The sequence below is a fragment of the Candoia aspera genome, chromosome 2 (genome assembly GCF_035149785.1).
Source record: "Candoia aspera isolate rCanAsp1 chromosome 2, rCanAsp1.hap2, whole genome shotgun sequence".
NCBI classification, from domain to species: domain Eukaryota; kingdom Metazoa; phylum Chordata; class Lepidosauria; order Squamata; family Boidae; genus Candoia; species Candoia aspera.
Window position 1 is genome coordinate 58,344,076 of NC_086154.1, and position 237,591 is coordinate 58,581,666.

Sequence of the window (237,591 nt, forward strand, 5' to 3'; positions counted from 1 at the left end):
TGTGCCAGGAGGTCCTTCAAATAGTCACTTGTTGGTCACTTTGCACATGGACTATTGCAATATTCTGTACATGGGGCAACTCTTGAAAACTAGTTGGAAGCTGCAGCTTATCCAGAAGACAGCAAATGGGCAGTTATGGACATGTCACAATATGCTCATGGAACCCTCTGTTTTGTGAGCTGCACTGGTTTCCATTTGGTTTCTGGGTGAAATGTGCTAGTGTAATGGTATGTGGGAATGACCTTGGGAGATAGGAGGAAGAGCAGCAGACTTTTAGACTTGCAAGGTTCTGTTAATGTAACCTTACAGTAAAGGTAGTGTTAGTACTCATAGTTTAAGCTTCCTGTCTGGACTACCTTGAAGGGCTAACATCAATCATGCAAGTCTAAAAGTATTTCTCCCCTCCTTTACTTTTACTCTCCAGCAAACTAGGGAGGGTCCCTTCTGAAACACTTCCCCTCTGTTTCTGTGGGCTGAGATATCTTTTGCATGACAGTTGTCTAGTCTGTGGCTTTTCTTCCTGCCTCCCAAGATCATTCCCACATACCATTACAGCTGTTTATTTTATATTATCTTCATAGTACAGATAGCCCTCACTTAACAACCATTTGTTCAGCGACTGTTTGAAGTTATGATAGCGCCAAACAAATGGTAGTTATGACTGATCCTCAAGGTTATGGTTGTTGCAGAGACCCCATGGTCATGTGATCAAAATTTGGGTGCTTGGCAGCGCGCCTGCATTTATGACTGCAGGGTGCGCTTCAACTCCCCCCACCTGCCTGTCTCCTCACATCTCTGCCCTTTTGGCTGCCCTGCACTCTGCCATAGTTAATTTCATGAGTGCAAAACCAGATCTAAAAAAAAAGAACATTAAAAAAAAAAAAAAAAGGTATTGGGAGCTTTTGTCATGTACCCTGCCTTCAGTACCTTGCCCTCAGGCATTTAAAAAAGCAAAAAGCAAGCAGTTTAAAAATGAAGCATTGGAGGGAAAATGAAAGAAAGAGCAAAAGCTTTTTTTGAAGTGGCTCCCGGCACATACCATGCTTGTTATCTTTCCCTAAGCCTTAGATAAACGTTAAAAAATAAAAGCTTTTAAGAGTTTCTCCCATACATGCATATGTATTTCATTACTACTCTTCCTCCTGAAGATGCTCAAGGTGGTGTACAAAAAGGCAATGAAACAATCTCCAGTAAAAACAAGCAAATAAAACAAAGTTCATTTTAAAAAGCAGCCTACAATATAGTCTAGTTCTGGAGTGGTTATTGACCTTGTGAATGCTTATCTGAACTAGCATGTTTGCTATTGTTGTTTAAGCAAACACAGTGTGGAAACAGTACCTTCCCAAGGAGATAATTCCATAATTAGGACACTACAATTGAACAGTTTTCCTTCTAGCCACCATAGTATGAGAGAGACTGAGAAGTTGTACCACAAGTAGGATCTAAATCCTGATTGGCTCTAAACCAAGGCCAAATTTGGGAATCAGGTGGAAGGGCTTCTTGAGCACTAGCATCGGTGGAAGAGTAAATCTACTCCTCCACCAATGAGTTTGAAGACACAGTAAGAAATCAGAAATAATTCATTTTTCCTGAAATGTATTGAACACAATCATAAGGTTGCAATATCCAAATGAGACGGTGGATGCAAAGTGGCAAAATGGTGGTTTTGTGTGATTGAAGAATACGTACAAATGGTTTGTGTTCTATTAACAGCGTAAATTGATGTCTCTACAGATAATTATTAAAATCTTCTATAGCCCAAAGTTTTCTGCTTGATCTGTAAAATCCTCTGCTCTGGAGAAGAAAGTGAGCAGCTGGCATACACAAAAGGCATCTTGATCCATCTTCCCGATGTAGCAAATGTAGTCTTGTAGCAAAATGGCACCAAGTTCCATATGACTGCCATCAGTCACCACAAAAGTTGGTATATTGAGATTATAATAAGCCCCTCACAAACTTTCTGCTTTTTATGCTTGTTCACATTCTGATTATGAGATGCATCAGCTTTCTTATGACAATTTGAATTTGATTGTTTTTCAATATAAATAGGTAGTGTTCAGTGGATGACATTGTTCTCTAGATTGTTACAATGATCTGCAGCAATAACAAGGCATTTTTGCCTGTGACTGACTTGAATCCTGAAACACTATGGCTTCAGAGACCTTTTAACTTCTTTTTCTAGCCCTTTCACCACCTTTTGCTGATGAGCACGAGTATGGCATCTCTATAGAAATACTACTTATTGCAGCCATAAGGTGACTTTCTTCTTGAGCACTTTCATATAATTTCACATGGTAACTGCTCTATCCAGGGTCTAATCTTTCTATTGCAAATATATATCACACAATGTTTTGTGAATGCATTTTCTTACTTCTTGATATTAAATCATATCTGCTTCTTATTGCCTTAGCTAATTCCCTAAATGCACTGACATGTGCATCTACAGAAACTTTAGGTAAAGGTAAAGGTAAAGGTTTCCCTTGACGTAAAGTCCAGTCGTGTCCGACTCTAGGGGGCGGTGCTCATCTCCGTTTCTAAGCCGTTAGAGCCGGCGTTGTCCGTAGACCCGTCCGTGGTCATGTGGCCGGCATGACACGGAACGCCGTTACCTTCCCGCCGAAGCGGTACCTATTGATCTACTCACATTTGCATGTTTTCGAACTGCTAGGTGAGCAGGAGCTGGGACTAGCAACGGGAGCTCACCCCGTCACACGGATTCGAACTGCCGACCTTCCGATCGGCAAGCTCAGCAGCGCAGCGGTTTAACTCGCAGTGCCACCGCGTCCCATACAGAAACTTTAGGTGCCTATATTTTATGTCCAAATTGTAATTGTTCCATCACAACACTTATGCATGGAGTGAAACATTTATCCAAAGCATCTTTAGCTTGTGGAAAAAGGTATCTTTTTCTCCTGGTAAGTTTGAAAAAAATCCATTGACGTGGAGCTCCCAAGCACTGCAGTCAAAGAGCATCTTCCTTGTCTAGTGATAGCAAACTTAAAGAATGCAAAAATGTCCATCCACATGTTTATAAGTCACCTGGATGTTATTTAGTGGCTTTGTCAGGCAGTGATGTTCCTTTTTAAATTATGCATTCTTTTATATAAAGTAAGCCTCCAGAATCTTTTTGGATTCCGGTAGTCTTGAAATCCAATAAATAAATAATTATTAAGAGGCTGAGGAGCAGGAAGACTAGAGTGAGCCATGCTTATATAATATTCCAGGATCTTACTTTCAGTTGGTGTTGCTTTCTTTCTTAGTAGGTTCTTTGTACAGACTCTTGATTACATATTCATTTTAGATTTGGTTTTCCTTTCAGTCTATTTCTCTACACTTCTCTCAAGTCCTTTCTCTTCCTGTCTGCCACACAGTCCCCTGAGACCCGTAATACTAACTATAGACATAAAGGGGAACAGGCATAAAAGTGCACAATTAGTACAATCATCATATTTATGCCCATTTTTAGTTTATAGGCTCATTCTAACACAAATGCACCTGAATCATTTGCAAATTACCATACTAGATGCTCCTCTAACCTTAATTGATCAACAAAGAACAGGAGCAATCTTGTCAGCCCACAAGATAGATCAGACTAAGAAACCAATGTCGTATAGGTCAGGACTGCTTTTATTTTAACAGCTATACTAACAGAATCTTGCGAGTGCTTCCCCCTCCCTCACTTTATCTTCCTGTGAACTCAGGAGGGGCTTGTCTGAGGCGTTTTCTCAAATTAGTTTCTTGGCCCAGGGTCAAGCCCCACTTATCTGACGGTTGCCTTGCTCGTGGCTCTTCCTCCTGTCCGTCAAGGCCATTCCCTATGCCCTCTACAAATCTAGCCTTAAAAGCCATAATCCTGTATCTCAGCATTGTTATAGTGGTCAAAAATTCTTACACAAGAATGATAATTGATGGGCAGAGAGGTGTCCAAGGCAACAGTAAGCCATATAACAACTTTGACCAGTCTTGTGTTGTAGACATCAAATCCTGCAACCCATAACCAGCATGGCTATATCTTCCATCTTTGATATCTAAAAGGAGGTGATTGGATTCAAAACCAACCAAAAGTCTTTTCGATAGGTTCCAAATGCTTTGCCACTGCCAGTAGTGGTAGAAGCACTTGAAATCATTTTAAATTCTAATGTGAAAAGCAGAGTTCAAAACCATATTCGAGTATAACCCGTTCTGTATGTCATATACGTATATAAATAAAACCCAGGCTTTACTGTTTGCTTCTAATGGGAAACCTGGATGAAATGTTTGCTTTCATCTGTACGTTTAAGGCAGGATTTTAGCGAAGGCAAGCAAAAAACAATGTGCTGTGATTTCCAGGATTTAGACTTCAAGGCACAAAGTCCTTTCTAAAATCTGCCACATTTTGCTTATTCCTGAGATGAACAGAACATTAAGGATGCATTAGTAGACAAAAACACTAATTTGTTGCTGTCCTTTAACCTTTTATTGTTACTCAGACTGATTTTAAAAGTATTTTTTTTCTTTCCTTGGGATAACCATTTAGTCATTTTGAATCTCATTAAAATATAATAGTTTTCATACCTTATGACATCAAAGAGATGAAACCAGTAGATCAAAGCTTGTGCCAACGAGTAAGAAGAATACAATATGAGGATGTTTAATGTCTGCAATGTGATTTCTGGCTTCAACTAAGAAACTGAAATTGTAGTTTGCCATCTCAACACATGTTGAGGCTTATGTTGTATCAGCATTTCCACTATAACATGATTTCATTCTCTCTTAGTATTATTAAACAATCCTAGTACAGAATAATATTCTGGGCATACATTTTTGAGATGTTGAAGAGCTGGTAGCATATCTTGATTATGCCTTCAGCGATATAATAGATGAGCTAGTGTGGGGTAGCAGTCAGGATGCCAGATTTTGTGATGTTTTATAATAATATTTTGTATTGATCATATTACATAGTAATGTCTGGTACTTATCAATCAACCAGGGACTGTTGATAATATATAATGTAGATTTTTTTTCTTTCTTTCTTAGTTTGTTGGAGGGGGTGTAACTAGTCTTTTCCTTTTTGGAGGGTTTCTATTTTTTTTTCCTTTAAAGATTGCTTTGTTAATTGGGTGGGAGGTTTGTGGTATATTTAGATGTTTTATCAATTGAGGGGGTGATTTGTAAATAAAATATAATAATAATAATAATAATAATAATAATAAGCCAGACTTAGAACCAGGAGACCCTATATTCTAATCCTTCCTCAGGTATGGAAGCTGGCAGTCTTTTTTAGCTCAATCCACCTTCACAGTGTTAGGGGTAAAACAGGGAAATGGAGTATTATACATACCACCACCATGAACCTTGTACAAAATAAAGGCAGAATATAATAAATAAGCTGCTACAACATCAAATACATCATGCAAGGTTATTTTCATGTTTTAAAATTGTTTATGCTGGATAAGATTCTAATGGGAATCATAACGAATCAAAGTGTTCATTATTGTTCGTTTATTTCAACAGGAGATTTCTCCCTGAGTATTAATTTATTAAGGTCAGGAATACTTGGATGAAAATATTTTTCAGAAGTGTAAAACTTAATTATCCAGGCAGTTGTGTTTGAAAAACAACTTGAAATTTTATTTTGAAACTTGGCTCTTCTCCCACATTACTGTAGGTTAAATTCTTGGGGAATGAAAGGAAAAAAAAAGACTTTGGGAGATTAGATTGAGTACAAAACATCTGTATCTTGTTTACTGTTTTGTCAATTCCTATATTTTGGTTTCTGGATCTATGAAGTATGTTTGAAATCCTTTGGGAATGCAGAAAATCTGTCTTGCATAATCTTTTTATACCCTAGCTGCTGAGTGGGAGAAGGGAATTCTTCTTTCTCCTTTTCTTAAAGTTATAGAGCTATTCAGCAAATTCAAAACTCCCAAGTTCATTCCTTTGCAGAAGGAAACACTGGCCTAGAATTTTAGAAACAAATAAATTTTATAGAGATCCAAAAGTAATGATTTTAATACAGTAACAGCCCATTAACTGGCTGAAGACTCAGTATCTTACAAGCTTTTATAACAGGAAAGAGTAAACAAGTAAATGTTTATCCATTCTATAGAAAGGAAAAAAACCCTAACCACTCCTTAGGATGGTTCCCCACTACTGAGATAAATTACTACTCACTGATCCATGAGCTGGGAAAAACATACCTGCATACATTTTTCTGTCCCCCATTCTGTCCTATCTCTATTATGTCTGCTCCAAGTCACTGCCAAATGAATTTTACAATTGTAAAGAACAACCATGAGTAGTTCCTCCTGTGCATCTGACAGAGGGGCAGTCTTTTGATCAGGATACTGAGCAGGAGTTTGTTTTAACTGATGAATAGATTTTTGTGATCTCACAGAATTTCAGTGAAGTTCCAGTGACTGTACCAGATGCACAGTAGCGAAGATTCAAGTCTGTAGTTTTTGCTCACTTCCCCCACTCAGCTGCTGGTGGCATTCAATGGCATATGTTGTTTCAATTCTAGGTAGAGCTACTTGCCAGTCAACTACCACATATTCCTTGTTGTTCTCTTTTTCACTGGGGATGTCACTTCAGGGCAGTTATTGTGAATATAAACATATGAATGAGGTGTCAGTTTAAAGCATAAGGCAAGAGCATCACCACCAATGAATCAGGCTTATGTGTATTTGCTAAGGCATCCAACTGGAGATGGAAGTGTCTATTTTGACCTTTAATAGAACTCATGGGACCAAAAGCAACCCTTTTCTGTACTCCACTGCTTGAAGCCTTTTTGTCTTTAAATGCCTTATTTGATTTCAGAGCCAGGCTGAAATAAAACAAAACACTGGGGTGCAGAGAGAAAAACAGTTTTGCCACTTTTTCAGTGACAAAGTAATTAAATATAGCCAAAACAGAGAGTATGGTTTTAGCAAACACATGCACATTTGACTTGCCAGATCTGTAGGAATAATATTCGGTCGTAGGATATTTAATGACACTGACAGTATAGAAATATTCAAGCAATATAAAGTCAGAGTAAAAGGATATGGAGGTGCTATTAATGAAAGTAGTCCAATGAGACAAAAAGTGTGGAGTTCCAAGTTGGCTATATTTCTCAGCTAATATTCATCTCATGTGGCATTAGAGACACTGTAAATGGACACCATTTTCAAAAGTAGTTAATGCTGCTAGAGTAAATTGGAAGGAAGGGGAAGATTGAATTTGAAAAGCATTTTGTGATTCCTAAATGGAATTCTTTTTATACACATTGACTTGCCATGCAAGTTGTCCATTAAGAAGGGGTTGGATGATGCTCATGTTCCTTGAACATTCTTCTCAGTAGAACAGGCATAAAGCTTAAGTTTTCAGAGGTGAAAAGTTAGTGCAGTTTTTTTGGCCTTTCCTATGACCTCAATGGAACACTGTGCTGGCACATTAAGGCAGGCACAGTAGGGTCAGTTTACATTAATGTTCCATGGTAGCAGTTCAGCAGGCATAAAAGAGTCTAACCATGATTCATCAAGAGTCCTTGGATCTTAGCTGATAACAATCTGTCATGCTGTGCTGCAACGAAAATAGATATAGCCACAACATAAAATAGCTAATAAAAACTGCATTCTCTGTGGGAAATTCGTTCTTCAAGGATTTAATTTTTAGTAGCTAAAGAAAACAGGCTGAAGCAAAGGAGTGAATAAAGATAAGGATGGGGAAGTCTTTAGAGTAGGAAATAGACTTGATATTCTATTTCAGTAAGCAGTTCCTCTTGTTAAGAAAGGGCTTACTGATTGCACTTATATTCCATTTTCACATGAAGCTTCCAGTGGTCAAGGGAGTAGTAAGGTTCATATCTCCTTAAATATGCTGCAGCATCAGATACTTTTTTCATTCAAGTCAGTGAGTATTTCACAATACTGCAACATTTATTATTCCCTATTTATTTATTTATTTGTTTGTTTGTTTGTTTGTTTGTTTGTTTATTTATTTATTTATTTATTTATTACACCGCCCTACTCCCAGTGATTCTGCCAGTTCAGATGAAAACACACAGAACAAAATAATAATTCAATGATAAAATTCTATCCATACTTTGACATAGATAGATAGATAATGATAAAATTCTATCTATATTTTTATTGTTATTTGTAACTATATTTATACTTATTGCATTATTATAGTTTTATTGTAAACCGCCCAGAGTCCCCCTTCGGGGGAGATGGGCAGAGATAAAAATTTAACAAATAAATAAAAGCAAAGAACAAAAGTTAGCAAAAATGGCACAAACCAGACAACAAGCAAAGCAAACCCACATTACCCAGAATGTGGCTTCAATCACAACCTTACCAATCATTACCCAAATGGGAAAGTGCCTGATACTTATCACAGAAGTGCTGTAGCACCTCTGTGTTCTCCGCACCCCACTTTTGACACCAAAATTGTAGAAGAAACTTCTCCAAGCATTCTTTAGCAAGGGGGACCAGACACACACTTTCTGTGAAGCACTAACCTCGTTACTAACAGTACTGGAGGCAGTTCAGGCAAACCTATGGAGGGGCGGGGCTACAAATCTGGTACATAAATTTATGTTAATTACAATGTACGTATATTTCTCACTCCCCCCCCCAGCTGCACTCTAAAGTAGGCAAGACAATGCATATGTTAGTGTGGGATGATAAAAATAATAATGTATAAGTTGATATGTGGTCAAAGCTTGTTAATTGCTATATGGTGCATTATTTCCTTATGTACTTTCATGGAGTACTCATGATTCTTTTCCTGAAATTCTCTCTGAAGAGGAAGAAACATTCTTTCTGCTGTCCAATGAACGTAGCATTATGACCTTTTCTCCATATGGGCATTAGCTATCCCATACATTGAAGCAAATGGAAACCAAAACCCACAGATCTAACAGTAAACTTCTACCCTGAAGCGTATTGTCTGCTGTGTGACTTATCCATGGAATACCCTGGTCCTCAGTAATCAATCCCAAATGGTGACTGAGAAGTTGTGTATTGTTAGACTTCAGCCTGGCAAGATAAATTTTGCTTATTCCTTCCCTTTTGCTAGTTTTCCTCAGCAGTACTTTTTATCTTCCATTCCCCCTGCTTTTGAATTTATCCCTGTTTTGGAGGAAGATGTTCAACAAACCATGGAGGATTCCCTGACTGATCCTTTTCCCTCCTTTTTCCCCCTCTCCTACTTCTTTCCTTGTCTTATATTAGCCAGTTGCTGAATTATTCTTTATCCATTAGCAGTTTCCCAGACTGTTTCAAGTACGCACTTCTTTTGTTGAAAAAGCAACAACCCTCTACCCCACTTCGTTAAATCAAGTTACCAGTTTGTATCTTTGCTTTCTTTTTGATCTATAGTTCTTGAGAGAATTACCATTTCATAATTGATTCCTTATTTGTCTTTCAGTGGCCTTCTTGATCCATATCAATCATGAATTGGGGGAGATTGTTCAACTGAAATGCCACTTTCTCAAGTTCTGAATGATATTAGGTAGTCAAGTTCTAGTACTTTATGTCAGTGCTGGTCCTTTTGGACCTGACAGCAACATTTGATTCACTTGACCACCAGGTATTGTTACCTATGTTGAAGCCCCTGAGCATCATTGTTTGAGCACTCAATTGGTTTAAGTTTATTTGTCTTCCCATTCTTTTGCAGCATTGCATGGTAGATTACAGTCCTGGGAATTTCCCCTTACAGTGGGTGTTTCTCAAGAATCAGTCCAGGGTTCTATTTTATTTATCCTTTATACTTTTCCCTTGGGTGCCCTGAATTGTGATCAGTGTTTTCACTATCACTGTTATGCCAACGATACTCAGTTCTGTTGATCTTTTGTGGACTTTGATAATGCGTGATCAATCATGACAGAATGGGCAATTTTGTCTTGCATATCCTCTCATTTCCTCAAGTTGAATATGGGTAAGACAGAAATTGGTGGGTTTGGGTCTGATCATCTTCCCATTCTCTGTTGTGTTTTCCCCATTTATGCTCAAGGCTGCTGAATTGTTCTGGTTTTCTCTGCCTACTGTCTCAGAGTCTTGACTGATGATCAGCTGACTCTCTGCCCTTAGCAAGGCTTGCAAATTTTCATTTGATGAGTATTTGTAGGATGAGGAGTGGTGGAGGTTGATAAAAGAGACAGTGGCTTTATTTGTGAACAGTGGTGTTCTGGATGTTCTGGATCTTCAGTGTTATACCCATGCTTTGTTATAGCACAGGGCTCAGAGTTTTCTTTCTGTTTTCCATTCCAAGGCTAAGGTCTCCAAGATCTGGGCTTTCAGGAACATGGCCTTAAGCTCCTTCCTTCCTTTTGCCAATATGAATGTTCAATTACTTTTAAAAGTGGTTTAAAGGACTTTTAATTGACTAGTGGAATAGTATGGGGCCTGGTTACCTTAATTGGTTGTAATTATTTGGGTTTTTTTATTTGTATTGTGCCTTGGTAAAGGAACAAAATAAAAATGATGATGATGAAACCAGCTTTAATTAAAAATATTTATTTATATGAACAATTTTGGTGTGGGAGTAGAAAGTAAGTGGAAGTTTTTAAAGAAGCTGAAGTGAAGCTGGAAGAATCATGTAAAGCAACAGAAGTGAATTATAAGAGCAAAGCTGAGTAGACAAATGGAATATGGCCAGGAGAAGATTAACACTAAAGCCAGACAAAGGAAAGTGATTGGAAAGAATACAGTCCAAGGCATTGCTCCAGGGTGTTGAAGAAAGAGTGACAGAATAATAACAAAGACTGCAGTCTCATACTCACAACAAAGGACAACAAGGTCAAGATGCTACGTAAGACCTACTGAAACAAACACTAGCTTCCTGGTAATGTGCTGACCAGCTCCTGGACAAGCAAGGGAAATCAACCAGAGGAAAGCCTGCACTGTAAATATTACATCCCACAAAGAGGGAGGCTACTTTGGAAGATATTAGAGGGCACAAGCCCGGGACCTCTAAATGCCCTAACCTCAGAGAGAAAGCGGAGGTAAGCCTTCACCTGCAGCCATTAGAGAACTTGTGTGGGAGTTCATCTTTTTTATCCTGCCTCACACTCCTTTGAATGAACTAAGTATAGTGATGTGTACATGAAAGATTGATTGATTGATTGATTGATTGATTGATTGCTTATGTCATTGCCTATTTAGGCATGCACAAGAGAAAACAAGTAATGTATCTACTAAAAGCCCTGGAAGAGAAATGCCAATTCTGGTTTAAATAGAAGAATTATATGGAGAACATAGAAAAGTGGCATAGAAAACCTACAGGGAAGCTGATGTGTATATTTTGAGTAAAAAAAAATAACCAGCATCATCAGTAGGCTACTTCTGTTGCCACTACTGTAGCATCAGGGTTGAGTGCTCTACTTTCATAATATGGTCAAAAGAATATGGCATTCTGTTAGAGAAAGTGCAAGGAATAAAGCAAATAGTCTGTTGAAGGGAGGACAAATAGTAATTGTTGTTATTGAAATAAGATTTTGGTTGCACCTGTATGGCTACACAATGCTGGTGGGTCTGTTGTCATGTCAAACAGGAGTGACCAAGCAGTGGCTAGAGGGTTACCCCCAAATGGCCCCAAAACTAGGCGGTTAGGAAGCCAATGCCTCTTTGGGCCTGACCACCTCTTAAGTTAAAGGATGCAGGGAAAAAAAAGGTAAAACCCTTTAAATTCACCAATGAATTTGCAGTCACTGTATACCTAGTCAGTGCTTTGCTGTAAAGTGGGGAGAGTCGAAGGGCTTGTAATTACCGCTAAATAGTACATTGCCATATTGGCGAGAAGGATCCAGTGATCCTACAGATAGGTAAGAGTCCATGTTTTGCCACCCAGATTAGTTGCTCTGTCAGTGAGTCCTTTGGTAGCTGTGTATCTCCTCCAAGAGCTGGGGTATTTCAGAGGTCAACAGGAGGGTATCATCAAAGGGAACTTCTGGCATTTCTGCAGTCAGTTACTTTACAGGCAGTTGGACTGAATTGTCGTATGGTATTTTTTCAGTTATGGCTCCCACTTTATTACATAACCTCCCCACCAGAGGCTAGATTCTAACATCATTTGTAAAGCAGTGAAAACCGAGCTCTTCCATAAGGCTTTGAAGATGACTACCTAATTTTATGGCACCTACAATTACATCACTGTTGTAAACCACTGTGAATTACATGATTTGGTGGTATATCAATACAGCAAATAATAAATCCATGCCATGAATCCTCAGACTGCTTAGACACATAATTACCTATCTGTTCTACAAATTCTAATGATAACCAGTGGCATTCCTGAGCAAATGTCTGAAATAGTAATGAGCTGAATGAAAATCAATAAACCAAATAGTTGGGAATTTATTTACTTCTTAATCAAATTTATATCCTGCTGCAAAAAAATACCCTAGGTAGCTCACAATAATAAGCAAAAACCGTAAAAATACAGAATAAAAACTATATTATAAACACTTAAAATGTCATTGAAACTCTGTTTTTAACTTTTTTCAATATGCAGATAATATTGAAACCAATTGAACTTCCAAGGGAAGCTATTTCAGAGAGCTGATCTCATCATAGAAAAACCATGCTTCCAGGCTTCCCAAAAATGGGAAATAGCCAGCTGCTTCACTTGGCACAAGTAACATGGTCAGCCTCAGTCTAGTGGGGAGATGTGGTCCTGTAGACAACTTGGTACCAAGCTATAAATGGCTTTATAGGTTAAAACCAGCACTTTAAATTGTATCTGGAAACCAATAGAAAGCCAATTCAGGGCCTGCAAAACAGGTGGAATATGTGTCCACTGGCAAGCTCCCATCAGCACCTGGACCATAGTATTTTGAACCAACTAAAGCTTCCAGGTAATCTTTAAAGGCAGCTCCATGTAGAGCACATTGCAGTAGTCTGATTAGGTAGTGGTGAGGGCATGAGCCACAATGGTTAGGTCCTCCTGTCTCAGGTAAGGCTGCAACTGGTGCATCAGCCAAAACTGGCCAAAGGACCTCCTGGCCACAACCTCCACCAGCTAATCCAGCAAGAGCTGTAAGACCAGGAGGAGCCCCACCTCCCCAATTGTCCTTCAAGGACTATGCAACCCTGATGTACAAACAGTAGCTCTGTCATACTAGGGTTCAGTTTCAGCTTGTTCACTCCCATCCAAATCCTCAGAGCCTCCAGACACCATGACAGGGCTTTGACAGCATCTTCAGTGCAGCTGGGTCACAGTGTACAGCTGGGTATTATCAGAATATTGATGACACTAGACAATGAACAACTAGATGACCTCCCCCAACTGTCATGTTCCCCATTGCAAGGCATAAGTGCATCACAATGGGGAACATGCACATCAGGAAAGAGGAAGGGATAACCATTATCCTTTAAACACACAAATCATCCCTTAAGCACCCAAACCCATAAATAAATCATCAGGACAATAGAAGCGCACCTCGGACAGGATCTGGAAACCATTAACAGATCGGGGGAACTCCCACCCATTACCCCGGGGGACGCACCTGCACCGGACGAAGGCAAGGAGACAAAGGGGAATGTCGAGATCGCCCGAATCACCCATCGTTGGACCCATACCAACGCTAATCACCTATCCGGACCTGGCTTGGGGGACAATAGGGAGTGGAGGAGAACAAGGTCCGCCACCGGGGTATAAACGGGAGACCCTGATACCGCACCCGCATTCCCGTCTTTTTCTCCCTATGCATTCTGCTTCAATAAACCCGGAAATCCTTAAACCCTTTAAGTAAGTCCGTGTCTTATTCGGCGCAAGGCTACCCTGACACCAACATTTTATGTAGATGTTAAATAACAGAGGGGAGAAAACCAACGTCTGTGATGTTCCACATAGGAAGAACCACTGCACCAGCCTCTCCTCCCCAATCACCACTGACTAGAACTGTCTGCTGAGGAAGGAGCAGAACCATTGTAAAATAGTGCCTCAAATCCCCAACCCCCACAGCCATCCAGAAGGATACCATGGTTGATGGTACTGAAGACCACTGAGAGGTCCAAAAGGACCAGGATAAGTGCAGTACTGCCGTTCAGGTCCCAACACAGGTAAGTGACGAGTGACCAGTATCATCCCTGTCCCATACCTGCAGTTGGTCCAGAACTACCATCTCAACAACCTTTGCAAAAAGGGAAGTTTGGAGACCAGGCAGTAGATGTCTATTATCTCCAGATCCAAGGAGGGCCTCTAATGGGGGAGTGAACCAGTATAAGCCCCTCCCCAACAAGATGTTTGCAAACTCCTGGACCCAGAAAACTGCTCCACCTGTCAGAGGTTGCTTGGGGGTGATTTTGTTGACCTAAGATGCTGCCTCATGACAGCAGCTTAACCAAGCCCTCAACCAAGTCACCTACAAGATCATCAAGGAAATCCTCAAGCACCTGCCCAAAACCAGACAGATACATAAGGTATCTGGTATCTGGGGCAGACCATCCGAATGGATCCAGACCTGTGTAAGAAGCAGGTGGCAGTCAATTGCATCTGAACCAGGAAGTGATCTGATCATGACAAAGGACAGATAGTAATACGCCCCATGTCCAGGTCACATAGCAACTGCTCAGAGGTGAAAACCAGGTCTAACATATAGGACCTACTAGTCCTATAGTCTCCTTAACCTGAAATTAGTTAACCAGAGTCTTAGGTAGAGAAGGGTTTTTCACACCTGCTGTAGCTGAATCTGAGAACTTCCTTCATGCAAAATAGATAATATAAAAACTGAGCCCCAATCCCTCCCTGCACTGTCTATGTTATATAGATGAGTGCTAAAGAAACTGCTGTTCTTTCTTTTGTTCGTTTTTAGAGGCTATCAGCATATTTCACACCACTTACTGTATTTCTAAACCCAATCTAAAGTAGGAATCGTGGTGCATTTTGAACATTTGCTATTCGGATTCAAATTTTTATTAGCCTTCACTGGAATACCTGGTTGACTTGAGAGTTGTTCTGCTTGTAGTCTTATGTACAGGATCAGCATAGACCAATGTATGTGGACCAATATATCTTTCAGGCTACATCATTTTATTTAGAACCTGTACAAAAGTATCAGACTGGAAAATTTGCCTCTAAATGCTCACATTCACCAGCACAGAAGTTCTTCCTATGATAGATAATGGATAAATTCCTAAGTAAAATTGCCCTATTTTCTTCACATATGATTAGATCAGCACTGAAATAGCAAATTGTTTTGATATTGGCGGTGTTGTCATTAGGCTACAGAGTTGACTTCCAATAGAGATAAAAAGCAGTAATTCACATATCATGCAGGGCTGCAGTTTCAAAATGTCTTTACTACTCAGCCAGATATCACAGTTTCTATCTATCTGCTTATCCTCTTCACATTTTGATATTACTCTGCATTAGGCTGAATTGATTACAACAGTAACTGCCAGACTGTGTACTGGCCCCCTGAATGGGACTGAATACAGTAGCACGTCCTCAGAAGAGGCTATTCACTCCATCTCTGAATAAATCACTGCTCTAGGCCAATTTTCTAAGCAGGTGGCACGCTTAAAACAGTGGATTTAAGCAGAAACATTTAGGAGGAATATGGTAGGGCACCTCGTTTGCATGCAAAAAGTCCTCAGTTCAATCGATGGCATTTTCAGGTAGGTTCAGAAACCCTTATCTGAGTGCTACAGTCAGAGCAGTATGAGTTACATGGATCAATGATCTGATTTAGTATCAGGCACCTTCCTCATGGATTTCAGTCTTATAGATAATGCTTATTCTAAAGTGGACTAAAATACGTATTTTCAAATAGAAGGTTGAAATAAATTTCCAGTTCTAATTCAGAAAGCAAATATGCTTCACTATTACCAGTTTGGGAAACACTAATTAAAAAATGAAATGGAAGGTTTTTTTCTGAATAATGACTATGTAGTAGAAGAAATGCATAACTGTTCATTTTTTTTCAAGTGAAATCTATGTTTCTTTCTTTCTAGTAACATATATTCTGGACAAATAATATCTTCCCAGTTTCAAAATCCTGTTGTTGGGAAAGTATTACTTCCATCCATTATATCCTGTTGTTTCATTTGTGATCATGAATATAGGATGGAATGGGGAGTGGAAGTGTCATAGATTACCTGAGGCATCACTAAAAATGAATGAGATATTCCCCCCTCTGTAATCTTTTTTTTAAATATTGTGTTTTCAACTTCTTTCTGCGTTTGTTTAGCTACTATCCTGGTTGGTCATTCCTCTGTTCTAGATTATTTATTCAGCAAAGTGAAAGGAAAAAGAGGAGGGGGGAAGGGAAGATGTAATTTCTCATAACAGTAGCCTGCCATTTCATGAGTATCATTTTTCTCCCAGTTCTATAAAGGCTATATTCTTCTTTTCCCTTCTGTAGCGGAAGAGTGTTCAGATTTGTTTTCTGTAAAAATAAAAGACAATGAAAGAATAAATTACCTCTTTTCCAACACAAAACTGTAGCTCTGGTTTCTTTTCTTACATGAGGATAAGTTTTAGCCTAAATATGGAACTTGCTGAGCACACATAGAGCACATGAGCCTGACTCCTCTAAGGTATGTAGATTTTGCTCATGCCTTGATTTTTTATTGCCTTTTCACCTTCATAATTATAATACAACATCTGCTCAGTCACTGGTCACCAACCCTTATTTGCTGATGCCACCCCACTATGGCACAACCATTCATGTGTGTTAGCTGTAGCCAATCAGGAAGGATCTTGCTGTGAGAGGTTAGGTTGGGCACACAAGGAATAGCTTTGGGGGCAAAATGTTGCAAAACAAAAGGCTGCATTAGCCTCTTGCCAGAACGCTGAAGGCAGCATTTAATTAATACCATCATTTACATAAGTATCTTTATCTAGCTTGGATACTCAGGCTGATAATAATTGCTTGTACTTGTATTTTGCTTGGCAGTTGAATAGAAATTGAGATGAGATCACCCAAGGGGGAAAAAAACCAGCTATTAGAGAACTAAACAAAAAGAATTCTGCAGTAAGTTTCTGGGTTTATTTTAATTGCCAAAGAAGCAAAAATGAAATGTTTCAGTAATGTGATACTGTAAGGATTTTAAACAGAAATTTTATTTTAACCTTGTTGTGTGGTTTATGTGGGAAAGCTTATCTGTGTTATTGGAACAATCAATTTATTTTGTCTTGAATTACAATAATGTTTACTTAAAATATAATTATTGGTTATATTTAATGCATTTTGACAGATTGGTATTGTGAGTAGAATCTTATTCTGGTTAGTTGCTATTAAAGCATATGGAATAAACAATTCAGCATTTTATTTATTTATTTATCTATCTAATTTGTCACTGCCCATCTCCTTTTAAAGATGTGAATGAACTCACTAGGCCTTGTAAGTGCCTTTTTGTTAATTGGGATACTGTATATAACAAGGTTGGATTGAACTGCAATATGCAATGTACACATTATACTAATCTATGGATTGTTTAACCAAAATTAATGGTTTGTAAATAAACCACAATTAACTTATTAAAGAAACGTATTGTGGTTTATTCTGCAAAATATCTAAAGCTAAAATCTATAGGTTATAAAGCATAATAGCTGGATACATCCTATATGTTAAACCAAACACAAATAAACCACATTCTGACTTAGTATGGTGTAGAAATCTAGTCAATAAGTAGTGTATTCATGAGCTGTACCTGTTATGTTGATACCAATGACTTAAATGTAACCAGTTGTCAAGGATATGTTATTTTAGAAACAATAGCTATTTATCTAAAGGATTTTCTCATTTATATTACATTGAAAAATTCATCCCTTGAATGTGCATGTCATCCTTGAGAAAGGATTATACTAATCTTTTCTGTATTGTTGCAATACAGTGAATGTGCTACAAATAGTTAGGTTCTCATAAAATTGTACTGAACTTTAGTCACTGACCATTATAAAAAATGAAGTTTTGATTTTGGGTTTTGATGACTAAAAAAAAATAGATTCTGGTCATCTGTTTTCTTCCTCCTTTCGATTTTTATCCCATGTTTTCTTGAGAATCAAGACATCACATTTAGGGAAGTACATTATATCATTCTCTCCTCAATATTTCCCAGCCAACAGCTCACTCCAAGCCAGGAGTTGGGAGTCACAGTAGAATGAGTGAACAGGAGCTCAGATAAGAAGAAGAGAGTTTTGGAAGGGAGTTTGACTGGGGAGGAGAAAAGGGAAGGATTACACTGACCACTCATCTCCACAGGCTAAGCATCAAGTGGAGTCAACTGGACAAGGAAGCTACAGCTTCAAGCTCTGTAAAAGTATAACATAGATACTACCTTTTAGGTTCCTAAAGAAGAAGAATATGAAGTTACCAACAATAGCTAGTACTGTATGAACGCAGAAAGACATCAGAGGACAGGATGCTTTCCAGTTTATTGTACAGAGTATCAAATGTACAGCCGTCTTCCTGATGGACATAAGTTGTGAACTTATTCTCAGTATAGTGAGCTTCTGGCTAGCAGTGAGCAAGTTGATTCCCTTGAAATGAAGATGGCTGAACTGGAAGTGTTTAGACAGCCAGAGAATTATGTTGACTAAACCTTCTGGAATGCAGTAACTTTGTCCCGATCTCAAGATGGCAGCTCCCTTGCTCTCAGGGAGAACAGGGGTCTTGGGGTAGGATCCCTTTTAAAGATAACGAATGCATTCCTGTAGGAGGGACTCAATGATTAGGTGATGAACCCACATTAGTCAGCCCTTCAAGGCAGGCCAGATCAGGATACAGACTCCACAAGTCTGACTGGAACTATATTTTATTGATATAGACTATGGCAAGAGAATTTTGAAAGCCTGACTGAGTCATCTCTGTGATTCTCTATAATATCCTCTTGTACTATGATATTTCACTGGGGATGGAAGACTTTAGGCTGTGGGTGATTCATCCAGAGTTTGTGATAGGCATGTAGACTGCCTGGTGACTAGCCTATCTGGTCCATATTAGCACCAATGATATTGGGAAAGGTAGTTACCGAATCCTGGAAACCAAATTTAGTTTGCTAGATGGCAGATGAGGTCTAAGATTGCCAAGGTGGCATTTTGAAAAACACTGCTTGTTCTATGAGTAGGGCCTACTGGACAAGCAGAGTTTAGGGATCTCAACCTCTGGATGAGACAGTAACATCAGGCAGAGGGATGTCAATTTATTAGGCACTGGGGAATGTTTTAGGACAAGGCAAACTTGTACAAAAGACAGCCACTCAAACTAAGATGGAAACAAGTTCCTGGTGCCAAAAACAAAAACAAAAACTGGCAGAGTAGCTTTTAAACCAATCCTAGCCAACAGCTGCTAGACAGTATCTGGTTCAGGAAGGTGCAGATATTTCAGGAAGCACTATCAGGGAGAGGACCAGTGTTAGAAGTTGGTTAATGAGTGATTGTGTCAACCAGGAGATGAAAGGGAGACAAAAAAGGCTGTGAAAAAGATTCATGCTAAAATTTGAAAAAAGACATGATATATAGGTGTTTCTGTGTTAGTGCTAGCAGCTTCTGAGACAAGATAGTAGTTTTTGAACAAGATAGATAATAGTGAGTATAACTGAAACCTGCTGGAATGGAGAAAATTAATGGGCTACAGTCATTCCTGCGTACAATCTTTATAAGAAAGATAAGGATAGGGTCACTTTGGGAGGTGTTGCTCTTTATATCAAGCAAAATATAACATCTAACACACTAGAAAACAATGAAAAACCAAATTTGTTCATAGAATCACTATCTGACAGTGTTCTTTGTAGAATCACTACAGTATCTTACCACAGTGTCCTTAAAGGTATGTTCTTGCCTGCCTGGTCAATATATTGAGGAAGATAAAAATTCCCTTCTCACCCCTATGGGTGGGATGTGTCTTCCTTAGCCTCGGGTCCTCTACCAGAGGCTTGGGAGTTTGAGGGTTCTGTGCAGGATCTTAGCTGTTCCTAGCACTGCACTCTTCTGGACAGAGAGCTCTGATGTTGCTCCTGGGATCTGATGGAACCACTCTCTCAGCTTGGGAGTCACAGCCCTGAGTACTCCTACCACCCCTGGGACCACTTTGGTCTTCATTTTCTACATCCGCTCTAGTTCCTAACTAGCTGTTTCTCAGTTAATGTGGATGCAGGCCTTCCGTCCATCCATAGTTCCCTCATACATTTCATATATCCCCTCTCATTAGGTCTACTGTTGTAGTAGCATTCCATCAGTTCCAGGTTCTCTTGTCTTGTCCATGTATGGTTTCTTTCAGTGGCCCACTTATTGTCAGATTGTCCTGGTTCCCAACATCTGACGTGGAACTTGTTAATCTGGGCAACGTCTGAGCTGGCATGACTCTCTTAGTTGGTGTCACTCTCGTACTTCAGGTAGGCAGGTGAAGTGTTAGGGGGTCTTTGCCCAAGGACCCCTACTGGTAAGGTAGGTACCAGCCGGGATTTGAACCCAAAGGCAGCACACTAACCGCTGTGTGTGTGTGTGTGTGTGTGTGAGAGAGAGAGAGAGAGAGAGAGAGCTGGTATGCCATCTCAATCACTGGAATAACTCAGGTGACTTATATATTAGTATTAAAAACAGCAAATAGCAATAACAGAAACAATCAAACCTAAAAACCAACAATATATACCACATGGCTTGAGATGTTTAAAGAAAGCAGAGTGATGCAGAAAAGAAGTTTTTGAAATAATTAGGGAATTAAATTACCTTCACACAGATGGGGTGCGGTCATGCTCAGCTCATGGCAAAGAAACCAGATTTCTAGATATTAAAATACTTGGTCTCGGAATCAGCTGGGGGAAGGCAACCTTAGGTCTAAGCCTGAATAGTGGTGTGAGTAAGTAACATGGAACTAATAGGAAGCAGTGATAATAACACTGGCAGTACAATGCAAGTGAGAAACAGGGAGGTCCAAAAGTTACATTTGATTAGAAAAGGAAATATTTTCCCCCAGTAAAAAGGAGAGTGAAAGGAAAAATCAAGAAAGCCACATGTTTTTCGTAATACATGGAGGCCCATCTATAATGTATTTATTCTACATATAAAAGAGTTAATGAAGCTTAGGAAGACGCCAGCATGGTGTTCTACTGGTGTCTAGGAAGCTGTAATAGTTAAGTCTTCTTTCAGGAAATAGAAAGCTGTGCTAATGAAAAGAACAAAAAGAAGTACGAACTCTTACAGAAAAAAATTATAAAGTAATAATTAGGAATGCAAAACAAGTATTTAAAGCACAAATGACCAAAAGAGAGAGAGAAAGAGAGAGATTAAATAGGACATTTAAATGTATATGAAAGAGAAAACTAGGCAGGGGTTCAGCCATTAGATGGCAAGAGTGAAAAGGATCCTTATGCTTATGAAAATTGCAGAGAAGCTGAATACTTTTTATCTATCTTTACTATAGAAGATATTAGACAGATACCGGAGTCTGTATAGAACTTCCGAGGGAGGGATTTAAGTTAACTAAAATAAACTGAGGTAAGAAGAGAAGTTATACTAGGACATCCTGAGATACTATACTGTAATAACTGCCAGGTCCTGATGGCATCCACCCCAGAGTTCTTAAATAACTCATCTGTAAAACCGTTGACCTTCTATAAAAAATATGTAACATTACTCAGGCTTAATTTCAGAAAACTGGATGTGGTGTGATGTCAGTGTGATGCCAATTTTTAAAAAAGGACCCAGGAAAATTACCTGGAAAAGTCAGTTTAACATCCATTCCCTGCAAATTGGCAGAAACTGTAATCAAGGAAAAAATAATAATTAGTCACAATTATTGGAGAAACAAGCCTTGTTTGTTTCAACAACCTTTGAGAAACTTCCTTATCAGCTGAGTAAATTTAGCAGCCATGGGTTAATAGGACCTGTTTTTTATGGATTGCTAACTGATCAAAAAATAGAAAGCAAAGGCAGTTGGACTGTTTGATTTTTTTAAGAAAAAAGCTCTGTGCGTATTGTGGGGATATGTAAATGCTCTGGTTTACTTTGAAGTGGGATAAGGGTTGAAGAATATCTGGATTGCTTTTAGGGTTTGGCTGATTTCATTTATCTTTAACAATTTGGATTAAGATTATTAAGGTATAATAAAAAAATAAAATTTTGGTTTTGGGTTTAATATGATTAAGATGAATAAAATTGTTGTATTATCAAGTATAATATTAGGGACGCGGTGGCGCTGCGGGTTAAACCGCCGAGCTGCCGATCGGAAGGTCGGTGGTTCGAAACCGCGCGGCGGGGTGAGCTCCCGTTGCTCGTCCCAGCTCCTGCACACCAAGCAGCTCGAAAACATGCAAATGTGAGTAGATTAATTGGTACCGCTTCGGCGGGAAGGTAACGGCGTTCCGTGAGTCATGCCGGCCACATGACCACGGATGGGTCCTTAGGGACAACGCCGGCTCCAAGGCTTAGAAACGGAGATGAGCACCGCCCCCTAGAGTCGGACACGACTGGACTTTACGTCAAGGGAAACCTTTACCTTTACTTTATCAAGTATAATGGCAGACAATTTATATGTTTTTTAGTTTGATCTTTATTATAGTAGACAGGAATATATAGAATAGTAGTAGGAAGGAAATAAATTATCTGGGGGGGAGTTGATTAGGTTAGGAGGGGTGCATGTGTGTGTGTGTGTGTGTGTATTATAATGGGAGGGAGCAACTGTATTTAGTGTTTTTTATAATGTGCCATTGGAATGATTTATAGAAATAATGTGATTTTTGTTTAATATAGAGTAAGGGATTGATTATGGAAAATTGTTCTATATTCTTCTGCTAAAAGTCAGAAGTCACCTCTTTTTGTAATTTTGAAAAATTTATCTTATGTTTCTACACTTTTTTAGTTTTTTCTTTTTTTCTTTGTAGTTTTTTGTCTTGCTTGAAACTTAATAAAATTCTTATGAAAAGTTTTATTAAGTTTAAATAAAAGTTTTATAAAGTTTGCTTGAAACTTAATAAAATTCTTATAAAAAAATTTAGAAAGCAAGGAGTGGGGATAAATAGGCAATTTTCTCAAATGAAGGATGAAGTAGAGTCCCTTAAGGATCTGTGCAAGGCCAGAGTTACAGAATCTGAATATTTTGTCAGACAAAACAAGAATTTTAGTGTTGCAACATAAGCTTCATCCCTCACATATGTATGTGCAACATCACCATACATATTCAAAAGAGCGGAATGTGCACCACAATATTGTAGTGAGAAATACCAAATATGACAAGAACTCCAGAAAGATCTCTTTAATTGAGTGAATGCTGAACCAAATGACAAATATAAATGCAATTCTTTTTTTAGTATTTAAGTTTTATTAAGGATTTTGATTACACTAGTAAAAACTAATACAAACTAAACTTAAAGAAAAAAGAATAGCAAGAAAGAATAAAAAGTGTAAGAAAAAAGAAAGAGAAAAGAAAACAAAGAAATATAGAAAAAAGTGACTTCCAATCTTCATTACAACAAGTATAGACAAATCTAGTAATTTTTCACTTCATATGAGGTTACAGATATCTCTTCATCCCATATCCCATCCCTTATCTATAAGCAAATCCATAAAACATCAACTTTTCAATCCTGGTGGCAGCAAAAAATCCATGCCAGAACTTTGGAAAATAATGTCTTATTTTCACCTTGACCAAATAAACCAACTTTATATTCCTTCATTTTACTTCTAACAGTCTTAGTTTTTAGTTCATTTAGATATTGTCATAGGATTTGATTTCTCTTCAATTCCTTTTTAACCCATTGCACAGACATCTTCAAGGGTTTAACAAGCCTCTTTTGTAAATCCAATAAGAAAACATTTTCATTTGTATTTTCCTTTTAATTTTTAAAACTTCAGCCAGTTTCTTTTGTATCTCCAATAAAGAGTCCTTTTCCAAATCATTCTCTTGGCTTGTCATTTGTAGTTCCGCTTCAGCACTTTCTCTTTGTTAAACTTTGCTCCACATCTGTTATTCCCTTATTAACATCTTTTGGACATAATCTTTCCATAGAATCAGACATCATTACTGACACTGTTGATAATTGTAGCTACTAATTTCTGGCTCCATTCTTCAAAGATTTCCTTTAATATTTCTGATGTTATTTTGTGTCATTTTGCAAGTCCCAGTTATCAAACACCAACAGCAGGCTTATATTTTTTTTCCTGTCTACTTAGAATGCTGAAGACATTTTTTTAGACGGAAAGGCTAGATCTTATTATTTTCATCCAGAATATCCATGATTCAGTCACTGCATCTCTGTTTTAAAAAACACAAAGGGTAGAAGCATTTAAAAAGATCTTCAGTGAGATGTTAGAGAAGTAGCTAACCAAAATAGAAAATGGTGGAATATATTAGAATAGGGAATATGTTAGGCCAGGAGAACTGGAATTTTGAGAGCAGTCATGGGCAATCCTACATAATGGCTGATGCAGGGAAAGTTTACCTTCTCAAAAAATGGCTCCCATAATCATAAAATACTTATTTCCTGGAAAGTAAGTCACTGGGGGCAAACTGTTGACTGTGCAGTTTTATGAATTATGACTGAAGTGGGATGAAGAAGTTTGCTATATAGGCTATAAGAAGAATTGTAAAGCCTTGCTCACATCACACTTGACTTCTGGACATGTCCATGCTGTTTCCTTGGCAGCAGTACAGGAGTGGTTTGTCATTGCCTTCTTCCAGGATTTTTCTTTTTTCTTTCCAGTCTAAGAGTCTATCTCTCCATCCAACATATCTCACAGGATTGTTGTTATATTCTGGTCTATGACCATAATTGTGGAAACCCAAAGAGATTAGAGTGTCCTGTTCTGACTATGAGGCAGCGAGACAGAATTATTATCAAACTCTTTACTTAAAACAACTATTTACAACAGTAAAAGTCCTGGGGAATAAATAAAGCAAGCAATTTCAATCAAGACCACTCAGGCAATGATGGATGAACAGATAAGGCTGCAGAGTCAGACTGTGGCAGAACAGCAAGGCAGAATTCAGCTGACTCTCTGATCGAAGCTGTCAGACTTGGTGAAGCTAGAGTGCATGGCAAGGCAGAAGCTGGAGGCAAGGTTCTGTGGACTGGCACACAGATAGGACCAGGCTGACACGTGGAGGCTAGGCAAGACTGGATTGGAACCTCTAGGCAAGGCTTGGCTCTGGAGGCTAAGCTGGGCTGGACTGGAGTGTCTAGGCAAAGCTGAGATCTGGAAGCAAGACTGGACTGGACTGGGGAGTCTAGGCATGGCTGAGAACTGGAAGCAAGGCTAGACTAGACTGGAGAGTCTAGGCGAGGCTGAGAACTGGAAGCAAGACTGGACTAGACTGGAGAGTCTAGGCAAGGCTTGAATCTGGGAGTACACCTGGATCGCACTGGAGCGAGGTGACAAGGCTTAGAGCTGGACGCAAGGCTGTGATCAGCAGAGAAGGCAAGGAGAGGCTCAACTGGAGCAGCTTGTGCAGGAGGTGGGTCCACGATGGCAGAAGGCGCTGGTGCTGGTTCCACACTGGCTAGAGGCAAGGCTTCTGACACTGGTAAGGACTCTTCTGCAAGTGCTGTGAGCTCAAAGGATTGGTTGTCTCCAGCAGCTTGCTCCTCGCACGCCTGCCCTTTTAATCACTCCTTTTCTCGCCATTTTCCTTTAACGGGTTTCTTTCTCTTTTGCACGCTTCTCTGCTCTCCTCTCTCAAGCACTGACTGGAAGCTTCAAATCTCCCACTGGAGTTTGCCCAATCAGCTTCTGCGATTCCTCCCACTCTGCTGAGTCACTTCCTGGTTTAGATTCTCCAAGTCTCTCCTGAAAAGTTTCGTTTTCCCCTTTTGACTCTGGATAAGTTTCGTTTTCAGAGTCAGAAGCAGGCTCAAACCTCACAGAGAGCTTGGAGAGATGGTGTGGTGACAGTTACAAAAACATGTTTTAAGCCCGAGTAATTAAGAAAATATTAGATACTCAAAATGGCTCCTGGGATATAAGACAGAGGGAAAGGAAAACACAATCAGGCTTTCGACATTCTGTTACTACAGCTTAGATCAGCAGAGTTCCAGTCATTCTTGAGGGGGCTGTTTCCTGACCTGGCTTACCTAAAAAGGTTGACAGTAATAAAGATTTATTTGATTTGAGTTGATGTTGTTTATGTGGAAAAATTAAAGGAAGGATTACTATTTATGACACCTTGAGCTCCTAAATGAAAGGTGGGATATAAAAATGAATGAATGAATGAACGAACAAACAAACGAATGAACGAAAGAATGAGGTATCAAAGGAGGTACCTGCAGACACATAGGTGTTTACAAGTACCATTTGCATTCCTCTATAGTCAATGGATCAAGAAAGTTCCTGTAGGTTCATATGTACAAAGTTCCTGTCCTGGTTTATGCCTACTATTATTGCTATACTACAGGGATATGTACTGCTAAACAATATAATCTTTTCATTCAAGTTGAGTGTCTACATAATGAGCGTGCTATATATTCATGTTAATGTATGTGACTAAGTCACATAATTCTTTTGCATAACTGCAGTCTATTTTTTTCTTTTTCTTTCTTTTTTTTCCCTGTAGTTCTGTTTCAGATACCCTTTCCCATATTAGAATCAGGGAAGAATCCACTGAAATGTGTATCCTTATTATCAAGGATTAATTAAAACTGATCCCATCCACCTGGGATATTGTGGGGAGTCCTTAGTTCTGAATTAAAGTTTTGGCTTCCAAGAGACTCATTCCACAAGTCTTTCACTGCTCAAATTAAACACTGAACATGATTTATAAAATGTACATTAGCTTTTTTATCTTTTCAACTTATTAAATGTTGCTCTTGACAATAAAGATACTCATAGCAATTTATTTCTTGTGTGTGATATAAAAACGTGCCTCAGTGTTGTGAGATCAAAAAGCAAGATGGATAAAGCCAAGAAGGAACTGACAAACTCTTTGGGAAGAAGCTTATATCCCCCGTATCCCAATAGCCAAAGAGCAGACTCTTCTTCAGGAACCAGCTCAACTCCAGCAGATGCTTCCTACAGAACATTCAATAAGAAATATCCAGTGGTGAAAGAACGTGGATTTTATTCTGATGTCCTTACACCTGGTGCTTCAGATCTCTTGGGTGTAAGTATATAGAATCTCACTTCACTGCCTTTTTTTCTTTTGTATACAGAGAGTACTAATATAAATTTTATACACACACACACACACACACACACTCACACACACTATATTTATTTACTTTTATTTATGTCTCAAATTTGTACTACCACCCATTTCCCCTCGAGGAGGGACTCTGAGCAGTTATATATTACACACACACATACACACACAAGCTAAGTAGCACTTTAGATTTGAAGGCAAAAAAAAATGCTTTGGAGCATATAGAGGTATATATATATCATTTTTTTTTAATCCATTCAATTGTGTCCGATTCTTGGAGACTGCCTGGACAAGTCCCTGCAGTTTTCTTGGCAAGGTTTTTCAGAAGTCGTTTGACATTGCATCCTTCCTAGGGCTGAGAGAAAGTGACTGACCTGAGGCCATCCAGCTGGCTTTGTGCCTAAGGTGGAACTTACGGTCTCCCAATTTTTAGCCTGATGCCTTAACCACTACACCAAACTGGCTCTCATATAGTACTTGTCTGCAGTTTCTTAAATTGAACAAGTGTTTTCCTGGGATTGCATAGCAGCTACAGAAAGCAGCCATGGAAACCTGGGAAAAGATGAAGCTGCTTTAAGGTGTTGCAGATAGATGCTACGTGAACACCCCTGTGTTCTTCAAAGCACCTTCTTTGGCTTCAAATCTGTAGCACTGCATGGCTGAATCAAATATATAAATTCTGGATCTATCTCATCAATAGGGAGTAATTGCTGATTTTCTAATTCCATTCTTAGCTCAGTTTCTATCTTTCTTCCCTGCAAGCTATTCTTCATTTGAATAGGAAGATGGAAAGTGGATTGTTTTCAGTCCTCTTCTAATTTCTAAGTGGAGAAATTGCCACTTGTGAAGGCTGCAGTCTCTATTCAGTAATATCTCAGATGCTTTCATAATTAGCTTGGCTATGCCATAATTGTTATACAAGGGCACCCCATATGTTGTAATCCTGGCTGCAACTGATTTGCTTCAATAAAATTTGAGAGCTTGAAATAAAGTTTCAATAATTAAACAGAGAAAAACTAGAATAGGAAAAACAGAATCAAAACATAAGTAAAGATTGATTTATAATACCAGAGCTAAGAGAAGGAATTCTACTTTATGATTATTGGAAGTCATTCCAGATACAGTGTGATTCCCAAACTTTATCTAGCTTCTCTTCAACTTCCAGGACTATAACTCTATTTTTTTTTAATCAGTGGGTTGTATCCAGTTGTGTCCATTAGTAGATTGAAATGTCCCTTTCCCTGAATTCTCAGTGACTTCTGCAAGAGACTGAGCAGATGAGGGAATATGATGTTTGTAAATATGGTCACGCTGAGGTTTGTAAATACGGTATTTATGATGCTTCTTGTGTTCATTTTTATTGAGAGACTCAATACACACAGAAACAAATACAGGTTCATAACTGATTGCTTTCTGAACTAAAAGTTCCACTGACTCACACGTTCATGCATCTACAAATACTTACTTGACTTAAGCTCAGAGAGGGATCTGTCAGGCTTATGGTGGTGCTGGTGATAGATTACCTATCTTTGCCACACTTACCCACACTTACCCTGAATCCAGCTTGCCGTGCTAGATTTTAATTCCAGCAGAACTGAGTAAGGGTGCCCACTGTGCGTGGTACCTGGTTCTTTATGATGGCTCCAAAATGCTACCATTTCTATAAACGGTCTACAAATGTTCCAGCAAAGCTTGACTAGTTCCACTTGGTGCCTTTCTTAAGACTCCTGGTAGTTTACCAGTATCACCTCATCCTGTTTGGGTGGGGACATCTCTTGTTCTGAGAACAATTTTTCATTTAAAAAACATCTTTTGTTTTGTCTTTTTAAAATGTTCATTTAGCTAATTTTCCAATTATTTTATGACCCAAACAGTGACAATCAATGTACATGATAATTACATAATAACACTGGTAACAGTATGAGGCCATATGCAAGGGGACGATAGTTAGGAAGCTTCCATTGTATGTGCAGAGGTCTGCTCATGTAATATCAGATATAACTGTTGAGAATCTTAGGCAATTGCATATCACTGAACTAATTGGAGATTTCAATATCTTCTTCTCTGTAAGACAGCCTACTTTTACATACAGAATTCTTGGTGTTGCTTCTTCTTGGAATCTTTCTTGTGTTTAATTTCAGGATGTGCGCACTGGTCCCAGCGTATACAAAGATTTATTGAAGCAATCAGAGCTTGAGGAGCACACACCAGAAGGTAAACACACAGCAAAGGACACTGTCATTACCTTTCTTGTTGTGTAATAGGAAAAAAAGTCGAGCTCCTAGAATTCAGCTGTGAAAACACTGAAGAATGAGATTTGATCATATAGAGTGTCAAAATCAGCAGAGCACTTGTGTAGAACAAAAACAAAACAAAAAAAGCATTGTAGATTTATGAACAAGTAGATGTGGCAACACTGCCTCAGGAAAGCGAGTGGGAGTAAGGGAATGAACATCAAGAAAACCCAACAGATTGGCTTGTTTAAATTCCTTGAACAAATGTTTTTCTTTGGTTTTGGTTTGGAGATATGAGAGATGGCATATACAATATATAAAATATAACCTTATTCTAGTCACTTTGTGTACTTTTCCATAACAATATTTTAAAATATGTGAAACATTGGAAAAAGAGTGGCATATTTTGTATGACAGTGAAACAACTAACATGGTCTCAAAACTGGATGTACATTAGATACTTGTATCATCCACATTACAGTAAGCCAGAATTCCCCAAAGCCCTCACTTTCTTTGCAAAATGAGCATGCTTGAGAATGCTTTCCAGTTCATATTGTCAGGGGGATGAACTAACTAAACTAAACTAATGCCAAACCCAAACTAACCAGGAAACAAAACTGTATTGATTAATTAGGTGCCGGCAAGTTGGTATTGACTCGTAGCAACCACATTAATAGATTTTCTCCAGTTTTTATGTCCCCAACCTGGTCCTTCAGATCTTCCAATGGTGCACTCATTACCACTGTAATTGAGTTCACCCACCTTGCTGCTGGTTGTCTTCTTCCTCTCTTTCCTTCCACCTTTCCCAGCTTTATAGACTTCTCCAGAGAGCTAGGCTTTTGTATAATGTGCCCAAAATACAATAATTTGAGCCTGGTCATTTGTGCCTCAAGTGAGAACTCTGGATTGATTGGTTGTGTGATCTGTTTGTTTGTTTTCTTCGCTACCTATGGTATTCTCAGTCTTTTCCAACACCAGAGTTCAAAATCATCAGTACTCTTTCTGTCTGGTAGATGTGTGGCCATATAAATTTGTTTAATAAATAACATATTTCCTGCTTCTTCAAAGTCCAGCCTTCACTTTCATAGAGTGTCACAGGGAAAACCATTGCTGGCATGACTCTAACCTTCATAGGTATAGACTCACCATGGCATCTTTTGCAACAGCTTCATTGCTACCCTACCAAGTGCTAGCCTATGGTACAGTATATTTCTTTACTGTTGTTTCCTTTACTATCAATATTGATCCTAAAAGGCTGTTCACCACTTCTGATTTTGATCTTTATTATCCATTCTAAGACTGGTTGCTGTGTCATTCCTAATTTGGTCTTCTTTATATTTAATCTTAGTCCCTTTTTTTCACTGTGCTCCTTGACTTTCATTACTACAGCTTCCAAAGCATTTTTATTGTCAGCTATCAAAGTAGTCTAATCAGCATAAAGTAGGTTATTGATGCTTTTTTCTTCAGTTTTAAATGATGCTCATCTTCTTCCAATCCAATTTCACTCAATATTTATTCAGCATCTAGGTCAAATAAATAAGGGGAGAATATACAGCCTTGTCTCACTCCTTTGGTGACTGGAGCCAGTCTGTTTCACCATGTTCTGGCCAAACTGTCGTTTCCTGACCTGTGTATAAGTTTTTCATGAGACCAATGAAAGGTTCTGGGGTTCCTATTTTCCTAAGCACATTTCAGAGCTTGATTACAGACAGCCTGATAAACGGCCTTTCTGTAAATCAATGAACCACGTTTTGAATTCTTTCTGGTATTCCCTGGCTTTAATTATCCAGGCTGCCTCAGCAAGAATGTCACTTGTTCCTTAGCCTTTTCTAAAACCAGCTTGACATATGCACCTCCCTTTCCATCTAGGGCTCTAATCTACATTGGATGATCCTAAGCATTATTTTGCTAGCATGTAAAATTAAAGAGATTTTATAATAGTCTGCACACTCTATTAAGTCTCCTTTTTTGCTATTGGTATGTAAACTGACCTCTTCCAATCTGTTGGCCACTGTGTAGTTGTCCAGACTTCCTGGCGTAGTTTAGTTAGAACCTTTACTGATTCTTCTTCTGTTGCTCCCCATATTTTGGTAGACATCCCATCAGTTCCTGTAGCCTTCTGACTTCGTAATGACTAGAGTAATGCCCTAATCTCATCCTCTGGTACTAGAGGTTCTTGTAAGAAGGAAATCTCTTCAAAGGTATCTTGGATATTGACATCTCTACTATACAGAATTTGAGTATACTCTTTCCATTTTTGTTTATCTTCTTTGAATCAGTTTCTTTCTATCCACTGGTGTCCTTCAGCATACCAGTTTGAGGTTGAAACCTCCTTGTCAATTTGTCTGTTTCCATCTTCAATGTCTTTACAGATGTCATTGTAATACTGCTTCTTCTCTCTTCTAACAGCTTGGTATATGGTTCACTATTATATGAAATCCTAGCCTTTGTGGCTTATTTAACAACTTGAATAAAATATAGCTTCTGTGATGTGTGAATCTGGCTTGGTATGTACAAATACAACTCCTTGTTTGCTGCAATAATAAACTTTCCCCCCTCAGGTCTGTTGGGCTGCCTCATTTGGATTTCTGCCCAGAGCATGGGGGTAGACTTCATGACTAAAGGGCCCCTTCCAGTTCTAGGATTCATTGATTCTGTTCTCCATTTAACCCAAGACCTAAACCCCAAAATTTGTCATTGACTAGGCAAGAATTATTTCTACACTGGGTTGTATCCTAGTGAGAAGGAATGTAATCACACAGAATAAGATTTCAGTGCTGTATATAACCAAAACCATCTTTCCGCTTACAAAAAAAGAGAGAGAGAGAGAGGAGTAAACATCAGTAGCAAATCCATACCTGCATGCCTAATATTCAGGATATTTCAAACCTAAAACCACTGGTGCAAAATTTAAGATTGGGATGGTAGATAGATGAACAAGCTCTGGAATCTCTTTCACTTCCTAACTAGGTTTATTACAAATTGAGGTCAGGTGATCTTTGGGATTTGAACTTGGTTCATAATGGGCTTTGTCTTGTGAGTATTCTCTGCTATAATTTTCTCCTTCCCTCTCTCTAGCTTGATAGTGGAGATACATTAGGGAAGATAACGCAGCAGGTGCTCTGATGCAAGTTTATTTGGTAGTATCCAGAGCTATTGCTTGGGATTAAACAACTCTTAGTCAGCACTGTTGTACAAACCTAACCTAGTTAACAGTGGGGCAGTTCTGAAGCTCCAGTTACTCAATTCTCCAAGGAGAGTTGGTGATTAAGAGCAGCTGAAAAAGCAAGGCTTTCTATACAAACTCATTGGCATAGTCCTGGTAGCCACAAATCATCTCTCTCTTGCACTAATTGGCGTTCATGCTCAAGTCAAGTCTATGGAGAAGATGCTAATGAGATCAAAGCGTGGCAGTATTTCCTGATGCAAGGGCTCATTGGATAGTAGACATTAGCTGTGGGTGACAATTCTCTATTCCTCCAAATTGTGGGTTTTGACCCAGTGTGATTATATGTTGCCAGAACCATTGTGACTAGACTAAACATATATGAACTGGACCTCTAAATATATCTTTTCAAGTATTGTGATAAAAATGAACCTTAAAGGTTATTTATGGAAAAATATATTTAGCTATAAGAAATGTGAGGAACACTAGTGAATTACAATAGCCAGGCCTCCTGAGCTGGCATTTACTTGTCCTATGTTAACTGTCTTCTATATTCTTATTCCCTATACTGATTATCTCACTTTTCCTCAGGTTTGCTCAGGGAGCTTATCTCATGGCACTTATCACAACAATCCTAGGATCAGGCTGACAGTGACTGGCCCAACAAGATTACCCATTGAACTTTCTGGTTGAGTTATAATTTTTGCCCACATCACCCTACAGCTATAGCACCCCACTTGCTCTTTAGTAGCTAAAGAAAAATTAAATATCATTGACATTGGATGAGGCATTGTTTCCCAGTTTATATTCATAATGTGTTTTTACCACTTCAGCATAGGAAAGTGTAATCAAATCAATACACATTTAATCAGTGATTTTTTTCTTAATTTTGTTTTTTGTCAGCCTCAACATTTAATACTCCTGAAAATATTGGACTTATCTTGGATAGTCAACAAATTGGACCAACTACAGAAATTATCGAAGAGTCAGATTTTCCACTGCAAGCATATAAGCCAAAGGTTCAAATTCCATTTGAAGTGATTCCAGGACAATGCCCTCGAAAGATTGCAATTGAGAGGTATTTTCATCCTTAGTTCAGTCAGTCACCCTCTGGTTATTGTGTTTTGTTTTGTTATGGAAATGTGTAAGATAACCCAGCTCTACAATGACTTTGGACAGCTTACAATAAAAGCAATCATAAAACACAATTATTGGTATTACTAATCTTGGGGAGGAAGGTCTATTCAGTCCAGCTCAGGTACCTAATAGATCCTATTGGTTTCCAAAGAGCATTTGAGGAGTTTCCTGAAGCCTTAGTGGGCAATTCTGCTGTGTGCCTGGCTGACTCTGAAATAAGAGGTCAGTTGCAATGCTTGATAGGACTGCTTCTGAGTCGTCATCAATTCAAGGGAATTCCTTGGTTTTCTGAGATGCTCCAGGGGATGAAACAGCTTAAGAGGCACTTAGAGCAATACTGGCATGAAATGAATGTGACCAAATGTGGTTAAGAGCTCAAGTTCAAGCATATGCTGTGGTGCGAAGAATGGTGAAACATGCATATTTCTCAGTTCAATTATTTAAAGTGAGTCAGCCCCTATGAGGGAAAACTGAGCTGGAAGATCATCTGTTAAGCAATTGAAATGAATTTGTAAATCATATAGAGGTCAAAATCACTCATGCTCAGAGCTGAGTGCTGGCTTTGCAGGTGCAACTGAGAGGAGGAGGTTAGTTGTCTAGTGAGGTTATCTGTGATAGGTTTCTGCCTGTGGATCCTGAAGAAGTTGACAAGGTTCTCTATGCTGTTAATGTGGCCACGTACGTACTGGATTCCTGTCTTACCTGGCTAGTGAAAGTTGTCAGAGAGGTAACAGAAGGATGAGTATGGGTAATGGTAAATGTATCCTTGAGGGAGGGAGTGTTGTTATTCAGCTCTTTCAGCTTGTGGGACCTCATTGTCTGGTGATCAACCTTCCAAGGAGCGCACACCAATGATGCAATGGTGGGTATAGCTAAAGCAAAGATGGGATGGGGATCATCCTTTCTCTCTCTCTCTCTCTCTCTCGCTCTCACTCTCTCTCTCACTCTCTCTCTCTCATACAGAAAATTGGCTAATCTGGTGAAGCAGAAACAGTGTGTTATACTTTGCCAGCCTCTGTAGTTGATTGGACTGGCAAATCAGCTCTTTCTTTGCTGCTGCTCAGCAGAGCAGGAAAAGGATTGCAGACAGGGGATATTTAAGCCACAGTCCTCTTTTATTACCATGGAAACAAATGAGTAGCAGCAAAAAGACATTGGCCTCTGATAGTACAGTTTTCTCTAACCTTTCAAGGCTATAGGAACCTTGAGGTGTCAACCTCCCTAAGAATCTGCCTTTGCCCACTCTTCACTTTTTAATAGAGACAGGGTTTCAAAAAAGGGGTATAGGGTATGGTCTAAATAGGGAAAACCTGGTGGATCAGAGCTTTCTCACCATTATTGTAGGATTGGATTGGACTTAGGTATACAGTAGGTTACTCTGCATAAAACTGGGCAATCATTATCAAAAGTATACCTTTCCTGCAGCACTAAAGCCTTAATGGAGAATTAAGGCTGTCACTGATCACTAATCATGATAGCTGTATTTTAGTCCTAATATAGGAACTTTCCCAGTCTCAGTGAACTTGCTTTCAGAAATACAGTGGAAAGTATATTGCCTTTGTGTCTTGTTTATGAGCTTTCCTTATGGTTCTGTCTGGCTACTGACTAGGTGGTCTTTGGTCTAATCCAGCACAGTTCTTTGTATATTCTTATGTAGAAAGATTCCATGGAGAAACAGTGATCTACTGATGGATGTGCATTAATATGGGATATTCTTCAGGATAATAGATAAGGTTTAAATCAGAAAATCTCTAGCAGCATTTTATTGTTGAGGCTATCCAAAATACAAGTCAATTGCATTTTTAGCAGAGAAATCATTAACTAATAAAGGACTCATTTAAATATGAACCATTTCTTCTTACTGTTTAACTAGGAAAAGACGATTATATCTCAGCTTAGATATCACAACACTTTTAGAAAATGCAGGAATAGATTCTAATGAGCTGATGCCAAGACACCAAGACCCTTCTAATTTATCAACAATTGAACAAAAGAAGGACCCTCTTTTCCCCATCTATCTACCATTACAGGTAAGATGAGGGAATTATTGGTATTTGTGTTCCACTGTGGGGGTTCCAAGTCTATAATAGATATTTATCAAAGTGTTTGTTGCTTTATGCTTTTCTATCATCTTTTCCTTTGTATTTATAAATACCCAATTATCATTTGGAAGGTGCTGCTGTATACTATACCTAGCATTGGAGAGATTCGTTTAAAACATTAGGACTTTGGTTTGGGTGGTGAGGGGAAATGGAAATAACAACAGTACTTAAAAGTAGCTGTATGTTTTTCATGAGGAAAAGTTTGATGATTGGGTGTCTGGTCCTACAAAATGTACAGAAAACCACCTCAAAATAGTGATCAAATTCCAGAGTTAAGAGGACACTTTATACATGCCCCAGCCCAGGTTGTTTCTGAGTGAAATATTAATTTGTAATTTCTTGATCATGATTATGTGGCATCAAGTCAGTATCAACTCTTAGCAACCACATAGATTTTCTCCATGATTCTAACTTCTTACTTGTTTAGATTTTTGATGATGAAGAATATGATTGCCGGACTCCAGAAGAGTGGTTGTTATTGGGGGTAGAGCCTGAATCTCCAGTCCGGAAACCAGTTCCAGGAAAAGCACTCCTACCTACTAATGATATACTTGGGCATGGTAAAGTACAAATGATACAGAACTGAGTTATGACAGTGATTTTTAAAAATACAATGAAATAGACTTTTTTCCTCCAAGTTTTATATTTTGAAAATTAATTGGGAGAGAAATAGGTTTTTCTTACCTTAAATAAATCTATTTATTTACCTGATTTATGGTCTCTAGCTTTAATATTTCCAGAGCAGTTAACTAAGTAGTAGAACATAGTATAAGAACATGAAATAAACCATAATAAAATAAAGCTTAGGAACTAGCATAAAAAATTAGAATAATAATTTCACACAGACAGTAATATAGAAATTGGTCTAAATTAAAGCTGCTAAGTGTAATAATTAGTAAAAGAATGGAAAAACCAGGAGTTTTTTGACTGGGAAATAAAGGACATTAGTGGAGGTACCAGATGAGCCACTTTGAAGAGAAAATTCCACAAGTGGGAATTTTTCATTGCTCATGCCACTTTAAATAGAAGCATCCCCCCAAAGAATTCAGATTACAATATCAGTGAATGTATAGCCTGAGGGATGGAAAAAATCCTGTACTTAGACATTTTAAAAATATATATTTAGTTTGTCAGGGATGTCTGATTTCAGCTTATTTTCATGGAAACTGAGTCTGTGATGCTCAGTGTTTTGAGCTTGGATGTCAGTGGGACTAAGCCATCACATTGTTTGTTGTACCTCCCTATGAGGTTTTGGTATTCCATTTCCTTTTGCACAAGTTATAATTTAAGAAGTACTCTCTGATTTTCCTGCCTTTCCCCTAAGTGCACAACATGAGATTCTTGTGAGTTATTTTTTCATAATGCACTGAATTGTTAACACAGGGCTTCAACAACTTTGAAAGAAAAATGCTTCAGTTAGAAACATTCCTTTATCTAAATTTCTGCATGATAACTTCTTATTTATTTATTATTCAAATTCATATAGCCAGCCATCTCATATATATGCCTCTGGGCAGCTTACAAACAATTAAAACAAATATAAAAACAACAAAAAAGAACAATAGAATAATTTAAAAACAAGAAAAAAATATAAAATATATTTATATAAAATATAAAAGCATATAAAAAAACCATAATAAAATACATAAAACTCACAACCAAGGTAATCCCATTCATCAAAACAATCAGTACAGCCACTGTACTATCAGCTTTATGAGGATGGTCTACCTCATAAAGCTGACAGGTACAGTGGCTGTGCTGATTGTTTTGGAATCACGACCAGATGAGCTAATCCTACTTTATTGTAAAAACCAACTTCTTCCTAAATATGTTAAACTATATTGAGAAAGTCTGGGATCAAGAACAGAAAGGGTGATAATTACAGTTGCATGAACTGTAATTTCTGTAATATCACTATTCTAATTAAGGCAATTGTGAAATTGTAAAACTGTGTTTGTCATTAATACCTAAGGAGATCCAAAAAGCCACACACTGATCTATAAGTGGATAAATGTTGGAGTCTTGGATTATGATGAAGAGTCAAAACTCTACTTGGTACATAAGACGGACAAAAAGGGCCTTGTTCGAGACATCAGTGGGAGACGTATAATCAATGGAGGAATGACAGCTGAAGGTGGGCTTCGATTTAGTTATCACCAGAATGCAGAAAGGAAGGAATTCAATTCAGTACAATTTCTGTATCAGATTAACTATATCTGATACATAAAAGCCCTGTGTTGCAGTGTATCTGCTTTAATAGGAAACAGCTGAACATTTTAAAATAGCTTTCTCCTGATGGTCTTGGGAAGCACCATGTGGACAAATTCACAATTATTTATAAAACAACTTCCACTCTTATGCGTACTGCTTGCATTTTCGGTCATCACTTGGCTGATTTTATAACCCCTACAGAGACCTTTGAAAGAGGCAAAGAGATGAGGAAGTGATCAGTCCCTGACCACATCACCTACAGTCACAGGAAGGGATAATAAACAGATAATCAGATTTGTGCTCTGATATACAGCTTATCCATGTGTCCTTGTTGTCCTGGCACTGACATGAGCCAGTGTGCTATAGTAGTTAAGATGCTGGACTGAGAACTCAGATTCTAGCCCCTCCTTAGCCACAGAGACTCATTGGGTAGTTTTGAGCCAGTTACACTCTTGTAGCCTAACCCACCAAATACAGTTGTTGTGGGGAAAATTGGGAGGAGGATCATCTTGTGTGCTTCCTTGAACTTGAGAATAAAAGACAGGATATAAGACAAATAAATAAATAGGCTGTTCATTGTTTGTTGAGGACATGTCCTCACAACACAGCCTTCATCTTGGTGCCAGTCAGCCACTAAGTATTAGCTTGATCTGGCAGGAAACTAGGATTGACAAGCAGAACAAGCCCTCTCCTGTGTCATTGCATACAGCAGAAACTTGAGGGAGGTTCAGCACTCCAAACTGCCCCCTTCTCAATGGGCTGTGGGGCTCGGTGCCCCTGTATTTGTGCTTTAGCAGACAGGATTGAGCCTTGCCTGGCAGCCAATTTCTTTCTTTTTTCTTTTATTTCCTATTTATGTCTGTATACACAACTCCCTCCCCTGCAAACATTAAAGTGCATTTTGCCGTAGGTAGCAGATGCAAATTGATATCTCCCCCAGCCTCTTTCTTATCCTTGTCCCAGAGAACCTCTTCCCGTACTATCCTTCAAGACAGCTCACCAGAGAGGTAGGTCCCTGTCTGGTTGAACACTGCCGTTCCCTAGAGGCTGGGGAGGTGCACTTGTTTGCCCAGTTGCTGCTGAACTTGCTTTCAGAAGGGAAGGGCAGGCAAGCAGACAGGCTCTAGATGGTGGTGGCAGTGCTGGAGCTGCTTGGGGACACACTGCACATGGCCAGAGGCAGCTGTGGCATGGCAAGGCAGCACTGCTCCACTCTGGTCAGGCACCTCCCTGCCGCAGCCTTTTACAGCAGCTCCCACGGGCCTCGTTTTGGAGGTGCGGGAAGAGGGATGCCATGGGGGTAGCAGTTTTCCAATCCACATACTTTCCTCCTGTTTCAGGGATAGGAATAAAGCACATTGCTGGCTTGTGTAATGAAGAAGCCATAGGAGGAAGAGGATATGGGAAAAAACAACAGTGTTACTGTCTGCTTCTGTGAAGGCTGTTAGTTCCTCTGTAGGTACCATTGGATTACCACTGGTTTTCAGTCACAGGGCAAGTAAGACCTGCTGAGGGCAATTTAAATGAGGAAAGCAGAACAGGAGGAAAGGGTTAAAAGATGCATGGTCTTGTTACTTTTAACTAAGAAGAGAAACAAAGCAGTGGGAGGCATGATCAGAGAGTTACTATTGTCTCACTTAATTAGACATGTTGACATTTCTCCTCAGTAATCCTCTAAGTCTGTTTTGATTCTCTTACCCATTTTTTTCAGCTAGAAGGCTATTAACTGGACAGTAGTCTGGTTACACGCAGGCAGTTTTGGATACTTAAGCCTTGACATTCTCTGTTGTCTCACTTTCTGATCTCTGCTTAGGGAGACCCCCACTGATCTCCTGTCAGTATTGGGTGCCTCGGATCCGTTTGCTTTTTCTTGCTGAGGACCCTTGTGTTTTTGCCCAGCGTGTGATCTCAGCCCACAATTTGAGGAAGAAAACACAGGCGCTCTTGTTATATAACCTCTATGTGGACTGTATGCCTGTGGATGGATTGCAAAGCATTGAAGAGAGAAGTTTGCAAAATATGAAGCAAATGGCAGTGGAAACTTCACATCTAAAGAAAGGAAGCCAGTAAGTTTCACAATACTTTTTCAAAACTTCATTGGATCACTTGTCATGTTTGGATTATTAATTCTTGTTCATGACAAGAGAGGCCCGGCCAGCCAGGTAGAACTTGTTTTTTTCACATTTCCCTTTCTGTTCCTTCTTTGCTACTCCTTTCCCTCCTTCTGCACATGCTAGAAATGTAGTCTGCAGTGCCAATGAAAAGGAAAAAATGAATAAATACAAGTCAGAGCAGAAATTATTTGAATAAAGTTAGGTGCAATCACATGCAACTATAATTTGGAATGGCATGATACTACCAAGCATTTTTATACACAAATATGCAAAGTTTTAGCATTTAAAATTGTTAAAATATAGGAACCAAATGGTGGAATTTAGATGGCTTACATAGACTCTTCCTTCTTGTTAGAATTTCTTTTTGTGATTCACTGATGATGATGCTTTATTAGGAAATGCTAATATATACTCAAATCAGTATAATCAGTGTACTGTGTGACTGAATGGAAGTAATGGAGATCTGTGAACAAGAAGTGAACTAAGTGTGAAAAGGATCTTGAAGCTTTCATTCTATGGATTCCATGGCTGGAATAAGTTGAGATACACAAGCTAGATGAATCATAAACCAGTCATGGTGTAATACATCAATCCATCTCACTATATTGTGGCATTTGGATACAGGAGTTGAACTTAATATAATTAGTACCTGGGACTCATAGTATTTATGAATCATCCATGGCTGAAGAAGAATAATCTGGTTTTAGATAAGAGTGACAATAATACCATGAAATGCCTACAGAAATCTTTGAAGGGTATCCATCCTGATAACACCCCACTTCTCCTCACCCAGTTTCTTAGCATTTGAGTATAGGATCATCCCTCCCTAAATTATAGTACTATGGATTATTTTCCTTTTGCCTTTCTCCTTGCATCTTATATCCTATTAACTTTGCTCTGTGTGTAGTGATAAAAATTCATGCCTAGCTATCACAGGTGAGTAGTTGCACAGCTTGAGACATTGTTCAGGGTATATGTCTCCATGCTCATCATAAGATCTATCATTCAACCACTTTATTGGGCCCAGATGAGTATCATGTGTAGGTGGGGATACTTCTCCCAGATAAGTATCAATATTTGCTAAGTGTTAGAGAATCAGCTCTGGTATGTCCTGGTATGTCTCCCTTTCATTTTAGGGGATTTGCTTCAGATTTGTTGGATTCTTGCATTTTTAACTCTCCCTTCTCAGTAAAATGCAAGCATTTGTAATCAATTCACAATTATAATGTACTGTGAAATGTATGGAATATTGCTCCTGATTCTCTTTCTTCTGTCTAATACAGCCTTAGGTGCAACATAACTATGCTCCATTTTCTCTTAATCTTGCTGTTCCATTCTCCCCCTCATGAAATTCCATTAATGTGCTGCAAATGCTTTTAATGAAGAAGCAAAGCATAAGTGAGCACAGGAGACCTGAATATGGGACTAGAGGTATATGCGTGACACAGACATATCATTTTGAGAGGTCATTGTTCATTCAGTTAATTAGTTTTTTAATTATGCTTAGAGTTTTACATCGGCTGCACCTCCTGGGAAAGGAAGTGTCCCTAGACTATGAGCGTACCATGAACATGATTAACTTTGACACAATTGTCACTTCGAAACGTCAGATATTCTCATATGTCACTCTGCCTGAGAAAGAGGAAGAGAAGGTACCAGAGAAAGGTAGGTAGCACCCGAACACATGCACACAGAGATAGTGAGAGAAAAGAGAGATTATAAAAATTCTTATAAAATGGTATTTGTTGCTGTTAATGAAATTTTAGTAACACAGTACTAAACACAGTTTAGTATCTATTACATACTGTTGACAAGATAGGGAAGTTTTGTCAAAACTTTTTTTTAATACACCAGAACAACAATTTCCTAACTCCTTAATTCATCAAAATTCACACTGGCAAATACATAGTTCCATGTCATGTATTATTTTTAATGGAATCTAAAATACAGCTTTATATAAGCATTTTTAATATCTCCCAGCAATTTTAGCTGAAGTAAGTTGCATTGTACTCCTAAAATGACGCACACTCACTAGATCAGGTTAGGTCATCTGATGTACTCCAAATGTTTTTTGGAGGTCCTCAGAAATCTCCTTTCTTTGAGCCATGAACACTTCCGCATACCTGGGTTGTAAAGATCAGACTTCGATAGTGAATACTCAGAGCTCTGTTCTTTAAATAAGCAGGACCTTCCCGCTCACACCTGATCATCATCCCATTGTTTGAAACATCTGACTCTAATTTCCCCTTCAAATGAAATGATAATCCTAGAGGTTCACATACTGTTGTCACACACAAATATGTAGCTTTGAATCAATAAATAAATGAACAGGTATAATGTTTTTGACTCATTTGTTTAATTGGATTATCCTTATCTAGTTTTAAGACTTATATGGAGAAAAGATCACATTTTAGGTTATATCTATGCAGAAATATTGAAAATTCCAAAGGGTTCACAAACTTTTAAGTACCGCTGTATAAATATATTGAAAGATTGATAGAATTGTTAAAGGATCTTTAGCAATAAATGAACATGAAAGAAAATGAAAACAGTGAAAGAAATTAGAATGAAATTAGAATGACTGAAGAAGAGAAAATATGAGTCTTGTATGAAGAATATTAGAAGATTTAATGACTGAATTTATAATGGATGTTAGAAAAAAGGATGTGGAATCTGTTTGGAATAGAGTGAAAAGAATTATGTCTAAAAGTGCCAGAGAAGTGTGTAGAATTAGAGTAATGGCAAGAAGGAAGAAGGATGCATGCTAGAATGCTGAAGTGAAAGAGACTATGGATGAGGAAAATGCATGTAAGACAACAATTACTGCAAAAAATGAGGATGAGAGAATGATACTATATGATGTGCTTGTAGAGAAATAAATTTCTGCAAAGATTGTAGTTAAAGAGGAAACAATGATTAAGATTAAAAGGAACAGAGAAAATGACGAACAATTTAATGGAAATTAAAGCAAATGTTTTGGAAGTGGATGTAAAGGTTAAAGGATACTTCAGCAGAAGGATGAAATTAAAAATAAAAGTAATGAAATAATTTGAAACTGAAGTGACAATGATGCAAGAAGTATTTAGGGATGTCTATGAGAAAAATAGTGACATGCTGAAGAGGAATTGAAAAGAATGTAATAACTGTGTGTGATCAAGAAAAAGCTTTGGTTAGATGGTGTGGATGAGATCCTCAAAATCAGGGATTTAAATATCAAAAGGCAATATTTGAACTGATATACAGACCAGTTGGAAGCCAGGATGATTTGCAACCATAGAAAGGTATGGAGAGAGATAGCCATTGTGTTACCAAAGGAATATTTAGATACCTTTTCTTCTGCCTTTATTGTTTGTATGCTTGCTTGCTTCTTTTTATCCTTTTTTTTTTTTTTGGTGCTGTGCCTAACGTTGCTTATTCAAAAGGGAACAAACGGGGGGGGGGGTATGTATGCATCTACCTGTATTTAAGAGGCATGCTTGCGAGACTGATTTCTTCAGTAACATCCTTCTTTTTATCACCAGGCCTCATTGAAGTTCCGGAATACCCATTTAATGAGCAAAGGGAAACTTTTAGCTTCATCTCTCTCCTGACACGGCCAGAGGTTATCATGGCTTTGTGCCAGGTGCGAGATGAATGCAATAAAACCGCTGCAATGTCTCTCTTCCATTCCACCCTGACTAAGTATGGACGACTTGAGGAGTTTGAACAGATCCAAACGCAGACCTTTTCCCAGGTATCAAGTTATGACAGATTCTTTGCAGAGAGAGGATATGCGAGGGGTAAGGGACTATAGCCATTGTGTGTTGTGTGAAAGAAGCCCATGTAATACAGTGCTAGAATGTTATATTAGGCCAGACAAGACTTGTGCTTACTGCTCCTCAGAGCATGGAACTCCCTCTTCCACTCGGGCTACTGAATCACACACAATTGCTTTCATGATTAAACTGGAAGAAATTGAAGAAAAGAAAAACCACCGCTGCTCCTTTGAGCGTAACGGTGAATTGTGGCATGAGGGCATAACCATGTATAGCGATAGCAAAAGTAGTTCACCTAGTTCAAGTCTAGGTGTAGACCACAGTTGATTGGCATCAACTGCAATGATACCAATTGCACATCAGCGAGCTTGGGGGTCATCCAAGACCTGCAGGCTTTCAGCTTCCAGAACGGCCCATTGAGGGCTAACCATGCTCAGTGGTCATGAAATGCTGGCTGCTTGGTTTAGATTGAGGGAAAATAGCTGACATAAGCACTGTCCCGGATACAATCAACCCGGTCTACAACATGGACCAGACAGCATACCTTTTAGGTTAGCGTTCATGCTTCTGTGATTATCATTATATATAGCAATATATACCACAGACATATTGGACATAGTATGGTTTAAAGTGTGAGGAACCAGAAGAGCTTTGAATAAAAACAGGTACTGTTGATTTCCAGACACTGTTTACTGTTTTGATTCCTGGATGCCAGAGTGTTATTCTGCAAACAGCAATAACCTAGTTCAAGACTGAAAAGCTACGCATGCATGTTCTCTACTATCAGGGACTGTTTGCACAGAAGAACTTCCAAAACTTTCTTTAATCTCCCTCAAACTGAAAAGCAGCCCAGAAGTTTGAGAAGAGCCCACTTAAAAGAAAAACAATAGGACATATGCAGGTTAAATATTCAGAGGAGATAACGTTAAAGCTGTTTTATGTGGAGAAAAATAGGCAAGATCCCATAAAATATAATAACATCTGTTTATGGGCTTTTTAAAGGAAATAGTTGAATGTTAGAAAGAAGAGCTGCTGTGCTCATATTTTAGGAAAACCAAGGGTTTTTGTTTTGTTTTTGATATCCTTAGGAGTAAATGTTGCATTCTTCTTAAAAAATAGATTATTTCAGTGTAACATTCTATGGGGAAAGATTTGTTTTGGTGTAGATTGCTTTGGGAACTGTTGCTGCTATTAGCAGAACGTTATTAAAGTACAATAAAATTCTTCCTGTTTACAGAATAGTATTCTGTGGACCATAAAACATGTAATAAGCCCGTAATGGCATATTTTTTTCTAGTCAAAGCCGTCTCAGGGGGATGATTTAAAATGGAGGATGGAGGTGGGGAGGGAATTTAATAGACACCCCTCTATTTTTTTCACTGCAAACTTCAGCCACTCTTCCCCAAAAGGGATAGTAATAGAGGTGTGTACTAATGTAAAAGCAACAGCCAGAAAAGGGAAGGACTGACCACCCACTCCCCCTGCTGCATTTCTTTAGAATCAGCAAGTATCCATTGCTGTATCCATTTACTGTATGTGTAATATGAAGTTTGAAACCAAGATGAAGATTCTTTTCTTGTTTTAACTTCCTGCAGATTTCAATGTTCCTCAAGGATACATGGATCAATACTCTAAAGATAGCCGTGAGAAGCAGCCTGAGGGACATAGGCAAAGGCTGGTATAACTTATATGAGACAAAATGGGAGGTATATCAGATGTCCAAGCTTCATCAGTTGATGGAGCTTATCAAGTTTATGCTACAAGACTCAGTACGTTACCTGGTCCAAGATTCCCTTGTAAACTTCACACAGCTCTTTCTGGATGCCTGCTACAGTGTCCTGGATTGCCCTGAAAATCTGGACTGGGGAGAGGACCTTGTTAATAGCCCTTACAAGTAAGACAATTAAGAAATGTCTCAGATCTGAGGAAAGAAAAGAACATTGATCAATATGCCTGACATATATTCTTTTGCCTATGATAGGAACTTTTACACATATTTTGCCTTTTTTAAAGACTCCTGATGAGGTAGTGCCATTGCACACAGCATTTGACATATCCATGTGGATTTATATCATCCTAGGATCAGTTCTGTGCCTTTGTGATCTCACAGTATTGGCTCAGTTTGGCAGCTGAGCCAGCTTATTTTTGGCTCAGCTGAGATATACTTGAAACTGCTGCAAAACTAACTTGTTTTTTTCGGGATGTTCAGTGGAACATCCTGCTTCACCTGACTTCTCAGCCTCTGGATTGCAGCTTTCAGGGGGAAAGGTGGCTTGATGGCTTTTCAGCTTCCCAACTGTTCCAAAGAAACCACTATTTACTTATTTTTTGCAGACAGCCATACAAATAAAAACTTGATGTAAGAAAACAAATGGGGCAGCAAATAATTCATTTCAATTTAATTTAATTTAAATTGTAGGAATGGAGGAGTTGGTGATACAGAACCTGTGGCAGCTCAGGACTAGGGTCATTTTTGCTTATTGTGCTCAGCATTTTTTGGTTTGCAGAAGTAAAGATGAATGCAGATTGTCTTCAAATAATTTTTGAGGATTTGGTGAGAGAAAACTATAGTAGGATGGAAGGAACTATGGTCGGTCAGAAAAGAACTTACTACATTTTTGACATGTTTCAGCTAACAATTAGAACAGGACTGGTTGTCAAATTGCAAGGACATACGTCTACAGTTTTGATTTCATTTAGTTATTACAACAAGTTGGGATTAGAACTTCCAGATCCCTAAATAGAATAGCCAATAGCTATGCTGCTAGGAATTCTGGGAATTATAGCCCCAATGCATCCAAAGAGCACCAGTTTGGATTAGCAGTGCCTTAAAAACAGCATTTCAAACAAGTGTAAGACAAAACAAATGTCAAAACAAGCAATGGGAAATATTGGGGAATGTAGTTTGAATGACTTTTAACCTTCCTTCCTTCCTTCCTTCCTTCCTTCCTTCCTTCCTTCCTTCCTTCCTTCCATCCATCCATCCATCCATCCATCCATCCATCCATCCATCTTTCCATCCATCCATCCATCAGTTTCACTCATCATGCTTGTTCCACCTTGCCCTGGGTTAATGTTGCAGATACTAGGGTGGAGTTATTGATTCAAATTTGTTTACATTCCACTGGAGTGGGTGTTTCCTTCCCTCTAATTGCTGTCTGCAGGTACTATCCATGTGGCCCTCTCCATCCTGCTCATCCTACTCTGATGCAAGGTCATAGGGGCAGGAAGTTCTCCAATTCCAAATGCTCTTTGTCCATCAGTACAGGAGAATACAGCTATGCCTCAAGTTGTTTTTTTTTTTTTATCATATGGCATAGCAGTTCGGTGTTCATGCTGCTTTTTTTTCTTGCTGGGAAATCCTTGTGAGGTCCAGCAGCCAGATGTGTAGACTATTTAGCCATGACAACTCACGTTGCCCGGGGTGCACCACGAGGAGGCTAGTCTACATTGCACCTAGCTGGGCTGAGAGAGAGTGACTGGCCCAAGGTCACCCAGCCAGCTTTCATGCCTAAGGTGGGACTAGAGCTCACAGGCTCCTGGTTTCTAGCCCAGCACCTTAACCTCTAGACCAAACTAGCTCTCTATGTCTCAAGTGTCCAACCCTAATGCACTCCTATATGTTGCGAGCAGGATTTAAGATTGCCTTATCCAGTAATCTTTCCTGCATTCTCATGGTTCCTGCAACAGTACCTAGAAGGGAAATACTTGTAAATGTGAAGGACAGATGGCCCTCATTGTCTGCCAGGGTTCCATGGCAGTCTGCAGCTGTGGATAACAAGAACCTGAGTTTATGGAAATTGGAGAATTAGGTTCTGGAACTCTGAAAAAAAAATCAAAAACATTTTTGCAAAGATTGGTAGGTATATACCAGGAAGATTGTGGGTAGGCAGACTGATGGGAAAATCAGTGGCAGATCTCTGGGAAGATGGGAGAGTGGAGACCTGATGCATTCTTTGGTACATGAAGATGGATCAGACCCATCTGCCCAAAATCAGAGATATGCACAGTCCTTTACCATGGACAACAAGGTCAGGTTTGTATTTACTAACTGGGGTTATGCAAAACTGTGGATAGCAAACAGGAGATAACAAGGGCCACCTGTACCTAATTTACGTAAGTGTTAACCTACTTGCACCCAGACACTGCATTGTTTTTTAATACATTCTTGTATAGATGTTAATAAAGACCTTATAACATCCATTAACATTACATTTTGATAAACTGGCAAATTGACTCAAAATAATACTCAGCTGGAATATTTTATCCATTTTAGGATACAGTATTATAGAACAGGTGTCAACCAATGTAACAATACTCCCGTGAAAACCATCTATTTTACTATAGTGACAATATTGGCTCCATTAAACATTGTGGAAATGCCTGGTAGTAGAAATGTAGGATATGTATGTATATCATGGGCTCCTGGTTCTATGGAACGCAAAAAAAAAATAGAACTGGAGCATGTTTTTCAGCTCAGTGCACTTTTTAATTAGCAAAAAGATGAGTTAATGCTGGAAGCTATTTATCCATAACACAATGTGAGATTTCCATATTCTCCTTTTGCAGGCCACGAAAAAATCCCCTGTTTATAATTGATTTGGCTCTAGACAATCTTGGTGTCCATTTTAGCACACCTTTGGAGAATTTTGAGGCATCACTTGTTTCTCTTTTTAATAAAGGGATCTTGGCTACACATAGTATACCACAACTGGAGAAAGTGAGTTATCTTCAAGAATCTGAAATGTCTTCTCACCCTGATATATGTTTCATCTTATAAAATGTGCACAGTTATACTATTGCAGGTTTCATTGTTTATACTAAGGAGGTTATCCCAGAATACTCTTTATAGGTCCTAAATAGTTCTTTACCAAAAAAATATGTCGCCATTTGTTTTTCAACGGCCACATGCCAGTTTTATGAAGATATTATACAGTATTGTGAACAGGTACTCCAAATATTTAAGGAAGGGATGCTGGAGATTTTCAGGCCAATACCTCTTTTTCAGAAACTACTGTAATACATTTCTTTGGTTAATATGTACTGAGATTTAGGAAAAGAAAATTGACTTTGATTTCACATCCTGATATTTTGGGAGTGGATTGTGGAGGAGAGGGCTAGAGAAATGTCAATTAATTTGTGTTGTATGCTTCATATAGCCACCATATACAGAGATATAAAGCCTCTAAAATTTTAAAAGGGCAGAAGATAAGGGAGGATTTTGCAGAAGGATTTAGCTAACATTTTTAGCACTGACATATTGCCAGAGGAGGATTCAACTAACACTTTTCCGATTGAGGAAAACATGTCAGATTTAAATGAGAAAGTGTTGGCAATAATACTGTAATTTTAAATCCTGAAGCTATTAATTCTGACACCAAAGTAAAGGCAATATCTGAGATGTTTCATTATATGTATTTATCTTGATGCTTCTTTATAAAGTGATGTGCTGCAGATTTTTTAAAAAAATATTTCAAAATTCAAATCTCAGGACAAATCATTGTTAAAGTGACTTTTGGAGTAAGTTGAAGGTTTTTTATTCAGTTCTTGCAATAAGCTTCTGCTGAATTGGCTAAGGTGGGAGGTCTTTTTACCATCAAGAATTTCTATCTTCTTGGATTTATTCTTTTAAAAAGAGAAGAATACTTTCATTGTTTTTCACTGAATGCCAGCAAGCCATGCTAAAAGGATAAGTTAGCCAAAATATTTAATCTCCCAAAAGCTGGGGTATGAAGCTTGCTACTGTGAACAGCTTGTAGAGATAAGCTGCAACACAATTAAGGCAACATTTGGTGCAAATCACATTTAGCATGGCTAGGAATTCAAGCAGGGTTCCATACATTTAATAGCTGGATCTTTGAATTGTTTATAATGGACCAGTTCTGGTAAGCATGTATGGTAACCTTCATTATGATTATTATTGTAAAAAAGAATGGTTTCTATAAGATACTGAACTCAAAATATAAGGGGAATATTGTTGCTGTGCATAGTTATGGGTGCCTTTTAATTTTGTGTAACCACCTTTTTAGAGACAGTGGAAGCAGACGATAATCCTGTTTATGCTAAATGACTCTTCTTTTATCTCTTTTTCAGTATGTGCTTGAAAACATGTTCATCTGTGGCATACCATTGTTAGAGTCTGTGGGACTGAATGAGCCAGCTGTGATAGAATTGCGGAATACCATCTGCACATGCATCCGCAAAGCGCTGATCCCCCTTCAAGCTTATGCCAAGAATTATGAAAAGTACTTAGAACTGAATAATCGCGATATCCACAGCCTCTTAAAGTAAGCAGCATTCAGATGCAAGAGCAGGAACTAAAAACTGAAAGGGTGGATTGATGCACAACCTACTCTGATTTTACTTTCAGTGGAATTAAAAAGAAAAAAAAAGTAGCTTTCTAAAACACATTGGCTTGGATCCTAAGGTCTTTCTCCAATTACATTTTCATCAATTTCCTGTCCATCTGCAGCTCCCCACCATGTTCCCCATCATTCCCACAGGTCCCCCAATTCTCAGGAGCAGGTGTTTGGCACAGAGAGAAGGGAGTTAGGAAACCTCTATTACATGAATACTGTGCAGTTGACTGAAAGGACTATAGATTGTGCTTTTGATATTAGGAACTATATCGAGTTGGTTGTATTTTCTGTAGCATCAGTATGATTACTGATTGTTTTTTTAACGCAGCTGAGTGGTGTGAGTCACTTATTTTCAGTCTGGATTGATTATTTTTTTACCTTTCCTAAAACAATGTATATTTTGAGGCTATTTCACACTGAAAAATTGAAAAATTACATTTGGCCACAAATGTACACTGAATAAGAAGGCACAATCACTGCTCTTGAATATGCAGTATAGGCAGCCTTGACTCCTGGAGGAAAAACTAAATATAAATCTAATGAATAGATAAAGGAAGAAGTATTTTTGACAAGTTGGTACACTGATTTTAAACATTTATTTATTTAAAATACCATTCACATTTGAATATACCTTTTCAATGTTCACTTAAAATTGTAATTGTCAAAAAAAATAATATGTGTAAAAACTCTTCATAACACCTTTGTATTTTTAATGGCCAACAGTATATATAATTTTTCAGCCAAAATGCTGAAGAAAAGGGTTTTTCCCATGCTATATTAGTCAAACTGGAATTACCTTGCTGCATAAAAAATGTTCTTTCTTAGCCTAATCATTAAAATCTTATAGTGATGTATCTCATCTTTATGTCTTCTTATATAATAATATTTAATTTTCTTAATTTTTCTTTCATCTAAAAAAACTAATGTTTATATATGATTTTTCTTCTCACCCTTCACTCCTGTGTCCATCTTTCATAAATGCTTGCTGTCACCATCAAGGAACTGAGCTTTAAAATACTGTTTGTAAAATGCATGTTGCTTCTCATTATCTTTCTTTCAGCTTTCTGCTTTAAACACTTATTTTCTGATTTGCTTTGTGCCTATTTGCCTTTTATGTCTTAGATAACCATTTTTGCAAAATAATGATTTCCTACTGTGTACCAAGTTGAATTTTTAAAATTATTTTCTTAATCATGACTTTCCAGTTGATCACCACTTCCTAAGGTGAGTGTGTAAGTGGAGCTACAGATTAGCTCTGCGTGTAGTGCCATTTTATACAAACAGATTGAATCTCCTCATATTTAAATTTGAGGTGCCCCCATGCTTCTGGGTGCCTGGAACATCAGTGTGTGTGTGTGTGTGTGTGTGTGTATTTATTTATTTATTTTAATAACAATATTTTTATTCTGACATTTTTATTGCAGCAATTCAGGGCGATCTACATAATAGTGAAAATAAAGCTGTCATAACATAACATAAATATTACAAATGCAGCCCAGGGGTTACTCTGCACATCAAAGGTCCATTTGACCAGGATGGTTTTCACTGCTTTGCAAAATACAAGGAAGATGGGGGTTCCTCATAACAGTGGGGGCAAGATTTTCCATAACATGGGAGCCCCCAATGAGAATGCATGCCGCCAGCCACCTACTCCTTTAATCTCACAGGGATTAGGGCTCAGAACAGCTCCTCTCAGAACAAACATGCAGGATGAGATGACTATTCAAAGAGACAGTCCTGCAAATACAGGAGTGCTAAGCCATACTGGATATGCTTCAAAAAGTTAAAACTAACATCATGGATAGGCCCAGAAGCCTGTTAGTAACTACAAATTAGGCTTCTCAGACTGACTGTTATATAAACAAAATCCAAGGGTAGGCTAGTCTCCCTTCTCAGAAAAGATTGGCATCTTTCTCAAAGTGTAGGAAGAAGAAAGCCAGAATTTAATAGCTTTGAATTGCCTATAAATAGGCTCCGCATTTGAAAATGAAGTGGCTTTCAACCCATTGGGAACAACCTGAACTGAAAGTGATTCTTTTTCTTGCATGATTCTCTTAGGGTTCTCTTTAGCAAGATTTATTGAGATTAAAGGGTTAAGGATACAAGAATTCCAGCACATGAATTAACCAATATATTTTAATTTACATTAAGGCACAGACTTCCCAAGCCTCTCTCTCTTGCTCTCCCTCTGAAGGAATGTAGACCTAAATCTTTATCAGTGTGAAACCTTTTCCTTAATAAATCTTACTGGTTGAAGGTCACAGGAAACTGTTATATTGCTGTTCTTCTCCTGGCCTGATAGAGATGACAGTAACCAATGCAGCAACCTTAGCACATGTTTAACCCTGCTAAGCCTACCTCATCCTGTCATCCTGAGCCTATCTGCCCTTTGGACCAAATGCTGTTTCTCAATAATCGTCAAGGGCAGCCCTGTATAAAGTTTATTGCCGTAGTCTAATTGTGAGGTGATAACAGCATGAGTTACCACTGCAACGTTATGGTGATCCAAAAGGCCTAGAGCTGGATCATAATGCAAAAAATCCTAGAGCTGCGTGTAGCCTTTCCAGTTTATTAGCACAGGAACTGAAAGATCTAGTTTTTTTCACATAAAATCAGAGTTAAATATGATCCAGCTTGATCAAATTAGAACCGCTGTATTAAACTAGTGTTGTTGTTACATGCTGAATAAAGTGTACATGACTATCTGGTTCCTAAGGCAGGGGTGGATGACCACTTTGGTCCTGTGGGCCACCCCAGGTCCTGATGCAACCCTCTGGGGACCATACATGTTTAGGAAAAACACAGTCATCCCACCACCGCCACGTATGCCTATCCTACATTCATATATACACACTTACTCCCCCCCTCAGAAATGTACTGATTTTCTCCCTTTCTGCTGAGAGGAAAAGGAAAGTAATGAGGTTTTCCTCCCTTCCTTCTAGCAAAGGAGCAAGAGATCATTGCATTTCTGCTGTCATTCAAAGGGCAAATGCAGCAATCAGCCTTTCCTTCCAGTAAGGGAGAACTAAATGGCTGAGTTCTAATCCCGTTTGCTGTTTTTTGTGTCCCGTTGATATTTGATGGCAGATGACTCTGGGGACCACATCCAAGTCCAGGTTTTCTGGGGAGTTTGGTCACTGTTAGACTATTTCCGTGATCTGGAATGTTTCTGCCATAGTCTTCATAGGAGAGATTATATTCCTCGGCCTCTGAGTTTGCTTTCTGACATCATGCAGCTGGTGCAGAATTCCCTTTTCACAAATCTGGATATAATTGTTACCTTTCATTCTGAGTGGGAATTCTAGGAGTTGTAGTACTATCATATCTGGAGGGTGCCAGGTTGGAGAAAATGATTATATACAAATGTAAATACTTAAAGATACTGTGGAGCAGCACCCCTTCCATATCTGTATTATCTGGATTTGTTGTTTGCTGTAAATGTATTTCTGTTTATTTCTAGAGAATATGAGATCAGTTGCCCCTCTGCTCCAGAAGTGAGGGAAATAGTAAACAAGCATTTGGCAGAAAAGGAGTTGTTGGACAACAGTTTGCCAAGCTTCATGGTCATTGGCCCTTTTCATCTCAGTGTTGAAGGTGTAAAGCAGAGCCTCTCCAAGAAATGCAAAGCTTTGGCCACTTCAATGCTGGACATATTGGCCAGGAAATTACATCATCAAGTAGAAGATGTGAGTTTTATTCTTGGTACACTGCATCTAGAGGAGTGGCCAAATAAGTAATTTTGTAGTTATTTCTGGAAATGTGCAATTATTTTGCCACAGATGCTTTTTTGGCTTCATGTGAAAGCCAGTATAAAGTTCAGAAACTGAGACCCGATGTCATGAGTAAGGATGGCGAGCAGGGGGCTCCTTTCCAGACTGTTAAGCGCATGCGTAGCACTGAGGAATTGGTGAGCCATTCCAAGAGGCACAGATTGGGACCGCCTTAACCTGTGGGGTTTATATGGCTGGGTTTTTCCCATGCTTGTTCAGTTTGTTAGGATTACTGTTATGTATTAGCAATAAAACATTAGAGAACAGTTCCCTGTCTCAGAGTGTTTCCTGGGAGTCAGGACACCCGAACTACCCATTGGGAGGAATGATTATCATTTTCAAGATTGCATTTCCTCTGACTTTCTTTACAATATCTCAGTGAAGACACATGATTTTGTGGCCAGATGTCTTCTTCTGATTCCAGCCTATGTCATTGCTTGCTGCTTGTGGAGAGGGCAGTGGTGAGGAAAAAACAATCATAATGATGTTCACTAAATGTTGTCTTGGAGACATGAAAAAGGGTTGTGAGATTACTGGTCTGGGCAGGACCCGACGGTCCATATAAAGTGTAGCTTAGTCTCAATTTCAGACGCCTTACTACTTTTTGATGTAGTTGATTGAACTCTTTGTTTCTGACTTAGCATTGACAGAGTCATTACATCTTTTTGCAGATCTGTGATGCTTTCAAGGCCATCAGCCGAAAAATTTACGAAAAACCAAACAGCATTGAGGAACTGGCTGAGCTGCGGGAATGGATGAAAGGAATCCCTGAGAAACTGAAAGCGCAGGAGGTGAAATGTAGTCAGGGAGATGGGATCAAATAACTGGAATGTCACATATAATAGGTGGGGCTTAGACTTATATCTAAGCTGTTTTTATCCAGGTCTGTGTAGTATTAGAACAATATGTATAAACTTCCTTTTTTAATATAATTTGTATTGAAAGCTTTAATAACAATAATAAAATAAAATACAAACTAAACCCAGGAAGAGGGAAAATAAAGAAAAAAGAGGAAAAAAAGGTATACAAAAAAAGAAAGAAAGAAAGAAAGAAAGAGAAAAGAATAAGAGAAAGGAAAAAGAAATATTTAAAGAAATAGCTTCTGATCTTCATCACAAGTACAAGCAATAATTCATCACCCCTATAACATTACATGCAAGTATCTCTTCTTCCCATAACCCATCTCTTATCCATACACAAATCCATAAATCATTAACACTTCAGTCCTAGTGTCAGCAAAAAATCCCTTAAAGGATTCCCAGATTTATACAAACATGTCTTATTTTAAACTTGATCAAACAAACCAGCTTTATACTCCTCCTTTTGGCTTCTAACAATCTTAAACTTCAGTACATTCAGATGCTATCGTGGAATTTAATCTCTCTTCACTTTTTCTTTTTCCCATCCCAAAGATTTCTTCAAGGCTTTAACCAACTTCTTTTGTAAGTCCAGTGAAAAGTCCTTATCCAGTCAATCTCTTGGCTTGTCATTTGTATTTCTACTTTAGTTGTTTTCTGTCTTATACTTCATACTTTTTTTTATTTTCACTATTTCTGCAATTTTTTTATGTTCTGCATCAGGCAAAATTTGTTTCATCTCGTTATCTTGTAAAGAGATGAAACAGATGTATCTTCTGTATCTTTCAGGATGTTCTCTTTCACATCAGTAATTTCTTCTTTAATATCTTTTGGACATAACCTATTCATAGAAGCATGCATCATTGCTGAGAATTAATCTGCTATTTTTTACCTCATTCTTCAAAAATTTCTTGAAGCATTTCAAATGTCAAAGTATTTTCTGTCATTTTGCAAGTTCCAGTGCTGGCTAAAGACAAGAGACAGGCTTTTCACTTTTTTTTCCTTTTTTCCTTTCCGCTTGGAATCTTTATTCCCCTCTAGTGTCCAATTTCTGAAATCATAAAGTCTCAAATTTCTGTTTTGACTTAGGATAGACTAAACAAATTAGTTCCCATGCAGGTGCTCTTTATTTATATAATTATTTCCAAAATCTTATAGCAAAAGTCCTAATATTCCATTATTCCAAGCTTGTCTGGTCCCTTAATTTGTTTGTAACTTTCATGAATCAGATTCTTATTTAGCTTTTTGCCATTTATTTTTAATTCTTTAAGTTCTTAAGCTTATAGTTGATTTTTCTTTTATTCAAGAATGAAGGTAAACTCACCAGGTGGCTTTTCAAACTTCTTGTTATGAAGGTCTCTAATCTTTAATCAGCACTGGAACTTGCAAAATGACGGAAAATGCTTTGACATTTGTACTTGTGATGAAGATAGTTGAATAGGTAATTTCCAAAAGTGATTAGAAAGTGAGTTAGTGAACTCAGTGTCCTTTAAAAGACTCCACCGTGGTTGAGAACATGATGGTTGCCTTTGTCTCCCAGTGCTCAAACCCACAGGAAATCACTGTCCTGCGGTCTACTCATGAGGAGAAGCCATCCAGAACATGAGTGGGTGATCTTCTGCCCACTCCTTATCTGGAGAGGTTCCATGGGGTCAGTCTACTCACCGGTCTTTTGGTCTTAGCCACGGCCATCATCTCCACTCATTCAGAGATGTCTTAGGCTCTCCATTCCTCACCCGGAAGCTTCAATATATATAAACTTTCTTGAAGGACTAGTCGATGAGTATACAAACATTTATTTTTGTCAGACAGAATGGGAAGGCCTTACTTAACTAATGAATTCTAAAGATATTTCCAAGTCCCTGATTCTGTATTTAAGTGAGCTGATGCAGATTTTTAAGAAACTGCAACCGTACATGTTATCTTGCATTGTTTATGAAATCCTGGAAATCAGATTTTACATCATACAAAAAAAGACATATTTCATGCATCTGCACTGCAGTATATACAAACCAGCCTATAGAACAGTAAAGCTCTTGGATTCAAACAAAAGATGTAGATGTCTGAGGACAGAAGTGCTGTAGTAGTAGAAATACCGATCGGTATATAAACTGCATAGCACTCTTGCTTCAGAACTATTTGTTCAGTTCTTAATTTAGATACTGAGTATCAGCATATAACTCAGCTGAGCACTAGCAATATCAGTATGTTTTGTTGCTTTCTTTCTTTATTAAAACTCTGCCTTTCTTTTCTGGTAAGTGCTCAAAATGGATAACAAAATATAAAAACACCCTAAGAGTTTGAAAAGTTAAACACATAAATTAACACTACAATTGATACTAAAATCATGGAACAGGAGATAAGCATTTTTATAGATTTTCTAAACACACAGAGATTAGGGGCCAAATGCAGCTCCTGAAGGAGTATGTTCCATAACATGAGAGCGACACAAGAGAAGGCCTTCCCTGTGTTCCAGAATGTCACTGAGTGCAGAGGTATCTTTGAAAGGGCCTCTCATTCAGCTCTTAACAGTGGACAAGATTGTAATAGGTAAGGCATTGTGTTAGATAGTCGGGCCTTAAGCCCTTTAGAATTTTAAAGATCAGAATCAGCTCTGGTAAGTGATCAGCAGCCAGTGCAGATCTTTTAGTACTGACATCATATGATCTCTCTATCTGCATCAGTTATCAGCCTAGCTGCTGCAGTTTGTGCCAGTTGCAATTTCCTGATACTTCTCAAGGGAAGGGTAGCCAAAGTAGAACATGTTACAGTAATCAAAACAGCATGTGACAAGGCACAAATCCAATTGGTTCAGGGATAATTACACTTAGTGCCCTAGATATAATTATACAAATGTGCTCCTGGCCATAGTCACCACCTGTAAATCTAGTAACAGCTGAGAATCAAAAGACATCCAGACTGCAAACACTTATTCTGTTGATTCCCAGGTTATTAAAAAATGTTAAAAAAACATGATTGGGTTGGCAATAATACAGTCTTGCAGTTGCCTACAGGATCTGACAGGCTTTAAGAATTATCTATAGTCTTATACTTCCTGAAGTAATGCTTCCTGAGGTTTTTAGGGCCTGCTATGCTCCCTGTGTTACTATAGCCTAACAATCAAGCAAGAGGGCTATTTCCTCTTTCTTCTTCCTTGTATCTGAATCTCACCATACTAGATTTCATTCCATAATGGAATGAAATGTTGATCATGGAAATAACGCCTGCCTATCTGTTTTTCTCTCTGTGTGTATCATTCTATAGGAGTTGATAAGTAATGTTATGGAAGAATATGAAGTCATGGAGGAATTTCTCTACAGTTTGACTCAAGATGACTTCAATGACAAGTAAGCACAAGTCATTTCCCCTGCAGTCAGAGCAAGACCTTTGGCTGCAGCTATTATATTTTGTGCCTCAGGACTTTATTTACACATCAGAGGGCTTCATCAAATCTCTTTAGGCAGCCAGAAAAGATACCCGCTGAACTACCTTATTCAAATGCAGAAGCTGTGGTGGTGTGAGCCTGCAGCCTGGAATTGAGGCAATCTTGTAGTTTCTGACCTTTTTAGAAAACTGGAGGCCTTTATTTTACCTTGCATCTCATGAAACACCAATGACTTCAGTGACTATAAAGTGTGAGATTGTTAGGCTGCATATTGCTGTGTAGATGTAGAGCATTCACAAGAACTTGTGAATTGCTCAAGAATGTCTGCTGCTTGCCAAAGTTTCAGTGCAACTTTATACTACAGGTTCAATGCAAATCTGTACAAAGTAAAAATTTGGTCCTAACCTATACAATGTAAGGAATTAGAATTCATGCTTTTGAAGTTGATAAGAAAGCATCTAGAGATGATTTGCTCAGGGTAACATATAATGTAAGCCGAAAGACCCTGAATGTAATTTGATATTATTTTTAACTTGTTAAGAATTTGAATAGCGTGTTTGATTTGCAGCATAATTTATTTACTATTATCTCAGTGCTCAGGCTCAAAAATATCCTATGATGCAATGGGTCATAATTTTTCCCATTATATAGGTTGAGAACTAACATAGCAATTGTCTTCCTTTTCACTGAAGCTTCTTTCCCTGAATTATAGCATGGTTTGCTGTGTGGCATAGCCAAAGCTATTTTATTTAATATATATCCTGCACTTACGTGCTCATTGTACACATGATGGAACAGCAATGTGATATTGCTATAATATTGGTCTAGTGGTTAAGACAACAGACTAGAAACCAGGAAACAGAGAGTTCAAGTCCCGCCTTAGGCATGAAAGCTGGCTGGGTGACCTTGGGCCAGTCCCTCTCTCTCAGCCCAACTCATCTCACTGGGTTGCTGTTGTGGGGGAAATAGGAGGAGGAAGGAGTATTAGGTATGTTCACCACCTTGAGTTATTTGTAAAAAATAATAAAGGCGGGATATAAATAAAATAAAATAAAATAAATATTGGGGGGTTAATGGGATCATTTTTTTTTCTTTTCATTCCAAGATTTTTGCATGTATTTATTTGTAAGAACTGTGTTGGCTCTATCTTACCATAACCCAAGAGACATTCTTGTGCTTTCAGGTGGGCTGCAAGTAACTGGCCTCTGAAGATCGGTACACAAATTGAATTAATAAGGCAACAGCATCTCGAAGATGAGGATAGATTCCGTAAAATTCAACTGATGGATCAAAACAATTTCTTGGAACGTTTGGATGGCCTTCAGGTACTGATCCCTGGTTGCAGATTTCTCTGCATTCTCCTTAAGCAAACATCCATGTGTATCTGAGCATCATCTATGACAAGATTGGCACATGAAATAACCACATTGTCAAAACAACTGTTCGTATTTAATTCATTCACTATCACCATCAGGGTTTATACAGCCCCATGCAGTTTCCAATTCCTGCAGTAAATGTTCTTTCATATGTAGACAGGTCTTTTCATATAAAAAGGATGTATTTCCATGGCTTTGTTCAGGCAATACACTGAATCTGGTCCTAAACTTATTTTCACGTCAAGTCCTATGTGGAGATTCCCATATAAATCTGGAATGGATCCCATATAAATCTGGAATGGTGTGACTTTGAATTATTTGAATTTTGTGTTTGTGTGTTTGTGTGTGTGTGTGTTTATGTGTATGGAAGAATATGCAGCTAAGAGAACAGTTGGGTGGGGGAGGGGGTTGCATATACACTTTTTGATTTATTTTTAACCTGAAAGTCATTTAGAATATGAAGGGATAGGGATCATTTTAAGGATATGTATGTCTGTGGTGATTAAAAGTTTAAAAGTAAAATATATATTTAATTTTAATTTTTACTCCAATCCACTTTTAAAAAATCTATTGATATGGTTCTGCCCTCTTTGGCAATGCAGCCCTGACATGTCATTCCAAGGCTGGTTGTTAATCCCTCCTCTAAAATGCATTGAAATTATAAACAAAAGTCAACTATACAACTGAAGTTGTGGTTGGAAGAAATTTTCTTCATAAGCCTATTTTCAAATTGACGTATTTGTCTCATGGATTCTCTCTCCGTATATATTACACCTGCTCTGTTTCCCAGCTTTCAGTGGCTGGATTTTCTGCACACATGGATATTGGCCGAGCCCATGAGATAGCCAATGAGGCCAGAAGAGTCAGGAAGCAATTAAAAGAGTCCCAGCAGTTGGCATTGCTTTACAATAATCGGGAGCGTATTTTTGGCTTGCCTGTGACAAACGTAAGTGTCCATCCTTGTCCTTTCTTCTTCTTCTTCCTCTTCTTCCTCTTCTTCTTCCTCTTCTTCTTCTTCTTTTTCAAATTTAATTACCGCCCATCTCCCCCAAGAGAGGGACTCTGGGCGGTTTACAATAAAATCAAACTCTGATCGTAAACATTAAAATCTCATAAAACCAGACACATTACAATTATTATAAAATACAATAAATAAATATAAAATCCAAGAGGGTATAAAATCCAAGCTGGTGGGAGGGGCTCTAGGGTGTGTGCCACTCCCAAGAATGGTTGCTCACTTTCCCGCCCCAGGCGAGACGGCAGAACCAAGTCTTCAGGGCCTTCCAGAAGGTCAGGAGCGAAGGGGCCTGCCTCACCTCCAGGAGCAAGATGTTCCAACGGGCCGGGGCCATGGCAGAGAAGGCCCATTTCCTGGACCCCGCCAGATGAAATTCTCTTACGGACAGGGTCCACAACATGCCCTCTATGGATGACCGGGTGGGGTGGTCTGATGTAATGGGGATGAGACGGTCCCTCAGGTAACCTGGCCCCATGCCATGTAGGGCTTTAAAGGTGATAACCAACACCTTGAATGGGACCCGGAAGCAAACTGGCACCCAGTGCAGCTCGCGCAGTAAAGGTGTTATATGTGCTGATCTAGGGGCACCAAAAATAACCCACGCAGCTGCATTCTGGACCAGCCGAAGCTTCCAGATACTCCTCAAGGGTAGCCCCATGCAGAGCACATTGCAGTAGTCTATATGGGAGATGACGAGGGCATGAGTGACTGTTCAGAGGGCCTCTCACTCCAGGAATGGGCGTAACTGGCGCACAACCTGAAGGTGAGCAAAGGCCCTCCTGGCCATGACTGCCACCTGCTCTGTGAGCAGGAGTCATGAGTCCAGAAGAACCCCAAGTTACACAGCAGGTCTGTCTGGGGCAGTACCACCCCATCCAGAACTGACAATTGTAAAATTGACAAGATGACAATTTCCCAGAAACCGAGGAGCCATCAACCCACAGCCACTCGGTCTTACCAGGGTTCAGTTGAAGCCTGTTGTTCCCCATCCAGGCCCCCACAGTCGCCAGGCACCACGAAAGGGCAGTCACCGCATCACTTACCTCACTCAGAATGGAGATGTATGATTGGGTATCATCAGCATACTGATGATACCTCATCCCATGCTGACGGATGATCTCACCCAGTGGTTTCATGTAGATGTTGAATAGGAGAGGAGAGAGAACTGAGCCCTGCGGCACCCCACAATGGAGGGGTCGAGGGTCGGATCTCTCCTCCCCTATCACCACTGATTGGGAATGGCCCTGGAGGAAGGAGGTGAACCAGTGCAGAACTACATTGCCCACCCCCAACTCCCTGAGCCGTCCCAAAAGGATACCATGGTCAGTGGTATCAAAAGCCGCTGAGAGGTCAAGGAGAGCGAGGATGGATGCACTGCCTCCATCCCGCTCCCGCCAGAGATCATCCATAAGTGCGACCAATGCAGTTTCTCTCCCATATCCTTTCATCATGCTTTATAACCCTTTGTGAGCTGATGACAACAACAAAAACTTCCCAGCTACTACATTAGACTCTCAGCTAACCAGAACTCAAGCAACCAGCACTCTCAAGGAACCGTCAAAATAATCAAATAAATAATACAGTAGACTCTCAGTTAACCAGCACTCACTCTCAAGCAACCGGCACTCACTCTCAAGCAACCGGCAAAAAAATTGATTAAAAATACTTTAAATAAAACTTAATAGTAACTCTCAAGCAACCAGAAACTACATTTATCTGGCATCTGCCAATCCCCATGGGTGCCAGTTAACTGAGAGTCTACTGTACCAGTTTCTCATTACAACTTCACCATGTTGCTGTCTGTATTTTCTGAGCAGGTTGTCTTAAGACTCTTCGCTGTGATCCAGCTGAAATGTTTTCCTCTTGTCTAAACTGAAAAGAGCAGAATTAAACTGGCATATATTTTACTGTCTCCACTGCCAATTCTGGTTACCTCTGTTCTGTCTGTGAGCTGGAAAATGTGTCCTCAGTTCAAGAGCTGGGAACACGACTCTTCTCTTCCCCCATTTTCTCAGCATCACCAGCCAGTGGGAAAATCATGTGCCAATCACATCACCTGCGGGTATAGTCATCTGTCAGAATTTATCCTACTCTTCACTTGCCACCTCTCCCAGCCTAGGGACCCGCTGCTCAGGCTGGGAGAGGTAGCAGGTGAAGGGGAGAGAAGACTCTTTAGCCACCAGATCTCTGACCCAGTCCCTGGCTCAGAGACTGAATCAGTCTGAATAGCTGACAGCAAGAGTCAGAAGTGACAGGTACAGGCGGGTTATAATAGCTGTCTCTCTCTGCTGGTTCACCAGGGAACCCTCCACCCCCCCCTCGCAGATGCTGTTTGGGCTGGTTTTGAACACGTGCACCCTAAATAACAGCTGAGGGTTACAGGGGTGTGTGGTTGTGCTGTGGAGTGGAGTGGAGTGGAGTGGCAGAGAGCGCCAACTCTTCCTCTTCAGTTTAACTTTTTGGCTCCCCACTGCTTCTTCTAGTAATCAGTTGCTACTCAGACTAATCCAGGTGTCCAAGCTGGCAATCAGCCTGGAGAGCTGGGGAGAGCCCTGTTTGGGGGAGGTGGGGGGGAAACTGCCTCAAATTGAATAGTGCTGGAAGACAATGCTCAGGGACCACTTTTACTGCACATATTGTATAAAACTTACTTATTAATTGAAGTCCAGAGAAATTCAGTTACAGGTTTTATTAGATGTTCCATGACTAAAGTCTAATAAATAAAATAGCCTGGTTAAAAGTAATTAAACTAACATTCCGTTTTTACTGGCTGAATGGTTTATCTACTGTTGAGGCAACATGGGATAAAAAACTTTATACTGAATTTTATAGCAAGCCCATGTTGTTTCCATTTTCTGCTTTTTTATTATTATGTGAAATAATATCAAAAATTGTGGGGGGTAGTTAGCAGTATCATGTTTATACATCTTATGCCAAGAGTGTCTAAACCCATTTTTTTTAATAATGAATTCCGATGGAACGTTGGTCCTACCTTTTTTTTTTGCAGTCCATCTCTCTCATACACTCTGTAATACGTGTAGCTCATTATAGTATATTATTGTATGGTGTTGTACTGTACTGTACTGTACTGTATTTGTTTTATAGTTGTTATTATTACATTATATTTGTTTCATTTCAACTCTTAGGTAGAGAGCTTTCTCTTTTGGGAAAATATATTTTGTCTTTATATTACAGAGACCACACATCCTTTATTATAAAGAATAGTCCTTTATTTCAGAAAGCCGTCCTTTAGATTTATTTATTTTTCAAAAACTCCCTTTTGTCTTTTATGTTGGTCATTTAACTTTTACTGTACAAATGGTACTACTTATGGCACCATCTTTCACAGTTGTGTGAAGAATATAGAAATTGAATTGTCTTTTTTAAAATAAATTTACATATACTGTTTGATTTTAGATATTTTTATTAGTAGGGCAAGGATTTCTATGACATGTCATATTTTTTTCTGGAACTTTTATTTGAATTTATGACTAAGTTAAAACATGTTTAGCGTAATCTGGTAAGAATTAGATGCTTTTTATTTTGCCTGAAAAGTCATATTTTGACTTTTTAAAGGTGTTATGTCATATTTCTGCTTAATTTTGTAACAAACGTCATATTTTGGTCATATTTTGGTCATTGGCAACCCTCCTGATAAGCCAGCAAGTTCGAGCCAGCAAAGAAAGAATGTGTGTTTGTGTATGTGTGTGTGTGTGAGAGAGAGAGAGGTGGGAACAAAGGCTTCTCCCCTGACCAGGCCTGAAAAAAAGGTGAGAATTTGCCTGTTTTTCTTTTTCTTATTTGCTCCCCAATTCAGGGCTCTGTGTTTGTGTGTGTGTGTCTGTGTGTGTGTGTAAGAGAGGGAGAGCAAAATGACTTCATCAGGCAGAGGCTTCTCCCCTGACTAGGCCTGAAAAAAAGAGTGAGAATTTGCCTTTTTTTTTCTTTTTCTTATGTGCTCCCCAACTCAGGTCTGTGTGTGTCCGAGGTGGTGGAGTCACATGAGAGCTGCAAACTGATTTCAACATGCCCAAAAGTAGATGTTCAGTGAGTGTGAAATTACGGTGTCTTGTTCAAGAATATGGGGAGCAGATTTTTAGTAGCAATGGTGATATTTTGTTTTGTAAATTGTGTGAAGTTAAGGTATCAGCCCAAAAGCATTTTAATATTCAACAACGCTGTGACACCGCAAAACACAAGAGTTGTTTAGCAAGATTTACCTTCATGAGAACAGGCAATGTCTCCTTTTTGAGAGAGCTTCTTCTTTAACTGCAGGTTCATCAAATACCCAGTCAGAATTTTGTAAGGATCCCTGTACAATGATGGTTACTTCAAATAATCCCTTAAGGAAATTAGGTAGTGGTAGCCTCAGGCATTTTTTGGAGAAGTACACCAGTCACCCGATTCCAAATGAATCAACTGTAAGGAAAAATTACATCTCTGCCCACTATGAAGATGCGTTAAAAAAGATAAGATCTGCTGTTGACAACAATAAGATATGGGTTTCAATAGATGAAACAAGTGATGTAAATGGAAGATATGTAACCAATGTTATTATTGGCACTCTGAAATGTGACAAGCCTGGTGAAGTATTTCTTCTAACATGTGAAACTCTACAAAAAGTAAACAATTCCACTATTGCTATGCTCTTTGATGATTCTGTGAAACTACTCTGGCCAGATGGTGTAAAAAGGGGAAATATCCTTCTCTTTGTAACAGATGCCGCTCCATACATGAAGCAGCCAAGGGACTTAAACTTCTTTTTCCAAAAATGATCCATATCACATGCCTTGCACACGTTTTACACAGAGTGGCCAAAGAGATTCGAAGCAACTATCCTGATGTAGAAAATATAGTTTTGAATGGGAAAAAAATGTTCATTAAAGCTCCACTTCGAGTACAGAAGCTCAAAGAAATTGCTCCTACTTTGGCTCTCCCTCCCCAACCTGTTGTGACATGTTGGGGGACTTGGCTGGATGTGGCTGTGTATTATTTCACAAATTATGCTTCCGTGCAGCGGATAGTTAAAGAATTTGACTGTTGTGAATCTTCCTCCATCAAGATTGTGCAAGATTCCTTTTCTGAAACCTTGGCTGGAAACTTAGCATATATAGGAACTAACTTCAGTGGATTATCAAGAGCAGTCACCCGCCTTGAAACTGTAGGAATGGAACTTAGTGATGCACTGAACATTGTAAAACAAACAGAGAGTAATTTAAAGCAAGCAAAAGGGAAAGTGGCTGAAAAAAATTAGTGATAAACTGCAAAGAGTGCTGCAATCTAATCTGGGTTATTCAATACTTTGCAAAATAAGTAACGTTCTAAATAGACTCGAAGCAAAATTTGAAGACTTTGAGCCAGAATTTTCTCCAGATGAGTTTGCTTTTTTCAGATTTGTTCCTATAATCTCTTGTGATGTCGAACGGAGTTTCTCCAGATACAAGAACACACTGGTGGACAACAGAAGGAGTTTTGAGTTTGATAACCTCACGATGCAGGTGGTCATCCAATGCAATTCTGCTGTTAATGAAAACTAATCCAGGGATGACCATTTTATTCCCATAATATTAATTTGATTCCAATACTAGCACTTCTGCACTGGAAGTGAAGAATAAACCTTTTGATTTGTGTGTGTGTGTGTAAGCACAGATTTTTAAAAATTGGGTGGTAATTTCAGAAAAATTGTAAAGTCATATTTTTGGTTTAATTGGTCATATTTAAACAGTTTTAAGGTCATAAATGCTTGCATATTTCTAACATTTTTAGGTCATAGAAATCCTCGCCCTATTTATTGGAATATGTGTTTTTGTAAAATTTTTCTTGTTTGCTCTTGAATTTTCCTTTGTAAAGCAAAGTTATAAACAATTACATTTTTTTATCCTTATGAACCTCTTTCAGATTTTTCAGGTTTATCCTTTATTTTTTCCAAGAAAATATGATCACCATACTTATTTATTTATTTATCAAATTTGTCACTGCCCATCTCCTCTGACCAGAGGGACTCTGGGCGGTTTACAATACAGAATAAATATACAATAAAATTCTAATGAAATCCCATTAAAACTAAAACTAAAACAATTTCTTAACTACCCCAGCTCATAAAATCCAGATGGCTATGATCTCTTCAATCGTTATGTAGGAGGGGCACTTTAAGGCACTAGCCAACCCCAAGTATGTCGATTCTCCTCCCTGCCCCAAGCCCGGTGTCAGAGCCAGGTCTTCAACTTCCTCCGGAAGTTATATCGACTTCAGTTTTTTTTTATTGCAACAGAATGTTATTGACGTGTGTGAATAAGAAGCTTGCAGCAGGTATCCCTAATCTTATTGAGATGGTGGGACATTAAGAATATTTATCAAAAAATAATAATAATGAATATTTGTTTATTTATTGTTTTTATACATACTCCAGTCTAAGACTACGGGTGGGTTACAACAGGATAAACAGATACAAATATGAGCCAATCACAGGATACAAAACAGATGCAAATATGAGCCAATCACGCAAATTGGCTGATGTGGGATATGTGTGTATATAACAAAATGGCTGCCCTTGGGATCATAAACATCAACTTATGAGAATACTACCTGCTACCACCATTAGTATTCCCCCTCCCCAGGCAGCTCTTTACTACTCCTTCTTAATTCTAATCTTTTTTGGGACAAATGGGTGCATTTCCAAATGAAGCACTGGGCTGCATGAGTCCAACATTTTTAGTTTGTAAAACAAAGTTTATGGGAAGTTTTGCAGGCTGAAAAACCCTAGATGATGTTGGAACTATACAGTTTGCTTTGAGATATGCCAACCTTCCCTTTTTAACTAATTTAAGAAATTAGTTAATTGGAGACAGACAGTCCTTCAAATATCTAGGCCTTGAAGAGTGAAGAGTTTTATAGATGACCACCAGCATATTGAATTGCACCCAGAATCTGATTGGCAACAGTACAGTTCATGTAATAGTGCTGTTTCATGGGTGTACCAAGGTGTGCACATAACTACTTCCACTGCATTGCCACATTCTGGACTAGCTGTAGCTTCAGAATTGTCTGCAAAGACAGCCTCATGTCAGGTGCATTGCTGTAGTCCAAGTGCAAAGTGACTAAAACATGAGTTACTGTAGTAGGGTCTCCCAATCCAAAAACTGGTGCAATTGGTATACAAGATGAATGTGTGCAAAGGCGCTCCTTGCCATGATTGCCACCAACTCTTTGTGCAAGAGTCAAGAGTCTAGGAGGGCCTGCAAATTGCACAACAATTCAGTCTGGAATTGAAATCCCATCCAGAACTAATGATGGAAGATGTCCTGGTGGACCCAAAGTTCACAGCTACTTGATCTTACTAGGGGCCAGTCTGAGATTGTTCTTCATCCAGACTTCCACAGCTTCCAGGCACTGAGGTAGAACCATTACCACATTACTTGGTTGGCCTAGATGCCAACAGATGACTTCATGCAACAGCTCCATGTGAATGTTAAATTGGAGTTGGGAGAGAGTTGAACTCTGAGACACTCCACAGAACAAGGGCCTAAGGCTAGATCTCTCACCTCCTACCAACCCCATCTGGAACCAGCATGGAAAGAAGAGGGAAAAACACTGCAATACTGTGCCTCCCACTCCTAACTTCCTGAGCCAATCCAAAGGAAACTATGATCAATGGTGTTGAAGGCTGCTGAGAGATCATAGTAATCATGCAGTAGCCCAGTACTGGTCCTACCACAGATCTTCCACAAATTCAGTCAATGCTGTCTCAGTATTATATCCAGGCCTGAAACCTGACTGGAAGAAGCCCAGATTTAAAAAATAATATAATTTGGCTGAAAAATATGGCTAATATAGTATAAAATGTGAGTAAGTAAATCCCTGATTGAGATCCACCACAGGACTCATCCAGACAGATGTTTTAACATACTTCCTTCAGTCTATGAACTGACAAAAATTATGCTGGCACAATTTGCTCTGAACCAAAAGACAAAGCTCTGTTCTACCTCACTAATGAGGCCTGCCAGTGGCACCACCCATACCACATTACCTATAATGGGGAACAAGTTCAGGAGAGCAATTGGTGAATTTCCTATAGCAAGAAAAACACCCACCAATTGATGTCCTTAACAAGGAATGTGGCTGAAACAGGAGGCATGTTTTGACTGATGGCTAAATCCACAGATTTAATCATCTGTCAGAATCTGATCTCGGGGATCCATAGGATTTCACTGTTTGTCAGAACCTGATCTGCCTCTTTTACTTTACATGGAGGTCACCATACTGCAGATGATCCTCAGAGCTTCACACTACCTTGCTCTCTCTCATGTTTTCTCTCTGTCTTTCTGCCTCACTTGGTCTTTCTCATATGCTCTCTTTCTTGCTGTCTCTCACTTGTCTCTCTTGCTCTGCCTTGTTGTCTTGTCTTGTTGACTCCCCACTTCTCCTGACATCAGCTTCCCAGCTCTTGCATTGTATCTCATCCTCTCTGCCACTCCTACTATCAGATTGGCTATCAAAATTGGGAGCACTGTTCACTCTTCAACAGGGAACAAATCTGGGAGAGTTTGCATTATACCATTATGTAATTTATATGTGCAGCCTATAAATAGCAACCTGATAGAATTATTCAACAAATGAGAAGATGAAATTTTTAGCAGGGAGCCCCCTTTCTGTTCAGAAGATTAAACCCCACAGGCAGTTGCTAGAGCTGAAAGCGGTTGTGGATGCTGCTTCTGAAAGTGGCCAAGAGATACTGGCAGATCCCAGTTCCTGACTCTGTCAAAGTATCACAAAGGCAGAAAGCTTGTGCCAAGAGAGGGTGAAAAAGACCACTTTAACAGTGGTCAATTAGATATGAAGTTGGGCGGCTTCAAATATGGGCAGAGATGAAACAAAAGCAGCAGCATGAGGACGTAGGCTTAAAGAATGGTTAGTACGACTTTTTTGAGCTGCAGGTTGAAGGATATGCAGATGAGGCCTAACACTGTTTCCTTATTATATTTCTTAATGCTTCATCTTTTGGGATATGGTCAAAAGTAATTGGTTGATGTGCCTTCATACACTGATTCTGAAGAGGGTAAAACATTCATTCCAGTCCATAAGAAGACATAGAGACTTGTGATAATCTGCTGTGCTTTAGCAGTAGAGGGTTGAGTTCCTCTCAAGAAGTTAAAAAAAGGACTGTCATAAAGTAGCTTTAGGGCTCCTTCCATGTTTATAGGGAGCATAGGGAGAGCAAATAAATGCACAGCATAAATGCAAGTTGAATTTGTTTAGAAGATGCTTTCCACAAACACAGGCTATTAGCAACTCATTTTTTGTTTGTTGGTTGGTTTTGCTTTCCTCAGTATGATAAGTTGTCTAAGATGGTTAAAGACTTTCAGCCCTTCTATGATCTCTGGACCACAGCATCAGACTGGCTTCGCTGGGCAGAGAGCTGGATGAATGATCCTCTGTCTGCAATTGATGCAGAGCAGCTAGAGAAGAATGTCAATGAGTCCTTTAAAACAATGCATAAGTGTGTAAAACATTTCAAGGATATTCCAGGTAAATGCTGTCACTTGAACTGATTATGTATTGTTTTGAAGAGGGGTGAGATTAAAACTTTGGACTTCTTTATGAAGCTTTCATTTGTTTGTTCTTACCTGTTGCAATGCAACCACTCTATGGGCCTGCTCAATGCAAACCAAGTTCCAGAAAATTGCAGTAGGTATGAAAAAGAATTAGAAAATGCTTCCCTCTGCATCCTTCCAGAAATTATACAAATATATCAGGATTGTATATAGAAACTTCCTCTGAAATTATCTTGACAGTAGCTATATATTTTAATTGTAATATATTCTGCACTGTAGGATTATGTTTTTTTTTTCTCCTTTTAACTTCTGTTCTAAGCAATGGATTCTGTTTGAAATGCTGCGGTGAATCAGCATTTCTCAGAAGAAGAACATGAAGGAATGTATACTGTATGTGCACAGGTGAATCATTCAAAATCAGGAGGATTAAAAATACAGTTGTATAATAAAATAAAACTTTGGCTTTTCCTGTACTGTAACAATCTGATCTTATGAAGGGACTGCTGGGTTATTACTTTTCTATTGCAAGAGCAGCCAGAGGCTATGCAGTAGACTATTTAAAATAATTTAAAAATATTGCCCCTTTGAACAGCACTGCCTTTCTCATGATTGTAACTTAAAAGAGAACTTCTGCAGGAAAACACAAGATTAATTTTTAATCAGGTGAACAAAGAAATAACAAATGCCAGGACGAACTGAAGATTTCTCTTTGGTTAATGTTATGCTGCATTTGCTGGTGATCTTTCTTTGATTGCTTTTCTGCAAACAGTGCTCCTGATTTACCCTATACTGCTCTCTTTGATGGTTATTTTTTCTGTGTTATGAAAAGCATGCCAGGACGTGGCTTTGGAAATCCGTGGCAAAATTGAGGAATTCAGACCTTACATACCTCTGATTCAAGGACTGCGCAATCCTGGCATGCGCAACCGCCATTGGGAGATGCTTTCAGAGGAGATAAAAATCAACGTGAAACCCAAAGCCAACTTGACATTTGCCCGCTGTCTGGAGATGAAGCTGCAGGATCACATCGAGATAATAGCCAAAATAGCTGAGATTGCAGGAAAGGAATATTCAATTGAGAATGTGAGGATACCATTAATTTCCTTTTCTTTGTAGCTTTCCTTTATGCTCCAATAATTTGTCTAGCTGAATTGTTTTCTTATCACTTCTTGTTCAGAGAATTTTAACATTTTTACACAAGATACTGGTGAAAAACATATAACCCAAACACTGGCAATCTATCTAAGAATAATGTATTAAAACAGATTTTATTCAATATATTAATTAGTAACCATTTCTTAAATTGGTATAGGTATATAGGGTGCTGGATGACTTAAACTAGAATGAAGTTCACAGGAAATCTTACATTTTTGCCTTTCATTTATTAGGTTTTCTAAGAAGAAAGATTTCTGGTAGAAAATAAGAATTTTGATTTTCTTTCTTTCCTTCTTTCCTGTTTAGTAAAGCTCAGCCTATTATCAATGTCATTGCCTCCAATTGCCTTCAAAAGTTCTCTAATAGCCATTCTTAAGGCAATGCTGTTTTGCAAGCTTTGTTCAATAACGTTAAAAATTACTTCACATTTCTTAGGCTTTGGATAAAATGGAGCATGAATGGGAATCTATCCTCTTCAATGTAGCTCCCTACAAAGAAACTGAAACATTTATTCTGAAGAGTCCTGATGAAGCTTCTCAGCTTCTTGATGATCACATTGTTATGACACAAAGCATGTCCTTCTCACCATTCAAAAAGCCATTTGAGGAAAGGATCAACACATGGGAAAATAAGCTGAAGTTGACCCAGGTACATGCTTTCAAGCTGCTTTTTATGTTCAGTAGAGGAAATATATTTAACACAGACTCTAACCCAAAATAATTATGAATATAATAACTTGTTAGGGACATTTTCTGATCCTTAGGTCCCAGTGCATACTCAGGTCAATCCATGTTGGCATCTGTGTGTATAGATTTAAAGTTCTACTTACTCTTGGATCAGGATTTATTTTAATGAGGCTAGATAAACTTCAAGCTTGATTTTCTGCTTTTACATTCCATGTACTTTCTAGTTGGTAGGATGTGGCAACAGTATGTTGGTTAGATTAGAGATCCTAGCTTGTATAGTGTGACCATGATTGGGAAAAAATGGGATTGTGGTTGTACTTGGCATACTGACTAAAATGTCTCCAAACTAAACAGTACCATTACCAATGCTGCATGTGGCACAGGTATAATTAAGGTTGGTAACATAGTATACACCTTCTCTATCTTTCTAAGAAGTGTTATATGAAAGCCTATCTTGATCAAAGCCATTTGGGTAGTGGAGAACAATATCAATGAGCTCATCAGGTGATGACAATGGCATATGAAAAATTGTATTGGAATGTAAGAGGAGTAAATGGTAAAGAGCATAAGTTAATTAATAGCACAAATGAAAGAAAAATAGCTATATTATGTGTTTGTGGAACTAAAAGAAAAGAGAAGGATGTAATAGATCTAAACAAAGCTGGTCTGAACTTGTGGAATGGAGTTTATGAATATATTCAGGGAATTGAAGATATAGGTTAAATTAAGAGTAAAAGAGCCAAATGTGTGTCAGAAAATATGAATTTCTGTCATCTAGGTTGTTTTGAGTGTAACTGAGAGGTGAGTGATAGTTGCATATTATGCTCCAGTATAATAAAGAACCGAATATGACTTTTGTGGAAAAACTCCACAACATTCTGAATGAATGTGATTGAGGGGAAAATATTATGTTTGGTGACATGAATACACTGTTAGGAATAGAGAGCCAGTTTGGTCTAGCGGTTAAGGTTCTGGGCTAGAAACCAGGAGTCTGTGAGTTCTAGTCCCACCTTAGGCATGAAAGCCAGCTGGGTGACCTTGGGCCAGTCACTCTCTCTCAGCCCAACTTGGTGCAATGTAGACTAGCCTCCTCATGGTGCACCCTGGGCAACATGACTTGTCATGGCTAAATAGTCTACACATTTGGCTGCTGGACCTCACAAGGATTTTCCAGCAAGAAAAAGCAGCATGAATACAGAACTGCTATGCCATACGATTAAAAAGAAACAACCTGTTAGGAAAGTGACAAAGGTATTAGAAAAAATTAGCCAGCTATTTAGAAACCTAAGAATGAATGGAAATAATGGTTATCTTTGGTGATCATCTTCTTAGAAAAAGGTCTGTTTATTTCAAATATCATGAATGATTCATTGAATTATACAGGATACAAGGGTGATGAGATGTAATGATACCATTATTTGGTAGTGTCAAGAGTAGATATTGGGAAAAAAATAATATGGGAAAAAAATGAAAGAAATTAGAATATAGAGAACATATGAGTCCTGAATGGAAAAAAAAAAGGTGGTAATCTCCCACCAGGGTGAACGGGAAGAAGATGTAAATAAAGAATATGTGGAAGTTACTGGGAACAGGGTGAAAAGAATTACGTTGCAGAGTGTCACAGAAGTGTGTCAAATTACAATAACACAAAGTATGAAAAAAGAATATTAGTGGTTGATGAAGTGAAAAAGTTTGTGGCTGATATAAAATGCATGTAAGAGAATGATTGAGCATTAGGATAAAGAAAGATACTGTATAATATGCATATAGAGAAAAATTGCAAAGAATCTAGTCAAGCAGAGAAAAATTGGTTAAGATTTGTTCTCTGTCTTTTAGAGACATAGAAAATGCAGTGATTTTGATATTTTGAAAGTGGGTGAAGAGGACTAAACAAGGAGTCTCAAGTAGGATGAGTGGAATTAAAAAGAGAAGAGATTAAATGTTGTGGGATAAAACTGAAGCGAGAGAGTGCTGAAAAGAGTCTTCTAGAGATTTGTATGGAAATGATAGTGATATGTTAAGAATGGAATAAAATGTTATAAACCGTAAAGGAAGATGGAGGTGGCCTTAAAAAAGGAATTCAACAGCCATTAGATAATACCAGCTTGGCCCTGGAAGGGTGGAGAGAGTGAGAAAGAAACTCAAGATTGCCCCACCTTGATTCTCTTTGGTATAAAAGGCAGGAGAATCTCTCAGTCTTTCAAGATTTGTTCCAGTAATCCTTGTGGAGTCTGTTTCCTGACCTACCTTGAAGGGCTGATAGAGCATGATAAAAAGGATGTCATAAATGCGGTGAGAATATTGAGAAATTGAAAGGCTGCAGGTATAGATGGTGTAACTGGAGAAATATTAAAATATGGATGTGGTTTGTTTATGGAACAGTGATGTGATTTGTTTAATATGTTATTGTTCCCTTATGCAAAGGGAGCAACTACAAGGGGATTAGTTTAAGAAGTTGTTTGCCAGCATTCTGATCAAAAGGGTACAGGAAAGGACAATGAGCTAAATTTGGGAAGTGCAATGATCCTGTGTAATCCAGTGACAGAGTGGGTGTGTACACCAGAATTTTACTCTTCATAATGCAACTGAAAAATACATGTATGTAAAAAAACAAAGCATACTTATTTGTTGATTTAGAGAAAGCATATAATAAATAGGCTTAAAAACCATGGAATATTTTGTAAACTATGAAGTTGACTGGATGCTGAATGTGATAATACTGATCTATGGTTTAAGCAAAGAATGTATCAGAATAAATGGAATGCTTAGCAAATGATTTAACACTGAATGGAGAATAAAACAAAGATGTATGATGAGCTCTTGGCAGTTTAATGTATTTATACATAAATGTATAAGGAATGCTTATGATGACTTGAGACGTGTCAGTTGGAGACATGGATGTACACAAACTTGGAGACAACTCCATATTGTTAGCTGAGAACCATTATGATTTGCCGTGAATATTATATAAACTGTATAATGCAATGAGGAATATGGATATGAAAATTAATTTAAATTAATTTAAGCTAATTTATATTTAATTTAATTTTAAATTTAAATTAATGGTAAAGATAATTGTGTTTGACAACCGCTGAGCTGCCGATCGGAAGGTCGGCGGTTCGAAACCGCGCGGCGGGGTGAGCTCCCGTTGCTAGTCCCAGCTCCTGCTCACCTAGCAGTTCGAAAACATGCAAATGTGAGTAGATCAATAGGTACCGCTTCGGCGGGAAGGTAACGGCGTTCCGTGTCGCCATGCTGGCCACATGACCCGGAAAATGTCTACGGACAACGCCGGCTCTAAGGCTTAGAAACGGAGATGAGCACCGCCCCCTAGAGTCGGACACGACTGGACTTTACGTCAAGGGAAACCTTTACCTTTACCTAATGCAAAAAGGGCAAAAAATGAAAGCAAGTAGATAAATTTGTGTAATTTTGCATAATGTTTACTAAAATAGGGAAATAAATACTTTTTTTCCTCCTGGCTACTGTTAATCTTAGAACCTCACAAGAGTGTGTAAAACGTTTAAAAAAAATCCATGTGGGGGTTTCTGGATTATAGTAGAGAGCCTAAATACCTTAAAAAGTGTTTTAAGTTGTAGATAAAGTCTTTTACAATGAAGGTACATTAATACAATGTGTTTTTCAGTGAAATGCTTTAGTAAAGCACTTTAACATTAAGCTTTTATTTTAAATATTTTTGCTTTATTTATGGTCATTAGCCACTGTTATATGTTTGAATCAAACTTTGCAGAATATTGCAGGATGGCACAGAGATGAAACTTGAGACCTTAACAAACCAGGTGACATATTTGCAGTTATAATGTGACCATGTGTACTTCGAGTGTGGATTTGCATGTTTAAAAAGTCCTTTTACCAAAGAGACTGAATTTCCATATAATGTGGGCTGCAAAGATTTTTACCAAAGGATAAAAACTTCCTCACAGAGAAGCACTTTTCTCTCTTGCTGGAAAAATCTTAGTACCGAGATACAAAATGGAATGCTAAAAATGCCACAACAACACCTTAGACAACAGACTATATAATCATTGTCAATTACTAAAATAATGCTCCAAGAGAGCTGGACAATTGTCTGCTACCATATGAACTGCCTAAGAGGCAAAAAGGTTAACTTGCAAGTCCTGTTACGCTGGGATTGCAAAAAAAAATGCATGTTTGGGATTATGATGCCCTTTTCTTCAATTTCAGAAAGTTTTAGCACACTATTTTTTTTTCCTGTATGCTTTTTCTTGACCATCCACGGCAGTCTCAGTGCTGTCTGCTTTGAAGAAGACACTCAATTACACACCTGTCTGCCCACAAAATCTGAAGAGCAAAGAGAACTGTAATTTTGTAACCCCCAGCCTGACTCAGAGGGATATTGTATGCTTGCCAGTACCGGTGAGATTGGAAGACCTCAGAGCATATTTAATCAGGCATCAAGGAAGTGGGGCTTTGAACCTGACTAAGCCCAAGTACTTCAAAAAGGGATGTTCTTTTTGTTAAAGTTAGTGAATAATACCAGGGTCATTCTGCAAGTAATTACTTCAGCTGGTCATAGAGCATTCTGTGCCATTGTATCAGATGGACATTGATGTAATGTAAATTAGATGAGATTTTGTTAGAACCCGACTCTTCCATTTTTAACCCAAATAATATTTTCTTTAAATAATCAACTCAATGAGTCTATAGTAGCTAAAATAAATTGGCACAGTTTTCCATAACAACCTTCCTTGCCATGTGTTCAAGGAGCAGTCATTATTACTAGATGAAGAAAACGTTGTACAGCATTTACCCATGATCAGAAGGATTCCAAGAATCCAGCTATTTTGGACTTTACTGATACCATAAATATTAAGTAATAGTTCAGTGCTGTGCTTCAGCTCATACATTTAAAATTTATTAATATGATTGTCCTTGTTACTTCAGGCACATAGGCAAAGTAACATAAGAGCTGAATATTTTATATTGCTACCCATTTTAATGATTTTTGAAGCAGGGCCTTATCTTAGGACCTTTCTCTGCTGATAAAAGCACTGTCTTCCAATTCCTGGGTTGGCAGAAAACTATACTAGTACGATTTTTTTCTGTCCCCATTAACAATCCCTATCCTGCATGTATTGTGCATGTTCTGAGTCACTGCTGAATAGTACTGCCCTGATTGTGCATGTGAAGGGCATAATAAGCAAAGCAACACCTTAGACAACAGACAATATAATCATTGTTAATTACTAAAATGCTCCAAGAAAGATGAACAATTGTCTGTTGCCATGTGAATTGACCAGGGTGAACGGGCATGCCAGCATCAGCTTGAAAAAGCCTCTCTGATTCCACAAGTTACTAGTCACCTGACTTTTCCTCTGACATAATGGCTAGCAATTTTACAATTTAATTTAAAATTGCTTGTTTTGGGATGCTTTGTCAGCTTAAGAGGATAAACCAGTTTAACACCAGGGCACTAAGGACCACTTAAGCCTGTCTTGCTCATGGGCTGAGATTAGGATGAGGTGAAGCCAATATCACAAGTACATGACAGAAAACAAGTTTTGCAAGGGCATGGTTATACTCTGGTTAATGCAGGTAGAGAAAGGCCTTTGGTGAACTTCAGAAAGGGGCATCTCATTTGTTACTTTCTGTATATCTCTGTAGCACTGAAGAAGACTGAATTGTATGTACTGATGAAATGAAGAGCACTCTTCAAATCTTCTTGTACCAAAGGTTCAGAACCTGGTGATTTTTATTTTTCACTTTAGAACAATTCTGGCAGTAGCTCCAAAATTAAAAGGGCTTCCTAATATCGTTACTATTTTTGAAACACAGTTTAATACCAAGTGACTCATTTAAATTAGTTCACTCTTTTATTACATAATAGAATAGAATAATGACTATTATTAACAAGAATAATAGAGAGAGCAGGAAAATAAATATGCTTCTGTATTTTAGCAATACGTTAGTTCTTACATCAACCAATATAATCTCCACTAGATCCTGATGCTTTATTATATCATGAGTGGGTTAATACCATATATTTCTCCTGAAGAACACTGCAGTATACAGTCACAATATAAAAATATCTGAAACGGAAAATGGGCAAACAACATATTCCCCCACCCCCACCCTTAAGGCCTCTTTTCTTATTCTCAGGGCTGTTCTCATTTAAAATGCTTATACTTTTACTCTTGAAAAATGTAACAAAGTCCTGCATTTCACCATGGGATTTAAACAGCAAAAGTACAAATAAGATTGTGGAAAAAATCCCTTCATTATAATGACTGGCTTTGATATATATTGTCGGTTGTTGAAGGTACTGATGCTATTGAAAGCTAAATGCTCTGCAATAATAGGTTAAGGAATTTGGGAATTGGCACACATATAAACTGGACTGATTATACTTTTTTATTTTATTCGCTTTATTTGATTTGTTGTGCCCTTTCTATCATAATTGTTTGGATTTCTTTCCAGATATTTTATTTAAATGATGTAAGTCAAATGTTTTTCTTGCATGATGTGTATGAAATGGAAATACTTCACACAACGATATATGGTTCCTTCCCCTTACAGTCTTTTAGACCATTTTGGAAAGGAGGTTCACTAATATATGAGATGATTTGGTGAAATCTTTGTATCTCTGGATCAGTAGTGATAGGTTATATAAATAATTAAACTGCTGATTATATACCCATCACTGGGATTGATTTCTTTCTAGTTTTTTACTCACCAATAAGCCAAATCTAGAGCAAATACATACTGTTCTTGTAGGCATAGTTTATATTGCGAGCGGCAACATTTCTCTCCAAAATTTAAAGTTGGCATGCAATTAGTGGTGAGATCTTTTTGAATTTCCTAATATGTATTTAAATCAAACCTGACATGAATAGATTTCTGCTCATATAACAGAACTTTATGTCTTCTCCTTTCCTGTGTGTCCCAAATAAGAAGGGTGAGGATAGGGTACCTTAATGTTAGAAACAATTCCATAGACAGAAGACTGCCACTGTTTGCTATCTTTAATATTATGAAGTATATCTGAGCCATTTTTTTCTAAGTCTTGTAAAGATTAAATATGTTTTATCTTTTTCAGAACCTAGTCATTGTTATAAATACCTATCTCTGGTTCCATGTATATTAAAAGTTCTAATTTTATGCATTGTGGTGGCCTTTAACTATGATCAAAGTGATTTAATACATGTATTTATTTATTATTTAAATTTCAAGGCCACTTGACTCCATAGCAACTCTGGGCATCTTACAGATAAAAATTAAAAGAAAAAAGTATATCAAGATAAAAAAAGGAAGACAGCTGAACCAGAGACCCAAACCCCAAAAGCCAACAGCCAATCACCAACTAAAGGGGTTCAACCCCATTCTAGCTCAGGGCCAGGGATTAAAACCTGGTCTTTTGTGTGTTTGTGGAAAGTCAGAAGGGTGGCAACAGTATCTCTGGAGGGGATATCTATCTATCTATCTATCTATCTATCTATCTATCTATCTATCTATCTATCTATCTATCTACACACAATGCATTCTCTCTAGGATGTCTTGGAAGAGTGGTTAACTTGCCAGCGTTCCTGGCTATATCTGGAGCCCATTTTTAGTTCAGAAGACATCAATAGACAATTGCCAGTGGAAAGTAAACGTTATCAGACCATGGAGAGGATGTGGAAGAAGATTATGAAGAATGCCAATGAGAACAGAGAGGTGAGGTTATAACTATTAGCATGGGGCACTTCTACAAAAAGACTCAAAGCCACTTTAAAGCCATCTCTGAACTGCAATAATTCCACAGTGTCAGCAATGCTTGAGAGACGACCAATTTTAAGCTGTGCTGTGTTGCATTTGAAAATGCACATAAAGCAGCTTTCCTTTTTCTGTTCTCTGGAGAGTTTGTGGATGTCCTGGCCTCTCATTGGCTGGAATTCTCCCATCTTCTCATCTCTGCAGCTCAACCATTCAGCTCAGTCTTTCCCCCATTCATGTAGAGGATTTGCTGCAATAGCATTTTGCTAAGACACTATTACTTCAAAGATCTCTAAAATATAACAGAGAAAAAGGGCCTTAATGGCTTCACAGCTCCCCCTCTATAACAAATATGATAATACTATTTTTGAGAAATCACCACACAACATGGAATGAAAACATAAATGATAAGACATGTTTGCACTCTGGTCTGGTGGAGAGAGCTTGTGCAGTTCCTGGTGTTTTGCAGGTTGGCAGCAGGTTGGTAGGAAATTGGGAATGAAAACCATGATAATGTGGACATGTTTATAGCTTCATGCTATTCATAAGTTTATTTTTGCATAAATTTAAAGAACTATATTAAAATGTTTTAACTGAATGGATAATATACTCAGTGTGATTAAGGTATCTTTTGCAATATGTTTATTAGATTTAAGATACTGTATCAAATTAGTCCTTGTCAAATTCCAAGAACTGTTGTTCCTTGTTGAATTTGCACCTTATTGTGTGCCATTGTTATAAATTTTTGGTGGGACTCCTGCAGATTTTGGACAAGTAAAATTAAATGAAATTAGTAGGAACTCTTATTTGTTATACTGCACTGTTCAAATGATACCTTTGTTTACACATTTGAGTAGAGACATGATTTGGAAGATCTTCTACTCTTCAATTTCTTTTTTCCTCCTATTCACAAACATGTTCCTTTCTTCTATTTCAGTATTAGCTCTCACCATAACTTTCTATAGTACTCAAATAGGGCATTCTGTGGTTAGCATTAACCGCCAAACAATTACTCAAAATCATAGATCTGGGTGAGGAAGTCTTTTCTGTCACGGATTGCATTTTCTTGAGGATAGATGCAGCCAGCTCTTTTTCTCTTTTTCCTGCTACTCATTCTTTCTCTCTTTTCCTCTCCAAACAATTTACTCACTTTTGAGTAGCAATTTACTCTCTTTTGAGACAGAAAGCAAAGGTACAGAGATTGTGGTGGGTTTACAAGCTGAGAGTTGAAGAGTGTTACTCATTCTCTTGATTTTGCTCTGTTATAATGATGTAAATTTGCTTCATCCCAATATTAAGTCCTTTCTGTTGTAACACAATACCAGCATTCTTAATATCAGTGAATGACTGAAATTAAATCAACAATGTAAAGTTATATTACAATTTTAGTGACTTGCTCAATTGTGTTAATCTATTTCCAGGTAATAAATGTATGCCCTGACTCAAGGCTATTGGAAAAGCTGAGGGAATGTAATAAATTACTGGATATGGTACAGAAAGGTCTAAGTGAATACTTGGAGACTAAGAGGGGAGCTTTCCCAAGGTAATTTTATGATATGAAATACTTAAACACACAACCAGGAGCCAGAGAGAAGAAACTGAAGGATCTCTCTTACATACTACTTTGAAGATGTCTTGTCATTCTCACTTGAGGAACTATATTGTCTGATGCTGTTCAGTCTTTATATCAGGGAAACAAGTGATGTTTAACAAGGCAACTCATAACCTCAGGAGTAAAATTATTGTAATGGAGATGGTTTTAAGGAATCACCAAGGTTTAAATACAGGGCAGTAGAAAGAAAGAAGACGACTGGGGAAGCCTTGCAGTTTGTGTTTTGACCTTCCCTGTATAGAGGTTTTATATCTAGTTTCATTCTCATGGTGCTGAATTCACTAGACAAAGGTTTACCCATAGTTCAGGACAGGTCTTCATTGAAGTCTCTTTTCTATAAGTCATAAGAAGGATATTATTGATTTATGAAAGAAAGAAAGAAAAAGAAAAGAAAGAAAGAAAGAAAATATTCTATAATTCATTTATTACTCAGAGAAAAATGTCCTCCCCTCTAGGTCTGATGCAACATCTCCCAGCATTTTTAGAGTTGCATCAGGGAATAATCCTTTCTCAAAATTTGTTTTCCATTAGCTGGGAATTCATAAAAGAATAATGGGCTGTAACCTTTCTTTAATATTCTTGATCAATCTCTTTGGGATTCCTACATTTTCAGTGTTTTCCTCTTTGAATACTCTTTTAGAATCCCAGTAAAAAGATTGTATTAGAAAGAAAGTGGTTCTGGAATTATATCCTTATATAATTTATCTTAGCTTATATATATAATATATCTTTAAAACTATGTTGTAAGGAGAGCCGCTGTAAGGAGAGCCAGTGTGGTGTAGTGGTTCGAAACTGGGAGACCATGAGTTCTAGTCCTGCCTTAGGTACAAAATCAGCTGGGTGACCTTGGGCCAGTCACTTTCTCTCAGCCCTAGGAAGGAAGCAATGGCAAACTATTTCTGAAAAGCTTTGCCAAGATAACTGCAGGCACTTATCCATGCTGTTTCTGAGAATTGGACACAATCGAATGGATTTTTAAAAAAAGTACTGTATCATGTTGTAGTTTAGAATCCAAGGATAAATCAAGAATCTTCTTTCTTTCCAGATTTTACTTCCTTTCTGATGATGAACTTTTAGAAATACTGTCTCAAACCAAAGATCCTACAGCTGTGCAGCCTCACCTCCGCAAATGTTTTGAGAATATTGCACGGGTAAATATTGCATGGGAATATAATACTGTCAAGGTCTAGTCACAGTTTTTGGAGACTATAGGGGTCCGATGAGGAGGAACTAGCTTAAGCTGAACCCTAGCAGGATCAAATGGCTGTGGATTCATGGACCATCCAGTTCTGGGGATTTTCCATTCTTATTTCTGAATGAGGTTGAACTTTCCCTGGCACAACTGGTTTGCAATTTGGGGGTCTCAAAGAGCAGATGGCAGCTGTGGGCTTTGTGCAGATTTGTTCTACTGCAATGCGTTCTGCATAGAGCTACCTTTGAAGACCATTCAGAAGCTACCGCTGGCCCAGAATGCAGTGGTATGAGCAGCTATAGGCTTACCTCATTATTCCCATGTAACATCCCTCTAGCACAAGCTGCCTTGGTTACCAGTAGATTTCTGGGTACAATTCAAGTGATGGCTTAATCTACAAATCCTATATGGCACAGGGCTTAGTTATTTATCTTTCCTTTGTTGTTTCTGCCCATCCTATAAAGTCTGGCAATGTTGTCATGATCAGGGTCCCATCTATCGAATAATGCCATAGAAGTTGTGGCTTCTCTGTCATAATGCCTACCCTTTGGAACAAAATGACCCTGGTGGTTCAAACAGCCCCAATCCTCTTTTGCTTCAAGTAAGCTTGGAAGGCTTGGCTTTTTCCCCTGGCTTTGAGCTGGAGTGAACTGTGTATCTACCATGCAATAGATTTTATATACTTGGGGAGAGAGAGAGAGATGATTTGTATAGCTGTCCATCTCACACATGTGACTCTGGGCAGCATATAGGATTAAAACACACAAGCTCACTAGACATAATCCCCTGGTACCCAAGGATAAACATGGTCTCACTCACCATCAATAATAACAGAGCCCATCTGCCCACCTAACCCTAATGCCAGGGGAAGCAGCCAGGCCTTCCCCCATTATAACCATCTTTTATTTTTTAATGTGTTGTGTCTTTTTTTAAGTTTCTACATCACCCAAAATCAGTGATGAGTTGGGCAGCCTTGAAATCTAAACTGTAAACAAGCAAACAAACAAATCCTACATATTGAGGCAAGTTAGGGAGATGACACAAATAGTTACTGCTATGTGAGCATGCTTATGATATCAGAAGGTATTTATCTAGATTTAGAAACTAAAATTAAATGAAAAAAAAATTACCAGTTACAGGATCCTTATCTATTCTTTGTGCAAGGCAAGAATGGAAGAATAGTTATCAATCTCATGCTGTGTTTTTTCTCATTAGCTTCTCTTTCAGGAAGATCTGCAGATTACACACATGTATTCTGCAGAAGATGAAGAAGTAGAACTTTTCTCTCCTATTTATCCCACGGGCAATGTGGAAGACTGGCTGCTGCAAGTTGAGAAAATCATGAAGGCTAGTGTGCGGGACAACATTGAAAGAGCAATTAAGGTTTACCCCAAAGTAGGTGTCCTGTTTATAATTGCATAGAAATCATGAAAACGAATGCTATTTGTGTCATCCTAAGACCTTGTCTCTGCTGATAAACTCCTGGCGTGAATTTTAATAATTTTCTAGTTTTCTCACTGTATGCTTGGTTCTTAATATGCATATAAATGTGTCTTGGTGTCTGCCTTCTCTTTATGTTTCACAAAGTATATTTCCTCTTCTAGAAAAGCATCTTTCCTCTTTTTTGTCCATTATTTAAATGTGTTGTGCATATTGCAGAAGTAAGCCAAGTGATTGTCAGAATAGGCAGTATAAGACACCTTGGACTAAGCGGACTTAGATTGGCCAGGCCAGGTATTATATTTTTATATTGTTAGTCGTGTTACTGGATGTTAAAAATGTTGAAATACATAAAACTCCACAAATATCAATCCCTGTTGATGCCAGGAAATGTTAAAAACCAAAAGGCTTGCATTGCTTCTAAAATATATTTTCAAGATTTGCAGGGCAAGCCAAAGAGAACTGAAATCAGTTTTAAGAGAAACCCCTCTGTATATCCTCAGTCTTCTCTTAGCTTACCAGTGGTAAAACCAAAGGAATGTATCAGACAGTGTGAAAGAACAGAGAAGGAAAAAAGGAGAAGGTATTAGTCTGAAACTTATTAGTCATAATCAATACCTTTAAGATAACAGAGAGGCAGTGCAAAATGCTGCACTATAATCTTAAGTGTTCTGTGTTCTCAACTCTCGAATCTTTGGAAGTTGTAATCAAGTACAACTATACATAGGATATACTGACTGAAGTTTCAAAGTCAGGAATGAGATTGCCAGCTGCATTTCATGGACTGACGTATTCTTGATTGTATGGCTGATAAACGGCTCTCCTGGACAAAGGTACAGGCTGAGTTTCTAAAAGCAGTATTGATCCAAGGAGTACATTAAAGCTACATGTCTGTTTGACCATACTAGGCTGAGACCTATTGAAGGCGAGACTTCCTTATCATCCTTATCATCTCAAAGTTACAAGATCTGCTAGCCATGTTTGTAGTGTTATGTAGATTTGATTTTAGTCTAGTCAGTTTGGGTAGTGGCTACAAGAAATTGGTGTGAGAAAGGATTCAAATATCTATGTCCTTGTGATCTCACTGAACTAATCTTAAGTTTAAAAAAGCTTTCATATTTATGTATATGCACTAAATGTAAGAAAAAATGTACTCATCTCTCTCCATAAAGAACCTCAGTATGCATTATCAAATACTGTCATACAAAACTTACAATAAATTATGATTGGTTAGAATAGTGATGTAAAAGAAAGAAAATTATCCATTGCTTTTATTAATAAAGTAATCTATTTTTAATGAAAGGTACCTCGGACTAAGTGGGTCTTAGATTGGCCAGGCCAGGTGACCATAGCTGGATGTCAAACATACTGGACAAAGGAAGTATCAGAAGCTTTAGAAGCTGGAGATTTGTCTACCAGGCTATTTCCACAACTAAGTGCTCAGGTAAAAATGTCAGTTAATTGCATATTTCAATTCAAATTATTTGTGCAATGAAAAGTTACTTTTCATGTTATTTGCTAGACCAGTCTTCTGGTCCCTATTCAGATATTTTGTAACATACCAACTCTAGTCATCCCTGACTGTTGATTGGTCTAGATTCTCTGATGACCAGGTTGGTGCCCTGAGTAGGGAAACTGCATTAAAGAACCTTATCTAAAGTCATAAAAATTAGAATGTGTACTATTCCCATATCAAAAGCAAAGCAGTAATGACTGACTATAATTGAATTTTCAATTGTCTGTCTTTCTACATCATCTATGTTCTGCCTACTTCATGTTATTTCAAATTAGTATCTGGATCATGTTTCAAATAGTTACTCATTTGTTTCTGGGCTCAAATTTAAAGTGCTCAAGTTTAAAGTTTAAATAGTTTAGACTTCTAGGACCAATAAAGCTACCAGAACTGTTAGGTATTCAGGTGATTTCCTAGCTTTTGTTCTGTGTATGAAATCCAGACAGGTTTTGGTATGTCAGCATGCTTGTGCGGAACCAAATCTGGTATTCTCCCATTTACATCTTCTGGAAGGCTACTGCCAAAATAATCAGGAAATTGATGGTTGAAAAGGAGTTAGATAAGGGCTTAGCATGGTGATATCTGATCTCCATTCCCACAAACCATTCAATTCTACATCCATTACCATACATACAATAGCAAAATCCAGTCCCTTCTTTATCTTGGAACATGAAGCAGTGAGTTTAGGAAAAGATCATTCTTTTTTCTGTCTCCTAAGTAACAACAGTTTTCTTATGAAGTCAATATAGAGGTGGCCACAGCATATCAAGTAGATTTGTGATATACTGGCTAAGGCATAGCCTGATTTGTTTTGCTTTATTTGCACAGCTGAGTGATCTAGTAGCACTTGTACGAGGGAAACTGTCTCGGATGCAGCGGGGAGTGTTATCAGCTCTCATTGTGATTGAAGTTCATGCCAAGGATGTGGCAGCTAAACTTATTGAGGAGAATGTCATGAGTGAAAATGATTTTGAATGGATTTCCCAGCTCAGGTGAGGGATTTCCTCCTACCTGTGAAGTTATTAGACATTGCTAGTGATATGGAAGGATTGTTCTTCTTAAGTAGGAGGTATATGGACCACACTAAACAGTAGCTTGAGAGAGAGAGAGAGAGAGAGAGAGAGAGAGAGAAGAGCATAATTTTAACGGTCTGAAAAGAATCCTCCAATCCTGTATTTTTACTTTCTTATAATTTTATTCTATCCCAATAAGTATCTCTCTCCTAATTATCTCATTATCATCGTCATCATCATCACCACCACTGTGAAGATTGTTGCATTTTCTTTTGCGTAAATATTGTGTATTTAATTCAGAAATGCCCACTTTTTGGATAATGTGCAGATCAAACATGCAACTTTTCTCAAAGCCTCAAAGTGTTTAGCATAAATGAAATATATCCAAATGAATAGAACTGTAGTGCTATAAAATGACCCTTCTATATACTTCCATTTAACTTTTAATGTATTTTTAGGTACTACTGGACAAGAGATGATTTGTACATTCAGGCAGTGAATGCTGAATTTATTTATGGCTATGAATACTTGGGCAACAGTGGGCGCCTTGTGATCACTCCTCTTACAGACAGGTATAGTAATTCCTTTATGGTCAAACAACCAAATATCTTCATAGTTCTGAACAAATAAATCTGAATCAAAGATCTTGTTTGCAACTTTTGCTTAAGTCTGTCATCAACTGATCCACAGATTAACTTGTCAGGAACCAGCTGTATGTGGGAGCCCTCTACAGGACCCTGGAAAGACATTTTGGAATACTTTACATCAAAAAACAACAGTGGGTTGAATATTCAGACAGTGTAAAGCTTCAGCCAGTGGCTTCTGGGCTAGAGAGAGCTGTTACAACTGTCCACAGCCACCATGCAATATTCCAAGTATCTGTTAATTTAAAAGAATGGGAGGGACCCTGAATTTTAAATCCTTGGGAAAATATAGAAGTCTCTGACATCTTTGCACTGCAGTAGGTAACTGCCTATGTGTGTGAAGCTTTGTCCTTGCCTGCAATATTCTGATCTAGATGAACTGTCTTCTGTGAGTCTTCTGCCAAATCAAACTGAGAAGTTGAACTAAGGATTATGTGTCCAGAAACTGGTGATTTACTGATGAGCCTGGGTGTGAAGCTTAACAGCATGCTGTTTAAAAAGTAATAAAAAACTGATTGCAGTCAAATGTGCTGTGGAAGATGATAGGAGGATGTGTTCAGAATCTCAAAGAAGTAGGAAACCTGAAGAAGCAGCTGAGGCTAGTTTGAAGATACAGCTGAGGAAGACAAGTACAGCACAGAGAACAATTCATTGGGTTTCAGGATGTTTAGAAACAGCATCAAAAAGCCAGAGCAAGACCAGAAAGTAACTCTGCAATATCCGGGCTGCAAAAATCTAGACAACCGGGAAGTGGGCACAGAGATATGAATAATTCAGTCTCTTTGCTGTTCTCCAATATTCATCTGAATTTTGCAGCCCTGGTATGTTAACCCTCAGTTAAGGTGTAAAAGCCAACCTGAAAATTTCTATAAATCCAATATGTCAGTATGATGCTGGGTATAAAGTTAATTATTTACAGTACTTTAATCTCACATTTCAGACAATTCTTTCTCTCAAAGCACCTCATATCAACTAATAAAAGAGAGACAGGCTCCACTATCAGGTTTTCAAACTAAAAAAAAAAAGATGACACGTAAGGAAAGAAGAATATTGGGAGCAAGGGAGTTTAAGGCCAGAACAATGTAATATGCTATAAACAGGCATTTCTATCCAATTTTGATCAGACCAGTCTTTCCCTGTTAGTATTCTTGCACACAGCCAAGCGCAATTGATTACACTTGTTTCTTTCATCGATGGACAGGGCCAGAGTGCCCTTTCTCTTTGCTTCAGTAATCCCACGGCAATAGGATATTGGAGATGTTTTTTCTTCTCTTTTTCCTGACAGTCTAGGTAAGAGCTCGTGATGCAAGAATTATTCAGGGTTAATCTGCTTATCCCATAATAGTATGGAATTTAGAATAGCTTGGCATGCCTGTTACAGTTAAAAGTTGTGTACCATCAAGATTTACACATGTACATAAAAAGAAAATTAGCTTTTCTGGCTAACAACTATTACACAAATGAAAACCAATGTTAAGATATATTTCTTTAATTATGATAGTGTAGTATCCATATATGTGCAAAAAAGTGGATTGTATCTTTTGTAGGTTGAACAAGGATATGGTCATTGAGTTGTCAGTAATGGTAGTAGAAGCAATTTAAGCAAGTGGTCCATTGTGGATAATACGGAATGATGGAAACGCCTAATTAATTCAGTATAGTTAAAGCGCCCTTTGTGGGGGAAAAATAGCGTAGAGTATAGGTATTCCTTCAAAACATTCTTATGCTTGAAGATTGGCATCAGTATTGATTATTGGTACTTTGAAGGAGGGTCAAATGGATTTCTGAGTGCTAATTGTTCTCAAGGGATCATTGAATCATCTCTAACCTCATTTAGCTCTAACTGATAATCAAATTATGAGTCAGAAAGAATCAGCCAAGCTAGTCAGTCCTTTTAATATATTTTCTTTCATGATATAATTTCATTTATTTTACTAAAATAAAAGATAACCCTTTTCTACATGTAAGATCATCTTAGACTATGTTGCTATTTACATCTGAACAATTTCAAAATGTAACTATATAGTATAATCATATAAGGTGGCTCTCCAGTAATGCTTATATATGAATAATAAATGCCTCAGTTTAGAAAATTTAAAAGGATACTTTCAGAAGTCTGAAAATGATTTGATTCTTATGACAGATGCTACCTAACCCTGACTGGAGCCTTGCATTTGAAATTTGGAGGTGCTCCTGCAGGACCAGCTGGAACAGGCAAAACGGAGACAACTAAGGATCTGGGAAAAGCTTTAGCTATACAGACGGTTGTGTTTAATTGCTCCGATCAGCTTGACTTTATGGCAATGGGGAAATTCCTGAAAGGACTAGCCAGGTACTAAACCACAGTTCTGTACCTATGAAAGGAAATATGCCTGAATTAGAATAGGGCTACATCAAATAAGGAGTGGAAGAGAGTATGTGCGTGTTCAGAACAAGTGATAGTTTATCTAATACCAATCTTCTTTTTGTCTATTTCTGCTGTCAAGGAGAAGTGTTACTATACTTGGCCCTAGAGATTGAGAATTGAATAAACGTTCAGTGTACGAGATTACTTATTAAATGTATGGGCTTCCCCAATCTGTACAGTTCTAAGCAGCTTATAGGATACAACCATAAAAAACAACAGAAACATAGAATATATAATGCAAAAGAAAATTAGAGAAAAACCACAATCAGATAACCAAACATCCCATGGATAGGTCTACTATCCATTCTAACCCAAGGCCTGGGGATAGAGCCATGTTTTGAGGGCATGCTTAAATAGGGCCAGGGTGCATAAGATAGAATATTCTATCATATTCTATCATATTACGATATTCTATATTCTATATACACTGCGTGCACAATTATTAAGCAAGTTGTATTTTTGAGGATGAATTTCATTATTGAACAACTACAGTGCTCTCGGTCAATCCAAAATGTTAATAAACCTCAAACCTGAATGTTTAAGGAAATAAAAGTGAGGTTTTGGCTCTTTAGGAGCATATCTATGTGTGCACAATTATTGGGCAACTATTAGCGTGCAGAATTATTATGCAACTAAATGAAAAACGAAAATTCCCCCATCTCACTCGTTTATTTTCATCTGTTAAAGTGAGAATAAACAAACAACTCAAAATTTACAAATAAACATTTCTGACATTTCAAACAAAAAATCAGTGACCAATATAGCCACCCTTCTTTGCAGTAACAGTCATAAGCCTTCCATTCATGGAGTCTGTCAGTTTCTTGATCTGTTGATGATCAACTTTTTGTGCAGCAGCAACCAGACACTGTTCAGAGAGGTGTACTGTTTTCCTTCACCGTAAATCTCCCGTTTGAGAGGGGGCCAACAAGTTCTCAATAGGGTTTAGGTCAGGTGAGGAAGGGGGCCATGTCATTATTCTTTCATCTTTGAGGTCTTTACTGGCTAGCCACGCAGTGGAGTACTTCAATGCATGCAATGGAGTATTGTCCTGCATAAACATCATGGTCTTCTTGAAAGATGCAGACTTTTTCCTGTACCACTGCTTGAAGAAAGTGTCTTCTAAAAACTGGCAGTAGGTTTGGGAGTTGATTTTGAGTCCATCTTCAACCCGAAAAGGTCCAGCTAGCTCATCTTTAATAATACCAGCCCATACCAGTACCCCACCTCCACCTTGCTGGCGTCTGAGTCGAAGTGGAGCTCTGTGCCCATTACTGATCCAGCCACGGGCCCATCCATCTGGTCCGTCAAGAGTCACTCTCATCTCATCAGTCCATAAAACCTTTGAAAAATCTGTCTCCAGATATTTCTTGGCCCAGTCTTGCTGTTTCAACTTATGTGTCTTGTTCTGTGGTGGTCGAGTTTCAGCCTTCCTTACTTTGGCCATGTCTCTGAGCACAGAATACCTTGTACTTCTGGGCACTCCAAGTAGGTTGCAGTTCTGGAATATGACAGCACTGGAGGATAATGGGTTCCTGGTAGCTTCACATTTGATTCTTCTCAGATCTTTGGCAGTTAATTTGCGTCTTTTTTTCTCAACACGTTTCTTGCAACCCTGTTGACTATTTGCAACAAAACGTTTGATGGTTCTGTGGTCACACCCCAATGTCTTAGCAATTTCAAGAGTGCTGCATCCCTCTGAAAGGCTTCTTACAATTTTTGACTTTTCGGAGTCAGTTAAATCTCTTTTTTGGCCCATTTTGCCTGAGGAAAAGAAGCTGCCTAATAATTATGCACACCTTGATATAGAGTGTTGATCTCCTTAGGCCACACCCTCCCTCATTACACAAATACACATCACCTGATATGCTTATATCCAATAAGCATTCAGGTTTATACAGCTTGGAGGTGGAAAATATGCATAAAAATGATGATATGGTCAAAATACTCACTTGCCTAATAATTGTGCACACAGTGTAGAAGGGACAGATAAGATAGTTATGCAAGGTTTGGCAAGTAGAAAAATCTTCACTAGTCCTTGAGAAAAGCCTTTGGAGGCAGAGGGTCACTGCAGTTGGTGCTGCTGCCCAGTGCATAGCCTGCTGCTTGCCTCTGTTACTCTCCTTACTGCTTCTTGGAGCTCCCTCTGGCTCCTGGATCAGCCCAGTCCATGAAGCTGGGCAGTTGTTCTGGCTGTTGTGCTCCTAGGCTTTGGTCATAGCATCTCAGCTGCAGCTTTTCTTAGGCACACAGTCCACCATGCTTGTATTTGGACTGTGGATCACAGTGCTGGCACATCCTTTCTAGTGGCTCTTTTTTTTCCCCTGAGGGGGAAAAGTCTGTTAAATAGAGGTTTATTATAATTAGCTGATTACTAAATGCCAATATACTTTAAAGTCCATTCCAGATCAAGCCATAAATATGCATCTTTTGAAGGACTCAAAACACTAAAGCAAAAAAGGTTGAGATGAGGAAAAGAAAAAATGGCTAATATTTAAGCCATATTAAGCTTTAGGTACAGGTTTAAATGGATCAAAGAATGGGTTATAATTGTATAAACTGGAACCTTTTAGGTTCATAACTGGTGTTCAGTTGCACACAAGACTCCCAAGAGTTGCTGGGATGAGGAAACAAGCAAACAATAGCTGATTTCCCATTTTAAACATGTGTAATATACAGCTGTTATATTCATATCTGTCCCCATTCTTAGCGTTAAAAAAGGTTCCTTGGTTGGTGGGAAATGGAGAGAAAGTAGATTTTTTTTAAAAAACAGATAATTTTATATACTTATATAATTTTATATTTTTGAGGCATATCAATGGAAGTCAAATAGTATGACCTAATAATAAGAGACCACCACCCATCTGTCAGTTTGTCATACTGTGGTGGCTTGCATGTTGCTATGATGCTGGAAGCTATATCACGAGTAGTTCTACTACCAAAAGGGTTACCCATGGTGGACAGGTTTCAGCAGAGCTCCCAGACAAAGATCAGACCAGGGAGCAAGGTCTGGCAATCTACTCCCAAAAATGTGGCAGTGAAAACCCTATGGATTACAACAGAACATTTTTCGATAGTGGGCTGGAAAATGAGCCCCTCAGGTCGGAAGGTACTCGGTATGCTACTGGGGGAGAGCTGCCTTCTCAAAGTAGAGCTGACCTTTGTGATGTGGATGCCTTCATTTGCTGATGTGGCATGACTCAAAGTGAGAAATAACAGCTACAAACATCCATTAATAATTGAGACATGGAATGTACGAAGTATGAATCAAGGAAAATTGGAAGTTGTCAAGAATGAAATGGAATGCCTAAAGATCAACATCCTAGGTATTAGTGAGCTGATGTGGACTGGCATTGGTCACTTTGAATCTGACAGTCATATGGTATACAATGCTGGGAATGAAAAATTGAAGAGGAATGGTGTGGCATTCATCATTAAGAATAGTTCAAGATCACTTCTAAAGTACAACTCTGCCAGTGATAGACTAATATCTATACACCTACAAGGAAGATCAGTTAATACTACTGTTATTCAAATTTGTGCACCAACCACAAATGCTGAAGATGAAGAAATTGAAACTTTCACGAAATGCTGCAATTTGAAATTGATCAAACATGCAATCAAGATGCTTTATTAATTATTGGTGACTGGAATGCAAAAGTTGGAAACAAAGAAGAAGGATTAGTAGTTGGAAAATATGGCCTTGGTGACAGAAACAACACTGGAGATTGCATGATTGAATTCTGTAAGACCAATGATTTATTTATTTGCAATACTTTTTTCCAACAACACAGTCAACAACTCTATACATGGACCTCACCAGATGGATTACACAGAAATCAAATAGATTATGTTTGTGGAAGGAGACGATGAAGAAGCTTAATATTATCAGTTAAGACAAAGCCAGGAGCTGACTGTGGGACAGATAATCAATTGCTCATGTGCAAGTTCAAGATGAAGCTGAAGAAAATTAAAGCAAGTCCAAGAGGGCCAAAGTATGATCTAGAAAACATCCCACCTGAATTTAGAGATCACCTCAAAAATAGATTTGATGCACTAAACACTGATGACCAAAGACCAGAAGAGTTGTGGGAAGACATTAAGAACATAATATGCAAAGGAAGTGAAAGATCATTAAAAAGGAAGGAAAGAAAGAAAAGATCCAAATGGATGTCAGATGAGACTCTGGAACTTGCTCTTAAACGTCGAGTAGCTAAAGCTAATGGAAGAAAGAATGAAGTAAGAGAGCTAAATAGAAAATTTCAAAGGGCAGCTCGAAAAGATAAGGAAAAATATTATGATGAAATATGCAAAGACCTGGAGCTAGAAAATCAAAGAGGAAGAACATGATCAGCATTTCTCAAGCTGAAAGAGCTGAAAAGAAAATTCAAGCCCCGAGTTGCTACCCTTAAAGATTCTATGGGCAATACGTTAAATGACACGGGTAGTATTAAAAGGAGATGGAAGGAATATACAGAATCACTGTATAAGAAAGAATTAGTCAATGTTCAGCTATTTCAGGAGGTAGAATATGATCAAGAACCATCAGTACTGAAGGAAGAAGTTCAAGCTGCACTGAAGGCTTTGGTGAAAAACAAGGCTCCAGGAATTGATGGATTACCAACTGAGATATTTCAGCAATCAGATGCAGTAGTGGAAGCAATGTCGAGAAGTTTGGAAGGCAACGACCTGGCCGACTGACTGGAGGAGATCCGTATTCATGCCCATTCCAAAGAAAGGAGATCAAACAGAATGTGGAAATTATTGAACAATTTCATTAATTTCACATGCTAGCAAAATTTTGCTGAAAATAATTCAACAACATTTGCAGCCTTACATCGATAGAGAACTACCAGAAGTCCAGGCTGGATTTAGAAGAGGACGCGGTACGAGAGATATCATTCCTAATGTCAGACGGATCTTGGCTGAACATAAAGAACACCAGAAAGATGTTCACCTCTGTTTCATTGATTACGCAAAGGTGTTTGACTATGTGGACCATAACAAGTTATGGTTAATGTTACAAAGAATGGGAATTCCAGAGCACTTAATTGTACTCATGTGGAACCTGTACACGGATCAAGAGGCAGTCATTAGAACAGACAATGGTGACACCGAGTGGTTCAAAATTGGAAAAGGTGTGCGGCAAGGTTGCATACTTTCACCCTACTTATTCAATATGTATGCTGAACAAATAATTCGAGAAACAGGAATGTACGAAGAAGAACGGGGTATCAGAATTGGTGGAAGACTCATTAACAACCTGCAATATGCAGATGATACAACTTTGCTTGCTGGAAATGAAGAAGGCTTGAAGTACTTGCTGATGAAGATCAAAGATTGTAGTCAGCAATACGGACTACACCTGAATGTGAAGAAGATGAAGATTCTCACAAATGGACCAATAAACAATATCACAATAAATGGAGAAGAAATTGAAGTAGTAATGATTTCATTCTACTCGGATCAACGATCAATGCCAAGGGAAGTAGTAATCAAGAAATCAAATGACGTATCATGCTAGGAAAATCTGCCATCAAAGACCTATCTAAAGTTTTCAGAAGTAAAGATGCCAGTTTAAAAACAAAGGTGCTTCTGACTTCTCAACTGCCACATATGCCTGAGAAATTTGGACATTAAAAAAGGAAAATAGAAGAAGAATTGATGCATTCAAATTGTGGTGTTGGTGAAGTTGATTGAAAATACCATGGACTGCCAGAAGAACAAGGAAATCTGTTTTAGAAGACATACAACCAGAATGTTCCCTAGAGGCAAAGATAACTAAGCTTAGACTCTCATACTTGGGCACATCATCAGGAAAGACCTAGTCCTTGAAAGAGACATCATGTTTGGTAAAATTGAGGGCCAGCAGAAAAGAGGAAGACCTTCAATGTGATGGATTGATACAGTTACAGTAACAATGGATGCAAACATTGGAACAGTCAGGCATGTGGTGCAAGACCGAATAGCATTTCGTTATGTTATACATAGGGTCACCATGAGTCGTAAACGACTCGACAGCAACTAACAACAACAATAGTAAGAGAGGATATGCCTTTAGAAAATGAAGGGCTAGTTTCAAATTTTATCAAATTCTCTTCCTCCTATGTAAGATTTTGTTGCTGAATTGCTAAATTTGATATTCTCCAGATCATTCACATACATATACATACATACACACTCACACACGTACACACATACAGAGTATAGTTTCATTGACTTTATCTTTAAAAAGATTGCAATTTAAAGCAACAGTAATGTGGTTTGCAGCTGATAGAGCTGAATCACTGCAGCACCATCAGCTGCAAACCATATTACCATTGCTTTAGATTGCAATCTTTTTAAAAATAAAGTCAATGAAACTATATTCTATATGTGTGTGAGTGTTCCAGCACTGCAACATCCGATTTTAGGAGTTATTTCTCAGTTTTATAATCTATGAGTAGAGCACTGACACAAAGTAAAGATGCAACCTGTGCCTACTGTGTTTAGTGTGGCTTTCACATATGAACCTTCTTTGCAAAATATCCTAATAAGAAAATTAGAGGATTGATATAGTCATTTTTCTCTGCTATCTTCTGATGTTTAAGACTGATTGCATTAGGAATAGTTACTACTGGGTATTTGATACTATCTTCTGTTTATATGATCAGCTCTGGAGCCTGGGCTTGTTTTGATGAATTCAACCGCATTGACATTGAAGTGTTGTCTGTAGTTGCCCAGCAGATCACAACTATTCAGAAGGCCCAGCAACAGCGGGTAAGACAGGAAGCCTGTTTCCAAGACATGATGCTAATAGGTTTCATGATCTCCTCTTTTATTTCTCTTCAACTGGTTGTCATCTAGAGTCAACACAAATGCTTGCTTATGTATTTGGGGTCTTTTATTAAATGACAGTAACAGATTAGCTGCCTGAATGCTAAAAATAGTACATAGGCATGCATCTGAATTTGTACCCAGCATGTTGCTACAGGTTATGAGTGGCTAACCCAATAATTACTAATTTCTGTCTTCCGTCCATCCATCCGTCCATCCATTACCAAAGAGAGCTCTAGTGATTGGGTTAAATGTTTGTTAACAACTGGTAAAGTCTTAAAAGAATTATCTGGTGTTGCCCACTTCGTATACTGACCCTAATACTCTTTGGTTAAGTCTTATATTGTTTTTTCTAAGGTACTTATCACAACTGGGATTCTTGATGTTTGTTTATAATTAGAATTTCTATACATTTTTAATTTGAAATCCTAAACTGCACAGCTTTCCATGAAAGGAGCAAATCTCCTTTTGTGCTTGACTTATCACATAATTGTTCAGTCACTAGTGTAAGAAATCTCTGAAATTGTTGGGAAGATGTTATAGCCAGAAAACAGTATCTTCATAATGGAATTGGAATTTGAAAATACTTTTTTGAATAGTAAATTGTTCACCATTTTTACTGCCTCCAGGTGGATCGCTTCATATTTGAAGGAGCTGAGATCCCACTGGTTCCATCTTGTGCAGTCTTCATCACAATGAACCCTGGCTATGCTGGACGTACTGAATTACCTGATAATTTAAAGGTAAATGAATGGTGCTGAATGTTACAAAGTACTACATCACACTACATTCATTTGAATTTAAATCTCTTCCATTTTCTTTGTGTGAATGGTAGAAATGGTGTGGAAAGTGGAGGTGTGGAGAGTGGGGGCTGTCAAATGCAGGCAGGGGAAAGGAGAGTTGAGATGTCCCAAGTCAGGAGATCACTAATGAAGTGTGGCAAGAAACTAGGGGAAAATACATTCAAGAGCCATAGAATATAGATGGCTGCAAGCCATCACCTCTTCTAGTCCTTTGTAGCTCCACTGGGTACCTGATATCATGCCTTCTGATCCTCCCTCTCTGGTGATGCTATTGCTAAATGCCAGGTGAGTTCATAATAAGACCAAATTCATCAAATTGTCTGATAGTATTTGCTTGACCTGTCAGGTATTCCTGATACCTGGGTGAGTGGGTAAGCTGGGAGCTATTCCTCCCAGCTATTTCTCAGTCATCTACTGATAACACTATGTCTCTATAATATGTAAATCAGAAGAGACTACATATTCTGAATCAGCAGCTGGACTTAATAATGAGTTGGATGAGGACAAGTAAACTGAGATTGACTCCTGATAAGACAAAAACTGTGGATTGGTAGTTCCTGGCTGTTGTCCTGTTCAGACTATGAGATGGCCAGGCAGAGTTACTAATAAAATTCTTTATTGAATAAACTATTTACAATAGCAAGTTCTTGCAATAGATTAGAGCATGTAATTCAATCAAGTCCACCCAGGTGTCAAAGGACACCCAGGCAACACTGCAGAGTCAGACTGTGGCAAGGCAGCAAGGCAGAACTTGGCCAATTCTCTGATTGAGGCTGCAAGGCTGGAAGAAGCTAGGGTGCGTGGCAAAGGAGAGGCTGAACACTTGGATTAGTGTCCTGGCATGCAGGCTGGATCAGGCTGGCACACAGAGGCTAGACAAGGCTGGGCTGGAGTATCTGGGCAGGGCTTGATTCTGAAGGCAAGACTGGACTTTGCTGGAATGCCTAGGCAAGGCTTGGTTCTGGAGACAAGACTGGACTTGGCTGGAGTGGCTTCCTGGTACCAAGGTTTTTCCATCTTTGGTCCTGGATGGGGTGGCACTGCACCAGACGGACCCGGTGCGCAATTTGGGGGTCCTTTTGGACTCACGGCTCTTGCTGGAAGAGCAGGTGGTAGCCATGGCTAAGAGGGCCTTTGCACACCTTTGGGCTGTGCACCAATTGCGCCCATTCCTGGACTGGGAGACACTACTCACTGTCACTCATGCCCTCGTGACCTCCTTTTTGGATTACTGCAACGCGCTCTACATGGAGCTGCCCTTGAAGAGCATTTGGAAGCTTCAGCTGGTGCAAAATGCAACTGCCCAGGTTGTAAACAGTGTTGGATACTCGGCACACGTAACATCTCTGCTTCAGGAGCTGCATTGGTTGCCGGTGTGTTTCCGGGTGCAATTGAAGGTGCTGGTTGTCACCTTTAAAGCCCTTCATGGCTTGGGGGCGGGTTACCTTAGGGACGATCTTTTCCTAGTTAGGTCTGCCCGTCCAATCCGGTCCAGCAGGATGGGCATGCCCTGGGTCCCTTCAGCTGGCAGGGACCAGGAAGTGTGCCTTTTCCGCTGTGGTGCCTGCCCTCTGGAACATTCTCCCTCCTGATATTAGGATGGCCCCAACCCTGTTGGCTTTCCGGAAAGCCTTGAAAGCCTGGCGTTGTGCCTGGGACTGGGGCCTCGAGTGTGGGAAGGGCCCCATTTCATGGTTATGTTAACACCATGGCTTTTAGATTGCTTGGCTGTATTTATATTTATATTTATATTTATTTTTTATTTTTGTTATTGTTTTTATTGTTTTATATTATGACTGTTTCTATTGTTGTTAGCCACCCATAGTCACTAGTTTGAGATGGGCAGCAATATAAATTAATTGAATAAATAAATAAATAAGTTTGGGAGCATAGAAATTTAATGAATAAATAAATGAATGCAATTTGCAGGAATTGCTGGAGATAAATGAAATACATCATTTTAGAGGATAAGGGAGATGTTCTTATAGGAAGGACTTAATTTTTGGGCAATGATCTCACTTGCTCTCATACTGGGTATATTCTTCCAGGAGTCCAGGGCTTTTGGTTATGGATAATCATTAGAAATACAGAGATAGATTTGTGATACTGTGACTTGCCTACTTGGGTGAAGATTGCTGCAGCCATGTGCTATCTGTATAAGCTGCTAGAGAGTGCTGAGGAGGAAGCAGTGGTCATGGTCCACACTGAAACCAAAGGAATTAGAAAATGTAGTCAGCCAGTCCTGAAATCTAAGTTTAGATTGCTATATAGCAGCTTGATGTTCACGACTGCTATGATGGTGTTCTCAGAAATGTTAAATATTCCATGCCAGCAAGGCAGTAACAGTGCAGAGCTCATGGGTCTCAATGTGTGAATGAGACAGTGGTGCGAAGTAGAGAGCTTTAAATTTGTTAGGCATTGGGAAACATTTTGGGAGAAGTCAAATACAGTATGTACAAGATAGATAAGCCCTGCCTGAATCAAAATAAAACCAGACTTCTGCTATATAACATCAGAAAGGTGGCAAAACAACATTTAAATTGCTCCCTGGGAGAAAACTGGCAGGTCCTGGACAGCATTAGGTTCAGATGGGTATACATGTTTCAGAAAATACTATAAGGGATAGGGCTAATGTTGGAAATGGGTTAATGGGTAGACATGATAACCAGGCGATAAAAGGGATAAAAGGGCAGTAAAAGGCTCACACCAAAACCACTTGAAAAACATCATGGAATATGGGTGTTTTCTATGCCAGTGTGGTAGAAGTCTGTGATGAGGGAATTGTAGTACTTGGTTTTGAATGAGAACATAGATATCGTAGGTATAACAGAAACCTGGTGGAATGGATAAATTAGTAGGACAGTTTTTCCTGGCTACATAATTTTAGGGAGGTAAAGAACTTATTAGTTTAGATACAGAACATTATATTCTCCAGCTGGGCTATTCTGAGCCTCCTATGCACCATGCTGTTCTTGGTGCAGATCAGTGGCTTCTGGAAGTAAAGTCCCTGAACCATAAGTGGTTTAAAGACTCCTAGGGGCCTGAAACAAGTCCTTTTCAGTTGGAATGGCATGAACAGGACACCTTGAATCATTTCCAGTTTGTAGGGTTTACTTCTGGGAACAACCAGCCCACCCTAGCACATCATGGTCCAGAGAAGGTTCAGAATGTTCCAGGATTCTTTGAAATGCTCCATTCCTGAATCAGTGCATATTTCTATAAACTTTATAGATTTGTCATAGAAAGATATGCTGGGAAAATGTTGCTTTTTATAGCAAGAAACACCTAAAAGCTAACATACAGTATATAAAATATTGACACTGGATTCTTTCACAAAATCATTATGTTTACAATATCTGGCCACAAAGTAAATTAGATCTAGGGATATGCTATCACTCACCTGAATGAAATACTGAGGAAGATAAATGTGAAATTGCTAACTTCCTAGCAAAAATATATACCATGTCCTTCAAATCAGTGGAAGAATACTGGAAGGTAGCCAATGTGACACAATTTTTTAAAAAAGGACCCAGGGGAGAAATGAGAATATATTGGTCAGTTAGCTTAATGACTTTAGGAAAGGGATTGAAAACAAATCTGACAATCACATACTATTCTGGTTACCATATTTAAAAAAGATATGATGGAGATAAAAAAAGTAGAGAAGAGGGCAACCAAAATTATCAAGGGCTTGAACACTTTCCCTACACAGAAAAATCTAGAATCTTTGGGACTTCCCAAAAATGTGGGAGGATGTGAATAAGCATAGAAGACTATGGAGAAAGTAGACAGGAAAGTCTTTTCCCCTCTCTCAAAACACTTGGACTAGGGACCATCAAATGAAAATGATAAGAGACTTAGAACCAGAAAAAGAAAGCACTTCATGCAGTAAATAATCTGTGGAATTTATTACCATCAGATGTACCACAAGCTACATACTTTGACAGCTTTAAAAGGAAATTGGATTTTTTTAAAAAGGGGAAACAAAGCTATCAAGGACTATTAAGACTCCATGGAACCTTTGTTTTGGGGGTAGCATGCCTTCAGATGCCAGTTGCACGAGAACAAGATCCCCACCTCTTGTAAGCACCCTAGAGACATCTTTGGCCACTATGAAAAACAAAATGCTAACTGCCCTGATCCAGCAGGGCTATTTTTATATTCTTAGGGAAACATGGTATCACTCCCACCATGATGAATATATACATATAGATGTAAATATATATTCCAGGCTCTTTTTCGTCCAGTGGCCATGATGGTTCCAGATTATTCCATGATTGCTGAGATTTCTCTGTATTCTTTTGGGTTCAATGAAGCCAAGGTTCTGGCAAAGAAGATCACTACCACTTTCAAACTGTCTTCTGAACAACTCAGTTCTCAGGTAAATATGCAGTTACATCAGTTCTGTAATTCGTGCCTGAATTTGTTACCAAGATGTTCTGTGAAGAAGACATAGGGGCTGTCTGTTTCTCTGATCTTCTGCCATTGATCATACAAAAATATTAAAACATGAAATTTGTTTTGAATAAGTATACACTCCTTTTCTTTTTTTTTAGAAAGATGATATGCTGCAGTATGAGTAGGAGGTTCTTATACAGATCCCTTTTCTAGTCTTAACTAAACAGATAGTTACCTTTCCAATAGAGTTTCTGTTTCCACTACTTGTCATTTTTCATATATCTACCATAGGATCATTATGATTTTGGAATGAGAGCTGTGAAGACCGTGATTTCAGCTGCTGGCAATCTCAAAAGAGAAAATCCAACCATGAATGAGGCAAGTCTTTCTTGAGAGAGTTCTATATCCAGTATTGCAGGGTTGGTCGGATCTGCGGAGAATCATCATTGAAATAACTAAAAAAATAATTAAATACCACTTCCTCTCTTACGTCTGAAAGTTGTTAAGTATTCACACAGTAGATTTCATTTTCATTTTAACAATATATCTCAATTTCTGTTCCTGGGGAAAAGCTGAGAGGGGCTAACATCAAACACAAGTAGAGCAATAATATCACAATCCTATTAAATTCACATTAATATTTAAATAAGTAAATCATATTTCGGAAGCATAATAGCAATTTGGCATTTAAAAACATTTATTCTTTTCATTAATTTGTATCCTGTCTTTTATTCAGTTGAATACTCAAAGTGGCTAACAGCAGTGAAAATACAAAATGATGATTAATAATTAAAATATTAAGAGGTGGCAGCACCTGGCTGATATTATGGATCTTGAAAAGCTAAGCAGGGCTGTACATGCCTAGTACTTGGGTAGGAGACCAATTGGAAATATTGTGGTCGTGGGCTAGATTGGGAAGTTAAATATATTGTTCCATATTGTTTACAGGAAAACAACATGTGGACAAGTCCATGAGTCACAGAAATCAAGCTCGGCCTGAGGGAGTTTTTTTTACAGAAATATTTTATGAACTAATATAAGTTACATAAGTATCAGAATATGTGAGGTTGTTATTTGCCTGTTTGCAGAGCCCTGATATCTTCCTCACTATAGTATCTTTGCAGATATTTTTTGAACTATACTGTAATTTTTAATAATTTAAATAAAATAGCTTTAAAATTAAAAGTAAAAAGGAAGATTTGTATTAAGGGAGGAATTGAAAAATATGGGTTATTTGCAATCATCATTTGCAATCACAAAGACAAGCTGTAACCTTCTTAGGGAATAAGTCTATTGTACTCAGTGGGTCTTATTTCTGAATATATGTATAAGATTGTCTGCATGTATAAGATTGCACTGTTGATTTCATTCCAGTTAGGTAGACCTCATAGAGAGATTCAGGTTATAGCAGATTTTCATATTGTACAAATATTTCATTGCAGCTGAAAATTTTGTAAAATTTATTTCTTATAACTATCATTGAAGATATAATAATAAATTAAAATTATCTCAAAATACTCATTCCCTCATATATATAGTAATTTTTATCACTTCAGCTAAAGGTATATGGAACTAAATATAAGATAGAATAGAACCATCCTTATTGCATCTGATTACCATCCAAATTTTTTTTAAAAACTGTTTTGTAAAATACTTTACATATCATTAATGTAAGCTGATCATGTTGATAGGAACATTGTTTGCCTAATGTTCTGCTTTAATTGTTTCCAGGAAATGATTTGCTTAAGGGCCATCAAGGATGTCAATGTTCCTAAGTTCCTGCAAGATGATCTCAAGCTCTTCAATGGTATAATTTCTGACCTATTTCCCATGATCAAAGAAGAAACTATTGACTATGGCATTTTGGAGGAGGCAATTCACAGATTCTGTCTAAAAGACAATTTGAAGGATGTTGATGGTAAGCAGAACATATGCTATTTTTTTTTCACCTTATGTTGTATTAGTCTCACATTTAAAAATATTGTCATTCTTGTTGCATAACAGAAAAACATGTCAGTCTCTAGAAGTTTGGGTAATTTGTCATCACACACAGTCTACAACTTGAGTTTCCTGTCTCAGCTCATAGATCAGTTTGTGAGAATAGTATTGTTAATGCTCAGATGAGGAACCTATGTACAGTACTTTGCCTTGATTTCAGCAGAAAAGTTGATTTTATTACTCAAAAAGGATTGTAAAATAAAATTGTCATTCCATCTATAGTCCTCCATTCTGCATCTCAGAGGCTCCTAATATTTTTGGTAGAAAATTGGGCTGGGTAAGCTCAGTTACATCTTACGTAGAATATATGATAGAGCAGTGAGGAAAACTTGTTTTTTCTGAAAAAAAGAAACCAGATAATATAAATAAATTCAATTCTCCCTCCCCCTAAAATTTTATTTGGTATCCAGATTCTTTGTACTTTTAAAAGAGTTGAGTAAAATATTGAATGGTGGGAATAGGACACACTTGGAACTTGATGCTGTCGATTTATATGAATTTATTTAGCATTTGCTATCACCATCCAAGAGCCAGATACTTTCAAATAATAATATAAATAATAAACTATTAAAACATCAAAGCATTAAAAGAAGAGCAAATAATACTTCCAGAAATAAAAACTGTAATGGTGGTGAGCAAATTTTTGCCTAATGGCTGTGCATCATACCCAGCCTGTTTTCCAATGCACTCTGCAGGCACTCAATTCACACCTCTGAAGAGAGACAGAAAGAGAAAAGAAATAATAGAGTGTGTAAAAGGAGATTCTGCCCCTTCCCCTCTGATCACCAAAATGCTCCTATGACATACTGTATCTGAGGAAATGGACCCTTGTCTTGTATCAAATCCATCAGGCATAGGCAAATAATTGTTGTTTCTTGATACTGAAAAGAAAATATACTTGTTGCCAAGTATGTCTTCTTAGAAAGTGAATTCCAGAGACAAGAGTGCCATTAAAAAAAAAAAAGCTCATGGATAGAAGTATTTATACTGTATACTGTATCATGCCTTGAGAGCTAAGCAAAAACTACAGAAGAATTAAATAATAGTAGTACAGTAAGCATGCTGCTGACATTTCATGTGCTGTCCTATGAGCATAGGGGTTTCCTATGAAGATCACTCAAATGCATGGCAGCCTTTCCAAGGTATTGCTACTTGAATTCACAACTCTGCAGCCAGTAAAAGCAACCAGGAGGCATTTCTGTTCTGAATCTTCTTTTGCTCCAGGTTTCGTGACCAAGTGTATTCAACTGTATGAAACAACTGTGGTACGGCATGGCCTCATGCTGGTGGGGCCCACAGGCTCTGGAAAAACAAAGGTAAGCATTGCTGAAGATGCATTGTGATAGAACAAGAAAGAGAACTAACACCAGAAATTTCCTCCAGCACTATCAATTTCTTGCTTGATCCTTTCTTGCCAAGTACAGTAGCAGCCAGTATAGGAGAGCTTTGAAGTAAAAACACTAGGATTAAAGGGCTAAATTGAATCTACATGTAGTTTGGAAGAGCCTCATTAAGGTAGGTATGGATGACTTTCAGCAACCAGAGCATTAGCAAGATTTTGGCAGCATGATCTTTGCCAGTATTTAATCGATATTCAGAAAAGTGGGGTCATTCTCTTTTTCCATTTATTTCTAATCAGTGCCTACTTTTTATAAATCTGTGCCCTTAATTGTGCCAAATCCTTGGATAAAATCCTCTGTTACTACTTTGCATTCTTGAAGATTCATTGTAAATTTGGACTGATGTCTCAGTCTTTAAAGAGATGCTATGATGCTTCATTCTATTACATGTTTTTCTTCAGTGTTACAAAGTTTTGGCAGCTGCAATGACATCTTTGAAAGGTCGGCCTTCAGTCAGTGGTGGAAATTATGAAGCTGTCAATTATTTTATACTGAATCCTAAATCTATAACTATGGGCCAGCTGTATGGAGAGTTTGACATGTTAACTCATGAATGGTAAAAGACAAAACTTCTCTTTCTCTTTTCTGGGTTAATTGGGTTTTCTAGTTTTCCTTTCTAGTAAAAAGTCTATATTAATGGAAACTTAAGAAAACCTTTTTAAAAATTTTAAATAAAATAATTGCAAAACATTCAGGTCTGATCCAATTAATTATCTGGCCTATTTTCCACCAAAATTCATATGACTTTGAATATTTAACTTTGGTTGGATCACACCTTTTCTTTTGAGCTTTCAACATTTGATTTTTGTATATATTTAATGAAATAGTACTTTCATATTAATGCTGGTGTGGCTGAATCATTCTGAGCCTGAACAAGGCCATCTTCCTTTTTAAAAAATGACTGAAGCCACTTTGTGAGGTAATAATTATTTGAGAAGCAGAAAAAATGTGATTAAAAAATTAAAACGTGTGAGAAATTCCTAGTATCCATTTTGATATAAAAATCCATCTCTTCATTTTTGCATCAGCTATAATTTTTAATCTAAATGGAGAAAGCAGAAACATTTGGGAGATCCCATCCCACCCCTTGACCCCGCCTTTCAGAGCCATTTTTTTACTCTCTGGATTAATGATTTCCTGGTGCATTACTTAGAACAGATTTTGTGGATTACTATACTTACTGTTTACGTATATACAGTATATTTATACAGTATATTGAACAGCTTCCTGTTCAGGAATGAAGTAATACAGATATCCATGAACTGGAGCTTTTTTAGAAACATCAATATACTGTTCCTCTTTTACTTACTATACCAAATGAATGAATGTAACCCATGCAGGTATGAAAAGCAATAAAAGTAATTCAGCATGAAGCTGTGCTGAGTTAACATTTTCTAGCTTTACCCAGAAGCTTCTTAGATATGGGCACATATTTACTTAAGGTTTTTCTTTGGGAAATTCTGGTTGCGTGTGTTGACTAAACTATAATATAGTTTTTGCCTAAAGGTTGATACATAAATTCCTCTGAATGCCAAAAAAAAGAAATAAATTACAATAGTCATAAAAACTTGTCCACAAGCATAAAACCATCTGTTCTCTCCAGCTGGGCTGCAGAAGGTTTTATTTTCTTTTGATCTTGTAAAAAAGACCTGCATATCCTCAATGCCTAAATAAACAGAGATGAATGATAATTATAAGTTTTACGCTGACGGCAGTGATAGCCCACCAACAGAGATAAAATTTTGGCCTAAATCCAGTAGCCTTTGGGCCTTTATATTTCTGGTAACAAATTGATACATGTTTTTATATTGCACCTGATACCACAAAGTTAGCAAATGGGAAACTTTATTCTTAAAGGAGGTCTCCTCCTCCAGCACAACCTCCTCCTCTTCTTCCTTAAGTTCTGGCATCCTCAGATCTACTGATAATATATATATATATATATATATATATATATATATATATATATATATACACACACACACACACACACACACACACACACACACATATACATATACATATATATATATTGTCCTTATAAATTACATGACATATAATGAGAGTGTGCAACTGTTGAACGACTTGGGTATTTCTCCCTCTAATTTCATAGGACAGATGGGATTCTTCCTGCTCTCATTCGTGTAGGAGCTGTAGCCTCTGATAGAAAAAAGAAATGGTACATGTTTGATGGTCCAGTTGATGCTGTTTGGATTGAAAATATGAACACCGTGCTGGATGACAACAAGAAACTATGTCTTAGTTCTGGTGAAATAATTAAACTAACTGAGGTATTTTTTCTCTTTTTCTGTCATTACATAACCTCAATATACATTTATATACATTCATACATGAAGTCACGAAGAGTCGGAAGTGACTGAACGAATAAACAACAACAAACATTCATACATAGATTCCAACTCATTCTTACATTTATTTTTAAAGAATGTCTCTCACAGTGAAGATAGATAGATAGAGTAGATAGATAATGATTTGGCCCCAAAGCAAGGTCATAATTTGAGGATTTTACCTTTTCTGAGAAAACATTCTTATTTTTTAGTGTATAAAAGATAACATTTTATTTTAGAAGTTATTTTTATTTATTCATTTATTTGATATGAATTTATTTGTTACTCAACTTTCAGCCAAACTATTAGAGATATAAAAATAAATAAAAATAATGTAACTAAAATACAGGCAGCAATACTAATATAATCCTAAATATGTATGACAAATATTTCATTAATATTCAGAATTATCCAACATAGGATCATTTTAACATTTTGGTTAAAAGGAAAAAATTAATTTGATTTTGGTAGAAGAAGTCCAAGCTAGGACCACAACATTGCTGTTTATGCCGGATGGTATTAACCAGCGCTATGTTTTTATTAGCACCTAATTACAAGTGCTTGAGAATGCAGAGAATTGGATTTAGGGGGCCTTCACATTATTGTAAACGTAGTCCCATCTGTGTAATTTAGAAGTGTTCCTTTGATAAAAAGCTCAGGAAAATCTCTGCTCTCTTACCTCTGATTTCCAGTCAATGACCATGATGTTTGAAGTTCAGGATTTAGCAGTGGCTTCTCCAGCTACTGTGTCTCGATGTGGCATGGTATATCTGGAGCCCAGCATCTTGGGACTTAAACCATTTGTGGAATGCTGGCTAAAAAATATTCCAGAGATTATGAAGCCATTTTCAGAACAGCTGGAATCCCTCTTCAACAGATTCCTAGAGGTAAGCTATTGCTTGACTCCTAATACTTGGATTCAATACAAACTATGTAAGTTGGTTCAACGGGTAGTGGGGGGAGGGGGGCATTAGGTGTGAACCTCTCACACCTGATTACAGCAGCTTGAGGTCAGCTAGTAGGCAAAATCTATCAGTTGGCAGGAACTTTTCCTAGGCTGTGCAGGAGCTAACCTTCGTCATAATTCCAATTAATTTTAATTGGTACTGTAATAGAAAAGTGGTCTATGGGTTGAGCTTCCATGTGTAATGGCATTTTCCCACACTGAATGGCCTGAAATAATGACTGCTGCATATATACTTCAGGATGAATATCAGACTTTGGCATTTTTGAATCTGAGGTCTTTTTTTGCTTATTTTGTCATGTGAGTTGTAGGTTGGTGAGACTACTAATTGCCATGCTTCCCTGCAATGTTCCTTGAGATATTAATATTAAAACAACAGCGATGTTGTTTGGAAAGGCTCAACAACATAAGCCCACATGAAAATGTTTCTGGTCTTTATCCCCTTGCCATTCTAAATTCAGTCTAACAGATTTTTCTTCCATTATCCCAGAAAAACAAATAGCTCTGAAACCCATGTTTGCCATATCAAGTCTATTCTTAACTATTATTTCAATTCCTGAACATAACCAAATTACATGTTACATTGGAGGTCAGTGTTTGGAAATCTAATTTCATTTTTTATAAAAGCAGCTGCAACAGGAGCTTGATTTGGATTTTGGCTGTAGTGTGCATTTGACAGTTTTAACATTTTTTTAATGTGTTCTGTACCCTCAATCCAGATGACTGGCTGTGAATGCCCCTAGCTGCAAAGAATGGATATAAATATAGAAGCTTTAAAATTCAAAATGTACATGTTTTCCCTCTTGTTAATGCCACTGTTAGTAACAGCCAGCAAGGTTGCTCAGTCTCTGCTGGTGCCTGTTGTCTAGCTGAGCTGAAGAGTATTAAAAGTACTGATTAAAAAGCAGTGATTATAGAAGAGTTAGTTGCTAGAAGAAAATGGGAAAGCATAAAGGTTCAAAATAAATCTAAAAACAATGAACTCTGGGTCTTTCTTCATTTCAGGAATCTATCAGATTTGTCCGAAATTCAGTGAAAGAAATAATTGCCTCCACAGATTCTAACTTGACAAGAAGCCTTCAGAAGTTATTGGACTGTTTTTTTCAACCCTTCATTCCCATTGAGGTAGGGTTATATGAAGCTCAGTATTCTCAGTGGGAACACTGGAATGGGGAAATCAGATATGAAGAATAGTTGCATTATGTTAAGGAAGGGAAAGGAAAGGGAACTGGTATTCTGAGGACTATCCAAGAGATTTCTTTGACAGTTACTCTAAACTTCACCATTTTAGGATAATTCTGTGATTTCTAATCTTTTGATATATAGGCATGTTAAGAACCTAAACTCCTTTGTGCAAAAGTAGATCAAAGACTTAGTAGTACTGAAACAGCATATTAAAATAAATTTATGCTTGATTTCATGCTCTGTATGTTGGAAAGACAAAATTAAAACTGATTTGCTAAATTATTTTGAAGGTAGTATTGTGACAAAATTAAATTTCTAGTTAGGAACTTATCATTGGGCATCTGAGGACCTTCAGTTCACAGAGTGCGGAGCTACTTTTAGGAAAGTGGAATTAAGGAAAGTGGAAAATGACCAGATCTACTCATGTCATATTTCAATTATCAACAACTTAAATTATACCCCATAAACAATTGACCTCAGTTAGTCTGGCCCTATACCTGTTGAACTTTACAGATTAATATTAATGTCTTATATCCCTCATTGTGGTTTCTGTGCATCACATCAATGAGTTTCCAACATGGAGATACTGTCAGAATACTCTAGAGGTGATTTGTGTTTTGAATGTTCCTTCCCGGTGTGCCTAGGACCTGTATATATCTCAGCTGCTGAGTCAGTATCTAGGAATGTTCTCTCTTCCTTTTCCAAGTTGAGAGTCTTAGAATTTGCTAGATTGTTGTCACATAATCTCAGGACTTCTGGGGAAGCAATGACGGACTAAAGAGAGCGGAGACAATGGCCATGGCAAAAAGAGAAGCCAGTAAATGGATCGGCTCCCCAAACTCCTCTCTGGATCAAGGACAGGCCCAGGATTACTCACAAGTGCTCCTTACAGGGGATCCCCATGAGGTGATCGCAAAACAGTGATCTCTGGTGGGTTTTAGAGCTCTGGGAGGCAGGAGAAAGTCATTTCGCCTAAGCCGCGGTTTTAGTGCCTTCAAATGGACACTGGGTTCGCTCTCTTCCTCTCTTAATCTCTTCTGGAAATGGCTTGTTAACTACTTTTTGGATATTAAGAACCTTCAGAATGGCAAGTTTCATTACACCACATGATTCTCCTTCAATTCTCATCAAAAGAGGTTTCATGTAAGTTTAAGAACTTAAAGAAAAAAATTTATTTTGAAATTAACAGCAAAAGGGTGATTAGAACATTGATTTTGGAAAATTACAAATGAATTAAGGCGAGATTGACTGGAAATAGGATTTTGAAACTTAATATAAGAATCTTTCCTGTGGGTTGTTTAAAATCTTATTAAAAATATATGGAGATTTTGAATCTAAGTGTAAGATATCTTTCTATGGGAAAATGTTGTGGATTAGAGAAAAACATGATAAGAGGAGACCTTGAAGGCTGGTCACTAGAGTCAACCAGAAAGAACTAAAGATTATAATTAAAGGAGAAGAGACCCACTAATACAGAATGGAGAAAAATATTTTAACTCTGGAAGAATTCAAGGATATTTGGCAACAATATGGCATGGGGCCAGGTTACCTGAGGGACCGCCTCTTCCCCATTACATCAACCCATCCCACCCGATCGTGCAGGGAGGGCATGCTGTGGACCCCATCTGTAAGAGAATTCCATCTGGCGGGGTCCAGGAAGCGGGCCTTCTCCGCAGTAGCTCCCGCCCTGTGGAACATGCTGCCCCCGGAGGTGAGATTGGCCCCATCGCTCCTGGCCTTTCAGCGGAGTCTGAAGACCTGGTTCTGCCACCTCATTTGGGGAGGAAAGGGGAATAGATCTACATGGGGATGGCTGCTATAGACCACTCCTCCCACACTTGGACTGTTTTAGATTCTTCACCACTTGGATTCTTTATTTTTAGCTCTATTTATATTATTTATTACTGAATTTTATTTTGTGTATTTATGGTTATGGTTTTTAATCGATTGTTGTAAACCGCCCAGAGTCCCCTGATGGGAGGAGATGGGAGGGGATAAATTAGATAAATAAATAAAATAAAATAAATAAACAATGTACTCAGAAAGATGTTATTGAAGAAATGTCAGATGTAGAAGAAATTTTATCTGACAAGATAGAGATGGTATTGAAAGTGGATTTACAACTGACAGGCCAAGAGAATGATTTAGAAAAGGATATTTCACTGGATCTACAAAAGAAACTAGCTGAAATTTTAAAATTTAAAAAGGAAATAGAAATGGCAAACCAAGAGAGTGACCTGGATAATTTTTTTCCTACTGGATATCCAAAAGAGACTTGTTAAAGCCTTGAAGAACTCTGTGCAATGGGACAAAGAAGAAATGAAGAGAAATCAAATCCTACGACAATATTTGAATGAACTAAAGATTAAGACTGTTAGAAGTAAAAGGAAGGAATATAAAGTTGGTTTATTTGTCAAGGATAAAATAAGATAGAGAGCCAGTTTGGTGTAGTGGTTACAGCTCTGGGCTAGAAACCGGGAGATTGTGAGTTCTAGCCCCACCTTGGGCATGAAGCCAGCTGGGTGACCTTGGGCCAGTCACTTTCTCTCAGCCCTAGAAAGAAGCAATGGCAAACCACTTCCAAAAAACCTTGCCAAGAAACTGCAGGGACTTCTCCAGGCAGTCTCCAATAATCAGACATGATTGAACGGATTAAAAAAAAAAAGATACATTGTTACTTCTGACTACCCTTTTTGGACTTTCTGGTAACACCAGGACTGAAAAGATGATGTTTTGTGGATTTGTTTATAGATAAAAAATGGAATATGAGATAAAGAGATAAATGTTCGTAACTTTAGAGTGGGTGAAAACTTACTAAATTTGTGATGAAGGTTGGAAATCACTTCTTTATTTCTTTTCCCTATATTATATTCTTACTTTTTTCTTACTTTTCTTTCTCTTTCTCTTTTTTCTTGCACTTTTTACTCCTCTATTTTTTTTCTTTCTTTAAGTTTAGTTTGTATTAGATGTTATTATTATAATCAAAATTCGTAATAAAAATGTATATAAAAGAGAGTTAACAGCTGCACATTTATTTCATAAAAAAAGAACAATGACCACCAGGCACTTTTTGAGAACAACAAAAAAAGCATTTGGGTGGAAAGAAGAACAAAATATATATGTTTCCAGTATACAGCGTGTTCCAGATGCAAGAGTTGTTAATATGTTTTCTACTACAGATTAAGGTTACTATGGTAACTAATCATTTTGGCCAGGTGAAGGGGTTGAATTTAATTGTCCCCTTTTCACGTGTTAATGGTTGCATTGCCTAAGGGAGGAACTTGCCTGAACTTGTTTTAGTTTCAGTTTCCCTTCTGTGTAGGCTTGCAGAGAATATGCAGCTGAGAGAAATCTCTCCTCTCAGCAAACAGCCTTTAAATATGTTTGTTTTCTGTAAATAAAATTATTTTTATAGAAATGCCTGGTGTGTGACTTTTCTGATCTCTCCTGGGCCAAATGCTTTCTAGCACTCTGCCAGCAAGTGTCACTGAAATAAATACCAGTCATTGCAGTTATGTTATCAATAATAGTTTATTAATAATCATTTATGATTGATAATACATTATATGTATGTAATGCATTATTGGATCATGTATTGTATTATTTCATAAAACAATAAATTTATGAAATAAAAATCATAAATAATTATTGCATCTCAAATGTTAATTAATTTTTGATATTATAACCTCACAATTATTTTAAATCTAGATTTAGTAATGGGTTAGAACTATGGAGAACTGCAGTTACCAGCATTATTCAAATAAATAGTGTGTCTTTGTTCTCTAACTTTTATTTCAGGATATTTCTTCAAGGTCACCTAGCTATCTCTTGCTACTCTCTACATATGTTGCTTCATATTTTTCCCTTTATTAACCAAGCTCCCTCCATAATCCCTGCTAGTGATAATTTATATCTATTACCAGTGTATATTCATGATATTTTGAATTTCCTCATCTGGTGGGTGTTCAGTATTGATTGCAGTCAGGATGTGGAAGGGATGTAAAGCAATAACTTGTTACAAATGTGAGTGGCATAAGGCAAGAGTTATTTTAACTATACCTCCTATTAAACCTAATATGGTTACTGTAATTATTACCCCCATTACAAAATATAAAAGCCCTTAGAAAATATATTTACCATTTGGGCCCAGCCAAGGGCTAAGTGAAGACCAAAGACTCCAGGTCTCATATAGTCTTTTGGAAGCTTCCTTTGTCTTATTCAAAGATATATAGATATCAGGGGTGTGAGGTTCCACTCTCCTTTCCAGTGTTTGCACAAACACCCACTTTGTTAGTCAAGACTAGGCCTAAAGCTAAGTGATTTTGTAAAGTCATCTGCCTAATTTGGGATATTTCTTTCATAAGAACATTTCCCATGTTATTAGCAAACTTTTCCAGAATTGAGGCCACCCTTCATATTTCCTTAATGGCTCTAGCAACTTTAGAATAGGGAAGTTCTATGGAAAAGAAAGCCTCAACCCCTGAAATGCCCTTTGCTTACAGTATACAGGGAGAGTGGAACCCCCCGGGTCTTCTGAGAATGTGTGGAAAATAGCAGAAGCAATAGCTGCAACAAAATAAATTTTTGCAACAAACAAATAGCTGCAACAAAACAAATTTCTTGAAATGGGAGGTGGTTGGTATCCCACAGATTCAGTAGTGATCTGCTAGAGCAGAAGTGCCAACATAACAGGGGCATGTGCTAAGGCTAGTCATAGTAAGTCATAGTAAAACCCTTGAGCATAGCCTCCCCCCAGGATCAAAGGTTGCCACTGGGTTCAAAGGAACCATGAAAATACACAATCCCATTTTTCACCACCACCTTTTCACAGTGTGAAATATCAATGCTCAGCTACACAGGATTGGCAATGAATTTGGGGTTTGACTAAAATACACTCAGTGACATTGTGATCAAAGTTGGCTCAAGTTTTGATTGCTGCTTCTCCTCCTTGGTGTGAGACTTGTGTGATTTCAGTGGCATTTAGGGGTCTCACTAGCCTGGAAATTCCTCCACTGGAATGGGGAAATATGCACATACCCAACAGTTTGAAAAATTAACATCTTTGTTTATGAAGGAGTGTCTGCATGAATGTATTTCCTTTAGTCCTACCCCACCCCCAACCGAAACACAAGAACATTACAATCCCTTAATCCATTGGCTGATTTATCATGGGAGCTATCCAGTTTTTAAGTTACTTTGTTGTCTAGACTTCACCCTCATGTCTGTTTCTGGGGGATATTTACCACTCTTCCCCCTGTGATGCTCCCACAGCAGAGCCTACTTTTTTTCCTTTTTGCTCAGATCAGTGATTGATCCTGAGATGAGGTGACACTGGTCCTCTGGTGGATATGGAGCCTTCTTTAAGTATAACATGTGAACCCACCCTGCTACGCCTTATATCTTTGCTAGAGTTGTGAATAACAAAACTTGAGGGGGGCCCATCCCAGGGGCAGAAACATTTTCCTTTGATGTGCTTTTAAACACCCTGTCTCCAGGTGCAAATCATCATGCTGTACTTCTGCCTAGAGGATAGGAATCAAGGCTTGCAAGTAGACTAATATGGCCTCATCTGCCAAATGTAATGCCTTCAGTCTTACAAGTAGTCCTTGGATTACAACCCTAATTATGACTGGAATTTCCATTGCTAAGTGAAGTAGTCGTTAAGCAAAACATCACTTGACCTCACCACTTAGCAACAGCAGCCCCAGTTGCAGCCATTAGGCAAGGACCTCACATTTCTCCTGCCCTGCAGGAGCTACCCCCACTTCAACTCCCCCCCCCCATCTATCTCCCCCCCGCCCGCATATCTCTGTGCTTTTGGCCCTCCTGAACAGCCTTGCCAAGATGAAGAGGCTGCTGTATTCTGCCACCGCGCCTTGCCTCTGCCACCCCTGCTGCTCCCAGCTGACTTTCATTTTCTTTGCCTCTCCTCCCCCCTGCTAGACTTGCTGATTCCAGCCAGCCTCAAACCCCACAGCATGGGAGCACTGTCTGCTCTGGGCTTGTCTCTGCCATCGCCTTGCCACCATCTCCCTAGCCACTGGCTTCCTGGTGGGCCTGCCCCACTTCAGAAGTCTCATCCTGCCACTGGCTGGGAGGGCTCTGCATGCTCCATGCATTCCTGCCTCACACAAGAAGTTAGGCCAACACCACTGCCCCACACAAAGGAGGGAGCTGTCCAGAGAGCACTGCCCTGAGCCCCACCAGGAAAGGAAGGGGCAGGGGCCATGAGTCCTCTGCACCACTGCCAGCCAAGGTGATCCTCCTGCTGGGCAGTGAGGCAGGGATGTTTCCACAGCAGGCTGAGGCTGCTGAAAGAGGGCAGGCTTTCCAGGAGCCTGACGGCTGGGGAGGCGGCAGTGAGGGCCAGGGGTGCCTTGCACAGCATGGCCAACAACCCCCATACTGTGGGGCTTGAGGCTGGCCGGTGTCGGTGAGCCCAGCAGAGGGGTGGGGCGGCAAAGAGGACAATGAAGGTCAACTGGGGGGGGCAGCGATGGGTAGGTGGGCAGTGGAACATAGCAGCCTCCTCATTTTGGCCATGCTCTGCAGGGCTGCCAAAAGGGCAGAGATGGGGAGGGGAGATAGGCAGGTGAGAGGAGTTGAAGCAGAGGCAGTTCGTGCAGGGCAAGAGAACGTTACTGCGGGATGCTGCAATGGTTGTAAATGTGGGCTGGTCACCAAGCGGCCAAATTCTGACCATGTGACTGCGGGTATGCTGGGATGGTAAGTCCATTTTTTGAGCACCATTGTAACTTTGAATGGTCCCTGAACAAAATAGATGTAACCCAAGGATTGCCTGTACTTCAGCCACTACTTGATGTCCCTCTGGTGCTCATCAGTAGTGCAAGATTTAGCTTGCATGTCCCATAGAAAGAATTAAGCACTTGAAGGAAGGAGGGCCTAGGTAAAGCTGGCTAATTGGCTATAATACATTTCTGCAAATGTTAAAGTCATCCAAGCTTCCACTGCTCAAGTTTAATCTGGGTGCAGAAGTAAAGGATTGGTATAGGATGGGGGTATTGATTAAACAGAGCAGCACACTTATCTGAGTGAAAGGCTTTTGCATTGCCAGGAATCCCCGCCTGTCCAATGATCTGGATAAGAGCATTTTCCTTGGGGAGCAGAACTGCAAATAAAAGTTCCTTCATAAGGGAGTCATGTTTAATTGTGCTGCCAGCTGATGTAAGGCATCCGTCTTGTTACCCAAGCTGCCCAAATTGTCCATAGTCCCAAAGGCGCATCTGTGCTATCAGTGTAAATGTCCACTATCTGCCCCTTGGCTAATTGGTAGGCTCCCATTAGAGCGTATGTTTCAGCTACTTGAGCAGGCAAATGGGGTGGCAATTTCCCCAATTTCAGGACTTCATGAGGAGAAGCAACATCATAGCCTGCAACTCTTTTTTCCATGAGAAGTACAAAAAAGATTATTTGTCTGTATATAGTTCAAGATCAGCACTGGAGATTCTCAAGTCAACAATAGGTTTTCTACAAAACCCTTCTTTTGCTTTTCTACAAATATAAGCCTCCTTCCTTTGAGAAAATATAACCATAAACTCATCAGTAGAAAAACGTGGAGCAAACCATTCACTGGGCAAACATTTGCTTAATATACAGCAGATTATAAAGTAAATTAGCAAGCAAAAATTCAAGCACCCAAAACAAAACAAAAATTGTACATCTGATTAAGGGCTCATGCTCAAAGGCAAATATTACCCTCCAATCAATAGTCTCTGAGCATGTGTAAAAAGATTTTAAAAAACACAATTTTCATGAGTTCCTAGTTTTCCTAAAATAAAATTCATAGCTGACAGTTCCACAGAAATGTTCGGTATTGGTGAGTAAGGAGAATAAAAACATAATACTGGGCAATCACAGACACAGAATACAACATATTCTACATATTCTGTCAGTGACATTGCTCCTACATTTGCAACCCCAAGTCCCTTGCCTCCCCCTCAAATTGCTCAAGTCTCCTGGAGTTCAGAGGGTATGTATAGCATCCAACCTCCCCTAACTCCAGCAGTTGTCAGATAGAGACTTAAACTCTTAAAATTCATATCTCTATCTTGCTCTTGTCATGATAAAGAGGGGGAAGGTTTTCTAGTTCTTTAAGGTATCTCCAACAGTTATGCAAATACTAAAGGCTATCAAGTCTTGAATATTTTATAGTGCCCACCCCCTTCCTCCTTTCTATGACAGTACAATTCCAATTGAGAGGCAGCAGCTCTCAATCTTGCGAGAGCATCTCCCAATCAAATAACCATCCAACCAAAAGCACCTTTCAAGTGCTTTTTTTTCCTATCTTGCATCACCAGAAATAACTCCATTAGCCAAAGTTAAAACTTACAAGACCTTTCTCTACAATTTATACTAGCATTTCCTTTGGGGGAAACAGCCACACTTCATTCTGTCTTTCTGCATACAAAATCTCTCAAACAGTTTGTGCATTATATATCTTGAGTGAAACCAGAGTGATTGCTATTGTTGAGAGCATATACTTTTAGTCTTACTTCTCCTCTCTCACAACAGCAGTCAAGGCAATTCCTATTAATTAACAAGAACAAAAAAAAAAAACTGGCTGACTAGAGCTTCACTGGCCAGACAAGCAATTGTCATCCTCACTGCCCAAACTTTTGGAGAACTATCCCAAGTGAAACAACCAATAAGCTTTTCCATTAAAAAAAAACTAATGATGGTCATCAGAAATTTCTCCAGAAAGGGAAAAGGTACTTGTGTTGCAAAAGTCCAAACAGGAGATGACCAAGATGTGAATGGTTGCGAGGAGTGCCTCTCAATCCAAGAATGGGTGCAGTCACACATAAGATAGATTTGTGCAAAGGCCCTACTGGCTATGGCTTCCACCTGCTCTTCAGGCAGGAGCTGACAGTCCAAGACGACCCCCTGTGTATCAGTTCTGCCTGAAGGAATGAGACCCCACCCAGAATTAAATATGGACGGTCCTGGGATCCAGGAGATCCTAACACCCACAGCTACAGAGTCTTACTAGGATTGAGCTGAAAACTGTACTTCCCATGCAAAACCCCACAACCTCTAGAAGAACCTTGATGGCCTTGCTTGGTCAGCAAGGAGTAGGATTATATAGCTGAGCATCATCTGTATAGTGATGATAACCCCATGCCAGCAGATGACTCACCCAGCAGTTTCATGTAGACATTAAAGAGCCTGTGAGATCCTGCAAGTAGGGGACTAGGGCTAGATCTCTCCTCTCCTATCAACACCAACTAGAACTATCCATATCTCTGTGTAATGAATCACGGGACTCTATATCATCCTGATCTTGCATCTCACAGCTTGAAGAATCAACTTGGCTTGGTGACAATTGGGATTACGCTTGTATTTCAGGCTGCCAAAAAAGTTATCAGCACAGAAATCTTACAAAGCCATGTCTGTCTGTCTGTCTGTCTGTCTGTCTGTCTGTCTGTCTGTCCGTCCGTCCGTCCGTCCATCCATCCATCCATCCATCCATCCATCCATCCATCCATCCATCCATCCATCCATCCATCTATCTATCTATCTATCTATCTATCTATCTATCTATCTATCTATCTATCTATCTATCTATCTCTGTCTATATATTCATTCATATGGCCACCTATCTGTCCAAGAAACTTTGGGCAGCAAACAAGATAAAAGCAAAGAATTCCATTAAGCAAGCTAGCTAAATAAATAAATAAAATTATATGGAGGCTCATTAAAACCAAAGAACCAAACCAAATCCCATACTGTACACCCATTCCAGAGCCCCCTTGATAACATCCCAACCCCAGTGCCTGGGATTGGGATGTTAGCAAGGCACCCTTTTTCCACTTTTACCCATAATGTAGAGGAATCACTATCATCACCACCCGTGGTTGTAGGGTTTACATGTTCATTATCTTTTCATTGTAAAGGATTAGCAATTTCTTATTTGCAAATTTATCTTCTGTCCATTACAGCAATTCATGCTCCAGTTACACAATATTCTTGTCATCCAGCAATTTTTCAAAGGCTTGACTAATATTTCTGCATCACCATCACCAGTGATTCCTGCCTGAAGCGTTTCTATAGCTTTATCTGCAAGGAGGAACTCACCATTTATGATGTTTCATTAAAATCATTAACCGCCCAGAGTCCCTCCTATGGGGGTAGATGGGCGGTGATAAAAATTTGATAAATAAAATAAAATAGGGTGGCATTGTACCTAAATGTTTACTTTCTTCCAGAGGTATTTCTGGATTTCATTTGAATGAGGACATTATATTACCAACTTTTCCCTACTCGGACAACTCATTAGAATGGGTATTCAACTCCTTAGACATGCTGAAGACCATGGCATTTTCTTTTGAGGACTTTCAGAAAACACAAGGTGTGCTGGGACTATCCAAAAAGAGGCGTGCAAACATCTTCACAAAGAATTACCTATTGCTAAGTAGTCCCTATTTGACTATATATTGTCAAAGGAAGATATTACTGTTGTTTATTTATCATGCAGGAACTCAATCTCAACCATCACTCTTAATTCAGCACCATCACATGGATATTTAAATCAGGTCAGATAGTGCATTTGGGCAGAGGGTAATGTTGTCTCCCCTTCACTAAGTTGCCTGTTCCACTATTGTGAAAGTACCTTGTTATGTCCCATATATGTGATCTACAGAGACCACAATGAAGAGTAAGTTACTTACTTTTAACTGTTGTTTCTTTGAATGGTCATCTGCAGTCATATGGCCCTCCCACTGATCCTGTGCCAAAATGTCCATCTGTAGGGGATAGTCACTATGATGGCCTAAAAAACTGATATAAGTAACAGTAAGTCTTACAGAAACGTGAACAGAGAGGGCGCCTTCTGGGCCTGCCACAGTGCAACTCTAGAATATTCCAGTGATACCAGCATAGGAAAATGGAAAATCATATTTGCAAATGCACAAATTGCTACAGTACTCAAAGAAGCAGCTTCAGGTACACAATATTCTGTAAACAATTGATTATCAGTGCAGATCTTTCATTATGGGCATTATATGAGTGCTGAATTTTGTCCCACTTGAAAATTTAGGTCATTTTTCAAAGATATCCCTATGTAAGTGACATTGTAATAGTCAAGGCAGGATGTAACCAAGGCATGGATAACTATTGCCAAATCTGACAATTCGGAAATAATTGCAGCTGACACATATGGTATAATTGTGGGAAATCACTCCTTGCCACAGTGGAAATCCAGTGAAAGCCAAGGTTCAGAGGAATACTCCCCAGTTGTAGACAGCCTTTCAGGGGGATTCAGTTCTATTGATCTGAGAACAGATCAAACAATCATCCTTGAATTCATTTTCCTATTGACCAACAGCATCTCCATCTTTCCTGGATTTCATTTCAGCTTGTTCCTTATCCAACCCTCTCTCTAACTTAGACAATAAGGATAGTAAGGAGCAGTTCAGGTAGGTGCCTCAGCTTTCTGATGGCATCCTACTCCAAAGCTTGGGAAGAGGAGGATTGGGACACTGCAAGTAGTACCACCAAGGTGCAATCCTCCCAGACATTCCAGAATACTATAGATAATGGTATCAAAAGTTGCCAAGAGGTTCAGGAGAACAAGCAAGGCCATAGTGCCTCTCCACATCCATCTTCTAGCATGGGTCATCAGCCAAGGTGATCAAAGCAGTTTTAGTAACCTTCCAGCCATAAGCCCAATTGAAATGGTTCCAGATTATATCATAATTATTCATTAATTTAATGTTCATTTTAACTGTATGTCTCACATTCTAGATTGTTTTTTTTTTAATTTTGTTAGGCATAGGGGTATTTACCTGAGTAGCAAGGTGAGCAGATATAAATTGAATACATTAATAAATCAAACATAAATACTAATTATTTGGGAAGTTTTAATAATAAGTGTATTTTGTTAATTGATTCTACAGGGAATAAAAAGAATACCTCCAGAGAAGACAGCCCGTCTTGGTGAACTGATAGAACCCTGGTTCATATTTGCTTTGATCTGGAGTGTTGGTGGAACTGGAGATGCCCAAAGTCGAACTGCCTTCAGTAATTGGTTAAGGAAGAAGATGTCAGATGAGAAGGCAAGTTGAAGGGAAAGGGAGATTATCCGTTCATAATGGCACCTTGTCGCAAGTTCTTTTTTTGAACCACCAATAACCAGATTGACCCAGATGCAATATTTTTATTTATTTATTGCTCACTTCTGTATCTCTGTTGTCTTAATCCTTATATATCTCTACTGTCACCCTCTGTAGGGCTACTGTATATGTCTTTTTCCTCAGAGTTCAATCTGACTTTTTTTTTAGTTTCTGTTTTCTATATCTGTCCTGTCCAAGTCTTTAGTTTTTTTTTAATCTTTTCTCCTTGTTTGTTCCTTGCTGCTTCTGCTCTTCTTCTGAATCTTTGCTTCAACTGAGGGAAACTGCTTGAAGCAGTTTTACCTTATACCAGCTCTGAGGGAAGGAAATAAATGCCTCTCCCCAGTTTTTTCAGCTACTGCCTCTTTTCCTGTTGCCTTCTCTCAGCAGGCTGTCTATCTTTTAGTTTGCTTCTATATTTGACTCCTGGGCTTTGGCTCTGTTTATTCAGCCCCTTCCTCAAGAGGCCTGTGGCAGCAGAGCTCCTAGGCAGCCATCTTGTCTTCCTTCCTTCACTGTAGCAATTTGTTTGATTGGCAGCTGGGTCACCCTGATGACGGGGGAGGGCCAAAAAGGGAGTGGGGAAGGAGCCCAGGGTGTATAACCTGCTCAGGTAGTCTGTCCTTCCACACACCGAAAGGAAGTTACACATTTCTGGAACGTGTGTATTTTCATTATTGCCAGGCCAACTATCAGCCAGATATCACTTATATGTAATTTCTGAATCATTTTGGGAGACAAATTGGATGGAATCACTCTAATGTAATCTCCACACTTACTTCTACTCATCATGTTTCCACTCCATAGGTTAAACTATTATTCCCAGAAAAAGGGATGGTCTACGACTATAAACTGGATGATGCTGGAATTAGTAACACTGAAGAAGATGAGGATGAAGATATTGTAGAGGTGGTATATTATATTTTCATTATTAGCTGCAGAAAAGGCTGGTCCATGCCAAAAGGCAAATTGTACAGGGTTGCTGTATCTGTTAATGCACCCAGGAATTGCTTCCCTCAAGTTAATATGTAAAGGATCTATAACTGTACAGGTAGTCCTCATGCCTCATTCAGCAACATTTGAAGTTACGACAGCTCTGAAAAAGTAGATTTACAAGGCCCTCCAACTTGTGGCCACTGCAGCATCCCCACGGTTACGTGATCGCAATTCAGGCACTTTGTAACTGGTGTGCATTTATGACGGTCACAGCATCCCACAGTCATGTAATCGCCATTTCCAACCGTCACTGCCAGCTTCCGACAAGCAAAGTCGGTGGGGAAGCCAGCAGGAGGTCACAAGTCATGATCATGTGATGTTGTGGTGATTCACTTAATGACTGCAGTGGAACTGACGTCATAAGTCCAGTGTGGTCATGTGACGTATCACTTAATAACTGTGTCACTTAGCAACAGAGTTACCGGTCCCAATTGTGATCAGTAAGTGAGTACTACCTGTATATCAAATAAGCATATTCTTTATACAAGACCCTGGCCCAATCAAGATACCCCATCTCTTTGCAGTGAGAACTCTATACAAGTAGGGGTGTATATACAGTACTTTGTCTTCACATGCTAGCAAAGGGGTGTGACTGTTGTGCTTATTTGGTGGTGAGAGTGAGGCTGGGCTGTACAAGCTCAACCATTCCATCAGTTCACTCAAAATAATCTGAATGGCCTTACTGCCTTTGCACTGATCTTACAATCAATTCCTACTCTTTTAAAGAAGTAGTGAAATAGATTATGCTATCTACTCTGCAGCCACAATGCATTCTGTCTGAAACATCTGATTTTTTAAATTCAGTATCCAAGTATTTCACAGTATTTCAGTATTTATTTATCTCTATAGCATTCTCTTGAAATAAGAATCAAATTGTGATCCAGGATATTTCCACACTGCCTTCATTTGCACTCCCCTGTTTTAAATGGCTGCCATTGTCCTCACTCATGTTATCCTTGACATCCCATAAGCTCTAAACAAGTTGAGCAGTGTTCCCTTCTGTCAACCCATGGGCAGGTGCAAAAATTGAGACCCAGATGGCACCATACACAAACACACATCTGTACTGTTATTTCATGCTTTGCCTGTTTGATCTTGCAGTCACTGGAAGAGGGAGCTGCCAATCCATCCATTTGCTCAATTTAAAAGAGAAGTGAAAAGGTAGTATGGTACTCAGAGGCTTAATGTCCACAGCAGGTTAGAGGGCAGAAACTGGCAGGCAGGGAAAAGTGAAAGTTTCTGCCAGTGGAAAACTACTAGTTCAGAAGTTCCAGTATTTACGCTACAAAACTGTTTTCATTACAATTTGTTTCTTCTCCAGTCAGGATGGAAGCTCTACTGCCCAATGGATATGACAGTGTGTGAGCAGCAGGCATAGAGCTGATTCTCAAGTGAGGCAAATGTAATAGGGGAGTGGAGAGGGTCTAAGTCAGTTTCTGCTTCACTGTTTTGAAGATGAGAGACTGCATTTATCATATGTATTCATATCAGTATACATGGAAAGAATAAAAATATATTGCTTCTCTGGAATAGAGTGAACATCTAGAAAAAAGATGCACATATTTCTGTTTCTGAACTGACTGGTAAGGAGGTAGGGAGAAAAGTAAAAGAATATATCAGAAAGAAATAGAGATTTCATGGTGATCAGATGGTTCCTCCATAACTGCACCTTCCAGAAAGTTTTAGACAATTTAGTCATTTAGGCTGAATCTAGCCCCCACTCAGAACCCTAATAAGTTCCAAGAACTTTAAGGAGTTTAATCCTTCTTAAAGCATGCTACCTGGAATTGGATGCAGTATAGAAGATACCGTCTGACCAACCAGAAGAGAGTAGAATCATTACTGCTTGCTATTTGGAAATCATATTTTGGTTGGTGCATTTGCCTTCTTTGCAGCTACGTCACACTGAGGGTTTATAGTCAGTTTGTGATTACTATTTTAAGATATTCTTGCAAGTACTGTTATCAAGCCAGTATCACCCATCCAATATCTGATCATTTTATTTTTGTTTCATAAGTAAAGAACTTTGTACTTGTCTTTGTTAGAATTCATTCTATTACTTTCAGACTATTTTTCCAATCTATCTAGACGGTTTGAAATTTATATCTATTTTCTAGAGCATTAACTATCCTGTCTAATTTTGTATAGTCTGCAAATTTAATACTGTATGTATTATATCCACCTCTTCATCCAAATCATTAATGAAAATATTGGAGAGTATAGATCCCAAAATTGGTCCATGTGGCAGCCCACCTGATATCTCTTTTGACTTGGATGAGGAACCATTGCTGAGCCCTCTTTGAGTATGGTTTTCAAGACAGCTGTGTATCCATTTAATTGTCATATCATCCAGCCAACAAGTACAGGTAGTCTTTGCTTAACAACTGCCCTGTTTAGCAACCGTTTGAAGTTATGATGGAACTGAAAAACTAACTTTGTGGCTGGTCCTCACGCTTAACAACTGACTCAGTGTCCCTGTAGTCACGTGATCAAGATTCGGGCACTTCACAACTGGTGGGCATTTACGACCATCACAGCATCCCGTGGTCAATGATTGCCATTTGTGCACTTCACAGCCAGCTTCTGACAAGCAGAGTCAATGGAGAAGCTGGCAGCAAAATTGCAAGTTGCAGTCACATGATGTCTCCCTTAACAACCCCGTTGCTTAGCACTGGAGTTGCCAGTCCCAATTGTGGTAATTAAGCAAGGACTACCTGTAACTAGTTTGCTAATCAGCATTGCATAGGGTACTTTGTCAAATTCTTTGTTGCAGTCATGTAGGACGAGAGCTGTGTTAGTCTATGGTAGCCAAAAAACAGAAAGGGTCTGGTAGCACCTTTTCCAACTAACACATTTTATTAAAAGGAGTAAGCTTTCATAAGCTGCAGCTCACTTCATCAAGGTATATTATATCTACAGCAGTCTCACCATCTGTTAAGTTAACTGAACAAACAATGAGATAATATTATTTTGGTAAGATCTGTTCTTGACAAATGCATGCTGGATGCTGTTAATTACCTCACTGTTTTCAAGTTACTCTCAGATTGATCAATTTGTTATCTGCTCTTGAATCAAAGTCTGATTGGTCTCTGGTTTTCTGGATTTTCCTTTTCCTCTTTTTGAAACAAGTATATTGTAATAATATAATTTTTAAAATATGTATTTATTTGATTTATAACCAGCCATTCATTCAGGAGCTCATTTGTTCACATTAATATTGTGGGGAAAATATGAATATTTTTTCTTCTTTTAGAACAAAAGCTTACAAATCAATGTTTGTTCTTTACTCAAGCCATCACACTTGATAGTATGATCATTACTTGATTGAATATATACATAAAGTATATTGTACAAATCTATTTTCCAAGTCATCTACAGAGTCCAATGCCTAAAGAGAAAATAATCTGCCCTATGCAGGCATGCATGAATTATTGCTCTAATTTTGTTCAAAATCATATCATATTATACTTTCTGAGATTAATTCTTCAGAGGTACAATCATCACTCCCAGAATCTGGTATTTTTAACACTGTGGACATATCTTAAATCATTCAAAAGAATCATTTGAGTTTGTTCACAGCTTCACAGAGTACTTTATCTGCTGGAGTCCAAAAATAATTTTCTTACCCTACCACCTTATGACCATAAAATGAGAACATTTAACTTTGTAATACCAGTAGATAAAATTGTATAATGCATATATTTCCATAAACTTAACAAGGGAAAAAACGTTTGTGCATGTATGTGTATTGTTGTTTTAAAGGGTTATGGGAACTAATAGTGTAATGAATTAAAAATCCCTAGCTTGAATATTTGTTACAGAAAGGGTGATGTGCCATTTTCCCTGTGTTGGATGCTTTGATATGAATTCTGTAAGTAACCATTGGTAATCTATTTTTTGGCCACTATACTTCCTCCACAAATTTTAAATCTAATCGTATTAAGTTGAGCTTGTCTTGCAAAATTGCTACAATAAAGCACTTTCTCTTCAGGCAAGTACTATATAAATAGTAAATACTAAATCTTTTAAAAGTTGCAAATTTTGGAGTGCACAACTATTGTTGCTTTCACTCCTCAGGAAATGTGACTTTTTCAACATTATGCTCCCCCAACCAGAACTCAGCAATAAATCATAGACTCTGACTTTACATAGCTAAACCTATTTCCCAGACTAGGACTTGGCAATAGGCCCACAGACTCCATTTGGTTAGTTAAGAATCTTGATTGCAAACAAGAATCAAGCCAAACAAAATTGTTTTTCCATTGCCATTGGGGTGTGTGTGTGTGTGTGTGTGTGTGTGTAAGAGCCTCTTTTATGCACAAAGGTACAAACCCCTGCCTCTCTCAGGAATTAATGGATTCTTGCTGTGACACTTCATGGCCTTGAAGCTGAATGGTTGCTGATTGTTTATATAACTGCCTACTCTGATCTGAGAATCACTGGCCGTCATCTTCTCACACACAGATAGAATACTATCTTGACAAAAGGTGGTTGGATGTTCTGCAACAGTGTGTGTTTGTGTGGGTATCTAAGTCAGAGGGGGAAGCTGGAAAAAGTTTTCTGAGTCTACAAGTGGAAGTAGCAAAAGAAAGATAGATGGCTTAGCTGATAAAAGAAAAACCCTTAAAATAAGCCATTTGTGCCAAGTCACAATTAAGAAATTCCACTTCAGTGCCAATAACAAATGACTGAACAAGCAAAGTGTTATTCAACTTCATTTTAAAAATCCAGCCTGAGCACAACTAAAAACTGTCAAACCTCGCAGTCAATATCAGTGAGACTCCAGACACTTCTGTATCACTATCATTTTCACTCCCCAATACCTCAGAAGCAGTTTGAAGGCAAACAATGAACTTCTGTACTACCACCAGTCTCCAAACACAGACAAGACCATGAACCAATCAGGGTCCCCTTCAACAACCAACAGGAGAGTGCATGTATACATCATTCAGTGTCATCCCCCATCCACATTTTTTGTATATTTTATATGCATTTGATTAGTGATACTGTATATCATTTTGATTGGTTGCTGAGTGGTGAAATAATAGTATCTCAGCATGAGGCTCTGGTGGCTGAGACTGTTGGGAGGAAAAGGCTGGGTTAAGACCAGGAACCAAAAATGGGGTGAAGCAAAAGCCACTGATGGTGGGAAAATGGCCCATGGACAAGCTTCAGCATTTCAAATGTGTGAGATTTCACATACATTAGTTGCCAAACACATGTGATGGTATGAGATCACAAAGGTTTTGATGTGATGCTGGAGCACTGCAAAGACCCCATGTGGAAGTGCCCTCATTGATCTCATGTAACTTTTTCAGGGGGCTCCAATCTTTAGGACAAATAGACTTAAATATTGTACAAGAAAAAAAATATCTATGGCCATCTCCTCACTAGTGACTTAAAGTACCTTCACAGCATCATCCAGTCATTGAAGTAATGGAAAACTATCCTTTTTATTGTTACTTTGGTACAATGCTGGTTGGATGACTTTAGAAGATGCTGTAAGTTGCTAGTGGGAAACTGATCTGTGTCCGTTATGTAATAACTTATTCCTGGGGCAAAAATTGATGATTCTTTGAAACAAATTCAATATTTCATTATTCTTAAATCAAACAAAGACTGTCCACATTATCATATTGGCCTATTGCCTTGTTAAATTAATTTTTAAAATATATTTACCATGTTACTGGCCAAAGGTTTAAATATATTCATAAACAAAATACATTTCTCCAGAATAATCCAGGTTTGTTCCTAAAAAATAGAATGGACTTAATTAGATGTAAAACAGCATACTAGTTATACTGAAATGTCAATGTCTTTCCTCTTATTAGGTGTTTTTAAAGTACTTGACAGTAAGTGCTTAAAAACATCTAATGATAGGGAAGACAGAGTAGAAGGTTAATTTACTTTAAAATTGTTACTGGAAATGCTTTTGGAAGTAAGTTCATTGCTATAATTAATCAGTTATACCTACCAGCAGAAACAATAATTAGTAGGGCTGTGTAGCATTTCAAATTGCCAGACTTTGCTAGAAGAGGGAAAATAAAAGTTGCCACTGCCAGGGTTTTAATGAAAGCCAGCAATAGAGGCTAAACAAGGGAAAGTTAAGGGTCTAACAACAGCATTCTGTTCACATCTGCCACCAGGCTCTCTATCATCTCAGCTTCCAAAACGGGAGAAAAGGCCTTATCTTCAGGCTGACAAGGAACTTCTGGGGGGCGGGGGCACTTTCAAAGCTGCTGGTGACTTGCTTGGATATACCAAGGAAGATGTTCGAGTTGGTAATCTTGCTCCAGGCCTGCTCCCTTAGTATGAAGCTTCTTTATTCTTTCCTGCTCAGTAAATACAATATCCTGGTGCTCCTGTGTTGGCTTCACCACACACATTCCTGTCCCTCCTTTTAAATGTAACAGCAATCAATCAATCAATTTTATTTTCGGTCATAGACCAGCTTAGAACTAGTACCATAACAGTTACGCTAAAATAGAAATAAAAATAAAAAGTCATATTGATAGAATACAATAAGGTAACTATAAAATTATTAAGGTAAAAGTACAGAGTAGAGGTATTAAAATGCAAAAGAATCCTATAAAATTACAATTAATTTTACAATGAATAATCTAAACACTAGGACAGGTATGTATAAAAGGTCATAAGTAATACTAGAATTTAAAAAACATTATGAGAATGTAAAGATGTAACAGCAGCTTTTCACATATTTGTTAAATGGCTGCATCAGTTAAGCCAGTATTTCCCTGCCTACAGTATTGTCAAGCCCCAGGGCCTGCCTTCCTGCCTGCCTTCCCAGGGCTTGTAGCTGAGCAATGTACAATTCCCCCATATGTACTTGGGATTAAAAACAATACAAATCAAATGTTTAAACAAAATTATACATTAAAATAATATACAAACAAGAGAAAAATAAAATCAATTCATCCTTAGAAAGAATAGTTATAGCCAACCAGCTCCCATGGCTCCCAAAGCCTGGGAGAAGAGGCAGGTATTTTAAGGCCTTCTGAAATGCCATCTGGGTGGGAGCCACCTGGATCTCAGAGGAAACCTCATTCCAGAGAGCAGGTACCACAAATGGGAAGATACAGGATTTTATAGAACTAGAAATTTAATTGTAGATGGGAATCCTCTAACTTCTGAATATATATTGCAAAGGCAAATGGATATAAGAATCAACTAGGGTTCAAATGAGCCAAATTCTTTTGTAAGTTATCTATAGATTGCCTCAATCAAAACCATTATTTTAAAAATGGTGCAAGAGAATTTTAACAGCATTCAAACACTTGTATTAAGTGTTGTTTTCACCTTGTATTATTATTATTTCTAGTTTCTGTTTTTGTTTTGCAAAAATAAAGGGGAAAAGTGAGAGGAAAGAAATTGACTGGAAATCACACTACCATTATTCAGTAGTTGGCCACATAGTTTCAACATTACAATCTTTTCCAGGGCTAAAGAAAAGAAAGAGAGAGGCTGTTAGCTGGAGGCAGCCTGCAAGCCATGGACTGCTAATTATAAAATAGCTATTAGGACTTCAAGGAACTAGCCTCCAACTACACACATTCATTACTTCTAAGAATATCTTTGAGTCCATGTGCATATCTTCCCAATTCCCTTCGCTTCCCTTCCCTTCTTTTGTTTGGTTTTAATCACATACCTCATAAGATTTCACCAGTGTAGGAGGAAATGTTGATAGATACATGTTGTATCTGTGCACTTGGATCCATATGTGTGTGTATAAAATTGACGGAGTAATTCTGATAGTTCATGAGAAGGATAGAAATGATTTTGTTGTTGGTTGTTTGCTTGTTTCAGGGGAAGTAGAGGTGGAGCCCCAGAGACTTACTATGATAGAAGCATCTCTATCTGTCTCTCTGACTGAGCTGTGGAGATTATGCTAATGGTGGCATCTAGAACAGTGCTCCAGATGGCATTTCTCCCCAGAATGCATCTTGTCATGATTTAATTTTTAAAGTATACAGAAAGGGACCGACAGGAAGCTCTGGCATGGGCTGGTCCATGAAGTCACGAAGAGTCAGAAGCAACTAAACGAATAAACAACAACAAAAACATACAGAAAGGAGGATCATTTTAAAAGTAAATTGAAGTCACTCATATGATGAGCTATCATAGCACCCCATTTTCATGCCCCATATAAATTTTGTCTCCTTCCCCAAATCCCAAATCTTCCTTGGCAAGAAGCCTTCAGTTTGGATGAAGTAGTAATTTAGGGAAGAGTCAGTCCAGCCCACTTCCAAGTGGGCTTATTGTGACTAATATTAATTTGATGAAGGCCAATCATTTTACCCTTCAGCAAAGGATCGTTACCTTGTTGTGGTGCTGGAGCTTGAGCATCTCAGTTGTCATGAGTAAGGATGGCGAGCAGGGGGCTCCCATCCAGACTGTTAAGCACATGCATAGCACTGAGGAATTGGGCAGCCATTCAAAGAGACACAGATCGGGACCGCCTTAACCTTTGGGGTTTATATGTCTGGGTTTTTCCCACGCTTCTTCAGTTTGTTAGGATTCCTGTTATGTACAAGCAATAAAACATTAGAGACCAGTTCCTTGTCTCAGCATGGTTCCTGGCTGTTAGGACATCAGTGATGCCATGAGCTAAACCGTGAAGGGCCACCCAAGACGGGAAGGTCATGACAGAGAGGTCAGACTAAATGCGATCCCTGGGGAAGGTAATGGCAACCCACCCTAGTATTCTTGCCGTGAAAACTAAATGGATCAGTACAACCAGAGATATGTCGATATACCATCGGAAGATGAGACCCCCAGGTCGGAAGATGGTCAAAATGCTACTGGGACGGAACAGAGGATGAGTTCAACTAGCCCCAGACGTGATGACACAGCTAGCTCAAAGCCGAAAGGACGGCTAGCAGCCGACGGTGCTGGTGGTGAACGGCGAATCCGATGTTCGAAGGATCAACACACCATTGGAACCTGGAATGTAAGATCTATGAGCCAGGGCAAATTGGATGTGGTTATTGGTGAAATGTCAAGATTCAAGATAGACATTTTGGGTGTCAGTGAACTGAAATGGACTGGAATGGGCCACTTTACATCAAATGACCACCAGATCTACTACTGTGGACAAGAGGACCACAGAAGAAATGGAGTAGCCTTCATAATTAATAGTAAAGTGGCTAAAGCAGTGCTTGGATACAATCCAAAAAACAACAGAATGATCTCAATTCGAATTCAGGGCAAACCATCTAACATCAAAGTGATCCAAATATATGCCCCAACCACAGATGCTGAAGAAGCTGAAGTAGAGCAGTTCAACACGCCTAAAAGAGATGTTATTTTCATCACAGGAGACTGGAATGCTAAGGTGGGCAGTCAAATGACACCTGGAATTACAGGTAAGCATGGCCTGGGAGAACAAAACGAAGCAGGACATAGGCTGATAGAATTTTGCCAAGACAATTCACTCTGCATAACAAACACTCTCTTCCAACAACCTAAGAGATGGCTTTATACATGGACTTCCCCAGATGGACAACACCGAAATCAGATTGACTACATCCTTTGCAGCCAAAGGTGGCGGACATCTATACAGTCGGTAAAAACAAGACCTGGAGCTGACTGTAGTTCAGATCATGAACTTCTTCTTGCACAATTTAGGATGAGACTAAAGAGATTAGGGAAAACCCACAGATCAGCTAGATATGAGCTCACTAATATTCCTAAGGAATATGCAGTGGAGGTGAAGAATAGATTTATGGGACTGGACTTAGTAGATAGGGTCCCGGAAGAACTCTGGACAGAAGTTCGCAACATTGTTCAGGAGGCGGCAACAAAATACATCCCAAAGAAAGAGAAAACCAAGAAGGCAAAATGGCTGTCTGCAGAGACACTAGAAGTAGCCCAAGAAAGAAGGAAAGCAAAAGGCAACAGCAATAGGGGGAAATATGCCCAATTAAATGCAAAATTCCAGAGGTTAGCCAGAAGAGATAAGGAATTATTTTTAAACAAGCAATGCACGGAAGTGGAAGAAGACAATAGAATAGGAAGGACAAGAGACCTCTTCCAGGAAATTAGAACCATCGGAGGTAAATTCCAGGCCAAAATGGGTATGATCAAAAACAAAGATGGCAAGGACCTAACGGAAAAAGAAGAGATCAAGAAAAGGTGGCAAGAATATACAGAAGACCTGAATAGGAAGAATAACAATATCGGGGATAGCTTTGACGGTGTGGTCAGTGAGCTAGAGCCAGACATCCTGAAGAGTGAGGTTGAATGGGCCTTAAGAAGCATTGCTACTAACGAGGCAGCAGGAGACGACGGCATCCCAGCTGAACTGTTCAAAATCTTGCAAGATGATGCTGTCAAGGTAATGCATGCTATATGCCAGCAAATTTGGAAAACACAAGAATGGCCATCAGACTGGAAAAAATCAACTTATATCCCCATAACAAAAAAGGGGAACACTGAAGAATGTTTAAACTATCGAACAGTGGCACTCATTTCACATGCCAGTAAGGTAATGCTCAAGATCCTGCAAGGTAGACTTCAGCAATTCATGGAGCGAGAATTGCCAGATGTACAAGCTGGGTTTAGAAAAGGCAGAGGAACTAGAGACCAAATTGCCAATATCCGCTGGATAATGGAAAAAGCCAGGGAGTTTCAGAAAAACATCTATTTCTGTTTTATTGACTATTCTAAAGCCTTTGACTGTGTGGACCATCACAAATTGTGGCAAGTTCTTAGTGGTATGGGGATACCAAGTCATCTTGCATGCCTCCTGAAGAATCTGTATAACGACCAAGTAGCAACAGTAAGAACAGACCACGGAACAACGGACTGGTTTAAGATTGGGAAAGGAGTATGGCAGGGCTGTATCCTCTCACCCTACCTATTCAACTTGTACGCAGAACACATCATGCGACATGCTGGGCTTGAGGAATCCAAGGCTGGAGTTAAAATCGCTGGAAGAAACATTAACAATCTCAGATATGCAGATGATACCACTTTGATGGCTGAAAGCGAAGAGGAACTGAGGAGCCTTATGACGAAGGTGAAAGAAAAAAGTGCAAAAGCTGCCTTGCAGCTAAACCTCAAAAAAACCAAGATTATGGCAACCAGCTTGATTGATAACTGGCAAATAGAGGGAGAAAATGTAGAAGCAGTGAAAGACTTTGTATTTCTAGGTGCAAAGATTACTGCGGATGCTGACTGCAGTCAGGAAATCAGAAGACGCTTAATCCTTGGGAGAAGAGCAATGACCAATCTCGATAAAATAGTTAAGAGCAGAGACATCACACTGACAACAAAGGTCCGCATAGTTAAAGCAATGGTGTTCCCCATAGTAACATATGGCTGCGAGAGCTGGACCATGAGGAAGGCTGAGAGAAGGAAGATCGATGCTTTTGAACTGTGGTGTTGGAGGAAAATTCTGAGAGTGCCTTGGACTGCAAGAAGATCAAAACAGTCCATCCTCCAGGAAATAAAGCCAGACTGCTCACTTGAGGGAATGACATTAAAGGCAAAACTGAAATACTTTGGCCACATAATGAGAAGACAGGACACCCTGGAGAAGATGCTGATGCTAGGGAGAGTGGAAGGCAAAAGGAAGAGGGGCCGACCAAGGGCAAGGTGGATGGATGATATTCTAGAGGTGACGGACTCGTCCCTGGGGGAGCTGGGGGTGTTGACAACTGACAGGAAGCTCTGGCGTGGGCTGGTCCGTGAAGTCACAAAGAGTCGGAAGCGATTAAACGAATAAACAAAAAAAAATCATTTTACCAATGGAACAATATCATTTTATGTATTCATAGCACTGTAGCCAGAAGGGTAATATCTTGCAAGTACATTTCTATATCAAACAGATACAGAATAATCTAAGCTATAATCTCTTTTTCATCAATACCTCTATTTCTCTTAGGTATGCTGGGAGAATTGGATGAGTTCCTCTACAGAGTTTACAATGGTGCCTGATAGCAGCTTTTGTGATATTATTGTACCTACAATGAACACTGTCCAAATGGCATACATCCTAGAAATGTTACTCACTAATCACAAACCGGTATGTATGTGTCTTGATTTTCAAATGGGTACGAACTAGTATTATACCAATGCAAGCATTCTGTTCCACCATTAAACTATTAGAAGCACTTTTCTTAAGTAGCCAGAAACATGACTACTGTTAGTGCATTATTCTTGCATTTCTGGTTGGCATTATGATCTAAAAGATATTTAGTCTAATAATTCCATATTTTACCTGACTTTTGCTGGGCAAAAAAGTGATAACTGAGCATCGTTTGAAAAAAAATGTATATCTGGCAAGTGGACCCATGAATACGTAATTACAATTTTCTTTTCCATATATAGGTTCTTTGTATTGGTCCCACAGGGACTGGGAAAACACTTACTATAGCAGACAAGCTTCTGAAGAACCTGCCATTAGAATATATCAGCCATTTTCTGATGTTCTCTGCTCGAACCTCAGCCAACCAAACCCAAGATCTCATTGACAGCAAGCTGGATAAAAGGTAAAGCTCTGTCTTAAAATAGTTCTACAATTTTGTTCCTATTTATTTTATTTATTTGTACATTTATTAGTTGCCTTTGCTTTCCAAATTTGCTGAAGAAATTTTTAAAAATGTAAAAAAGCATAGTTTAAAAACTTAAAATAAGAAACAAGATGTTAAAGAATGACTTCTGTCATTAGCCCTCCTGTGATCTGTAGCAGAAAGAAACTTTGGGGCTAGCAATATGGGCAAAAGAATATTGGAGAAGTGTGGCCCCTGGAATTCCTGTCTGCTCTATCATTCATTGGCACTGAGTTTATAACAATACTTTTTACTATTCAGAATGGTTTTTTTAAATCAAATCACCTATAGTGATTAAAAAAACACATGATCTGTGGATTATACATGGATGTGCACTCAAGCAGAAGAAAACATTATACATGGACATAAATTGTTCGTGAGTACTGCATCTGTAAGACATGCATATGCATTTCTGTGAAACTGAAAATATGACTCACACCTACCCTACTGAGTGGCTTGGTGAACGGTTCTCCCACCATTTCTTTTTTATCAAGAAATGGTGGGAGAACTACAGAAATTCTGTACTAAAGACTTTACTAAGATGTGTGGCTCCATGAAGAATCTGAGCAATAAATCACTTTTTATTTACAGTAAAGATACTGGCTGTTGGCACTGGGAGCATATACCACTAATTCAGCAGGCCCTCCACTAGTTGCTGTTGATGTCCAGGTTCAACTTAAGGTGTTGGTATTGACCTATAAAGCCCTTAAGACTGCCTGCTCCAACTGGAATTGACCCAACCCATTAGAATTTACAGGGCAAAGTTACTTATAATCCCACATTTTGGAGAGATGAGGGGGCCCAAAGCTAGAAAGTGCTGCTTCTCCATGGCAGCACAGAGCATAGCCTCCCAAAAAACGTCAGGCTAGTCCCTGCCTTGTTGGTCTTCAGGAAAATGTGAAAATGGAGTTATTTTGGAAAGCGTTCTCCTAAGGTCATCCACTGCACCATCTTTTACTTATATTTTTGTTTTTTATTTGTTGTTGTTTTGTTCATTTAATTGAAGGGGTTTTATGATTGTTAGTTGTTTTATTTTAACCATACCATGGATGTTTTATTATTATTATTATTATTATTTTTCCATATTATACCTTATGTACACTGCCAAGAATTGCTAGATCGTGATTAATAATAAATACATCTCCACCAAGCATTTGTATTGTGTATTTCACCCAGTAATTTTTATTTTTGTCTCATTAAATGCAGGCGTAAAGGAGTTTTTGGCCCCCCACTTGGCCGGTATTTCATTTTCTTCATTGATGATCTGAACATGCCAGCATTAGAGATCTATGGTGCCCAGCCACCCATTGAGCTTCTTCGGCAGTGGATGGATCACAAAGGCTGGTACGATAGGAAACAAATCGGTAGGATACAAGTTTTTTACCTAATTTCTGTACATAACACCATTGTTTTTTCAGAACACACAGGAGGGTTTTAAAGTCATCTGCCTTGGTACACTTATATACCTTTGTGCTCCCATCCTGGGGTGGCGGGGGGTTGATATTTTAATGTGTTGTTCTTCTTGGGCATGCTTTTGTTTGTTTGTTTTCAGGTACCTTTAAGAAATTAGTGGATATTAACTTTATTGGTGCCATGGGACCACCAGGAGGAGGGAGAAATGCAGTTACGCCGCGCCTCACACGCCACTTCAGCTATCTCTCATTCACCGAGATGGAGGACAGCAGCAAGATGAAAATCTTCTCCAATATCCTTGGCAGTTGGATGGGTGGGTTATGTGGAACAAGGTTCTTGCTCTTTCTCTCTTTCTTAAATCTCCTGTTAGGTGCCATGCGACTTTAAGGAAGCAGATCCTATCGTCCCAGAAGATTGTTGCTTAGTTTCTTTGGTATTATTTGGACTGCTAGTTCTGTCTGTGGGCAGGGGTGAGGCTCAGTAAAATTGAGACAGACAGCTTCCTTTGTAATCATATGCAAATTTTTAGTGCACGATTTATTTATGTTATTGGGTTTGCTCGGTCAATTCAACTTGTGTATGGCAGAGATAATGCAACCCACCAGCCATGTATTTTGACACATTGGAAGAAATCAGCTGTTGTTGCTGCCAAGCTTAGAATGCTGAAATGGAATTTTTTCATGGTGCTGATGAACCACATTTGGCTTAATGAATCATGTTATGCAAATGTGGTTTAATCTTAGTTTCTTCATAGCATACTGACAAATTCCGTGCTTAAGTTCATAATTTGCCCGGTGAAATTTACCTAAACAAATATGGGGAAATCCTAGTACAATATATAAAGTGGTCATTTCAAGGCACATATGCTATTTATTTCCTTTTTTCTAGGTGAACAGCAGAATACTTTCAGATACTACCGGATAAATGCTAGATTGTCTGTTCAGTGGTCTTAATTGCATGCAATATTACCTGAGTCAGAGGAAAAACCAGACCACTCAAAAATAAGACATCATTTTTTATATACTTGAGATTCCTTAAATATGCATTATATGTACTATAAGAAAAAGATGTTTAAGTTCCCTGACTTCACAAGGTTCTGTAAGCCTCCAGAATATATGGAATGTTAAGGTGGTCATTAAAAGCTCCCCCACATTCTCCCATTTGTAAGGCCTGAACAGCTCTACAGGATTCCTGTTGCAAGCTGGTGTAAAGGCCCCCCACCTTACGCCATTGGTGGGGAACCTCTGGCTTTCTTGTGCCTTCTCTAGCCCCCTAAGACTGCAGCCATAGCTATCCAAGAAATGGGCCAAGAAAGCTGGGTCAGTGTCAGGAGCACTTTAAAGCAGTCATTCATGAAGATACCCCTTTCCCTTTTCAGTGGGAAAGGTGAGAGCCCATGGAAGACAACTTCATCTGGATTCTTCCCCATGCCCTGAAAAGAGTTGGGCAGCCAATATATTTAAATAAATGCTTTCCTTTGAAAAAGTATGGAGAGGAAACACATCGAGATATATTTACATATAGGTAGTCCTCGCTTAACAACTGCCTCAGACACTAACCATTTGCGGTTATGATGATGCTGAAAAAGTAACTTCGTGACCAATGCCCACATTTACGACCTTCACAATGTCTTTCTCTCAGTCATGTGTTTGCATTACAGTCAGCTAGAATAAGTTGTCCTGGGTAAAATTGTAAGCAGAGTCGCGGTCATGTAATTTTTCACCTAGCAACCGCTTCACTGAGTTGCCGGTCCCAATTGCGGTCGCTAAATGAGGACTATCTGTACTGAGAAAAAGGGTTCTGCCTTTCTAGCATACAGTAAGGAAGCTGGGAATCCAGAAGAAAAATTACTCTCTTCCTGGATAACTAGTTGACTCTGTTTCCTGACTACTAGATAGTGGGGAGGGGATTGCAACTTTAAACCTCCCTTCTCTACAATTTCCTTTGCTCTCCCCAGATATTTAATGCTGGCATGTGCATGTGAGTACAAGATAAATGATGTGTGCATGTCTGTATGAGAGAGAGGACACAGTAACATGGCACAGTTTGTTCTCTGTTTCCACTTCCCAATCTCACACAAACCTGTTTGAAGCCAATCTTTAATCATCTTTGCTTCCGTTTGCCTCAGAACATTGAAAACAGGTGTGGAACGCCGTAAACTTTCAATACTTTCTCTGGATGACCAGTAAGAGGGGGTTTTTTCTTTAAAAATAATTAGGACTTAAAAAGTTTTCCACCCTCTGAGTGTCATAGCTCCTGGAGTAACAAAAATTATTTTGTACCCATTCAGCAAATGCTCTCCATCTACATTTCTGTTGTGCATAATGTGCACATTGTTACCTAGGAAGCTTTCTACTACTCTATGCCATTCCTTCTGTTTGTCTTAAAAACAGAAATAGGGGGTTATAAAAAGAAAGACTATAAGGCTGAGCAACTTCTTTCAGCAGGGATTGCAAAGCTGACTAGAAATAATAACAATGGGTTCATGATCTGTATTGCTCCTCTAGCAGAGTTAGGTGTAGCAGAAACTGAAGCAAAGGCTTGCTTGCACCCAAGAGCTGAAAAATATTGGGATACATGGCAAAGCAAGAGCAGAACCAAGGGAAAAATCGACTGTCCAGATAAGTCCAAAAAGTTTCCTACCAAGGCAGAATGCCCTTGGGGCAAAAAAAAGGGGCTCCCCTTTCCACTTTATAGATGGAATTTTTTTGTAAAAAATGAACGTTTTATTTCTTTCTTGATTTTTTAGCTGGAAAACTGGGAGAAATATGTTACAGAGATCCAGTCCGTAAGTAACTTAAGATGTGAATTATATTAGTGGTGCATTTTAGAAATATACTTTTTCAGTTATTTATTTTTAAAATTTGTGTGGCATCCTTCAGAGTTGGGTTTTACTAGGCCAATGTATATAGATTTATTGATTTTCCCAATGAGGAAAGGAAGGAGTTTGTTGAAAATAGATGAGGAGGAGGAGGAGGAGGAGGAGGAGGAGGAAGAAGAGTCACCAGATCTCATATGTTCTCACTTGAAATCTTGGAAGATCTCATGCAGGAACAAAAGAAAGAATTTACTAAAAACAGGAAATATAGCTGAACCTAGTTTATACGAACATAATACATTAAACCTCTCAAGATCTTTCTGTCAAATAATCTTTCTTTCTACCCCATCCATATACTGTTCCATATTTTATATTTTATGGCCTTTTATTCTTTAGACTTTTCACCATTCCCTTTTTCAGGATCATATCAAGTCAATCCAATCCAACCATGACTTCTTTGAACTTTCCCTTTGTCTTGACCTTCCTTTCTATCTTCCTTCATGTATTTGGTTTGCAGTTGGACCCTCCTTCATTCTCTCTATATGATTAAACCATCTCAATGTACTTCTTTTGTTCTGGTTCCTCATGTTTATATTCAGTGCACTCTCATTCAGCATTCATCCTTTCTTGATTCTCCTCTCTTGTTTCACCACACACACTTACAGTCACCCATTCCCACTGCATTCAATCTACTTCTCCTAATGCTCAGCTCTCACTTCCATATAACAAAGAGGGCAGAAGCATGCTCTTATATACCCATTTCCTCTTCTTTCAACAAACATTCATTCCTCACCGCAGACCACATTTTATCTACTTTCTTTCTGTCAGCATTTTCCTATCTTAAAATTTCTTCATTTCCCATTTAAGGAAATATTCTACCAAGGTATACCTTGTTTGCTCTGTTTTTTCCACCATTTATGCATGGCATGAAATTATTCACTCCATTTTCCCTGTCAAACACAAATACCTTGGTCTTTTATCAGTTAATTTTCAGATCCATAATTCTTATTGCATCATCCACTTTATGTGGCATTCACTGCAAATCATTTGAATTCTCAACCAACACAGCATCATCTGGTTACATACATATGCATAATCCATGTCAACAAACCTTTACCATCACCACAAGCATTCCTTATATGCTTATCCATAAATACTTTAAACTAGCAAGCAGACATCACACATCCTTGTCTTACTCTCAGGTATGTTGCACTGTGTCTCTTGGCTATTCACAGCATCTGTCAAACCAAGGGGACACAAAAAAGGACCACAGAAATGGAACAGAATTCTCCAAAATACTAGTTCTGGGTTTTTAAAGTTTAAAGATTACAAACAGGATCATCAAATGAGCCAAGAAAGAAATAAGTTAATTAGTGAAGATTGGAAAAAAAAGCAGAATTCCAATTTGCTATGACCAGGCACACTGTTGGCAGCTTTATTTAGGACAAATTGAAAGGAACATTCCACAACACACAAAGATTTAGCAGAATATAGATTCAGGAATAACTTTAATGGGATATTTTCTTAACCTATTTTTGAAATGATTATCTTGCTTTGTCTCAAGCCAGGTTGCTATATTGTCATGCAACCAATATTCAGCTTGCCTCTTTTGAAAAGTCCTCCCTGCAAGACTGATCAGCATTTTTGTCTTTTTAGCTGGATGCCCTCAAATAGCAGGTCTAAATGAACCTCTCGTTGATGCTACAATATACGTGTATTCAACCATCACATCCCAACTGTTGCCCACTCCAGCAAAATCTCATTATACGTTTAATTTGAGGGATCTCTCCAAGGTTTTCCAGGGAATGCTGATGGCAGATCCAGCCAAAATTGTGGTGAGTGCTGTTCTTGTAACATTGGCTGGAATTCCTACCAAAAAGGACTTATAATTAGTTTTCTAATTAATCACTCCAAAGTCATTATCCTTTTTTGTGCATCTCATAGATTACATTACAAGTGAAAATACTTTTTGTTTTCATTTAGAGATTCACACTGACTTTACTTAAAATGTATTTGAGATAAAAAAATTGGAATAATTTTTTCTGTTTGGTGGCAACAGCAAATGAATCACACGCTACTTTTATTTAGACTATCCATGGTGAATATGAAATAGGCAAACTCCATCTGAGTGTCAAGGAATAATTTGAATACATAGCACCAAGGTCTATACCAGGTTTTTACTTATTAGTTCATTCACATTGTTAGTAATTTAAAAACAAGTATATCAAATTGGGAAAAGGAATACATAAAAAAAAATGTTAGACTGTGTAACATGAGTGAACATTTATTTTAACCTTTAAGGAAAATTCTATCAATCACTAGCTTCAGTCTGAGTTGCTGGTTGTTTAGACAGCAGTATACACAGAAAAGGCAGTTTTTATTTATTTATTTATTTATTTAGTTTATATAGCTGTCCATCTCACATGTGTGATTTAAAAATGGTTTGAGGTCATGCGGGTACCAAGCAGGGAACATTACTTAAGACTTTCATTACAATTCTTTCCCAGGATAAATTGCCCCTGTTGAGGTTGTGGTATCATGAAAGCTGTCGTGTGTTCCGTGATCGTCTAGTTAATGAGGAAGACCGAATTTGGTTTGATGACCTGATGAAGAACATGATGATCGAATGGAACACTACCTTTAATGAAGTTGTTCCTTTTCAGCCCCTTCTCTATGGAGATTTCATGACACCTGGGGCTGATGTGAAGCCTTATGAACTGATCAATGACAAAGAGAAAGTAGGATGCACATGATACTTCTCTGCTTCTTCTATTTGTTATGTCTTAATTCACCCTTCACAATGTATAATTTAGGTGTGGTTAAGGAAAACATAAGGTTGTCTGGAAAAATATTCCAGATAGGTTGCATAAGTGTGGTGGATTTCGGCAGTGCCGCTGGTTCTCAGGAAGGAGGGAGCACATACCAAGGAGGTGGAGGAGATAAGAGGAGGCACAGTCCAGGAGGCAATGGTGGGAAAATGAAAAGGTTCAGAATAGCCCCACCCTAGAGCTCTCCCAGGTTATTTCCCTTTAGGTTAGGTAGAGTAGCTTTAGTCTGGCAAGATTCTGTCTATACAGTGTGAGCAAATAAAGAACTGAAGTTTGAATGGACTGATTCTCTGTTGTTCTTGGGCTGGGCCTGACAACATGTAGGCTAACATGGGAAGCATATATTAGAAGTATTTATTATTTTCTGTGTAAGAAGAATAAGGTGCAAGGATAGACTGAATTCTAGAAGCATGCTGAGAATGATAGATGAAACTGGTTGGAACAGACTTAGATTGTGCACTTTTCTCCCAAGCCCCCTGCTTCTTCTGGTGTTTAGGCAAGTAATAAAGAACAGTTGGGAATCTGCTATGCAGATGACTTGAGCACAGTACTTAGGCTTGAAAAATGCAATAAACTAGGAAAGGGAACAAGTTTTATGTTCATAGTACTGCAGCGAGTGCCATTAAAATCTTTACAGCTGACCTTTGCAAGTAATTACCCTTCCCACAGAACTCCCAAGTGGAAGGAGAGTGTGCTTACTGAGAAAATGTTAATTAAGCAGAGGGTAAAAATGTAAAGATTTTAATAAGGAATGGTGTCCTTTGCATTCGCTGCCATGTAGCTGGAAATAATAATGATAACAGTATGCTTTCTTTCATGATCACTAAATGAATTATAGTCATTAATTATTCTGGCCTCTTTGGTAAGCAAATGTTTGTCACATCTGTTGCTCAGATAGTTGAGGCTATGAGCAGTTAGATGACTTAATCAAGTCCATAATGGCTAAACTATGAGTTACATTCTGGAATTTTATCCAATCTGTTGTTTTGACTTGTGATCCTTGCAGCAAAAATAGGTATACCAGTTGTAATTTTACTTGTACCATGTTTGGTCTCAGGTGTCAGAGTCAGTGTTTCCCTTTCATGTCTGAAGGATATCAGTTTTGGAACTCAGATTCTAATTTTGTTAAATATTCTTTCAAACAACAGTATTTCATTTATTATAATCAGTGGAATCTTATAATCATACAGAAGAGATGCACTTCTCCTAGGATGGCCTCCAAGAATGTGGCTTTCCTAGCTAACTGTTCTTATTGCTCTTCCTTTTTGTTTTGTTTTGTTTTGTTCCTAGCTTATAAACGTAATTGAAGAGTATATGGAGGAATACAATCAGATCAATACTACTAAGATGAAGCTAGTGCTATTCATGGACGCTCTGGAGCACATATGCCGAATCACCCGTATTCTACGCCAGGCATTGGGCAATGCTCTTCTCCTGGGTGTTGGTGGTAGTGGAAGGCAATCTCTCACTAAGCTGGCATCTCATATGTAAGATATGAATGCATGTAATTCATTTCTGCACTAGTAAGCTGTGACAGGGTTACTTAGGAAGCAAATTATTTGAAGCCAGGATTTTTGGCAAGTTAGCATGCCACTCTTCAGGAAAGAATCGTTACCTTGTCGTGGTGCTGGAGCTTGAGCACCTCAATGATGCCATGAGCTAAACCGTGAAGGGCCACCCAAGATGGGAAGGTCATGACAGAGAGGTCAGACTAAATGCGATCCCTGGGGAAGGTAATGGCAACCCACCCCAGTATTCGTGCCGTGAAAACTAAATGGATCAGTACAACCAGAGATATGTCGGTATACCATCAGAAGATGAGACCCCCAGGTCGGAAGATGGTCAAATTGCTACTGGGGAGGAACAGAGGATGAGTTCAACTAGCCCCAGACGTGATGACGCAGCTAGCTCAAAGCCGAAAGGAAGGCTAGCAGCCGACGGTGCTGGTGGTGAACGGCGAATCCAATGTTCTAAAGATCAACACACCATTGGAACCTGGAATGTAAGATCTATGAGCCAGGGCAAATTGAATGTGGTTATTGGTGAAATGTCAAGATTCAAGATAGACATTTTGGGTGTCAGTGAACTGAAATGGACTGGAATGGGCCACTTCACATCACATGACCACCAGATCTACTACTGTGGACAAGAGGACCACAGAAGAAATGGAGTAGCCTTCATAATTAATAGTAAAGTGGCTGGAGCAGTGCTTGAATACAATCCAAAAAACGATAGAATGATCTCAATTCGAATTCAGGGCAAGCCATCTAACATCACAGTGATCCAAATATATGCCCCAACCACAGATGCTGAAGAAGCTGAAGTAGAGCAGTTCTATGAGGATCTGCAGCACCTACTGGACAACACGCCTAAAAGAGATGTTATTTTCATCACAGGAGACTAGAATGCTAAGGTGCGCAGTCAAATGACACCTGGAATTACAGGTAAGCATGGCCTGGGAGAACAAAACGAAGCAGGACATAGGCTGATAGAATTTTGCCAAGACAATTCACTCTGCATAACAAACACTCTCTTCCAACAACCTAAGAGACGGCTTTATACGTGGACTTCACCAGATGGACAACACCGAAATCAGATTGACTACATCCTTTGCAGCCAAAGGTGGCGGACATCTATACAGTCAGTAAAAACAAGACCTGGAGCTGACTGTAGTTCAGATCACAAACTTCTTATTGCACAATTTAGGATCAGACTAAAGAGATTAGGGAAGACCCACAGATCAGCTAGATATGAGCTCACTAATATTCCTAAGGAATATGCAGTGGAGGTGAAGAATCGATTTAAGGGACTGGACTTAGTAGATAGGGTCCCGGAAGAACTATGGACAGAAGTTTGCGACATTGTTCAGGAGGCAGCAACAAAATACATCCCAAAGAAAGAGAAAACCAAGAAGGCAAAATGGCTGTCTGCTGAGACACTAGAAGTAGCCCAAGAAAGAAGGAAAGCAAAAGGCAACAGCAATAGGGGGAGATATGCCCAATTAAATGCAAAATTCCAGAGGTTAGCCAGAAGAGATAAGGAATTATTTTTAAACAAGCAATGCGCGGAAGTGGAAGAAGACAATAGAATAGGAAGGACAAGAGACCTCTTCCAGAAAATTAGAACCACCGGAGGCAAATTCCAGGCCAAAATGGGTATGATCAAAAACAAAGATGGCAAGGACCTAACAGAAGAAGAAGAGATCAAGAAAAGGTGGCAAGAATATACAGAAGACGTGAATAGGAGGAATAACAATATTGGGGATAGCTTTGATGGTGTCCTAACAGCCAGGAACCACGCTGAGACAAGGAACAGGTCTCTAGTGTTTTATTGTTGCTACATAACAGGGAAATCCTAACAAACTGAAGAAGCGTGGGAAAAACCCAGACATATAAACCCCAAAGGTTAAGGCGGGCCCGATCGGTGTCTCTTGGAATGGCTACCTAATTCCTCAGTGCTACACATGCGCTTTACAGCCTGGATGGGAGCCCCCTGTTCGCCATCCTTACTCATGACAGATGGTGTGGTCAGTGAGCTAGAGCCAGACATCCTGAAGAGTGAGGTTGAGTGGGCCTTAAGAAGCATTGCTAATAACAAGGCAGCAGGAGACGACGGCATCCCAGCTGAACTGTTCAAAATCTTGCAAGATGATGCTGTCAAGGTAATGCATGCTATATGCCAGCAAATTTGGAAAACACAAGAATGGCCATCAGATTGGAAAAAATCAACTTATATCCCCATAACAAAAAAGGGAAACACTAAAGAATGTTCAAACTATCGAACAGTGGCACTCATTTCACATGCCAGTAAGGTAATGCTCAAGATCCTGCAAGGTAGACTTCAGCAATTCATGGAGCGAGAATTGCCAGATGTACAAGCTGGGTTTAGAAAAGGCAGAGGAACTAGGGACCAAATTGCCAATATCCGCTGGATCATGGAAAAAGCCAGGGAGTTTCAGAAAAACATCTATTTCTGTTTTATTGACTATTCTAAAGCCTTTGACAGTGTGGACCATCACAAATTGTGGCAAGTTCTTAGTGGTATGGGGATACCAAGTCATCTTGTCTGCCTCCTGAAGAATCTGTATAACGACCAAGTAGCAACAGTAAGAACAGACCACGGAACAACGGACTGGCTTAAGATTGGGAAAGGAGTACGGCAGGGCTGTATCCTCTCACCCTACCTATTCAACTTGTACGCAGAACACATCATGTGACATGCTGGGCTTGAGGAATCCAAGGCTGGAGTTAAAATTGCTGGAAGAAACATTAACAATCTCAGATATGCAGATGATACCACTTTGATGGCTGAAAGCGAAGAGGAACTGAGGAGCCTTATGACGAAGGTGAAAGAAGAAAGTGCAAAAGCTGCCTTGCAGCTAAACCTCAAAAAAACCAAGATTATGGCAACCAGCTTGATTGATAACTGGCAAATAGAGGGAGAAAATGTAGAAGCAGTGAAAGACTTTGTATTTCTAGGTGCAAAGATTACTGCAGATGCTGACTGCAGTCAGGAAATCAGAAGACGCTTTATCCTTGGGAGAAGAGCAATGACCAATCTCGATAAAATAGTTAAGAGCAGAGACATCACACTGACAACAAAGGTCCGCATAGTTAAAGCAATGGTGTTCCCCTTAGTAACATATGGCTGCGAGAGCTGGACCATGAGGAAGGCTGAGAGAAGGAAGATAGATGCTTTGGAACTGTGGTGTTGGAGGAAAATTCTGAGAGTGCCTTGGACTGCAAGAAGATCAAACCATTCCATCCTCCAGGAAATAAAGCCAGACTGCTTACTTGAGGGAACGATATTAAAGGCAAAACTGAAATACTTTGGCCATATAATGAGAAGACAGGACACCCTGGAGAAGGTGCTGATGCTAGGGAGAATGGAAGGCAAAAGGAAGAGGGGCCGACCAAGGGCAAGATGGATGGATGATATTCTAGAGGTGACAGACTCGTCCCTGGGGGAGCTGGGGGTGTTGACAACCGACAGGAAGCTCTGGTGTGGGCTGGTCCGTGAAGTCACGAAGAGTCGGAAGCGACTAAACGAATAAACAACAACAAGCATGCCACTGGTAGGAAACCAGGAATTAGCAATTGAGTAAGATGTATATTCCATCAGTGAAGACACAGATCATCGTTCCCAATGGTAGGGAGTGCAACAAAACCATTTGGGGTATGTTACTGTTACCACTACATATTTCCTAAAATATGGGGGGAGGGGAATCACTTTTGCAAGACAGCAGTAACAACTCCACCTGATCAGCTGAGGGCTCATTGCAAAGTAAGTCCATGCGCCAAAGTATAAGTCATAATAATATTTATGATAAAAATAAGTGTACACAGAAAATAACCTTTGCTTTTATCAAGCAGATTTTGACCTGTTCAAATGAAATCTAATGAAAAAATCAAGATAATTTTTTGATGTCATGAGTTTGATGTCATGAGTGAGTTGGGCAGCCATATAAATCTCTTTAATATAAAAAAAATACAAATAATTGTGGCAAGGTTTGAAATCTTCCTAAATATGTTCTTTAGTGACATCTTTACAGGAGTAGCTCGTGTCCTGATTCAGATTTCTTCCTTTTTAGGGCTGATTATGAATGCTTCCAGATAGAGCTTTCCAAGAACTATGGGACTTCTGAGTGGAGAGAAGACATCAAAAAGATCATGCTGAAGGCTGGTTTGCAAAGCCTCTCTATTACATTTCTATTTACAGATACCCAGGTAACCAAATCTATGGGCAAAGTGCAAGGATTAGAATTTTTCATGTGCTGTATTAGTTAATATGTTTCTTACATGAATAATAGTCATTTGTGTGCTCAGAAGAGTCCCAACAACCTGGGTATTTTAGACTGCTGCACTTGTGTGGAGAAAGAGCTTTTGGGCTTATCCAGTTGATTTGCCTCTCATATGCAGGGCCGCAACTGATGTGGGGGCAAGCAGGGCATGTGCCCCGGGTGCCACGCTGGGTGGGCACCAAAATGAGCTCTGGGGGGCACTAAAATGAGCACTGAGGGGCACCACAATGGGCACTGGGAGGCGCCAAAATGGACGCGGAATCCATGTCCGCCCTGGGTGACACAGACCCTGCGGGCTTGCTCATATGATGCAATGTAAGATAAGTATGCATAAAATTGAAACCATAAGTCTCATTTTAGAATCTGTGTAATACTTCTGTACATATGGCTCTCACTCTTAGCCTGTTATCTATACATTACGTAGGAAGGGAAAGTTTTTTGCAGGACATTAATTATGCTGCTTGGTAGTTCTATGCATTTACATTTAGTATTTTTAATTTATATTTGTATCTGGCCAGTCCCATTAAAATATTGTTTTGGTTTCCAAAAAGTTTTTGAATCAGCCAGACTAAAACATAGTGACTAGCTGATGACTACCCAGTAAGATTCTTGAGGTTTTCTACTTTCAGTCACAATATTACAGTGAACTCTATTACGATGGCTCATAGAGGTAAATAAAGAAAGGAAAAAAACAAAGTTTATCAAATAATGTGACAAAACTATTGAGGAAAGGCATATCCTTACCAAGCAGTGGAGAAGACAAGAGGGATATTGAATCTTTCAAGTTATAGAAAGCATAAATAAATAAGTTGGTTGGTTGGATGGATGGATGGTAAATAAAATCTGTTAATACTAAAATAAAATAGATGTATTGGAGGGATCATGGGGAAAGTTGTGAAGCTATGAACTTAACATCATTATATATGTTTTTTAGATTAAAAGTGAATCCTTCCTAGAGGATATCAACAACTTGTTGAATTCAGGAGACATACCCAACTTGTATGGCCTAGATGAACAAGACCAGATTATGACTGCTATGAAACCAGTTGTTCAGGACCAGGGACTTCAACCCACCAAGGCCAACCTGATGGCTGCATACACAGGAAGAGTGCGCAGTAATATCCATACAGTCCTATGTATGAGGTATGAGCTAACCTGGTACATATGGCTTAACAAGAAAGAGAAACTCTTCATATTAGCAGCAACTTTCCTCTCTTAGTGGTGACTCGTGCCATAGAAAGCTATATAATTACTCTACAGCAGCCTTCCCAAGCCTGATACCCAACAGAGATTTGTGACTTGTAACTCCTCATCCCAGCAGGGACGATGGGAGATGTCATCCAAAAGGTCTAGACAGCCCTAGATCAGGGGAGTTTACTCTAAAAATATCTGAGAAGGAAGACAGGGATTCCTCTTTACTCATTCACATTTGCCCCAACATGCCACACCAAGTTACTTGAGCCAGTGGTACTTCCATCCTAGTCCTAAGTCTATATAAGCTTCTCCTACTACTGTTGCAAAGTGAAGACCTGGGTTGAAATCTCTATCTCGAAAAGCTCTCTATATGCCACGACTGCCATTTCTCCTATTCTGGAAGAATTTGTGAACTATGTTACCCTTCCTTTCCATTACACAGCGATGTCATGTCGCTTGGAGCTTGTTAGACTTTGAGAGGAGGAGGGTCTACCTACTTTGAGCCCTGCTTGTTTTTGAAGCAGCAGTTACCACTATCATTTTTACTGCTATGGCAGGACTCTGTTTCGCATTGCCTTAAGTATTTCCTTGAGTGAGCTTCTCTTCTGAACCACCTCTAACCCCACACCCACCCCTCCGCTCCAGGCTTTGCACAATATTATTTTGCAACTTTAAGTAGCTAAGGCTTAAAGTTCAAGGTTTTGCTGTGGATTACTGTAACTTTAAACCTCTCTTTCTAACCCTGGTGAAATGATGTGTTAAGAATCTGTAGTTTTCTTTTTGCCCTTGGCTCAAGCTCTTCAAGTCTACAGATACGAGATGGATTAAAGCTTAGGAGGCACAGTGCTTCTACCGTCACTTATAATGGAACCTCCCACCAGAAGCATAGCAGCCTTGGTAACTTTAAGGACTAATGTTCCAGTAGATAATTTGGAGATGACACAAGCCTAGTGGTAGCCTGTGACCATCCACTGTAGTTTAACACATATATGTAAATTTATTGTATCCTTCACTGTGTCTCCAGTACAACCTTTCCTGCCTATACTGTATTCAGATTGAACACAACTAACAACATCTGTTCTAACAAGAACTTTTCTTACTCTTTTCTCTTTCCTGACGGTATAGTCCTATTGGGGAGGTATTCCGAGCACGACTCAGACAGTTCCCATCCCTGGTAAATTGCTGTACTATTGACTGGTTCAATGAATGGCCTGCAGAAGCCTTGGAATCTGTTGCTGCTTCCTTTTTCAGGGATATTTCAGATGTTTCAGCTACTCCTGAAGTTATAGAAGGAATAGTAAGTACCTCTCTTAGAATAAATTTGCTGTTCTGTGAAAATTGTTGAAAGAGTTAGCAGCTACTTGATAATCAAATTTAATTAATCATTAGAATTTAGAGTCTTCCCTTTTAATAGTTGGAATGCATGCCATTTTTCATGTCCTATCATTTGATATTTACCAAAAATATGTATTTCATAAATCATCTCATTTGGTTAGCATGCTCTATTTTCTTAAAAGGTGCTTGAGGTTTCTTAAAATTGCTTTCTATTTTGTAGATTCAAATGTGTGTAGATATTCATCAGAGTGTTGCAATTAAGTGCAAGGCATATCTGGCAGAATTGGCAAGACATAATTATGTCACTCCCAAAAGCTACTTGGAGCTGCTCGGCATCTTCATTGGTTTGATAGGAACAAAGAAACAGGAGCTCAATGTTGCCAAGAACAGGATGAAGAGTGGATTGGATAAGGTAGTATTCTTTAGAAGCATTTACATTTTCCTTCCTCCTCTTTTTAAAGGAACTTCACATATGCTTAATGAATTATTGCAATGATTCCTGTATTGAAAGTTCTTGAAGCAACTTTTGATAATTGCATTAAAATTGCCCCTAATATTCCGGAATGTTTTACCACACCAAAATCACCCATAATTGCCAACGCATTTATATTTGGATGTAAGCAGGCATTCATTGTCTCTTTATGGGTATGCACGCGTACACAAATGAAAGCTAAACATTTTGTTGCTATCTTTTCCTGAATAAAGCTGGCCCTAGCCTTTCCCAGTTTTCTGGGGAGTGGGATGGGTAGTGTGTAGGGGGGAGTTTCCCAAGATTGGACCTAACCTAAGTTGCTGAACCTAGTTCTCAATAAAATCGGTGACAGTTCAATTAGACCTGACTAAATTATCCAAATGATCCCACTAAGACTTTAAATTTAACAAATGTCAAAATGCTACTATCGATACTGATTTATTCTGCATATTTTTGAAGAAAGTCTAAACTTTTCATGAATAAACTTCTACTTTCACAGAAAGTTAGAGATGACAGAAACATGGCGTTGTATAATGAAACCACAGAAAAGCCAAACACTGACAATGGAAACATCCAACTTTAAACTATAAAATAACTAAAACTGACAGAGCCAACCAAAGTTAAACATCTTTATTTACCATTTATTTCATGGCATAGTTAAGCATATGCTCAAAACTGCACTAAAATTAATTCTGGCTGAATTGTGATCAAGATTTTTATATCTGAAAGACCTTGATGACAAGCATGCTCACATTATTTTGTGCAAACTAGGATCTCTAATCAGGAGACTGCCTTGCTTAGAGATTCTACAAGTTACCCATATCCCATCTACTAGGCAGTTTGGCTCATGCAATGTGCTGACACACTCAGGATACAAGAGAAAGTAATATTTATCCCACTTAAATTCTTTCAAGGATGATCACTACATTCTTCTCTTCATTTGAGATTCATCTTGATGGGTTTTATATGTTTATTTATTTTATTTATTTATATTTCAAATTTCCATCACCGCCCATCTCCCCCAAAAAGGGGACTCTGGGCAGTTTACAATCAAAGTTAAAACACATAAATTACAATATAAATACTCTATAAAATAAAATAAATATACAGTAGAAAATATAAAATCCAGCAGCAAAGTTCTTGTTTGTTAGGGAGAGATCTATAATAGCCACCCACAAGATGAACCGGTTATATTTTTTTCTTTCCCTCCAGCTTTTGCGAACAGCAGATGATGTAGCAAAAATGCAAGAAGAGCTAGAATTATCTCGCCCCCTGCTGGCGGAAGCTGCCAAAGACACCCTAGTGACCATGGAACAAATACAGGTACTGTATGCCCTGCTATGCACCTTCAGAAGCCAATGCAAGATGTTGTTGCCTAGATAAGAAGTGAAAAAACAGACATAATCATTATATCCTGTGCAAATGCTTATTGTTTTTCTTATGTTGAAGGAAGCAGCATTTACACTGCACCTCTGCCTTGCTTTCACCTAGGACCTGGCTTACCCTTAGAGTGGGGAAGCACGGGTTGAATAAAACTATAAAGTCTTGTTTATTGCTGCTGCTGATATATAAGGGAGGAGTGCCATTTATATTTTCTTACAGAGGTGATAAAATATCTTGAGTGCCTTTTGCTTTAGCACCCAAATTGTTAGCTTCAGTATATAAGTTTATAGAGCTAGTTTGGTCTAGTGCTTAAGGTAACAGCCTAGAAACCAGGAGACTGAGAGTTCTAGTCCACCTTAGGCACAAAAGCCAGCTGGGTGACCTTGGGCCAGTCCCTCTCTCTCAGCCCAACTCACCTCACAGGGTGGTTGTTGTGGGGAAAATAGGAGGAGGAAGGAGTATTAGGTATGTTTGCTGCCTTGAGTGATTTATAAAAATAATAAAGGGATAAAAATTAAATAAATAAAATAAGTTGCTTCTCAACTAAAAATTTATTCTTTAAACCATGTTCCTAAGAAGGGATTTTTCATGCACAGTAAAGAACTTGGAATTTACATTTATTATTTTACAAAGGGGACATGCAACAAAACGTTGCAATTTATTTTCCTTCATAGCACAAATGAGGCACATAGCCTTATTCAGCAGCCTTTCATACTCTTCAAGAAAGGACATTTTACTCTCTGTGCCCATTCGTCTTTTCCAACTGTCCTTCCATCTCCCGACAGCAGTTTTCCTCAACTTGATGCCCTCCAAGTATCTTGGAATTCAGCTCCCATACCACCAAAGTCCGGCTGGTTGACAATTACAGGGGTTGAGTTTTGACATCTCTGAGGGGCACAAGGTTTGGGAAGACTGTGCTACTCTCTGTGGCCACTGAGCATGTTCCATCCACAGTGGGCTGTTTCAGAGATTGTGTTTTGTTCCTGTAGTTTCATTCCCTTAATAATTTTACATTGCACATTTTGAAATCCCACTAAGCTTAAAATTTTGGTCACAATTACAGGTATGCCCATCTTCATCAGCTGTGTTCACTATCAGTGAAAGCGATTTTTTATTAAATAGCTGCTTTTTATTTCAAATCTTCCATAGAATAAGGAAAATAAGGCCGAAGTGATTAGATTGTTGTATTAGATTTGCAGCCTTATATTGATAGTAATGTCTTGTTCTCAATAAAAGTGAGAAAAAAGTATTTACAATGCCTATAGTGTTATAGGCAACCAGTTAAGCTGTATTCTCCAACATACATTTGAGGGAGGGGGAAAAAAGATTGCATACGGTCCTAAGCATGTTTGTGTTATTGCAGGTAGACACAGCTGTAGCAGAAGAGACAAGAAATGCTGTACAAGCAGAAGAAATGAAAGCTAAAGTGAAGGCTCAAACTGCTCAGGCTATTGCTGATGATGCACAGAAGGATCTAGCAGAAGCCCTCCCTGCTCTGGATGCTGCCCTAGCAAGCTTGAGGAATCTCAACAAAAATGATGTTACTGAGGTAATAAATAGAAAGGGAAGGACAGATTGGTAGATAAACTTGGTACAAGTATTTTTTGGGTATGTCAGTCTACGCATGACACAGTGGGGTTTCTCAGTGGTATATGTACCACTAGTTTGATGGCATTGTGGTACCCAAACAGTCTGAGATAGATATAAAGAAGGTCCTTAAAACTCCTCCACTAGTTGCACTCCCTGAAGCATATGATAAGTTAGACCACATGCTATCTAGTCCCCTTGTGACATTTTATGCCGCAGCTGTTTCAAGCTTGGGAGGAGTTACCTGATCAACACTTGGTTTCCATCTCCTCTGGACATGGTGCTGATCCACCAGCTGTTTCCTTCCCAGGCTTTTGAACGTAGTGGCCCAGGAACTGGAGATAGCAACCAAGATAAGTCAGTCAGTCCCCACCTGAACAAAGCTATATTTTGTACCATCTTTGAGCCAGTGTGGTGTAGTGGTTCAGTTCTTGGACTAGGAGTGGGGAGACCCAGCTTCTGCCATGGAAGTCCACAGGATGACTTTGGGCCAATCATCATCTCTCTCAGCCCAACCTACTGTACTTCACAAGATTGTTGTTGGGGAAAAAATAGTTTTTGTGCTGGGCTTAGCAATAAGCCCATAGCAAATAAACATGCTAAATACCATTTTAATCCAAGATTAAATATTTATTTACCACTTAAACCACTTTATGTATCCCATGCCATAACAACAACAGTTAGGAATTAGATCAAGAATGCTCTTCAATACAAATCTCTATGGGACCAAGGTCAATTGGATCTCTAGCCCCGTTTTTAGTTCTTTATCATTGTACTTTCTAGTCACACTTTTCTTTTGGGGTGGCTTGTATGAGAACACAGTTCCATTTAGTATAGCACATGTGAACTCACAGTTGATAATTACACTCAAGACTGGTTCACCTGTCAGTTTTCTATATTCATGTTGCTATTTGTAACATCGCTTGTAAGATTCAACTAATCAGTTGTCAGCTTCTGATCCATTCTCATGAGCCAGCACATAGGGCAGGCAGTAAGCAGGCTGTCACTAGCTGATGGTTGGTGCATGATGGGAGGCAGAACTGAAGCAACAAGTCAGCTGAATGTGTGGAGGCTATGGTGGACTACCTGATGGATCTTCATGGACCATATTTTGAAAATCATCACTCCGTATCAGGTTTTCTATTTTCCCCACATTTACCAAGCTCACTGGGAATTGTAGATGCTATAGTGTAATCCTGGTAGTGGGTACAAGATTGAGAAAGGCTGATTTAAAGTGACTGTAGTATACTATGTTCAGAGGGTGTTTGCAGAATAAGCCTGTAATTATTTCACCATCAAGCCTCTTTTAAGATTACTGGATAATTCACTTGCACTGAAAATGAAACGTCTGACGGAATACTTATTTGACCAAATCCCAACAGAATTCTGCTGTATCAGCCTAAACGTGTCTCAGCATGGTTGTAGGTTTGTCAGCCTACTGCTTTGTTCAAACCATGAAAGTTAATATGAGTATGCATAATTTTTATTGATAAATTTCAGTAGGTCCTTTCCAACACAACAAGTAATATACATAGACATTGTGTGTTTTAGAGGACTGAACTTAAAAAAACAACATGAAGAGGGGAAAAGAATTGAATTTGGCCTCCTTGAGAGCTAAGAAAGCACACCAGGCTTTGAACTCACTGGTGGCTTTTTGAAGTAAAGAGAATTGAAATGGAAAGAAATAATTGGAGGAAAGATACAGTATAAGTAGGTAACACCAATTCTTAGAAGCATTTATAGTTTTATACCACCCCATCTCAGTCTCTATGCAACATCCACCGCATGGCTCAGATTCAGAAAAGACAAGACGCTAAGCTATTGTGAGAATATAGCATAGTATAGTGTATAGTCAGTATACTGTACATATATTCTACTATACTATACTGTAGTATAGTAGAATATACAGTATACTGACTATACACTGTACACTGTACTACTACACTGTACTATACACTATCCTGTAGTATAGTATAGTGAGAATCCAGAATAGAGGAACATTATACTTGGAGTCTATACACTATACAATACTTCCCAGGTGATTTATGGTAATAGATACTTTCTGCCAAATCAGCTCCCAGAGAAAGCCTATAGCATAATAGATATCAATGTATTCTTCAGAGAAGACATGGCAGGAAGATGAAGGTTTACCCTGCTACTAATGCTAGAATGCTTCTCTTGGAAGCTTTCCATTCAGTCGAGACAGAATTTATATGGGAGCACATTGGTGCAAGTTTATTTTCTGCCTCTAACTCTTCTCTGCTGATGGCTCCATTACACACATGAAGATACCAGTGTCTGCTTTTCAGCTTTTTGTACCAGCTTCTTCAGGTGGTCTGGGTTGCTGAAGAAGTGTATGTAGAGGTTGCGCTCAGTCTTCTGAAAGTGGCTCTGCATAGATTTGCGTTTGGCCTTTAAGTCGGTCAGGGTGTCCATTAGCATTTGATAGAGTTTAGCTTGCGTGATGCTAAGCTGCTCCAGAGGTTCTGACAATTCCTGCAAAGAACAGTGGTCAAAACAAGTGTGCGGAAAAGCAGGATGTGATTTGTTAAATTGACATGGAAGGAGGCTTGCTACTCCAAATTTCATTTAGAATCTCAAAGGGAGAAAAGTTAATAATGGTAGGATAGACTGATTGTTTTTTTGAGTCTTTTTAGAATGTCTCTACACATACAGCAATAATGCAGCAAAAGAACAAAACTTAGCATGTAATGGACAAAGACAGTTGCATACCTGAGCATGAAGTATTAACTGGTTGGAGTCACCGTATATCAAACAGTACAGAGCCTTGTTCTCAGACTCTAGTTTGAGAAACTGAGGAAATGGTGTGGCTAGCTGCACTTGAAGCATTCTGAGTTCCTGGCACAGTCGTGAACCCCTGCTTGCCAAAATCTCATACGCACGAAAAAGTTGTTTCTCTTGACTGTGCTTGTCCAACAGCTCCCACAACCTGAGAGAGAGGGGAAAAAAGCCCTCAGAAATGAAAGGATTTAGGATCTTAATTCAGGGAGTATTTAATAGTAAACAGTAAGGAGATAATCATATATTATCATAACCATATATGCTATATAGAGTAACTACCAAACCTCAAGTCCGTTTACTGTGGTCCTACCATTGTGAGAGAATTCAGATTCTCTGAACAGTCTTATTAAAATCTAAGATAGTTCCAGTATTTTTCTGAGATACAAATAGTTGATGCTATTGATGTGGCTTTCCTCAATATTCTCTTCTATAGAAACCCTTCCTTTTCTCCCATTCTCCTGCAACTCTCTTTTCTCCCATTAAATTAAATTGTGTTCTATAAAAGGGATCAAACTGTTCTCTGGGATGCTCTTTGTTTCAGGTTTAGCCACATATTACTTAATTTTCCAAAACAATCCTGTTTTCACCCTAAGCCAAGTAAATCTTCCTTCATTTGTAGTAACTATGAGGCACTTGTAATTCAGTAAGTTCCACTGCCATTCTCCCACCATTCTTTACCGTAAGGTAGTGAGGTCACTAGGATCTATCAGAGTTCGTGGGCATTGCTTAATGGAGAATCTTGAATCCTCAAAGCAGGATTGCCATTCCTCTAATTTAGACTGAGATTCTTTCAGGGCAGTCATCAACCCTTCCAACTTGGTCCCAATCCATTGCAGATTCTTTTTCTTCAACTTCAGCAAGAGTCTCAGCAGCTCAAAGTGGCTGAGCTGGCCCAATATCTGGCCAACAGCTTCCTCTTGTACACATTCAAGATACTCAAGTCTCATGGCTTCCTGGTCAAGTTCTCCATTTATTATAGGCAAACGAAGGAGGCGGGCAATGCCTTGAAGCAAGGGCACAAGCAATTGGGTCTTTCCATTTATTTCACTTTGGAGACTGCATAACTGTTCCTGGCAATTAGCCACACGAAAACTTAATTCACACTTCTCTTCCTTCACCTGGAGAACAGCAAAGTATTAAATTCCTTACAGGAAAAGATACTGGCTTCATGTTTTTTATATCAGTTTTGCTGGCAAGTACAAAAATATATTCTGATACTCCCAAAAAAGATTACACAAACCAGTAAAATTTATGGTTTGCAAAGAGAGCTTGGGAATCTAATAAAAAAGTCTAATGGGAATTACAGCAAGATGCTCCCCATACATCTCGAAGTTCTGACTTTAAAACAATTTATTTGTAAGTGGGAAATTGCCAAGGACATTCAACATAGCCTCAATTGACTTAAGAAAAAGAAACGTTTAAAAATGCAGAAGGAAATTGAAATGGAACACCAGGAGGGTTAGATCTTTTTCTTAACAGTTGGGGGTTACGGCAAAGAATAATGGAAATTCAGTTAGCATGTGTATCATATGTCAGGAGAAATACAGCAAAGTCTAACAGATCCCCTGAGAAACTAACAAGAAGTGTTAAGGAAGTTAGTGGAGAAAGGAAGGCTTAATGGCCTAATGAACACATAAAAATGTAACAAAAAATATAAGTAGACAATGAAGGGTTCAACGTTATTTTGAGGAGTATATTGTGAATAACATTAAGACCAACAATAATATTTTTTTTAAAAATTATTAAACCAGCAAGGTTGCTAGGTAGGAATTGGTTAAGGGAGTATTACAGGATGATAAGGTAATTGCAGAGAAGGTTTTAGCTTAGAAAAATGGGCAGGTCACAGTTTATATAAAATTGTCCATGATTTTAAGAAAGTAGATTGAAAGCAGGTCTTTTTTTTCTTTCTTTCAACACAGGTAATATAACATTTAGGGCAAATATATTAAAATATTTTTAATTGATAAACTGGCGTTTGCAGTCAAAATATGTAGCAGTAGCCACTAGTTTGTTCAGCTTTAAAAATAATTACATAAATTCATGCACAATAAGGTAGTTGGTGGCCGCTAACAAAAATGGTTGTTTGTTGCTATCAATATCAAACATAGCTTGATTCTTAATAGCAGCTATTAGAGAACCAGGGCAGAACTGTGCTACTACACTTAAGTCTTGCTGTGGGCTTTTCATAGGCATCTGGATGGCCACTACAGAAACTAAAAGCTAGAACAGATTGACTTTTGGTCTGTTCTTTATATTAAGTAGAGAAACCTCTATTTAAAATAGGATCAATATAAAAAAGAAAAAAAAAGGTAGGAAAGGCCTACCTACCTTGTTCTCCTTAGTGACTTTCAAAACCTCTCCTGCCCATTGTAAGGTGGATGAAATTCCCTTAATTCTTGCAGTGGTCATGACTACCACTGTTTTGCTCCACATGTATGTTAACTCCATGTGTCCCAGTTCTTCCCTATATCTTCCCATGTTTTTATCTTTAAGGTGCTCTGTTTGGCCAGTTTCTGTCTGTGTCTTCAGCCCTTTTTGACAGAAATCTTGAATAGGCAGGCCTTTAGTCTTGAAATTATCTGCTTTTGGTTGGTCTATTTTTTCCAGCAGGTCCTTCTGTTTAAATTCTGGCTTATTCTTGCTGGGCAGTTGCTCTTGATAGTGAATTTGGTTCTTCAAAACTTCCAAGGTTATTTTGTGATCATTAGGATTATCAGCATAAACTAAACTCTTGTCTTCTAGCTGCAGTTGCTGAGCTAGTTTAACTGTAGAGTCTGAAGTCAGCCGTTCTGTAATGTCTCTTTGCCCCTTTTTTGCAAAAGTTGTTTGATCAGTCTCCATATCATTGATAATACTTGTCACTACTTTTGGAAAAAATCTCAAAAAAGCTTTTGTGAAAATTTCTTCTGTTTCCAGGTAGTGCCCTAGATCTCTTGATAAAGTTAGTTGCTCATACCCAGGCTCCTTATGCCAGTGTGCTAGCTTCTCTGTTATCTGACAAGCCTCACTGAGGATATCATTGCTTTGAAAATTCTCTAGCTCAAGCTTTAGGTGCACCTTCTTCAGTTCTCTGTTTGTTCTCTCCTTTTTGTCTGCCAAATGGCAGAGTTTCTGCTTCAAACTGGCCACACGAATCTGAAGCTTGTTGCATCGCATTATTCGACATGCACGTTGATTCTTCAGCATCTGCATCTCTTGTTCAAGTAACTCGAGGGGGAGGGCTTCATCCTCTTGTAGCTCACTGTTCAGCTGAGAAGATTGGCCACAGGTCCTCAACACTTCCTCCAATGCTTCACCTTCTAAGATGGGCTTCCCAGAAATTACCAGTTTCCCATAGGTCTCTAGTTCTGTAGGATTCAGTACATTCTCTTCTCCCACTGTGTTGCAGAACCACTCCAGAAATTGTTCTGTCTGTGGACAGTCAAAGAGCCAGTCAAAGTCCTTCTCATGAAGAGTAGTTGCCTTGGGATAGACAGTTTTCAAGACCTCTACAAACTCTGTTCCTCTGTCAACTGCTTCCAGCAGAAAAGCTCTGGAACGTCTCCGGGTGAACATGTTTGGATTGTTCTTCTAACCCTGAGAGAAATATACAAAGTCTGTTTCATATGATGAAGTGTATGAGCTGCATCTACAATATAGCTGGGCAATTATAGCATGTATCATTTCTAATAGAAATCTGTGTCTAGAAGATGCCAAAATACCAGGATTTTTTGTCAAGTTGTGTATGTAAAAAACACAAATTAGACTTTGAAAATATGGACAATTTTCTCATTACATACTGTATAAGAAACCAGAGATGGACTAAGTAAGGTTTGCAGTGGCCAGGGTCAGACTCCAAGGTCTTACACAGGTCTTTGTTCTATCCATTAATGCTATTCTTTAGTCTACATCATACCTACTCCAGCTCTTCTTTTCCTTTTTTTTCCTCTTGCCCTTATTCTAAAGTCGAGGGGAGGAATGTTTAGAAAATAAAGCTCTTAGAAGCAGAATAGAAAATGTGGCTGCTTTGCATATTTATTCCAATAACAATTCAAACGTTTTGATACAAAACAGTCATCCATAATATTTTCCAGTTTTACAGTCTTCTTCCTACATCAGTTAGCCATGGTAGAAGCAAAAACACAGGTAGGTATTTTATAACACTTATCCTTTACAGCACACATTGCTACCCCATTTTAAAACTAACCTCTGCAACCACAAAATTTAGGTTATTATTTTCTTTCTTTTTTAAAACACAGATTGCAGTTCTTGGGCACATCATATAAAATTGCAGCACACCATCATTACTGGTTAATCAGTCAAAAGAGTAAAAGAAGATCACATATTTCTGGTCTGAAGGCTGTGCTTCTACTAATATAGCCAAACTGGTTAAGGAAAAGCTTTCACATGACATGTGATGCTGTTGTGTCTGTATTGTTTGTTTGTTTTCTCTGTGCCAAATTGTCCTTGCTTAGGATAGCTATAAAGGTCATCTGAAAAAATGGCAAAGTTTCAGTCCAGCATCTTACTCCTCTACTAAAGCTGAAGTCTACTTAATCTTTTCTTACATTCTACTTCCTTTAGGGTAAACAGGTACCAAGAGTTCAGGGCACCTTCTCTTTTAATGATTGCACACCGGAGAGAATTTCTACAGATGAAACCTATCCTGCTGAAAATTTCCTTCTCTGCATGTCTCTTAAAGATGCAAGAGTCCTATTCTCTTTTGTAGCCAATCCCACTGATTCCAGCTGCAACAACCCTAATATTCTGCCTTGATAAATAGTCTGTTTCTCCACAGTTTTAGTCAGGTTCGTATTCAATGCTGCAGTGCGTTACTTATTAGGAAGAACGTACCATTGCCTTCCAAATATTCTCAGACTTACATTCCCCACACATACTACTTACTGGCGAACACTGGACACATCTTTCTATCATCATACTAGATAGTTGTATCAAAGTGAGGCTGCATTCATATGCACCTTTCTGTGAACATTAATCTCACTAAACATAACGAGGCCCCAAATAAAAAGACACAAATTGACCTTGTGTGACTAACACACACATGTACACCCCTACTCCATATTGGTAATTTAAATGAACAAGTTTAGTCACAAATGTTCTTTTCTCATGCAGTATGTCTAACACTGATTACTTGCAAATATTAAACCAGCATGTCAAAAACATTTTCATACAATGTCAGCCATAATACTAGCTTTGAGTAAGGTATGGTGAGATAGGCAAAGAATGAAAGGTCTCCTGTCCCTTTAACGGTTATATAGTTAGCTTTCAGAATAACAATCTTCCTGCAAGAAAATTGTAATGTCCTGAAATTTCCATCTCATTTAGTTCCCCCCTAGTTATAGCAAGGAACCTTACCTTACCCTTTGTATCAAACTTAAGCAAGCAGCATCTCAGACTTATACAAGGACCACAGGTGTATTATGGAGCACAATGATTACTTTTATTATACTAATTGGTCTGACCCCAAAAGAGAGGTAATGAACTAAACTAAAAGCTCTTGGTTAGTAAGTCTTAGAAAGGATCTGCCTTTTGACTAGGGATGTGGCCTTCCAAATGTTTTTGAACTTCAACTCCCAACATCTCTCACTGTTAGCCATGCTGCCAGGGGCAACAGGAAGCTGTAATTCAACATTTGAAGATCCACACTTCGTCACCATACAGTAAAGAGAAGTTCACCTCATATTTTTCAGTTGTGTGCATTCCAACTTTTTCAGTTATAAACATTTTGTTATTTCTTTCCATGTCATGTTCAGACTGATAATTTTCCTATGATGATTTCTCTGTTTAAAACTTGCTGGATTTATCTGTGAAGGACAAATATTTAGAAGTCAAATTACTTGTTTTAAATAGAGGAAAAATAAGTTTGCTAGAGAAATTCATGCAGAGAGGCAGATTTCATATATACCTTATTACACACAAATCCTAAATAAAATAAATGCCATCAATTTTAATAAAACTGACTTTTGCATAATTGCTTATCCAGGGGTAAAATTTCATACACTGTAGTGTTTTATATTTTCTGAGGGGCTTGTCTGATCTTTATTGCAGAGGCATTCTTTAAAAATAACTCACATTTTATATAAAGTATCTACAGTATTAGGCTTTGAGTTTGTTTCCCTATTACACAGTCCACCTGTACTTTTCTTCTGCTGCTTTCTCTGCTGCAAGGCAAGGTCACTCATGACCCAGAGGCTTCATGCAGTTCCCTACCCATCCTTACTTTGTAGCCCAGAGTACTCCTGTGTAGGTAGGGCCCAAATTATTAACTCTTTATTTGGGGCTGAGGTACTGGTGGAGTGGGGGGGCAGAATGTAAAGAAGCAAAACAAATGAGAAGCCTTGCAAAGGCTTAAGGTACTCTTTTTTCCTTTTAAGTACCAATGGTTTTTCCCCCTGTTTGGGGGATTAAACTCCCTCCAGAAAAAACAAAAACAAAAGAATTGGAATTTTGAAGACATCATGATGTCTTCACTAGTCATGATCCCTGAAATCCTCAGAAGGCCAAAATTGCAGAAAATGTCTGTTCTCCTATATTCCATTCAGACATGCTATTGTTTCTCCTATTCTAATTCTTTGGCCAACTTTTTTTTTCTATCCACAAATTCTGGCTTATTCGTCTTATTTCTTTCTCTCCTTCATTTCTGTTCTTGAAACACTCCCCTCTTGGCTTCTGCCTTTTATTTTCAACTGAAATTGCCTCACTCAAATAATGAACTTTCATTTCCTTGCCAAAATCAATGATTATACAGTCTCAATTTTTCTGCTGTTTTTAATAATCATTATCACCTGCTTTAATCCATTTTCATGCCTCAGTCTTCATAATTCTCTTCAACTGTCTTTTTCACTGTTCTCTCCAGATGCATCAGGACTATAATTTCCAGCCAGAAAAGCCAATATCCATGCTAGCTGAGGGCATTAGTCTAGAGAAAGCAGCCACATAGCTAACCATTTCCTTTACTTTCTCTTCTGTGCTAGAATCACTCTAAGTTCTATCCTTGACCTTTGTTCTTCCCTTACACTTTGTAGAGAAAGGATGGTCAGTACATGGCTCTCCAGATGTTCAGCTACTGTATGTCTTATATCAGTTCCAGCCAATTTAGCTAATGGTGTGGAAATTGGTAGTCCATCAATATGCAAGGGAGAATTCATTGTCCATTCTTCTTTTAGAGCAAAGACATTGAATTATACCTTTCTAGCCAAAACTTGCTTCATTCCTCTAATCTCACATTTGCAAATGCCTTTCTGATATTTGCATTCAGATGTTTCATTTTGGCTCAAACTCAGTATATCCAAGACAGAACTTATCTCTCTCCCAAGTTAACCACTGCAAAAGCATTTTTCCAACAACGTTTTTCACTTTCAGTATGTCCCCAGATCATATCACTTAGCAGTTGTCAACTCATAATCTACAGTAAAACATCTTTTTTTAGAATCTCAGCTTGTACCATTGCAATGACCTTAGCCATCCAAATGGTTTCTAACCCCTCAACTTATATTTTTATTTCTGCCTTTATACATTAAACTGTCTAGAATGTCCCCATGATGCCTGCACTCTACCTACATTCATAATCTTTCTCAAAGCCTACCTTCCCAATGGCCGTTTCCCTGTATTCTAATCTTAACCATGTGTAACTGAAATGATTACACATACTCCTTTTAAACCCTGCAGCCATTTTCATGGCATCATCACAAAAATGGTTAGGACTTCCAGTTTTCATTTGGATGAATTGCTCATATAGATAACTGAATCATGACTTATTTATGCCTAACTTTCTCAGCTTGTTTTAATAATTTGGATAGAAGTGATATGCCTTTTGAAATAAAGAAGACAGCTTGCACAGAATCTAAAATATCTGGGAACGTATCTTTCAGTATGTTAAATTAAATATGTTCAAATCTATAGATGCAATTTTAGTAGATATAACTTGATGGTTAAAACTCACATTAAGTTTTTGGGGTAAGATTAATGTTATCATATTACATTAAGATTCTCAGTAGATGTTTTACACATATACATTAATGAGATTTTTTTATAGCAAGCTAAAGCCCCTAGAATATATTTGGCTAAATTGAGGCTACCTTATGATGATTGGGGTTTTAACCTATCAAATTTTCAGCTGTGTTATTGGGCTTTTATTTTAACATCTCTATTTTGGGGGGAATGTGATGATTAATCTCTTTGGGCCCATTTGGAGACCATGTGTGTAACAACTTTGAAATCCTGGCAAGATTTAGGGTGCAGGGTACTAAACCAGGATCTTCATTTCCTATTTTGAAAACTGCTAGGCATATTTGGTTATTAATAGATAAGTACTTATGTTTTGATCCCAGATCATATAGTAGGGAAGACATTCTGTTGGAATATTAGGGCTAAACAGGGGATTAAATCAGTTGATTTATAACAGTTCTTTTAAAGATTTTGAGAGATTGCATTTTGAGCTTGACCTACCTGCAAGATATATGGTTGGAGTCAAACAGTTCAGCCTGGACACTTTAGTAGCCTCAGAGGTACCTGAAATTGTGGCTTCCTTAAAAGATGCAGCACTTGAATGGAAACTAACAATTCAATTTTATACAGTATTAAAAAGTGAATTGAAAACTAATAAGTTATATATTTGAACTGTGGAATGAAGAATTAGAATATCCAATTTTGTAGAATCAATGGATCTAGTTGTTAAAAATGTGAAATATACTTACAATTTAAAAATAACGTTAATTCAAATATGATTTCATGTTAATTGGACCCCTCAAAGAATGTTTAAAAAGAAATGAACTTAGATTTCTTATGTTGGCAGTATAGGAAATCTGAAGAGTCTTTAACATACGATTTAGTCTATTCTATTATAGCTTTGCTTTGTCTTAAAATTGCTACATATATCATAGGCAAAGATCTCAAAATGATTATGAATTATAGCCCTAAAACATGAAATTTGTCATCTCCTGAAGAACTTTGGTTCTATGAATTGTGGGTTGTGGCAAAGAGGATAATTCTACATAATTGGAAAGAAATTTACTCTCTTGATTTTAATATGAATATGAATTTGTTACCTGTTTTTGAAAAGTCTGTGTTCTAAAAATGAGAAGATGACATAATATATTTTATATGATCTAAATTTAATGACAACAATTGGAGTAATATATGGTTTTTTCTGTTAACTGGTTTTTTTTTCTTTTTTGACACATTTAGTTTATTTTAATCACTATATTAAATGGGGGGGGGGTCTGTTGGCAGAGTGCTAGAAAGCATTTGGCCCAGGAGAGATCAGAAAAGTCACACACCAGGCATTTCTATAAAAATAATTTTATTTACAGAAAACAAACATATTTAAAGGCTGTTTGCTGAGAGGAGAGATTTCTCTCAGTTGCATACTCTCTGCAAGCCTACACAGAAGGAAAACTGAAACTAAAACAAGTCCAGGCAAGTTCTTCCCTTAGGCAATGCAACCATTAACACGTGAAAAGGGAACAATTAAATTCAACCTCTTCACCTGGCCAAAATGATTAGTTACCATAGTAACCTTAATCTGTAGTAGAAAACATATTAACAGGGTCTTCACTGTATAGCCACTCTTTTTTGTTGGTGATAATACAGACTTTTTGTACTTCATTTTAAAAAATTTAAAAATCACAAAATCGGTTCGCATTATATAACTAGGTAATTTTTGCCTCCTTTCCTCTGTGATCTTCATTGTATTTTTTTCTAGTTTATAAACCTCTTGAGGCAGGAATCTACCTTTCATCACTGTTTGCAGACTGTACAATTTGTACTATTCATATGAAGTGTATTCATTTAGAGTGATATGAAAGACTAATCACTAAATCTTGTGCAAAGATAGCTCTTTCTAACATTGTCCTATTGAGTTGAGGATAATTATCAATGCTCTACAGATGGCAGGACATTATTCTGAACTACTTTTTAACATATTTCATTGTTCATATTTCCAATTAGGTGCGAGCAATGCAGCGTCCTCCACTTGGAGTGAAATTGGTGATTGAAGCTGTTTGTATTATGAAGGGAGTCAAGCCCAAAAAAATAGCAGGCGAGAAGCCAGGTTCTAAGATAGATGACTACTGGGAGCCGGGCAAAGGTCTTCTTCAGGACCCAGGGAAATTTCTTGAAAGTTTATTTAAGTATGATAAGGTAAGTACTTGAAAGGTGTTTATTCTCACTCATTGACACAAAGACATGCAATTTTGTTTCCAGGGTCTCCTCTTACTTTTCAGGGACAAACAGTATATTTTTGCTCCCTGACAAAAAAGGTGCCAAAATTGCTCCTGTGTTTTAGCAGCGGCTTGATCTGCAAAACACAACAGGAGGAATATTTCATGGCAATTGGCAATAATCCATACTATCTCCTGACATCTGTAGATGGAGCTGGTGTTATAACCAAAAGAGCAGAGATTGTGTTAAAAAACACAGAAAGCTTGGTAACTTTAAGCATCGGGGTAATTGTGGAACTCAGAATGGTCAATTTGTTTTCTTTTGTGTTACTTTAATTAATAAAACTGAAGTTGGTTAATGTGCATGTATTCCAGAGAAATAACACATCTACTGTGTTACATTTTCAAGCAGCATTGTCACATCTTTGCCCAATAATAATTAAACATAAACCTAATCCAGTGTACTTGGTTGGAAGAAAAAATGCATTCACCATTCACCTTTTTCTTTTTTTCTTTTTTCTATTTTCTGTTCCTCTACCTTTTATATATGGATGACTGTTGTTATTTGCCACACATAAAAATGCCAGCAAAGTCTCTGGGAATCAGGAACTCATGCTGCTCAACTAAAAAAAAAAAAAAAGGGAGGGGAGCAGGGACAAGAGTTGCAAGCCCTTGAATTTTTCCTTGGTTCACATTAGAATTCAAGCTGAAACTCCCGTCTCCCAGGACACAACCTTCTAAATGATAGTTTTTTGTAGAGATGTAGAAGTCTCACTGAATGATTTTCCCATGGTCATAATGCCATCTTCAAATAACATATAGTAGCTGACTTCACTCAACCCAAGAAATCAAATTATGTTTTGCTTGTTTATGGCTTAACAAATGTAGTTTGTAAGTTTGGTTTATGATTCAGCGTGTTTAAACCTAGCCAACTGGAACAGCCTGGAGTCATGGGTGCTCCATTACTGGAGGTTTTCAAACTAAGCTTGGACAACCATTTGTTTGGGATGGTCTGAGGATTCCTGCCCTAGTCAGGGAGTTGTGCTAGAAGACCTGCAAGATCCCTTCCCTATTATTGTGATTTTATTACATAACCTGTGATTATAAAATTATGACTAAGATGTATAAGGAACACAACTATTGCCTTAGCTTTGCTTCTTAACCATTGCCTTAGCCTGGATTCAAATGAAAAGGGAATAATACAAAGAACTGTAAGGGTTATCATTATAATACATCTAACATATTTTTATCATGAAGTCTTGCACTGTTTCTCCTGAGCATTTAGATCTTCCTCCTCCCAGCATTCATAAGCATTTTTTTAAAAAACTCATTTCAGGATAATATTGCAGATACAGTGATTAAGTTCATTCAACCATATATCGACAGTGAAGAATTTCAGCCAGCAGTTGTAGCTAAAGTCTCCAAAGCCTGCACATCAATCTGCCAGTGGGTCAGGGCTATGCATAAGTACCACTTCGTGGCAAAAGCTGTGGAGCCAAAGCGCGTAAGAATTATTGCAGTGCTTTTACAAAATCATATAATGTATACCCCTGCCATCTTCTCTGCTTTAGGATCTTCTTAAAAAGCTTTGAAAAAGCAGCAGCAATTACTTGGTGTTCACAAATATTTCCATTTCCATAGCAAGCCCTGAGGGAAGCTGAAGAAGATCTACAAGCCACACAAAAGGTCCTTGATGAAGCCAAGGAACATCTCCGAGAAGTGGAGGATGGCATTGCCCATCTTCAGGCTAAGTATAAGGGCACTTTAGCCACGAAAGAGGAACTAGAGATGAAGTGTGATCAGTGTGAGCAGAGACTGCACCGAGCTGACAAGGTAAGCATAAATCAAATTGTAACGTTGACTCATTTGAAAAATACCATTGACATTTTTTTCACTTGGAATTGTTTGGGCAAGGTAGAATATAAATTCAACAAATTAAGTCAAATCAAATCTTAGCTTCCAGCTTATGTGCAAAGATGACAGATAGATTGTTCCAGTTACACTGTGGAAACCAAGGTTAATTTTTACAGATAGATTTAACTAGGATTAATCACACAAGCTGGGTTGCTTTTTATTAAGTCCATCAATGCATGGTTGAAACAGAGGAGCTTTTGTTTTAAAAAAAATCCACCTCCAGACAAATGCAGTGATAAATCCTTTGCAGTAGTTATTCAACTGAGCTATTCGGGAGCTAGGGTGACACCCTTCTATCACAAGTAATTACAAAAACAATGAAACAGGACATCAATGGACATTAATTCGTTTGCTTGTTTGTTTTTAAGAGGATATAGGGGAAAAGTTCTGAACCAGTGGGGGGTTGTGATGGCATTCTGGCAAGCTGAATCCAAAGCATCTCAGTGCTGACAGAATTCAGTTGAGATTGTTAGAGTCCAGCCAGCATTCGCACAAGACGGGGGCACCTTAAGGCTACAGTGCAGAAGTGCCCCAAAGGGAGGGGCACTATGAGTAACTTATTCTGTATCCCTACCAGACTCCTTCCGATTTTTTACCAACATAAACTAACACAGTTCTCTTCCTACAAATTCTCTTTCCTTGGGGTTTTTACACTGGAAAAAATAATAAATGATCTATTTCTACCAAAATAGATGTCTGCCAAGGAAAAGCTTCCAACACCCGATTTACAGTTATTTTCTTTTATTAGTTTAATCATGTGTGGGATTCAAGCTTGCTGTTTCATGTTCTATATCTTTGTTGCTTTTAAAAGAAGGTTTCCTGTGTTGCCTTCTTGCATTTCCTGTTAGGGTTTTCTACTAGAAGAAGCTACTGAGGAAGAAGCAAAATAACACAATTTATGTCTCTTTTCTTTAGTTAATTAATGGTCTGGCTGATGAAAGAATACGTTGGCAGGAAACAGTCCAGAAACTAGATTATATGATCAACAACATTGCAGGAGATGTTCTAGTTTCTGCTGGCTTCGTTGCATACCTAGGACCATTTACGGTGAGCAAGATAAACGTCTTCTTTTCCACAATATCTGAGCTTTATGTTGAATAAAGGCTGGTCCAGGATAAAGTCACCCAGAGGAGAAAAATCTGTATCAGTCAATATTGATCCTACAGCTGTATACCAGGACAATATGTCTGCTGTCTAAATATTCAAAGAGAATTATGCTACAGACACCTGCTTACAGATGAGCCCTTTTGGGAAGCAAGCCATTCCAGCCAAAAAGGAGCCTGGCCTACCACTCCCCTACATAGTCTCACTGCCTTCAGCTCTCAGTTCATGTTCTGGGAGGTCAGATGAGATGGTGGGGAGTATACAAATACAAAGGATAGGAGAGAAGCAGTGAATGTGGGTTTGGGTTTCTCCGAAGCAATGAAGAAAGTCTCTTTCAGAATAGCTGGAGTTTAGGCTGCTTGCAACAACCCCTCAGTGGACTGTAGTCAGTGAAATGAGAGCACTAGTATCAGTTGCACTAGAAGCAAGGTATTCCCTGTGTGTGATACACCTCATTATCTTTCTCCTTAAATTGCACCATTTTCAGAATTACATAAACATGCAAAGTTGTTCTTGCTCCCCAAGTATCTTTTATACATTGATTTCCTCCCCACTTTCAGTGGGGAAGGGGGAATTCATAGTTTGCTACTGTCAGTGTGTTAAACATAAATTGTTGTTATATGCAGGCTTGCTGTTATACAGTATCTAAAGTGGAATTAACTATGGTTAGCAGTACTAAGAAGGGCTACAAACTCAGTTCAAGCTGTGATTTCTTATCATAGTTTAGAAACAATTCCTCATAAGCTCTAATTACAGATTTGAACTTATGTTTACAATAAAAATATGTAGATAAAAGGGAATATATGAAACTGTAATCTATAACATTTGAACCATTGTATGAAACTTCCTAAAGGGGACGCGGTGGCGCTGCGGGTTAAACCGCTGAGCTGCTGAGCTTGCTGATCGGAAGGTCGGCGGTTCGAATCCACATGACATGGTGACCTCCCATTGCTAGTCCCAGCTCCTGCCAACCTAGCAGTTCGAAAACATGCAAATGTGAGTAGATTAATAGGTACCGCTTCAGTGGGCAGGTACCGGCATTCCATTTAGTCAAGCTGGCCACATGACCACGGAAGTGTCTACAGACAAACGCTGTCATGAGTAAGGATGGCAAGCAGGGGGCTCCCATCCAGGCTGTAAAGCGCATGCGTAGCACTGAGGAATTAGGTGGCCATTCCAAGAGACACAGATCGGGCCCGCCTTAACCTTTGGGGTTTATAGGTCTGGGTTTTTCCCACGCTTCTTCAGTTTGTTAGGATTTTCCTGTTATGTAGCAGCAATAAAACACTAGAGACCTGTTCCTTGTCTCAGCGTGGTTCCTGGCTGTTAGGACAAACGCAGGCTCTTCGGCTTTGAAATGGAGATGAGCACTGCCCCCTAGAGTCAGACACGACTGGACTTAATGTCAAGGGAAACCTTTACCTTTACTTTATGAAACTTCCTAATATAGTTATTCCCTGTTGAGACTACTGTATGCTCTGAAACAGGTAAGCATATTGACATCAAACCTCTCCTTCAACATCAAGAGTTGACTACAAGTAGCTAGAAAAAAAAATAATTTAATTAACAATAGTGATTTCAAATTACTGATACATTATTTTCCTTTGTAGGGTCAATATCGCATATCCCTTTGTGAGGAATGGATAAATAAGCTAGAGTTATATAATGTTCCCCACACTAAAGAACCAAATCTGATAAGCACACTTGGAGACCCAGTGAAAATCCGATCATGGCAGGTAATCTTAATATGTATACAGACTAGTTTTGTCACGTGTCAATGCTTTGAATTGCTATGTATTTTTTAAGCGACACGAATCCTAAAGAGTGATTATACAAAAGGAGCAGTTCCTGGAAATTTTTAAAAGCTTCAGGAATTCTATACATTCTACTTGATTGGGAATATTCAAGAAAAGAGAAGCAGCAGTTACGGTGGTGCCCCGCAGCTATTTGGGATTCTGATTTCCATAACGCCTAGAATTGTTATTTGTTTAACATCCATGATGCTGCCTTGAAAAACTCTAAACTGTGATCCCAATATACCAGCTGGGCATCAGTACATTGGGGTAACAGTAGGTGAATCCTTATGTACAGAAGATTTCTCATAAAATTTGCTTGGATTTCCTCAAGAGTAAATCAGTCAAAACAGAGAAACCATCTTAAACTTACATTATTCATTTCATTCAAAAGAACTTAAGGTTAGGAAAGATGGTAATCTTCCTATGCAATATGGAACATTGCAGTATTTCTGGAAAATATGAGCACCTTTTCTTTTCATAAAGCCATATGCTAGAAGCTCTGCTGCCTCCTGTCATTCATGTGGACCAGCCAGAGAGTATCTTAACTGAACCACCATATTTTTCAGTGCTGTGAGGATTAGAAATATTTGAAACAGCATTTCCAACTCTAAATAAAAGCTGTGCAGGCATGTCTTCAATTACTCTGTTGTTCTCATAGCCCAATAAAATTTTTATAGTGAATCAAAGGATAGCATTACAGTGTAATGCAAAATTCTACTGAGAGTTTTTATTTCTCTGCCATTGGCACTTGATTTACATAATTTGTGTAGGTTACAAGATTTAACTTAACTTAAGGCACAGCATGTCTTTTTGCCAATGTAGTTTTGTTTAAGACGGAAAACGTTGTATTTATTATTTAAAATCCTGTATGTTCTTCATATGCAGATTGCAGGTCTACCTAACGACACCTTATCTGTGGAAAATGGCATGATAACACAGTTTTCTCAGCGCTGGACTCTGTTTATAGACCCACAGGGACAAGCCAACAAATGGATAAAAAACTTGGTAAACCTTCTCTTTTTGATGTTATTACACACATTCATCGGTATCAAAGGAATGTTTGTAGTTGACATTAAAGGCTTCTTCTTCCTATAAAGTCTTGTTATTTATCTCTTCCTCATAAAATACTTAACTTACAAATGACAAATAAACAGTAGAAAATTATATTCTGCTATAACTGAACTACTGATTATTTATAGTATATTTTAATTTGTACATTCATTTGTATAGTTTTCTTTTTGACTTTCCTAGATGCAAAACATTTTTTATTCTAGAATTGTTAAGGTAGAAGATCAATTTCATCCATGATCAAAGATCATGGTGGTGGGAAGCAGTAGTAAACAGAGTGAGTGTAGCCACTTTATTTGCTCCTATTTATCAATTATTTTACACTTCGCTGAAATCAGTCTTCAGAACTTCACATTGGCATAGTTCTTTGTTTTATTCACTGTTTCCTGGTTATGTTTATTGCAATATCAAAATTTATGTAAGTATGTTGTTCCTTACTCTCCACATAGACACCCATTCTAACCAGCTCCTTGTTTCTTGTTCCTTTACACATTCACACAAATCAGGCATCTGGTTGCCACCTCTGCTGAGTTTCTTTGTACCCTGCTGTTTTTCAGGAAAAAGATAGTGGGTTAGATACATGCAAGCTCAGTGACCGGGACTTCTTGCGCAGCTTGGAGAATGCTATTCGTTTTGGAAAACCATTTCTCTTGGAGAATGTAGGGGAAGAACTAGATCCAGCTCTTGAACCTGTGCTGCTTAAACAGGTGACTTTGTTTGTGTGTGTGTGTGTGTGTGCGCGCGCGCATGCGCACTTGCATGTTATAAAATAAACACAAATAAGCTATTTCTCAGTTGCCAGCTTCGGACAAGCTGGTGTAAATTATTATTAAAATTAGGATAAAACTACATTCCACCCCACCCTCACATCTTTATGGCCCACCTGTTGTATTATTTGTATGTCAGCCAAGACCAGGATGGTACATATTGCAGCTGAGTTTTGTGCAATAGGAAATTCCTTAATTTTTTCATTACCTGTTATTTTTTTCTCTGTAACAGTCCTCCACTACTTGCCATTCCTCATCATTTATAACACAGAGGAGAGGAAGATGCCAGCTAATTTATGCTAATATTGATGCTGTACCAAATTGGTTACAATGAGATAATTTATTTCTAAGTGGAGTAGGATGTGAAGTTCATGCTGAGATGTACCAATTATCGGTAATCTGACTGTGAAAGCATCTATCAGAACACCCGGGAATCAGACATTCACTTTTGACCATGAACCTCCTCACCACAACCACAAAGATTGGTTCATCCCAAATGATACTCTCCATGCACTCTCCTCTGAATGAATTGGACAGAGCTCACTGTGAAAATCATGATTTTTTTATATCATAATTTTTATTAGAAACATTTTAAAACATATAAAGAATAAGCATGGAAAAAATATAGAAAATGAAAGGAAAAAAAGATAGGTAAAAGGTGCAGTAGATAAAGAAGAAAAAGAAATCATTAAAGAAAGCGACTTCCAATAGTTTGTACAGAAGTTACAAGCATACGTTTTGTTACTCTTCCCCCATCAAGGGAGAAAATCATGATATTAAAATTAAACATCATTGTTCCTGCATCACATTCTCTCTTGTTCATGTTTCTCTGATATATAGACTTACAAGCAGCAAGGTAGCATAGTGCTGAAGCTGGGAGACACAGTGATTCCATATCATGACGATTTCAAGTTGCACATTACTACCAACCTTCCTAATCCCCATTATACTCCAGAGTTATCAACAAAGCTTACCCTGATTAATTTCACCTTGTCCCCCAGGTAATGTCAACTTTCTGCTCTCCTATGTTCACTATTTACTTCAAATTAAAATGTTGAGGTCATTGAGGGATAACTAAAGTATGCTTTTTATTTTCATTTTACTGTTTGCACACTTTGCTTACTTGCTTGCTTACTTAATTACAGTGGCTTAGAGGATCAGTTGCTAGGTCAGGTGGTAGCTGAAGAACGCCCTGACTTAGAAGAAGCTAAGAATCAGCTGATTGTCAGTAATGCCAAGATGCAACAGGAACTGAAGGAAATTGAAGACCAAATTCTGTACCGTCTGAGCTCCTCTGAGGGGAACCCTGTGGATGATCTGGAGCTCATCAAAGTATTGGAAGCATCCAAGCTAAAAGCAGGAGAAATTCAGGTGCTTACTTGTGCTCCCATCTCAATCACCTGTTTCTTTTGGCTTAAGATGAATTTGCATTTTCTTTTGTTTTTAAATCTCCTACAGGCCAAAGTAAAGGCAGCTGAGCAGACAGAGAAAGATATTGATATCACTCGGCTGGAGTATGTGCCTGTGGCTGTCCGCACCCAGATCCTTTTCTTCTGTGTCTCAGACCTGTCCAACGTTGATCCCATGTACCAATATTCATTGGAGTGGTTCCTCAACATATTTCTTACAGGAATTTCAAACTCTGAGAGAGCAGGTATTTTGAATGACTTAGACATATACAGTGTCATCCTTTCCCTTCCAGAACATCTTGCTGCCTCACAAAAGAAGATCAGCAAAGGGAGCCACATTTTATATATATACAGGATAGTGTTAGTCTTGGCAAATAAAATGGATCATATCCATGATCAAAATGACAATTTGTACAGTACAGAAGGGATTAAATATTCATATGTGTCTGTTCCCTCTGCCACCTCCGTTGAAATACTATAAGTAGTATGGTGTCAGTAGCAATGATGGTGACAGCATTCAGTCTGCAGAATGTGTGCTGTGTCCACATGGGTGTTTATGGTGTAAGTTCACATGCTATTTGTATTTTCCTCACAATCCTAAAAGCTATCCCTATGATTAAAGCTCCAGATGGATGCATTCTTTTAAAGCACTTGGTATCTTTAGCAGTATGAGTTTTTCTCACAAAGATTTTTTAAATGACCATAAGGATGAGACAGATTTTCAAAGAACACTATTGCTGGCATGGATCTGGATAATAACCTCTCCTATGGTAAAAGAACTAAGACTTTGCTACAAGTCTGCATCATTTTCTACATTGTTATGTGAATTACTGCTTTCAGATACACTGAAGAAGCGGATTGCAAATATCAATAAGTACCTCACCTTTAGCCTCTACAGCAATGTTTGTCGCAGCCTCTTTGAGAAACACAAGCTCATGTTTGCATTCCTAGTGTGCATCCGGATCATGATGAATGAAGGCAAAATTGACATGGTAAGAATAATGACATCTTCTGTTAAGGGCTTAAAATATAACTGTAAAATGCATCTGAAAAAAAGGACAACAGTCTAAGATGTTTAACATGAAAAACATCAGTTGATAAAAATAGATTATAAACTGGAGCCTTCCGGAAGAATATTAGTAAGGAAATGAGACAGACGTCCTTCACAAATGGCATTCTGAGCTTATGCCCAGCTACCATGAAATTGGTCTTTAATACATTGCTGGCTAGAATAGAAGGAATGTGTATCTGCATTAATAATTGGTCAAGAAGTAATAATTTCTACTAATTGTGCAGAGTACAATGTGATCTATAGCCTGAGTCTGTAAATGTTTTTACAAACTTTTAAACTTACAGGACTGAGAAGAGAAAAAGTCCATATGTTTATCCACACAGGTGAATGGGAAGACCAAGAATGAGTATAATAATTGTCACTTATGACCAAGACACACACAGAGACAATATCCTACATGTTTTTCTAACTGTAACATACAGGATGAATGGCGATACCTTATTTCTGGCGGCACCATAAAGATCGTACGAGATAATCCAGCTCCTGCCTGGCTATATGAAAGAGCGTGGAATGATATCCTGGCCTTAACCAATTTGCACAATTTCTCCATGTTTGCAGATGATTTCGTGGCAAACTTGTCTGGGTTTCGCACAATTTTTGACAGTGCTGAACCTCACAGGTAATTTTACTTTCAGTCTCCAATTTGCTACCGAGACTCATTTTTGCCTGGCTAGTCACACCCTCATTCCCTGCGCCGGTTAAAATTAAAGTATTATTTGAGTCAAGTGGACTCCTCATGACTTCATGGACATGAGTACGTGGTTTTCTTGGCAACAGTATGAATGTGGTTTGCCATTATGTCTTCCAGAATAGAATTTCAATTTTCCACTCCAATCTACACAGTGAGGTTTTCTGATAGTCTCCTAACCAGGTCTGATCCTGCTAAACTTTCTGAGATCAGCTATAGTGGACTAGGTACTAGCACATAGCTGCACATGGAGTAGTTACTCTTAAATAAAACCTGTTTGAAAATAGTAATTCTGCTCAGAAAAGTACTTGAGAAATGTCATCTACCCAGTCAACCCTTAAGTCTAGACCTAATGTATCCCCTTCTACTTTTGCAGGGAGCCACTGCCTGGCATATGGAACAGCAAACTGGATTCTTTTCAAAAGTTATTAGTCCTGCGCTGTCTGCGTGGGGACAAAGTCACCAATGCGATGCAAGACTTTGTGGCTACTAACTTGGGCCAGAGCTTTATTGAACCACAGGTAGCTAATAGCAGCTGATCATGTATGCAGAGGCACAGCAGGAGAGGTGACAGAGCTGATGCTTGACAAGAGTTTTGCCTCCTAATCTGGTCATGTGTTTTTCTTTCCCTGCTCAGCCTTACTCCCCCCAGTAGATGAAAGCATAGGAAAAGGAAGTTCTGGGCATTGACAGTAAACAAAATTACCCTTTTTTTCTATTTCAGACTGCAAATCTTTCAGTGGTATTTAAAGAGTCTGCTTCTACCACCCCCTTGATATTCATCCTTTCTCCAGGCACAGACCCAGCTGCTGATCTTTATAAATTTGCTGAAGAAATGAAGTTTTCCAAGAAGCTCTCAGCAATCTCTCTTGGACAGGGACAAGTAAGTGTTGCACTGAAGCACTTACCTTTTCAAACAAAATGTACATGCCCAGGCCATTTTATGTTCATTCTCTGAAAGGCTGTATAAGTATATTCTTGCCACCATCATCTTACTAATTGGCATATAAGCTATAGGCATGCTCAAATGCACCAGTGATTCTTCATGTGTAAGAGGGAATCTGAGCCAAATGGTATTTGAATCCATCTCTTCCCCCAGCACTCAAGAGCACTGTGTACTGACCTCTTACTATTGTTGTAGTTCAGGCCTGTTTCAGACATTCTCCAACAATAACTTATGAGATGCGTAGCTAAGCATTCTCTGATTCAGCAGCTTAATTTAGAATACAGAGAATATTTTGGTTTATTATTCTGAACAGATTAGGCATCAAGAATTTTTCCTATCTATTACAAAATACCACACTGTCTACTGGTAGATTTCAGTTTTATTTCTTGCCTGGACCCAAACTATTTTATCCTTTAGCCAAAATTTTATGTTTGGGGGGGTTTTTTCTCTTTCTAATTACTGTAGTTGCGATAAACCTTTGAAAGCTAAAAAGCCCTTGTTGAATTTTTTTATTCCTAGTCATAGATTTGGAGAATAAGCGTTGTACTTGATGGTATAATTCTGTGTTGTTGCTGTTCTTGTTGTTTTTTTAATGTTTATATTGATTGAATACAGTAAAAAGCCAAAAGGAAAAAAATACAATATAATCAAAGTTATAAAGAGAGGGGAAAAAAGGAAAGTAAGAAACAAAAACCAAAAGCACACAGGGTATGTATTCACATAAATGGTAGCTATATTTGATTATAATTATCCATAGTGAAGCTCCATGGATAAGTAATTTGTTCATATGTTGCTAAGAAGATAACTCTGCAAACCATTGACTAGTTGGGGCCATGTGTTTATCCTTCCAGTGTTGAAGAAGTCGTCACTGTGGGTAGGGCACAGAGAATCCATGTGCTTTGTTCAGGTGTCAATCTCTATGTTATTATTTAGGGACCCCGAGCAGAAGCCATGATGCGCAGTGCTATGGAGCGTGGGAAGTGGGTCTTCTTTCAAAATTGCCACTTGGCTCCAAGCTGGATGCCTTCTTTGGAGAGACTCATTGAAGGCATTAACCCTGATAAGGTGAGATGCATATGTACTTAAACTTTCTCCCCTTAGTAATTTAGCACTGAAAATAAGTTTCCCCTAGTTTGGGAAGATTGTGGCCCCCCATCTAGGCTGGAGGGGGAGGGCTGCAGATGCTTATAGTCCCTGCTGTCCTTCCCAGACCTTAATTTTTTAATTTGATAGCAGAATTTGTAACAGCTTTTTTTGTAGGGATAAGAAACAGTGTGGGTTTCAAACCTTTGACAGGTGTAAGGCATTTTACTGTTTAAAACCATGCACTACCCAGAAAACAGAAATTTCAACCCCATTACCTCTGTGCCTCCTCCCAACTAAACAAAATAGTTATGCAACCCCCTAGTGCAGAAAGATCGTTTATTTCTGGCCTAGGCACAGAGACTGGTCTGATTTTACATTTCTAGTGCCAAGAATTAAAACTGTTTTGTTTCAAAGGTTGGAGTGTTAGCAAATCTTCAATCGTTGGTTGCTAAGTCAGTGTATATTTTCAGTAAAAAAATAAAGTATATCCAGAGCTTTTTTTTAAAAAAAAGTTTTGAATAATCCTAGAGGGATAGGAAAACTATCCTTAATTATCATCTCTTTTTTTTTAGATCTCTTCATGCTTTCTAAAATAGGAGCTCTTTAGGAGAAACATCTTATTTTTTTTCCCACCAAAGAAACATTTCTGTGTGTCTGTTGAACAAGGATAAACACTTTTCTGATGAGAGAGAAACTGGACTCCAGTAGAAAAAATTGCTTCTAAAAACAGAAAAATATAACTATTTTGCTTCTGATTACCGATTGCATGCATTTCTACTGTCCAGGTTCACCGAGATTTCCGACTTTGGCTCACCAGTTTGCCAAGTAACAAGTTTCCAGTGTCCATCCTCCAGAATGGATCCAAGATGACCATTGAGCCCCCTCGAGGAGTTAAAGCTAATCTGCTGAAGTCTTACAGTAGCCTGAGCAATGATTTCTTGAACTCCTGCATCAAGGAAAGGAATCCTACCCCTTCCCTGCCCAAGACTCCAAAAAACCACTTAGTCAATGCTCTTTTCCTCTGACAATTTTGGTTTGTCTAGAATGGGTTCAGTGTTCCTTTCCTCTGCTACTGTGGAAGTAGTACACAGGATGCAGAGGAACGTCTTGGGTTCTGTTGCTCATTCTAATTATTCATTCAATATTATTTTCTCTATTTCTCCTTAGTGAACAGTTTATCATAATGGAGATGCATTTCTTTGATTGCAATGGAGTTAAGAAAACTGCACTTACCCTTTCATTCTACGAAGTCTGAAATAGGAACTAAAAACATGTATACACACCCATATGCACGCACCATAACATTTTAGTTGTGGCCATTTTGTCTTTTGCAGATTACCGAATTCAAATCCTTGCTCCTTTCTCTTTGCCTGTTCCATGGCAATGCACTAGAAAGGAGAAAGTTTGGGCCACTGGGTTTCAATATTCCCTATGAGTTCACAGATGGAGATCTACGCATCTGCATCAGCCAGCTGAAAATGTTTCTGGATGAATATGAAGAAATTCCTTACAAGGTAGGCTACTTGGATTTGCAAAGTGTAAAATGAAGCATTAGAATTTATGAAGTAGGAGGATTGTCCTGCTTTTTTGCAAAATCCTATTTTTGAATCCAGCTGGACCTTTTGCAGAAATATCATTTATTAGCTATATATTATTTTTATTTATCTTATTTAAAATGTTTGGTTTGTAGCATTTCAAGCTCACAGCATCAAGAAATGGCACAATAAAACTGTATGGAATACAGGTGCTATTCTCTACCTAATGGAATAGCGCCCCCCTTTCCACCTCAAGAGACAGCAAAAATGATGAAATGGTGCCTCAGTTAATTTGTAAAAAGAAAAAAAGTGTGATAAAATAGGTACCTTGGGCAAATAAAAATAATATTTAAAAACATTTCTGCAAATGTTGTAACTATTATGCTAGGGAAGTAGCAGTGATTGTCTTGGCAGAAATTAGGGAACTAGACTGCAAGAAAGGAACTTTGAATTTAGAGTTAGTTGCTTTAAAATTTTTATAATTATGAAGGTTATAACCAAATGTGTAGTTTTCAGGTATGCAGTAAACAATGATTAATAAACAATATTTGAAATTATGTAAAGTCAGGTTAATAGCTGCTAAAACCATTTGTGACAAGAACAAAGTAATCTTTGTTTAATAACATGATGGAGGCAGTGTTTGAGATATTTGGTTGTAGTTTGAACAAATCTTCTAGGCTCTGCAGGAGACTTTGGGGTTTTCAGCTGGAATTCAATGTTGTGGGAATCTGGCCAGAATATTTTCCTTTTTGAAGAGGTTCTAGGTATTTGAAATGTGCAGCAGAATAAGATGATCTGCACATATATGTATTTTGATGCTTTAACTTTGTAAAGAGCATTAAATTTTTCAAAATATTTATTTATTATTTAAATTTCTATCACTGCCCATCTCCCCCATAACAGGGGGACTCTGGGCGGTTTACAATAAAATTAATCATTTAAAACCATCAGCATATAAATTACAAGACAAACAACTGACATAATAAAAATAAATAAATATAAAATCCAAGTGGCAAAGATGGTATTCAGTAGGGAGGCCTCTTATGACACCAGCCACCCCCAGGAAGGGCTATTGCCCTTCCCATCCCAGGCAAGGTAGCAGAACCAGGTCTTCAAATCCTTCCAGAAGGCTGGGAACAAAGGGGCCTGCCTCACCTCCGGGGGCAGAATGTTCCAAAGGGCGGGCATCACTGCAGAGGCAGCTCACCTCCTGAGCCCCGCCAAGTGAAATTCCCTCACCAGCGGGGTCCGTAGCATGCCCTCTCTGCATGACCGGGTGGGACGGGTCAATGTAATGGGGATGAGATGGTCCCTCAGGTAACCTGGCCCCATGCCATGTAGGGCTTTAAAGGTGATAACCAACACCTTGAATTGGACCTGGAAGAAAACTGGCACCCATTGTAGCTGGCACACCAGTGGTGTCATGTGCCAATCTTGGGGCACCCATAACTGCCCATGCGGCTGCATTCTGGATCAGCTGAAGCTTCTGGATATACTCTTCAGGGGTAGCCCCATGTACAGCGCATTGCACTTGTCTATATGGGAGATGACCAGGGCATGAGTGACTGTTCAGAGGGCATCTTGATCCAGGAAAGGGCATAACTGGTACACAACATGAAGTTGCACAAAGGCCCTCTTGGCCACAGCCACCACCTGCTCTTTGAGCAGGAGTCGTGAGTCCCGGAGGACCCCCAGGTTCCACACTGGTTCTGAATGGGGCAGTGCAACCCCATCCAGAACTAAAGATGACAACTTCCCGGATACAGAAGAGCCATTAACCCACAGCCATTCCGTCTTACCAGGGTTCAGTTGAAGCCTGTTGTTCCCCATCCAGACCCCCCACAGCCCCCAGGCACTGAGAAAGAGCAGTCACTGTTAACTCACCGGGGATGGAGATGTATATCTGAGTATCATCAGCATACTGATGGTACCTCATCCCATGGTGACAGATGGTCTCACCCAGTGGTTTCATGTAGATGTTAAATAGGAGAGAGAAACGAACCCTGCGGCACCCCACACAAGAGGGGTCAAGGGTTGGATCTCTCATCTCCTATCACTAACAATTGGGACCAATCCTGGAGAAAGGAGGTGAACCAGGGCAAAACCACGCCACCCACCCCCAACTCCCTGAGCCGCCCCCAAAGGATACCATGGTTGATGGTATCAAAAGCCGCTGAGAGGTCAAGAAGAACCAGGATGGATGCACTCCCTCCATCCTGCTCCCACCAGTGATCATCCATAAGCATGACCAATGCAGTCTCTGTCCCATATCCCGGCCTGAAACCTGGCTGGAAGGGGTCTAGATAATCCGTTTCATCCAGAATCCTCTGGAGTTGCAACGCCACCACTTTCTCAGCCAACTTCCCCAGGAAGGGAAGGTGGGAGACAGGAGGAAAATTGTCCAACAGAGTAGGGTCCAGTGATGGTTTCTTGAGGAAGGGGTTCACCAGCACCTCCTTGAAGGCAGTCTGAACTACCCCATCTCTCAAGGATGTATTAACCATCGTCTAGACCCAGCCACATGTCACCTTCTGGGCTGCCTTCACCAGCCAGGAGGGGCATGGGTCTAAATGACATGTGGCATTTACAATCCAGAGGATCCTGTCCACTTCCTCAGGTCCAACAGGATCAAACTGTTCCCAGATAATAGGGTAAGTACATTCACTTGGCATCTCCTCAGACTGTGCCCCATGCTTAGAGTCCAACTCGGAACGGATCTGAGTGATTTTATCCTGCAGATGCCCAGAAAACTCCTCCGCATGGCCATGTAGATGGGGTACTGAGTCCACCTTACTAAAAGTGATAATTTTAAACAGGGCCATCAGGCAGCATTCTGTGGACAGAATAAGGGCAGAGAATACTGACATTTTGCCACTCTTATTACCACAAGGTAGGCCCTAATAGCGGCTCTAGCTTGTGTTCGGTCAGATTCGGTCTTTGTCTTCCTCCAGCGGCACTCTAGACATCTCTTAACTCTCTTCAAAACCTGCAACTCCTCCGAAAACCATGGGGAGTGTCGGGTAGAATGGGGCAAGAGAGGCCGCACAGGCGCGATCCTGTCCAAGGCCCTGGCTGCTTCCCTATTCCAGGCTGCGGCCAGGACCTCCACTGGACTGTGCAGTAGATCCTCGGGTATAACCCCCAGCTCCTTCTGAAACCCTATCAGGTCCATTAGTCGCCAGGGGCGGATCAATCGAATGGGCCCTGGCTCCCTGTGGAGTGGGGCAGCACGAGAGAATCTCAAGGCCACCAGGGTGTGGTCTGACCATGACAACGGGGACAGATCTAGCTCTCCCCTCAGATCACATTGCCACTGCTCCAACAAGAAAACCAAGTCTGGGGTGAGGCCACTGTCTCGAGTTGGGTCCCAAATAATCTGGGACAGGCCCATGGTTGCCATGGTAGCCATGAACTCCCGAGCCACCTCCGAGGCACGCCCCAGGGATGGCAGGTTGAAGTCCCCCTGAACCATAAGCCTGGGGAACTCCACCGCCAGCCCCGAGATGGCCTCCAGCATCTCAGGCAGGGAGGTTGCTATGCAGCAGGGAGGCTGGTACAGCAGCAACACTCCCAACTGTTCTCAGGAACCCAACTTGAAGAACAGGGTCTCACAACTGGCCACTTGTGGAGCAGCGCCCCTGAAGGCCAACAGAGACTTTCGGATGACAACTGCCAACCCTCTTCCCCTGCCCTGAGGTCTCGGCTGGTGCCACACCTGAAACCCGACTGGGCACATTTCCGAAAGAGCTACCCCCCCTTCTGGGCCCAGCCAGGTCTTGGTGATACATGCCAGGTCTGCCCCCTCCTCTGTGATCAAATCACATGTGAGGGGGGCCTTGTTGTTAACTGACCTGGCATTAAGGAGCAGCAGCCAGAGACCAGGGCCCCCATGAGTCTGCTGCCCAGGGCCTGGGCATGGACCCGGACGGCCAGAACATGCCACTGGTAACAACACTGGGGGCATCTTCCCCGAAGATGGCCTGCCCTCTGGTTCCCATCATAACATCCCTGGCCCATCACCACCTCAATGGGGTAACCCACCCCGTGGCTCCAAAAGTTTCCAGGCACAGTTGCCTCCACTTCCGCACCCCTGAAAACCCTGGATTGAAACAAGGGTCCCCTCCCCCACGCACACATCCTCCCACACTCAGTCAGCCTCGGGAGATGGCAGGCCCCCCAGCATACCAGCTCTTGCTCTCGGTGCTGTTAGGGCCTACCCCCCATCCACACACTCACTGTGCCCCCCCTCAGCCTCTCTCACTGGTCGCAGGGGGCACCCCACCCACTCCTACCCACCTCGTCTCTCTCACTTAGGGGTGGGTACTCTTACATACAACCATGCAATCCTGGGCTCCCTCCACGTCTCACACCCGGAGGGAAGCCTCACAGTCACCCTGAGGGGCCCCCAATAACTCTCTGCCACCTCTAAGTAAATTGGGGGAGTGACTGGTCCTCCACTCCAATCCCTTCTCCCTACTGCTGGGGCCTGCCACATCTGCATCCCCTGGGTCCCGTGTTGTCAAGATCCCCTGAGGTGTTGCGCCAGACCTCAGATTATATATAAATATATAGGTACATCCAGTAAGACCTGCCTACATAAAGGATCTGCTCATTTGCAATATATTGAATTTTATTGTTAGCTTATAGGATTTTCACATAAAGGATCTGCTCATTTGCTATATATTGAATTTTATTGTTAGCTGATGGGATTTTCATTTGAAAATATTGAATATCAATAGAATCAATATTTCTGTGCTCTGGTCCTTTGCAGGTTTTGAAGTACACTGCTGGTGAAATTAACTATGGAGGCAGAGTGACTGATGACTGGGACAGACGCTGCATTATGAATATTCTGGAAGATTTCTACAACCCAAGTGTTCTAAATCCAGAGTTTTCTTACTCTGAATCTGGTATCTACAGGCAAATTAATACCTCTTATGACCTCAATGTAAGTTAAAAAAAAAAAAAAAGTAGACCAACTGCCCTTGTCTAATCTCAAATGACTAAACAGGGTCAGACCCTAATAATACTTGAAGAGAAAACTACCAGGAAACCCCAGAGGTGAAGAGTTGATTGGAAATTAAACAAAAACAGATGACCAAAGGGAAATGGGAAACCATTTCCATGTTGTTGCCAAGAAAACTATGTGGATGTGCCTGTGAAAGCCCCAGGAGTCCAGCTTAATTAGAGCAAAACTTTTGGATATACTATGCAAAGAACCAAGTTCATTCTTGTTTTAAGCATGCTGTTGTCTACATAGTTTGAATTATAGGTTCAAAACTTATTTTTGTCTATCAATTGGTTAAATTCTCTCTTAAATGAGGATGGAGTGAAATTATACTGTGGTGGTATCCACAGACTGCAGAAGCCTCTTCCAAAGTATAAATTTTGATTAAAAACTAGGGTGAAAAACCTAATAACTATGTGTCTTCATGTCATATTCATGTGCGTATCATGGTTGTTAGCTGTGACTGAAACATATGCTACTACCCTTACTGAACAGTTTCTTTCCTTTCTGCCTTCTCTATTAAAAATATTCATCCTACATCTTGATTTGCTCCCCACTCCCCAAGGGATACATCCTGTACATCAAGAGCCTTCCCCTTAACGATATGCCCGAAATCTTTGGATTGCATGACAATGCCAACATCACCTTTGCTCAGAATGAGACCTATGCGCTGCTTGCCGCAATTATCCAGCTTCAGCCAAAAACTACAACTGCAGGAGGGCAAAGCAGGGAGGAGGTTGGTAAACCAGTTACTTGTAGCTCTTACGGTTGGGAAGAGAGGGTTAAAAAGTATGAGATAAATACATTTGTAGTAGAAGCCAGAGTTTAGCAAAACGATGTTTCCAATGATGGATAGCTGAGGTTTATGACTGGCACAGCTGTTGGACATGACTAAAGAAGAAATTATGTAATATAATTACTCAACATGACTTAACTTGCATAATTTTTCGGTCTTCAGTGTTTATTGTTTCTTTGAAATGCAGTATCTGGACTCTTGTTTTTGGCCACAGTGTCGGTCATAGGATCCCATGCTTTTACATGTTCAGATCCAAATTCTAAAATTAAGTCATTGCTACTGAAAAGGGAAGAAGAGAGTTGTAGGTTATAGGAACCCAAAGCCCTGCTGCAATTCTGAATGTAACCTAGATGTTCAGAAGGTAATCTCACTTGTTTTTGGTTGAGGAAAACTCTGTCATCCAATATTGAGATTCCTGACATTTTCTGCCTGCAATTCTGTCTATTGTCTAGATTGTAGAGGAGACCTCAAATGACATACTGCAGAAGGTGCCTCAGCCCATTGACTTGCATGAAGTATTGTTGAAATATCCTGTGTTGTATGAGGAATCTATGAACACTGTTCTGACACAGGAGGTGATCAGGTACAGTTCATACATTGACTGCATACTCTACATTTTGATAAAATGGTCAATTAAAACTAGTAGAGGAACAGTTGTCAGAGACAGGAAAATGGGTACAATAGATCTGTAGGCATTTAATGAGAGAAGAACCACCTTTTCACACCGTTTCTGACTGGTGCCTGCAGACTTTCTCTGTTTTCATCAGAATGACAAAAGCAAGGCTGCACCTTTTGGGTGTACACGCGTCACTATGATGCAGGTGGAAAAGGAGCAGAGCTTCTTTTGCCATGCCATGATGCTCCCCACCCCATGGACTCCAGTGCTTCTGATGGTCAAGAAAGCAAAATTCCCTTTGTGTTGCCTATACAAAACAGTCACTGAACAGAAGACAATAGGAGACATCTGAGACAGTGGAAAAATGGTGATGATGGTAAGAAGGGTTATTTTTACAACTGCAGTGTAAGTTGGAACAGTTTCCAAAATCAGACTACTTTTATGAATTGACCCATTGTATAGGAGGGAGTGGAGTGTTTTCTGTAACCATAACCAACATAGTCTGATCTGAGACCTGACTGTATCATTTCCCATCACGTATAACTTGTGAAGCACCACAGTGCTGTAGTTAACTGAGACTGAACAGATAGTATAACTACAGTAAATTAGGCTGAAACTTGTTTTCCACCCCTTTGGCTTTTCTGAACAGTTGCATATCTTTGCGACTGAATGCTGTCAGAACTTAAAGTTCTGATATATAAAGGGACTCTGAATGAACAAACAACACTAAACCTTGGTATTTTTTCATTTATTTCAAAAACAAAGTCATCCAACGTGTGACAAAGTAATCACCTCCCTGGTTCAGTAAATTCAGTTAAAGGAATAACTAGGGCCAGTTGGGCAAGTATTTAATTAAATAATCTGGCTTGTCTGGGGCCAGTCCTGGCCTACCTTATCAACTTTGGCTCCCCTTATCACAGGTTCTCACCGCACAGATTGAGTGAGGAGTGGGTGATGGCCAGGGCTGTTGAGTGCTGAGGCCTGCTGACTGCTCAAACAGGAGCAGCTCAGTGGTGCCCAGCAGCCTGGCCAACTGGAACATACAGAACTGAATTATCTCAGGGTCTGGGACCTGCGACAGGGATGGCAGGGAGGAAGGTGGTTTGGCCTGAGGGCCTGGGTTGGGGCAACATCTCAGTACTGATAAGCAGAGGGAGATATGGCAGGAGACAGAGTAGACTGTTCTCGGAGAAGACACACTTGGTACTTCATACTGATTCCATCTTCTAGCCCCTTAGGTTCATCCCCAATACCAAGCCAATAAATCCTTAATAGGTTTGGGCTGCTTTTGTATTGTGATGTTTTAACTGTGGTATTGTGCAGTTAAATTGCAGGGCGGCAATGTAAATTTGAATGAATGAATGAATGAATGAATGAATGAATGAATGAATGAATGAATGAATGAATGAATGAATGAATTCGGGACAATAGTGAATCTTCCCTAGAATGGCCTTCCTATCAAACTCATAATGATTGATTATCTTTGCAAGGACTCTGGGCATTTACCAAATTAAGTTAAAATCAAAATAATAATTATATATAATATGATAATGCAAATAGAAATCTGATGATGATCCATGATCAATTAGAACTGAAAATCCACAGAAACAGTATTGATTTTACTTATTTTCTAAACATAGGTAGCATAAAATCCATGTGGACCTTCAGGGCGAGAATGTTCCAGGGGAGGCTACGATTCAGGAAGCCTATCATATAGAAGAGGGGACTCTCTAGATGTTCTTACCAGATAACCAGAATTCCATTCTGGGGTAGTGTTGCCTGGCATATTCCAGTGCTACATTGCATGTTTTAAAAGCACTTTTAACTAGATCCAGAAGTCTAATGGTAATCAATACATTTGCTTTAGTACTGTTGCTATTCTGTTTTGGTGGGACTGGCCTGCCAGCATTTGAGTTTCTGCACATTGTACTAGCTGCAGCTTCTGGGTCATCTCCAAAGGCAGCCCTATGTAGAGCATGCTATAGTAGTCTAGTCATGTGATAATCAAGGACTGAATTACCATTGTCAGGATATCCTGGCCTAAGTAGGATCAAAGCTGGGCCAAGACATCCCTACCCACAGCTTTTACTGTCCATGATTTGGACACCCAAATCATGAACTACCTTCTTTGGGGGGAATATAAACCCACCCAAAGTCACTACTGGGACTGATGTTGGATTGCCCATATGTTTATGGATTTATTTATTTAACAAAATTTATAGAGCCACCCAACTGAACCATGTTTGAATGGTTTATTATCTGACAAGTTGCCACCACTGAAGGAAGCATTAAAAGCAGAAAGTTCTACTGGAGTTCAGCAGGCCGTCTGTCTATCAGCTGAAGTTGAAGCACAAATAAGATGTGCAGCAAAACAGTGATCCCAAACATACAAATCTACAAAGGAATGGATGGAGAACAAACTCATTGTTTTGGAATGACCAAGGACAAGATCCAAACCTATAAAATGTGTCGCAAGACCTGAAATGAACAGTTCATGTTAAAAAAAAAAAATCTCCAGAGTTACTGAGTGGAAGTTGTTTGCCATGGACAAATGGACCAGAATTCCTACACAGTGATGGGAGAAACTGGTCACCAATTACACGATCTGTTTGGTTGCAATTACTGCAGCTAAAAGTGGTGGAATCAGTTACTGAATCCAAGGGGTGATTACTCTTTCAAACTGGAATATTGAATTTTGAATGATTTTATCAAATAAATGAAATAAGCACCAAACTTGGTGCTGAGTTGTTCACCCAGATTCCATTTTATATGTGTAAGACCTACATGTAGCTCTCTGATTCAGTGAGAGTTATACAAAAATTCAGACAATCTGACAGAGGGTGAAAGTGCATAGAATTTCAATGAAACACATTGGGAGTTAACAATAATAGATTAATTTGCTTTTAAATTATCTTGTTTTTGAACAGATACAATCGTTTGCTAGCAGTAATTGCGCAAAGTCTAAAAGATCTGCTCAAAGCTCTTAAAGGCTTAGTGGTAATGTCTTCCCAGCTGGAGCTGATGTCCAACAGCCTGTACAACAACACCGTCCCAGAGATGTGGAATAGTAAGGTAAATACTAAGCAGTGTTTTCGTAGGTACAACGATTTCTGTATTCATGAAGTCATCTTACATGGGTAATACAAAAATACACTCATTCCAGTTTCCAGCTGTGGTAGCTGACCAGATATTTTACAAGGAGCACAAAATCAAACTGTATGTCATACACAAACCAAGATAGAACAATCTTGATAAAAGTCATTTCCATACTTATTTTTATTAGAAGTGCTTGTCTCATAACCACAAATGTTCAACTATTTAGAGAGAAACACACTTGCTTAAAGGCCAGTTTATTGAGAAAGTGCTTTGAATTGGTCTTGTCCATAGGCATATCCATCTCTGAAGCCCTTGGCCTCCTGGGTGAACGACCTGCTACTTCGCATTGACTTCTTGCATAAATGGATTGCTAAAGGAATACCACCAGTTTTCTGGATAAGCGGCTTCTTCTTCCCACAAGCTTTTTTAACAGGGACATTACAGAACTTCGCTAGAAAGTCTGTGATATCTATAGACACCATTTCTTTTGACTTTAAGGTCAGTGAATCTATCAAAAGCTAAGCAAAGAACCAATTCACATACCATTCAAAATTCAAGTGTTAAAAATATAAAGTACAAATGCTTTTCTACCTTCCCAATTAAGGTATTGAGTGAATCTTTGAGTGAACTAACTCATCGTCCTGATGTGGGATGTTACATCCATGGCTTATTTCTAGAAGGAGCTCGATGGGATCCCACATTCTTTGAGCTAATGGAGTCCAAGCCTAAGGAACTATACACAGAGATGGCCGTCATCTGGTTGGTTCCTGTGCCCAACCGCAAGCCTCCAACCACAGGGATGTATCTGTGTCCCATTTACAAGACACTCACTCGGGCAGGTAAGAATTTTCTTTACTTCAGAGGTGCAAGAAGTAGAGGCTATATTGTTAGCATAATCGAGTTCTTTTGAAAAATACAGAGGTATTTGCTGCCATATAGTTCAGATACTCTTTTCATACTTGTTCTGGCTGTTAGAAATAGGACCTCCTAAGACTAAAATCCATTATCTTCATGGTTGCTAAGGTTCAAACTGAGTGGCCATAAGGATCTTGAGAAACATTTATTTATTTATAAACTATAGTTGCATGCCACCTGTTTCTGGAGGCTCTGGGTGGCTAACAGTAAATGGTTTAAAAACCTTAAACCCCAAATATGTACAGTAACAGATTGATTTGCAAGGTAGTTTCTGTATTAGAGATCTGAATTTGTATAGCATGAGCACACTTGGGCAAAATTGGGATTTGGTTGCACTTGGGATATACTTGCCAAAATGTGCCCCCAACTCATTAGTATTGTATCTTTATCATTAGTAGGGAATACTCCCTATAGGATGGATACGACTAGGGCTCCTTCTCTTGCTGAAAAGCATTATGTGAAAGCTTTGATTGACCAAAACATTGATGGGCAATGGAGATCATTATCTGTGGGCCCATCTGATATCTACTGTGGCATATGGAAGTTGCAACTTGGAATCTAAGACTAGTAAATGGTAAAGAGCATGAGTAAACAAATCAAATGAAATAAATATATATGCTGTGAAACTAAGAGAAAGGGAAAATTTGTGAGATGTGAATGGAAGTGGTTTGATCTTGTGGAATGGAAGTGATGAATACTACAGGGAAGTGAAGATAGATGTTTAATTTTGAATGAAAAGGCTCAAATGTACATTGGGTAGTGTCAAGAGTGGACTGTGGGGGAAAATGGACATGAAGACAAAGGAAGAAGTGGAAAAAATGAGAGTGAAAATACAGCAACTGCAGGAAGAGAAAGTATGAGTCCTGTATTAAAAAGTATTAGATTAATCCCCCAACAGAAAGAATGGGAAGTGGATGGAAGGAAAGAGGATGTTGAAGCTGCTTGAAACAGAGTGAAAGGAATTATACTGCAGAGTGTCACAAAAATCTATGGAGTTATGCCCATGGGAAGTATGAAAAGGAAAGCTTGGTGAAATAACATGGAAGTTGCCGAGGATGAGAAAATAGCCACGTAAGAAAATAATTGCTATGAAGAAACTGAAGATGATGTGTATAAAAGAAAAAAAAATAGCTGCAAAGAACATAGTAAAAGAGAGCAAGGAACAGTTAAGATTTAAAGAGGAAGAGAAAATGCAGAGCAATTTTGATGGAAATGAAAACAAGTAGGTAGAAGGTAGGTAGAAAGTGCCAAACAAGGTGCCTCCAGCAAAGTGAATGGAATTAAAAATAAAAGTGGTGAAATTATTTGGGATGAAACTGAAGAGAGGGAATGCAGGAAGGAATATTTTGGTATTTATATGGGAATGATAAGATGTTAAAAAGTGGAGTTAAAATGAATACTGCAAATAATACAAATGGTGAAAAATTAGAATAAGTAGATGAACGTGCATATCATAGTATAATGTTTGCTAACAATGAGAATATAGATGGAGAAAAAGATCTGTAAAAGTTGGTAGAAAGCTACGATTAGTATAAGATCTGTAGTGAGGAATTTCTCAATAGAAGCAAAATGGCCACATATGGGAACACGTTCCTGTCCGCTTCAAGGAGGTGAGAGTTGAATACCTCAGGGGAAACATGAACATTGCATGATTTGGAATGGATTACTTAAGAAGCATGCCTAGCAAAACAAAAATGAATGCGCACTGAATGAATGCAGACTGAATACAAAAGTGAGTGACCAGTTCATTAAAGTACGTTCGGATGGTTTGGTCACAGAGAGAATGAATGAGGACTGAGTTGCAAAACAAATATAAAAGGGAAGGGAGAATGGATTAAGAGAAGCCAAGAAAATCAAGGTTAGATGGCGTTGATGAGGTCCTCAGAAAGAGGTGAAAACTTGAAGAAAAACAATACAATGAAATGGTGTGTTGAAATGGTGGAAGCAAGCACAATTTGTAAAGGCATAGTTACTTACTTTATTTATTAAACAAATTTACATAGCTGCTTAACTCACACACGGTGACTCTAGGCGGCTTACAAAGTTAAAAATTTAAAATATATAGTGAATGGTGTTGTGTACACCAAGTTTAACTGTCTCCTTTTCTTTTGTTTAGTATTTCTTAGTCCTTTTCTGTGCTCTGCAGAGATGTTGCCCCTAACGTAGTATTGATGTAGTACGATGAAAATGATGAAATGATGTAGTATGATGGAAATGATGGAAAGTAGTATTGAGTAGTATGATGAAAATGTAGTATACATTTAAACTTTTTCTCTGGTTTAAACTAAGTTTATTCCAGAGGATCATGGCTAAGGTAACCTTGGAGAAACAACTCCTAGCAACTAAGTCATTTGTAATTTCTAACCAACAATAGTATCTATTGTGATATCAATATACTGGACAATATTTAGTACAATATAATGAAGTCATTGTGTAATTTTGCCTGCCTGCATGCATGCGTGCCTTCCTTCCTCTTTCTGAAACAGCAAAGTAGTTCTGAATTTGAAAAGACTAAGAATTCTATACAGATTTAGAATCTAAATCCAAAGCTACTTTAGAAAATAAAAGAATGTCATCTGAATTAGAGTCTGTTAACGCAAATGTTCTCTGTATTGCTTTTGTTTACATAGAACCAAACTTCTCCATATTGCTATAGTCTCTTTTTTGTAAGATAGAATTTGTAGTGTGAAGGTATCCAGAACTCAAAACCCTTTTCAGGGTTGGACTATCACTGTTTTAAAGTGATCAAAAAAGATCTGATGATTCACCTTCTGAAAATTGCACTGACCTGTTGCTTAAGGGAAGATGCTGTATGTGATTCTTAAAACAAAGATACGCAGGTCTGTGAGTCATTTCTTTCTGATTTCCTTGGTCCAAGATCTGTTAAAGATAAGGATGCAGAAGAAAATGCCTTCCTGAGTCTCTTACATGAACAATTAGATAATGGGGTGGAGTCTGCTGGTTTAAATAGACCATAAATTCTGCTACCAACATATGTGTAATCTAGGTTATGAAAGACTGATGCTGATCAGTAATCACTGCAATTGAAAATTAAGAGCAGGAATGGTAAAGCTTTTTCCTAATCTGGCCAGATCCACAGATCAAGACTTATTAAGTGCATTTAATTATATTCCTTTGGCCTGTACATGGTATAATAAAGCCCCCTGGTGGCCAGTAGGCATATGAGAAAATGGTACCCAAGTATAGTTAGGTCTTCCTGTTCAGAATTGTCTTCGCCTACGTTGAGATGGCAGGATTGATATGTTTTGGGGGACAGGGTAGGGGACATCTACTTGATAAGCTTATTTGGACCAGATTGGATCCCACATGCTGCCTGACTGCATGTCACTATCTAAAATCCTGAGAAGAAGAACTACTGTAGCACCAGAATCCTTTTCTGGATGTATTTAATCAGGTCCAGTGGACACCCTTGTTGGTTTTTCCTTAACAGGCCACACTAGCATTGGAACTGAGGCTAGAGTGCTACTAGCTGGATTTTTTTGTGCTGGCTGCAGTAGTCTGATGTGGTAAAAATACTCATTTTGGAGTGGTCCATAAATCATCTTTTTGTAGGAACCACCAGGAGAAAAGTGAAAGGTGCTTTTTTTTCAAGTAAGTAAACAGGAATGAGAGAAGAGGATGAGTCTCAACCAGGTTCCAAGCAGGAAAAGAACTGGGAGGAGCTTGTGAGCATGCCTCCAAACACCAACAGTGGGGGGGGGGGGAGTCTGAAATTTAGGATGTGGAGTTGTTTTATGAAACCTCTTTTTAGCAGCTAAGCCATCAGCCTATTCTAGCATAAGAATCCTTCCCAATACAGCATTCATTTTAATTTTTCAATTTTCTCTTTACTAGGGACACTATCAACAACAGGTCATTCAACTAATTATGTGATTGCTATAGAAATACCTACCACTAAATCTCAGAGGCACTGGATTAAACGGGGAGTTGCCTTGATCTGTGCCTTGGACTTCTAGGCACTAGCAATCAGTGAGCAGTCCAATGGAGCAGAATACTTCGGGAGTTATTTACCATGCTTTAAGCCCGGATTCATACCGTGAAGCCTGATCTGAAGGAAGCATAGAGCCGACTAGAATGAGACAAATTACTACAAGGACTTAAATAAATATACATAGTATGTATCTTCTCAGTTTAATTTACATTAAAGTTTTTTTTTAATTTCACAGAGGACTTCAGGCTGCTGCTTTCTTAATATATCCTATACGTTTCCTTAATATATCCTATAAGTTGCAATCAACTACAAGGAAAGGAGTAAGTACACATTATACACCATTAAGGTGTATAATAATAATAAAAACATTTATGTTTGTGTTACATTTAAACCACCATCATAGGTCAGAGAGATGATCTTACAGCACTAATTTAGTATGCTCCTGGCAAAATTATTTTCAATCTCCATAACACTGTCAGGATCCCAAATATTGCAAAATTAAATCCTGCAATTAAGAACGCAAGACTGACATACACTACTGGCATGGTGTAGTGCTTTCTCAGATGTATAGAATAGCCATACCAAGTTCAGCAGTAGCTCAAACATCACTCCTTGCCTAGTTTTGTGCTGTTAGGTTTTCACACTGAAGGTAAGTTCTTACTCAGAAACCTTACCCAAAATTCCAGTTCACTGCAGAGCTATTTGTACATCTCTTCTGGTATACAGATTCCATTACAGACATCTTGAAAAGCCCAGAGATACATACATTTTACTTTATTTTTAACAGAACTGATATTTACAGCACTTGACAACGCAAGGGACAGGTGATTCTGTCAACAAATAAAAAATAGTAATTCTACAGTCAGGCACTGTACATATTTGCAAAGAAAGCAAATATATTTCACCATCTTCTCAGGGACCATTGCCTTTTCACTTTGATCTTCTTTTGAATCTCATGATGATTTTTTTAAAATAACTATACTATGAGACTCAACTGTACATATTCATGGAATAGAAGTTTCAGGAGGAGACAAGTTAAATTGTTCTTCCAAAAACAATTTGGAAGATTCCTCTAGCCATCAGCTAGCATAATTTAACGCAAATTTGCTATCATTCTGCCAAAAGCTTAAAACATTTATAAATCTGCTGTATTGACAAAGCACTGTTCTCACAGGACAGAGATAGAGCCATGTGAATAAGGAGAAGCTAACAACACTTGTCTTAGGACTGGCTAGGTAGACAACTGATTACACAGCGACAACAGATTGCAAGTGGACTGGAATGAGAGGGGCAGACTGACAGGATTACCATGATGTAGATATAAAATTGCTGAGGCGGCTTTGGAAAACAAGGGCTGATGACATCCAGACCCTGCTGGCCAAATATCTATACCCTTGTGGAGTAATAAGCCAGATGCTCTAGTCTGACCCATAATCAATGGAAAGGGGATGCTGCTTACTTGATGCAGAAGTATCACTTTGTGCCCTATCTTACCAGCCACATAGTCAGGGGACCTGCAATCTATGGAGGTTCCTGTCTCTGCAAGCTCTGAAGTGAGCTGGAAAGGCTCCAAGCAAATACGTTAGACTAAATTCCTACAGTACAGAGACCCATCCCTAGTTGTCATGCCACCCATGACACACTGGCTCCAGCCATCTCTGCTCTACATTTCCCCTATCCTTACACCACAGACAGGTACAAAAGTCACTATTCCATTGTTTGTCTGTAAGTTTACATGAAGTACAGGAATTGCTTTCCTATAGAATCTTTCCATTTTTTCCTTGAAGTGTAAGCAGGAACAAACCCAGTGATGATTCATTTTCTACTGAAGCACCTTATCCTGCTCTCTCTCAAAAATGCTGGTCTGAACAGTTCCCTACAATAAAGGTCAGGAAGGGTATCTTCTGGTATTTTCATTTGGCAATTTGTATTACCAGCCATTTTGTTTCTCTACGCATAGTTTAAATTCCTAAAAACGGTTTTAAACAGCAGAATTTCAGTAAAAAGCAATTGCCAAAGAAAATCTAAAAAATTAATTTCACAGTTTGAATCATGATGTGTACATAGCTTCCATACATACAAAAGAAAAGAAAGCAGCTTCCAGACTGCAAAGCCTTCATGCTGTAACCTATGAACAAAAGTACCCTCACACCAAAAGATTTTACTCTGGACATATAAAACCCATAAGGAAAATTCCCCTCTCTGCTTCAGGATCAGCTGGGGAAAAAACCCACCAAGAGAAAAATTAGCAGGACCTGAAGACCACTTGTGAGGGAGCCTGATGTACAGTTCAAGAGAATGAGGGTCACTAGCTACCTGAAATCTGTTATAGTGATGACAGTCTGATTCAGGACACACACACACACACACACACACACACACACAAAGACATAACATAGACATTTGTTCCCCTGGAAAACAAAGCAAAAATCAGAATCTAGCTAATTCTGACTCTCTCTGAACTAAATAATGCATCAACCTAACTGTAACGCACTTCTAGAGGACTGCAAAGATTTGACTTACTTCTTTTTAAGCAATATTCATGTAAAATCTCTGAAGACTGCCACTTATTACTGCAAGATGCACTGCATATTCGTTTAGGATGCCAAGTAACAAATTCAAGTTCAGTGTCAGTCAATCACTCAAGTGGTCCTATTCCTTATGCTTCTCACATCCCCTCTGGAGGGAAAACTTATCTCTGAATGCCCCAATGGTAAACAACCACTGGAGCAATGTCTAAAATCCAGTAGAATATAGGTAGAATTAGTCACACTAATACTGATCATTTGCAGACAATTTCAGTGCAAATCCCTCTCCTGAGCACTGTCCAGTTGGTGGAGAAGTACATGAAATATGCACCACATTATCAAAGAGGCAAGTAGAGCACACCGAGTCCTGTCCAAATGTTGAGACTACTGACGTTTAGCTTTATAAGGCCTGGAACGTTTCCGTCGGTCAGGCTTCCGCTGCTTGTGGAGACGCCCAATGCTGACCCCTTGCCGTCTGCGGACAGAGATGTTTTGTTCAACAAGGCTAGGCAACATTCCTGCAAGGTGAGAGTTTGTAAGATTAGCCAAATAGAAGCAAATCTTGCTCCCCTTACAACATTCAAAAATATAGAAGTCCACAAGATTGCATTACTCTGTTACAGAAACACAAAAAGGAATCATATGGCACCTTAACCAGTCATTAAACTTTTATGGAATAAACCTTTCCCAGCCAAAATTCTCTAATGATTATGTTTCAATAAATATTAATTTCGAAGGTGCCAAAGATTCTTCCTTCTCTTCCCTATATACACTTTCCCTATTAGTTAGCAATGAATACCTGGGAAATGTTACACCAGTGAAGGAGGCTTGCTAGTCTAAGATGCATCATATTTACAGATCTAAAAAATTCTAGATCAACACGAAATCACAATATAATTTGGCCAGAATCCTAAGCATACATATTTGAATTTAAATTTTAATGAAAGCAGGTGGGAAAGATTATTATATTTAGCCACCAAAATATATCTCCTGGTGCCAAGACTGCTCAACAAACATCTCCCTTTCAAACTGTATACAGAAACTGTTGACTTGTACAATACAGTTTTATTGGTTTATTCATGAAAAGCTTGCTCTGTAGGATAACCCTCATTTCAGAATAATGGAACTTTTTCTGGGGTAAAATGGGCCTCTCATTATCACTAAAACTGAATTGATTTATCACTGAATGCCTTTTACAGTGTATTCAACTTAAGCACTTATTTGATTCTCTAGTGTTGATGTAATATTGCCACCTCCAAAATTTCCTAAATTTGCTAAAGGTTTAGCAGGAAGTAGATGAACGTATTTTGAGTAACACACACGGATATAATATCCTTGTAAATCACTAGCAGATGGTTTTTAAAATGGTGAAACTAATCCCTCAAGTAACTTAAAATGCATTCTGTGTATATTGGACCCAATAGAAAATATTCACTAAAGACTGATTATAAAAACCAGTGTAGGAGCTAACAATTCAGAAGCCAGAACACTAACTCACTTAGTCTGGGCCTATGCTGCTGCTGCTTTAGTTAGAAAATTATAAATTTCCAACATTATATTACAGCTATCACTATTTATTATTTGGAATTTAGCAAGACATCGAGATTCATGAACACATAGGAAAGACAGATTATAAATACTCTGCATGTGGCTATTCATATTGGAAAAATAAATCTACCTCTGATTTTGAGAAAAGAGTTGCTGATTTGTGCTGCTTGTCAACATTTGAATTTGCCCTTTTCCACCAAAGTGCAAAGAAAAGCTCTTTCAGTCAAATTGCAGGCATTTTTCTTTCTTTTTTTTTCTGTATCGTATTACATATAGCATCTGTACTGTTAAGACTATATGATTCATTAATATTTGTACAACATATTTATACCTTTTTTCACTATCAGGTTATTTTTATGTTGATTAATATTAAAATAAAATGTGTTGGGGGGTTTTTTGTCTGATCAAGAAAGCAAAACTCCTCTCACCTTCTTGTGCCAACATGGAGATAAAAGTACATATAAATTCATCATAATTGTGAGTTCTTCTCTGGTCATCAATCTAAAAAAAAATTAAGGAGTGGAAACAAATTATCTGTTCAACAGTAAGACTGAAGCAAATAAGAGAAAAAACATGACAACACTTATCCTTTGGCTAGTAGACAAGATTCAAGACCATTAAAAAATCCTATGATACTCCATAACAGAGCCTCAGTAGTAAATTAAACACAAAAGACTAAAAAATCCCATTCTCAAAATTTTGACCCATGTATAATAATTGAAAGACAATGGGATTTCCAGCTTCAGATAAGAAGCAAGGCTTAAATGTTTTACATCCATATGTAGCAAGGCTAACAAGAAAACACAGTAATTCAAACTTTGCTGGACTAAGACTTCTAATTTGTTTTCGTATCAGAATATTAGGTCAATCGACCAAGAAGTACCTTCAATTGAAACTACGATTTGGCTGATATTAAAAAAGCCTAAACAGGGGCACACCTGCTTGGAGCCTGGACAGAAGGCTATCAGGAAACCACAGGAATAGGCTGGGAAATTGAAAACACATCCAGGAAAAGCTAACTACTTCCATGAAACTTCCATGAATTTGTCTATGTAGCCATCAGGAGCCGAGTTCAACCCAAGAGAATAATTACCTTTTTACCAAATATTAACTGCTTTTGTTGTTTGGTATTTGTATTTGTAAGCCACCAGAAGTCTGTGGGAGTGGGTGGCTATAATAAATCAATAACAAAAATAACAACAACAATACAGTATCTCCTATTAGCATACCTTGAATTTCTTTCTTTTCTCTACTTCCTCCTTTAAACAGGCTTCATAGTTTGCAATTTCAGCCTCCACGCACTTAAGCAATGCCAGGAGCTCCTGTCAGAGCAGAACAACAGTATAAGCAGAATGTCCCGCTAGTACTAATGCTGCCACAGTATCTCATAATCAGCTTAAAACACCAGCAATATCTCAGTATAACTTTATTGTTAGATTAGGTCATCCTCTAACTAAAACAAAAAACAAGCTTTTTGTTTTTAAAAACAAAAAACAAGCTTCCACAGTCCCAAAGCACCCAACTGGAACAACAACTAAGTCAATCAATAAAGTAACACAAGATGGGAAATTAAACAAATGGGAAATATTCATTTTAAACAATCCTGACTTAAGCATAAAATAAACAGTGCCTAAAAGCTCTTGTTGCAAGTAAGAATAAATGCTGTCTTTTCACCATTCCAATTAATTTCAAATACTCTGTGGGCACTCTCTTCAGTATGCATATGACTAAAGCATCTTCTTCGAAAGAACACTTTTTAAGAATGGAGTGTCTGGTGTAAGTTCTGCAATACTATGCATATAAACATTTATTTATTTCATTCACTGCTTTAGGGCAGAACATACGTTGTGCTCTCCCCATCACTCCGTTTTATCCTTGCAATTTCCCTGAGGTAAGTTAGGCTAAAAGTCAGTGACTCTCCTAGTCATTCAACAACCTTCATGTCTCATTGTATCTTAGTCCACACTCTACCACGAGAGAAACATTAAACCAGGAGTAAGGAACTGGTAGTCTTCCACAGGTTACTGAATTGTATCACACATCATCCCTTTGGTAACACTAGGCAGCTTCCCATCCCATCGCTAAAAATCCAAAGTGAGGTAGGGTTATGTTATAAATATAATTCTAATGCTTTGTTTTGGTTTCATAGTCTGGTAGAATAGGATAGAGATAGAAATGGCAATTTTATTGTTTGTTTTTCTGTTTCAAGTGTATTGGTATCAAAATAAATTCCTCCTAAGTGGTAGGCAGCAGTATTGCAACCAAAACTCTCCCCACGACCCGAGTTCGATCCCAGCGGAAGCCAGATTCTCTCTCAGGTAGCCGGCTCAGGTCAACTCAGCCTTCCATCCTTCCGAGGTCAGTAAAATGAGCAACCAGCTTGCTGGGGAAGGTGACGACTGGGAGAGGCAATGGCAAACCACCCCGCTACAGTCTGCCAAGAAAAGGTCGCGAAAGCGGCGTCCCCCCAAAGGGTCAGACATGAGTCGGTGCTTGCACAGGGGACCTTTCACCTTTCAAGACAACCATAAATATCAGGTGAAAGGCCAGACCAAGACAAAACGTCTTGGAGAAGAACAGAAAACTGTGCCAGGAACAGCATTCTCTACGTTCTCTCAGGTATTGTTTAAAGAGCTGCCGCTACAATTGCAGGTCCCTTACTACTGAGCTTAGGCATTCTTTGTTTTAACAATATCAACATTTTCCAGACAAACTCAGCCCTGATTTTGTAAAAGCCGCCTTGTCACCTGCATGCAGAATCTTTTCTGCATAGGGGTAGCACCAAAGCCTGGGATCAGCAGGGGTTGCACACGCCTCACCTCTAAAGCACTGCAAAAGCATAAAGACATTTGGACTTCTCTCTGCGTGACTCAAGCACTGAACTGAGAATAGGGGCAACTGTTGTCTGAAAAACACCCACAGTAGCCATAATTACATTTTATAGTGATGTGGTCAGACTGATATGGGGCGACTTTATCCCTCTGCCAAAATAGCCCCCTTTCCCCCCATTTTCTATGAGGCTGGTAGACTCAAGAAAAAGCAGGATTCCCGTCAGCAAGTTTAGTGTCACATACTTAGGAGTAAGGCCCAGCCAATGCAACCAAGTCTGAGCAAATAACACTCCAAGTGCTTTCTGCCATCACAGAACTGTTTTGGGCCAAAGGCACTTACTTTAGGAGCATACTTTTCCCCAGCAGGGGGATCAGTAGACCGGCCAATTCCAGCCTTCTCCTTGCTGTCATTTGGCTCATTAGAGTCCCCTTCTTCTGCTTTTACAATGATCTGAACCTCTTCATTTGATTTGCTAGAAGGAGGGGAGTTTTTTCCACCCTCTGGGAAAACAAAAAGACAGTGTTATCTACTTTTATATTTTAAGTAGAAGAATAAGTAATGGTATTTCTTTCTAAGCCAAGCAATACATACTCCGAGCCCAGAAGCCTGTAACAAAAGCAACATCTTATCCATAAACCAATGCTAGAAAACCAAGTAACTCAGCAGAGAAAGGGCTCCCTTATAATCATGCGCCTTCTACATTATTCACACAGAACATGTGTGAACGCATCTGAGGCAAAGGGTATTTTCTCCAGTAAGTTTATCCATGAATTCCCATACATGATCCTATAAACCTACTTTGAAAAGCTCAAGGAGTCACACTTGGAAGCAAAGGAAAAATGACCCTAGCTGGTAATCTTACCAACAGACAGTGCATGACTTAGACCAAGGGATAGACAATTTTTTGAACCAGGACATGCTTGGAACAAGCAACGAGCACATTCACAAAATGGCTGCCACAAGAAACTTGCCTATACATAAACAAGGCTGAAATATGTTTGGCCAATCACTCACCAGAAAGTGAACAAGCCCTCCAGAATGCTATTACCCTAGTGAGACCTTTATGATGCCCAAAGGCATTGCAGCAAATCAATATGATGCTCGTCTTAGCTATCGTCCTTTTTTTGTTACAGGCCCTTTTGAGTCCAAACAGTATAGGCCTTTACCTACCTTAAGTGCTAACTTGTCTAAAGTTGTAAACGAGGAGGTACCAAGAAGAAATCAGAATCCAATTTGAAAAGCCCTTCAGCGTTCAGTTTATCACTGTTCCTCCTGCTTATCACCAGAGTCCTCCCACAGACCCTTTAGCTGCCCAGTAAGCAAAGAAGATAAGAGGACCCTCATATGAGTAAGAGGATACTTAAGGCACAGTAACATCTTTTTCTGTTGAGCCATACCTGTGACAGTAAGAGGGCAGAAAACTCCATCCTCTGTGAGGTGCAGCAAACCAGTACTGATGATGGGTCCCAAATCTCTCACAGCCCGGTTGTAGCGTATACAGTCCACACGGAGCAGGCTGTCTTCCTCTCCAAATAGCACCTTGGAGATGTGAGAGGTGACAGGACTGGAAGGGCGAGTAGGATTGGCTGATCGGATGGGGGAGCGAAGTGGGGAATTGAAGGCACTCCCGATCTCTGAGGCAGTGTCCGTGCTTTCATTGCTGGGCGTGGGAGATGGCTGAGAGTGGGCAACCACAGCTACTGCAGTGCCTCCACTGCTAGTCTTAATAGACAAAGGAATGGAGAGATCTTTCTGGGTTTCTTTCAGCTTCTCTGCAAGGACATTGATGGTGTTGGGCTGCAGCATAGACAGCTGGCCATCTCCACTCCCCATCAGGTGCTCCTGTTTCACCAGGCCCTTCCGCTTGTAGCTGTCCAAAACCAGGGAAAAGAGAAAAACATTAGGTTGAGAAGGGCTATACTCAGAGTAGCAATCGGAACAAATGGAAAGATTCTACATTATGTCTTCTATACTAAAACACAAGGCCAAAGTACAAGAAAAATCTACTTTAAAAAGGTAAAAGGAAGCAGGCATCTGGTAACTGGGTAGGGAAGATCTCCTGCACCATACTGTAAATTCAATTTTTTTTTAATTCTGAGCTGTGGCAGATCACATACCTCAAAACTTAAAATTAAATCAGCCCTTGTGCTCTGCATTTTGCTCTCTCTTAAGATAGAGCAATGTTTACCAAAGTACTTTTAATTCTGGAATCAAATTGCACAAGGACCAGATTGTCTTTCACATACACTCAGAAGCCATACTTCAGCCCATTTGTAGGTAGATATAGACAGAAAAGGACATATATTTATATTCAGTCACCAGCACCAGCTTTATTGACTGTAAATGAAATTCTGAGTGCAACAAGGTCTTCATTTTTCCCTAAGTATTTTGTAGCTTTAGAGAGAACTCTAAGTCCACAGACCAAAATACTTCAGTTTAAGGAGGATGATTATTAGCTCTAGCAGGATTTTACTGGTGGCATTCTAATTTTAAAACTGATCTACCTTAAAACATATTTTTCCTTCCATTTTTAGGCACCCATGCAAAGAAGATCTTTAAATAAGTAAAGGGACAAACAATACTAGTCTGCTCAGTTGCATAACTGTTTTTATTGTCGTCTTCATAACATTTTGCTTTATACTGTTGCTTTCGCAGCATTAATTCTGTATTTTTATATATTATATAATTTTATATATCAACCTCAATTTAGAAAAGACAGAATAAATATTTTATAGCATTAAGAGAGAGAATGTTATTATAACATTGCAGTATATTATATATGTATGTCAGATAAAAGCAGTTATATTTCTGGGGGTTCATTCATTCAATATATATGCTTTTATAATATCTGTGCTGCTAAAATAGTTTGCCTTTATTTCTAATATTTCTCCGAAGACCAAAAATTCCATTCTGAAAATAGTTCACAAGTGTCATTCAATATCTCCAGTTTGAACTTCTGCTGCCATTTCTCCTTCCAGTCACATACCAATTTCTCGTGGTACTGTGTTCTTTTTAAAAAACCATGCAGTTGTACCTTCAGCATTTTCCAGGTAAGACAACGAGCAGTCCCTTGCTTCTATATAGCTCTCCACGCTGATGATGTACAAATAGGGCTGACCCACTCACACAAACCTTGCTCAATGGCAACACTCCAGGTAGAGCCTTTCCTTCCACAAAGAAGTAGGGCCTCACCTCAAAGCTAAGATTCGAAATAGCTTTCTTTCTTGCGCAGCCCATACAGTACAGCCCTAAACGCTGGGATATTTTTCAAGAACTGGAAGTAAGGAACTCTCAAGTTCCACAGAGGGGCAAGGACAGACTGAGTAACTATTAGAGGCCATTACCTGATAGCAGGACTGGTGCTACACACTTCCTCATCCTCCTCATCCTCATAGTCATCCTCATCATCGGAGTATTGCTGGTGCTGCTGGACTGGGACTCGGCTTCGGCCCACTCCTGCTGCAAGGTCCTCTTCCTCCTGAAGTACAATCAGCCAGACGGCTTCAGGTAAGACTGGTATCTAAGAAGATCTCCTGCCCTCCAAAGTCCATTTTAAAAAACAAATGAAGAAGTATCTGTGCTTCCTGCTCAAATGGCACTTGGAACTCACCAGCATACAAGTCTGAATCAGAGAAAGAAAACCATGGTGCTTACGACGACAGTCCCTCCTGGTTAGGAATGCAGAGGCATCCACAGTGGTTTAAGCTCTCTTATTTGCTAAGTGGAAAAGAAGTCAAGCGACACAGCTCTTTTGTACAATATCCTCTCCTAGGAAGTTCCTTGCCAATGGACATGCCATCACACAAGTAGTGGTCCTGCCCATTTCTTGTACTGGTGTCCCCTGATGGTGCTCGTGAGGCGTGCTGCTGCTCTGCTAGAGATGTGGATATTATGCTATGCCCGCCCGATAAATTTGGACAATGCTGCACTATTATTGTGGCAGATTTACCTTTTTCCCATGGAACCATGAAGGTACCTTTAAGTGCTTCTTGGTTTGGACAGACTGGGTGCTACGGGAAGACTTTCTTTTTCATCTGCCCTTCTTCCCTCACTGGTCTTTAAACGAAATACAGTTATTCTTAAAGGTCAGCCAGGCAATAAATAGCAAAAGCCCAGCTTAGTTTCATCAGGGTGCTAGAGCATAAACCTCTCCACCTATCTTCCTTTCCTATTATTTTTTTTTTAGGTTAAATTGATTTAAATATTACTGGAGTTCCTAACATGCCACTGAGGCAACAGTCTCCCAAAAATACCTTTCTTGCCTTCTGCTCCAACTGAATTATACTTTTGTGTTAAAAAAGCACGTCATCTTTCAAAAAGAATGGGAAGCTGGGAACGGTCATATCAGAGGAATGTGGGGTGGGAAGAATTTTCATGGTAGTGCTTCTCCCCTTTATCCAGCAGCTCACCAATAACAACAGGTCTTTTTACTTACATAATAAAAAGAAGGCAGCAAAAGTCATTCCATGCAAAAGCTATTACTTTACAAGAGGCCTCTAAAAATGAAACATGGGGGAAAGAACTGCTTGATTCACAAGCTCTTTTCAAGCACTTGGACACCCTGCTTTCTGATGCCATGTAGGAGCCTACAGGAAGTATGCTTTCTGTACTCATAAGCAACATCACACACATAGCTGGGCAGGAATTCAGAAAGGCCTAGCTGTTCCAGCTGCCTTTGCAAGACACTGGGCAGCAGCACAGGTGGAACAGCGGCCCTGCTGGGAGCTGAGCCAGTGCCAAAGCCTCTGGAGTTACAGGTTCAGAAGCTCTCTGTTCACTCCATGCTAAATACAGAACTGCTTCGTTTCATGACAGCTGCCTTTCTTCTTTATAGCTTTGCTTTCTCCTGCTGCTCTTGAGAACACAGATAAGAAATATTCTGAGCCTCAGTGTTGCAGCTGAAATTACCAAAAGTGTATGAGTAAGAGAGTCCAAAACCAGAATGCTCAAATTTTACTCAAAATCAAAACCCAATCAGCAGAAGTGGTCATTTTTGCCATTTTTATTCAACTTGCAAAGAATTATACATTGGATAGCATATGCAAAATAGCAGTTATTCGTTCAAGTCCTTTCTTCACTGGAAAAGTGCTCAGATATTAATCTGCATTCATGAAAGAGGCAGAAAGGCAAGACAGCTACATTTAACTCCTTTTGCTGGGAATCATAAAATGCACTGGCTTACGCAGCATACCAAGAAGAGTACTCCATTGTGGGAAGGCTCATTTTCTATTTTATTTTAAAAAAATATTTTTTGTGTGAGATTTTGATGACAGCCAAATTCCAAACCATCATCATCACCTTGACTTTGGCCAAACCTGGAGAAGAAAAGCCAGGAATCAAGATGAATGGAAAGTGAGTTGCGACCAGCAGGACTCTGTCTAGCAACAGTCTGGTCAATCGAGGTGATCATCATCTAGTTTTTTTCATTAGCAAAAGGAACTATGAACATTAGATTCTTTTCAACATTATACCGTCTTTTAATAAAAAAAACACACAGCAAAGCTTAAGTCACCCATTGCATTCCTTAAATCCCCACCATCTGCCAAAATGCAAAAAGGAGGTGAAGATTTCACTCCAGCCATTCCAGGGGATCTGAGGGCCACAAAAGTGATGCTTACTGACTATATTTTTTACACTCTGCTTTACCATGATTCAGTGGGACTCTGTAAAATCTAGTAAATTCTGACAAACACCTCTAGGAAGATACTAAAAACTTGGAAAAGATAGCTTACACATTCAGAGGATGGTAATTTACAAAGACAAGATTTTAAAATGTATAGGCATTGTTAATCAAACATTCAATAAACAGAAAGAAGCTTAAATAGAACTATAAATTAGTAGGTAGGTGGGTAGGTATTTAACATCCTGCTGGATTAAAAAAGATTCCCAGCTGTTTACATGAGAAAAACATATACAAGAACCAAACACAGTATTAAAATAAGTATTCCTGCCCAACGAGTGCCACAATCTCCTCTGGAAAAAGCCAGGTAAACTGAATTTATGTAGTTTGTGGCATATCAGGCAGAAAACACAGGATTTTGTCCAAAATCTCACCTGCATAGGTGACTTGGCATAGTTGTGGTTATCCAAGAAAGCTGGCAGCCTTTGTACGATGGGGTTGGGGGCTGATAGGGCCCCATTTATGCTGCTCACATGCGGTTTACTGCTCAGCTTTGCCTTGCTTGAAGGGCTCTGGGTTGAGATAGGCAAATCCTGGGGTCCAGAATCTTCAGAACCCTCTGCAAAATGCTCATGTATTAACTTCCAAATGGAAGTCTTCAAGTTGTACATTTACAGGCAGTATATCTGGGATACTTCCATCATTACATAGAACCCTAACCATTTTCTAAACCTCCATACCTTTACCCCAAGAATAAATGTCTCACTTGGCTACAGCTGCCTAACATTTGGAATCATGACTGCACTAAGTTCACAGTCAGAGTGAATATTATTTGGGAAGTCAGGCTTACAGTTGATTACACTGACAAAGTTGTTCCTTTATAAATTGACACTTTGATGCAAAAACCTTATTCCACGGGGTCACATCTAGCAATCAGTAGAACCTGGACTTCCCTTACTTCCAAACACACAACTTTCACCCCACATGTACAGACACACATTTCTTATATCTTAAACGAGGAATGTACAAATTCCACTGGTTCAAGGGCCATAACAGGTTTTGTGTGATACATCAAGGGACACAAACCCCAAAATGCATAAGGCAAAGATCTATTTTGTGGGATTGTGGAGTAAAATGGTTGTCTCTGTAATCCTCAAGACATCTCTCCAGATGTTTAACGTATAATCCCCCAACACACATATAACTGGTTCCACCTACTCTGAGGCCTTCAAAAAGAATACTAGTGGCCTGCTTCTGGCTCTGAGCCATGCCTTTTGCACTTCTGCCTTACAAAAAGCATTGTTCCAACACCACCCAAGTATCTCATGATTGGTATTAAAATTGCCTCCCTACACATAGAAAACATACTGCCACTGAGTTGAAAGTAGTATGAGGGAGGAATTTCATCGGCTTCTACAACTACCTTAAAAATGAGTAATTATAACTTGTTACATTTCAGATCTCTTCCTATTCAAGGTTTACGTGCTTACTCTTGAGTGAGAAACTCTGGAGGTACAGCAGACACTAGAGGTAATGGCTCCACCCCCCATTTCCATATTCTCTTTCTCAAAATTTTATTCCTGGGAAACACAAAATATCACACGCTTGCACATCATTTGTGCTGGGCTCCAGGAGAATTTAGAAGGGCACAATATCCAGAAAAATGTGGTTAATCAGCTAGACCACCTACAAATCATAAGACAGACCCAGGGCCATATTCACCTATAGATTGTGAGTTGCTCACAGGTGCTTTAAAATCATACCTTGTGATTGGCTTGCATATTTTTTTTTATCCTGTCTTTATTATTTTTACAAATAATTCAATGTGGGGAACATTCCTAACACTCCTTCCTCCTCCTCTTTTCCCCACAACAACCAACCTGTGAGGTGAGTTGGGCTGAGAGAGAGTGGCTGGCCCAAGATCACCCAGCCAGCTTTCATGCCTAAGGCAGGACTAGAACTCTCAGTCTCCTGGTTTCTAGCCTGCAGCCTTAACCACTAAAGCCAACCACTACATTCCTAGCAACTATATTATTTTAAAAATCCAGTATCCCATACCTGCCTGGGAGCTCTCTGGAATTAACTGTGCTCTTCCTACTTCCAGTGCAGTGGAGGTCTTGCTGTTAGCTGACCTGGGCTCCTCAGAAGTCTGGGGCTCTTGAGATTTCTGGGTATGTACAAGTTCTGGTTGAGTCACTCGGATGAGCTTATATAGAAAAATTAAAAAGATGGCAATAAAAATTCACAAAATAAGGTCAGAAATCTGAAAACAGTCATGTTTCCTACACGTCAACACAGCTTCCAATGATGTACTCATTATATACGGAAAAGGATGGCCGTTCCTGCTGTGATTATGATTAAATGTGCATGTTGCCAAATCCTCAGAGACTAAGAGCAACTTACAAAAACAAAAGAAGTAAAAAAACATTCATTGTAAAATTCCATCTCCCCGCCACCTCACAATACAAAATAATATGAACAGGAACCCTCCACCAATAAATAGCAATTACAAAAATTAACTGATGCCAAATACCCAGCTTCCAAAGATCCTTTCGTAAACCATCAGTGAGGGGACCCATCTAACTTCTAGGTACCCTGATGCTGGTTTGGCCTCAGGCCCCTTTACCTCACCAAATCGGGCAGCAACAGCAGCAGCAGTAGCAGTTTTTCTCAGGAGGATCTGCTTGGATGGGAACTGATATGGACTGGAATGGGCCACTTCACATCAGATGACCACCAGATCTACTATTGTGGACAAGAGGACCACAGAAGAAATGGCGTAGCCTTCATAACTAATAGTAAAGTGGCTAAAGCAGTGCTTGGATACAATCCAAAAAACAATAGAATGATCTCAATTCGAATTCAGGGCAAGCCATCTAACATCACAGTGATCCAAATACACGCCCCAACCACAGATGCTGAAGAAGCTGAAGTAGAGCAGTTCTATGAGGATCTGCAGCACCTACTGGACAATACGCCTAAAAAAGATGTTATGTTCATCACAGGAGACTGGAAGGCTAAGGTGGGCAGTCAGATGACACCTGGAATTACAGGTAAGCATGGCCTGGGAGAACAAAATGAAGCAGGACATAGGCTGATAGAATTTTGCCAAGACAACTCACTCTGCATAACAAACACTCTCTTCCAACAACCTAAGAGATGGCTTTATACATGGACTTCACCAGATGGACAACACCGAAATCAGCTTGACTACATCCTTTGCAGCCAAAGGTGGCGGACATCTATACAGTTGGTAAAAACAAGACCTGGAGCTGACTGTAGTTCCGATCACGAACTTCTTCTTGCACAATTTAGGATCAGACTAAAGAGATTAGGGAAGACCCACAGATCAGCTAGATATGAGCTCACTAATATTCCTAAGGAATATGCAGTGGAGGTGAAGAATCAATTTAAGGAACTGGACTTAGTAGATAGGGTCCCGGAAGAACTATGGACAGAAGTTTGCAACATTGTTCAGGAGGCGGCAACAAAATACATCCCAAAGAAAGAGAAAACCAAGAAGGCAAAATGGCTGTCTGCAGAGACACTAGAAGTAGCCCAAGAAAGAAGGAAAGCAAAAGGCAACAGCGATAGGGGGAAATATGCCCAATTAAATGCAAAATTCCAGAGGTTAGCCAGAAGAGATAAGGAATTATTTTTAAACAAACAATGTGCAGAAGTGGAAGAAGACAATAGAATAGGAAGGACAAGAGACCTCTTCCAGAAAATTAGAACCATCGGAGGTAAATTCCAGGCCAAAATGGGTATGATCAAAAACAAAGACGGCAAGGACCTAACAGAAGAAGAAGAGATCAAGAAAAGGTGGTAAGAATATACAGAAGACCTGAATAGGAAGAATAACAATATCGGGGATAGCTTTGATGGTGTGGTCAGTGAGCTAGAGCCAGACATCCTGAAGAGTGAGGTTGAATGGGCCTTAAGAAGCATTGCTAATAACAAGGCAGCAGGAGACGACGGCATCCCAGCTGAACTGTTCAAAATCTTGCGAGATGATGCTGTCAAGGTAATGCATGCTATATGCCAGCAAATCTGGAAAACACAAGAATGGCCATCAGATTGGAAAAAATCAACTTATATCTCCATACCAAAAAAAGGAAACACTAAAGAATGTTCAAACTATCGAACAGTGGCACTCATTTCACATGCCAGTAAGGTAATGCTCAAGATCCTGCAAGGTAGACTTCAGCAATTCATGGAGCGAGAATTGCCAGATGTACAAGCTGGGTTTAGAAAAGGCAGAGGAACTGGGAACCAAATTGCCAATATCCGCTGGATAATGGAAAAAGCCAGGGAGTTTCAGAAAAACATCTATTTCTGTTTTATTGACTATTCTAAAGCCTTTGACTGTGTGGACCATAACAAATTGTGGCAAGTTCTTAGCGGTATGGGGATACCAAGTCATCTTGTCTGCCTCCTGAAGAATCTGTATAACAACCAAGTAGCAACAGTAAGAACAGACCATGGAACAACGGACTGGTTTAAGATTGGGAAAGGAGTACGGCAGGGCTGTATACTCTCACCCTACCTATTCAACTTGTACGCAGAACACATCATGCGACATGCTGGGCTTGAGGAATCCAAGGCTGGAGTTAAAATTGCTGGACGAAACATTAACAATCTCAGATATGCAGATGATACCACTTTGATGGCTGAAAGCGAAGAGGAACTGAGGAGCCTTATGATGAAGGTGAAAGAAGAAAGTGCAAAAGCTGGCTTGCAGCTAAACCTCAAAAAAACCAAGATTATGGCAACCAGCTTGATCGATAACCGGCAAATAGAGGGAGAAAATGTAGAGGCAGTGAAAGACTTTGTATTTCTAGGTGCGAAGATTACTGCAGATGCTGACTGCAGTCAGGAAATCAGAAGACGCTTAATCCTTGGGAGAAGAGCAATGACCAATCTCGATAAAATAGTTAAGAGCAGAGACATCACACTGACAACAAAGGTCCGCATAGTTAAAGCAATGGTGTTCCCCGTAGTAACATATGGCTGCGAGAGCTGGACCATAGGGAAGGCGGAGAGAAGGAAGATAGATGCTTTTGAACTGTGGTGTTGGAGGAAAATTCTGAGAGTGCCTTGGACTGCAAGAAGTTCAAACCAGTCCATCCTCCAGGAAATAAAGCCAGACTGCTCACTTGAGGGAATGATATTAAAGGCAAAACTGAAATACTTTGGCCACATAATGAGAAGACGGGACACCCTGGAGAAGATGATGATGCTAGGGAGAGTGGAAGGCAAAAGGAAGAGGGGCCGACCAAGGGCAAGATGGATGGATGATATTCTAGAGGTGACGGACTCGTCCCTGGGGGAGCTGGGGGTGTTGATGACCGACAGGAAGCTCTGGCGTGGGCTGGTCCATGAAGTCACGAAGAGTCGGAAGCGACTAAACGAATAAACAACAAAACTATAGTGAAAGGTTTTTAAAAGCATCAGCTCTATTAGTAGACAGTCTGTTTCTTCCAGATTCCTTTTAGAAAAGCCATTCTACACTCAGAACTCTGCTGTGCTTAGAGATCCTCAAACTTGAACAAATAGATGCATATCTTTCAAAAGCTAGATGTAACCAGAGAAGATATGTGTCTAATCTTATCTTTATCTCCTCCTTACCTGCTGCAAAGCTTCCAGTACAGTTTGTCGGTTCACCTTCAAGATATGTAGCTTAGATTCATACTTCATTCTCCTGTCAGGTACCACAGCCATCAAATTAAAGCGGATGTCATGATACGGCTCCCTGCGAGCAATAACAGTGGGCATTAAACATGCCAACCCTAAGTTATTGTGGCAGAATCTCTTCCTCTGTGACTCTCAGGTCAACCTAAATATCACAGTTTGTGGCACTGGACAAATAAATCCTGTGATATGCTTGATTTTCAGTTCTTGTGCAGGTACAGCAAAACTTTGGATTAGGGGAAAAAAACTTTCCAGAAACCAAAATAGGATTTACTGAACAGAAATTCCCCAAAACACTTCATCACTTCTCAAGTACTCCTCTAAAATTTTCACATAAACCTAAAATTCATTGATCTGTTCATTCACCCTGCTGTGGCAAGTCCAATCCTCTCCATGATAACTCTCCTGGCTTTGTCTGTCCATTCTTCATCCTCCGCCCAAGGCCCTAGAAAAAAGGAAATGAAAGCAAGTAGAAACATTTGCTTTGTATGTTTGCCTAACAGACTAATTTGTTAAATTGCCTTGCACAGTGTGTTTTCCTTCCATGAAAACAAACAAGTTTAATGGCAGCATAGTATAAGGACATCCTCTATCTATCTATTGAGTAAGTTATCTGGCTATTGGTTAGATTCCGAGATATGCACTACTTCAAAGACAATTAATAAAAGAAAACCAAACCCTGAAGGTGATTATCTCAGCCTAACCCACAGAATGAGTTACCAAAGGGAAAATATATACTGTTCTTACATCATTTTAGTAATTTTAGTAATTATTTTATTGATAATATTAATCTGCGTTTAAAATTTTTATATACTCTTTTCCTTTTAAACATTACTATCCACCTGATACCTATCAGAACAGAAAACCCAAACCAATAAATTCAAATTACAAAACAAAATATTAATCTGTATTCTAGCCCTGCGCCTTCTAATTCTGCAGACAGGGCCAAAAGAATTGTACTCTTTCTACTCTAATGCAAACAAAGCATGAAGCACATAAGAGAACATTACCTAAGAATAGAATAATTGCAATTCACTCTCCTCCACCCTCTAAGCTATTCCATATCTATTTTCCCAAATCATTGTGTTCATCAGTTGGAACATTGCTATATTCCAGTTGTATGCAAAATGTTTCAAAACAAACCATCTTGAATTCAAAACATCTCATTCTGAGTGCAAAATGTGCAATTTTAACCACTTCAAAAGTGTTGCAAGCTCTAAACAGCCCTATATTCAGCACAAAACATTTCCAAGGATCAAAACAGCCTATTTCGTACTCAAACCAGCTGTCTCACACTCAAAACAGGGTGTTTCAAAGTCAAGATTGTTAAAATGTTTTGCACCGCTTTATTATATTCTTCATAGCAAACTACTAATGATTCCAGAACAAAATAAGTACCACAAAGCTCCTGATAAGTGAAACTAAGGCAACAGGGTTCCTTACCATGATCAATGGGATAAACTTTCAGGCCATCCAGTTCAAAGAGCCGCCCTTTGATGGGAACATAGCTGACAAAATGAAAAGCCTCCATGGTCCGCACAGCACTAATTCCATTCTGTTTTTCTGGCAAATGCCGGGGCTCTGGTCTGATTCAGAAAGACAAGAAATCTGTGTAGATGTGGTCTATATTGCAGCAAACACATATTCTGCCCTCCCCAACTTACCTAGCATGGCTGTTATGGGCCTTGGCCAGTTCTGGAGCATTTCCAATGGCATAGCCTTTGCTCTGGAAGATGATGGGAAAGACTCTGTAAGATCACATATAGCCTTCTTTTCAGTAGACCTAAAGAGATGCTCTACCCCAATTACCTTAATCTTTTTTACAGACAGGGGGAAAAAAAACCTCAAATGAATGTGAGTCATATAATTTGAGCACTACTAGAGGGGGGACAGGAGGACTACTGTCTCAGGGTTAAGTAAGGGTAATTTCAAAACTATGTTCACACACTTTTGTTTAGAAAAATTGAACCAGTTCTCTGCAATATCACTTACTCCAATATTGTGTTTCTCCAAGCAAGTTAGTAGCCTCAGCTCAGAATTCTGAGCTCCTATCCACCAAACTTTTTTTTCAAGAGTAGTACTGACAAAGTGTTGTCTATAGAAAGGATTACTTAAGCCAACTTTCCCAAACTTGGTGTCCTTTCAATATGCTGAGGCTGTAAGTTCCAGAATTTCCAGCCAGTAAGAAACAGACACACAGACACACAGACACACAGACACACACACACACACACACTCTAGCGAGTTGAGTTAAGGACTCAGCTTGCTCTGGCTTCATACCTCTGGACTAAAACCTTTGGTGAATTCCTTCATTCGGCTCAGCGTTGGCCCCAGATCCACACTGTTACAGTTCAGGAGCACACTTAACAATGCATGTGTGGCACAAGAATTGGGAATCAGCTACAAAGCAAAAGAACATTTATATGAAATATGAAAGTATGGCAATCCAGCAGAATAGCCCATCTGCACAAAAACCATCTGTGCATTCTTGATCTTCTGTCTATCACTGCAAAGCCTCCATTTTAAACTATTTATTAGTTTATATAGTATTCCATCAACAAATTTGCTCTGAGTGAGTAATGGAGAGAAAAGTAAAACCAACCAAGTATTAAACATATTATATATAAAACAAAATGCATGTTACACATGATATGGAAAACACCTTTAAGTTCAATCACCCAGTTGTAAAGTCTTCCCATTTCAGAGAGTAGGACACTTAAGAGCACAAAGCAAGCAATCCAGCAAAACACTCACTCCATTCATATTCTTTAGGCCTGGCCAACGCTACCCTCAGGAGTGACAGACAAAAAGAAAGAGAAGCAAGGCTTTTAAAAAGACTGACTGTAGTAGAAGAGGACTACCCCTTCTCAAGAGGGAACTTCCAATTAAAAATGCACCCTTGCACACAAACACACAGCAATTAAGGTTTACAGTTTCCACCAGCACCAACAGAGGTAAGAGTTACCAAGTGAGACACACTCTATCCTCTGTCAGCTGCTGATTAGAGGTTTTTTTATCCTTTTCCAGGTCTAACAATACCTTTTGGGCCAGATGGGGAGCTTTTGCTAACAATAATCCATGGTCATAGATTCCCCATGCCTATTCTCCAACTATTTTCACAGAGTCTAGTTTGAATGGCCATATTTCCCTTAAATGTATTGTGCTTGAATTGTGATTGCTCACTGGGGACAGAAAAAAGGCTTTGTTCATTCTCAAAAACAGGAGCTTATACTGTTTATTATGGAATAAGCCCAGAAATGTACTCACTGCTAGAGATTGGAGTGATTTACATTACTGCTTGTTTTATCCAACTGGGAATATTCTGCTTTCTTCAGATCAGCTTACCTGGTGAGCAAAGAACATGTTGTTGACAATGTCATCATCAATCACTGATGTCTCATCTACCAAAGTAGAGACTTTCCGTCGGGATCGACGTTCTTCAATCCATTTGAAAAGGAAGATAAATCCATAGACAGGCCTGAAAAGAAGAATTGTTGCAACATGCAATCCATCACTTTTGAAGAATAATTCTCTATTCACAGACATATAGTCAATATTCAATAATTCTCTAGTCAAAGACAACCGTCTGGAGTAGGGAACCTGATACATTTAGAAGACCGAATTGCAACGTCACTGAGCACAGAGTTAGGCAATGGTCAAAGATTATTAGAATTGTAGTACAGAACATTTTAGTTTGTTTTCTTTTATTCAATTTAGGCACCACCCGACTCCAGACTGACTCTAGGCGGCTCACAGTAAAACAAGACAAAGTAAGAAATATAACACAGGGAAAAATAGAGAAAAAGGTAAGTTAGGGAATCCAGCCAACACTCACACATACAAACACATCCAACAGGGGCCCCAGCCACCTTAGCCCAAGGTCTAGGAGAACAGCCAGGTCTTCAAGGCTTTCCAGAATGCCATTAAGGTGGGAGCCACATGGATCTCAGGGGAACCACATTCCAGATGGCAGGTGCTGAGACAGAGAAGGCACACTTCCTGGCTCCTGACAGATGACACTGTTTAACTGAAGGGACCCCAAGCATGCAAACCCGGTTGGCTCGTACCAGCTGGACAGACACCACAGGAAATAGGCAGTCCCTCAGATAACCAGACCCTATGATATGTAGTGCTTTATAGATCATAACCAGCACCTTGGAAAACTTCTGGTTGCCTGCTCTGGAAAAGGATGGAAAAAGCCAACACAGTAACACTATAAATTCATTTTGCACCAGCCATTGTTAACATCCTTTTAATAGTTCCAAATGTTGACAATGGATGCTCAGACCCTAACGAGGCATTTTAATATGAATGTTAATAAGTACCCATACTGCACCTCTGAATTACTACCAAATTATTTATGGGACTTCCAGTGGGGAAAGTAGCAGACTGAACATCTCCGAAAGTGTGGGGATGATGCCAAGGCTGGAATCGCAATGGGTGAGGTGCCCAGTCTTGCAGGGCTTCTCCAGAGAAAGAAGAAGGTGAAGAGATCACCCATGTGTGCTCCAGACAGCCACTCCTCATGAGGAAGCCTGCAGGATCTGAAAGGACTCTGCAGGCATCTTGTGAGTAAGAGCAGCTGGGAGACAAAGAGGAGGATCAGGCTCATAGCCTCAGCGAAACCTTTTAAAGGACACTGGATTAAACTCCATTTCTTAAATCACTTCGGATTACAACTAACTAAATGCTAAAGAGGTCTTCAGAGCAGCAGTTTAACTGGATCATCCAATGGGTGTTCCTACAGCCCATAACATACTTAACAGAAAAAGAATAAGACTTTAAAAAAAAACCTAACTTGCAGCAAAAAGCACAGTAAGAATCTGGATTACAAAAGTTTCATATGGATAAAGGGTCCAGGGGAGTTTTATGGACTTTGTTTACTTTAAGTTCCTGGGAATTAATTAAATAAATAGCACATACCTTCATGGGAAAGCATTTTGTTCTGGCTCACTGAAGGAAATGACTGGTCAGCTTTCTTAAACAAAAGGGACAAGGGACTGTCATAAAAGTGCAGAGACTCTATGAGCATAGAAGTATAGAGGTTTCAAGGGATTGTTGTAAAAGTACAAGATTGAAGAAACACAAAAAAGGGAAAAAATAGGCAAACGCTGGCTTTTCTTCTTTTTGATGTTCTTATTTAGATTATAAATCCAAATAAGAGAGACAGAGAGAGATGGCTACTACTAGAAAAGCAGTGAAAGAGGGGAGGAGAGGATCACTGACTGATCAACTAGCCAGGATTATACCTGGGATTTTACATAGGATGTTTAAAGAAATGGGAAAGACTGTCATAACATCTGTAACAGAAGTAGCGACAGCTTCCACAGAGGAAAAACTGGTTTGGAATTTGGAGGAAAGAATGAACAAGAAATTTAACGAATCAGTAATACAGATTAAAGGTGAAATTCGATAAATTAAAGTAGAAACTCTGGAAACTAAGCCTGAAGCAAGAGATGGAAAAAGACGTAGATAATTTGGCAGAACTGAGGGAGAAGGACTTTTGCTTGAGGTAGAGGGCAGTCCCAGAAGAACCTGGGGAAGATGTAAGAGACAGGATAGTTCAGGCTTATCTAAAAGTTTTGGAATGGGATGAAGAAGATATGGAAGCAGAATTGGATGAGGTCTATAGAATTAATACAAGATACACTAAATTGAGAAATATCCCAAGAGACCTATTGATGCATTTTGTTAGGAAGAGAACAAAAGACCAGATTCTACCACACTTTAACACAAAGTTAAGGATAGGCAACTCAGATGTAATCCTACTTAAAGAAATACCCATTAGAATACTGCATAACAGAAAAGATTACACCTTCCTGACAAATTAAAACACAAGATACCTTTAGGGGGATAAATTGGAAGGAGTTATTTTTACTTTTAAGCAGCAAAGTTTTCGACTTAACTCAGTTCAAAAGGGGAGAATTTTTGCAAAGACACAAGGTTGAACTGGAGACGCAAATGGAAGGAGTTACGCAGTTAACGCTACAAGAAGCTGAGGAAGATAGTACTACATTAGGTGCCACAGGTATAGACTTTTCAAAATTAATAAAATAAACATGGAGTTTAAATACTTAACATGGAATATAAATGGAGCAAATGCCTCCCAATGAAGATATTTCATTATTTGAAAAAATTAACGTTGGATATAAACTGTTTACAAGAAACACATATAAGAAAGAAAGATAAAAAATATTTGATTTATAAAAATTTGGGAGACGAATATATCTCAGCCACTTTAAAAGCAAAAGGGGGGGGGGAGTTGTTTTGTATATAAATCCATAATTCAACCAAAAATGTTATTATCTGATGATCAAGGTAGGTATGTGGGAGTGAAGATTAATTTTAACGAAAGTAGAATCCTTTTAGTGGGGATCTATGCTCCAAATGAAAATACAGCTGAATTTTTCAATGGACTTATGGGAAAATTAATGGAGCTGTCATACAGGTAGTCCTCAACTTATAACCATATGTTCAGCAATTGTTAGAAGCAACACCAGAACTAAAGGATTACAACCAGCCCCTGAAGTTACAGCTCTTATGGTGCCCCGACTTTGGTTGGGGGAAGCTGGCAGGAAGTTGCCTTGCCTAAGGATCATGGGACTCAGTTAACAACAGCAACCGGGACTGCAGGGATTGCTGTCACAAAGTGATGCAGTCGTGCTTTACAACTGCATTGCTAAGCGATGGAAATTCCAGTCCCAATTGTCATCATAAGTCAAGGACTACCTGTATGAAAATTGGTACCTAATGGAAGATTGGAATGGAATAGTCTGTCCACAACAAGATAGAACATCAGTAAAAAGGACTGAAATGATGCAAGGCAAACTACCAAAAACTTCCTTCAAAATGATGGACAATCTTGAACTGATTGATATATGAAGGCATAACAATGGTGATTCTAAAGAATACTTATTTTTCCAAAAGACATAGATCTTTCTCCAGAATAGACATGTTTTGGATTTCCAAAAGCTTGGCCGCTTGTATCAATAAAGTTGAAATATTGCCAAAGACTTTCTCTGACCATAATCCAGTGACTTCAACATTCAAGAAGAAAGCTAGAACTTATAGATAGAAACTAAATGAAATATTACTACAAAGTAAATCAATAGTGGAAGAATGTAAAAAGAATATTGAAGAACTTTTTGAGAATAACTTCAATAAGGGTATGGATATAAAAATAGTACGGCATGCCAGTAAAGCATTTACGCGAGGACAATTTATATAGCAGAACAATAAACTGAAAAAACAAAGACAAGAAAAGATGCAAAAGATTCGAAGGGATATAAAGACAAAAGAGGATGAACAAATGAGATCTCTGGGGAGAAAAAATATCTCACAGAAAATTAAACTTCTACAGCATCAATTTTCTATGTTAACAGTGAGAGAGATGGAAATAAAATTGAACTTTGTTAAACAGAGGAATTTTGAGTTAGAAAATAAGCCAGGAAAATGGCTGATTTATAGACTGAGAAAGAGGGAAAATGATACTAAAATTACAAAATGAGAAAACTATGGTGACTGATAATGTAAGTATTCAAAGAAAATTTCATTAGTACTGTACAGGTAGTCCTCGCTTAACAACCACAATTGGGACCGGAATTTCAGTTGCTAAGCACAGCAGTCATTAAGTGAATCTGACCCGATTTTACAACTTTTGCAGCGGTCGTTAAGCAAATCATGTGTTAAGCAAACCACGTGGTTAAGTGAATCACGTGGTTCCCCATTGATTTTGCTACCTAGAAGCCAGCTTGGAAGTTCGAAAATGGCGATCACGTGACCATGGGACACTGCAATGATCATAAATGTGAACCAGTTGCCAAGCACCCAAATTGTGATCACGTGACTGTGGGGATGCTGTGACGGTCGTAAGTATGAGGACCAGTCATAAGTCAGTTCTTCCAGCACCATCATAAGTCCGAACTATCACTAAACGAATGGTTGTTAAGCGAGGACTACCTGTACAATGCTATGTAAGAGAAAAGAAATTTCATTGGCAAGGACAGATGAATATTTAAAGAAACAAAACCTATCAAAGAAAACAGACATCCAAACATGAACGATGAATGAACCAATAACAATAGCAGAAATCTGTGATGCTATAAAGAAGATGAATAAAGGTAGAACCCCTGATCCAGGTGGATTATCAGCTTCCTATTATAAATATTTCAAAGATGAGCTTTTATTGTATGAAAGGTGAAAGGTCCCCTGTGCAAGCATCAAGTCATGTCTGACCCTTTGGGGGGACACCGCTTTTGCAACATTTTCTTGGCAGACTACTGTATATCAGGGTGGTTTGCCATTGCCTTCCCCAGTCATCACCTTCCCCAGCAAGCTTTTACTATCTTTGCAAAGAATGAACTCCAGTTTAGATAATGGAATGATACTGGATAGTTGGACAGGGACATATATATAGCACTGATTCCTAAAGAAGCACAGGATTTGAATTATAGGCCAATATCACTACTGAATAATAACTATAAGATATTTATGACAATTTTAGCTGTAAACTGAAAAATGTTCTACAAGATTTTATCCATGAAGACCAATGTGTTTTTTTTAACCTAAGAGACAATTAGAAGACAATATTAGAAATGTTCTTAATATATTAGAGTACTTGGAACAACATGATGAAAAGCAAGCTGCCTTAATATTTCTTGATGCAGAGAAGGCTTCTGACAATTTAAACTGGACTGTTTAAAATTTTGGAAGATATGGACTTTGGAGAGAACATGGGTAAAATCAATATATATTTCACAAAAGGCACAAATAATTGTGAATGGGGAATTGACCAAGCTCTGTAAAATACAGAAAAGAACAAGCAGGGATGCCCATTTTCTCCACTGTCATTCATTCTGGCTCTTGAAGTTTTGAATAGAGCCATTAGGCAAAATGAGAGAATTGCTGGAGTGAAAGTTAAAAAAGAAGTTTACAAATAAAGGGCATTCACTATGATTTGATTTTAATTTTAGAGAACCCTTTAGGAGGGATAGATGTATTAACAAAAAAACTAAGAGAATTTGGTGCATTGGCTGGATTTAAAATTAGTAAGAAAAAAACAAAGATGTTGACAAAGAATATGAAGATGGAAGACCAAAAAGAATTGTCTGTAAAAACTGGATTTCAGATTGAGAAAAAGGGAAACTTTGGGGTATTACTATAACTAACATGAATTTTATGTTATTTCAAAATAACTGCGTTAAGCGTATGGAATGAAATTAAGGATTTATTAAGATAGAAAAAATTACAAATATCATTGTTGGGAAGAATTTCTGTGGTAAAAATGAATGTGTTACCTCAAATGTTGTTCTTATTTCAGACAAGACCTGTTTTGAGAACTGATGCACTATTTAAACAGTGGCAAAAAGGCATACCCAGATTTATATGGTAGGGGGGAAAAACCAAGGGTTAAATACAAGATTCTCCAAGATGCAAAAGAAAGAGGAAGACTGGGACTACCCGATTTTAAATTGTATTTTGCTGCCTGCTGTTTGTTTTGGATGAAGGAATGGCTATTATATGCACAAAGATGGAAGACTACAGAAATATCAATAATGGAGGAATGGATGTGAAGATGGCTGAGTTTGCAGAAATGGCTAAATTGACTTGTTGATTAAGGAGGGAACTACAACTACTTTTATAAAAGACTGGAAACCCTTTATGGACTTTTTGGTGAAAATGGAAAAAAATGAACATGATTTTGGGATTTATTGATTAAAAAGGTTTGTCTATGAGAAGAAGGGAACCATGATATGCAATATGGGAAGGTGGAGATGGTAACTGCTGTGTAGGTAACTGCTGCAAAGAAGATTGGAAATCACTTCTTTAGGTATCTTTTTCTTTCCTTTTTGTTACCCTTTATTTTTTCTTTTATGCTTTTACAATGTCTTTATTTTTCTACTACTTCTTTTATGTTTCTGTAGTTTTTAAATCTTTGTAAAAACTTCTTTTAATTAAAAATATTTTAAACAATGAATTACTACCAAATTATTTATAATTAAAGTACTACTGTAGGCTGCAGCATAAAGGATTTGGGACATTTCTAGACTCAAGTGACATGTTAATTAGCAATAGGATTGATTTAAGAAAGCTTACCTTAAAAATGAAATCTGAATGCAAAGTAAGTGTGATTCCCTTCCACCATTATAACAAGACTTTTTAAAACAATTATTACACCTTTATTATTTTCTTTTTCTGCTGTCAGTTCTGCTATGTCACTATACATAATCCAGCCTGTTAAGAAGATTCCTGGCATTTCTTATTTGACAGAAATTGAACAATTTCCAATACATTGCAAAAACGTCTTCATCACTATTCATAAATTTTGGACTGTGTCATTACTTCAGCAGGATACTCTGCTTTTTTCTAGTCAGTATAACCGCCAGAATCTTACCCTTGGCATTTGCTCTGTAGATCATAAATTTCCTCAACTTGCACTCCCTTAACACCTATAGGAAGATAAACCTTGAGTCAGCATATAAGGAGAAGACGCAAGGACTGATTAATATATTACCATATGGTTATACTCACCAAAATCCTCCACTAAGAGTGTGAAGAGCCCTGCAAAAAAAAAAGGAAAGGAAAGGAAAGGAAAGGAAAGGAAAGGAAAGGAAAGGAAAGGAAAGGAAAGGAAAGGAAAGGAAAGGAAAGGAAAGGAAAGGAAAGGAAAGGAAAGGAAAGGAAAAGGGTGAGATTGTTACTTGGAAAACAACAGTCATATTTTACAAAAATAATTTTGGGCATACGATTCAGTCTAATCAATCTACTGCAAATATTAAATGCAAAATCAAGACTAGAAATTCTGCAGGACAATACACAATACTCTCATGAAAGCATTTAGAGGAGCCCTGGTTCAATTCCAACTGCACAATCCAGGCCAGCCTGATCAATAATAAACTTGCAGGACCCCCTTTCTTGTTAGGTACAAGGGATGTGAGTTAAGAACCAGCCATCTAAGTGGCAGACCCCAATTTATAGTGTACTCTCCACTTGGAGATATGGACAGCCTCTATCCTACTGGAGTTCCCAAAACTAGCCAAAGCAGGGCTATTTCAGTGGGCATTTTGGCCCTTAGTTTAACGCAGCCTTTCTCAACCTTTTGACCCTGGAGAAACCCCTGAAATATTTTTCAGGCCTCGGGGAACCCCTGCACATTCAGGCTCAAATATAGGCCAGAAGTTACAAAATTATTATATTCATTTCATGGGTAAGCCTGCATATATGCACTAACAGTGTTCTTAAACTAAAAATGAAGACTGAAACTTACGTCTTTAATGTGAAGTTGCCCAAATTTGAAATAATTTTTTAAAGAAATTGTGATCTCCCAGGGAACCCCTAGTGACCTCCCGTGGAACCCCAGGGTCCTATGGAACCTTGGTTGAGGAATGATATGAGGTTTTCTGATACAGTACTTCACTGATACATTAATTATTTGTATTGGGTGTTACTATTCTCTGCTTTTTATCTTGTTGTTATCCACCCAGAGTCCATGCGGATTGGGCTGGGCTATAAATATTGTTAAATAAATGAATACTGGGTTTCTTTTGTGAAGCTGATATACAGTGCAGCAGCACACACCTTGTACCACGAGAGATGCCAGTCCTGTAGCACCTAGTTTGGCTACATCAATAAAGCAAAGGCAACCACTTGGCTGCCTTCAGTTCATTTGGATGTCAGATGATCTGATGAATCCTGAACTCAAGAACAACCTACACGCACAGGGAGAAGGACAGAGGGTGGTGTATACTCTAGAGCCAAGAAAGCAGTAACAGTTTCCCATGTAACAGATGCTCTCCCTCATCACCAGCACATATGATGGGATGGGAGTTTGATGAGAATAAGCAAGTACAAGGAAGCTATCAGATCAAATATATCTAAGTATCTTCCAAACTTGAGGCTTTATTATTGTTATACTTTTTGTAGCACTGTGCAGAGAAGTGCGCAGGGACATTTCAAAGTGGACAGAAAGTAGCCATTTCTAAGAAAATGACTTATAATATGTTAGTGCTTTTTTAATTTTGTAGTATACCATTATGATTATATAACACCACTGCTTTGGCAATTTCACTAGTTCTTGGCTTCTTTCTGACTTCATTCCCATGTGTAGATTTTGACTTTCAAAGATCTTCACAATTTAGAATAAAGTACTAATGAATCACTTAATTCTATAAACTGGAATATGGTTCTGGATTGTGGAGTTATTGTCTCAGGAAGGCTCAGCTAACACTTAACTTGCTACTCTACCAGCCTCCCTGCTGCATGGCAACATCCCTGCCTGAGATGCTGGAGGCCATCTCGGGGCTGGCGGTGGAGTTCCCCAGGCTTATGGTTCAGGGGGACTTCAACCTGCCATCCCTGGGGCGTGCCTCAGAGGTGGCTCGGGAGTTCATGGCTACCATGGCAGCCATGGGCCTGTCCCAGATAATTCAGGACCCAACTCGAGACAGTGGCCTCACCCCGGACTTGGTTTTCTTGTTGGAGCAGTGGCAATGTGATCTGAGGGGAGTTACAGCTGTCCCCTTTGTCATGGTCAGATCACGCCCTGGTGGCCCTGAGATTCTCTTATGCCACCCCCCTCCGCAGGGAGGCAGGACCCATTTGATTGGTCCGCCCCTGGCAACTGATGGACCCAGTAGGGTTTCAGAGGGAACTGGGGGTTATTCCTGGTGATCTGCTGCACAGTCCAGCGGAGGCCCTAGCTGCAGCCTGGAATAGAGGGGCGGCTGGGGCCTTGGACAGAATCGCACCTGTGCGGCCTCTCTTGTCCCATCGAACCCAGCACTCCACATGGTTTACAGAGGAGTTGAGGGTACTGAAGAGGATTAAGAGACCCCTAGAGCGCCGCTGGAGGAAGACAAAGACTGAATTCGACCAAACACTGGTTAGAGCCGCTATTAAGGCCTACCTTGTGGTGATAAAAGCAGTGAAGCGTCAATACTTCTCCGCTCTTATTGTGTCTGCAGAATGCTGCCTGACAGCCCTGTTTAAGATCACTCGATCCCTTTTGGGGAAGGTGGGCTCAGTGACCCACCTACAGGGCCGTGCAGAGGAATTTGCTGAGCATCTGCAGGACAAAATCGCTTGGATCTGCTCCAAGTTAGACTCCAGGCATGAGGCTTGGTCTGGAGAGATAACAGGGGAACAGGCTTACCCAGTTATCTGGGAGCAGTTTGATCCTGTTGGACCTGAGGAAGTGGACAGGATTCTAGGGACAGTAAATGCCACCACATGCCATCTAGACCCATGCCCCTCCTGGTTGGGTCCATGCGATGGTTAATACATCCTTGGGAGAGGGGGTGTTCCTGGCTACCTTTAAAGAGGCGTTGGTGCACCCCCTCCTCAAGAAGCCATCACTGGTCCCTATTGCTCTGGACAATTTTCATCCAGTCTCCCACCTTCCCTTTTTGGGGAAGGTGGGTGAGAAAGTGGTGGCTTTGCAGCTCCAGAGGGTCCTGGAGGAAACGGATTATCTGGACCCCTTTCAGTCAGGTTTCAGGCCCGGTTATGGGACAGAAACGGCATTGGTCGCACTTATGGATGATCCCTGGTGGGAGCGAGATGGTGGCAGTGCATCCATCCTCGCTCGCCTTGATCTCTCAGAGGCTTTTGATACCATCGACCATGGTATCCTTTTGGGGCGGCTCAGGGAGTTGGGGGTGGGTGGCGTAGTCTTACGCTGGTTCACCTCCTTCCTCCAGGGCCAGTCCCAATCGGTGTTGATAGGAAAGATCGGCCCCACAGCCCCTTCTTTGTGGGGTGCCGCAGGGATCAGTACTCTCCCCTCTCCTTTTTAACATCTACATGAAACCACTGGGCGAGATCATCCGTCACCATGGGATGAGGTATCATCAGTTTGCTGATGATACTCAACTGTATATTTCCATCCCGGGTGAAATAAGTGATGCCGTGACCACCCTCTCCGAGTGTCTGGAGGCTTTGGGGGCCTGGATGGGGAACAACAGGCTTCAACTGAACCCTGGTAAGACCGAGTGGCTGTGGGTTAATGGTTCTTCTGTATCTAGGACATTAACATCTGGATGGGGTTGCACTGCCCCAGACAGACCCAGTGAGTAACTTGGGGGTCCTCCTGGATTCACTGCTCCTGCTAGAAGAACAGGTGGCAGCCATGGCCAGGAGAGCCTTTGTGCAGCTACGTGCTGGGCACCAGTTACGCCCCTTCCTGGATCAGGAGACCCTTCGAACAGTCACTCATATCCTTGTTATCTCTCATATAGACTATTGCAATGCACATGGGGCTACCCTTGAAAAATATCCGGAAGCTCCAGCTGGTCCAGAATGCAGCTGCAAGAGTTGTTTTTGTTGCCCCTAGAAGGGCACATATAACACCACTGATGCGCGAGCTGCATTGGGTACCAGTTTGCTTCCAGGTCCAATTCAAGGTGTTGGTTATCACCTTTAAAGCCCTTCATGACATGGGGCCAGGTTACCTGAGGGACCGCCTCTTCCCCATTACATCAGCCCGTCCCACCCGATCATGCAGAGAGGGCATGCTGCAGACCCCATCTCTAAGACAACTTCATTTGGCGGGGTCCAGGAAGCAGGCCTTCTCTGAAGTAGCTCCCGCCCTGTGGAACATGCTGCCCCCAGAGGTGAGATTGGCCCCATCGCTCCTGGACTTTCGGAGGAGTCTGAAGACCTGGTTCTGCCGCCTCACTTGGGGTGGAGAGAGGAATAGATCTACATGGGGATGGCTGCTATAGACCACTCCTCCCACACTTGGACTGTTTTATATTTTTTCGCCACTTGGACTTTTTTATCTTTACTCTTATTTATATTATTTATTATTGTAATTTTCTACTGTATATTTTATGATTGTTGTTTTAATTGATTACTGTAAACCACCCAGAGTCCCCCGATGGGAGGAGATGGGTGAGGACAAATTGGATGGATGGATGGATGGATGGATGGATAGATAAATAAATTTGTTACAGAAGCAGACAATTTCATTTGAATTTCCCAAGTCAAGTCTTTGTGATGATTAATGATTCACAGGTTGACTAAGGGTTCAGATGCAAGACATCATGGCCAAACCTAATGTTGAAAAGGAAAAGGACCAAGGACATCAGAGCTGTTTATCTGTATATTGTAAATATTGAATTGGCTTAGGGAAAAAAAAGGAATCTGCCACATAATCCTCTGCTTACTTTCTGAGCCAATTCAGCATAGGTCAGGAAGAAAGTCACTCATCTGTAGCATTAATGTCTAAATTAATATGCATATCTGCCTAGCCTCAGATGGTCCTTATATGACCCTTAGGTGAAAAGGGAAATAAGAGTTTTATGTAAGACAATAGAGAACTTTAATAAATACTAAGCTTTGCCAATGCAATATACAATCATGTTGAGATATTGTTAATGTTTTTAACTATATAACACAGAGATTTTTCTATGTAAAGTGTTTATTTTCAATGCCTAGCTATTCTGATCACCATTTTCAAATAAATGCATTGGTGCACTTTCTAAAAATTATTTTGAAAATATTATTTACCTTTGTGTACATTTTAAGGACTACTTTTACTGTTGGATATAAAGCATCTGGTTACCTTAACACACATCAATTTGGATAAACAGACAGGTGGGCCTAAACCAGGATGCACACATGAGATATAACGAGTATAATGTACTTTGGTCGAACAGGTACACATTTCAAACACACAATGCTATCAGCTGACATGCCTTGTGATCCACCATGCCCTTTTGAAGGGAGAGCAGGGACAAATAATAACCAAATGGTTGGATTCAATCATTTTGCTAAACTACGTCATGCTTAACCATTGTCTGTGGAAACAAGCCATCCTATCCACGCACAACACCAACCCAGAAACTACAACTTCCAAAGAATAACAATGGGGCTCACCCTCCCCAAATCATGCAAACCTCATCAAAACTTCGCATGAAGACTGCACCCACCCCGGAGCAGGTCGGCGGCCCGAGTTGGCACAGAGGCTTCTGCTCCGGCTCGTTCCCGGCGTGGGATCCGTGGGCCCCGTAAGGTTGTAACCGTCTCCCATCCAGAGCCACACCCTGGGGTCGGTGTTCCACCACCCACCTTCGGCCTACCCGCCGACCCCCAGCTCGCTCCTCCGCCGAACAGGCGCACCCCCTCACCTCTCCCCCGAAAAGCGAGAGGGCAGCCCGTCCGCCGCCCTCCGGAGCGCAGGCCTCCCGCCAGACTCCCCAAGCCGCGCAGGGGCGCCTTCGCTCACCGGGGTCGCTCTCCAGCTCCAGCCAGCCCTTATTCATCTTCCCCCTGGTCAGGCCTCAGCGCCATGACGGGCCCCGGGCGCCCGGAGGGGAACCATACATCCGGGTTTCCCCGGGCACATCCGGTCCGCGGTACAGCCCCGTTCCGGCCAGCAGGGAAGAAAAAGCGTCCCGAAACGTCCGGGATTGAAAAGGCGGCGGCGGCGGCGGCGGCGGCGGCGGCAGAGGCAGAGGCAGAGGAGGAGAACAGCGGCATCGCGCTGCGCGCGCAGCAACGCACGAAAAAGGGCGCGGTGCTTCCCAGCTGTAGTCTCTCGGAGAGAAGCCTCAGTCCTGCTGCCTCCGGATTGGTGCGGGAAAGGAGAGGGCGTGGCCAGCAAATTATAAATGCGAGGGATAGCGCGCGACGGTAGAGTGAAAGTGTTTGACGTAATGGCTGTTATTGGAGGCATGTAGATTAGAGCTTAAGCTGTATTTTATACGAATGCTGGTCTATACCTAAATAATCTTCAGCGAAGGATCGTTACCTTGTCGTGGTGCTGGAGCTTAAGCACCTCAATGATGCCATGAGTTAAACCCTGAAAGGCCACCCAAGGCGGGAAGGTCGTGACAGAGAGGTCAGACTAAATGTGATCCCTGGGGAAGACCAAGGGCAAGATGGATGGATGATATTCTAGAGGTGACGGACTCGTCCCTGGGGGAGCTGGGGGTGTTGACGACCGACAGGAAGCTCTGGCGTGGGCTGGTCCATGAAGTCACGAAGAGTCGGAAGCGACCAAATGAATAAACAACAAAAACAACCTCAGATATGTCGGTATACCATCAGAAGATGAGACCCCCAGGTCGGAAGATGGTCAAAATGCTACTGGGGAGGAACAGAGGATGAGTTTAACTAGCCCCAGATGTGATGACGCAGCTAGCTCAAAGCCAAAAGGACGGCTAGCAGCTGACGGTGCTGGTGGTGAAGGGCGAATCTGATGTTCTAAGGATCAACACGCCATTGGAACCTGGAATGTAAAATCTATGAGCCAGGGCAAATTGCATGTGGTTATTGGTGAGATGTCAAGATTAAAGGTAGACATTTTGGGCGTCAGTGAACTGAAATGGACTGGAATGGGCCACTTCACATCACATGACCACCAGATCTACTACTGTGGACAAGAGGACCACAGAAGAAATGGAGTAGCCTTCATAATTAATAGTAAAGTGGCTAAAGCAGTGCTTGGATACAATCCAAAAAACGATAGAATGATCTCAATTCGAATTCAGGGCAAGCCATCTAACATCACAGTGATCCAAATATACGCCCCAACCACAAATGCTGAAGTAGAGCAGTTCTATGAAGATATGCAGCACCTACTGGACAACACGCCTAAAAGAGATGTTATTTTCATCACGGGAGACTGGAATGCTAAGGTGGGCAGTCAAATGACACCTGGAATTACAGGTAAGCATGGGCTGGGAGAACAAAATGAAGCAGGACATAGGCTGATAGAATTTTGCCAAGACAACTCACTCTGCATAACAAACACTCTCTTCCAACAACCTAAGAGATGGCTTTATACATGGACTTCACCAGATGGACAACGCCGAAATCAGATTGACTACATCCTTTGCAGCCAAAGGTGGCGGACATCTATACAGTTCGTAAAAACAAGACCTGGAGCTGACTGTAGTTCCGATCACGAACTTCTTCTTGCACAATTTAGGATCAGACTAAAGAGATTAGGGAAGACCCACAGATCAGCTAGATATGAGCTCACTAATATTCCTAAGGAATATGCAGTGGAGGTGAAGAATCGATTTAAGGGACTGGACTTAGTAGATAGGGTCCCGGAAGAACTCTGGACAGAAGTGCGCAACATTGTTCAGGAGGCAGCAACAAAATACATCCCAAAGAAAGAGAAAACCAAGAAGGCAAAATGGCTGTCTGCTGAGACACTAGAAGTAGCCCAAGAAAGAAGGAAAGCAAAAGGCAACAGTGATAGGGGGAGATATGCCCAATTACATGCAAAATTCCAGAGGTTAGCCAGAAGAGATAAGGAATTATTTTTAAACAAGCAATGCGTGGAAGTGGAAGAAGACAATAGAATAGGAAGGACAAGAGACCTCTTCCAGAAAATTAGAAACATCGGAGGTAAATTCCAGGCCAAAATGGGTATGAACAAAAACAAAGATGGCAAGGACCTAACAGAAGAAGAAGAGATCAAGAAAAGGTGGCAAGAATATACAGAAGACCTATATAGGAAGGCTAACAATATCGGGGATAGCTTTGACGGTGTGGTCAGTGAGCTAGAGCCAGACATCCTGAAGAGTGAGGTTGAATGGGCCTTAAGGAACATTGCTAATAACAAGGCAGCAGGAGACGATGGCATCCCAGCTGAACTGTTCAAAATCTTGCAAGATGATGCTGTCAAGGTAATGCATGCTATATGCCAGCAAATTTGGAAAACACAAGAATGGCCATCAGACTGGAAAAAATCAACTTATATCCCCATACCAAAAAAGGGAAACACTAAAGAATGTTCAAACTATCGAACAGTGGCACTCATTTCACATGCCAGTAAGGTAATGCTCAAGATCCTGCAAGGTAGACTTCAGCAATTCATGGAGCGAGAATTGCCAGATGTACAAGCTGGGTTTAGAAAAGGCAGAGGAACTAGGGACCAAATTGCCAATATCCACTGGATAATGGAAAAAGCCAGGGAGTTTCAGAAAAACATCTATTTCTGTTTTAATGACTATTCTAAAGCCTTTGACTGTGTGGACCATAACAAATTGTGGCAAGTTCTTAGCGGTATGGGGATACCAAGTCATCTTGTCTGCCTCCTGAAGAATCTGTATAACAACCAAGTAGCAACAGTAAGAACAGACCACAGAACGGACTGGTTTAAGATTGGGAAAGGAGTACGGCAGGGCTGTATACTCTCACCCTACCTATTCAACTTGTACGCAGAACACATCATGCGACATGCTGGGCTTGAGGAATCCAAGGCTGGAGTTAAAATTGCTGGAAGAAACATTAACAATCTCAGATATGCAGATGATACCACTTTGATGGCTGAAAGCGAAGAGGAACTGAGGAGCCTTATGATGAAGGTGAAAGAAGAAAGTGCAAAAGCTGCCTTGCAGCTAAACCTCAAAAAAACCAAGATTATGGCAACCAGCTTGATTGATAACTGGCAAATAGAGGGAGAAAATGTAGAAGCAGTGAAAGACTTTGTATTTCTAGGTACAAAGATTACTGCAGATGCTGACTGCAGTCAGGAAATCAGAAGATGCTTAATCCTTGGGAGAAGAGCAATGACCAATCTTGATAAAATAGCTAAGAGCAGAGACATCACACTGACAACAAAGGTCTGCATAGTTAAAGCAATGGTGTTCCCCGTAGTAATGTATGGCTGTGAGAGCTGGACTGTCATGAGTGCCGTTGAGCTGAAGACATCAGCGCAATGGCACACATGACAATAGCAAGGAAACAGGGGAAGGGGCTCAAGATAAGTAGCCATCAACTCACAAAGACTGAAGGACAAGAAACAATGGCTAAACGGATCGCGAGGCACACCCAAGCTGTTAGCGCTAACGCAACGGAGATCGCCCAGCTGACAGCAATCACCGGAGGAATAGAGAAACCGATGATGGGCGATCCCGGAACGCCAGCGGGGCCTCGCAACCCCTCACCGACCGGCAGGACAACGTGTTGGACAAAGGGGGGTGACGTAACCGCGAGTGAGGGGGCGCTGACCGGTGCGGGGTATTTAAACCCCGCACCGGCGCGCTCCTGTCACTCTCAGCTTTTTTCCGATACTGTACCTACACCGTGAATAAATCAGAGCCTGTTCCACAGAACCAGTGTCTGAGCATTATTCAGAGGTAGGCAGCGCATGACATGGACCATAGGGAAGGCGGAGAGAAGGAAGATAGATGCTTTTGAACTGTGGTGTTGGAGGAAAATTCTGAGAGTGCCTTGGACTGCAAGAAGATCAAACCAGTCCGTACTCCAGGAAATAAAGCCAGACTGCTCACTTGAGGGAATGATATTAAAGGCAAAACTGAAATACTTTTTGAAGGATGTTCCATAAAGCGGGCACCACGGCAGAGAAGGACTGCTGCCTAGGACCCACCAAATGTAGTTCCCTAGCTGATGGGACCTGTAGTATATCCTTTCTGCCATATCTGGAGGGACGGGCAGATGTAATCAAGGAGAGGTGGTCCCTCAAACAACTCAGCCCCGTGCCATCTAGCATTTTAAAGGTCAAAAACAGCACCCTGACTTGAACCCAGAAACAGACGAGTAACCAGTGCAGCTCGTGCAGCAGAGGTGTAACGTGTTGTTCTAGAAACATACACAGTTGCCCACGCAGCTTCATTTTGCACCAGCTGAAGTTTCTGGATACTTTTCAAGGGCAGCCCTACTACAGTAGTCCAACCAGGAGGTGACTAAGGCACAAGTGACCATGAGAAGAGCCTCTCTATCTAGAAACTGGCACACAATACAAAATCATGCAAAGGCCCTCCTAGCCACTATTGCCACCTGCACTTCGAGCAGGAGTTGCGAGTCTAGGAGGACCCCCAGATTGTCCATGGGGTCTGTTTGAGGCAGTGGAACCCCATCCAGCACCAAAGATGGCATAGTCCTAGAACCGGAAGGCCCCAAAAGCCAAAGCCACTCAGTCTTGCCAGGGTTCAGTTGAAGCTTGTTTTTTCCCCATCCAGACCCTCATGCTTCCAGGCACCAGGATAAGATGTCCACAGCATCGCTTAATTTGCCAGGGGCAGAGATGTATAATTGGGTGTCTTCAGCATACTGATGATACCTCACCCCATGGCGACGGATGAGCTCACCCAGCGGCCTCATGTAGATGTTGAGTGAGGAACAAACCCCTCAAAGAATTCACCACCGCTAGAACCCATTCACACAATACACACACACATACCCTGGGCCTCTTTAACAAGCCAGGAGGAGCATAGGTCTAAAGAGCAGGTGGCTGAGCTCATACTCCTAAGAACGCTGTCTATGTTCTCAGGCCCACCAGGTTCAAACCATTCCCAGTTTACACTTAACTCCACAGTAGTTTGGTTTATATAAGACCAGTTCTTGATTTATTAAAAAATGTAATCACCCTCCAAAATTGTGGCAGATTTAAAGTGAACCAAGATCAAATTTTATGTTTTTGAAATTGTGAAGAAAAATTGGAAGCCTTGTGCTTGATATTTAATGCTGATATCTCGGTCTCTATGACAAATAAAGATCCTACTGATTTACAGACTCATGTAAATTTAGCAAAATGTAACAAAAAGTTTGAGAGATCATTGCCAGATTATTTTTTAAACTAGCAAATTGAAGGTACTCTTCTTGCAGTTGAAGGTTCGTTTCACACTTTTAAGTATCACAATAATATCACACTAAAGGATTTCACGTCTGTCAGGTAGCCAAGTACTTGAATGTTTGTTAATTGTTAATGCTATACAGTAATTTACCCCACATTCTGTTGAGGCTGTTTGAAAGCATTTGGAGAGAGTCACCTAATGTACTGCAGACCTGCCTTAGATGGAGCAGTTCAGTAAAACTATTTTCAGTAACTGTTTTGTTATTTTGACTGGAAGAATGTGATTTGCAGTTAAAATTTAACTGAAGTTCAGAATATAGCTGATAGAATTGTACAATATGTAAAGGAAGTTCTTGGAAAAAAGTAATTCTTTGAGAAATGTTTTAGATTTATGGGTGAACTGCAATATTATATTTGAGGGATATATTATATTAGAGAAAGTTCTATGAAATATTTCGGGAATGTTCTTGATAGGACCATACCAGTTCATCAGAGCAGTAGTAACAGTGGCTATTTTTATTATCGAAAGAATAGTAAAGTAATAGTAAAATTTTACTGTGTTCAATACTCCACATCAATTTTAAGATTGATGTTAAACTTAACAGCAACCCCATATGTTTTATTTGAGTAACCACAAATATAGGTTTGTCCAATCCAACTCCTAAGCCTCAAAAAGAGCTGTTCATTAGGTAGAATATGTGCTTCTTGTAACATAATAAGATCAAGTTGTATTTTTTCCAACCTGTTATAAATGTGTCCCTTTTTTAAAAAATTGAGTCTGTTTACATTCCCACTAACTAGAATAAGTACCATGCCTCTTTGTAAATAATTGTTTGTCAAGATCAGTTTCACAGCATTAGAGACATCTTGCATTGTAATCTTATTTCTAGAAAGGCAGGCAGGCAGGCAGAGCTGTTACTCAATAGATGAGCACAGTGTCTGTACAATTTTGCAGCACCAGGTGAACTTGAAAATCTTTTGATCTCATGTGGGAAAGAGAGAGAGAGACAAACATTTGCTAGATACAAAAAGTAGTATTAAATTTTCTTGTACCTTGCCAGTGTTTCTTGTTCTTTCTTGTTCCTTAGGTGAAAATGTAGATAAATCATAGTTTTACATCCAGTTTTTCTCCATTTATCTGGAGTGGAGCTCTTATCTTGAAATAACTGAGGGAGAGCTGTCTTCTTTATTTTACAAGGCATACAGTATTGTTAAAAATAGAAATAGAGAGAACCAGTTTCATTAGTGGTTAAGGCATCAGGCTAGAAACTGGGAGACCGTGAGTTCTAGTCCTGCCTTGAGCACAATCCAGCTGGTTGACCCCAGGCCAGTCACACTCTCTCAGCCCTAGGAAGAAGGCAGTGGCAAGCCACTTTTGAAAAACCTTGCCAAGAAAACTACAGGGACTAGTCCAGGCAGCCCCCAGGAGTCAAAAACTGACCCAAAGGTGTATGTGTGTGCATGCAAGGTAAAACAATGTTATATCCAAATTATTCAAAACAAACTGAAAGCATTTGGGCACACATCACTCACCATTTAGCTATCTAGATGAGCAATTCCATCCAGAGGGTTGGGCAGTGTAAGGAAAAATAGCTACCTAGACAGCCTTTAAAAGTGGAATAATCATTAGTTGAAATTAGTTTTTTTGTTTCCACTGAAGTTCCTTAGAAGTATTAACCAATAGAAATGCTGCATCAGTCAACACATCAAGGGAACATGCACATCCAGTTTGCTGGATGCAGCAGAATATAAAGACATAATCCATCTGATTGATTGATTGATTTGTAAGGCTGCCCAACTGTGACTCTGAGCAGTATACAACAACAAAAAACAAACAATAAACCAAAAAATCCACATAACATTAAAACATACAATATATAGATACAAGTTACAAAATATAAAATGGTGACCAAGCACCATAACAAAACAGCCAAAAGGAGGCTTCACTCATTGGGTCCTGGGGGAAAAGCCAAGTCATAATGGTTTTCCTAAAGGTGAGCAGAGTTGGGGCCTATAATATGTTTTTTTGGGTGGAGGAGATTCCAGAGAACAGGGGCAACCACACAGGCATGTTCCTAGGTCCCATGAGATGACAAGATTTAAAAGAAGGAACCTAGAGCATGCCCTTCCTGTGGGAACATGTGGGGCTGGCAGATGTTTTTTGGAAGAACATATTTTGGCAGATGAAGGAAGAATAGAAAAGGCATAATGATCATTGTCACACCAGCTGTCTGGGTCTTTGAATTGCTGTGCATTATCTCTTGTGCCTTTGAGCAGGGCAGAAGAACTTTTTTTCTGACTTAGTAGGTGTTTTAGCTGGATGGTGGGTGAACAGGAAAGTGGTATCCAAACATGGCTCTGATGCACTAAGAGAAGCCTGTATCTCTGAACCCATTCACAGTACCCAAGAGGAAAAAGCAAGAGGTTTGATTAGGGTCAATAGCTATGAGGAAAAGCTGAATATAAACCCAAACATGATTAAGACAGCTGGCCTGGTCCTCTGACATCAACATTCAGGGCAAAAACAGGATATCAGTAGCCATATCTCAGTAGGCCCTCTCAGCTGTGCAGTCATGTAGTGTCATGCTTTGCTCTTTACAGAGCCTACATCCCAGTTCTGAAGAGCTCCTGTTCATCCTGCGGAGCGTTCACTAGTTCCACAGCTTGGGTATTATGGGTGATCCAGCAGCATTCCTTTAAAACCTAGGTGGAGGAGCCCAGTCACACACAGTGGCTTTCTGGCCACAGAATAAGGAGTACATACATCTACGTTATGATTATCATTCAAGCATTTTTTTAAGAGACATTTAGTTGTAAAATACACTGAGAACTATGTCTGCCAGTACTGATTGTACCTCTGCTGGCAGGAAACATAGCTGTCCATAAGGCTGCTATTATTTCCCATCCTAACCATCAAGTCTGAAACGAAGAAATCTGTCTATGATGTGTGCAGCATGTCTATCCTGTAATAGACTGAATTATTTGGGGATGATCAAGAGCTCATTATCATACCAAGATTGGAGAAGAGTTGTGGGGGGATGCATGTAGAACTGGCATGAAAACAAGAGAGGCAATAAAGGTAATAAGAAATGCAGTGGGAAGGATCAGATTGGTCTTTTCACTCATGGCTGACTTTCTTGTCTCTAAACATCCAGATACACACACACACACACACACACA

At 39.2% G+C, this 237,591-nt stretch overlaps 3 protein-coding genes and 1 pseudogene across 3 annotated transcripts; 1 reads left to right on the top strand and 3 right to left on the bottom strand.

Moving 5' to 3' along the window:
- Positions 1-17,727: 17,727 nt before the first annotated feature.
- Positions 17,728-17,824, bottom strand: LOC134492650 (U6 spliceosomal RNA; annotated as a pseudogene).
- An 8,967-nt stretch (positions 17,825-26,791) lies between these two features.
- DNAH1 (dynein axonemal heavy chain 1) lies at positions 26,792-194,854 on the top strand. The gene is made up of 78 exons (XM_063291915.1): positions 26,792-27,001; positions 29,182-29,254; positions 33,344-33,518; positions 35,451-35,607; positions 36,107-36,239; positions 37,652-37,813; positions 39,704-39,956; positions 41,512-41,669; positions 43,526-43,737; positions 45,355-45,653; positions 48,329-48,479; positions 49,853-50,046; positions 53,579-53,804; positions 54,560-54,679; positions 58,010-58,092; positions 59,314-59,455; positions 60,297-60,452; positions 69,851-70,049; positions 70,905-71,158; positions 71,666-71,878; positions 79,447-79,611; positions 81,072-81,193; positions 82,308-82,413; positions 83,670-83,849; positions 85,198-85,338; positions 86,236-86,399; positions 86,879-86,992; positions 89,208-89,396; positions 96,122-96,227; positions 96,914-97,027; positions 101,319-101,468; positions 101,777-101,863; positions 103,217-103,403; positions 104,708-104,799; positions 105,285-105,439; positions 106,997-107,174; positions 107,924-108,118; positions 109,201-109,320; positions 121,296-121,454; positions 122,319-122,423; positions 134,413-134,553; positions 134,859-135,019; positions 136,286-136,443; positions 136,632-136,805; positions 139,242-139,280; positions 140,967-141,145; positions 141,818-142,048; positions 143,429-143,625; positions 147,729-147,864; positions 148,873-149,081; positions 150,258-150,429; positions 150,688-150,879; positions 152,152-152,262; positions 153,686-153,871; positions 166,660-166,851; positions 168,208-168,375; positions 168,513-168,704; positions 169,701-169,832; positions 171,500-171,625; positions 172,571-172,690; positions 173,311-173,460; positions 174,361-174,521; positions 174,666-174,891; positions 174,979-175,174; positions 175,770-175,921; positions 176,424-176,620; positions 177,066-177,210; positions 177,414-177,572; positions 178,569-178,700; positions 179,507-179,682; positions 180,061-180,235; positions 185,028-185,204; positions 185,830-186,000; positions 186,513-186,643; positions 189,604-189,748; positions 190,064-190,270; positions 190,377-190,611; positions 194,543-194,854. Exons 1-78 carry the CDS (start codon positions 26,792-26,794, stop codon positions 194,662-194,664), a joined length of 12,672 nt encoding a protein of 4,223 aa, XP_063147985.1. The 3' UTR covers positions 194,665-194,854.
- Positions 155,952-160,266, bottom strand: LOC134489308 (HAUS augmin-like complex subunit 3). The gene is made up of 4 exons (XM_063291917.1): positions 159,040-160,266; positions 157,390-157,829; positions 156,643-156,859; positions 155,952-156,405 (listed from the first exon to the last, which is right to left on the bottom strand). Exons 1-4 carry the CDS (start codon positions 160,264-160,266, stop codon positions 156,184-156,186), a joined length of 2,106 nt encoding a protein of 701 aa, XP_063147987.1. The 3' UTR covers positions 155,952-156,183.
- Positions 194,855-195,398: 544 nt separating the features above from the next.
- BAP1 (BRCA1 associated protein 1) lies at positions 195,399-229,304 on the bottom strand. The gene is made up of 17 exons (XM_063291916.1): positions 229,084-229,304; positions 223,389-223,418; positions 223,252-223,306; positions 216,204-216,336; positions 215,139-215,258; positions 214,523-214,584; positions 214,302-214,444; positions 213,225-213,303; positions 212,796-212,919; positions 209,226-209,373; positions 207,602-207,786; positions 204,892-205,025; positions 202,945-203,417; positions 201,887-202,047; positions 199,945-200,037; positions 199,144-199,216; positions 195,399-197,685 (listed from the first exon to the last, which is right to left on the bottom strand). The coding sequence occupies exons 1-17, from the start codon at positions 229,118-229,120 to the stop codon at positions 197,552-197,554; spliced, it is 2,184 nt and encodes a 727-aa protein (XP_063147986.1). The 5' UTR covers positions 229,121-229,304; the 3' UTR covers positions 195,399-197,551.
- Between the last annotated feature and the right edge of the window lie 8,287 nt (positions 229,305-237,591).

Excerpts from the sequence above, each read along its gene's own strand:
- BAP1 (XM_063291916.1), bottom strand. The coding sequence starts at position 229,120 with ATGAATAAGGGCTGGCTGGAGCTGGAGAGCGACCCCG. Across the intron at positions 214,585-215,138 it reads CCAAAGGTTTTAGTCCAGAG|AGCAAAGGCTATGCCATTGG; the intron begins GTATGAAGCCAG and ends ATCATCTTCCAG. Across the intron at positions 197,686-199,143 it reads CTCCATGTTGGCACAAGAAG|GAATGTTGCCTAGCCTTGTT; the intron begins GTGAGAGGAGTT and ends CTCACCTTGCAG.
- DNAH1 (XM_063291915.1), top strand. The coding sequence starts at position 26,792 with ATGGATAAAGCCAAGAAGGAACTGACAAACTCTTTGGGAAGAAGCTTA. Across the intron at positions 141,146-141,817 it reads CAGATCCAGCCAAAATTGTG|GATAAATTGCCCCTGTTGAG; the intron begins GTGAGTGCTGTT and ends ATTCTTTCCCAG. Across the intron at positions 179,683-180,060 it reads AACTCCTGCATCAAGGAAAG|CGAATTCAAATCCTTGCTCC; the intron begins GAATCCTACCCC and ends TTTGCAGATTAC.
- LOC134489308 (XM_063291917.1), bottom strand. The coding sequence starts at position 160,266 with ATGTTCACCCGGAGACGTTCCAGAGCTTTTCTGCTGGAAGCAGTTGAC. Across the intron at positions 157,830-159,039 it reads AAGTCACTAAGGAGAACAAG|GTGAAGGAAGAGAAGTGTGA; the intron begins GTAGGTAGGCCT and ends GCTGTTCTCCAG. Across the intron at positions 156,406-156,642 it reads AGTTAATACTTCATGCTCAG|GAATTGTCAGAACCTCTGGA; the intron begins GTATGCAACTGT and ends TGTTCTTTGCAG.